The sequence below is a fragment of the Durio zibethinus genome, chromosome 28 (genome assembly GCF_047325235.1).
Source record: "Durio zibethinus cultivar Kanyao isolate XHJ-2024 chromosome 28, ASM4732523v1, whole genome shotgun sequence".
Taxonomy (NCBI): Eukaryota; Viridiplantae; Streptophyta; class Magnoliopsida; order Malvales; family Malvaceae; genus Durio; species Durio zibethinus.
This window is the reverse complement of record NC_143189.1, coordinates 4,859,853-5,124,825: the sequence shown is the minus strand read 5'-3', so window position 1 is coordinate 5,124,825 and position 264,973 is coordinate 4,859,853. Positions and strand designations below refer to the sequence as shown.

The following is a 264,973-nucleotide window of genomic DNA, read 5'->3' as shown; positions in this document are numbered from 1 at the left end:
ACAAATTAATCATTAGCATTTTTTTTCCTTGATGTTGAAGGCAGGATCTTATTATATATTTCTAAATACATATATTTGACTATGATTCACTTAGTGTAGAACCAATTTACTTTTACATCCTTTTATTTTTTCCTGATCATCAGCTGTGGTTTCCCACATTTTACATTTTTTTTCTTCTAATAATCAGCTGATTGACCAATCACCACCGTTGGATTTGATGAATTCTTGTGGCATTAAAATTTAATTTATAGATTAGATCAATGTAAAGGGAATATGTTTTTAAAATAGATTATCGCTGAGGAGATAAGACATAGACAAACGGAATTCATTACTGCATTGTTAAAACATTTCATTTGTTAAAATAATTAATATGATTTTTTATTCTTGAAAATGGCAACGTGAGAAGTGGGAATTAGAAATTGATATTCTCAAAAATTAAAAAACGTGTTGGAAAAAAAAAAAAAAAACCCCTTGGAATGTAAATTATTTAAAACTTCTACTACTAGGTGTAGTCCAACGAAGGTAGAATAGTTTGAGTTGATATAAATAGTTTGAGTTGACATAAATAACAAAACTCATGCCAACTATATATTTTATCAGTTGCCATTGAAATATTGTAGGTTGAAAAGAATTTAGACGCGTAATATTTTTTTTAATTATATACACAATAAGATAAAGATAAATTAAAGATAAATTATGAATTAAAAAAAAAAAAACAAAACTCATATAATTCACTCACAGATTATTTTAAATTTCGTATACCTAGCTTCACTAAAATTATGTATCTTTTAGTTTTACAAATAAATTACCTAATTAAGCAGTTAAATTAATTGTTAAATCAAAATATGAAATAAATCTGAAATTTAATTAAATTATTTTATACAATCATCTTTAAAAATGATACTAAATATATCTATAATTTAATTTTCAACACCTTAATTCCTTTATTCTTTCCAACATCCATTAATATTCGATTCATCGGAGAAAATTTAAAAAGCTAATGTTAATTTAATGTCGAGGAGTTCCTTATTAAATATGAAGTGGGCTCACTTGTCATAATTGCCTAAAATCTCACTTACAAATTTAAACACAAAAGTAGAGTTATGTAATCCCATTATTACTATTTTTTTTCAAAGGGGGTCAAGATTTTAGGTTAAATAAGAAAAATTATAAATGTTGAGGATGAAATTTTAATTTTGTAAGAATTTATCTTGTGAATCATTTATATTAATTATGGAATCCTCATTATTAGTATTTTTATTTATAAAAGTATATTAAACTTTTTTGGTAAAACTATGAAAAAAAATTGCTAATTTTGCAAAGCCCAGAAGGAGGGAAAAAGGTCAAACACTAAGGTGAGGATTTGCCACGTAAGATAAAAAAAAGGCCCACGAGCAAAGGTCAGAAAGACTGGTTCTCCTTAGGCCGTTCCAATTTTTGTAAAAACAAAATTGCTAAATGCATCTTTTTTTTCTTCACATATCAATTTTCTTTTAGATTTTCTTGTAAATAAAATTATTTAAGTATATTTTTTCATAAATTTTTAGATATTCATATTTGAAAACTTATATATATTAATTAAAAATAGATTTCGAAAAATTATATAACTTTTTAGAGATGATATTTCAAAAAACCATATTGAAAAGTCTTTATAACTTTTTAAAAATTCATTTATGAAAAGTAAGGTAGTGAAAATTTTAAAAAAATTATAAAAAATTTTATTAAAATTTTTTATTAATTAGTATAATGAAAAAATTTTATTATTGAAAAATTATAAATTTTAAAATTAATAAAAAAAATTAATTGTATTATTTTAACCTTAAAAAAATAATAAAATCTTATCAAACTTTAATTAAACATTTCATCTCTTACTATTACAAAAATAATGAAAGAACTATTAAGTCGATTAATATTTAAAAATTAAAACTCTTTAAAGTAACATAAATAATATTATTAAATACTATATAAATTTATCAAAATCTAATCTTAACAATCAGTTTACGACGACTGACACATGTTATTGTTCAATGCTGTTCGTACCTTATTGCCTGAAATCTCACTTGGAGTTTTTGAACAAGATGTTTCTTCCGGGGTCTACTTACAGGTTAGCCTCTAAACAAATCTTTTATTATCAATTAATCCATGTTACGGTGACTTTATTATAAGATTTTACATGCTTATACGTGCTGCAGTTTCCTGCATTATATCATCAAGGACCTAGAAATTTGTTTTTCGACTGGTATAGGATACTTGGGTGGATGGGCAATGGTCTATATTCCTCTCTCATAATCTTTTCCTCAATATTGTCATTTTCCATGATGAAGCTTTCTGTGCAAGAGGCCAAACCGCCAACATGGCTGCCTTGGGTGCGACAATACTCACGTGCATCATTTGGGCTCTCAATTGCTAGATTGCGCTCACAATAAGCCACTTCACATGGAGCCAACACCTTTTAATATGGGGCAACACTGGTACTTGGTATTTGTTTCTCGTTGTTTACGGCATGTTATCTCTTACTATTTGCTAATGCCTACCAAATCCTTGTGGAAGCTCTTGCTCCTCCACCCATCTGTTGGTCAGCCACCTTCTCAGTAACATTTGCTTGTAATATCCCATACATGGTCCATATATCTTTCCAAAGATGTGTCCACACATTGGATCATCATATCATCCAAGAGATCAAGCATTGCAAGAAAGATGTTGAGGATCAACGCATGTCGTGTAGGGAGAGATCAAAGACGATATAGAAAACCAAGATCAGGTTCACAGCAGTGGTAGATGCAAAGATCAGGCTATTAAGAGGGAAGTTGCAAAGAAAACACTCACCTTTCGCTCCATCATAACACTGCTCATAAATTTAGTTTCTTTTTGAAGATTTTTAGGGGTCTTTTTCTTTTTTTCTAGCCATTTGCAGTTTTATTATTATTCATTTATTGATCTTTTAGGATTAAAGTCTCATTCATTATACAAAGGCTTTTGGGGGCTATTTATTAGGCAAAAAAACTCCAATCAATTAAACATCCAAGTCAATGAAAACAAAATTAAACCATTAATGAATCACACAAAAAATAATAATTTAATGTAGTTCAGTTCAACTAACATACATCTATAAATGAGAAAAAAGATTTACTAATTGTAAAAAATTACAAACATATCAATAAATCAATCTCACTTAGAATTAATACTCATAGACTATCTCATTCTCCTTTAATCTTATGGAGCATTCTTAACTCAAACAAACAAATACTCATATGCATCCATGCACTATACCTATATAAACCATCTCATTCTCCTCTAGTCTACTTAAACATACACACCCATAAAGACCTTCTCAATCTCCTTTTTATAAGTGTTTATCCCATAAAATCCTATAACTCTCTTACATCATTTTTTTATATCTAACTTTATACAGACTCCACTTATTTATAAGCATAAAACTTACCTATTAAAAATTCTTTTCTTCTTATAATTCTTCTTTTATAAGTTTTCTCATCCATCAAACAACATCTAACCAATCCTATCTGGAATAAATTTCTATCCAAATCTCTTATGGTATTTGAGTTAATTTCAATAATCTCTACCTTGACTCGAATTTCATCAAATCATCATTATTCATGTTAGACATAATTGGTTCCATTTGTAATGAAAGTCTTGCAATCATTTTCTTTTGTATGTCTTCAAACATCATACAAATCAATCTTCAAAATACAAACTCAAACTATTCTTTTGAATCAAACTCCTCTAGACTTATCACTTCTCAAGTCTTGAACTTATACTCTGATATCACTTGTTAAGCAAAAAAGCTCCCAATCAATTAAACATCAAAGCCACTGAAAGTAAAATCAAACTATTAATGAATCACACAAAAGATAATAATTTAACATGGTTTAGTCTAATCGATTTACATCCACGAATGACAAAAAAATTTCTTAGTTATAGAGAATTACAAACACATTAATAAATCAATCTTACTCACAATCAGTACCCACATACCATCTCCTTCTCTTCTAGTCCTATAGAGCATTTTTAACTCAAATAAGCATATACCTATGTACACTCAAGCAACTTATCTATGTGGATCCTCTCATTTTTTTTTAGTCTATTAAAATATATACACCCATAAGAATATTCTCAATCTCCTCTAATCTTATAGGGTATCTATCCTATAAAATCCTACAACTCTCTTACATCTTTTTTTTTATACTTAACTTTATAGAGACTTTACCTATTTATAAGTATACAAACTTATATATTAAGAATTATTTTTCTCTTAAAATTCTTTTCTTGCAAGTTTTCTTATCCATTAAGTAATTTCTAACAAATTTTATTTAAATAAATATCTATCCAAATCTATTATGAGATTGAAGTCATTCCTAACTTATTGTATGTACACTAATGGATGCATACAAGAGTTGTAGCTTGTGAAAATAGTCGATATTGCTTTATCTCAACTTGTTTGTATAACTTTGTATAATGGACAATGTAGAAATTGTTGATGTAAGGAAAATGCAAGATTTGAAGCAAGTCAATCTTTTTCCTCTTTTAAACCAGTTCACTTTTTTAATGTTTTGGTCTTGTCTTGTTCATTGACTTTAATGCATACTTAAATATGTTTACTAATGTATTCCACAATCTTAGACTCATACCTAACTCCTTTAAGTTTGGATGAAAAGATACAAACAAATCTTAAATTTTTTGTGCATTCCAATGTATAAATCCAATTTGAAAAAAAAATACAAATGTTAAGATTTAAATTTTAAATCTGTTTAATATCGCCTTTTAAAAGTGACTACTTAAAACAATTTAACTAAATTCTGAAATTTTCTTACCCATCTTTGGGTATTTATAATAATTGCATTACACCTAAAGCTATAAAGATCTAAGCATATATATTTATATGGATGAATTGGTGAAATTCATCCAAATATGTTTGAATTTTATCTCAAGAGAGAAACATTATGATAACTTATATAGAAAAAGAATTATAATTTTGCACTTTTGAGATTTTTTGTTGGTTTAAGAATTAATAAGTTTTTTTTTGTAATTAATATAAATATTATTATTTAAAAAATTTAAGTATTTAGCTTTATTATCCATAAAAAAAACACCCAATCACATATTCTTATTTTGTAAAATCTATTGTATATTAAATGATAACATAAAAGGCAAAAATTAACTCAAGTTGTAAATTTGTCATAATTCTAAATGTATAAAAATTTTAAATATCGCATTTAAACATATGATTCAAAGATAAATATATATTGTAGGCACCTAATTTTATTCGGGTCATCAAACGTGCCCCAAAATTAGTCTAAGATAGGTCATTTGCTTGTTGAGCAAATTTTCGCTTTTATTAACCAAGTCGATCCATTTATCATGTCCAACTTATTGATTGAGTTTGAGTTTATTAACTATGCTTAATGCAATTGCTTGAAAGCCTAATTGGCATTTTGGATTCGGCTTGACATAATTTGACATTGGGTTTAATTTGTTATTTGGGCCAAATATAGAAAAAAAATCACAAAAAATTTCGCGATCAAATAAAAAAATAGAAAGAAGAAAAATGCCTTGCATGACACAAACCACCATGAGCATGAGCCATTATAGTGCCACCCTACCTTGCATTTCTCAGTCTTTACCATCACCTTTGGTAGTTAAAATTTAGTTGTCATAAACCCACCATCATACCCAAGAGTCTAATCTTTCTCCTAGTCCTTCTAATGATCTTACAACACAATAAAACCTTATCCACAAACCATAAAAAGTTAGGCCAATTTTTGAATGAATAAAACATAGCCAAAATCTACCAAGCCAATGCTTTCATTACCACCCTGTCGAAATACCAACAAAACCACTGCAACCTAGTTCAGCCCCACTCTTAAAATCTTTTTGTTCCTCAATCAAAAAACATAAAAAAAAGGCTGCTAAGAAAAACCAACCCCACAATGACCACAAACATTACCACCTACACCAACCCAAACCCTTATCTGTTAACAACCTAAGCCAAATCCATCATCCACCCACTACAAGCACCAAACCAAAAACCAAATGTCCTAAACACATTCACCCTAAAACCTAGCAAGTAACCAAAAACCAAAAAAAAAAAAAAAAACCAAAAAACACATCGCCTAACGGGGAGAAATAGCACAAAAAATAAATGAAAATAAAAACAAAACCTATACCAAAGAATCAAAAGGAAATCCCTTAAGATCTTGGATTTAGGATGTTGAAGAAGGTTTTAAGCCTTGATTTTTAGGTGAGGAAAAAGGTTGTGGAAGGGAGAAGGACATAATTTGGTCCAACAATCATTGAAGTGGTGAAAAAGGATTGTTTTTGTTATTGAAGCCATGGGTTCAAACTTAACTCTAGGAAGTTATAGGTGTTTTTAGGAAAAACTACTTTTATATTAGGAAAAAAGAGGACAAAAGGAATATGTGGGTAAACTTTAGGCTCAAATTGGTGCTGATGACCAATGATTGGCAACAGTGGATGACAACTGACTCGACAGTTCGAAATCTTGGTTTTAGGTGGCCAATTGTCTGGTTTGTTTAAAAGAGTTAAGAGAGTTTTAGAGTTTTATAGGAAAGGTTTGAAAATGAAGTAGAAAAAAATCTTTGATATTTATAGATTAAAAAAAAAAACCAAACTGACCAACATGTGGATTGAACCTAGATCCATGGTTTATGCACTCGACCTAGTTTAACCTTCATGGATCACCTTGAATCGATCTGACTGAGCTAGTTATCGAACCACTTCCAAGCTATTGAACTACCTTTAAACTACTCTAAATCATTCTAAACCATTGACCAGTTTTAATTAGACTTTTTTAAATAATTTTTTTATTATTTCCTTTATTTTTATATTATTTTTGCTAAATTATTTATTTATTTATTTATGCACATTTAAAATTTATATTTTTAAATAAATATATATTAAAAAAAAGAAATGTTAAAAAAACCTTTTTAAAAATAAAAAGGAAAATCCTCCAAAGATGAGATATTAAAAAAATTCGAGCAGTGATTCTTTAAAAGTTTTTAAGTGAGAATATTTTTCTAAAATACTATTAAAATATTGAAGTATTTAGAAATATATTTAATATAAAAAGATTTCATTTACTTATTATATTTTTAATTAAAAATAAAAAATAGTAAGAATAAAAGAAAAGTTTTTTAAAAACAAAGTTATATATAATAATGCATGAGTATTAATTACACTAATTAATTTTAAAATAAGAGTATTTAAAAATGAGATTTTAAGGAAGTTCAAGTAGTAATTCCTAAAAAATTTTTACGTGAAAATTTTTTTTAATATTACCATCATACTAAAATATTTTAAGAATTATTCAATAATAAAATCCTAATTTATCTTTCCTAAATAAAAAATGAAATAATATATTTTATTTAAAGAAAAAATAAAAATAAAAAATTTTGCAAAAAAAAAACCAAAATTGTGATAATAAAAAGAAATTTAAGGAAATTAATTTTTAAATATCAAAATTATGATACTTTTTACAATATTAAAAGATTGTATTAAGTAATACTATTTTGAAAACAGGACTATGAGATATTAATCTTTTTTCATCCGTAGTTGTACTTTCAAATTTAAATTATTTTTATATATTTAAAATTTTTCTAAATAAATTTTAATTAATTTTAGATTTTTTTTTAAAAAATAAATTTTAATAGGTAATCATTCGTAGTTATATAAAAAAATTGGTTATAACTTTTATATTTTTAAATTTGTGTAACAATCTCTGAATCATTATGAAATGTATTTTAATCTAATTATTCTTTTTTTAGAAGAAGAAAAATGAGTTTGGTTTTTGGCGCATCTCCGAAAATTGATCGAAGCGATAAAAAAAAAAGGAAAAAGGTAAATAAAAAAAATGAAAAAGCAACTAACGACAGCGTTTGGGACTCCACTCGAGGTTGGGAAAAGCTTAGGCTTTCGATTGGATCAAACATCAAATCAAAGCTAATACCACCAAAGATTATGGAAGAAACTGAATAATAACGCCTCTCCATAATCTGCATTCTTTCACCGCCTCTCTTTCTCTCTCTATTTATTTATTTATTATTATTTTTATTTTTTTTTGTTCTTTCTCTTAGAGAGAGAAAGTTTCTGTCTTTATTCCCATCCATGTTCCCACTGTCCAGCCCGCCAACACATCTCTGCCGTTGATTCCTGGTCATCATCACATCATATCATCTCTCCCTCTACGCCATCACTGCGTTCTTTATACGGCCCCCAAATTTCCCCTTTTATTTCTTTTCTTTTCTCTCCTTTTATTTTTATTTTTTGGGGTATTGTATTTAAGTTTTAGGGTTTTCTTTTTATACATTGATCCAAATTTGACCGTTACTGAGAGAGAAAGCGAACATGGGTTTTTTTCCCCTTATTTAATTTAATTTATCTTTTTTGTTTATTTCGGCTATTATGGAGCCGCGAGTTGGGAACAAGTATCGACTCGGTCGAAAGATCGGTAGCGGATCATTTGGAGAGATCTATCTCGGTTTGTGCTTTTTTATTCATCTGTTCTTTTTTTTTTTTTAAAGTATTTTGTTGTTTTTTTTTGCTAATTTTGTTTTAATCTTAGGTACCAATATTCAAACAAATGAGGAGGTTGCAATTAAGCTGGTAAGTAATTTTATTTTTCTAGTCAATTCTGCAATTTTTATGTTATTTTTATTTTTATTTTCATTCCAAATTCTTCATTAGTTGGTGAAGAATGAAGGTTGAAAAAATCTGCTAGGGTTTGACTTATAAGTTGATTACTTAACCAGCTATTGATTGCTAGCTTTTTGGGTGCGAATTGGTCGCATAATGCTATTGTAACTGGTTTATCAATGATAATTTCACTTCCAAGTATGGTAATGATTCCATAGAGAAACTTGAAAAGTATTTATCAGCTACTTCCAAATTTAGTTATTTATCTTATTTTATTGATCATATTTAGAATAAAACCGGAGATGGAAAATGAAAAAGGTTTTCCGAAACTTGATGAACCCTTACCTTTTCTGCTAAGCAATCCGTGCTTTAGAGAGAGTGGGGAGCATCTTTAATTTCCTCTGCTTTAGATTCTTCAGTGTCGGATATATGCTCCATTTTAAGTAATTTCTAGTTTACGCGCTTTGAGCTGGGATTTGTGTACAAGAAAAGCGGGGTTGTGGTTAGTAGACCTTAACTGCATTAATTGCTTCTGGTTGCTTTAAATTTGGATGATAGACTATGGTGGTTGTTTAGTTGGACAACACTAATATCAAATAACCTTGAATGTTGGCTTTGTTAGCATTATGGTTTGTGTTGTTTACACTTTTCACATGGATTAGATTTGTAGCAATTGACTATTTCAGTTAAAGCCTTTGCATATTGGGAACAAGGATGGGTGGGATTTGCATATATTTCTTGAAAATCATTAAAATATGGGAGCTTGATTCATGGCATTGTCATCTGTGGTCTTTAAATTATATTGATTTGAGTGGTTTTGCTTGTCAGCTTGTTACTAGATGCATTGCGTAATAGAATATTAAGCTCTCCAAGTGAAAGTGATTCTATTAACATTTTAGAGATTTAACAATGGAACCATGAATCATACAATAGCATTTATCTTAATCAATCCAGGTAGCATGACTTTTTCTGCTGTTGAGTTTATTGGAAAATGTTTCCCATATAAGGCATGGATAAATGCAATTTATTCAGCAATAATTTGTGAAGTGATCTACCATGTATCTTTCTTCTCTTTCTTGTGTTTATTGCATTTGCATTTTTTGTGCCATTGATGACATCTAATATCTAGGCAAAGAAATGTTGATAATTTTTGTTTTGCTCAGGAAAATGTGAAGACAAAGCATCCCCAATTGTTGTATGAATCAAAGTTGTATAAAATACTACAGGGAGGAAGTAAGGACCCCTATTCATGCTCGTAGAGCATTTGAATTGATAAGGGTTAGATTTGCACCATTCTGCCCATTTATCTTATTTGATTAATTGTGAATGCTTCTATGCCTATCTTTGGCAGCTGGAATTCCAAATGTGAGATGGTTTGGAGTTGAAGGTGATCATAATGTCCTTGTGATGGATTTACTGGGGCCTAGTCTTGAGGATTTATTCAACTTCTGCAGTAGAAAACTGTCGCTTAAAACTGTTCTTATGCTTGCGGACCAGATGGTAGGTTTGCCCTCATTATGTGAATCTCATTCTGGTATTGTGTACTTTGAGTTTCTTTAATTTTTGGTAATTATGGTATTGCCATCAGATCAATCGAGTTGAATTTGTTCATTCAAAATCATTTCTGCATCGGGACATCAAGCCAGACAACTTCCTTATGGGCTTAGGAAGGCGTGCAAATCAGGTATTATCTCCAAACGTGCTTTCATTGCTGTTCTTTGGCTTCATGTTATATACTGATTTCTGCTTGATTTTTAATTGTATATAGGTCTATAGTATTGATTTTGGTCTGGCTAAGAAGTACAGAGACACTTCAACCCATCAGCATATTCCTTATAGGTTAGTCCTTTTGTGTTTTCTAACTGGTGAATTTATTTAATTTGTTTGAAGTTGAATGGTGCTTCCGAATTCCTGTTAGTAGATATTGATTGTAGTTATGATATTCTTAGAAGGTTGTTTATGTGTTTTTATGATATTCAGGGTTCCTATCGTGGTTGCTATATTACTTTATTAGGTTATTGGGCTTCTAAATTCTTTCCTGGTAAAGGATAAGCTTATTTATGGCTACTTATTAGTGCTGCAATGGGAGGTTCTGAGTTTTGAATGAATTAGAATTAATTAAGAGCTCGTTTCCTCTCTTTCTTTTTTATTTTTCCCGTTCCATTTAAATCCATGTGTATCTTTTCTGAAATAAGCTTATGTAAGGTTACTTATTAGGGCTGTAATGGAAGGTTCTGAGTTTTGAATGAATTAGAATTAATTAAGAGAATTATTTCCTCTCTATCTTTTTCTTCCTGTTTCATCTCAATCCTAGTGTATATCTTTTCCTTTTTCTACTTAGATTCCTCTCACCTTAGGCTCTCCCCTTAGGTTCAAAAACCCTTCTTATTTCATGTCACCTCCACCCTTAAATGTTGGTTAAACTTCAATTATACCGTCACACTCAACACATGAGTCACAACTTTTCATTCTTATTCAAACCATTTCTGCTTTGTTGATGGATGTACATATTTATTTAATGCTATATAAAATTCTGATATCAGAAGTTTATTTCATTGGAATAGGCAATCACTGATCAAGCACTGAGTTGTTACAGTTGAATGCTTCAATATGTAGATCTGTGAGCTCTTATCAATAAATATTATGATGCTTATGCAGTTATGATTTGTTTGTTTTTTAGCAATTGTGTTGGCTCAACCTTTATATACTATATTATATTTATTTAGTGTAGTCTAAATTATAAATCTGGATATACTTGTTTGGATTAAAAAATTTATGACATGCTTGTATTTGCTACAGAGAAAATAAAAATCTGACGGGAACTGCAAGATATGCAAGCGTGAATACTCACCTTGGGATTGGTAAACATCCTTTTCCACCTTTTTCCTTGTCAGATAACCTGGAGAGTGATTGTTAAATATTTCATACTAGCTTGCACTACTAACTCTCTTGCTGTATTATTTTATAGAGCAAAGCCGTAGGGATGATTTAGAGTCACTTGGATATGTTCTTATGTATTTCTTAAGGGGAAGGTAACTACCGCCCACCATTTTTATATTACACAGAGCAAAACAGTAGGGATAATTTAGTTATGATCCAATGTCTTTGTAGTCTTCCTTGGCAGGGACTGAAAGCAGGAACTAAGAAGCAAAAGTATGATAAGATTAGTGAAAAGAAAGTGTCAACTTCTACTGAGGTAAATTAATGTTTGATTATAGCTTTGCATGTGATACCTGTTCAACAACTTGAAACTTATTGGAAAACTTACTTATTTCTTCTTAGACCTTGTGTCGAGGTTATCCTACTGAATTTGCATCCTACTTTCATTACTGCCGGTCCCTAAGGTTTGAGGATAAACCAGATTATTCTTATCTGAAGCGCCTATTTCGTGACCTCTTCATTCGTGAAGGTTAGAACACTACTTGTCCTCTGTTTTTTTTTTTTTTTAACCTTTTCTTTGTGGAAGATGTTATACTTAACTGCTATTGTAAATTGTTAAATAATCAATGAAGCTTCACCTTGGGTTGTTATCTTTTCTTCTCAATTAAGGTTTTCAGTTTGATTACGTGTTTGATTGGACAATATTAAAGTATCAGAAATCACAAATTGCCAATCCTCCTACCCGTGCACTTGTAAGTGGTTTGCCAAACTAGGTAACATATTGGCATCTAGCATCTTCGCACCTTTAATTAGTTAATAATAGTCTATTGCATTACTTCATTAATTTTTTCCAGAGCCCTGGTGCTGGACCAAGCTCTGGCAAACCTCCTGCTGGTGCAATTGCTGATAGGCGTTCAGGTATCTTTGTTGACTCTGTTTTGCTCCTGATTTTGTCTAGTCATGTATAACAATAGTTTCTTTTTGTTTGATTCTTTCTGCCTCTTATACATGATACTGAGTAAGATAGTATTTTAGGTAATGGTCCTTGCTCTAACTGGTGCACATGATAACTGTGTGTACTACGGTTGATATTCTACAGGTGGAGAAGGTAGACCTTCTGGTTGGTCTTCCACAGATCCTAGTCGCAGGAGACACTCTGGCCCAATTGTAAATTCTGGAAGCTTAGCTAAACAAAACAATCCAGTAGCAAATGATCCACCTTTTGCTAAAGAGCCTATGGTAATGGTAAGTATTTTTTTTCCTCATGGGTAGATCTCCCATAGATTAGGCCTGTTTCTCATTGCTTAATATGTCTTTGACATAATGACTTGGAGTAAATTGGTTTATGAAAGTGTATATATATATATATATATATATATATATATATATATATATATATATATATATTCTAATTCTGGTTGCAGTTTTATTTTGATGGTTAAGGAATTAGATGAAAAGGTTGTTGTTAATGGAAATGAGTGGTGCAAGAAGATTCAAACTACAACCTAATTTGATTCTCTTATTTGGTTTTTCATACAGCTGACCCCAGCGTATGGGATATAAGGCTTAGTGTGTTGTTGTTATTGTCGATTTTAGTTTTATTTTGTTTCTATATGCATGGTAGATAGATATAAAAAATGAGATGCTTCAGAAATATAAACCTGCATTCTTTGTGCTATCAGAAGAATCTCATCCCTCCCCCTTCCTTTCCCTTTCTCCTCTTTTTCCTTTTCTGGTATAAAGTTGTCGTATGATAGGGTGTGATTTCGGATGTCCTTTCTAACTAATGTTTCTGGCTTGACTTGACTTGTGCAGTTGTCTGGTTCTAATTTCGTGCAATCAAGTGGATCTTCAAGGCAAGCTGCCGTCTCTAGCAGTCGTGATGCAGCAATCACAGTTAGTGGCTCTGAACGCTCTCACCTTCGCACCAATGATCCAAGTGCAGGGCCACCCCTGAAAATCTCTAGTGGGCAGAGAAGCTCACCTGTTTTATCAGCAGAGAACAAGCACTCATCTTCTGGTAGAAAGACATCAAATATAAAAAATTTAGAGTCTGCTCTGAGGGGCATTGAAAGCCTGCAATTTAGGAATGATGAGAGGTTACTCTATTAGCCAACAACCTACATGAAATTCTTACCTCCTGTAAATTTTAAGATGGCATACTTTCTTACGTGCTAGGAGTGGGGGATGTTGTCTGTGTGTTGTGCTTTTAAAAATCCAAGATCAGAAGTGCAAGATAAGATTGGCCAAGTCCAAGTTGAGAATCACAACTTTAAGTAGTAACAAAAAGAGAATCAGGAAGAGTTAGATGCCCAATGACACAAACCCAGGTACAATACTTTCGTCAAAATATCTAGGTAAGAAGGCATTTTGTCTAAATAAAGTTTTAAATGTCTTTGCTACATTTTCAGTTAAATGTTCTTTTATCATATCTTTCATCATATGCTTTTTGTGGATCATGTAACCATTGTCAAATTCAAAGCAGGCTGCTTATTGAATTGATTTTGAATTGTTTGGTGGTTGCATTTGGAACACAATGCTTGTCAACATTCAATTTAGTTTAAGACTCTTTCTATCTGCCCAAACTAACTAGCACTAGTTTGGTTGCATTTATCATTTAATGTTGGAAAATGAATCAAGGTCAAATGTCAAAACTCTCAACAGCAATGGCCAACGGTTGAGGTGATTAAAGGATCTCATTCATTCTTGACGATAAATGCGTGTGTTTTTATCATTTTTACCTTAACATATAACTTGTATTTTCTATGATTAAAGTTCAATGTTAGGTCCCAATATGGAAACAAGGAACGGAGTTATAGGCATTAGAATTTGAAATTTAGACTTTTGAATATTATATTTTAATGATGGGTGCATTAATTGAATTTTAATGCTTTCATGACTCTAGTATGCTCTTTGAATTTCAATGCTTTTATGACAATAGTATTGTAATAGAAGCGAAAAGAAAATGAGAGCTACCTCCCTATTATAACCAACGGACAGGGGCAAGAAAAGGTAAACTAGTACATGACGGACGGAGTCGTTTCCACATTTTCTTTTTTGTGTCACGAGGAAAAAGAGATGAAAAGAACTTTGGGTTTCTTTCTTTTTTTTTTTTCCTTTCTTTTTTTTGTCTTTTGTTTTCCGACTGACAGAGTCTAGATACAGACTCCCGGTATGCCTGCTTTTATGGGAATGAATGAATGAAAGACCTAGTTAATAAAAGTTAATTAGAGTATTAGTTCAAATGACGTATATATTGATCAAATTTAAAAAATTATGAGCTTGAAAATAATTAGACGAGTAAAATTTTTTTAAAAGAGAGTTAAAGTAAATAGGAGGTAAATTAAAATTTTAAAAAAATGAGATGATAGATTTTGGTTCATTAATTATGTAACATTTTAATTTTATATCAAGATATTTTGAAGATTTGTTATGATATTTAAGTACAGATTTAAACTTAAATTTGTAAGATATATTTTGTTTGAAAGATTTTTTAGAATATTTCACAAATTAAGTATGAATTTTCATAAATAGTATCGGAGTCAGATTGTGATCTTGAAACTTGATAGGTTATGGCGTCACCACACTTTCACTATGCCACTACACTTCTGCTATGCCACTTTGATGGTATCCAAGCAATACTAGTTGAACGAGAGTTAATTGTTATATTAAAATTAAGTGTTATATAATAAGAGTCATTTTTAAAATTTTAATATCTAATGTAATTTTATGATTTGTGTATATTTTGTGTTAAACTTGCTCAACGATTGAAGCTAAAAGTTTATAATACTTCAATTTCACATCGAAATATTTTAAAGATTTGTTATAATATATAAATAAAGATTTAAACTCAAATTTATAAATTATTTTTTGTAAGATAAAATTTTCAAATTTTCAAATAAAAATGAACAATACAAATTAGAGTACATCTCTACAAATTATCTGTCTATAAAATTTCACAATCAACTTTATACTCCACTGAATCATAAGAAATTCGATTTATTTGAAGCCACCCACCACACCATTGCGTTTTTATGACAAAATTGTAGCAATAATCCAAAACTTAAATTACAGAGGGGAATTATTACCGTGAAGTTGTCGTTGCTCTGTTCCTGTTATGACTTGAGTAAGCATTCACCCCGCCCTATGGCATGAATGCATTTCTGAGTGCTGATCTTAGGGGACAACAAATACTGTAGCAAAACACTACTAGGGAAAAAAACTAAAAAATGTTTCAATTGTTTACAAGTCAAATTAATATCTGAAATCGGTTCAAAGTTGAAACCTAATTGTAATTACTGAAGCTCCATTAAGATGGTCTAAACAATGGTTTCTTCTTGTGCTACGTTTCCCCTCCTTTGACTTACCGGCAGCTGGAATAAACCGACAGAATCGGTACCTTTCATTTAGTCCAACTTTGAAAATCTTGACCAGATATTCTTGATTCAAAGTTTCAACTTAGCCCAAAACCATGATCTAAGCCAAAATAATCCCAATATCAGTAATAATGTCAGATGAACAGATTTTGATCAGACTTCTGGGTAGAAGGCAATCTAAGCTATTAATAACTTGCTCGAGTTTGCCATGGATCTTAATCTCACCCGCTTCAGAAACTCAACCAAGAAACATCAATTTCCAAATTTCATAATTTGGCTTTGCTTAGATACCAAATAAGTACACATAGATAGTCCATAATTCATATATTATTCTATATAACATTATGAAAATTTCAGATTCAGGATTCTTAGACAAAGGGAAACTTCCCAAATCCCAGGTTCCCATCCATCATTCACCGACATAGTAAAATAATACAAATCCCAAAAAGAACAAAACAAAAATACTAAAAGAAAAAATTAGAGAGTACACATGGATCACCTCCACCCGTATACTACTTGGGTGTAGGTGTCTTTGATCCACCTGAAACTCTTCCTCAAAGACCCTTTCATCTTGCCTTCAACTGCATAAACCTTGTAGCTAGCAACCCTTTTCTTCCTCTGCAGCTCAGGATCATTAAAGCTCCAGCTTTTTGAAGAAGACCCAAAAGAACTTTTGCTTTTCTTCATCTTAATCTCTTTGCCAAGCTGATTTGGCTGAACAGAATTAGCATAACTGGCACTGTAACATCTCAGGTCTTGCATGTTACTTGGCCCTCCGTGGTAACTCTCCATCTGCATCCCTCCATCCCTGTATGATTTAGATCTAAAACCCTCCATCAAAAACAAATGTAAGAAATTCTAGACAAAGATTAACAAGTTCAAGGATGAAGATGAAAATGTGGCAACGGAGAGAATGAGAAAATAAATATAGTTGGGGTCTGCTTTTATTTGTGGAGTTGCTGATAATAGTAGTATTATTTATTGACACAAATTTTTTTTTCATTTTTTTGGTCAGGGAAATAGCTCAAGTGGGTCCCTTTAGGCATCCAACTATTTCATTTGTACTTTTCTTGGGCGGAGTTTGTGAAGGGATGTGAAATTTTCTACTTTGGATTCACACTTTGCACATTGCGCGGGGCAGCTAACTTTGAATAGTCATTGGTGGGTATCTGCCACGTGTAATGCTTAATATTTTGACCAGGTAAAATGAATTGAAAATCCAGAAAAAAGAAGTTAAAGAAATCAGGTGTTTTTGATGTTGAAAATTGATTGAGATTGCCTAATTCTAGAGAATTTGATTTCGTGAATTTTATTGAACTACTTTTCATGATGTTCTCCACTGGTTTGATTGCTTTTGACTGCAGAGCTGATGTGGTTCCAATCTGCTGAGAAATCATCAATTATTTGCAAGAATTACAGTATAGTTACAATGTGAAATTTCATGATTTCTTGTGGAAGTTCTAATTTCACGTCTAGGTCTCATCCTGTCCCTCTTTTTTCTAGATTAACCGTTTTGAAAAGCGAGTTCAGCGATGAATATTGCTGGAAGGCAACCCAATGGACTGAAACTACAAAGCGATTGATATCATCGTTTAATTGAGTTCGCTCCAACGCTTCAAATCCAAATTGTTAGTATTTTTTTTTTTAAAATTCTTAAATACTTCGAATCCTTTCATCTTTATATTTAATTGATTGAAAGGATATTATGTATATAAATTTTTTCGAAGTTATAATTTTTGAAAGGTAATTTTAATGTCATGTTAATTAATTCAAAAATTAGTGGATAAATTCAATTTATTATTACAAGCCAAGAATAAGAGAGATGAAATAATCTGTTTAAACATTAGTTAAATGTCAGTCTTCAATGTCCACTAGAGTTTCACCAGCGCATACCAAACTAAACTATATACGACCAAGGAAAGTGAAGGGTAACAGTAAACTCTGTTGTCTATGGGGTTTATCCAGAGTCTGCAAAGTGAAACACGGAAGGAATAGACAGACAACTAGTTGAGATTGCAAAGTTAGACAAGCAGATGATGAAGATTAGGTCGGAATGTTGAGTGTTGACCATGTCTAACGCTTGTCCATATATCAATATAATGCTACAAGCTTTGGTACAGCCAAGCCGACCCATGTAAGACACAAGTGCCGGAATATATGAATTTGTTAATCAGAAATTTCAGAACCCAACTTTTTCATAAGTCACTTTCCTATCATAAGTCTCTGTCAGACTGGTTGATCTCAAGATGATCAGGATTCAGGGGGCTGTATTTGCCTCTCCAGGGAAATGAAACCCTTTATTTGCTGCATCTCAACAGCTGTTCCAGGGGACCTCTAGCTCATGGCATGTTTCACATTGACCAATCTGGAAGATTAGCAGAATATGGATTATACACACACAGACCAACATAACTTATGGTTTTTATGAAAGGAAAACAGCATCACCTAGAGGAAAGACAGAGATCAATGACATGAATCTGCATGGAATAATAATACCCATTTACATCCTAATATTTTATGCCAGGATTTAAGTAATGGAAACTAGGGGAGAAATTTCTTTAGAAAAATGCTTAAGGGTGACGTCATTACTCATTATTACAAAATTTTAACCATTTATGTGATGAAAATAATGAATCTAACTCACATAATAGATTTATTTGATATTGATTAAATATTATTTGATAAATAATAAGATTTGTAAGAGAAAAATTTTAAGAAAAAAGTGATTCTTAATAGACAAATTTAAATGCTTATAAATAGGTGGAGTTTTTATAAAGTTAGGTGTAAGAAAAAATGTAATAAAATTATAAGGTTTTATTGGTAGACATCTAATAGGACTTCAAAAGATTAATGTCTTTATATGTGTGTATATTTACGAATAGACTAAAAAAAATTAATAATCCATATATATAGTGTATGAGTGCACACGGGTATGTATTTATTTAAGTTGAAAATACTTCATAAAATTAAAGAATGAAAAGGACTATGAGTATTAATTGTGAGTAGTTGACTTGATCATTTATTTGTAATTCTCTATAACTAATAAATTTTTTTCTCATCCATAAACATAAGTGGATTAGGCTAACCCACTTTAAATTATTATCTTTTATGTAATTATTTGATTTATGATTGATTGATTATTTTGTTTTGATTCTGTTGGTGTGAATGTTCAATTGGATTGGTAGCCTAATATGTGGTATTAGAGTTATTGTGTTCTTAACAAATAATGTTAGAGCTAAAAGTTTGATACATAAAAAGAAACATGCCTAAAGAGCTCGATTTAGGGAAAAGATTAAGTTCATATTTTGAAAATCGGTTAGTATGAAGTGTAAAGATACAGAGAAAAGTATTATGATACTTCCATCATAAAGGCAGTTAAGCATATTTAGTATGAAGATTGATAATTTGATAGATTTGAGTCAAGATAAAGATTGTTGGAAATAAATTCTATAACAAATTTGTTTAAAATTGATTAAATATTATTTGATGGACAAAAAAACTTACAAGAAAAGAATTTCAAGAGAAAAAAAATTTTTGATAGGTAATTTCATATACTCATAAGTAAGTGGAGTTTCTTTATATAATAGAGTTATAAAATTTTATTGAATAGACACTTCATAAAGCTATAGAAGATTAATATTTTTATGAGTGTGTTTGTTTGTGAGTGAATAAGAAGACTAAAAGAGTATGTATGGATTGATGTATTTGTTTTAGTTAATAATACTTTATAAGACTAGAAAAGAATGAGAATTTATCAGTATTAATTATGAGTAATTAATTTGATTGTATATTTATAATTTTTTATAAGTTGTAAATCTTTTTTTTAACTGTAAACGTAAATAAATTAAATCGAATTACGTTAAATTATTATTTATTATGTAATTATTTAATTTATGATTTGATTATTTGGTTTTGATTTTACTGATGTAAATGATTAATTAGATTGATAGCTTAACATATGATACTAGAGTTAGTCTTCCCTATATTATGGTGCTGCAACGTCTAATGATCTAATCTGTAAACCATGAGCGATACTGACTTCGAAAGCCTGGACTCCACCCCACACGGGAAAAAGGGGAACGAAAAGGACGAAAGAGGAGCAAGTGGCCCCTCTTATCATCTAAATGAATGTTGGGCCAAGACTTGCTCCGGCCCCCCGTGCTAATAACTGTTCCCAACGTAATTCACGAATTGGATTAATTGAGGTTCGAAGACTCATCGAAGAAATGGATCAAACAACTAAACCAGTTCAATCGAAGTCTACCTTTGCTTTCAAATGCCCCCGGGACATATAACAGAACGAGTTTTGCCTACCTATGGTTTTGTAATAGGATAAATTGAGAGAATTTTGGACAAAAAGATTTGGAAAACTAAAGCTTTGAGAAAATATTTTTTATTTTCATTTTTTATTTTCTAAAAACTGTATTTGGTAAATGAAAATAAAAATTATTTTTTAAAAATAAAAATAAATAAAATATTCAATAATATTACTATTAATGTCATCTAATTATAAATATAATATATATTTATTAATTAATAACATTAAAAAGTGTTTAAATATAATAACTTGTAAAACACAAAAAAAATTGTAAATCTCTTATTTTCATAATTGAAAACATCTTTTTTTTTTTGTTTTAATATTTCAATCTATTTTCATTTATATTTTCTAAAAAATTATTTTCATTTTTAATTACCAAACACGTTTTCATTCATATTTTTTAAGAAAATAAAAATAAAAAATGACTTTATTTTTTAAAATCAAACACTACATAAGATTTCATTAATTTCACAAAAAATAATTTTTAAAAAATAATTTTTATATTTTCAAATGTTTGTTTAACAAAAAATTAATTGATCAACAAAAATAAAATCATTTTTTTTAAGATTATCTTACGAATTTAAAAAAAAATAATTTACCAAAAAATCTATTTATAAGTAAAATCATTTATCAATGATTCTGAACAAAATTTTACATAAAATTAATATTATATTAATAAATAATAAACTATTAATATAATATATTAATAAATAATATTATATTAATTAATAAATGTTATAATAATAAATTAATAAATAATATACTATTAATAAATAACATAAAGAGTAATAAATAGTTTTATTTTAAATATTTTTTATATTAACATAATATTTTAATATTAAATATTATTATTAAAATATAACTATTTTTTAATATTAATAATTTTTATAATAAATAATTTTAATATACTTCAATAGTAAATAATTTTTAATATTTTAATAATTATATTAATATTATTTGAAAAAAATAAATTTTTTAAAAAATAATCATACAATGAAAAACATTTTTTATTAACTCATTCAAATAACAAGAAATCTCTTCCAACTCAAAAAGTATAAATATTTTTCAAAATTCATTTTCGTTTCAAAAAATTTTCCAGGAAACAAACAAATCTAACTAGCAAGGGACGGGAGTTAAAAGCTTCAATGAAGCAACGAAACATAAAAGCATTACTCATCAGATCAAACATCAGACCAAATGTAGCAAAGAACATCTTTGGTGCAAAGACAGTTAGGAGAAGAAAAAAAGAGATTGCGAGTGTTAAAATTGATCCATACCCTAAACTTGCTGGGTACTACGGAAAATCAATCATAGGTAAAAACAGACATAAACCTAATCTGTCAATATGCTATAATATGGCGAAAAAAAAAATCCACCCAAAGTAACAGCCTTTAATAATTTATATATTAAGGATGAAATACTTGAAGAAAGACGCATACAATCCCAAAACCCTAGCTGCATCAAAACTTGAGATAACATAAACCCACCACAAAGGAGTGGGCAAAACTGGACAATCTTTATGGAGCAAGTGTGCAGGAGCCATATCATTAAATGGTCAAATATGTTTAAAAACAACATTAACTTAAAAGACACTAAATGGGAAAAGACAAAAAAGAAAAGAAAAGAAAAGAACACGTTAAATACGACTTGCAAAGCAATAAAACCCCTTGCCTCAACAATCTTCAAAAAGGTAATCTCATCAAAGGAGATCAGCAACATTTGATGGCAGCTCCTCAATGATCACATTGTAGAACTTCTGGATGTCAAACAGCATTCTCTCATCCTCTTTAGTCACAAAGTTAATGGCAACTCCTTTTCTTCCAAACCTTCCACTTCTTCCAATTCGGTGGAGGTAGTTTTCTGGTTGAGTCGGCAGATCATAGTTTATGACCAGAGAGACTTGCTGCACATCAATACCACGAGCCAGGAGATCAGTAGTGATAAGAACACGAGAAGAACCAGAGCGAAATTCCCGCATGATGATGTCACGAGTATTCTGGTCCATGTCTCCATGGGTGGCAGAAACTGTGTGGTCCCGACTTCGCATCTTGTCAGTTAGCCAGTCAACCTTGCGCCTTGTGTTCACAAAAATCACACTCTGGGTGATAGCTAGGGTCTCATAGAGATCGCAAAGAGTTTCAAGCTTCCACTCTTCCCTTTCAACATTCACATGAAACTGCTTGATACCCTCAAGGGTGAGCTCATCACGCTTAACCAAAATTCTCACAGGTTTGTTCATGAACTTCCTAGTGATCTCAAGGGCTTCAGGTGGCATTGTGGCAGAAAATACTCCAACCTGAATCTTGCCTGGCAGCAGCTGGAAGATATCATAGATCTGACAGACATAACAGCATTATTAGAGCACAAAATATCAAAACCAAAGCTTCGAAAAATCAAAATTATTAGAAGGGAAGATAACAAGATGAAATAACAAACCTGATCCTTAAAGCCACGGGAAAGCATTTCATCAGCCTCATCCAAGACAAACATCTTAATATGATCTGGGCGAAGTGACTGCCTTCTCAACATGTCAAAGACACGACCGGGAGTGCCAACAACAACATGAACACCACTTTGAAGAATGCGCTGATCCTCCCGAACACTTGTCCCACCAACACAAGCATGGACCTTCACACCAAGGTAATCACCAAGTGCCCGCATCACCTTCTCAATCTGTTGTGCCAACTCCCTAGTAGGTGCCAAAACCAAAGCCTGGCATTGGGTTACACCATAGTCAAGTTGCTGTAGAATTCCAGAGCAGAAAGTTGCCGTCTTCCCAGTTCCAGATTGTGCCTGCTGAATTACATCAAGACCCTTGCAGAATGGAACAATTCCTCTTTGCTGAATTGCAGAAGGCTTTTCAAAACCTTGGAAAATAATTTGGACAAAGGAATAAGGGTTCAGTATTAATTAGCAAAAACAAAACATAGAAAAGATTATAGAAGTCCAAAAAAATGGAAGACTGTGATACTTGAAGAATTTATAATCTTCTTTTCAATGGACTACATACCATATGCATAGATACCCCTCAGAAGGTTCTCTTGAAGTCCCATTGAATCAAAACTGTCGTAAACTTCATCATAACTAGTGAAAAAATCATCTGCATCACTTTGGAACCTGTGCCATTGGAATTTTCACCACATATAAGCATCACCAAGCTATAAAGAAAATAGCATATTTTCCCTTTGTTTCAAAAGAAAACCATATGCAAAGAAGGAACATATGTGGTCTACAAACAAGAAACTTACTCACTCATTTTCTGATCATATTGACGAGCATCAAATTGGGATCCTTCTGAAGCCATACCTGCCATGACTGTGCAGAGGGAAGAAAGAATAAACTTATTAAGTAAAGTTCATCTCACCTCTAGGTAGAGATTACAACTTTAAGATTAAAGATATAACAGTATGATGATAGAGAAATCATGATGTTGCATCATATACAAACACCAAAAAAAAATATAATCTCTAACAGGTAATGTTGAAATTTTTTAATTGTATTAAAGGACAAAGCCTTTCAATATTGAGAAAGATGTAACAGAAGTGCCAAACTTGCACCAAAAGATGAAGAGGAGCACAAGCATTAACTTCTGATATAGTATATGGAGAAAATATACTCAGACGCAGATGTCTAGCTGATATTTTGATCATATATCCTTTACCATCAGACACCACATTGTGTACCTCTCCAAAATTCACCCAGGGCCAGGCACTTAGAAGGAAACTGTTTAATACATTGTTAGCACCACAAGCTTTAAATATTTCTACTTAAGAACATATTGAAGATACTGTCTTGGGAACACATAACCATCATCACCACTGGGTAGTTAACACAAGACTCCTTATGTTCTACACAAATAAGCAAAAACTTGCTTTGTTAAGTATACATTAGTTCTGATATATTACCATGACAAAGCAACATAACTCATATGAAGGTTTTTGTAAGTGCTAGTTAATCCTAATGCTAGGCCATACACTCTAATTCATTCAAACAGTGACAATAAATACACGTTTCAGCTCAGAACACAGCATACATTACTTGTTTATATCAGCATCGGAATTACACCAATGCAACACATTAAAACTAAATTATCATCAAAATTTTATCATAATGTTGTGTTTTTCCATCAAACATCTCACTCAACTAATTGTAAGATTTCAACCCCAAAGCTGAAAGTTGCAACATTGACAGTTTAAGATCTGTTCACAATCAGAACAAGTAAAACTTTTTTAAAACAGCAGCTCAGATAACTATAACCTTCACAAATTCCTACTCTTTGGAATCTAAAATACAACCGGAAGAACCCTTTTTTCCTTTTCCTCTTCAACCACCAACATTTTTTTCCCTTTAGAGAAAGAAATATAACACGGCTAGTCTAGTAAAGCTTCAAACTTGTTAATTTTTCAATAATCGAACTACAAAAAAAGAATCAATTTAAAAAAAAAGAAACCAAAAATCATCTACATAAACTAATCAATCTCAAAAATAAAAACCCAAAAACATACAAAGAAAACAGACCAAAGCCAGATCCCAAACAGTAAAACTAAATCCAATAAACATCAAATAAAATCCAAAAAAAAAAAAACACACACACACACAGAAACAACAGGAAACCGATCAAAAACGAACACCCAAAGAAAAAAAAAAAAAGAGACCCAACAAAAATAAATATAAAGAGAGAGAGAGAAAGAGCAACCTTGAAGCAGATGAATAGAACAAGAGCAGGAGAAAAAGAGAGTGTTTAAGGAGGATAGAGTGGATTTTGTTGGAGAGAGAGAGAGAGAGAGAGGGGGAGTTTTTAGGAGGCTTTTTCGGTTGAGAATTAGAGAGAGTTAGGGTTTCCCAAACTCCTCGGATCTGCGCCGTGGAGTTTCAAGGAAAAACAAAGGGACAAGAGAGAGCTATTGAAGCTATGTTCCGCGTATCGTTTCTGCTTTTTAGGTTTTATAAAAGGCCTTCGCCTACTACTACAACTTCCACCCAAAACCCTTTTCTTTTCTTCCTTCAATTTCCCTTTTTGCCCTTCATTTTCTTTCCTTTTTACAATGAGAGTACGCTATATTTTCCCAATTAAACTCAAATTCAGCCAAATATTTTTAGTTTTAAGAAAAAATAAAAAAAAGAATTATATGTACATATTTTAATTGCATGGCTCATGAGATGTTTTAAATGTGAAGATATTTTGATGAATATCGATGTGGATATATATCTTACATGAATAAATTCTTCAAAATTTTTTAGATGTTTTAAATGTGAAGGTATTTTTGTGAATATTAATATGGATATGAGTCTTATATGAATAAATTCAAAATTTTCTATATGTTTTTAAAAAATTTTAAAAATTTAAAAAAATTAAATCATCAATGTTAATCAAATAAAAATATCTAAAAAAAACTGAAATAATATAGAAATCAATGACTTTGTTTGTACTACAAAACCCTGATAATCTTTTTTTACTTTGAACTATTAATAAATTTATCTCATATTAAAAGTGAGAGAAAATTATTAATTCTTATATAAAATTGTGTTAAATGAATATTAATGAAATATTTATAATCTCAATCGGTGTTTGAAACAACTTTTATAAAAAAAAATTCATTAAGTTAAAAATCATCATTTTTGAAATAAAATATTACATCCAATGAAATTTTTTTTTGAATTTTCAAACAATAGCATTCGAATTAAAATGGCAAAGGCAGCTTTTATCAGGTTGTGGCTGGGTGAAAAAAATCAGCATGCTTCTCCTTTAGCAGGAAAGTTCCTATTCGGACATCCCTAGCATCCTCGGGACTGAAAAAGTTTATTCAGTATATCATTACTAAAATGTACATTCCCTTGAATGCATTTGTTTCCAAAATTCAAAACTAGTTTCTATTAAAATTTTTTGCAAGTGAATTATTATTAATTGATGATTTTAATAGTTAATAAAATAAATTGATAAATTTAATTTTAATATGAGATAAATATAAAAGTTTAAATAATTTAATATGATCATTTAAATACAAGTTTTACACATCTTATTAGATCAATATAATTTAGTAATTGTTTAAGTCTTTAATCCGATAATTTTTTATGGGAAGATTTTTAAAGTTTTAATATAAATTAATTATGATCCTCTTTTCACTTCTAAATAGCGATATTTATCCATTAAGAGTCTTTAGTAAGAGAAGAACAAAGAAGAAAACCTAGTTTCTTCAACAAACTACAATTACTTTCGCTTGATGATTATGTTTACCCAAACAAATACACAATAGAATTAAATTTAGTGTTATAATATTCACATATGATCTTGGAATTTAAAATTATACTTACATATGGTATCAAAGTTTAATTATGTTATATTATGACCCAAAATTATAGTTTTAAATTTTAATTTCACATGAAATTAAATTTTGGATAAATCTTATGATGTTGCAATCTAATTTTTTGATCTTGTTTTTTCAAAATTAATTTGAGGCTTTTATTCTTCTCTATGAGAGGATTGAAACTATGGATGGAACATTTTTTAATTCATCCTATGGAGAGAGATATTGGAATTTAAAGATTTGGGTTCAAGATTTAAAGAAAATTTAAAATTTAATTAAAACCTTGATATTTTATGGGTTTTAATTCAAATTGGTTTTTGAATATTGTTACCCATATGCTATAAAGATGAAAAAAAGTATTTAATTTCATAAAATTTCGAATTATGTGTCCAAACCTAAAGAAAACAAAATTGTATTATGTATAAGTTTTTTAATCCAAAAATTTTGGCTCAAATTTATGTTGATTCATGTTGTTTTGATGCGAATTGAAGCATTGGCTTAGTAAATCTATGTGTTAACTAAAGTTTGGGAGACTCAATTGCATCAAATATTAGAGAAAATAATGAAAATTCATGAAATCTTGAAGTGGGTTTGGCATGGGTATTAAATCCAAAAGTTTTTTTATTGATTCATCTTGATTTTAGCTATTTTGATGCAATTTAAAGCATGTGTTTTGTAAATTCATGCGCCAATTAATGTTTAAAAGATTTAATTACATTAAAAAAAAACCATGAAATTTGAAGAAAGCTTAGATGTGTTAAATATTGGTTTAACCATCAAGTTTTTTTTGGTCAATTTATCTTGTTTTTGTAGTTTTTATGTGGTTTTCATATGAGTTTGATAAAATAATTGCTTAATTGAGTTTTAGAAACTTTAATTTCATGAAAAACACAAGAAAAAGTATCGCTTAAAATAAGAAAAAAAGTCGAACAAGTCAAAATAGGATCCAATCGGGGGGTTAACCCGATTAGAGATTGAAGACAACTTCCTAACAGATGCAAGACAACCCCACTCTCGGCTGGTGGCACATGTAGTAAGTATGGCTTACCCTAGTGGCCATTTTCTACCCGGTTGCTTTTATCGTGCTTGGAATTTTATTTATGAATTTTTTATTATTTTATTGAAAATTTTTGATTGCATGAAATATTTATTATTTTATATTTATGCATAATTCAATGATTATTATATATTATGCACATGTTTTTGGACAAATTATTTCATGATAAAATATTTTGGCATGTTGTGAATCGATTGGAAGTACATATTCTCCCTATATATTTTTTAAAATTTAAGTACTTTCAATCTAAAATTATATGCATAATTAAATAAATTTAGTAAAATTGTTTTTACTAAGTTTTGGCTATCATTTAAAATGCAACATGCATTATTTTGAAAAGCAAGTTAGGTTTGAACTCTGGGAGATTTTGGTATAGCTAGTATCAAATTAGTATTTTTTTTTATAAATTCATTTGATTATTAGATAATATTGAATTATTATTTATTTAAAATAATTAAGGTTTAAAATTGTTGCCTTGATTTATTTTTCCCATGACTATGTTGATATTATGTATCATTGTTAATTTATGAAATTTTTTTGGTACATGATACATAAGAATAAAGTATTGAATGAAAATATTAAAATTTTCATAAAATTCAAGATTCTTGGTTTGAATGCAATAAATTACTTATTGATCTTGTAAAATACATCTAGTTTAAATATCTTATAAGAAAATATCATACCTATAATGATCTATCAAGATATACATTAATTATTAGTATTTCACACAATAATGATAAACTATTTAAGTATTTAATGACCCAAAGAGATATTATAGTTAAATATTTTATAAGGAGTGATCAAATTGCATACACTTAGTTAAATGTGCAAATTAAAGTTATAAGTAATCTAAGTTTCTTGGTGTGAGAATATACAATTAGTTAGTGTGAGTGTTTGGTTGCCAAAGTGGTTCACTCATTAAAACTTGCAAGACTTTCTCATTCACAAGAATGGGAATATTGTCAAATTACCTTATACAATCGCTTACCTAAAAGAGGTTATTGTATTTGATAATTTGGAATGGACATGAGGTTGAGGGTAGATTAGTCTAGAAGGTCTATCCACCTAAAGTGGTTAGGCTTTTCAAAAACTAAAATATTTTCCTATTGGCTTCTGTGAAAAGTGCTTAATCGCATGTTATATTCTCTACCTAAAGGGAGTTTGTAATGATACACTTGGACTTTTTAATTTAGTTACAAATAACACATTATGGAATAGTGCTATTTGTATAAATTATTGCTCATATGTAAAAAGTTACATTCTTTTGTCTTGAATATTAAGGTTAATTTGGTGATAAAGATTAAGTAGCTCTAATTAAAAAAACGATAAAAAGTGATTTAGAGCTTAATTAAGTCATGGGTGTTTTCTTGGATATAATTGTTAAGTTTTGAATATTTTCGTTGGTTATTGTTCAATTGTTAAAATATTACATTTTGTGATAATAAAAGTATTTTACTTAAGACAATTTGTGAATCCTTTAAATATTGTCTAGTCATATGAATCCATGAAAATGATTGCCACATACATGATTAGAAAGTTTGTTATATTACTTTGTTTCAATTTATCATCGTTTGATAAAGTAGTTTTATGAAAGATCATACTTATGCAAAATGTGATATGTGAAATTAAATTTGATTATTTTGAGAACATGCATTATGTGTGATAAATATGTTTAGTATGCTTATAATATTTTAGTTTTATATATCACATAATTATGATTTGAAATTTTAGGCATTAAGTTTAAAGCCTAATAAAGTGCATAATGTGATATATATTTTTGAAACTCTAGTTTTTCATGGACATATGAAATATTATTATTGACTATAATGATTTATGAAAGACATCTCGATTTTATACTAGTCTATTGAAACAGTGAAAAAGTATTATTGTAAAAAATTATTCAATTATTTTATGAAAAATAACATGTGTTAAATAATTGCATAGTAAATTTATTTCATATAAATTGTTAGACTAGCTTTTAAAATATTTGGCCTTTACAAAATACTTAACAAATCAAGTATATTCTTATAAGATATTAGTTGTTTTATAATAATAATATTATAATATGTTGAGAGAGCAGCAAGTAAAAATTTATTTTTTAATAATTATTTGGAGCATGTCTTTTGGTATCATGGAACTCGGTAAATATTACCATAAAGATCTTAAGTAATAAAAATAAATGAGTTGTAAAAGTAAATGGATATGAGTAAAAGTTTTAATGTATAAGAGTAAGGAAAATTAGTTTTGCAAATTTCAAAATGTTAAAGATTTTGACTGAAATGTATTGTTGTTAAGGCTTTTTAGATTAACTTGCCTTAATGTTTAATATCACAATTCATGCTTGGTGATATTGAAAATATTATATTTCTCACATGAATATTGTCATGTACATGAGATTGATTTATACAATAATCATTGTGTGTATATAATAGTTTAGAAAAATATACATTATTTACATTCATCATATGCTATTATGTTGAAGATTTATGGTATCAAAATTATAAACTTTGTTGAATCTCATGTATAAAGTGTTTGAATTGGAAGCTATTCTTTGTGGCTAGTCAATTTTGATTTTAAAATTTCATGTAATCTTGCTTGAAAGATTAAAGTACCATATAAATGTATCACTAATTGTTAAGACAATTTACTTGGTAGTATGGCATGTTAAGTATTTATACTAATTGATAACATGATTATGGAATATAATTTAAAAATCTTTAAGGTGCATAAAATGATAACGGGTATTTTAAATTTTAACTTTACTGATCCTTAAAGGTACATTAGGTTTAATATCTCGCTTGGAGTTATCACATATATAAATAGACATAAGAAAATAAATAGAACTATAATGACAATGAAATTTCTTATGTTGTTATGGGATTGTTTCTAAGTTAATATATGTGATTACCTGCCCAAAATGGGTAATTATATGTTTTTAATTTAGATATAATTGTAAAATATTTTTATGAATTGAAATATACATAAACTTAGAGAATTTATTTGTCCAAAGGGGATATAGTTTCTAAAGTCTTTGTATTTTTTCATTGTTTTAAAATGTGATCACACAAAGGAATAATGTTTTCTTTAAAAGAAAGGTAAATTTTATAAATATATATTGTGGTTAAGGTTAAAATGAAAGTACCACCTGAGGTTGAAAATGTAACATTTAACTACCCTATGATTTGTTTTTATTATTATTTTATCCAAAATTGTTATTTTTTCCCTTTTTATTTATTTTATTTTTTCTTTCTTTTTCATCTCAATTCATCTTTTCTTTTTAAAAATTTATCTTCTCTCTTTAAAAATTCGTTCTCTTTCTTTAAAACCAAACAAATTCCTTCTCTAAACTCAAACCAATCCATAAATAATAACTTTCAAATCACCAGAACCTTTACACCACCACTACCATTACAAGTTCATTTCACCACCAGCCTTGTGCTAAGCAAATTTTAGTTCATATTTCTCCCTCTATATTACAAAACAACAATATGACCATTATAAACTATAAGTAAAAGTCTTCTCAAAATTGTAGCTTTTGACAACTTAAGATGCATTTTAATATGGCTAGCATTTCATAAGCCATCTGAACCTTGGAACCCTCCTGAAAATGAGGTTAACCGAGTTAATACATTTGATAACAAGGTTACTAAGCAAAAAATATCATATTCAATTCTCTCACATATAGGGGTAAAAAATATATATTTGATGCCAACGGATTACAAAAATCAGATGAAAGATTATGAAATAATAGATGGCATGCTAATCAAACTAATTTGTCAGGATTGTGGTTTGGAGCCATGATAGCAAAAAGCTTAAACAATACAGGCATATCAAATGCTAGATAGCAAAAACATAATTAGCATAATTTCTTAGAGAGAAAATGAGTTAACGATGAAGTCTAATGGTGGTGTAGAGGTTCTAGTGGTGTGAAGGTTGCTATTTGTGGATTGGACTAAGTTTAAAGAAAGAATCGATTTAGTTTTAGAGAGAGATAATGAATTTTTAGAGGGAGAAGATAAATTTTTAGAGAGAAAGGATGAATTGAGATAATGAAAAAGGAAAAAAAAAAGAAAAAAGTAAAGATTTCAGGTAAAAAATAAAATAAATCATAAAATAGTTAAATGTCATGTTTTAAACTTCAATAAGTATTTTCATTTTGGCCTTAATCACATGATTTATTTATGAAATTTACCTTTAAAAAATGTTTAAAATTAAATTTATAATGTGGCACCTTGATTATTTTGATAAGACTAGTAAAGATATTTGTAGACACCCTAATCAGTTTGGACCTAAACCCATTGGGCTTGATCCAACAGGATTTGGGCCTAAGCCCATAAGGCCCAGTTCAATAGGGCCAAATAGTTAGGCCTAGGTGTTTGTTATTTTATTCTTATTTTTTATTTTTGTTATTTATTATTTATTTTATTTTAGGATATTAGCAAAAAAAAAGGGAAAAGATAAAATTTTACCGTATGAATGCATGTTGGTAGTTTTTTTTAAGGGATTGAATTCGTTTAAAGAAAATTCAAAGTTTCTGATAATATCGAAATCTTGTCAAAGGTTGAGTTAATTTGGGATTCTTCTAAATTTTCCTATAAAATCGACACAAAGATTATAGAAAGATTAAACGAGGTAGAGAGATCACACAGAACAGAGATACGGGGAGGAGAAAAAAATAAAACAAATAGATCAGAAACACACAAAGAAAGAAAATCAAAAGAAAAAAAAAGAACAGATAGATTAGAAACACAACAAGCAGAGAAAATTTTTTTTAGAGTTCTGTTAAATAGAAAAAAAAATTTTGAATTTTTTTGGAAAATTTTTAGATTTCGGTAAAATTTTTCAACATCCGTTGAATTTTTCTATGAGTTTTCTGACATCGGTTGAATTTTTTGACAGGTTTCCCAAAATCCGACCTATATTCCAGTGCCAGTTGAATTTTTCGATGATATTTTGATAAACCAACCCAGTTTCCAGTAATGTTTTTCAGAATCCAGTGAAAATTCAATCGGTGTTCATCCGGGTAGAGAGAGAGGGAGAGGAAAAAAGGGGAAGAGAGAGGGGGGTAAGAAGAATTCTACTGAAAAGGCTGAGAATTAGTCTTATATACCTATTGAAAGTGATGTCGTTTTGGCCTTACTAATCCCAGAGGATCCACACATTTTTAAATGGGCGACCTAACTCGTAACACGACCTGAACCAGTAACCCGTGTTCCTGCCTGGGCTCTAGCCAAGCCAAACTGCAAACTGACCCACCAAGCTGTACTTCAGAGCTGGTTTGTGTGCCTTAAGCCTAGCCGTTTCAACCACTGAGTCTAGCCCCGTCAAGGTTTTTTTTTTCATTTATTTATTATTATTATTATTATTATTATTATTTCTACTTATTGATTAAATTATAATTATTTGGTATTCTTTATTTTTTAATTATAATTATAATTATAATTATAATTATAATTTATTTATTTATTTATTTTTGTCAATGATTTTCCTAAAATAACATTTTCAAAAAATATATATATTTTTGGAAAAAAGTTGAAAGTATCAATTTTTCTTAGAAATAAATTTTCTAAAAAATATTTCCAATTTTTAAAAAATATTTTTGAAGAAAAGTTAAAAGTATCAATTTTTCTTAAAAAAAAAATTTCTAAAATAAAAATTTTCAAAAGCCTTTTGAGGAAAAGTTGAAAGTATCAATTTTGCTTGTATAAAAGCATGAGTTTTTTTTTCTTATAAAACAAAAAAAAATCTATATCAAAAGTCAAATTCATTTTGGAAAATTTTAAATGTTAAATAATCTGACGATGGAACCTATGCAAATAAAACAGTAGTTTTGTTGTATACTCTTGAAGTGAAAAAATTTTCTTAATTTTTTTGCCAAAAGTATTGGAGTCAATTAAGAATAATTTCTAATAATTAATTACTTGATAAATTTTTAAGGCTTATTGGATAACATAAAATTAAGCTGGCACCATCATATGATGGGCGTTGTGAGGGTGCTATAACCTTCCTCACACGTAACTATACTATCGGACCTAATCTTGGTTTTACAAATATTGAATTTACCTTTTAGAGATACCTAAATCGAACTTAAGATTCTTCTTTAAAAGGGGCAGATTCGGTTAGGTGGCCATTCACACCTAAATAAAAAAGATTGGTCGTAACTCCTCAAGTCAATGTCTAGCGATAAGTTCACGGATCTAGACATTATGATAATTTGGCGACTCCGTTGGGGACAGTTGAGAGTCAGACCAGCAAATAAATTTGTGTTATCCAAAAAAGCTTAATAAAATTGAATTCTTTGTAAGGATTTTTTTTCTTTCTTTTAAATTTATTTTATTTATTTATGTTGCAAACTATGTCATTCATATGCATATGCATAATACGAGCTCTATACCTGAGTTTCGTCCCTCTAAGAGGGAGTAAAGTACTTATGCTTTCGTGAGATTTTAATGCCTCCGTAGTGGCTAGCGAAATACTTCCACTCAAATTGAACATTTTTCACTTACAACCTGTAATGAGTGAGGATTGGGGTGCCTTACTAGTCTGTGATGGACAATGATGTAAGGAGCAATTTGGGAACCTTTAGACTTTAGCCTTGAATCATATATAGTGAACCTTAGAAGTGCCTAACCCTAAGATAGAGCCATTCCTACCCAATGATATATATACCTCAAAACTAGGACACAAGAAAAAATAAGTTGTGTTGATCTAACTGTATTGATTATTTGACTTTGTGCATTTGCATTATCATGTCATGCATCATTTTTATTGTCATCTGTAATATTATGCATTTGCATCATTTTCATATTAGATTTCATCTATGAAAATGTACATTTCATTCGTGCATCAATATATCATACATAAAGCATAGCATGATATTTCTTATCATAATTGTGGTGCTAAAGGTTCAAGGATAGTTCCACCAAGTAACCTCACTCATCAATACAATACAAGAGCTCGAGCCAGATAAATGGAACAAAAAAATTCTAATCATCTTGAGAGGATAGAGAAAGTTCAAGAGAAGTTAGAATGAGAGTTGAATAGATTTTGAAGGCTTTGAACAAGTTAAATAAGAGAAAGAGTGTAGAGGAGAATACTAGCCAACAAGACCATCCCTCACAAAAGGAGGATGACCCACTGTACGCTTCTGATTTTGGGCTATATCAAGCCCAACCCGCACAAGGTCCACCATCATAACAGTTTATCTATCATGTAGGATACATATGCTCTGAAATACCATCAACTTCAAATTCAGGGTAGTATCAGAATTATGTAAATCTTATCTTTACTAAGAAGGTAGTAGAACCAATACCAGTCTCTAATTTAGATGATCCATAAAAAAAAAATTAAGGCCCAAAAAGAAGAAGACTTTAGAAACCTTAAAAGCTGGAAGATGAACTTGTTAGAGGAGATGTTACAAGCTATAGAAGGCATTGGTTCTTATGGTTCAATGGATGCTGCTGGGTTCTATTTGGTCTCAGATGTTGTTATTCCTTCAAAGTTCAAAGTGTCAAAATTTAAAAAATACGATAATACAAAATGTCCGAAGACTCACATTATCATGTATTGTTAAAAAATGGTTGCCCATACTAATAATGAGAAGCAATTAATGCATGCGTTCCAAGACAACCGCATTCATTTTTAGAGTGATATGGCACATGCCTTTATTAGTCAGTACCAACATATTATAAACTTAGCCCTTGATTATCTGTCTTTACAGAATATGAAAAAAAAAGTGACTGAATCATTCAAAAAATATACCCAGAGTGAAGGGATATAGCCTCTCAAGTGCAGCCTTCATTAATTGAAAAAGAGACCACGATATTATTTATCAGCATTCTGAATTCTCCATATTATGAAAAGATGATATGGAATGCTGTAAAGAATTTCGCTGACATGGTGATCTCAGGTGAAATCATTGAGAATGCCATTAAAAATGATAAGTTGAAAGAAAGGGAAACCAAAAAGATGCTAGAGAAGAAAGAGACTGAAGCTCAAGTCGTGAGCCTTGATAGACAATTCTAGGGATATCAACCCTATCTACCACAAGGTTATACCTTATACTATCCTATTCTAAACAATATTTCACTTTACCCCTTACCAACCATATCTACAACCAGCTTACTTACCAACTTACCAATCAACCTTTCAAGTACCTGTATATGATTCCAGTCATATCACTACAACATTTTCAAAGCCTAACAACCAAGCGAGTAGTTCAAAGAGATCTCGAGATAATTAAGAAAGGACACTTATTGACCCTATCCCCATGACTTACACTGAGTTATTCTCAAAACTGGTTAATAATAATTTGGTATCTCCAGTTTTGCTAGAACCATTGAAGCCACCTTATCCAAAGTGGTATGATACTAATGCGACGTGCGATTATCACAATAAGAATGTGGGTCATTTTATTGAAACTTGCCTTACTTTTAAACATAAAGTATAAAGTTTGATACAGAAAGGCTTAGTGAATTTTGATGAATCAAGGGGGCAAGATGTCAATAAAAATTCTTCACTTGATTGCACAGGGGCATGATTTTAGAGAAGGATGTCAAAGCTAGTTAGAAGCTATATGTCATTTTAAGATTTCTTTTAAAGTGATGTTAAGATTTCTTTTATGCAATAGGATTTCATTTGTTATCATTTTAATAAAAGGCAAGGATAATGCATTTCATTACATTTTCTCTTTCATTCAATCACTATTCCATTCTTTGTCACCTTTCATAACTTTTCATTCCCATTTTTGAACTCCAAACAATGAATGTTTAGATAATTATGCTAATAATAATTATGTGATTTAATTTTAAGAACTTATTCACATTGATTTGAGGTGATTATTTGAAAAAAAATTACTAATAGATATGAGATGGATATATCTTGAATATGCAATCTTTTATGAAGATCCATGAGCTTATTTTTTGTTCAATAGAAGATCTTCAAATAAAACATTGACATTTGAGATGAAAAATGGCCATATTTCTTTTACCATTCGAAAAACCATTCATTGCTACCTCTTTTAGCCTATTATGATTTTTTTTTTTAAAGAACCTTGACCAAAGATCATCCTCTACACTATGAGGCATTTTTTTGAAAAAAAAAAGGGCAAAAAAAAGAAGCGTAAAAGGTTTCAAAGATAGAAAAAAAAGAAACAAAGAAAAGCAAAACAAAGAAAAAAGAGAAAAAAAAAAAGAAATGAATGCCACACATGATTTTGGGTAAAATAAAGAGAATCCTTTTGTGAAGAATGAGATCGATGAAAAAAGAAAAGATAGTGAAATAATGTGAAATGGGGCAAAATACCAAATTGCATCAAATAATAAATGATCCTTTGGTTCTAAAACCTTTAAACACATGTTTTGAGCCTATTTTATCTTTTTTTAATGATCTCTCACCATGGCCTACATTACAACCTTGAAAAGTCTATTTGGATCAAGTGTGAATACTCGAATTGAATGATCATATATTGGGCGAATGCATACTCATGATAGAATAATGGAATCATACTATATTACAATAGAGATTAGTGTGTGAGAGATATTAACAATGGATGAAACAAAATGAAAAAGGGAAAATAGATGAAAAAAATGAAAAAAATGAAAAAATGAAAAAAAGATGAAAAGAAAAAAAAAACTCAAATTGAAACCTGAAAGGACGATTTGGGTAGACAAATCTCTGAGCTGAAAATTGGATGAACAATTTAAATACATGGAAGATCAAGGCATCTAAAGATCCTCCAAAGCTGGAGTAAAGTTTGATGAGCTTAAAATGATTTTGACAGTTAATGGAATGAGTTTTCGAAAAAGAATATTGAATTAATGTTCAAAATTGTTTGAATATTCATTTGTCCCAATGACATACATCCAACTTGTTTCTTTTCTCATTTACTTTTGTACCAAAACTCACTCCTTATTGATTACTTTTCTTCTAGTGCACCTTGTGCTATTTTATTCTCATATCCCTAGAATGAATTGAGGAAATGTATGATTGCATTGTGTTTGTTAAGAATTGAAATGATAATGAATGAATGAATATGTGCTTAAAAGGTTCTTGCATTCTTTTGAAAAGAAATCTAGAATGATTGGAGGCAAAAATGATGAAGAGATGGTAGAAACTTGAAAAATGACACATGGGATGGCCAAATGTTGAACATGGATTGCTCAATAAGATCTAAAAAGATGATGTGATCAAGAGATGAATATGGTGATAGATTGATCGACATAACTTGTGTATTGTGATCAAATGATGAGAATCAATAGACAAAATTTATTCTAGAATAACTAGTGTTGAAAAACTTGTAAATGGTGATCAAGCAATGAAAATAGTATAGATCAATTGATAGAATTTGTTCTAAAATAATTATTATTGAAAAGCCTATGAATGGTGGTAAAGTGATGAAAATAATAGAGATCAGTTGATGAAACTCGTAAAATATGAGATGGTGTGATCTTGAGAATGATATTACCACAATTTCATGACATTTATCTGCATTACATGTATTATGTTTGCTTCGTCATTTAAACAATACATATACATGATTTGGTGAATATTTAAAGTTTTGTTTGGATATGCATCAGCCAGCAAACATTGAAATCATGATTTAGGGTATGACATCTACATTATTGTGTGAATCTAGATTGTTGCACTTGCATTCTTAATCATGAAATATAAAATTTTGAGTCACCTAAAAAAGAAATTGTGAATTTTTTTATAAGATTCTTGATTTCTTAAATGAAAATCTTTAAGAAATCTTCAAATGAAAATCATTGAGTCTTAAATAAGAATCTTTAAAAAATCCTCAAATGAGAATATTTGAGTGTCAAATAAGAATCTTTGAGGTGTGAAACTCAAAATTTGTTGAATATGAATCTTCGAATTCAAATCATAATTTTTGAATTTTAAATGAGGATCTTTGAATTTTAAATGAGAATCTTTGAATCTTAAATGAGAATCTTTGAGTGTTAAATGAGAATCTTTGAATTTCAAATGAGAAACTTTGAGGTGTGAAATTCAAAATTTATCGAATGTGTATCTTCGATTCAAATGAGAATCTTTGAATTTCAAATGCGAATCTTTGAATTTCAAATAAGAATCTTTGAGGTGTGAAACCAAAATTTGTCGAATGTGAATCTTCGAATTCAAATGAGAATTTTTGAATTTCAAATGAGAATATTTAAGGTGTGAAACCAAAAAATTGTCAAATGTGAATCTTTGAATTCAAATGAGAATTTTTTAATTTCAAATGAGAATCTTTGAGGTGTGAAACCCAAAATTTATCGAATGTGAATCTTCAAATTCAAATGAGAATCTTTAAGATGTGAAACCCTAAAGTTTGTTAAGATGTGAATCTTTGAACTAGAATGAGAAGCTTTGAACTTTTCGATGTGAATCTCCAAGTTCAAATGAAAAAGCTTAAACTTTTGGATGTGAATCTCCAAAATTCAAATGAGAATATTTAAATGTTGGATACGAGTCTTACAATTTGCAAATGTGAATCTTGAGATCTTGCAAATTTGAATCCTTATGAAACTAAATTTTGAGAATCAAATTTCAGTGAGCTTTTGCAAAGCTGAGAGGATTTTGTGAATTTGAACCTTTGATTTTCGAACTGAAATTGTGAATCTTTGAGTACCCATTACAAATTTTATCAAATCTAATCTACAATTCCTCTGGACATGATTGTCGAGAAGCAATTTATTTTTTCAAAAGTTATGAGCCTCTGATTAAATGAGCCTTGTTTATTTTAAAATCGTTGAACCTCTGATTAGAGGAGCTTTGTTTATTTTTCCAAAGTCGTTAAGCCTCTATTTAAATAAGCTTTGTTTATTTTTTCAAAGTCGTTGAGCCTCTATTTAGAGAAACTTTATTTACTTGTTCAAAAATAAAATAAAAAGGATGAAGATGTTGGGGTGATCGTATGTAGGGTATCTACATCTTTACACAATTTCTGTTGCATAGAAAATGTGCAAAAATGGGCAGCTATAGACACCTTAATTGGTCTAGACCCAAACCCATTGGGCTTGGTCCAATAGGATTTGGGCCTAAGCCTATTAGGCCCGATTCAATAGGGTAAAGTAGTTAGGCTTAGGTGTTTGTTATTTTATTCTTATTTATTATTTTTATTTTTATTTTTATTTTATTTTAGGATATTAGTAAAAAAAAAAAAAGAAAAAGATAAAATTTTACCATGTGAATGCATGCTGGTAGTTTTTTTTAAGGGATTGAATTTGTTTAAGGAAAATCTGAAGTTTCTGATAATATCAAAATCTTGCTAAATGTTGAGTTAACTAGGGATTCTTCTAAATTTTCCTATAAAATTGGTACAAAGATTATAAAAAGATTACATGAGGCAAAGAGATCACACAAAACAGAGATACGAGAGGGAAAAAAAAAATAAAATAGATAGATTAGAAACACACAGAGAGAGAAAATTAGAAGCAGAAAAGAGAACAGATAGATCAGAAACACAGCAAGTAGAGGAAAAAAATTTGGAGTTTGTTAAATAGAAAAAAAAATTTTAAAAATTTTTTGAAAATTTTTTTGAAAAATTTTCAGATTTCGACAAAATTTTTCGGCGAACTCATTGAATTTTTCAATAAGTTTTTTGGCACTAGTTGAATTTTTCGGTAGGTTTCTCATAATTCGACCCAAATTCTAGGGCTGGTTGATTTTTCGATGACATTCCAGTGAACCAACCTAGATTTCGACAACGTTTTCTAGAATCCAATGAAGATTCAACGATGTTCATCTGGGTAGAGAGAGAGGGAGAGGAAAAAAGAGGGAAGAGAGAGAGGGAAAAGAAGAATTATGTTGAAAAAGGCTGAGAATTAACCTTATATACCCATTAAAAACGATGTCGTTTTGGCCTTACTAATCTCAGAGGATCCACACGTTTTCAAGTGGGCAACCTAACCCGTAATGCGACCCCAACCAATAACCCGCGTCCCTGCCTGGGCTCCAGTCAAGCCACAAACCGAGCTGCCAAGCCGCACCTCTGAGTCGGTTTGTGTGCCTCAAGTCGAGTCGTTTCAGCCGCTGAGCTGAGTCGCGTCAAAGTTTTGTTTTCATTTATTTATTTATTTATTATTATTATTTTTGCTTATTAACTAAATTATAATTATTTGCTATTCCTTATTTTTTAAATTTTAATTTTAATTTATTTATTCCTTATTTGTCAATGATTTTCCTAAAATAACATTTCCAAAAATATATATATATATATATATTTTTGAAGAAAAATTGAAAGTATCAATTTTCCTTAGAAATAAATTTTCTAAAAAATATTTTTGAAGAAAAGTTGAAAGTATCAATTTTTCTTGAAAATAAAATTAAAAAAAATATATTTTGAGGAAAATTTGAAAGTATCAATTTTCCTTAAAAATAAAAATTTTCAAAAGCATTTTGAAGAAAAGTGGCAAGTGTCAATTTTTCTTGAAAATAAAAATTTCTAAAAATACTTTAAGAAAAAGTTGAAAGTATCAATTTTCCTTGTATAAAAGCATGAGTTTTTTTCTTATAAAACAAAAAAAAAAATTTATATCAAAAGTCAAATTCATTTTGGAAAATTTTAAATGTTAAATAATCCGATGATGAAGCTTATGGAAGTGAAACAATAGTTTTCTTATAAACTCTTGAGGTGAGGGAATTTTCTTAATTTTTTTACCAAAAGTATTGGAGTCAATTAAGAATAATTTTTAATAATTAATTACTTGATAAATTTTTAAAGCTTATTAGATAACACGAAATTGAGCTGGTACCATCATATGATGGGTGTTGTAAGAGTGCTATAACTTTTCTCACATATAACCGTACTCCCAAGCCTAGTCTTGGTTTTGCAGACATTGAATTTACCTTATAAAGATACCTAAGTCGAACTTAGGATTACTCTTTAAAAGGGACAGATTAGATTAGGTGGCCAATCACACATAAATAAAAAAGATTAGTGATGACTCCTCAAGTCAATGTCTAGTGATAGGTCCACGGATCTAGACGTTATGACAATATTAACTTGATTAAACTCTTATTTGCTTAGATCATTGATTGGCATTGTACTCAATTTTAATATGCTAAGAAAAATGCCATCATAAGTTAATTTCTACGATGAGTTATAGCTTCTTAGATGTTTTGTATAACATAGTAAATGCATAAATTGTTAGTTACTTTAATTTATCATATCTGGGATATACATTTGCTATATAATGTTTTATTATAGCTAAAAAGGTTAGCTTTCCCTCAAAAAAGTTTTAAACCTGTTATAATATTTATTTTATTTTATTAGTTCAATTCCTTTCTTGATAATCTTCCCTAAATTTTGTTGATTTACTTTTAAGAGAGAATAAAAATTTTATAATTTTTCTCATTTTATTTCCCTTGTTTTGAATTATATATGAACTAATTTTGAGAATTATTTCAAAGAATGACAATAAAAATGTTCTAATTTTTATTATTATCATTATTATTATTTTATTAATACCAAAACTATTCTTTTAAAAGAAGTGAAAATCAGTGGTAGTTTTTCTGCATATGTTTTATGGTAGTAAGAACTCATAAATGCCCTAAAGTTATTGATTGGGAGATATCATATGTGATGGGGTCAATGGGAGTTAATAGGCTATTAATTAAGACATGTTTTAGATATAAAAGGTTCGTAACTCAATTAATTCCAAATTTATTGAAAATGATCTCATGTTAAAACATTGAGAACTTTGTGTTTATGAACATGTGAATATGAAAATTTTTTTATAATATGTTAATAATTTGTAGGTGGTTTATTAAAGTGGTATCATGAAAGTCCAAGAACAATAGTAGTTATCACATCTGGCATGAGGATAGATAATACATAATTTTGTTATGACTCCATTTATTGAAGTGTCTTTTATTATTATTCAAAGTTTGATTGAAGCATGTTTATGATTTGCTAGATCAGTCAGAGTCATTGTGATTTTTGTAAAATGATGACATATTTTCTCTATATGAGGATTATGGTATTACTAATCTTATAATATGGATATCTATAGGTATGGAAAATAAAACTTGTCAAAGTTTTGGGTTTAGTATGGCAATGATGCATTATAAATTTACTTTTAAGACCTTTATTGTTTTGGATTTCTTTACTTTGTTAAATGCATTGCATATGATTACTAATTGCCTATAAGATATAGTTTGAAAAGAATAAGTTCATGATGTTCCATCAAGTTAAGTTGACATAATTGTTTTATATATATATATATATATCATAGTTGTTATTTGTATATATGTTTATTATTGTATGTGCACATCTTATATTAACATGTCATATTATAAAATTTTAAGATTTGGCGTCTATCTTAAGTACGATTTCAATGTCATTTGGGTACGTCTCATAAATGATACCAGCAAGTAACCTTGAGGATAAAGATGAGACATATAAGCACATTTGGATACCATAAAGATTTCTTAGCAAGTTTAGAGAAATTGGCAAGAGGACTAACAATGAAAATAACACATTAAGATCACATTTATGTGTTATTTTCTTACTACATAGCTACACCGAGATCCATTATCGATAAAGTCTCTAGTACTTGTAATGTATTGGTCTTGTTTTGATAAGTAGTGTAATGGCTGTCGTGATTTAGTATTAGATAGTTTTATTGGATAGGATTATTAAGATGTTGTCTCAAATGGCTAAATTGTTTTTAAAGCTATGGCTACATCAAAGTAAAGTTAATCAGTCTAGAATCTTGTTGTCTAAATAATGTTTTCTTAAATTCAAACAACCTAATTAATATTGCTCCAGTAAAAGAATATTAAAATTTTTCATAAGTGGATTACTTTTAATTGGTGATTTTAATGTTTAATAAAATAGGCTAATAAATTTAATCTTAATACAAAACAAGCATGAGAGCCCATATAATTTAATGTGATCACATAATTATGGATTTGCACATCTTATTGGGTTAGTATAGTTTGACAGTTGTGTAAACCTTTAACCTAATAAATCTTTGATGGGGAGGTTTCTAGGGTTTTAATATAAACTGGCTAAGGTCTTCTTTCACTTTTAAATAACAATATCTACTTATTAAGAACCACTAGTAAGAAAAAAGTAGAGAGTAAAACCTAGTCTCTTCAGCAAATTGCAATTCCTTCTGCTTAATGATTATGTCTACCCAAACAAGTACGCAATGAAATTAAATTTGATGTTTTAATATTCACGTATGATTCTTGGGATTTAAAATTATGCTTATAGTTTCCACTCTCAATATAATGGGCTAATTGTACTAGAAAAAATACTAAATGATTCATCATTGATCTTGGATGAACATAATTTCCAATGCCTTTCAGCTCAGATTCAACCAGATCGATGGATTAAAATACAGATTCCAAGAAATGGTAAAGGAAAGACTACTATCACTTATATCCTAGGAAGCTAAGACTCAAGCCAAACGAACAATTTCGCGTCGCAAATCTGCAACAGCAGGAGAATGAAATTATAATTAGGTTCCAAGATACAAGAAACACATATGCTACCGAAGAGTAGGAATGTGCAATTTCACATACATTGTTCATAGATTTCTTTGACTAGCTGTAGCATTGAATCGATATCTTTTGCCATTTTTTAGACTCTTTCCGCCTCCTTAGCTGGTTCAGCAGCTAAAAACGATTTATTTTCTGCTTCCGCAATTTTATAGGCGGCTGTAATTGCTGATTCTGCTATTGTTTCACCAGAAATCACAGCACCAGAATTCTGCTGTAACCTAATATCTTTTTGTTTAGGGGTAAGTTTTTTCGTTCCCATCATGATATCTTTTCTGATCTTATAGCAATTTTGTATATGCATTGGATGGTTTTGACACGAGTGAGAAAATGCCATCCAGACATGGAAACTTTAAGAACATCCATCAGAAAATCACAGTTTCCATTAAAACATTCTATAATGTAATACAACATCAAAACTCTTGCATATAATCACTACTTATCGTGTCTCCTAAGCTCGAGGATGTTAGCAAATCATCCCCAGGATTCATTAGCAAGGGGAACAATAGAAGAATAAATCTGCCTTTTCGGGCGATTTAAAAGTTTAGATCATCCATTGGAAGCAATTTGTCATCATGTTTAGCTAATCCAGATATTATTAAAAAAAAGGTGAAACCATCAATCATTAAGTAATGTAAGTTGCTCAATTGTAGCGTGATAATTACCTTTTCCAGTATGCCTTGAGAAACAAGTCTTCTTAGCCTTGAACTTAGAACCGCCTAAAATTTGTTGGAAGCTCGTGTCATTGCCGCAGCACGCAAACCAAGACAGTTAATATCCATGTTTCAAAACATGCATAATGATGGCTGGTTCTAACAAACACACACACAAACACACAGGAGACAAACAGCACCCCCAGATAAAACACATCCAGTTTCACAATTTTAAAGAAAGAAGGATGGGATGTGCTTGCAAAAGTGAAGTATTACACTGTTTTTATACTCGAAGATAAAAATTCATCTTTACAATGCGGCTATCATATAAGAGGGAGAAATACCTAAAGAGTAAGGAAGGATTCAATTAAAGGTCTAGTTGAAATGGCACTTGACAAAATTCTGTTGTCGACCATTTTCTTCAGAGATCCCCATCCAGATGATAGGTTTCAACACTGGAGCATTGATAAAAATGTTTCTAACATTTCTAATTACAACTTGATATTAGTTGCAAGCTACAGAATAGTCAACTCCAGAAAAACACCTAAAATTATTGAATCTTATCTTCTATTCTAAAAAAACGAGGCATACGTACTTGTTGCCATTCAGCATCTTAGGATTAGGGTTATGCAGTGAAATCATCCACTGAATTGTTGGGTACCTGTGGATATGAAATTCAGGGACCACTGAGCGTTGACAAGGAAATTTAATAGTTGTAACCCTACTCGATACTTTGGTGCACAATAATGGTTGCTTGCTACTTGCTAGGATTTAGTTATTGCAACTTAGAAACTATCTCTTCTGATCTTTTACATATTTACCAAAGCTACTACAACACTAGAAAACAAAACTCTCTGCATCTTGAGAAATAAATGAAATAGAATATACTAATCATCTAAAATGGCGAGCCAGTCAACTTGCAAGTTAAGGGAAAGCAGCATCAATTTTGGAAAACCCTAAAAATTATGTAAAATAAAAAAAACAACTTAAACTTGCGAATACTTGACATCATCAAACTTAATTATCTAAGACTTTCGATGACAAAAAATAAACCTTTTTTATCAACCAAAAAAGGAAGTAGGAATGTAAAGCAAACCAGAATATAAAACCTCCATTCATGGCATGAGGTGTTTCAAATTTCTAATTGACCATGTAAAACCAAATTAAAACAAAATCCTTTCGACCTGCAAACAGCTTTTGAGAATTGGGATTCCTCTGCCCTCTGGCCTCTTCTTTGTCCCACTTCTAACATCATATTTACGAGAAGTTTAGTCATCAACACATGTCTTTTAAATACAGAATAGATATACCAACCTAATAGCATTCTTCCCATCTAAGACGATGTTTGAAGGATCACCCACTACAGTATCAGTAGTTACATTGTGAGCGCAAGAAGCAGGTGGAGCAGAATTGGAAGTGTTGAGAGGTGAAGCAACGATGGCTTTTATCTTGGGTGCTCTTGATTTGTCTCTGGAGCCTTGAGCAGAATTACAAACACTCAAATTCCGCCATTTATCCTGCGAATGAGAACAAAAATGAGAAAACCATATAGGTTGACAACAAAAGACCAGGCTTTGAATAAAAATTTAAAAAATCAAAATATGCCAGAGCTCCCTATACTTTAAAAAATTTTGGAATTCAGTCCCTCTATTATAATTCATATAAATTTAGTCATTATATTATATATTTTGATTTGATAATTTTAATCCAATTATTAATTTCATCAATTTTTTGCCTTAAAAAAATTGACATAGCCGTTTACTTTGCTGACGTTACGTTAACTTATTGACGTAAAAATTTGATTTAATGAAATTGGTTGTAAAATTATGCAAATGATTTTTGTATTTATACGAAAATTGAAATTTAGTCTCTATAATTATACGAAATTTAAAATTTAATCTATGTACTCATGAAATTTGAAATTTAGTTCATCCAATATTAAAAACATTTTAAATTTTTAGAAATTTTTTAGTTTTTTAAAATAATAAATTTAAAAAATTGTCACAATATTCTCTTATAATATTCTATCATAATAATGAAAAATTTATTACAATATTTTGTCATAATTTTCATATATTTTCACTGAATCTATCACAATTTTTTGTCACCCACGTAAAATACTATTACTAATTCTGTTACTATTTCATGTTACATTCCGTCATAAAATATAAATTTGTTACTAAATTTGTTATACTTTTTTTGTCACAATTGTAGTATATTATAGTCATATGAAAAACTTTTTATACCAATCTATTAAAATTCTATAACAAATTTGTTAATATATAATACAAATCTGTCACTATTTAATTTTAATAAACTATTATTTTTTATTAATTTATTAAATAAATTATAATTATAATTATATCTCATATATGTAAAATTATCCATCAAACAATGTTTTTATTCCTTTAAATTAAACCATATTTAAATTATTTCTTATAATCAAATCTAGGTTAAAGATTCTAAATAAATTAAAGTAATTTATTAAACTTAATGTGTTTTGATTTTAAAATTAATCGTATTATTTAATTTAACATAATTATTTAGATAAGGGTTTTTTTTTTTTTTGTGAAGATCCAAAAAATTGAAAGCTCTTATTATGATATATGATATTAATGTTTCAGTTTATCAAATAAATCAATTCCTCCTTTTGCTTTATCAAGATTTAAAGTTCGTCATTAAGTTAAATAAGAACTCATCTCTCATAAGAATTTATATTTAAATCTTTTATTTTGTTTAGTTGGATAGAATGGTCATTTCATTAATGGCCTATTTTGGATTCATTACAAATGTAATTTTATTTAGTAGTTTGGTTCATATAAATTTCGTTATATGATATATTTAAATTAATTAGAATAATATTAACTTTGATATATTAATTTAAATTATTAATATTATAATTGATTAATATAAAATGATAATAGTATTATTATTAATATGATATTATTAATAATTAATTATATAAAATAAAAACTAATACATTTCAAAAAAATATTTTTATGTTAAAGGAACTAAAATATTTTAAAGTTTAATATTTTAAAAATTAAAAAAATATATATTAGAAGAACTAAATTTCAAATTTCATGAGAGTACAAAAACTAAATTTCAAATTTTATATAAATACACTGACTAAATTTTAAATTTCATAAGAGTACAAAGAACATTTATATAATTTAACAATTGATTTTATCTATTTAAATTATTACGTCAGTAAATCAACATCACATCGCAAAATCAACATCATGTTAACAAAATCAATAGCTACATAAATATTTTTAATGATAAAAAATTGATGGAATTAATGATTATAAATTAAAATAGTATAGAGACTTAATTTGTATGAATTATAATAAAGAGATTAAATTTCAAATTTTCGTATAAGAACCTCTTACATGTTTTGACCAAATTAAAATTCGTTGAAAGCAAGCATCAATCTTATGAAAATGGATGAAAGCATTGGACAAACATTTTGTCTTTCATTTTCAGTTGTAACAGGCATTTTCAGCTTTTGCCACAATTACCTAAATTGAATTTTCTTCGTAAGGACCCTGTAACCTTATATCCTCTAGGACTGCAACAAACCCACTGCAAATCACCATACGCAGTAGCCTTTGCATGAAATTAGGGTTGACTGTTTAGTAGTTTAAACACGTGCATTGTAAAAATATTCCAAATTTCTTTCAATTTAATCTGCCATCAATACAATTATAGTCAAACTCACAACTAGGGTTTCTTAATATAAATAGCATCCTAATTAGAACAATGTATAGAAGAAAACAATTGTACTAATCACAAAATAATCATTATAGCCGAACGAGAACCACAACAAATAACATTTAAGGGAGAATGAAAACTATACTGAAATCCAATAATCAACTAAATAAGCAAAAGAAAAGGAAAAGCCTTGCGGTCAATATTGGTTGAATTTTACCTAAACTTGTGATTTGAAGGTTGAGTAGATGTTGTTGGTTGAATTTAGAGTGGATTTAGGGTGTAAAACTTAAATTAGGGTGTAACATAGAGAACAAATGAAAGAGGGAAAGAGAGAAAGAATAGGGAAAGGGTACGAATGAAACCTAAAATATTGAAATGGGGTGTAATGAGTAAAAATGTAAATTTTTATTTATAATTTTAGATGTGTTTGGTGGTTGGGTGTATAAAGAAAATAGAGGGTGTATATAGAACTCCAAATTTTTTCCAAATTTTAAATTTGTTAAATATCATCTATATAAAAAAAATGTAAATTCTAAAAATATTAAAAGTGACCGATCTAAATATCTTTATAAATTTTTAAATTAACAAATTTATTCTTAAATATATATCTTTTATTAATTAACTTAAATTAAATTAAATAAACTAAAATTAAAAATAGAGTTTATGTAAAATTAAATTACTTAAAATTTTTAAATTTTAATTTAAAAAAATGTTAAAAGTGAATGACTACAATATTTTTAGTAAATATTTTATAAATTTTAATTTAAATGAATTTTTTTATTATTAGACTTTTTTATAATTAAACTAAAAAAGTACTAAAAGTGATTGATTAAAATTACCTTCATAAAATTTTAATTTAAAAATTTTAAAAGTTATTGATTAAAATACCATTAGTTATTTTTTTATAAATTTTAATTTAAATAGTTTTTTTTTATTATTAGACTTTTTTTTTTTACAATTAGAATGATTTTTCATATCAAATAAAAATGTAAATAGAACGATATTAAAACTTGTGTGCATATAAATAGAACAATTACATGAAGTTTGTTTCTTTAGTTGTTGTAAAAATAATTGTATATGTAGTTTATGTTGATGAATAAATTTATTAAAAATAATCATAATTAAGTCATTAAATCATTTTTTTTTATTTTTGGTCTTTCACTTTTTTGTTTTAATAGATTTGTTAATTATATATATGATAATGATTTTATTATTTATATGTTTTAAGAATTGATAATTTAATTTGATTATTGATAAAATAATTAAATCTTTTTAATCCCTTAAAATGATTTTTTAACATATCATTTTTACAATTTAATCTAACCTCTATAATTAATTTCTCTTTTGTCTTTTTTCTTCTAAAATTCTATAATTGTTATTCCCATAAACAAAAACTAATATTAAATCAAATGCAAAACAATTATACACCTTTCATTAACAATTAGCAGTATGTGATTCATTAAACACTTTAATTGGATTTTTCACCTATAGAATTAAATGATTCAAGAGGTGATGGAGTAATCAATAGCTTAGTATTAGGTCCCATTGAATTATCATAAAATTTGTTCACTTTGATTAAAACAATAATTGATTTAATTTTCTTTTAACTTTTATCTTAATGTGCATATATATAATTAATCTATATATCAATATTATTTAATTTTTTTTCAATTGTATTAGATTGTTTGCTTATTTTGATAATCTAGGTGACTAAACGATTTAATGTGAATTATTCTAAGTAAAGAATTATGAAGTGAAATAAAATTAATTGTTTTTGGCTAATTCTTTTAAGGTATGATAAAATTCATTGTAACTGTCTTCTTGAATGTATTTATGTCAAAGTTACATTTATTCATGAAAATTTATATTGTTAATACTGAAAATGAAATCATTGTAAATTGTATAGGTATTTCACAACAAGTTTGTTATTTTGAGGATTAAAATTTTCTTAAGAAAACATGATAAGTATCAAGGTTAGGAATTTATTTTATTTCACTTTAAGATTTAAAATTATGCATTTTAATATTTTTATATAATAAAAATTTATGTATAATAAAACTTTTCAAATAAAAAAATTAAGTTTTCAATTGGTAGGACAAATAATAATATTCAATTGATGAAAGTACCAATGAAAGATTATTCTAAGTAGAAAAATAAGATAAAAGATTGACTAATTATGCATAGCTCTATATCTATACATTAAAAAAAATTTAGTGCTACATGATGTTTCAATAAAAAAAATACAAATATATTGATTTTAAATTTTTTTAGGATTAATATGAAACTCATTTATTAAAAAAAAAATTGTATACTCCTTCATTTTCGCCTTTATATCAATCAAAAAATGTTTACTACTGTATCAAAATTTTTAATGTTGCCATATTAGATAATATTTGTTTAAAAAATTTGAAATTCATCAAATTAATTGTCACTATTACATTTAATATAAAAATATTAATATAAATTATAATTTAACTTCAAAGTGATATACGGGATTAATTAAAAAATTTTATTTTATAAATCTTTATTTAATTGTGTATTTAGTATTTCAATTATTTTGAATTTGACATTTTATAATTTTGAGTTAGAGTTTAGACTAATGATCATTGACCAATTAAATTGAGTCAAGTTTTATAATCTATTTCTATTCATAATTTACTCAATTATTCACTTATGCATTTAAGCAAATTTGACTATATAATTGATACATGTTTCTCTTTATTTAAAAAAATTGTATTCAAATCATTTTAAATCCAAATAACAAAAAAGTATATTCAATTACTTATAATTACAATTTCACTTTAGAAATAATTTTAAAATTAATTAATTCAACCACAAAGAAAATACAAATAAGACATTGAAGACGGAGGAAAAAATTTAAATAAGAAAATTTTAAATTATTACAAAAGATAAATAAGAAATATTAAATTTTGATTGGTTTACTATTTTAATTTAAATTTTAGTTATATTCAATCATTTCAAATTTTATATAACTATTAAATTGTTGACTTTTTAAAAACAATTAAAATCAAATCAAATTAGTTCATTTTTATTATTTTGTGTATTGAATTATTTTTACTTAAATTAAAATTAAAAATGGCTAAAAAAATTTATTTATACTCAATTTGAGTTCTGAATTGTTTCAAGTTTGAATTGATTAATTAGTATTATTTTAACTATACTTTTATGACATCAGTAATAAGCTTTAAAGTAAAATGAGAATACAACACAATAAAAATTTAAGTATAAAACTGATTGAGATACTCATGATAATTCCAAAACAAAATCCTTATACCCAAGTCTTATAAAAATTAAATGATATATCTTCTTTTGAGGATTTTGAAAGTCTTATTGTAGAGACGTTGATTTAGATCAATGAGCTTATGATCATTTATTTGTTTAGCAATAGAAATTTTTTATAGAAAATGCGAAGACAATTATTATGAATTTAATATTTTTTAAAATTGTTGTCTATTTAATTTTTATAAACTTTATTTATTAAATTTATTCTTATTACTTTTATCATATATATAATAAAATTTGTATCCAAAGTTATATACTCAAATATAAAAACATAGGGTAAAGTTTATTATGTTCATTAATGACAGAATACTTCATAATTTTTAATCTTTTATATGTAATTGTATTTTGTTAATATGGATGAAAATACAAACACTAATAATTCAATCAAATTATTAATAAAGTTTATCTTTATACATACTAGTATACCATAAACTAAAAAATTTGAAGAATAGCTTAAAAATATTAAATTAATAAGTATTGTATATATTTATTTAATTTAGTTTTGATACTTGTATTAGTATAAATGGATATGATTTTAACATATTGTATTAGTATAAATGGTTATGATTTTAACATATTATTATCTGTTAAACTATGAATAGTAAATTAATATAATTTACTCAAGCTTTTCTATTTATTTACACTTAAACTTTTTATTATTTTCATTTTCTACCATACAAATTACATCATCTTGCATACATTGTGGTCACTTTATTTTTGGATATACACAAATTAATAATAATATAGTAGCAGATATTAATAATTTATTAATTAATAAGTAAAAATTTAAATGTAATTGGTATAATTTAATAGTAATTATCGATGACTTAGTAATAAATTAATAATAACTTAATAGTAAATATTTGATAATTTTAGTAGTTAATAATTGATAACTTTTTGAAAAAATTACTAATAATATAATAAATGCATAATATTTTAATGGTAAAACAATTATAATATAGTTGTAAATGCATAACAACATAATACTAAATTAAAGATAACTTAACAAAAAAATAAGTAGTAACTTAGTCGTTAATTATTGATAACTTAGTATTAAATCAATGATAACTTTATAATAAATTATTGATAATTTATTGGTAAATCATTTTCAACTTAATAGTAATTAATTGATAGTAGTAAATCATAAATAACTTATTAGTAAATCAATGATAATTTAGTAGTTAATCATTGAAAATTTAAAAGTAAATTAGTATTATTTAGTAATAAATTATTGATAATTTAATAGTTAATCAGTGATAGCTTAATAGTAAATTATGCATAATTTAATATAAATCAGTAATAATTTGGTAATGAATTTTAGATAATTTAGCGATAAATCAGTCATAATTTCATAGTAAATAATAAAAAATTAAATAGTAAATCAATAATAATATAGTAGAAATATATAAAAATATAATAGTAAATCATTAATAATTTAATAGTAAATTAATAAATTAGTAGTAAATCACCAATAACTAATAGTAAATTACTAATAACTTAATTGTAAATCAAGGATAATTTAATAATAAATTATTTAATCATTGATAATTTTTTAATAAATCATCCATAAATTAGTAGTAAATCAATTATAAATTTATAATAAATCATCAATAACTTAATAGTAAATCAACAACAATTTAATAGAAATCATTCATAATTTAATGGTAAATTATTCATAATTTAATGACAAATTATTCATAAATTAATAATAAATCATTGATAATTTCATACTAAATTATTGATAACTTAATAGTAAATCACTAATAACTTAATTGTCAATTATTGATAACTTTTTATACTCGAAGTTGTCAGAAATTAAGTCATGGTTATTAGCAGAAACGAAGTCAAAACTTTTATTTTGGGATTAGGATAAACTTACTATGAACCTATTCAATAAAAAAATTAGTAAAAAATTTTAAATTTGAATAAAACAATAATGTTAATATATTAAAGAAAATTATCTCATATATTATTAGTGAACTTTTTAAATTTCATGTTTTATAGTTGTAAATGCACAATAACATATTAGTAAATTAATGATAGGTTAATAAAAAACAAATGATAACAATAGTTAATCATGGATAACTTAATAATAAATCACTAATAATTTAATAGGAAATTAGTGATAACTTAATAATAAACCACTTTCAATTTAATAGTAATTAATTGATAAACTCCATAGTAAATTATGAATAACTTATAAGTAGTAAATTAATGATAATTTTAGAAGTTAATCATTAGAAACTTAAAAGCAAATTAATATAATTTAGTAGTAAACTAGTAGTAAATCATTGATAACTTAATAACAAATCAGGGATAATTTAATATAAATTAGTGATAACTTGGTAATGTATCATAGTTAATTTAGTAATAAATTTGTGATGTTTTTGTAGTAAATAATAAAAAATTAAGTAGTAAATCAATGATAACATAGAAGTAAATGCATAGTAAATTATTGATAATTTAGATGTAAATTATTGATAATTTAGTAGTAAATTAGTAATAACTTAATTGCAAATCATTACTAATTTATTTATAAATTAGTGATAATTTTGTAGTAAATTAGTTAATTAGTAATACTTTATTGTAAATTATCAATAAATTAATAATAAATCAGTTGTAACTTTATAATAAATCATCAATAACTTAGTAGTAAATCAACAATAATTTATTAATAAATCATTTATAACTTAATAGTAAATTATGCATAAATTAGTAGTACTTCAATGCTAATTTAGCAATATATCATGTATAGCTTAATAGTAAATCAAAGATAAAATAATACGAAATCAATGATAACTTAATTTTCAATCATTGATAAATTTTTTGTACTTGAAATTGTTAGAAATTAAATCTTGGTTATTAGCCAAAAACGGAGCTACAAACTTCATCTTGGGAAGCTATAATAAATTTACTATAAACATATTTAATAAAAAGATTTAGTGAAAATTTTTTAAATTTGAATGAAATAATAATGTTATTATATAAAAAAATTATCTTATATTAGAACTAAACTCTTGCTTTCTTGTGGAGAATCCATTGTTATATATATGATGGTACAAATTTTATAAATAATTACCAAAACTATATCATAAGTTACTAAAAGATTACAAAAATTACATTGAAAAGTTACCAAAATTATATCATAAGTTCCCCAATTAATATAGAATATTACCAAAATTGTATTGAAGGTTAACAAAATTTTATTAAAGGTTATTGAAATCAATATTATATCAAAAGTTATCAAAATTTACTTATAATATAAAAAATACAAATTAAATTGTTAATATTTATTATTATTTTCAAAAGTATACAAACAATTATCAAAATTTACCTATATTATACAAAAATCAAAATCACATTATTAGTATTTATAATTGTTATTATCACAGCATCAAAAAAATTATTTATTGAAATCAATTTTTAAAGATAGGACTTACAAATGCATTACATACGTGCCGAAAGCTAGTTATATATTAAAAATACTTACATTAATCATTGGGATTAAGTATTGATTCATCATGAATCAAATTTTTATATTACAAATACTACTATCTACTACTAGTACTTTCTTTTTATAAGGAAATTAAATATGTATTTTGTATTTAACCAATTGATACAATTATTTTTTTTTTATTTTTCTACGTTGATCTATTTAAAAAGATATGATTTTCAATCACTAGTGACATAAATTGAGTGCTTTATATGGTTTGGAGCTAAATAATTAAAACATATAAATATAGATATATATATATATATAACATATAAATATATGGGTGTTTCATACTCAACTCTTATGTTACTTTTTTCTAGTTGTACGCTAAAGTTATGTAGATAAAATTTTATCAGAAATTTAGACAATATGAATGTGTATTATGTGACATAATTTTATTGATAATATAACATAATTTTTTTAAAATTACGTCATGAAGATTGTCTAGTTTCATGCAGGTTGTTTGGTTCCTGAGGTATTTTACATTTGAGACTGGCCATATGGACCAATTTTAAAATTGTTGCGCCAGGTTTGAATCAGAGCCACCAATTGTTCACACATGGTATCCACTGTGCTCTAATGTCTTGTTATATATATTGGTTGGAAACAGGGTGGCGATCGAGGAGCAATCGCTTTTGACTCCTATGTGTTCCACGGAACCAGGTCGTTTGATTCAAATCCCCGATCGAGCCATTGAACTACTCACTATATATGGGAGTATGCGAGGGTTTGCCACTGCCAGGCAATATATTTTATACTGAGGTAGAGATAAAAAGCAAATCCCATGTCTTTAAATTGAAGAAAACATTACCAGATACTTTCCTTTTATATATATTTTTCTATAAAAGCTTTTTTTTAGTTTTTTTTTTATATTGATTCAATTCAAATCATATCACTTAATCAAATTATTAAAAAAATTAATTATTATTATACATAACTAAAATAAATATTCATTATTTAATTATCACATTGTATATAATAAATGATTAACTTTTTTTAATAATATGATTACGTTACATGATTTGAATAAAAATAATATATATTCACATAATAACGGTTTGATATAATCTTTTTTAACATCTTTTATTCTGTATCAATCTTAATTTAGAGCTAGCTGAAGTGGTATATATCATACTTAAAATTCTTCTTTTAAAACGAACTGAATTAAAACTTAACTATTTTATATTAAATAATCATTGTTCATGCTATCCGTTTCTATTTATTATATTATAAATAATGTTCAATATAACTAATTTTTTTTGTTTGACGTAATAATAATTTATTAATATTTTATTCATAAATTAATTATTTTTTTGGACTTATCTAATATAATTACATATAAAAATATAAACATTTTGGACAAAAAGTGATAAAAAAATTCAATATTATTAATTCCTATCATTTTAAAATATTAATATGAATACAATATTATTCTCATTGCTAAAAAAAAAACAACTAATTCAATTAAACCCAAAAAAAAAAAAAAAAGTTGCACAAAACATAGAGAGAGGTGTTGCTTAAATCGATTGGAACCTACCTCATCAAGGCACCCCATGCCATTTTATAGGCACCGCAACAGTTTCCACCCTTTTACTAACATTCCCTGCCTCTTTGACAGAATTCTACAATGTTCAATTTGGTCTGATTACGATTTCTCAAATCCAGCAATGGAGGAGCGTATTATAATTCGCTTCTAAATCGCTTCTTCTCTGTCTAGAAATTTTCGTCTCTACCAATTCGATCAAGTTCAAAAAACCCAGTAAACAGCCTCTCTTTTTTTCTTTTCCAAAATATAAGTGTTGTTGCCATGGAAGGTCAGCCTAATAAATCAAGAAAAGCCAAGTCATCCAAATGTTCGATGGATAAACTCGATGATTCTCTTTTGGAAGAGATTTTTCACCGAATCCCATGCATCAAATCCCTTGTTCATTGCACATCTGTTTCCCACCATTGGTTCAACTTGATCTCCAATCCTTTTTTCATTAACCGCTAGCCTTTATACCCGCAAAGGCCTAAACCCTTCACCCTTATGCTCAAATGTCACGGTCCAGCTTCCAAGGATGCAATCTTCCAATCCCCAGGATTCAAATTGTCCTTTCTTCCTCGTAAATCTCTTCGTATCTTATCATCCTGTAACGATTTAATCTTGTGCTATAGCATAAGAGGTCGCAGCGTTTATTATATTTGCAACCCTTTGACTCTGAAGTGGCTTGCTCTGCCTCCAGCTACCCAGAACTACAACTACGACCAATATGTTAAATTTGGCCTGTTAAGTAACTATCAAGTGTTTGATAATGATAATCAATGGAAGCACAGGTTGGTTCGTATTCATGATGAAGGCAGTAATTTGGTCGCTGGTTTATTTTCTTTTGAGATGGGAGATTGGACTGAAACGTTTGTTTTAGGCCCATATTATGAGTTGTATGGCAATTCTGTTGCTTACAATGGTGTGTTGCATTGGCTGGCTGAACCCTCTGCTATTATTTCTTATGACTTTGATGATAAAGATCGATATCGTTTGGTTTCTTGTCCTATAACAAGGACAATGATTGAGTACCCTTTTTGTAGCCAATGCCTTGGGGTTTGTTGTGGGGTTTTGAGGATATTGGAGTTAGCGGCTTTTCCAGATTCTGATGATGATTCTTTGACAGTATGGGAGTTTGAGGATTACCCAGATGGAAATTGGAATGTGGAGCGCAGGATTCGGTACAAAGAATTGGTAGCTGCAGGAGATCCTCGAGTTCAGATAGAGGAAAGAGGTAAACATCAATGGCGTTTAAGGGCATTAGGGATTCACCCAACTGATAGGGATGTTGTGTTCTTGCAAATAAATGAATATGTCGTTTCGTGCAATTTGGAAACAAGAGAGCTGAAAACCGAGGCTACAACTAACCAACTTGTGCATATGCATGCTGCCTTTCCTGTTGAACTCCAACTGTGGCCAACGCCCATTCCAACACTATCATAAGGAGTTTAGCTTATATTGCTGAGGTGTGGAGTTCTTTCAAAGAAGCTTTAGTACAGACAATGTGGTTGGGCTGAGAATTTGGTATTCATCCCAGGCTAGGGTCATAGAATTCTCACCTCATGTTATAATAAATAAGTACATGTTAACAAACTCGATTATCGCTTCATCCAACATTCCATTGGTGCTTTATTTTATTATTAAGACGACATCTTTGTTGTTTTCCCTCTTGATCATAATTCTTATGAATTTTCCCAGTGCTTTTGTCATTATTGGAAAATTTTTTTGCCAAAAAAAAGAAAATAATAATTTTTTTATACTTTCTTTTGGAGATTTTGTCTGTAAACTTATATATTCTTAGATATTTTATGATCCATCACAAAAATGAGATTTGGAAGATTGATTGTTGATTATGATATTGGAGGCTAAGAGTGTGTTTTTTTGTTGTTTAAATTAAATTCGTTGAATTTAAATTAAATTAAATTAAATTCCTTGAATCAGTCGGGGAAATGTAACAAACCCTTACTCCTTAATAAAAAATAGATATTGGAGGCTGAGGATTTGGAGCTTGAAGCATTTAAGATCTTTAAATGCAATGGTCAAATGGGTTTAAAAAATGGTTCTTGACTCAGAATCAAGTAAAGAGTGAGACCTAATTAATAATGCAATGCTGAGGACGTTGCATCTTCCCTTGCATTGAGTGAGGAAAAAAAAAGCTGAAATTCACCAGTAAGATTATATTCTTTAACAAACATTATGGATTAAAAATACAGAAAGGCTACAAAGATTCCTATAAATACTAATTATATTCATATTATAAATTATTTCAATGAGTGTCAAGACACATATATGGTGCAAATTAACAATGTTTATGCGTGCATTTAATGTTAGTTTTTTCTTTCATTTTAATACCCTTTTTAAGTTTTTTAACAGAAAGCACGACGTCGGATTTTTTTTCTTCGTGAATATCTAGACGACTAATTACTAGTATGTAGCAAATAAAAAGAAAGAAATTAGAACACCTTATTTTTTTAAATTGAATTTTTTTTTTACAAATATGAAAACGTTAATTGGCTTCAATTATAAGGTAAAAATTAGAATTTAGCATCGTTGGATGTCAATCATAGATATGTCACTTTATATATTTGTGTTTAATATGTATAAAATATTAAAATTATTATATCATAATTTGTATTGATATATTAAATTATTATGTTACAATTCGTATCCATATGTTAAATATAAAAATATCTTTTTATTTTATCAAACTTTTATACTATTTTTACTAAAATGTAAAAACATATAGAATTTTCTATGGTAAAAATTAAAAATAAATTTAACTAATCATTAAAATATTGTAAATGTTATATATCTTTATATGTCATGACTCATCACATCCTGATAGACCGATTTCGTTATTCATAAATATCAAAATATTAAAAAAAATAACTTTATACTGATATTTCATATATTTTAAAAATTAAAAATATTTTTTACTAATCGAATGGTAATAGAGACATACAGAATTAACTTTAAACTACAATAGGGCTTATATTGGAACTTTAACCAAACAAACAATTCTGCTTTGCATTGGGAAAGAGCTGCCAAGAACAATAAGATGTATCTCCGCACTGCAGGGCAAAGCCTGACACAACCCCAACTCATTTACTACTCTTGAGGGGATTGTTTTGTTTCTGATGCCTTCCGTTCTCTTAATGCGGATTCAACGAGTTAAACCCTTTTTGAACTCTCTCTATTAACCTGTGACAGGTTTTCAAGTGATCAGGATTTCAGTTGAGAGATTCAAGCATCCAGCACATGTTTCCTACTTCCTACCGGGCATTTATTTTCCTTTGCGGGTTCGCTACAATGTCTTTTGAAGATTGTGGATACCTTCCAAGCATCGCTGTTAAACTATTGATGGAGGATTGCAAAGCATACAGTTCAACTCTCACTTTTTAAACATATATAAATATAAACTGTCTCTATTTATATGTATATAATAAAATATATTTTTTTGTATATCTCGAGTAAGATCGAAGCAAAGCACCCAAAAATTGATTCTAACTTGACCCAAATTATTTAAAAAAATAAAACTTAACCCAATCTTTATTTTTTTTTAAAAATCTTTTTAATGGTAATTTTGAATATGATATAGATAAACTTAACTACTTTTTAAAGATATAAATCGTGGGTTTAAACATAATATTAAAAGGTATAAGGTTAATGAGGTTTTGCATTTGCATGATTACTTAATATATTTATGTGTGTGGTTGCATGTTATTGATATATTTATTTGCATGATTATTAATATATTTATTTGTATGATTATATTTTATTGCATCATTATTAATCTATTTAATTACATGATTATTAATATATTTATATATTTGTGTGATTTTATTTGATTGCAAGATTTTATATATTTGCATGAATGATTTTTATGGTATTATGTTATTGCATTATCATTAATATTATTGCATGATAATTTTTGTATGGTATGATTTTATATTATTGTATGATTTATTGCATGATATAATTTTATATTATAGCATGATTTATTGCATGGTATGATTTAATATTTATTGCATGATTGCTTGATATTCTTGATTAAATTTTTGTACTACAATGTTTGACAATATCGTGTAAATAAATAAAAGGATTGGAATTTATTTACATGATAAAAAATTATCTTTGGTTAAAACTTACGTAAGATAACACATAATTAATGCAATACCAATTTTAGGCATAATGGGGTGTTAAAACCTTCCTTACATGTAATCAACTTCTAAATTCAGTTCTATTGATGTAGATTATAATTTATTTTTTTTAGGGATCTTTAGTTTACACTTAAGATAATTTTAAAATGATAGATTTACATAGGTGATCAATCATACTTAGAAAAAATATATTGGTGGTGACTCCATGATTTTTATGTCTAATGGACAGGTTCTCCAAACTTAAATGTTATGACACTCACACCCTTAAAAAAGATAAAAAAAAAAAAACCATAAATTACAAAAGAAAATCAAAAGTAAAAAAGATATATGTTACAAAATCAAAGGTTTGATCAATAAATTTTAACAAATAATGGTTTGAAATAAAATGAATATAAGAAAATCAAAAGTAAATAATCCAAGTAATATAACAAATAAGAATTTGGAGAAAAAAGTGTAAAAGAGACATGAAAGAAACTTATATAACTCTCACCCTTAAAACAAATAAAAAAAAACCATAAATTACAAAACAAAATCAAAAGTCAAAAATATAAATGTTACAAAATCAAAGGTTTGATCAATAAATTTTAACAAATAATGATTTTAAAAAAAATAAATACAAAAAAATCATTAATCAATAATCAAAGTAATATGATAAACAATAATTGAAAGAAAAAAGTGTAACAGAGACATGAAAAATACTTATATAACTCGCACTCTTAAAAGAAATAAAAGATCATAAGTTATAAGAAAATCAAAACTCAAAAATATAAACACAACAAAACTAAAGGGTTAATCAATACATTTTAAAAATAATGATTTTAAAAAAATGAATACAAAAAAATCAAAAATCAATAATCCAAAAAATATTAGACAATTAAAAGTTTATTGTATTTTATATAATAAAATAAAAATGTATAAATTTATAATTTTTGTGAAAAACACTTTGCATTTATTATAAAATATTTGAATTATATATATAATGATTTGCTACTACCAGTAGGCCATTGTTACAAATGAATATGGATCAAAAAAATCAAAATAAAACCCACTGCTACTTCTATTCCTACTAATATCGCAACTCCGTACGAATAAGAATTATAAGTCAATTTACATTCACTAACTCTATTTTTTTAACTTTGATTATTTCATCTGACCATCCCAAAATGATTACACCTTTTTTACATTATCCTTACTTTGGCTATGAAGATGCAGTTCGATGCTACACATTAGTGGGATACTGCTTCTGTGTTCGGGTTGTTGAAAAGAAAACCAACTTATCTTTTTCAGAAGGTACCCAACTGTTTCAAAAATAAAAGGATTTCTTAAACTAATACAAGGTTCATCTAAATATTGAAGTGATGGAGAAAAAAATGGGTTGACAGATACCTAAACCAAGATACAAGGTGGTGTAAAATACAGAGTTCTACTTTAGCAAGTTCATACTCCAGGCAAATATCTATAAATACAATTAAAACTGTCCCAATTAAAACTACCCCAAGGCACAATAAAGAACAATATATGAGCAAGTTATTACCCAAACTGTTAGTACTTGATAGTTTCAATTGTGATTGATGATTTTTAGCCTCTAATGTTTATTGTTTGTTTTTTATGACTACAAGTTTATTCCTCATATTTTATCTAACAAAGTTCTATGAATGCATTTCTTTTAAATCATCATGGTAAGCTATGGTTAAGATTCTAAGTTTTTATATAACTTTATATGCATGCACATTGTTTAGACCATTTATGTTGTTTCCATGACAGGTATATACCTGTACCTTTTCTTTATGGTTAAATTCTTTCATTAGCAATATTAGCATTTGCAAATAATATGGACTTATTTTAGATTTTCCATGATCTAATTTAAAAATTTTGCTTTTGGGACTATGGCTCGCAATATATAATGACAAAGACCAAATATATGCATTCATGTCTCAACTATTTCTTTTAAATACATTCATTCAAAAAATGTGATATTTCTCTCCATCTCTCTAGATAACAATGATATCTTCTTAAAAGTTTAAGAATTAGAGTATTTATTTAAGTTATATACAATCATGTTAGGTACATACAAAACAATGATATCTTCTTAAAAGTTGGAATTTCTTTATCTTTCTTTGGTGTATTGCAGGGTTTGAATTCCCTTTGGTTTTCTTGTGCCCCACACATCAAATAGGTATTCTCTTTCTCATATTTATAGTTTATCTATCATGTTTCTTTTTTTCCTCAATTCAGGTTGTGGTTTTGTTTAGATTGTACTTACTTTGTTAATTATCTTTTACTTTTATTATCTTGGTTTTTGCATGAACGAGCATTGTTATGCTTCTATCCTTGACTTTTTATGACTTCATATGCATTCTAAGAAATAAATGCTATTGGTTTTATGAATAAAATTGAGTTGATATTTCTTTTCTTTTTTTTTTTTTTTGCATGACTTAATAGTAGTATTTTTTTGTATTTACTTTTTGTATCAAATTTTGCATACGAATTCCTCTTATCGATTGTAGAAATATGTTCATTCCGTTTTCAGTGCTGTTGCTACAGTTGTTATATTATATGCATTATGGCTAAGAAAAGGAATTTGACGTTTACACTAAAACGATCTCTCACAATCTTAAACCAACCGAAAAGATGGTATGTTGTTCTTCTCATCAACTCAAGAATACTTTTCATTATTAGTCATTTCTTCATTAAAGTATGTAAATTACTCAAATTCTTGTATGCCAAAATATTAGTTAATGCTATCATGAAAATCAAACAATTATATGGAGTGAAGAGAATTTCGCAGAGAGATCCATGCGCCCTTGCAGATTATTCATGGGATGGTAATACTTTCAGCTACCAATGTTATGATCCAACTGCAATCATATCATTGTAAGTCACTACTTTAATGCATGCAATGTTATTTTTCTTTTCAGTTTTATCTATTTACATATTCTCATGTGGAAATTTGGTCAGGAACTTATCTTCAAGTAGCTTGACTCAGAATATACCTCAATTTCTACCCAATCTTAACATTTGTAAGTGGCTCAATCTCTTTATCAACAATACTAATTAGCAGCAAGCTTAATTTGTGTGTACAAAATGCCCTTATCCTCTCACATACTTTCAGATAATGGTTTAACTGGATCAATACCTGATTTTCTATCTCGGTTGTCATCATTGACCACCCTGTAAGTGACTTGAATCTAAACAAAACTACAAAACTTTTAGTAATTAAGAAAATAACAAATCCCATTTTCTATGCCTCTATAGAAACATGATTGGGAATATTCTCACAACTAAGTTCCAGCTAAGCTGCTTGAAAAATTATAGCAGAGTTTGTTATCACTAAAGTTCGCTTTTCATGATTAGAAACCACGTTAATCTAACTTATGATAATGCAATTACTGTAGAAGATTGACAACTTAATGTCACATTGTCAAGCAAATCAGGATATGCAAAGAGACCAACAATTAAAGAAAGGGATATGCAAAAGAAAAGAATTCACTATTTCTAATGTCCAAATATGCAATATTTTTGGTAAGTCAACTATACTATGAGCTTAATATAATCGAAGGCTCATATTATTCGATATTTAGATTTCTTTTGATTTCCTGAGTTGATTGCATTTATAATTCCTTAATTCTCTTGGTTATTGATCCCTTTGCATATTTTAATTTGCCTGACAATGGGAGCTGAGTTCTTTATTTTCTATAATTGCTACCATTTTGTGTTTCCACAATTCCAGAACAAGTAATGAAATTTGAATTCTTTCTCTCTTTTTACTTAATGATTACCACTATATATTTATAAGAAGTAGAACTACTAAACCTTTTAAGAAGGAGTTATATATACTTCTAATTAGTTTTGCTGTTCTTCACCCAACTATCTTTCTAATTATGAGATTAATGTGGAATCAATTGTTTATAGCTAAACTCAAACCATAACAATTGTCTACATAAAATCTTTCCAACATATAACTAATACACTAACTTTTTACTCACCTTATTTGCTTAACATTCAAAGTTATCATCATCCTGCTACAACAACAATTTTGTATCTAAACCTTCCATCTTTATATTATCTTAACTTTCATCTCAGTTGGTTATCTCTTAATGACATGCACAAAAAAAAAAAATTTGTCCGCTGCGAAGCTTGGATTAGTGTCTAGATTAATAGTAAACAATCCGCTGATTTTAACTGTTTATGTACTATGTAGAAGGCAACGAATTTGTTGACATTTGTCATCTTTTCATTAGTCATAGTTTTTTTTATTGTTAATAATAGAGGTAACAAAATGAATTGTTTAGAGTTGGAAAAAAACCAAGTCAGAAGCTTCTAAACAAAAATATTTCTGGACCCAAAAATAGTAGCCTCCAGAACCTGTCAAAGAAATTATCAATAATTTCCATAAAGATTATCACACAGAGGATGAGTGATACATCCGGTGAGCATCGGTGAAGAACGCAAGCAAAGCTGAATGGAAAAACAAAAAAAATAATGAAGAGAAATGTAAAAGGGAGATGAAGCCTAAGACCAGTAGTGTGTAGACTAGTTTAGTTCCAAAGTTGAGTTCTAATCTAGCATTCAGAATTGGGTGAAAACTTTCCAATTGGTATGGGTTCTTATGTCGATTAGCAAACCATGGTAGAGAAAGGTTAATAATTTTTGTTTCGATTACATTATTTTGAAAATTTGTTTCAATTTTTTTCTATGTTTTTTTTGGTGTAATTTAGTTCCCATATCATCTTAGGTTTTCAAACAAAGTATAACTCAAAGATAGAATACTTAAATATTGTCATTTAATTGTTGATTTAATCTTATATTTAAGCAATTTGAGGAGTATTTGTTTGGGTATCAATTGAACGATGACACATCATTAATAAATAAAATTTTTAAAAAATATTAATTTTTTATTATTTATATTAAGAATTAATATTTATTCATTAATAAAATGTTATCATCTTATTCATTAACAGTGCATAAATTTTATACATTAAAAATACATATATCTATACATTCATAACTCATCAAATATAAATTCTTACTAAATTGAATACACATTGTCACTTGAAGGTAGCTTGAGCATATGGATGAAGTGGTTTTTAAAGAACAATGATTAATCGCCAAATGTCTTTTGAACGCCGAGTTAGCACTATGTAATAACAGAGTTACAACCATATCAACATTAGAAAAATAAAAATAAAACATGAAATTTTTATTAAAAAAATTCAAAATAAAGAAAAAATTATTGATAGGGAATGAGTTATTTATTTAACATGTCAATAAACGAATTGGATTCTTCTTTTAATATAAGTAATTATTCACTCATGACATTTAAAAATAATTATTTTCATGTTATGCCACATATTTGAAATTTAAAATTAATTATGATAAATAAAATATAAAAAACTATAATTAACAACTCTTCTATTAAATGAATAACTTGAGTAATTTCATACATTTAAAAAGTAGGGTGGATGACATTTAATTAATTAGATTAAATGATCAATTTATGATCCAATGTTTGGATCAATTTCCAATGTTTGTTCAAAAAAAAATTTAACAGTAGTGAATAACACGCACATTAAATAGCAAGATTTCTTAAAGTATGCTGCTGATATGTTATTTTTTGCACATATAACATGATAAGTGGCCATTTATCAAATTTTGGATGGTTAAAAACTCAAAAAAACTTTAGATATATTTATTAAAATGGGGTGTAATGAGTAAAAATATAAATTTTTATATAAAATTTTAGGTGTGTTAAGTGGTTGGGTATATAAAGCAAATAAGATATTTATATATATATGAAACTTCCCCAAAGTATTCTCAAATTTTAAATTTATTAAATATTATATGTTAAAAATAATTACATAAATTATTGGGATCAAGTATCGGATTCATTAGGTTAATCAAAATTTTATATTACAAATGCTATTATCCAGTAATAGTACTTTCTTATAAGAAAATTAAATATGTATTTTGTGTTTAACAAATTGATGCAATTAATTTTTTTATTATGTTCACTTTGATCTGTTTGAAAATATATATATATATATATATATATATATATATATAACATATCAATATGCGGGTGTTTCATACTCAAATCTTATGCTACTATTTTCTAGTTTTATGCTAAAGTTAATTACATAAAATTTTTTTCAGAAATTTAGACAATATGAATTAGTATTATATGACTTTTTTTGTAAAATATAACATAAAATTTTTTAATTTATTATAAGATATATGTATCATTTCGTTAACATCGCTTAATTAAAAAATTTAAAAATTTTATTGACAATGAAAAAAATATTTTATTTATATTTATAATACTTTTATAATATTCATAAATCTTTAGCTACACAATTCAGTTTAAAAAAGGATAAAATTTTATGATTCTAGTAAATAAGAAATTTCTTCGATGGGTAATCATCTCTCAATGACTCTTTCTTGATGGAAATACCCTACCGAATCCCATGCACAAAGAAACATTCATTCCTTTCCAAGTCTTTTTCCAAGTGTTGGTTCTGCCTGGTCTCCGCCTCTTGGTTCATTTTGGAGGTCGTTTTTACACTTCAATATTAACAGTGATGATCATCTCCAAACACTTGTTCTCTGGGCTGGTTTCCATTAAGGAATCAAATATCCCTCGATCAGCTGGATTTAGGTTAAGGAATTTTCTCTACGGCCCTCTTAATAAAATTAGCTGTAGCATACTATCGTCGTGGAATGAGTTGCTTTCGTGCTGTATCAAGAATGTTGTACCCATTCAATATAGATGCAATGGCATAGCATCCCTGCTCCTAGCTAGCTACGTCATGAAGATTGTCTGGTTTCATGCAGTTTGTTTGGTTCCTGAGGTATTTTCCTTTTGAGACTGGCCATGTGGACCAATTTTAAAACTGTTGCGCAAAGTTTGAATTCGAGCCACCAATTGCTCACCCATGGTATCCACTGTGCTGTAATGTCTTATTATATATATTGGCTGGAAACAGGGAGGTGATATAAAAGCAATTGCTTTCGACTCCTATGTGTTCCACGGTACCAGGTCTATTGATACAAATATCGGATCGAGCCATTGAACTACTCGCTATACATGGGAGTATGCGAGGGTTTGCCACGGCCAGGCGATATATTATATACTGACGTAGAGATGAAAAGCAAGTCCCATATCTTTAAATTGAAGATAAAATTGTGAGATATTTTTCTTTAATTATCACATTCATATGTAACAAATTATTAATTTTTTTTCAATAATATGATTAGATTGCATGATTTGAATGAAAATAACATATATTGACGAAAGTAACAGTTTGATATAATATTTTTTAACATCCTTTATGCTGTATCAATTTAATTTAGAACTAGCTGAAGTGGTATATATCATATTTAAAATTCTCCTTTTAAAACGAACTGAATTAAAATTTTATTATTTTATATTAAAAATCACTGTTTATATTATCTGTTTCTATTTATTATATTACAAATAATGTTCAATATAACCAATTTTTTTTGGTTTGGTGTAATAATAATTTATTAATATTTTATTCATAAATTAATTATATTTTTGGACTCATCTAATTACATATAAAAATATAAACATTTTGGACAAAAAGTGATAAAAAATTTCAATATTATTAATTCTTATCATTTTAAATATTAAAATCAATGTAATGTTATTATCACTGGTTTAAAAAAACAACTAATTCAATTAAACAAAAAAAAAAGAAAATTACACAAAAAAATGGAGAGAGGCGTTGCTTAAATCGATTGGAACCTACCTCATCGAGGCACCCCATGTCATTTTGTAGTCGCCGAAATAGTTTCCACCCTTTCACCGACATTTCCTGCCTCTTTGACAGAATTCTACAATGTTTAACTTGGTCTGATTACGGCTTCTCAAATCCAGCAATGGAGGAGCTTATTATAATTCGCTTCTAAATATCTTTCATCTCTACCAATTCGACCAAGTTCAAAAACCCAGTAAACAGCCTCTCTTTTTTTCTTCACCCTAAATATAAGTGCTGTTTCCATGGAAGGTCAGTCTAATAAATCAAGAAAAGCCAAGTCATCCAAATGTTCGATGGATAAACTCGATTATTCTCTTTTGGAAGAGATTTTTCACCGAATCATATGCGTCAAATTCCTTGTTCATTGTACATCTGTTTCCCACCATTGGTTCAACTTGATCTCCAATCCTTTTGTCAATAACCGCCAGCTTTTACACCTGCAAAGGTCTAAACCCTTCACCCTTATGCTCAACTGTCACGGTCCAACTTCCAAGGATCCAATCTTCCAATCCCCAGGATTCTAATTGTCCTTTCTTCCTTGAAAATCTCTCCGTATCTTATCTTTCTGTAACGATTTACTCTCGTGCTATAGCATAAGAGGTCGCCCCGTTTATTACATTTGCAGCCCTTTGACTCTAATATGGCTTGCTCTGCCTTCAGCTCCCAAGAACTACAACTTCGACCAATTTGTTAAATTTGGCCTGTTAAGTAGTTATCAAGTGATTGATAAAGAATCAATGGAAGCACGGGTTGGTTCGGATTCATGATGAAGGCAGTAATTTAGTCGGTGGTTTATTTTCTTTTGAGATGGGAGATTGGAGTGAAACGTTTGTTTTAGGCCCATATTATGAGTTGTATGAAAACTCTGTTGCTTACAATGGTGCATTGCATTGGCTGGCTGAACCCTCTGCTATTATTGCTTATGACTTTGATGATAAAGTTCGATATCGTTTGGTTTCTTGTCCTATAACAAGGACAATGGTTGAATACCCTCTTTGTAGCCAATGCCTTGGGGTTTGTTGTGGGGTTTTGAGGATATTGGAGTTGGCGGCTTTTCCAGATTCTGATGGTGATTCTTTGACATTATGGGAGCTTGAGGATTACCCAGATGGAAATTGGAATGTCGAGTGTAGGATTCGATACAAAGAATTGGTAGCTGCAGGAGATCCTCGAGTTCAGATAGAGGAAAGAGGTAAACATCAAGGGCGTTTAAGGGCATTAGGGATTCACCCAACTGATAGGGATGTTGTGTTCTTGCAAACATATGAACATGTCGTTTCGTGCAATTTGGAAACAAGAGAGCTGAAAACCGAGGCTACAACTAACCACCTTGTGCATATGCCTGCTGCCTTTCCTGTTGATCTCCAATGGTGGCCAACGCCCATTCCAACACTACCATAAGGAGTTTAGCTTATATTGCTGAGGTGTGGAGTTCTTTCAAAGAAGCTTTAGTACAGACCATGTCGTTGGGTTGAGAATTTGGTGTTCATCCCAGGTTAGGGTCATAGAATTCTCCTCTCCTGTTATAACAAATAAGTATATGTTAACAGACTTGATTACGTCTTCATCCAACATTCCATTGGTGCTTTATTTTCCTGATCATAATTCTTATGAATTTTCCCAGCGCTTTTGTCATTATTGGAATTTTTTTTCCAAGAAAATAATAATAATATTTTTTTGTACTTTCTTTTGGAGGTTTTATCTGTAATCTTATATATTCTAAGATATTTTTGCTTCATGAATTTAAGTTGGTGATCCAACACAAACTGAGATTTGGAAGATTGATTGTTGATTATGATATTGGAAGTGGAAAGTGTGCTTCTCTCTTTATTGATTAAAGCAAATTCGCTGAAAGATAGTGAACAAATAATTTTTTTTGAATTTATTAAGTTCAACATAAATAAAACTATTTGAACCAGAAAGAGATGTAACGGTCCTTACTGCTCAATAAAAAATATATATATTGGAGACGGATGATTTGGAGTTGAAGCATTTAAGATCTTCAAAAGGCAATGGTCAAATGGGTTTCAGAAAGGGTTCTTGACTCAGAATCAAGCAAAGAGTGAGACCCTATTAATAATGCAATGCTCCCTGCATTGAGTGGGAAAAAAAAAACCCAAAATTCAGCGGTAGGATTATATTCTTGAACAAACATTATGGATTACAAATACAGAAAAGCTACAAAGACTACTACAAATACTAATGGTATTCTATATTATAAAATTATCACAATAAGTGTCAAGACACATATGGTGCGAATTAACAATTTTATGCGTATATTTAATGTTAGTGTTTTTCATTTTAACTTTTTATTTTACTATTACAAAAAAAAAGAAGAAATTAACTAGAAAAAAATTAAATAATATAATGCACTATGGCCAAACTACTCCGGGCAAAAGCAACTAAATTAAAAAGTTGAAATTGATTGTTTCTTAAAGCTTCATTGAGAATGTGGTGGGAGTCCTCCCTTCAAACGGGAGCTTGTGTTTTATGATTGGATTTTTAAATCTCAACAAATATTTCTTTTCTCCTAAAGGATGGAGAGGGTAATTGAAAAAAATTTGCATTAAGCAGCCAAAAAGTAGATCACATTTTTTAAGCCGCTTTAACGGTTTACTCAAAATCACAAGACATGTATAAGTTATGTAAACTGTAGTGTACTCTAATGGCTGAGATTCCCTCACAAATTATACATTGAACTATTCATTTAAGACGACACACCCTTCTCTAAGCTGAACAAAATTGCAGAGAAAATTGAACAGCCAAGAAAATGTGGATAGACCATGGCTTACAGAGTTTGTCTGAAGTAAAGCTAGTCCGCTGCTTGGCCAATCCCAATCTTGGATTTGCCAATGATGCTATGCCTACGGGGTCTTTTCTGTTACATAATTAGTTTCAACTTTCAACCTTGTTGTCTTTGTTATTCTTTCAATTCTTTGCATTTGTTGAGCTAACATACTGTATTTTACTGCTTTTCCCCGATGTTCTATATGTGTTTCTGGAATTACATCCACTTATTTAGACCATCAGAAGTTCTTCTGGACTGAAACTTGCTTTTTATATCATCTAAATTTTTTTACCAGTTTTGACTGTGACTGGCTCATCCTTGAACAGTCTATAACAAATGATTTATATGTTTCTCTTAATTTTTCCTCCGCTATGTGTCCAGATGGGATAGGAAGAGCAACAGGATAGTAAAAGTTCAGTTTATTATGATTCTGTTTGCCCAAAATCTCACGAAAGTGAAGTTAATGGAGATACCACTAGGTAAAAGTCCTTGATAAACTTGGTTCTCTATCTTCCTGGAAACTTACAAAAAAAAAAAATTGAACCAAAATTTTCAGTTAGTTTATATAACCGCTCGAGGTGGCATGCATACTTATAAAAAGTTATTTGTTTTGACATATGTATAAATGATATATAAACCAGGGTCAAAGACTTTGGTTGTGGGAAGGGCGGAAAGGACAGAAACATTCATATATAACTACTACAGGGAGATGTTCAAAAGTTGCCCGAAGGTGAGGCGGATGAGGTTTGCCTTGACTGTGTGTATGTGCAACCTCAATGAATCATTTCAGGACAGGGAATTTCCAAAACTTCTTATTTCTTTGGACAAAGCAAACTGGCGAGACGACCATCTTAAGTTTATTGGACCAAAAGAGAGTTTGTCTGGAGGAGTGTTAACCAGCCAATTCCTCGCTTCAGCAACATGCCCCTGTTGCTTCAACAAAACCGTAAGTATTCTACTTCAATCTCTTCTTTTTGAGGCTTACACTAATTTAATTTCAAATTCATTTCTTCGTATGCTATATAGTCAATGGTGTTCTATATTGAATCGATTCGATCTTTCTTTTTTCTTTCCTCAGTCCCTCCCAAATTTTACCACAAATCTTTACACTTGTGATGTGAAGCAAGGTGGTTATGATCATGGCGCTCTTAAGTTTAGAAAAAGAAAGGAGGGAAACATGAGTAGTCGAGCTTTTAAACATTCATCCATGGAGACTGTCAATGAAAGAGGTCCTGTCTATTCTTTATTTTCGGAAGAAAATGATGGATCTGATAGTTCTGATGATTCAGAGGATGAAAATCAAGAGGAAGCTGAAGAACAAGACTTTGCCAGTGGCTCAGATTCTGAAGAAGAGGAGGAGTTGGAGGAGGAAGGGGAAGAGGATGAGAACGAGGAAGATGAGGGAGAAGAAGAAAAAGCAGAAGAAGAGGAAAATGAAACAATCATTTTGGTGTCAGTGAAAGATAGTCAGGATCCTGCTTCAAAATTAGCAGGTAAGATCAAACTTCACCTGTGTTCCAATCATGAATATCTGCTAAAAGCCATCCGAAAGATATTGGCAAAGCACACAAAAAAAGAGCTCCATGGTGATGGTGACGGTGATGTTTCTTTTGAGAATGTATGGCCTGGTTACACTCTCAAATATTATAGCTATGAAGAAAAGCTGTTGCCTACTCCAAATGTAATGGACTGGAAGGAAGTCGTTGATTTGCTTGGTTCTATTCTAGCAGTGGAAGAGGAAGAAGAAGAAAATACTATTTCAATCAATCTTGTTAATGAAGAGGGTAATATAGAAAATATAGGTTCTGTCAATCTAGATGAGTGCCATGATCACAGAGATTTCGTAACTTCTGTCCACTGCACATGGGTGAAGTACACCGGAAATGACCCTCAGCCTTTGCATACCATCAATGCAAGCACAGCATGGCCTGGATTTAAGATTACCTATCTTCAGCAGTGCAATGAAGATTTTTCAGCTCATTATCCTTTCGATCCATGTAAAATATCCTGGACTGATGTTGAGAATTTGCTTCACAAAATTATTGTGGAAAGAGAAGAAAAAAATAATGGTGACTACAAAGGGATGAAGAAGCAGAATAAAGATTGAGGTTAATTCAACTCCACTGAAACCTCCATCTTGCTTCTGAAAAACTCAGTCTGATTTACTTTGTAAACTTATGCTATGCCACTGAAATTGAAAGAATACTGTGTTTGAATAAGAAGTCATTCATATTCTTACGGTATATGCCCAATCCCTTAGAAATTTAGAACTTTTCATCAAAGAAAGATCTTCGTTTGAGGATCAAGGAAAAAAAAAAAAGTTCTTGTTACCAGTAAAAGAACCAAAGAACTATTTCCATTTATGCTTGTGAAGATGGATATCCTGTCTATGATAATCATACTGGATGGGACCAATCCATTCATGGTTACGTAGCCGTTACGAAATGATTTTTCATGTTAAAGTTGTAACTAGTATAGATAAACCAGAAAATGTTATTCAGCATTGTTTATATATTAAAACTAAATAAACTTTCCTACAATAGAGATGTACGCATAGGGTTGGCAAAAAAATGCTCACGATAAATTAATCCTGATTTTGTTAAGTTGCCTCCAATCAAGGTTCTGAAAAGAGCTGGGACTGTGGTAGGAGTACTTTGATGCTTCTTCACAATAAGGTATTTGTTCCGAACCATCATCCTTAATAGCTTCTTACAGTGCTGCTTAAGAAAATGCATTAGTTATAAGCTTAGGAGTGAGGAAAAATTGATACTAGCGAAAGCAAGGTAATTAAAGTTTTTAGCTTGAAATTTTAGTTGTGAGAGAATTATAGTCTCCATATAATCATCATGATTAAAGCTCCAATTATGAGTTCTAACACTTCAAATAATCCATGCAAAAAGGAGAGAATAAACATCTATGTTTTCTATTTTCTATTAACAATTATCTTTCATGTTTCAAATGAAGAGAATAAATCGATAATCCCACATACAGACCTATAGTAATATCTCTACCCACCTAATCAAAGTTGAAAGTAATAATGTATCACTATGCTAACATTTTATGTTCACATCTAGTTAACACAGGAGTTATGAGCTAGACACTTGTGATAAACTTATTATATATCTATGGCCTGAATTTAACAAAATAAGCAGAGGTTAATGAACCTCCAGATTATAAATAGAATAGCATCTTACCTGGGCGTTTGGCAAGTCCATTTTGCGAATAATATCATCCTGCACAAAAAGTAAGTAGAAATAGGTTATCATTTATCAATCACTTTAAATTTCCTTTCACTCATAAGTACAAGAAGCAAACAGTGGTGAACATGTAGAAAACAATTGCTTTACTTAAATACCTGACTTTCTCAATGCAAACAAATATTAAAAAAATGCATGAATAATAGAATTATTGCAAACAATCTTAATGAAGTGGAAACATTGTTGGATGGTCATGACTGTTAACATAATAAACAAGCATATATTCATAACTTTGTATGCTAACTTATATTTTTTCAGGGCATATGATGAACTCAACCAAAAAAGACCATTATGCAACCTCAACCACATTTATTTGAATTATCCCTTCTCTTTCACAGGTACAGAAGTATAACGGGAAAAGGAAAAAGAAATTTGTTTAATACAAAACTACACAAACTTGTTTTTCAGCCATCAGCAGAAATAAGAAGTAAAATATTTTATGATCAGTAGCAATTTGCAAGCATAGAAAAAGTTATCCAAGATTTTAAGTAATTCTACACCTTCATCCCCATTCTTTTGCACTAGTTTTTAAATTTTTCCATGTACCAAAAGCTAGCAATAATGCAATTAAAATGAAATAAAAGAAAATACAAAAATCGAGTACCTCCAATATTCCTGGATTTTGCATCACAATACGAAAAGCCTGACAAATGATTCTCTTATGTATTTTCTTCTTGTTGATTCCATTTGCATCATAACATTTGGAGCCTTCAGGTAGATCATGTTTATCATTTGGTCCTGGTAATACAACATTGCAATGCATAGAATCTTCATGCAAATTAATGGTGTCAGATTCATCAAGCAATGAACCAACATCATCATGACGATTGAAAATGGTGAATTTTTGCACATCATTGCCATTCTTGCATATGCTTGAGGGCTTCTTTGTTGATCCAGCAATGACACAAAGTGAACCATCAAATCTGACCTGTATAAAAGCATCATCCATTAGAGGAGCCATTTGTTAGGATGAAACTTGACTTGTGTAGTTGTCAAGTCATCAAACAGAAAGGTTCAAACTTCCACAGTTCAAGTTTAAACGAGACCAAATAATTGTGAATCTATGAAGAAGTTAGAGATAATATAATGGTTCTCCTTCACTCTTCTTCTACATAGGACCAGATGACCACTTGATGCTAGAAAATTAGAACAAAAAATCCTAACAAGGTCAATTCATTTGTTTCTGAATAAATGTTCTAAATCTTGTAATAGGTTCATAAATATGTTACTCAACATATTGAGTTAATTGAAAATGTAAGGCGTAAAAGAGATACCAGAATGGAAGATGACCCAAAAGGGGGCCAGAAAGATAAGTCCCTCCAGACCTTCTACTTTGCATCTTTCATCACAATTTGTGTAAAATCTAGTTATGGTGTCTCAATTTTTTTTTCCAAAATTTCAGGAAAACGTGTGGTCAAACGACAAAATCAAACTACCTTTTCTGCTTGTCCAAACTTTTGAAGTACATCAATGACAAGTTCAGCCATTTGTTCTCCTGAAAAGAGCAGTAAGACATAGATACTGACGTCATTTATGTAGGTCTTTCCTATAATCTGAAAGAAATGCATGTTTAAATATGTCCTTCCTAGTAAAAGTTGGCATGTATACCTAATGTATTCGTAACTCTGGAAACTTCTCTAATGGCCAAACCTTCATCACCAGCCTTCTGGATGGCAGCGTAGACAGCTTTAAAGACCTCAGGAGACAAAGTACCAGCATGTTCTTGACTGGAAGATAATGGCATCAAATGTGTAGCATAACCAACCATCAGTTCCCAAGGTGACTCACAAGAAACCCCAGGTGTAGGAACAGTGCTTCCCAAATTGAGGTTTTCCTTAATAATTTCAGATTGTGATGAATTGCTGCCAACTTCAAGAGTTGCAGAATAGCCACCTATATAATTTCCATCATCAAAATGTTCATTTCTAAACTTCTCCCCGTTCTTGAATGATGATTCTAGAGAAACAGCTCTTGGCATCGGTGTTCGATGCACAGATAACTTGATGCCAGGAAAACCTTTTTCTCGGCGACTATCAATGGAGTCATTGAAAACAGAGGGGTGTTTTAAGCTTCTAATAAATTCGGCTTCTCCAACACCTTGAACCGGAACACATGGAGCAATGAACAGTTCACCTGAAGAAACTAATGCAAACAAATGAAAAATCTCTCCACACTGTAAATCTATAGTGAGATCAATTCCTCCACTCATAAAATCTTTTTCACATTCACGAAGCCACCGTGAAAATTTAGCAGCACTGCTTCCTGTATGTGGTGGAAATTGAGAGTCACAGACATTTCCATTGCTGGAGGCCTCCAACATAGCCCCCTGCCTGCTCCGAAGAACCTCTTCCAAGGCTAAATTAATATTTTCCTCGTTAAAACAATCACAGTCTTCTTTCTGGACACCTCTGTTTTGATTGCATTCAATGCCTTCAAACAATCTCCTGTAAATACCTGCTCCTGATGAAGATGGTATATGGGGTCCACAATCATCATCATCATCCATTGACCTGCTCTCCAATTCATCCAGATGCTTCTCGTGTTGTTCTCTAAGCATATTACAAAGGCTCATTAAAGATTCCCTGAATCTTCTTTTCTGCTTTAGGAATGACATTCTTCTTCTGCAAACACTTGGAGGTGCTGGAAGGTTGTGAAGTAAGGCCCTGCCTTTGTCATAAAATTTTGCTCGAAGACCTACTTTGTGTTTTACATATTGAGTTACCAATAGCCTGAAATCAAAACATTCATTTACACAAAATGAAGTAATTAATAAGAAATATACTCTATAGGAAAATGCAAAAGGGAAAAAAGACTATTATTCTTATATTTAAAACAAGTCAAACGATTTTCGGCTAAAATAGACAGACAAGCCATTGGCTGCATACAAATAAAATTGTTCACATGCAATAAAAAAATGCAAACTTCCCAAAAATTTTTCATCACAAGTTAGTTTTCAGAGAAATTATTTTATGCAAACTTCATTGGAAACATGAATTCAACATTAATTAATTCATTTTCCTTTACCTGTCTGCTTCATCTGTCCATGGAAACCTTCTTTGACGTGCTGACTTCTTCTTGGAAAAGGCCAAATGGTTAGTAGAGGAATGATACTTGTCTCCATTTACTGCAGGCTTTTCAGAAGTCTTCCAATGATCTTCCTCTTGATGTTCTTCCAACTGAGTTTCATGCTCTGGGGGAGAGGCTGAAATAAAATTTTCTTCTCCTGTGAAATCTTTATCACTTCCAGCTGATCTAGGAAGGTTTTGGTGACAAAATGGTTCAGTCTCGTTATCAACTTTTCTATGTTTTAAAGCTCTAGCTTTCGCAGATCCTTTCCTTTTCCGAGAAAAGGAACTACTTTCCATTGGTTGGCATTCTGCCTCCACAGCATTTAAATTATCCTGAAATTTGTTGCAACGTCGGAGCTTAGCATAACACACACGAAGCACCTGCAACATTTCAAGGGAGAAATATTTTAAACAACAAACCACAGAATGAGGATTTTTTTTAATAGTCAGGTAAATATGAACATTTATTTCAACAAATTAATGAAAATCATTCAGATATGAAATTTCAATATCTCAAGCTTTTCTCTTGGTCCAAACTCTAGCCAATTTCCTTGTTAAGATTGAAAAAACTGAAAAATCTTAAAACATGATCTGACCTGCTCCAAGGTGAGATTTAGATTGTTTGCAATCTCCTTACATCTTTTGTATCGAAGTTTTTCATTGAAGTTGCTCTTGGCTATAAGTTTCAGTACCTTTGCCTGCTCAGCAGCAGTCATTCCTCGAACTGAGGCCCATGACTTGTGACCAAAAATCTGTAAAAATTTATTTGTGATTACCTTTCATCTCTTGGATGGGAACTAAAGCACCAAAATCTTAAGGGTTATGGAAAAAAGTGAAAAACATACTGGATAAAATATAGAAGACTTTTATTTCCTCGTAGATGAGGTCTTCAGTAAAACATGGACATTTTCTCATGTGAAAATTTCTGAAACATACCATTTATGCATGGTCGCAAAAATAAAATGCATGCATACCTCATGAACAGTGGACCCAGGGAATGCATGTAAAGCAGCTTTTGGATCAACCACTGCATAAGTATATTCCAAAACTTGCCAATATTCATCAATAGCATCTCTGTTTGAGAGGATAAACTCATGTCTGATAATCTCATGTCCGGCATCTCTGTCTGGGCAAAGATCAAAAGATCCAAAATGTGCTGCAATTAATGGTGGTTCCTCTATACAAGTCTTAAGCTCCAGGGCATAAACAGGACTGGCATGTGGAAAAGTGACTCCATCATCAGAACTTCCACTAGTTACCAACCGAATCAACTATGTACCAGTATCAGTTGTTAGGCTTGATACTAGGAATATATAAGATTAAAGCATCTAAAGCACTTGATTAAAAAAAACTTTGGAAATAAATGATAATTTATGCTTTAAAATCAAAGATAAGCAGCATACAGTATGTAACAACCTATTATCTACCATGGTAAATATATATCTGTAACTGCACTAGATCATGACAATTTTCAAGTTTGATTCACTATGACCCAACCAAGGTTAAATCAGAAATCAGATTTTGATCAGTCAATTGGCTTTAGCAATCACTTGTACCACACATATATTTTAGTACAGAAATCACTAAGGTCAAATTCAACAAATCCAATTAATATAAGAAATGAGTGATTATTTCATGCACTCATAATTTTAGAGGATAATTTCTTTACTAAATGTCAACAAATTAACATATCAAATGTAAAAAAGAAGTTTCAACAATGAGATTGATTTTTTTTTCTTTTCAAATGCTAACTAGTATTTGAAATTAGATATGTTCAACAATAACTGTCATATGCAGATACCAAGTTCAATCTTACTAAACCTACACAATGTTTATTTGTAGGTTTAGAAGTAGCAAATGTTCAAGTACTCAAATTGTGTCCAAACATGTCATTTAATTAATCTGAATGTAAATCACATCAAGATAGATAATCATCATAAGATTGGTCTTGACTAGATTTAATTCTGTTCTCTGCAAATTCAAGGGTAAGCAATATGCTTTTAATGTTTATATTATCTTACAGTCCTAATATCATATGAGAGGCCAGCAGCTTGGAAGAAGGAAATTCTATTATAAAAATATGTGGCATCCCAAATTCTTTTATTGCTGAGTTAATCGGGCATATAATGACCCAACCCCTCTGTTCAAGAGAATGGTATCTACACCAAGGTAATAGTATCATATTCAGACATTTAGAAGACTGAATCAACCAAGGTCAAATGATATAATACATGAAAATTTCTATATGCATATATTAATAGAATAAATTTACTTTCAAATGTGAGCAAGAAATTATACCTTCAACCGCTGTAAAATAGATATAATCGATGATAGTCTCCTAATTGCAGGAGTTTTATTTAGATCATTATACTCCTGAATAGAAAGATCACATAAACATACTCCCTTCTTAAACTTCTCTATCATGTTGTCAACTTTAACAGTAGAACCCACAACTTGAAGGTATAGCTCAAGTGGAATTTCCTTGATAGCTACTTCCACATCAAACAGATTGCAAGTGACATAAGGATTTTGTAGATCATGATCTTGTCTCCCATATGATAAAACATCATCCCCAGCAGATGAACTACATACATATTCCCAGAGAAATCTATGCAGCAGCTTTGCCCGAACCATTTTTCCCGATATGAAACCATTAGCACGCATGGCTTCCATTCTAAGAGCTAGAGAATCAGAACTCTCTCGAGTTTGAGTTCTTTGTACACTATCCAATACAAGAATTGAGCTAATGTTCTTCCTGAATGAGGCATGACCATGAGTTTGTTTGTCAAAAGATGCGAGTCTATCACGAATTCTACCTAGTACTTCAGAAGATAAACTTTGAATAGATGGGTGCAGGACCACCTTGACTTTCCGGTTAACACCAGTGTTCATAATCTCACGTACAGCTAGGTGTATACATTTGCATTGCCCTTGTTTTTCAAGCTTGCACAATATTCTGTCTACAGTTTTCCTGTCCATTGTTGTGCCTTTGTCCTTCTCAAGATTCACAAGCAACCTATATAGCTCTGCTCTCAAGACAATCTTCTCAACCTGCATTGGTTAACCCACAAACACACATAGTGCTAGTAGTTAACAGCTAACCAAATTACAGGAAAAAAAAAAAAACAGTTATTTCCTTAAAGTGAAGTAAATGAAGCAAAGACCTGTAACCATTCAAGTATTCTCTGCTCTCTCAGGGTGCCATCAACTGTCAAAGATTGACAGGGCTTAAGCGTCATTGTTGCACTCTTCACTAAATGGACTCCTGTGTTGGAAAACACTTTTTCTGTTTCATGCATTAACTCTTGGGATTTGCAAGTATTGGAGATACTATTGCTTTTCTCACTATCTTTTCTAGAGCAAGAAGTGAGCTCTATTTCATTTTCATTTTTGTTTGTTTTCCACAGGGTATCACTTTCAGAATTCAAAAGATGTGAGCATTGGGCTGATCCATCTAAAATCCTGGGATTGACAACACCCAAACTAGAATTTTTGCTGAAAAGGTCTTTTGATCTACTTGGAATTACATCAGATAATTTACAGTTCCTGGCTGTCCGAATTCTGTATTCACGAGTTTTGTTATGAAGTTCCCCCTGCATAGGCATCCCAAATTTACTGCTCATAATACAACAATTTTTGTGATTTGTCTTCCTATCAATTCCAAACCTCCTGCCTACCTGTTTTACAGCAAAATTTATGAATGAGATTTAAAAAAGGCCTAGATTCATACCATTGTACGTGTGTAAAAATGTGCATTCCAAATATCTGAAAAAGATAATAAATGTGACAGAATAGATTGACGAAGAGAAAATTCTATCTACGCAAACAGTTCAGAGAATATTGATTCTGTCTATCATCAAGAAATAATTTGTGTCTCAGGTTTAGTCTAATTTGTTCAAGTTAGCCCCTAAAAGTGCATCAAGCCAAGCATGCACTTAATTACATCATTGCTCTTTTGACACTATGTGCTTACTTCTAACTTTAACTTCAGAAAACTTTTATTGGACGTATAACACAACCTCTTTCTCCTCCATCATATATGAAATGTAAATTTTTAAGCATTTTAAGAGCAACAATGTTGGTTAAACAAGGTAACATAACCATGAAACTAGTGTATGACTATTATGCCCTGTTATGACTCAGATGGTTAAAAATAAAATAGCATCTTAAGAAAGGCTACAAACATCTCCAATCTCAACCAACTTTAAAAAGGAATTTCTTAACTAACTCTAAAGATAAAACTAGAACTCTATCAAACTTCCTATCAAAATTGACAGCTATGAACCTTTCTCTTCCATCAATATGACAATGCAGTTGCTTCTGAACAACTTCCATTTGCTCCTATTCCTCACCAGCCAGAAAGAATTATGCATGCCCAAACTGCTGTTTTCTTATTTCATCCTAAGAATCATTTCTTTTTATGTGTCTATACTTCCAAAGGTAGAAAGAGGCAGGAAAACATAACCTAGCTCACTCAATAATTAGTTCCCAGAAGAGATGGGCTGCCAGTTAAAATGCTAGATTTACTTATTGCTCCATTTGAGATTGACTTCCACTAGGTCTCAACCTGTTCTAGATTTGGAAAAATGCTCCAAATGCTGTATTGAAGTCAAACATTTTACAAATCCAAATCCCTCAAGAAAGTTCTATCAAAATACAAATAAAACAGTTTTAGCATAAACAAGATTGCTTAAAAGAAAAATTTAGATCCATATTATCTACCCCAAGTTCCAAACGTTTTAAACAAAGACTTCCTTGATATGAGAAGAACATTAAGCAGGTATCACTTTTTAAACAAAGACTTCTTTGATATAAGAACATTAAGCAAGTATCATGGGCTTAAAAGAAAAAAGCAGATCCATGTTATCTACCTTGAGTTTCCAACTTTTTAAACAAAGACTTCTTTGATATGAGAAGAACATTAAGCAGGTATCATGGGTTAGGATAGGATCCTGAATATTTTCTAGGAAGCTACACATACAGAGTTGGAACTTAAATAATGCAGCTAATGTGCCTTATTATATTAAAAATATGTAACTTTTTCTTCCTTCCACCTACCTCCAACCCCTCACCTATCTATTTCATTGAGGAAGGTGCAATGCCAAACATCAAAAAGTATATAAAACTCTATTAAAAAGATGCTTGAGAATTAAACTTTTCCATAATTTTTGAGATATAGAAAATAGTAAATATAAGACTCTTTGGAGAACCTCTGTAATAAGCATCCCCTTGAATCCTGCAGCATCAATTGCATCATAAATCTGATGCTCAATGGGAAGCTCCACAAGCTGGTTAGCTATTTGGCATCTTCCCATTTTCATCTCTTTGCCTTCAACATATCTAATTGTTTTTTGCTCAAAATCCATCTGGGAAAATTTTTTTAGCAGATGTAGGCAGCGCTCATCCTGTGAAAAGATGTTAAGGCATAATTTTAGAAACAGACATCCCCCGAAATAGGAAAAAAATTGTTCTAACACCTTAGGCAAAACTATGTCTCAATTATATCATATGCATATAGTTTTTCTCCAAAATTTTATCACGTTTGTAGTTATTTAATCATTTATATTTAGGAAACTAACCTCCTATTAATTAAAAAAAAAAGAAATTAAAGAACAAATATGCTTTGAGTATCAAATAACTTATGCAAGGTTTTACTCATCCAAAAAATAAACACTTTAGCAGCATTCAGTAATTTAAATAAAAGAGAGAGAGAGATTAAAGAACAAATATGCTTCAAGTATCAAATAACTTATGCAAGGTTTGACTTATCCGAAAAAATAAACACTTCAGTGGTGTTTAGTATGTACTGCAGCAGAAAGAAGAAAGAAGATTATTACTTGGGTTGAATTTTATTCCATCAATTGCATTCAAATGGCCTCTTTTTGAAGCACAATACTGAATGCAAATCACTATATTTAGCAGCAATGACCGAAATGAGAAAAAAAAAATTATGTACTCGGAAACTAAGCAACCTATAAACCAAAACCACTGGAATACTCTAAAATCATAAAACGCATGAGTTGCATACAATGTAAGCATAAATGTATAAAGAAAATGGAGATTAGAACGTGAAATCGAGAAAAAACATTGGTTGCGAGGTCATCAAACTAACCTTCCCATTCACTTTTACATAAATCTCCTCTACTACACCAGCATTTTTCAATCTGCCACATATCTAAGAGCAAGTTGCAACAGAGGCAATAGATGAAAACTATTCAGAATAAATTACCAAGATAATTGAAAAAATTAAAGCACTAACATTTTCCCATTTATGCTTTGACTGTTTCCCACTATAGCCAAGATCATGTTTAATATCTGAAATGACAAGAACCTACAAAGAAAAAGGAGAATTCAAATAATAGCATCAGTAAAAATTCTTTAGAAAAAAAAACTATTTATATCTGTCAATATTTCATGTACAAATTATGACCTTGGAATTAGCTTCTTCAAGTTTATCACAGATGGCTTTCATGGATGGTACATAATCTTTTACAAGCACATCCTCTTTAACACGTTCAATGTTCGAATCCTCTTTACCTTCAGTCTCTTCCTCTTTGGTTATCTCAAATTTCTCTTGAGATCCCAAATGCCTTGCATAACGATATAAATGAATTAACCTTGTGCATTGACCTTGTTTGCCAGCTCCTCTTGTTCTATCAACTGCCTCTTGCCTTATAATTAAGCCTCTTTTCTCAAGCCCCTTTACCAAATAAAAAATTTTGTTACCTTCAATTCCAAATTCCTTGCTAAGCTGGCTTTGAGTTATCCCATTTTTTCTACAAGCACACAATTAAAATAATAATAAAAAAGAGATTCATCAACGATTTCGTCTCATCATTTTAATATACAAAATTTTCATATACAATTTGACTCTGTTTGTTGTTCATATCATATATATTTGAGAAAAATTAGTAAATAATTAAAATAAAACACAAATACCAAAATAATATTTCTTTTTAAATAATAAAATCAGGATTTTGTCATTCACAAAAGTTAAATATTTTCAACTATAAATAATTAAATAGACCTCTTGTCCTTTATTTTCAAAGTAAAATAAAATAAAAAAGCATTTAAACGAAACCTATATTAATAAGGAAATTACTACACAATAAATAATTTCTTGTTAAACAAATTGACCTGAGATTATGCTAAATTTAAAAAGAAAAAGGAATAAGATAAGCAATAATGAAATTAACCTAGCAATGGCGATGCGTTCAAGAGCAAGGCGTTGTTGACGAAACTCTTTTTTGTCACATTCCAGAGAGAAATCGTAAATGCCCAAAAAATTATCACGAAGTTTGTCCTTAGCAACAATAATCAAATCTAGCTTTTCTGCATCCTCAAAGCATTGAATTGAAGGGTCGTCGCGATCGTAAACATTTTTTGCCACTTGAAATTGAACTGTTGGAATTTTAAGTAGGTTGTTCCACAAGACTCGTCTAAATTCGACACTCAGGTCAAGCTTCGAGCAGAGGGTGGATAAGGCGAGGCCATCGCGGCCTTGAGCACAGATTTCTTCAAGAGCCGAGGATAGGGTCAATTCCATTGATCTGACTGGTTTCCATTTCAATGGAACGGTTTTTTTCCTGTGCCATTTGAATTTTCACCACATATAAGCAGCACCAAGTTGTAAAACAAATAGCATTTTTTTCCCTTTGTTTCAAAAGAAAAAAACATATGAAAAGGGAGGAAAGTATGTGGTCTACAAACAAGAAACTTACTCACTCATATTCTGATCATATTGACGAGCATCAAATTGGGATCCTTCTAGTGCCAAACCTAACATGACTCTAAAGAAGGAAGAAAGAATAAACTTATTAAGCAAAGTTTATCTCACCTCCAGATAGAGATTATAACTTTTAGATTAAAGATATAACAGGATAATGATAAAGAAATCACAATATTGCATAATATACAAACACAAAAGAAATACAATCTCTAAAAGGTAATGTTGAAAGTTTTTAATCATCTTAAAGGCCAAAGCCTTCCCATATTGAGAAAAATGTAACAGAAGACCCAAACTTGCACACCAAGATGAAGAAGAGCACAAGCATTAACTTCTAATTTAGTATCAGAAGAAAATATACAAAGAGGCATATGGCTATCTGATATTTGGATCATAAATCCTCTACCATTAGACACCAAATTGCCTACCTCTCCAAATTTCATCTAGGGCCAAGCACTTAGAAGGAAACTATTTTTTAGAACATACTAATGTTGGGAACACATAACCATCACTCATCACCATTGTGTACAAGACTTTATATTCTAAACGAATAAGCAAAAACCTGATTTGCCCAGTATTACCACGGGTCTATGAATGACCAACCCATTATTACTACAGTAGAAGCAACATAGCTCGTATGAAGGTTTTTGTACAAAAAGTTGGTGTTAGTTAATCCTAATGCTAGGCCGCACACCCTCATCCATTCAAACAGTGACAATAACTACACATTTCAGCTCAGACCAAAACATAACATACTTGTTAATATCACACTCGGAGTACACCAACGCAATACATCAAAACTGAAGCTATCATCACACTTTAACATTGTGATGTTTTTCCTTTAGCAAGTAGCAATAATTTGCATAGTAGCTAATTGTAAGATTTCAACCCCAAAGCTAGAAGTTACAACATTGACAGTTAAGATCTGTTTGCAATCAGAACAACTAGTAAAACTTTTGAATAACTATAACCTTCACAAATTCCTTTCTTTGGAATCTAAAATTAAAACCGGAGGAACCCTTTTTTTCCCTTCTTTTCCTCTTCAACCTCCAACAATTTTTTCTTTTCAAAAACAAAAATAACAAGGCTAGTCTAGCAAAGCATGAAAGTTGTTAATTTCTCAAATCTCGAACTAAAAAAAAAATCAACTTTACCAAAAAAACAGAAACCCAAAATCAACTAAATGAAATAATCAATATCAAAAACAAAAACCCAAAAACAAACATAGAAAACAGATCAAACCCAGGTTCCAAACTGTAAAACTAAATCCAATAAACATCAAATAAAATCCAACAAAAAAAACACAGAAACAATAGGAAACCAATCGAAACAAAACATTCAGAGAAAAAAAGAATCCAACAAAAATAAAAGTAGAAACAGAGAGAGAAAAAAGAGCAACCTTGAAGCAAATAAAGAGAGTAAAAGCAAGAGAAAAAAGAGTGTTTAAGGGGGTAAAGTGGATTTTGTTGAAGAGTGAGAGAGGTGAAAAAGGCGGTTTTTTGGAGGCTTTTTCCGTTGAGATTTAGCCCAAACTCTTCTGTTTGAATGGGATGGTTTTTTTCCCGTCGAATTCAAAGGGTGGACATGATGGATGATTGGCGGGAAGGGAAAGCGGCGTGGTGGCTGAAGAACTAGGAGAAACTAGTGAGAAAATAGTCTAGTGTTCGAGTCCTATCAAAAACAGAAAAGTATAGATTTAAATGTCTAATATCCGTTTAATTTGACTCCGTTGCAAGTAGGGATGGCAACCCGGCTTTTAAAATATTTTATTAAATTTCAATTCATTTTCACGTCTGAGCTATTATTTTTATATTTATTTCAATTTGATCCTGTTTTTTAAATATTTTATTTGATTTCAATTCATTTTCACTTCTGAGTTATTATTTTTATTTTTTATTTCAATTTGATATTCAAATTATTTTTGCATATGTTGTTAGAAATAATGATCAAAATCTTATAATAAATTTATTTAAAATATATATTATTTGATAAATAAGAAGATTTATAAAAAAAAAATTATGAAAAAAATAAATTTTTAATAAGTAAATTTGATTTAAAAAAAAAAATTTTTAATTTTAATAAATAAGTTTATATACTTATAAATAGGTAAAGTTTTTATAGGGTTAGATAAAAGAAAAAAAATGTAAGAGAGTTAATAAGGTTTTATAGGATAGACACTCCATAAAAATACTGAAGATATGATGTATGTGTGTGTTTATGAGTAAATTAAAAAAAATTGAAAGGATTCACATAAGTATGATACATGAAACATAAATATAGTGCATCAAAATAGACTAACATAAGTATGGTGCATGAAAGTGGACTAGAGAAAATTAAAAAAATTTATACAAATATAATATATAAGTACATATGAATATGTGTTTATTTGTGTCGAAATGATACATATATGTTTGTTTAAATTGAAAATACTCCATAAAATTAGATAAAATTAAAAAAATCTATAAATATTAACATATACTTATATGCATAACCATTCGATTTAAAATTAATTAATATAATATTTATAAAAATATTATTTTTAATATAAATTACATTTTATTTATATTAAATATATTATTTTATTAAATTTATATTTTAAATTAAAATATTAAATAATAATTTTATTAATATATAAATACAAAATTAAATAAAAAATAAAAAATAAAAAATATTATATATATATATTTAATATTTAAAACACTTCTCCAACTCAATTTTGATTTTTTAAAAAAACCACATAATCCATCTCCAACTAAACCTTCGATTTTTTTTTAATTCTATTTTCAAAAAAAATCTGACCGATGTTATTGTGTAAATACTCTATTTTTTTGAAACTATTTTAATATTATTGAACTCAAATTTTAATTTGATATTAAATTTTTGTGAAATTAAATTTTAAGCCCTTCAAAATTTTATTTCCTTTGTATTGGAATAGAAAATTAAAGATCAGAAAGCTTGACTCGTGATTTTTTGACAGAATTAAAAGAAATTATACAAGGCTTGGATTTGGCATACTTAGGCATCAATCTAATGGAAAAAAGGAAAGAGCATTCAAAGAAATCAAGAATCATATAAGATTTGATTCTTTTAGATTTTTCCTACAAGCTTTGGGATTTAATTCAAGATAAAATGGAGTTTACAGGAGGTCAATGAGACGGAGGAGGGTTTTAAAAAAGGGTTTGGGCAGTAAATTTTGGAGGTTTCGGGCTTAATTTTGTGAGATTTTTGTCCGAGAAAGACATCGAAGAACCATTGGCAATTGACACAATTCATCAGCAATGACACAGCAGTTAACAATCACTTCACTCAGCTTCAGGAAGCCAGGAAGCAATTTCACTAATCAGAAAGACGATTTTCAGAACACCATATAGGGTCCAAACACAGCAGCTCAGGGACCGAGGATTCAACCAAAACAAAGAGACAAGTAATTCAATCTCCAGCCAACTGCAAAATCAAACTCAACTGAAAATCAACAAGCAGAGATCGAGAATGAGCAAGCATCTTCGTACCCAGCATCAATCACAGAGGCAAGAAACTAAAGATAATACAGGAGCAATTCCCAGCAAAGGCAGAGTTCGGTATTCAAGCTTGATTCTCAGACGCAAACCATCATACACAGGCAGAAGCACAATACAAGCAGCCACAATAGAGCTGGAATCAGAAAAGCACACAAACGGCTCAATTCCCAAAATCAAGAAGCGGTTCAACATCACAATCCCAGCACTAAACCCAGAACCAGCAAGCCCCGAAAATCAACCCAAACCCGAAAACCAGTAAACACGGCCTATAATCGAAGCAGCACAAACAACTCAGATAGTTAGACACACCAGCAAAAAGCAAGAGAAACCCAGGATCAAGGCAGCAGGCATTAACAATTAGCAACTCGATACAATCAATCCAATATACCACAACACACAGACATTACCAATGGAATCGCTCGAGAGCAGAAGTCAATTTTTGGGTCTCTGGCTCCGTTTGGTTTGAGATTGTTCTTTTGGGTTTTAGTCTTGTAGAAGAAGAGGATTGATTTTGTGTCGTCGACAACGAAAAGTGGTGGCTTAGACAGTGGCTGAGCTTGGGTGAGGCTACACAGAGGAAGAAGGCCGACGGTCATCGAACGGCGGACGTGACGGCGAGCTTGCAGGATTCTAGGAAGGGTCACTAATTTCTGGAATTTTAATTTTGAGGCTGTCTGAAGAAGTTTGAAGAGTAGTTAAATGGTTTGTAGAGAGAGAAGTATGGAATGGAATAATGAAGCAAAGATGAGGATTTTGGGGTTTTATGCTTAACCTCAAACGGCAGTGTTTGAGCTTAAGGAAACTAGGGCCCGCGTTCACTTCGAAACCTGTGACCCGAGCATATCTAACCCCACCCACTTGACTCGTGTGATGCTTCGGATTATTATTTCAGCCGTCTTCCTTTTGCCCTTTGTTGACAAGGTTTTTACCCTTTTTTTTTTTTTTTAATTTGATTAAATACACGATTTAGAGTTCATTTAGTTGAGCGAGATATTAATTTTGATGAGATTAAAAATAATATTAAATATAAAATTAATTATTATAATAATAAGATTAAAATTAATAATAAAATATATATTTAAATATAAAAATAACGATAATAATAAAATATAATATAATAAAAATAAAAAATTGTTATTAAAAATATTATATTAAAATTTTATAATATATTTGATATTTACAAACTTAACAAATAATTAAAATTTAATAAAATTATTTTTTATCGAATTATAAATTTGTTAAAAATTAATAATAATATATTTGTTCATAAATATACATATATATATATATATAAATGTAAAGATATATTTATTCGTGGTTATAATTTTAATGGTAAAAAAGAAAGAAAAAATGAAATGAAAAATTTATGATAATATTAGAAAAGAGAATTATAGTGAGTAAAAAACATTTCACTCAAGACAGTGGTGTCAGATGTGAAAATAGGGTTCTAGTACGAATTTTTTGCAAAAATCTCATCACAGTTCGTTACCCAAACGTCCTACTAAAACACGATTGCACAAAAAATCATGATAGTTATGCTGAAACGTGGCTCCAGTGACATCCAAATCCAGCCTCAGTTTCTTGTTTAAAAATAATAATGAGAAAAATAAAAAGAAAAAAACTTTAGGTATGATTTTTATTATGAGATTTATTTTGCATGAATTTTATGATATTTATTTGTGTGATTTATTATAATATTTTTATATGATTTGTATGAATTTTATTTATTTGCATGATTATTTTCATGATTTTTATTATATTTATTTGTATAATTTTTATTATATTTATTTGTATAATTTTTATTATGGTATTTAGTTGCATGGTTTTTATTTTGGATTTTATTTGCATAATTTTTTTGCTTGATTATTGATATTTATTTATATGATTAATTATGATATCATTGCCTGATTTTTTTTATAATATGTTTGATAATATTTTTGTATGACAATATTTTGTAAATAAAAGAAATTGAGATTTAATTTTTATAAGATATTTAATAAATTCGACGGTAGAGCCTCTTCATATAAATAATGAGTTTATATTGAATAATCTTGAGATGAGAAAAAAAAAATTTTGGTAAAATCCTAAAGATTTTTTTTTTTGTATCAAAACTAATAAAAAAAATTATCTTTGATTAAGGCTTAAACAATATAATATGTGATTAATTTGATACAAATTTTGAGCGTTGTGGGATACTAAAACCTTTTTTATATATAATCGATTCCTAAACTTAATTCTGTTTATGTAAATCATGTCCTATTCTTTTTAGAGGTTTTTAGTCAAAGTTAAGATAACCTTAAAAATTATATATTCACATAAATGAGAATATCACACTTATATAAAAAATATTGATAGTAACTTTATAATTTTTATGTTTAATGGACAATTTCTCACATCTAAAAATTATGACATATTGATAGGGGTAGTTGAAACCCATTAAATACAAATTATTTTGCTATCCCTAGTTACATGTGTTATCATTGGATCAGATTTTTTGTTTGTTATAAAATAATAAGTTTAAGAAGATGAAACTCTTTAATATAATTTATTTTAGAGTTAATATTATGAATTATCTGAATTTAATAATTTAAAAACAATACGACACAGTGTTATGAAAGTGATATGAATTAAAATTTCAACAAAATTAATATAAATTCAATAAAAACAAAAAAAATTGTAATTTGTATTTTCCATGTCAACACAAACATAACATATAATTTTCGTGTAAAACATGATATAAATATACAAATTATCATTGTTTTACACAACATAAATATATGAATCACTAAGTTTTATTGAAATATTTAATGTGGTATATGAATTTTAAAATTTATAATATATTACTTGAACTGTTAATTTGTTAACTAAAGAAACTCCAAATATTGACACATAACGTATAAACAACTCTCCAAATACCACATTAGTTAATAAATTTGTAATTTGAGTATCACATTAAAATTTTTTAAAATTTAAGTATCATATTAAATATTTCACTATAATTTAAGGGCTATTCATACATCAACTTTTAATTTTATAACAAATAAAAACATTTTATGTTTTAATTAATTGTAAGGATTAAATTATTATATTAAATTTTAAAGATAATATTACTAATAGCCCTTTAACTATAGTAAATGTTTAATATAATATCTTAATTGTACCTAAATTATAAATTTATTAATTAATGCAATACTTGAATAGTTATTTGTTCGTCATGTGTCATTATTTAAAGCGAAGCACGTTAGAGGTAAGCATAACATTAATTAATATGTTCAATTTTGAAGTACCATTTTATAAAATTTTAAAATTTAAATACCACATCAAATATTTTACTATATTTCAAAAATCATTTATAACATTAACTCTAAATTTTAACATACAAGTTGGGCGAATAATTAATATATATATATATATATATGTGTGTGTGTGTGTTTTCAAATGAAGCTTTACATACTTCAATTAATAATAACATATTGAGTGAAGAAATAGGGAAACATCAAAACATTTTTCACAGTTAGAACTCAATAGCTTTGATATCATATTAAGATCAATGATCAATAGTCTCTAAAAAGGGAACAAACTCAATTATAATATTTAATTTCTAATATAAATACTAGAGTTTTTAAATTTACAAAATCAAATTAAATAATTAATACTATCTTATTAAAAGATATTTATAAAAACTAATTAATTATTAATTAAATATATATTGATGCAAGGAATAATTATTTTTTATTTAGGGAATAATGTTGGAAGTTTGAATTTTATTAAGCATAAATTTATACACGTCCACGTATTTTCCATCATGTAATTTATGTGAAATTTTCGTAGTTATGTAATACAAATTGTAGAAGCTATTGTGAAAAACAAATACTACAACTTTCAATATAGCAAACAAAACAATGAACTTAAAAAAAAATGTATATTCAAATATATATATATATATATTTTTTATGATGGAGGTAAGTCTAAATCATAAGGGAAAGTTCTTTGAAGTTTCATTTTGATTTACAAATTTTTCTAGCTTGACTTACTGTGTTTCTTATTTTAAGGATTCTGGTTTCATTTGAATTAATTTTATTTTCTGTTTCTTTCTATTATAGTTGCACAATGTGTTCTTAAGTTGAAACATAGTAAGACAATTCGTATATGTTGAATTTTGATTTGTCTCGATTTGAAAAGGGATAATTTTTTCTTAAATTGAGGTTGGGATGGATTTTTCTTAAAAAATTGAAGTTAGAAGATGGGTTTAAAGTGTTTTGTTATGATTCCTTTAAAGATTATAGAAATATATTTTATTATTTATTTAATGTTAAATTTATTTATATTATATTGGTAAAATTATTTTTTAGTATGTTAATTTAAGAGATTGACTTAATAAAATATTATATTATTATATAATTAAGATGTAATTTATATTAAAAATAATATTTTTATGAATATTATATTAAATTAAAATTATTAAATTAACTAGATGTGATTAATTTAAAATTATGAATAAGATAGGATATGAATTATATTGTCGAATTAAAATTAAATAAAAATAATAATAATCACATGTCAAGATAAAATCAAATGAAATTATTTTGATACAGACGACATCTTGACTTTTAAATTAAAATTAAAATTTATTAAATTAAATTAATAATATTTTTAGATACATGTGACATTTTATTTTGATTTTTTCATACTCATTTTTTTGTTTTTTATTTTTTAACTAGATAAATTTTGCATCAAAAAAACTAATAAAAAAAAAGTTAATAAAGATATGTATGATAAAATAACCCATATACTATCTGTTTCAATTATTTCGTATTCAATAGGTGCTTTTAGGGATGGTAAAGCAACTTGTAACCTATAGGTTTCGAGCCACAGAGGATCAAATTTTGTTTTGAATCAGGAGTTTGGTCGAAGGCAAATTTATTTTATTTATAAAATCAAGGTCAAGCCATAAGTGGGTTTAATGTCTTTCATTTTGCCTAGAGTATATATAAATATAATTTTAATTTTAATTAATTATTTTATTATATATTTATGTATTATTATATTAATAAAATTATTATTTAATATTTTAATTTAATAAAAATACTTTATTTATATATAATTAAGAAGGAATCTATCATTCTATTATATAAATTTTACTCATTCTAACTTTTGTTTAATTTTCATTTAAGGTGTGAACATGTCATCTTTTATTTTTTTATTTTTTTCTCTTTTTTTTATCATTTTTTGGTTTTTTGTAATTTTTAAAAAATTTGATAAATTTGTCAAAAAACCTTAATGAAATTATCTACGTGACAAACCAATTTTAATTTTTTTCTATTTTTTTTAATTACATAATTTTGCAACCAAATAAGTCGATGATTAAGGATGACAAAATAATTTATATAATATAAGTTTCGATCTAATTCAATATGATAAGAGCCAATTCTTTCTCTTTTTTTTTTGTTTTTTTTTCTCTTATGTTTTTTTATTAGTTAAATTTTATTAAAAAATAATGTCAATAGAGGTATCAACATAGCACTCCTATTTGTTTATTTACTTTTTTATATTTTTTAAATTAGATTAATTTTATAATAAAATAAATTGATTGATAATAATAATAAAACAATCAATATCATATAACTTTCTATCAATCTATATTCGATATAAGCGTTTTTACAAAAATTCAATATTGAATAGTCTAACTGATTTTTTTTTATAGAAAACATAATGGGTTAAAGCGAATTTAATGTACTTTGTCTTAAATTACATCATAATATATATAAAAGTTTATATTTTATTATTTATTTAATTTTATATTTATATATATTATATTAATAAAATTATTATTTTATATATTCATTTAATGTATTTATATTTTTCGTATCAACCAAAATTATAATAAATAATTTTTATATAAAATATAATATAAATATATAAATTTTTATAATTTTATATGATATAAATATATAAATTATCATATTTATATAAATATTGTGTGATAATATTTTTATTATTAATAATAGGAACACCCCAACCAACGAACCCGAATTACAATAAAATGAAATACTGCTTACATTCGAACAATAAGATATGAACCCGAAAGGGTTAGGGGGGTAACGATCATTGTCTGGTAGCGGAAACAACTCTCCTATTCCATCCCGCCTCAATTCAAGTGATGGAATATAATAGGGACCTGACCTTTCCTCAGTCTCCGGGGTAGCAGCAGTTCCTCTATCTGTTTAGGGTGGATACGAGTAAGGGTGTAATTGAATCGAGTCGGATAATAAGAAATTTGAGTTTGAACTCGATTCATAATTCGAGGTTCGATATTCAATTTAAATTCGATCGAATTTTATTTTTCAAATTTGAGTTCGATTCATGATCGAATTCGAGTTATTCGAGCTCGCTCGATTAGACTCGATTAATATGTAAAAATAAGCTCGATTCGTATACTTGATAAGAGATCGATTATTCATGCTCGAACTTGAACTCGAATTTAAAATATTTTATTAATTAAAATAATAAAAATATATTTAAATATAAAAATTCGATTAGACTCGCGAGCTATTCGAGTTAGATATAAAAATACTCAAATTCGATTCGATCGATAAATCAAATTATTCGAATTCTAACTTGACTCGATAATAATCGAATCAAATTTAATTTTTTTTTAATCGAATTCGAATAATTTATGAATATTAATATATCATTTATATCTTTAAACACAAGAGCTTAAAAACTAATTGAAGGGCTTCAGTAGCTATATGAAATCCTCAGTATTCTTGTTGTTGTATGGGACCGTACTGGTCTAGGGTTTTGATAGCCATAATAGCTTTTTTTTTTTTGGATTTAGAGCTATAAAGAAAACAAAAATATTTGTCAAATCCACGAAAGCGGCGCTAACAGCCAAAACACGCAGAGCCAAGTTTCTTACCGTATAAAATATCCCCTAGAACCCAACTCACCGAACATTCCTTAGATCCGTTAACTTAAATCGTTCCATTTTTTCCAGTTCACTCAATCAACGGTCAATACTTGTTTTTAATATTTTTACAAACACCAGCACCATCTCCGTACCATACACAAAATAAAAGGCAACGTTTTTTTTTTGTTCTACCAAACCCTAACCTGCACATTGTTTTTACCAAACCAAACCAAAAAAAAAAAGAAAAGTGAACTTACATTTTTCTTACTCTCTTCTTTCACTAAGCCGAAAATTTATCTTCCTTTCTTTTTCTTCCATTTTTTTTAATAATTTGATTGGGAGTTTAGAAAATCATGGCTTATGCATCTCGGATCATCAATCACTATAATAAGGTACCTCTCGACTTTTTTTTTTCATTTCTCGTTTCTCGATTCGTTTATTGTATTTTCTTTTTTTTTTTTTAAATGCTTTGGTCAGTTTTAGATTGACATTCCTTTCTAGATTTGAGTATTTATCGTAGTTGCTTTTAGTTCGTTAATGGTATTTATAAACTTAACCCATGATTCCTATTTACGTTCATGTGATTAATCATGGTTGAATTATAGCTTTTTATTTATGTAATTTTTGTTGGTTGTAAGCTTTGTTCTTTGTTTTGAATTTCTATTGTTACAGTTAAGAAATGTTCCCAACTTAATGCGGCATGATCGTGCCGTTTTGGTTCGTTGGTTTTCTAATGGAGCACGATCCTCTGTTTTTAAAAGTGAAGGTACATAAATGATGCCGATGATATAAAGATTGTTTTCTTCTTTGTTTCTCATTTCTAGTTTTCTACAATTCTTAAGCATAAGAGCTGTTTTCAGAATTGTGTTTAGTCTGCTAAGTCGACTCACAAAACGTGCATCAAAAGCCTCCCATCGAGATGGTTTTACTAAATGTTTTAGGTTTATCAGATAGTATAGGTATATGGTTTGCTCATATTTCTTGATAGGTTCAGTCATGGTAGCTGGCTGGAATGCTATTTTTCGTTTTGGATTTGTAATTACATTTAGTGATAGGTAGTAGTTTGTTAATAATTTGAAAGCATAACAAAGTGGATAAATATTTTTTTATGTTTTTTTAAGCAAAGCTGGTTACTTTTCAGATGTTACAAGGACCTATCCTCTTGGTTATGCATCTGCTGAAAGAGTGAGGGTATCTAAGTTTGTTGCCTGTAACCCTGTAAGTGTGTCCTTCTCTTTTTTCCCATCAGTGGAGCAATAGATATTGTAGTATTTTTGTTGCATCTTTTACCTTTCTTCTGCTGCAGACTCTCCTGTGCTTGTAAATTACATTCATAATTGAGGGTAAGACTCAGTTGGCAAAAATACTAACTGCTTCACATCTTGTAATGCAGGTATCATCTGGTTTATCTAAGAAAAGTCATTCAAGGACAACAATGAGATTGGGAATTCCAATGGATGGTGTGGCATACAACAGAGAAATTTCATGGTATTCTTTCCAGCATTTTTTTGACCCTACTGGCGAATTTTACCATTTCCTGGTAATGTTTTCTTAATTATTTCAAGCATCTAAACGTTTTCCCTGTATCCATTATCAGTTCACAAGTTCAGTCAAGGAGAGGATTTGCATCTGAAGCAGGTATGGATTATTGCTTTAAATATCATAGGTTGTATTGATATCATACTATTTATATTCTCTCAAGGACCCATTATTTGTCAAATGGTAAAAAGTTTTGCACTGACTAGTGACTACAACAAGAATGTGTGTTTAACTTATGAAACGGCTCACCTTATGCTAAATGCTAAACTGTGACTTTGTTGATGTGCTATCCTTAGACATTTCTATGTTGAGAGCATGATTGGCTGTAAGATTCTATTATTATTAATTTTTGTTGTGGCTTGTTGAATACCCTTCCTAAAGGGACATCTCAGATAATAGGAATGTAGTTTAGGGTAATAAATCTGTGTAATATGAAGCGTGTTTATCTGGTTCCTAAATCATAATAATGTGACTACACTGTATTTAAGGAGTGAGACATCATGACTACAGTTCATTCTTCATCTCTCTTTTACAAGGCATCACTATAGGACTTTTTTTTTTTTATAATTTTTGTTTTGCTAGTGCTACCTCCTAGGTTATGCTGGATTTATTTAGCATGTATTGGTGTTTCCAGTTTTTTTTTTTTTTTGCCAGTGCACAGGTTTGTTATATTTATGGCTGAGCACATGGCAGTTGAAATGATGATTGAAAGGTCTCTAAGTTGTACCCTGATGCATTGATTCTAGGATGTTACATTGTTTGTTAACTGTTTCATCATTTGTTGTTGCAGCACTTACTCAATATTGCTAATATTTTGAAGTTGCTTTCAGGCCTCCCTCCTCACCAAGAGATTGGAATGCCTTCACTCTCTCCCACAATGACAGAGGTTTGAACTGTCCTGGATCTTTCCAAAATATCATAAAAAAGTCTGTGGTTTTCCTCTAAGCTTGCCATTTCCTAAATGCAGGGAAATATTGCTAGGTGGTTAAAGAAAGAGGGTGATAAAATGAGTCCTGGTGAAGTGATGTGTGAAGTTGAAACTGTAAGGCATTCTCCTGTTTGTTGGCCAACTTGTAGCACTTGATGAAGTTTCTTCTTCATTTTCTTTGCTCATATCAGAAGTTAGTATTTTATTTTATAACTTTGTTTCTTATTTGAAGGATAAAGCAACTGTTGAAATGGAATGCATGGAAGAAGGTTATCTTGCCAAGATTATAAAGGGAGATGGGTCAAAAGAAATCAAAGTTGGTGAGGTATTGATTTTGAGAAATATATTTATCTTTCTTTGGTTCTCACCTTTGTGGGTTCGGGAGTCTATATGACTAAATAGAGGAGATGCATATTGGCTTTGCACCTCTTGGATCTTCTGTCTGCTTCCAGAATAAATTACAATTCATGTGAACATTTGTGCAGTTAATGTTATTTATTTGGTCTTGTGGTCTTGTGTAGATAATTGCCATCACTGTTGAAGAGGAGAAGGATATTGCCAAGTTCAAAGACTACAGTCCTTCAGCATCAGATTCTGGTGCTCCTGCGGCAAAAAAGCTGGCAGCTCCTCCTCCATCAAAGCAGGAGCCTGTTGAACAACCAGTTAGTTCACCAGAGCCTAAGACTTTCAAACCTATTTCACCTTCTTCTGAAGATCGCATTTTTGCAAGTCCTCTTGCACGAAAAATGGCTGAAGATCACAAGGTTAGTCATTGAGTGTTGTGACTGGAAATCTCTCTTGTTCAGAGACAAGACACTACTGTAAGTATCTAATCATTTCTATCAAACTTTATCTTTTAACATTTGCCCATTCCTTTTGGATGCAAATTAGGTACCTCTCTCAAGTATCAAAGGAACAGGTCCTGATGGACATATTGTAAAGGCTGATATTGAAGATTACTTGGGTATCATATATAAATTTCTATTCTGAGAGATTACTTGGGTATCATATTTATAGTAAAGAATGCCTGCTCCTTCCCCCCTGTTTCTTGCCTTTTCAGTATTCTTCAATAGTACCAATTGGTGTATTATTGTCACTTCTTCTGCTTACTGGAGAGTTTCCCTGTCATGTAGCTTCACCTGGGAAGGAAGTTTCAGCACGAACTCCTAAGACAAAGGATGCAAAACTTGCAGCTCTAGATTATGTAGATATCCCTCATTCTCAGATACGAAAGGTATGTAAAAAATTATCATCATTTTTATAATTTTCATGAAAGTCCAAGGTTGTTAAGTGTTTATGGTTCTCGGATTTTATTCTATGGATCTACTTCATAGAAGATGATCCCCTTTATATAAAATTAAGCATTTGATTTTGTTTTGTGATAATCTGCATTAAATTGTATACTAAAAAACTACCTTTTGGGTTTGTTGAACTTGAATCTTTGCATGAGAATGCAGAGAAGTTGGTATCCCTAACTTCTCTCTGGGCCCATTTGTTGTCTCCCCATTTTGATGCCCATTCCTTCATAACCAATGTGCTTTGTGAGCCTCATTTCTGCTACAAATTTGACAGGTCACAGCATCACGCTTATTATTCTCAAAGCAGACTATCCCACATTACTATTTAACAGTGGATGCATGTGTTGACAAACTTATGGAGTAAGTAATAGTCCTTATTAATCTTATAAAAGATAAGTAATTATATGATATATTTTGATAATTTTAAACTGTATCTTTGCATCCAGTTTGCGGAGCCAACTCAACTCATTACAGGAAGCTGCAGGTGGGAAGCGTATATCTGTCAATGATCTTGTAATCAAGGTAGACCACTTTCTATACATTTAATTACCGAGCTTTGAGATGTACGAAGTGGATCCTGATTTTTACTTTTGGTGTGGTTCAAGGTTCTCCAAGAGGTTTATGTGTAATGCCAAGTGGTCATTATAACGTTGATCTAACATGGCAATTCTTGATTAAGCTTCAGAATATAAAGTAAAAACATATTATGTCAAGTTCATGTCTCTGTCATATTTACTTTTTTTTTCCTCCATGTTAACCTCCAACCATTTCATGAAATTATGTAACTCTTTCTTTCTCAAGTCACTATTTTTATTTTTTTTTTAAATTTTTACTCCAAAAGTGGTCTGAAATGGCTGCTTTTATGTAAACGATAATATAATACTTCCGAAGATAAGAAATTAGTGCACATTCTCATTTTTCTTTTGTGAACTGCCATTAGAATATTGCGAACTGTAAACATTTTCAATTTAAGATACTTAGAAGGTAGAAGTCTTTGTCAACTACAGGCTGCTGCATTGGCTCTCCGGAAGGTTCCTCAGTGCAATAGTTCATGGACAGATGACTATATTCGCCAGTGAGTATAAATTAAGTGCAAACTGATTAATTCATGAGTGATAATGCATATCATCATAGCATGTCTTCTTTTGCTTCCAACCCAGGTATAACAATGTGAATATTAATGTAGCAGTGCAGACAGAAAATGGACTTTATGTCCCTGTGATCAGGGTGAGCAATTGTTTCAACTTATTGCTGTTTCATTTTCATCAATAATTTTCTAGTTTAAATGATTCGTTTATTTTGCATATTGCAGGATGCAGATAAGAAAGGTTTGTCCACAATTGCTGAGGAGGTCAAGCATTTGGCACAAAAAGCCAAAGAAAACAGCTTAAAACCTGAAGATTATGAGGTAATTATGCTTTTATATTAGTAAATGATAATTGATGGTATTATGAATCCAGAGCTTAGCTCAATTGATTCAGCTAGCCACCCTTAAAATGTGGCATCCAATAAGTCTGAGGTTCAAATCCCATCACCTACAACCTCTTCCCCTATCTCCAAGCTGCGGCCTCTTTTGTACCAAAAGAAAATAACATTTGATGCTATGATGATCATTCAACTTATATGAGCATGTACATGCTGGGTTTTTCTCTTTGCAGGGAGGCACGTTTACAGTTTCTAACTTGGGAGGCCCCTTTGGTATCAAGCAATTCTGTGCTATCATTAATCCTCCTCAGTCAGGAATTCTTGCTGTTGGGTCTGGTAAGATTTGCCCCTGATTTTGCCTTAAACTCACGTCATATTCATTTCTGCTTCATAATCACTGGACTTGACTGTGTGCAGCTGAGAAGAGGGTTATCCCAGGCTTGGAACCTGAACAATTCAAGTTTGCTTCATTTATGTCTGTAACTCTAAGCTGTGATCATCGTGTTATTGATGGTACGTAGTTCTATTAAGAATCCTAGTAGTTTATGATTAACCCAAGTCAAACAATGTTCAATGTCCCTTAGACTTACGATCCAAGTAATTTCACTTGCTTTTTTTTAGGTGCAATCGGTGCTGAATGGCTGAAAGCTTTCAAAGGCTACATTGAGAATCCAGAATCAATGTTGCTCTAAATCAACTGGTGGTTATTGTTTCTTTTTGTTCTATACATATCTCCTTGCTGTGATCAATTCGCACGAGGGATTGAATGCAATAATTTCACATGCATTCCTCAAAGCAATTTTCTTCGAAAGTAGTGCTATCACTGAAAACGAAATTAATTTTTTTGGGAATAAGGGGGATTGACAATTGAGGAACTAAACTGAATTCAATTTCGCCTTTTGCAGAGTGTAATAACCCCTTCCATATAGGTCACTTAAACTGTGAATACTTGGAATGGTTTTTAGGGTATGCTATTTCCAACCCATCACATTTCTAGTGCTTTAACTAGTCAGAATGCTAAACTTCCATTATGATCTCGCATCAATGTTCTTTATTCTGTTTTTCAATCTTCTGAATTTGCAACAACTAGCCTATAGAAGTAGTCAAGGGTTGCCAAAAATTTCCTTAAAACTTGGCACCAAGGCACCAACTGCAGAATTGAAGTTCAATTTCATAGGTGTTGTTTCTAGTTTAAAGCCATTAAGAGCTGTGCTTTGTGTTTGCATATATCGAGGGGACCAAACCAGACTGGCAAGTAGAGTTTGGTAGTTGGGTATTTTTTTGGCTCCTTGTCATCATTGGTTCCTCTTTTGTTAAAGCAACAAAAGAGGTAGAGGCATGCAGCAGATATAAGAGTTGGGCAGGCAGCTCATGTTTCTTTGGTAGCACTTACATGGCATTTAAATGAATTTCAATACCACTACCATTTACCACTAGCATTGCTAATACAACCTCTAGCTCAGAGAAATAGAAAAATACCACTCGCCTTTGGCTCTCAAATTGTTTGCTTGCATTTGCGGCGGGTAATCAGTTTTGGAAAATGTATCCTAAATAGTTTTTCTAATTAGCAGAGTTCAAAACCTAAAACAAGCTAGGCTTGTGCAGTTCCATAAACTTCCCTATCCACTAACCTTAGCACCTGACCCTAGGAGTAAGGAAAGAGGTAAGCATATGAATGGGATCATCACTTTTGACCATTACCCACTGAGAGACGGGCTAACACACAACATGACAATGATCATCCAAGACTGCATCATTACATGCTTTACAATGAAGCTACGACAACAAATTCATAATAATCATCTCAAACTAAGTTCAACTGACTGAAGAATGTTGAAAAATAACTTAGTATTTGTTCTGCAGACGCTTTATTTCCCTTGTCATTCAATAAACAAGACACTTTGCCACGCACTAACCTTAGCACCTGATCGTAGGTGTAGGGAAAGAGGATAGGCATATGAATGGGATCATCACTTTTGACCATTACCTAGTAAGAGATGAGCTAACAGACAACATGACAATGATCATCCACGACTGCATCATTAATGCTTCACAATGACGTTACAACAATAAAAAATGCAATAATCATCTCAAACTAAGTTCAACTGCATGTTGAATATTGAACATCAACTTAGTATTTGTGAACTTGTTCGGCTGACATTTCATTTCCCTCATCTTTCAATAAACAAGACACTTAGCTACACACCAACCTTAGCACCTGACCCTAGGAGTAGGGAAAGAGGAGAGGCATATGAATGGGATCATCACTTTTGACCATTACCTACTGGTAAACAAGTTAACACACAACACGACAATGATCATCCAAGACTGCATCATTACATGCTTTACAATAACAAAAATGCAATAATCATCTCAAACTAAGTTAAACTATAGTCAAATATCAAACATTAACTTAGTATTTATCAACTTGTTCGGCTGACATTTCATTTCCCTCATCTTTCAATAAACAAGACAGCAATTTAATTACAAAAAAGTTTCTTGCTTCAATTATGTCTAAACTTAGTTTCCATGTACACAGATAAACTTAGTTTCTATGGACACATAGGCATCTAACAGAGACAATACCATGGCATCTTTTTCCCTACCATGACTTATAAAACATTTCACCTACAATACATAAAATTCAATAAGCAATAAGAGAAACCTAATTACCATTCATCACATAAACAAGGCATAAAAAAGAACAAGTAAAAACATGTTTGATCGAATACCCGATCCATTAATATAGAAAGAAGAAAGTTACAAAAATCATTAATCCAAAAGTGCCATTATTCACCACAATCAAATTCACATCCAAAACCTATTATCATTTTTTTTTTCAAATTTAACCTACCACCATCAAAATTTCCGACTTTACGAAGTATTACTCACTGAAAATTTCATTTTTTTATTCCTTTAAATAGGCACGTATCTCTTCAACACTTGCTTCCCAGCAACAACCGCTCCAGCCGCCAACCCACCAAGCGCACCTGCAACCGCAGCAGACCTCACCCCTCTCGCAGCCCGACAAACAGCTCCGGTCGCAAGGCCAGCCGCCACGCTACTCCAGACATCATCACGATCAGTTGCCGCCACGACCCCACTCTCCATCCCTGCATAAATCAAGCCCACCACCCCGATCCGGTTCCCCCATGAACGACCCGTATGACCCGAAGTATTCAAGATCCGATTGATTTTCAGTTTCAAAGAATCGCCTGGCTCGAAATTCCTGAGAGCAGAGAAGAGGCCGAAGGCCGCGCCGGATACAGAGCCGCCTAAATAAGCGGAACCGGTATAAAAGGTTACATTTTCGCCCCAAGAGCGGCGTTGGTAGACGGATTCCTCGGTGAAGAGGAACTCCGGAGTGCTAGGGAGCTTGTAAAGGTTGGTTATGGGAACTTGGAGGTTTAGGTCCTGGTATGGGTTGTAAAGTCGGATGTTTGGGTCGGTTTCTCGGTCGGAGCCGCGATTATTAGCCATCATTGGGTGGTTCAAAACTTCGAGTTAGGGTTTGGGTTATGGGAGAGAAAGGAGAGAAGGGTCTTACGGTTAGTTTTCGGTATTGAAACTTGGAACAAAACATATGATTCTGCATGTAGGTTTTGTATTTGGGTTTTTTTTATCAGTCGGTTGGACCGCAAAACCGGTTTGGCAACCTTTGGGCTTTGTCTTTTAAAAAAGTTCCATAAGAAGGACAATGCACCAACGATTACAAATAATAAAAAAAAGCTAAAATAATAAAAAAATTTCTTAATTTTACAATTTTACTTAAATAGATTTTTACATTTTATTTCATTTAAATAAATATTTAATTTATATGTAATAAGTTTTAATTTTTTTAGATACAAATGAAAGTATAAAAATTTATTTGAATATAATAAAAATATAAAGATCTATTTAAAAAATTAATTCAAATATTCTTTTAGTATTTTAATTTAAGAAATACTTTTTGTCTCTTTGATAATTATTTGATTTTTCAAATTTGAATATTTTTATTTGTAAATTATTAATTAAAAATTTTACAAATAATCTTTTAAAATTTTGAATCAAATAAAAATGAAGTTAAAATTTGATTTACCATAATAAAAAGAAAAATTAAAAAAAATCCAAAACCATTTTCAAGTGATTCAATCAATGGCTACAAATAAACAGGGCCTTGTATGAATATCAGCAAAGTTGGAAGAAACAGCAGAACGGGTGATCATTGCTCTACGACTAGAAGTATTGAATTGACACCAGCTACCCTCGCTCGATGCCATCAATTTACTTATTCTCCACCGCCGATCAATGACACCAGCATTTTCTTCCGACGGTCATCCAAGCTAGGCGTAAATATCCCAACTTGGATGAGACAGGATGAGTACTACCAGAAAAACTCCGGTAAGTTCTGGGACAACTTCTACAAGCGCCACAAAAGCAAGGTCTTTGATTTTTTTGAATTTTTTTTTTGTAAAGTTAACCTGTTTGAGTTTTGGGTGTGTTCAAAAAACCCTTTTCTGAAATTCGGTAATGCTGTAATTGTGCCATTTTTCTGGAGACATCTTGGACAAACATTTCTGGGAAATTTACTAAGAAAACTTTTTTTTTTATTTGTTTAGGATAGAGATTTTCAAGGATAAAGTAGTTCAATTGATTTTTGAGTTTGATTGTTATGTTGTTTTATAGTTCTGCAAGGATAGACATTACTTGGAGAAGGAGTGGGGGCAATACTTCTCTGATGATGCTCATTCCGCAAATGGCAAGGTTGTTTTAGAGGTATACTTTATGCTTCATTGATTCTAAAACACTGTTATATTACCTTTGTTTGTACATAATCCCTGTTTGTTAAAATTTAATAAGGTTTATCATTTCTTCTCCATAGTGCTTAGTTACTAGCTTTGTTGCTAATTTATGTAATTGAACTGACCATCTTCTTCTGGCAGGTTGGTTGTGGAGCTGGCAATACAATCTTTCCACTTGTGGCAGCATATCCCAAACTTAACGTGGAAGCTTTTGATATCTCACCTTGTGCAGTCGTGCTTGTTAAGGTTTGCAACCTTTGCTTACAATGAATTTGGGACAGTTTTTCTTTTGGTTATTTCAGAAGTTCAAGTGATCTGTTTATGCTCTCATTGGATGTTTATGGCTTAGTACAATAGACTTGCATTTAGCTTGCAAGTATGTTTATTCATGTTCATAAAACACTATTGGGCATGGTATTTGTTAAATTTGCAATAGATGGGAAGTGGTATGGGTTGTTTCTTAGATGGGTAAGGCAGGAATACTCGGAGTAACTTGTACTGTTTTACTAAATGCAGTTACGTGCGGAGTTCAGAGAAGATTGGGTTAATGCATTAGTCTGTGATTTTACAATTGACAATCTTCTAAAAAGGATTAATCCTTCTTCAGTTGATGTCAATACCTTGGTAAGAGTGGCAATCTCCAATTCTGAGGTTTCTGATCCTGCATCTAGTCACTATAGTGGTTTGCAGAGTTCAAAACTAATGGGCTTCTAACATTTTTTCTGATTATTGCAAGTACACTGCTCATGCTCCCGTGCTTCACTTGTTAAGGACAACATCTATATCATAACTAACACGGTAAGCAGATTTTTATGCTGTCTGCAGTTTCTCCATATAAAATGCCCTTGATATTACAGAATATTAAAAGAGTTGTTATAGCACACACACACACACACACACACACACACATATATATATATATATATATATATATGGATTTACTGTTAAATATGGACTTTAGAAGTTATTATTAATTTTTTTATTTAAGTACGATTGATTATCTAACCAAATCTGTCATATTTAAAGAGAAATTCTAAGATTAACTTAGGTATTTTAAATAATAGATTTTGATCCATGAAACCAAATCTTGAGTTTGAAAGTGCAATTATGTGTGAGAAAAGTTATAACATCTTCACATCGCTCATCTAACAGAAGGTATCAGTTTGATTTTAAATTATTCAAGCCTTAAAATATCTTTGTAATTTTACCAAATAATTTAATCATTAGAAATTGATTTTAAAAATATTTCAATAGTTTAGTATTAATTAAAATAATTTTTTCACTTCAAGAGTATTCATAAAAACTAATGTCTCACTTTGTTGTAGGATTCATTGATATATTTTATTTAAAAATAATCAATAAAATTTTTTAATAGCTTGATAAGATTTTACTTTATTATAAATATTTTAATAGTTAGGTGAGATTTTATTTTAAAAATTATTTACAAAATTTATTTTAAGAAACTTCATTAAATCTTCTAATAATTTGATAAGATTTAATTCAAATTTTAAATTCTTTAATAATTTAGTAGAATAAAAAATAGTTTTTTTAATAAAAATTAAGATATAAAATTCTTCAATTGTTTGATAAAATTCATAATTTTAAAAAGGTTTAAACCCATAAAAATTCTTTCATAGTTTAGTAAGACTCATGATTTTATTTTTAAAAAAAAGTTGTTATTATCATCTTATATATTTTAAAACATTTATTATCAAAATAAATAATAAGTAAAAAGATAAAATAAAAAAATTTATACCTTAGACGAAGTCAAAGTTGAAATCTTAAAAAAAAAAAAAAAGCTTAAAATAGGTCCAAGCTAACTCTTGATCCAAGCTTGAAATGAGGCTTAATGACTTGGGTTCACAAATGGGTTCAAGCTTATTCAAGATGGTACTCGGGATGGAGCAATTGGGTTAATCACTGGGCCTGGGCGAGCTGGTGTATTCTACTGAAATTGGTCTGAAATGGGTCGGACGCAACTGGGCTGGGTCGGTTCAGAAATAAAACGCGGGTCTTAGATAGGTGAAAGGAACCAGATTCCTTAGTATCCAAAACTATGCCGTTTTGCCTTTCTATTTAATCCAAAAATCAGACTACTTCCTCCATTTTCCCATTTTTGTTTCTCTCTCTAGCCCTAAATTCTCTCCCTTTTCTGTAATTTGCTCCTCTCAAACACAGAAATTAACCATTCCTTTTCCAGAATCCAGTGCATCACCGCTGTTGTCGCTGCCGGCTGCTGGCCGCCAAGCTCGTTCGCCGCCTTTCTTCACCAGCCTATCACTACCGGTTTTTTTCCTTCAGCAACGTAGATTCTTCGTTCTAACCGAAACTCCAAGGTTTCTAGCAACTTCTCTATTCAACTTCCTCTGCTGATTTTGATGTTCTTTGCTTATGGTCTTCTTTTGTTTCTGAATTTTTTTTTTTTTAATTATTGACAGGAGTTGGCCGTTTCGCAGGAGATTAAGGACGATGGCAGGATCGGCTTGAGTGGAAATTGGTGATTTGATCTGTTGGGTTTTGGTCTAGTGTTTGTGGGTGTCTGTGGAGTTGTTTGCAGGTTTATGGCTTGATGGTGTCTGGATATGGATTTTCTGGATTTTGTGTTTGGTTGGTGGATTATTTGATGCTTCCTCTGCTCTGTTTGGTTTGCCAGGATTTTTCGTGTCTCTTTTGGGGTTGATTCTAGGCTGCTGGCTTCCTGGGAATTGATTGATCGCCGGATGAGGTTTTTGGGTTTAGGCTCTGGATTATTGCCTAAGAATTGCTTGTTGGCTTAATGCTGAATTGCTTTTTTTCTTTTTTTGGCTTGGATTTGCTGAGAATTGCTTCTTTGCTGAATAATCTTTCTTGATTATTTTCTCTGTTAATTGCTCCTCCCTCTGTTTTGCCGATGGCTTCCTCTTTGATTGCCCTTGTATGATCTTTTCTTTGTTTTTGCTTATGGGTGGACACTGCTTGATGGACTTGCAGACTTCGTGCGGATGTGTAAAGATTGGTCTCGGTTGGCTCGCTGTGAAGGAGACTAAGGACCGCTTGGTGTTTTGAATTCTTGATAGCCTTATGACCCCTGATTTTGGCTCTGAGTTGCTGGTAATTGCCTCAGTTTGATAAAACTTTGCCCAAGAATTCTCAATTGCCTCTGAGTTGATTGTGAAGTGAATTGCTATTAGGCACTCCCTTCCTCGTGATTGTTCTATCTGTTTATAGGGATTGAATCCTTTCAATTTGAAGGGCAAATCAATTCAATCAAATTTAAGATTTTTTCTAATTTGATTTGATTTGATTGTGAATTAATTCTATGATTGCATGAATTAAGTCTCAAGAAATTTCAAAATCATCAAATCATTAATTTCCCTAAATTCAAGATCTTCAAGCAAATCCTTCACATTTTTTGTTCGGTTTTCTGATTTTTTTTTCTTTTTACTTTTCCTTTGACCAAAAACAAAATTAAAATTAAAATTAAAATTAAAATAAAAAGGCAAAAGCCAAAATTTGTTTGGGCTTTTAATCATTAGATTCAAAATTTTGCATCAAGCCCAATTTGTGATTAAAAGCTTGTTTTAATTTTGATAAGTTTGAGACAAAATGAGATATGTATAGTTATCTCTTTTTGTGAAATAAAAATTACGTAAAGATATAAATATCTATTATGTCCAAATTCAAAAATAAAATTACTTAATCAAAGTCAAAGTTTAAAATTAAACGACATGACTTTATTCGAAGTCAGAAAATAAGATGATTTGTTGTCAAGTTCAAAAATAAAATTACTTAATCAAAGTCAAAGTTTAAAATTAAACGACATGACTTTATTCGAAGTCAGAAAATAAGATGATTTGTTATTAGTCGAATTCAAATTAAAAATATGATTAGACTTAGCCAAAATAAAAAATGAAAGTGATTGAACTGTGCAAAAATATGAAAGTGATGAGAATCGAATCGCAAGTAAAAAAAATTAAATGACTTGAACTAAATTGAGATCGAAAATAAGTGATTATAACTGAATCGTAAGTTAGAAAAAATAAGTTACCTGAATTGAACTGAGGACGAAAATAAGTGATTAAGATTGGACTGTAAATTAGAAAAATAAATGACTTAGACTAAGCCGATGTTGAAAATAAGTGATTGAGATCGTAAGTCAAAAAAATAAATGACCTAGATTGAGTCAAGGTCGAAAATGACTAAGTCTAAACCTAAATCGAGATATGAGATCAAAGAATCCATAAATTTTTAAAGATCATGCTCGAAAGTCTTATAAATCATCTTTGGATATCTTTGAGAAAAAAGATCTTATAAAATAGAAGCCTTCACAATTTTAAAATTCGAAAAATGTTCACTTCGTCCATTTTGTTCAATTCTAGAAAAACTGAACACTTTTAACTTGAAACCAAAGATTTACAATTTGGAAATCTAAAGGTTTGTCACAAAACTTCAAAGATTCGCAAGGTTTCATAACAACAATTGAAAGATTCTAAAACTCCAAGATTCGCAAAAAATTCATAATGATTGCAAAATTTGTAAAGATTCAAAATTTGCAAAAGCTTTTAGATTCACAAGAATTTCAAGTTTCGCAAAGATTCCAAAAGTTTGTAAATGACTTAAGATTCTCAAAGGTTCTAAATTTATAAGGATTCCATGTTTCACAAAGCTTCAAGATTTACAAAATTCTAAGTTTTACAGAGGTTTCAGATCACAAGGTTTTTAGATTTACAAGAATGGAATATTCACAAGACTTTAGATTTGCAAAAGTTTTAGATTGTCTGGATTTCAAAGATTCACAAGACTTTCAGATTTGCAAAGATAAAAGATTTGTAAGATTTTTAGATTCACAAGAATTTTAGATTCGCAAGAGTTTTAGGTTCACAAAAATTTTCAGATTAGCAAGATTTTCAAACTATAATTCATATACAAGATTTCAAAATTTGCATTCAAAAGATTTTTGTTAGTGATTCACATCCAAAATTTAAAACTTAATATTTCAAAAATTCAAGGATTCACATAAAAAATTTCAAAGTACACCTTAAGAATTTAAAATTCTCATTCGAAAATTTTAGACATTCATATCCAAAAGTTAAAGATTTTCATTTGAAAAATTTAGGGATTCATATCCAAAATTTATATTCAAAAACTTTTAGAGATTCACTCAAAAGTTAAAGATTTCTATTAAAAAAACTTAGAGATTCACATCAAAAATTTTAAAAATTCACATTTAAAAACTTTAACATTTTACAACCAAAATTTCAAAAATTCACATTCGAAAAATTTTAAGGATTCCCATCCAAAATTTAAATATTATTCACCTTCAAAAATTTTTAGAGATTTACATCTAAAGTTTCAAAAACTCATAATCGAAAAGTTAGATATTCACATTCAAAAAATTTTAAAAATTTACATCCAAAGTTTTAAAGATTTTAATTTAAAAAATTTCTGGGTAAAAGATTCTCATTAAAAAAATTTTATGATTCACATTCAAAATTTCAAAGATTTTCATTCGAAAAATTTTATATTTCACATCTAACATTTGAAATATTCATATTCAAAAAATTTTGGATTCACATCCAAAGTTTCAAAGGTTCTTTTTCAAAACTTTATGACTACACATCAAAATTTTAAAGATTTTTGGTATTCGCATCCAAAATTTCAAAGATTCTTATTTAAAAAATTTTGGTTTTCACATTCAACATTTCAAAAATTTTCATTTGAAAAATTTTGGAATTAATATCAAAAATTTCAAAAATTCTCATTCGAAAATTTTTAAGTTTCATATCCAACATTTCAAATATTCATATTCAAAAAATTTTGGATTCACATCCAAAGTTTCAAAGGTTCTTTTTCAAACCTTTATGGCTTCACATCAAAATTTTAAAGATTTTCATTCAAAAAAAATAAAAATTAGAGATTCACACCTAAAGATTTTCATTTGAAAAACTCATTTAAACAAAGGCTCTATAACTTTAAAAGTTTGAAAAGTTTTTCTCGTAAAAAAAAATCTCATCATGAAAAATCTTCCTCATCGAAGATTCAAAAGTCAAAAGTTTTCTCCAATTAAAGTTAAATTCTTATATGTAATAAATATCATGTAAATGCCTTTTAAATGATGCAAATGCAACAATCCAGATTTTTATTAAATGAAGCAGATGCATGTTTTAAACAATAATACAAATGTCATACTATAATTCAAATGTTCACTATATGATGCGAATGCATGCCTCAACCATGAGGCTAATGCAATGCTTAAATAATGATTTAGATACTCACCAAATAACATAGATGCATGGTACAAACAAACAATGATACAAATGTAATATTTAAAATGCAATATTAAAAACATAGTTTAAATATTCACTAAATAATGCAAATGCATGGTAAAAACAAATAATGACACAAATGCAATATTTTGCAATATTCAAAACAATGGTTTAAATATTCACTAAATAATGCTGATGCATGGTCTAATCAACTATGCAACTTAAAAATTCTTCAAATGATGCAAATGCACATCCAAATAATTATGCAGATGCAATTATCACAACAAAGACTTGTATGTTTTATCAAATAGTGCAAAAACAATGATCAAAACAAAACATTTTTGCTGCCATAGAAAAGTAACTCTTGTCATATTGATTTGAAAATTATTTTTTTCCCATCCATCAAAATTCATTATACAACACTTTAAATTTGAAAATTTCCAAAACTCCTAAAAAAATGGCAATCAATTGCCCTAAAAATTATCCTACATATCACTTTTCTATAATCAAAATATATCAACATGTGACATTTGAATCTCTTGAAAGCTAGTGATTACTACCCAAAATGAATTAAGAGGATCTTGGTCTTTTCAAAAGAATGAAATGGTTCGGCATATCAGGATTTCAATTATTAAGAAAGACTTTATCATTGAATAAAAAAAAATCAATATTTCGTCATTTAGGCTCACAAATGAAAATTTAAATTTGAAAAATGAATCTTATTTTAAAGCACAATTCATTTTGACAATATATTAGATTCTTGAGATAGGGCATTTTAATAAATGTTAAGATTGACTATGATAAGCTCAAAACTTCTATAAAAGAAAAAAAAGCTCAAATTTCAAAACAAATAATCAGATTGGGGTTTATCTACGTAAATTTTTCAAAGGTCTTTATTGTTCATTGGTTCCTTCAAAATCACTTTCTTTAATAAACTTGCTTAAGTTACTTTTAAACTTACTGTAGATTGCCTTTTTGGGTTTTCACACAAAAGCTTCATTCAATCTTTTTTTTTTTTTTTTTTTTGACTATTCCATCATGCATTTGAAAACTCAAAATTCATCCAAAATTCAAAAGTGATGGTGATTTCCTAAAGAAAAACTCTTCAATTTATATATCCACATTTAATCAAAATGATTTTTTTAAAAAATATAATGTGGGCTAGAATTTAAGGTTCTAAAAGAAATAATAAATGGGCCAAAAAATGTGTTTAAGGGTAATCAAATCAAGGATCATTTTTCTTCTCAAAGAAATTTGTCTTTTCTACTTTTTAGAACATACATTTTCATTTTTTTTCTTTCATTTATTTTGTTCTATTTTTTCTTTTGTTTTTATGTTTCCACATCTTAACAAATTACCCAAAATTTTAAAGTTTGCTTTTTGATTGTAGGCATTCATTCCTTATCCTTAACTTTGATCTAATGCTTTCTCAAATAAATCCCTTTTTAACACTTACCTCCCAATGTGAACGGTCATTTTTATTTAAGGTTTCTCTAAAAAAAAAAAATTTAATAAGCTCAAAAAGGGTAACAAATGGATTTTTTTCTTTTTTTTTTGTAAAAAAAATATGAAATATGGTTATTTATCATATCAAATATGAGAAATATGGTTATTTATGATATTAAAATGGATACCTCTCTAAAAAGCAATTCTCTTGAGTAGGTTTTTCTTTTGATTTCAGAATCTTTTGAATATCTCATATGGATAATGTTACAATCAATTATTTTTTCATTTTTCTTTTGCTCTTTTTTTTTTTTAACTTAAGCTCAAAGAATCATCTTACTACATCAAATAAAGTCCCAATGTAACAATTTTCATTTTCATAACCCATACCAAAAGATAAAATCGATACCATCTAGAAAAAAAGATATTGGAAAAATTAGACAATTTGGGCTTTTTTGTAAATTTGCCTAAAGATGTGGGCAAAAAAAAAAAAAATTTAAGGCAATAAAAGAAAGAGAAAAAGAATGTTGCATAAATCAAGATGTCAAACAAGGATATTAACGAGATGTGGTTTTTTCAGTAATTTTGCTTTAAGGAAGAAATTGAAAAGATTTAGGCTTTATAAAAAAACATGTGTAGTAATATGTTTGAAATGATCTCGACACTTATTAGATTGTCAAAATTTAGAATCTTTAAAGGAGAGTCTTATGTATTTGCTTACAAAAAATTTTTCAAACAAGATTTTTTGAACTTTATTGCTCATAGCCTTAATAAAGTTCTTTAACTTGAAAAGTCAGGCTTTGAGTGATGTGGTGTTTATTGAATTAGAGTATGGAATCATAAGTGAAACAATAGTGTGTGTTCATTATTTGTGGTAATCACCAATTCTCTTAAGATTACTTCCTAAAAAATTTCTTTTAGAAAGAACATTTTTCAATCATGAAAAGAAATCATGCTGGTTTTTATTGTCAAACAATTCAAATAGATGAAATATATATATATATACACACACACACACAAATACCTACATGTAACTCAATAAAAAGCAAAAATTCATATTTATGTACCAAAGATTATCCCAAACAAATGAAATAATGCACATACAAATATATATATATATATACAAATACATGTATATATTGTTTAATAACAAAAATAATTCATATTCAAAACTATATACAAAATTGAAACGGTAAAGATTTTCCTAAACAAATGAAATAACATACATATAAAGATGTTTACATAGATCTATATGCAAATACATGTATACAATGCATAAATGAAAACAAAAATTCATGTCCAAAACTATGTACAAAATTGAAAAGGTAAATATTTTCTCAAACAAATGAAATAACATACATACAAAGATATTTACATGGATGTATGCATATGCAAATACATGTATGTAATGCATAGTAAGAATTTATATTCACACTAAGATACAAAATGGAAAAGGCAAAGATTGCTCCAAACAAATGGAGTAATGTACATATAAAGATGTTTACATGGATGCATGTATACATTATATAGTAAAAATAAAAATTCATATTCACGACTATATAATAAATTACTCTTTAATTTACAATTAAGCATTCGCCTATTTTAATATATGAAAAAATGAAATGGAATAATATATGAATGAATGTATGAATGCATGAATTAAAGCATGTATGCATGAATGTAATAAGAAAGATTTAATAATTGAATGCATGCAAAAAAAAAAAGTTAGTAAACATGATAAATACAAAGAACAACATAATATATATAGACAAAAACACAAAGGGTTAATATGTAAATAATATATACAAAGAACAATAAATTTACAAGCAAAACAAATATCTTATCGTATATCCTATTTAGAATTTTCTAATCCAAGGGAAGGTATGGCTTTAACTTAGCAAAAAACCTATTACAGATTAGTATGACATCCAATTCTCGCCCATCATGGGCTATAAACGAAAAAGATTTAATTTGAGTAAGAGTTTTTTGTTAGTCTATGCGAAGACATGAAATCTTATAAAGGCGTAGATACTTTACTCCCTTTTAAAGGATAGAACTCGAGTATAGAGCTTATGTTATACATATGCACATGAATGATATAAATATAAAATGAATAAATAAATAAATAAATAACAAAAATTTTTTAAATTTATTACGTTAGGATTGGATAATAAGAAATCATTTACTGGCTTGAGTTTTAATGTTTCCAATGGAGTTGCCAAACTATCATAACGTATGGATCTGTAGACCTATCATTAGACATAAATTTTAGAAGTTACCATAAATCTTTTTTGTTTAGGTGCAATTGATCACCTAACTGAATTTGTCTCATTTAAAGATGAGTCATAAGATTAACTTATATATATATATTTAAATAATAGATTTTGATCCACGAAATCAAATATTGAGTTTAAGAGTGCAATTACGCTTAAGGAAGATTATAACACCCTTATAACGTCTATCTAAAGGATAATATCAGTTTGATTTCAAATTATCCAAGTTTTAAAATATCTTTATAATTTTACCAATAATTTAATCATTAGAAATTGATCTTAAAAATATTTCAATAATTTGATAACAATTTAAGATAATTTTCTTAGCTTAAAAGTATTCGTGAAGACTAGTGTTATACTTTGAAGAGGCTCCATTATTGTATTGATTAATATTTGAAAACAATCAGTAAAATCTTTTAATAATTTGATAAAATTTTACTTTGATACAACTATTTTAATAGTTTGATGAGATTTTTATTTGAAAATTATTTTCAAAATTTATTTTAAGAAACTTCATTAAATCTTTCAATAATTTAGTAAGATTTAATTCAAGATTTAAATTATCTAATAGTTTGTTAGGATTAAAAATAATTTATTTTTTTATAAATATTATGTTATGAAATTTTTTCATAGTTTGATAGAATTCATAAATTTAAAAAATTTTAAACCTATAAAAATATTTCAATAGTTTGATAAGAGTTATAAGTTTATTTTATAAACAAATTTATTATTATCATCTTATATATTTGTAAACATCCATGATCAAAATAAATAATAAGTAAAAAGATAAGATAAAAAAAATTTTGTACTTGAACCAAATCAAAGTTGAAATAATAATAAAAAAAAAAACAGCTTAAAGTGGCTCCCCGCTAACTTTGATCCAAGCTTGAATGAGGCCTTGAGTTCACAAATGGGCCCAAGCTTATTCCAGATGACACACGGGCTGTAGCAATTGGGCTAACCACTGGGCCTGGGCGAGCTTATGCAGGCCCCTGAAATTGGGTCGAAGCGGGTCAGACTCACCTGGGCTGGGTCGGTTCAGAAACATAACGCGGGTCTTAAATGGGTCAAAGGAACCGGATTCCTTAGTATCCAAATACGCCGTTTTGCCTTTGTATTTAATCCAAAAATCAGACTGTTTCCTCCATTTTACCATTTTCTGCTTCTCTCTCTAACCCTAAATTCTCTCCCTTCTCTCTAACTTGCTCTTCTCTCAAACCCAGAAATTAACCAATCCTATTCCAGAATCCATTGCGTCACCGCCACTGTCGCTGCCGGCTGCCGGACGCCAAGCTCGTTCGCCTCCTTTCGTCACCAGCCTATCACAGCCGGTTTTTCCTTCTGCAACGTAGATTCTTCGTTCCCACCGAAACTCCAAGGATTTTTACCAACTTCTTTATTCAACTTCCTCTGCAGATTTTGATTTTCTTTGCTTATGATCATCTTTTGTTTCTGACTTTTTTTTTGGTTTATTTACAGGAGGTGGCCGTTTCGCTGGAGATTGAGGACGATGGCAGGACCGGCTTGAGTGGAAATTGGTGATTTGATCTGTTGGGTTTTGTCTAGTGTTTGTGGGTGTCTGTGGAATTGTTTGCTTGCTGTGACGGAGACTCGGGCCTGCTTGGTGTTTTGAATTCTTGATAGCCTTATGACCCCTGATTTTGGCTCTGAGGTGCTGCTAATTGCCTCAGTTTGATAAAACTTTGCCCAAGAATTCTCAATTGCCTCTGAATCGATTGTGAAGTGAATTGCTATCAGGCACCCCCTTCCTCGTGATTGTTCTGTCTGTTTATAGGGATTGAATCCCTTTCAATTTGGAAGGCAAATCAATTTAACCAAATCTAAGATTTCTTCTAATTTGATTTGATTGTGAATTAATTCTATGATTGCATGAATTAAGTCTCAAGAAATTTCAAAATCATCAAATCATTAATTTCCCTAAATTCAAGATCTTCAAGCAAATCCCCCACATTTTTTTGTTCGGTTTTCTGATTTTTTTTCTTTTTTCTTTTTATTTTTCCTTTGACCAAAAACAAAAATAAAATTAAAATTGAAATAAAAAATCAAAATTTGTTCAGGCTTTTAATCATTGGTTCCAACATTTTACATCAAGGCCCAATTAACAATTGAAAGCCCGTTTTAATTATGATAAGTCTCCGAACAAAATGGGGTATATACAAGATTACTGAAGGTATATCTAAGATATTACTTGTTGAGATGGTAAGGATGTATCCTGCAATCTAAATGACATAGGCGCTTTGTTTGCTTGTAGCCAGATGGCCATGTTCTCTTGCGAGATTATGCTGCTGGAGATTTTGCTCATATAAGTTGTTTAGAATAATCAAATGTCTACTCCTCTTCAGTCTCATTTGTAAGAGTCGTTGATGCATGCAGATTGTATCATATAGTTCTTTCATTCCTACCTTGTGTGCTAGGTGACATGTTTCTTCTGATTTGTTTCAAGAGGCGATTCCTTGAGATGAACAATTTCTTTTCTGTTCAAGTTATAGAGGAAATGATGGCATCATAATCTGTTTATCTCCTGTTTTACTTCCCTGGAACCTAGATTGTGTTCTGCGTTATGCTTGGTTGTCTCACCTTTTTCTTCATCGAAGAAAGTATTTTAATTAAGATAGCATCCATCTTTCTTCTGTTTTTGCATGCTCTTAACTTTTAAGGTGAAACTAGAAAACAGGAATCAGATGATAAGTGAGGGCTTTTATGTACGAGGTGATGGAAATGTAAGTATGTTGTATACTATAGATTATATTTTTTCTTTTTCATAAGCAAAACTCATCTTATTGCCTGATTTCCAATCGTTGTTAAATTCTTCTCTCTAGTGTTCATTTTCCTTCTCCGAAGACTTCTTGTCAACCTTATTTTTAGAAGCTGGCTTCAACACTGTAGATACAGTACATACCGCAAACAGATCAAGAATCATCATAAAAATATATGGATCGGTAGGTTTAATAGTTGATTATTGCTTAAAACTTAAAAGTGATCTATTCTTATTCTTCTGGTTATCTATAAATAAGTTTCTAAGCCATAAGTAATTGGTGTCGTCTATGTTTTTATCGTTGATGGTGAGTTGAATTGCTTTTGCCAAGGGGTTTTGAAGTCTTCAGTACAACAGTGCACTTTTGCTAAGATGTTACCTAAAAGGTATACGTCCGCATGCGTTCTTGAGCACCTGTGAATTTACCAACTTGTAGCTAATGCCTTGAGGTAGTTCTGCACCTCTCAATATCATGAACTTGCTACCGTTTGTCAGCTTTCGACTTTTTGCTCTGATTCTGTGTTTACTTAAATTGAATGAATATCATTGTTAAGAGAGGAGAGAACAACAAAGTTTGCATTAGATTTTCTGGTGTAGCAAAGGAAAATGATTTGATAGGATAAGATGAAGGGAAATGCAAATGGGGAGTTGAGAATAAACTATTTAGGTTTATAAACCAAATTTCTCACCATATCTGTCTTGGGAGAAAAAATTGAAATCGCTAATGTTATACTCTAGGGAAAGAAGGCAAAGTAGCTCCATTTCTTTTTCTCTGCTGTTCTTTTTGGCTTTCCTTTTAGTTTCTTCAATTCTAATGGTGATATTTATTGCCAGGTACTGGATACGAGCCGTTTTTAACTTGGAATGATGTATTCCAGATTTAACACAGATTCTGCAATCCAGATGACAGTCTTGTGATTCATACATCGAATGCTCAGCAATCAGCCAAGTTTGGTTGTTTTGTGGCTGGGGTGCATAATCCCAACATTTTTTCACTACAAATAAAGGATATTTGAATCTTGACCTTCCCTGATGTGAGGATCCACGTGGGACCTATATGAGAACAACATTGACCCCAAATTCGTGGATGGAGAAGATCTAATGATTATATTCCATTAATAGCCGTCTTCTGGTATGGACTGCCATCTACCATTGATTTTTTTCCAATTGAAATTTAACCTGAATCACATTATTGTCAAACATGTTCCCCCTAGAATGTGACTTCAAAACTGCTCTACCACCTTCCGGAACAAAACTGAAACTTTCCTCTCCATTCTATACAGAAATTAATATAATGAAATCCACCAACTGAGCCAACTATCCTATATTTAGCAGGTGGTGGAACATGTTCAGGTGGGCTCTGCAACTACCATTGTCTAACAATCATTAGATCGTTTGTTACAACTAAGGAATCAATTAAACAAAAAAAAAAAAAAAAAGGACTTGGTTCTTTTATAATGGCATAGCAACTGATAAATTCAACACATTTCATTGTTTGGTGGCCATCGGATTCTTTAACCTTGTGAATGTTGTTCTCCACAGCTTTATCATATGATGAAGGAGCTGGGACATGGTGTTGATGAGGATTCAATTCAAGCTTTATGATTCATGATGAAGGGTGGTTGGCCTTACTGTTCCCAGCAAACTTTTTTATTGTACTACTGAAATTGTTAGTTTCTGGATCTAATACATGCTTTGCAAAATTTGAAGACAATACTCATAATAGAGCAGTAACATTTTCCGCAATGCAATGTTCCTACTTTTCCTATTCGTAAATTTTCAGGGCGATATCTAGAACGACTCCAGGACTCCAGGTCCTACATTCCATGAAATGTTCCTACTTTTCTTACATACTCCTGGTGAAGCCACATTCCATGAAGCAAATGCTGAAAACAAATTTATTATTACTATTTATCGATCAACCATGAAAAAATTGTAACTCTAAGTAAATTTAAAGTCCTCCATTTCTTCAAACATATCGCACGAACAAATTGGTAGGTTTCTATCAAAAGAAATCTCCTTCAAGCCTCAGAGGTGGATTTTCCATGTGGGAAACAAGAAAGAGAACTAGAATTATGAACAACTGTTCGGTAGGAAAATTTTCAGGGCGATATCTAGAATGACTCCAGGACTCCAGGTCTGCTTTAAGGCAGGACTAGGCACCGAAACAGTTTTATCTTCTATGATGAATATGATTTCACTCTTCTCAACTGCTGAGGAGCTCCGGAACAATTTACAAACGACCAACAACCTAATTCACCAGGCTCCTTGTCCGACTGTCCTGCAGGTCCCCTTTTGGGTGGAAGAAAGCTGGCCTTCCACGTTCTGGTCATAGACTTTAAGCGTTGCCATCCGCTTCTTACAATGATCTACGTTTGAATTTCTATTTCCACGTTAGGATTGTTTGTCATTCCTTCCTGATTATCCATAATAGAAAATATACAATTGAAATATATTTCAAGAAGATTTTGAGGAATTTTCGAAGGTTTACTTGGGAACTATTTGGTGAATCTTTCAACCAGACAGAAGTCAAATGGCTATTCAATCAATCAATTCCCAATTTGTTCAAAAGCTCTGACTAGTTTTTATGATGGTGATCATGTTCTATACAGCTTATTCATAACCAAGTCTACTTTAAAACCGAATCAGTAAGGTTCATTGTCCGTCCATATTGCCAAGATTTTCAAGAGCATTTTGCTCATTCAGGGTCTTAAAAGTTGTGCTTAGATTATACATATCTTTAATTTCATTCTTTAGCAATCGCATAAATGCAGTTTGCAATATGGAAGTCATAAGTGATAGCAGGCTCCAAGGCAACATGCATAAACATAATTAATATATATATATACATATATATATATATATAGAGTAATAGCAGTGGTAGTTTACTAGTCTTCATGCAGTAGCTAACCTGATTTTCCTGTGATCCATTCTGTGGAACTGAATTATAAAGTGGTGGCTCAGAAGCAACTTTCTCACTGTTGTTGGCTTCATTTTCCGACGCAAGATCCCTTAGGCGGTTCAGCTCTGGCAACACAACTGAATCAAGGTCTGGCCTATCCTTTTTCCTTAGCTCACAGCATTGTAAAGCAAGTTTTGCTAATGATAAAGCCTCTTCAACAGGCCAATCTGGTACTGTTGGATCAAGCATTTCCGCAAAGGTTCCTTTCTCAATTGCCTCCTGAACATGGACAGTCAGTCCCACTGGTGGCCTTGATGTTATCAGCTGTAACAGAACCACACCAAAAGAATATAAATCTGATTTTACACCTAGCATTCCTGTTTGCTGATACTCTGGATCAATGTAACAAAATGTTCCCCGAGTCGCTGTTAAGCGATATTCAGTGATACTATCAGCAAAAGTTGCTGGAACTAGTCGGGACAAACCAACATCACTAATCTTACTCACATAATTCCGGTCTAAGAGAATGTTTGCAGGCTTGAGGTCACGATGTACCAGTGGCTCTGGCTTTGTTTGGTGAAGGAACAGAAGGCCCGTGGCAATTTCAGCAGCTATTCTAAACCGGGTTTTCCATGGGATCGAGGGAGTGTTGTCTTTCCGGAAGAGCCGATCTTCTAAGCTGCCATTTTCCATGTATTCGTAAAGCAGACATCCATACTCAGGGCAGGCACCTATGAGCAGAACCATGTGTGGATGTCTCATGCAGCTTAGAACCTCAACCTACAATACAGATTTATTTAATAGAAAAGAAAGGAAAAAAGAACAGATTACGTAAAAAGGATGTATTCAACAAGACAGTAACTGATTTAAACTTATTCACCAATAAAAGAAATAACCAATGTTTTGGGCCATCATGACATAAATAATTCTACCATGCATTTGACCTTTAAATCAATGAAGTTTAATTTTTCTTAAGAAACAGAATTAACACAGTTACCTCTTGTTGGAATTGCCTTTGTCCCTGAGATATATCTGGCCTTAAGACCTTGACAGCAACAGCAGTGTGATCAAGGGTGGCTTTAAAAACAGGTCCATATCCTCCTTCACCAATCTTATTTGAGCTTGCAAAGTAATTTGTTGCAGCTTCAATCTCATCAATAGTGTATTTTCTATAAACAGGTTTATTGTTAACCAACTGATCTAGTGCTCTCCTTTTTGCTTCTTCCTCATGAGTAGCCTTCAGTTCTGCAAGTTTTCTCTTCTGCGCCTCCATATCTGCCAAACGTCGAGCCATATGTGCTGCTTCCATGGCAGCCTTGGTTTTTTGTGTTTCTGCCTTAGCCAAAGCTATTGCTGCCTCCTCAGCAAGCCTGGCTTCCTCTAACTTGCGCTCTTCTGCTGCTTTCCATTCCTGAAGCTTCCTCGCCTAGGAACAGAAAAGGTCCAGTCAAGAAAACCAATGATATATTGCAAAGTTAGTTTGATAAGATCACAATGATCATAAGATCAGATCTTACTTTTTCTTTTGCCACAACAGCTTCTTTGGTAACCAAGTTAAACATTTCCAAGGATTTCTTCAATTCTTGTTGAAGTCTCCTCATCTCAGTCTCCAAGCCTCGCTGTTTAGCTCATGGAAAGGATGAAATATGTCTGAATAAAATGGTCTTACACTTGTAAAATAAAGAATTGGAAGACATATTTAGGTCAAAAGCAGACCACTACATGTTGAACGGATGCAATTCAAAGACATAAGACTGGAAAAGAAACAATGGATTCATGATAATCAGGCAATCATACCTACATTATTGTAATGTAATGCTATCTTGAATTTCAGCCCATTCAGACAATAAAAAGGCAATAAATCTATGCAAATTGAGGGCAACCAATAATAGATGTGTAGGCTTTCAGGACTCCTTTGCTTTAGGGTATAGCTTCTTTAAGAAAGTTAGCAGCCAGTAAAAATGCTGTTGCACTTGCACCCGCTAGAAACAAATCAAAGAAGATGCTAATTTGATGTTGTCATGTTGTTCCATCATAACTTGAACCAACCAGTTATGTCAAGAAGTAATTATATGTTTTTATGTTTGACCTCCAAAAAGCTATAAGATTGTAACATATTAAAAGGAACACATCAGAAACGACTAACAATAGTACAGGTTCAACAATCTGTTGTTTCACTAGAAGATGCATCTTTCCCTTTTCACCTATTGAGTTAAATGTTGGCTATGGTAACCAATATGATGACCCAGGCCAGTACTGCCACAACATTCTACCTTCCAACAATTGTCGACTAGGTTAACAACTAACAAGCAAACATAATTCCCCTAAGAATTTATTACAACATACTCACAGGTGTCAGGGAGGCGAAAGAACTGGAATTGTCAGCTTTACAGTCTGAACTGTGACTAGATATGTCAGTTGATTGGCAACTACGTGGCCCTGAAAAATTACTGCTCTCCGATATGGAAATTCTATCAGGGGATTTTGGTGTTTGACTTCCCGTTGAAGGTGCAGGTGATTTAACTTCGTCATTTGTCTTCAACTTGTAATGTGGTGTCACTTTAAAGGAATGACTGATTCTATCAGAAGATATTCTGTAATTCCTGCCTTCACAGCTTGAAACAGTTCTGTACAAGCAAGTATGAGTCAGTGGCCACAAGACATGGACATGGAGGGTGTGGTTCTGCATCAATGCTAGCAGTGCAAGTAAATATTTGTAAAATTTTAATACCACAGGCTTAGATCCGAAACCAGAATTCTCATCTCAGGAAATTGAGAAGTGGAAATATTAGCAAGATTCATCTTCTGTTAGTTTACGTTTTAGGTGGTATACAAAATCTTTTTCTTCTGTTAAATAGAAAAGAAGATGAGATCATTTCAGTGTTTCATACTAGATTCTCATTGCCTTCTCATTGACATTGGCTGATAATTCTAATTTACTTTCATTGATGATATATATAATTTGTTTCTCCTGAAATAAGGGAAGTCCTAAGTGACATTTTCTGAATATGAAACTCATAGAGATTCTGTTGCATCTAAATCATGGTGGAAAACTATGCAATAGATAGATGCTGTCACAGCCCCAGTTGCATTTTACCATCTCAAGGATTTTGATGTCATGATGATATATTTCAGTGGTTCTTATGTTGATACTCATTTAGAGGGCCTAGGAAGATTGGAAAATGTTAATTTTGACGTCAAACTTGTTAATTAGCAGCCACCAAGAAGTAATGTTGCTATAGTATATCCATCTTACCTGTTTAACTCTTCAATCTTTGGGCTATCAAATGCATGTTTAGACAGAAGTGCTCTCAGATGCGGTGAATTCTGTGGAGTTCTGCTTTCTTGAGATGTCTGAGGCCTACTTGCTAATCGGGTAATTTGAACTTTTCCTTTTGATATGACATGTACTGCACAGGATTTTGGTGCAACTTTGAGCAAGCTGGTTGGCACATCTGGATTTCTGAGTTTCCTGAAATGACAATTTCCAAAATCATGATAGGAAAATGCAAACAATACTCTTGGAGTGATTAGTGATGGCAAAACAATCTTACCATGAGAAACAATTATGTGCAGGCAAAGTGTCTAGTACTACTACTGATTGCAGAAATTTTCGCCACTATTGTCTGCAATGGATTTCTATTGTTTTTTCTGTTTCAAAAATAAATTCTATTGTTTTTTCTAACCCGAAAATGAAAAAGTTTGTTTTACGTTGCTGTTATGTTGCAGAGTTTACACTACTCCATGAAGTGAAGAAAGACCTTGTTTGTTCACTTATATAAATTTAAAGAAAAATGATCAGTTACCAACTTCTATAGACTATCTATATCCGGTGACCAATAAAAACTATGGATGCATTTCTAGTTTGTGGTGAAAAGGAACTGAGGTGAAACATAGGCACCAACATTGACTATCTATCTGGTGACCAATAATTTTTGGATGAAAATAACATTATCGAAAAAAATCACATAATTATTGAGTTGAAACCTTCAGGTATACTTAGTTCAATATAATATACTTGAGAGAGAGAGAGAGAGAGAGACCTTGTAAGAACATTCCGGCCGGAAGCACCAACAACGATATTGCCAATATTGCTTTTATTGATGAAATCAACAAGGGCACTTGGTACATCAATGTCATGGAGAACCACCTCATGTGATTGAATCTGAAAGCTCCAGTGTTCAGGAAAATCAGCTTCATTTAAATGGTAAATGCATACAATATCTGCCAAGATCTTAATTTACATAAATTTACAGCAAGCTGGTGCAGTATTCAATATATTGTGTTGAATTGTAAAGTTATCAATAGCCCTTGCCTTGTCATATGTGATTGATAACATATGCACAATTAATTTTTATGTGGGGGGAGTCTTTAAGTATCCAAGTAAGCAGGGAAAATAACCTGCTACCAGAGCAAGCTGTACAATTGATACATAAACAAAAAGTTTTTGTACAGAAAAAGAAAGGCAAATTTGAGCTTCAGATATATGTAAAATTGTTAACTACACAGACCTGAAGAGATCAGGCGAACTGAAGTTAAGCCGTTTATGGCAGGAAATGCTTTCTTAGAATCGAACGCTTGTCACTTAAAGTAAAAGTCTAACGCTATACCAACAAATCACATGACCAGAGAGTATCTTCACCTTTTCTACTTTTTCTTTATATAAATGGCCACAATATACATAACATCCAATTTGCTAATGACTCACCCCCTTTCGAGCACAGTATCCTCGGTAAGGAAGGAAGAATTGTTGCAACTCAGCTTCAGATGGTGGCCGACTATCCTTAGGTGCAGCTTCAAAATCCTCTGTCAAAACCCAAAATAGCACAAGTCAAATACAACAAGAAATGGAGCTAATGAAAATACCCTTATTGCTATCTGCACGAGACAAAAGAAAATTGATGAAATAAGTTGCATTGACAGGAATTATCAGCACAAAGCTCTTATACCTAATTACATCAGTAACATTGGCCAGAATTATGCTTAACCATAATTACAAAAGATACAAGGGATTCTAAAATCTGTCTACTTTTACCAAACCCAAAGTTTAGAATTTTTTTTTTTTTTTATATAAAATCTAGTAAACAATTCAATTTGATGATAACCATGACAATGAATTGATCATGATGAAAGAGAGAGATACCTACGCGGATGCAAGCTCTGGCTTCGAACGTGAATGAGGAAGCAGTTTGAGCCGGTGTTCAACAGGTTATCCACCGCCCATTTTACAGCAAGTTGGCTATTCCTGTCCTTATCAATGGCAATGGCTGTGAATGCAGAGGTTTCTTCCATTGCCAAAGTTGATGATCCTGATGCCAAAAACTCCTCACCCGAATCCTTTATACTATGTCTTTCCTCCTTAAACAATGTGGCTTAGATGGTACCAGGATTGGGGTAGGAAATTGCCTTTCTTGACTGTCAAGAAAACAATTTATTGCAACACTACCCCTTCTCTGTTGCTATCACCAATTCACCACCATACCGACCCGGAGGCCTGCGTTAGGTTTAACAAACTAATGGATGAAGAAGAATGAAAGAAAAACAAACATATATATCCTTGTTTGCTAACTTTTTACTAAATTTAGCTACCATAACTACAGGAAAAAGAAACAACATTTTGCCAAACAAGCTATATTTCCTCCTCTCTTTCTTTTCTATTGTAGCTAGTAAGGATTCACTGTTGGGAATCAGTTTTGCTCTGGACTTGATAAAATTCTTGAGAGTTTTTGAACCAGAAAATTGGATAGTAATGAATCATTCTTTCAGGTTTTCATTAGTTTGAAAACAATTTGAACGATGCACTGTTTAATAATAATATTTCTTCATCCACGCAAACTCCTAAGAGACTTATAAGACATATATTTTTTTTTGGGTTGCTGACAACCTCGTCATTTTCCTAAATACCAAGACAAATATTGCTAATGCTTGACATCCAAATACAAATTGTGTATTATGATTTCGAATTGATTTTTAATTTTTGATATTATTCTATTAAACCCCAAACCATGATGACTGACCACCCTCAATAAAGGTCACAATTTGCCAAAACTTTGCTCCTGTTATTTTCTTTCTTATGGAAAAACAATATTCATGATTTACTGCTAGAAATAGGAAGTTTTTAAACAAATAAAAGACAAAATTGAAGGTTTCATTTACTTTATGTGACCCATTTTGGCTTCCAAAACAGTGCCGTGAGTCTTGGTAATTGCAAAAGAGCTCTCTGTCAAGGCTAGTTTTGGGCTGTCTTTGCTCCAGCTTGCTACAGATTGTTCATTCCAATGTCCAAACCCCAGCTGCTAAACCCAATACTTGTAAATGGATAAGATTCCAAACCCTGAAAAAGGAGGTTTCCATTTGAAGATTTTATTATTAATTTGCATGTATTAAAAAAGATTGTAGGGACCACAGCATGCCACCATGGTAATCCATAATTTACAGTATATAAATTCATTTTTGTGGATTAGATAAGCTGATTATGCCAAAAGGATAAAAAGAGGGGCATCATGTATGCAATGAGAGAATTATTATTCTACACAGTATATCTCTTAAAATGCAATACACTTTTTCCCTACAAAATACCAACAAATTAAAAATTTAATCCATGTCATACATTAACAATACAGAGAATTGACTCAAACGCTCAATAGTTAATCAAAGTTTAGAATTCAACTTAAGGTGCCTTTTGATTAAATTTATTTATAAAGAATGCTGTAGGAAGAAAAAGCCTTTAAAATAGGTACTAGTATGGTATTTGAACGTACGCAGAAGTAAGAAGCAGAGCAAAAAATTAAACCAATGGATCACATGGGTTCAAACGCATTGTTGGTGTGGATATGGCTTTTGAGAGGAGAGAACACGTGTCTCTCCTCAAAGTTTGCCTCATGAAAAAACAGAAAAATCATGTGTAGGTGTCTTCATGTAAGCACTGTCCTCTCATTTTCTGTCTTAAAAGCATTCAATGAAGTAAGATAATTACATGTGTACGTGTCCCCTAAAAAAAGCTATTCTCCCCACACATATTCTTTCTTTTTCTCCATCTCTTTTTTTCTTTTCCTTGCCTATCTTTCCCTCTCTCTCCTAAACCTCCACAAACCCAGAAACAGAGACAAATCTAGGGAAAAAAAAGGAGGCTTCTTTCTTTCACCTTTTTATTTTGTTTGAGGCCCCAAAGTCTCTTCATTTCCTACTGGTAAGCATCCTTTTAATCATTTCTTGAAATAAATTTGATATTTTTCCCTTGTTTTAAGGGGCACAAGATCAACTTTTTACCATTTTTCCAGGTGGTTTTAGTGGTTTCTTTCTAGAGACATAATTCTAGTAGCTTGTTGTTGTTATCTGTGGTTGGCGTGTTTGTTCGAAGGAAGGAGAAGGAAAGTGAAAGAGACCTTTGTTTTAAGAAAAGGCTGAGATAGGTTGCCATAGATCCAGGAGACTCAAGTTGTCTGTGGCAAAAAGTTTACCTTTTTAGGGTTTCCCTGTGATTATCTGGGTTTGTTTGTACTTTATTCTAGGTTCTTTCTCATGACACCTTTTGCTTTCTCTTCTTTCGGTTTATTATAGATAAGGGCCTTGAATTTGATGTTTCCATTTGTGTAAGTGTTAAAAGGGGTAGGTGGTGTGGATAGGATTTAATTACCTTGCTTGGTTCTCTCAAAAGGTGAAGAATTTGATAAGATGTGGACTCTTTTGAGAAACTCAGTGACCGGTTTGAATTTCATTAATTATAAGGGTTGATCCGTTGTGCTCCTTCACCAGATCTGATTAATCCTATCTTCATTCTGCTTGCGTTTAACTCGTGCCCGTCTTAAAGTTTTAATCTTGGTGGTGTGCTATTTCTTTACTTTATGCGTTTGTTATGAAATGATTGGTGCGTCATCGAGATTCATTACAATGGAGAAGGTGTTGACAGAACCTGCTGGCTTGATCCCAAGTTTGTTGCTGGAAGGAGATAATTAAGATGAATATTGATAAATTGTGTCAATTTTTTAGAGATTTGAGTTGTAACTGTTTGTGGCATAGAGGGGGGAATTGATGGAAGAGATGTCTTCAGCCGTTGCATTAACGCTTAGTTTAGGTAACTCTATGTGTGAGAACTCCGGAATTGCAACCCATCTGGAAATCACACGGATCAAGCTCGTAACTGATGCAGCAAACTTGTTGTCTGATTCTGCAAAGGTCATGTCTCAGGAATCTATTTCTTGTAGCAACAGAAATTCTGAAGATGGTAAGAATGAAGGTAACATGGTGACAATGTCAGCATCGAAAGAGGGTGTTGAGGAAGGAGCTGGTTTGTTGAAGATGTTACCCGATAATGGAAGTAGAGCAATTGCTACTAGAGAATGCATGACTCAGGAAAGTGAGGAAGATGAAATTTTGTCAGTGGACACTAATGGAATTATCAATGAGGGATTGCTGGTTTTGAATGCCCGTTCTCATATAAGCTTGCGAAACGCAGAAATTGAAAGTGGTCGAGTTCTTGCCAAGGCTATTATTTTGGGAGAGTCTAACATTGAGCAGGTGCCTACAGCTGAATTTCTTCTCACCACGGTGAGTCCAGATGCAAAGACTTCTGATGGTTTTGATTTAAAGGCCTCTGAAGTGGTTATTCAGCTGCCTAGTGAAAAGAATCTCAATAGAGTTAGCAGGAGTGTTTTTGAGTTGGATTGTATACCCCTTTGGGGTTCTGTGTCTATTATTGGAAAAAGAACAGAAATGGAAGATGCTGTTGCTGCTGTGCCTCGGTTTGTAAAGATTCCTATCAAAATGCTTATTGGTGATCATGTTCTTGATGGAATCAATCAAAGTCTGACTGACCTTACTGGACATTTTTTTGGTGTTTATGATGGCCATGGTGGCTCCCAGGTACAGCATTCCTCCTAAAAACCTGTTTTACATTTTAACTCTAAAAATTTTTGAAGATTTCTGAATTAAATGGTAGTTGCCTACTGCAATCCTCCTAATCCTATTGACTTTTTTTTTCCTGCACAATCCTCTGCAACTGTCAGCAAATTTGGATAATTGCCTACTGCAACAAATTTGTTTTTCTGATACAAGTGATTTCTTGATCTTTTCCTTGCTTGTTCACCATATTTTGATCATTTAAATTTGTTTGTGAATGATTCCAAAGTGATCAACCTTTTAGCATGGCTTATTGGAATCTCGTGCAGGTGGCAAACTATTGTCGTGACCGTATCCATGTGGCTTTGGTAGAAGAGATTGAGAGAATTAAAGACAATTTATGTGATGGCACTAGCATGGAGAGTCGACAGGTACAATGGGAGAAGACATTTACTAGTTGTTTTTCAAAGGTTGATGATGAGATTGGAGGAAAAGTTAGCAGAGGCATGATTGGAGGCAATGAAGATGCTTCTGATGCTAGTTTTGAACCTGTTGCCCCTGAAACTGTTGGGTCAACAGCTGTGGTGGCCTTGGTTTGTTCATCACATATTGTTGTTGCAAACTGTGGTGATTCAAGAGCAGTCTTGTGCCGCGGCAAAGAAGCCATGGCATTGTCAATTGATCACAAAGTAAGGCATTTTAAAGTATTCGGTTCTTCTACAATTGGAAAGGAAGCTTCTGTGTATGGAAACCAACATTTTTGCTTTGTTGTTTTGCAGCCAAACAGAGATGATGAGTATGCAAGGATTGGGGCATCAGGAGGGAAGGTTATACAGTGGAATGGACATCGTGTATTCGGCGTTCTTGCAATGTCAAGGTCCATTGGTATGTTTATTTCTGCTTGAAATGAACATTGTAAAAGGTGAATCATGATAGATTAGTGATGGAAGTTTTGAGTAAAGTCTAGAGTTGCACTTACTTTCTTCTTTATGTTATCACATAGGTGATAGATATTTGAAGCCGTGGATTATCCCAGAACCAGAAGTTATGTTTATCCCTCGAGCTAGAGAAGATGAATGCCTGATTTTGGCCAGTGATGGGTTGTGGGATGTCATATCAAATGAGGAAGCTTGTGAGGTGGCTCGGCGGCGAATCCTGCTCTGGCACAAAAAGAACGGGGTTCCATCTCTTGTGGAAAGAGGCAAAGGAATTGACCCTGCGGCACAAGCAGCGGCTGAATACCTTTCGATGCTAGCCATCCAAAAAGGGAGCAGTGACAACATCTCTGTAATTGTTGTAGACTTGAAAGCTCAAAGGAAGTTCAAGAGCAAGTCATAATCGAGTCTCATCCCCTCAACTAAAATCAAAGTCTATATATCTAACATATTATAGTGAGTACATCTAATGAATACATAGCTGCGGTCCATTACTTTTTCTTATGGGCTTAATGTGTGTACGAGAATAGAAATTAGTTTGTACAATAGCAAGCGTATTTGAATGCCATATTGCCAATGTTTTTAGTATAGATGGCTTCAAGCTTTTATTCTTATACACGCTTAAATTCAAGCTACTGCCAATATAGATGGGGAGAGGATTTGCATTCAGTCCCATCCATTATTTGTTTTTGTAGATTTTAACTATATGAGCACCTGGGTTTGACCTTCTATTTGTGTCCTGAAATCTTGATACAGGGTTAAATAACATGGTCCTAAGGACTGATAGGGTACTTTGAGTTTCCCATTTTGTTTGAAATGCTCCCCTGCCTCAAGGAACCATGGCTTTTGTATTTAATGAAGACATAGCTTTTCATTTATTTTTTTCAACGGCAAAAGTATTTTTAATCAGAAGCCTATCAAAACAGTACTTGGATAGAATGAATACCAGGAGCCCCCTAAGTAAAAGAAAATGTGTATAGACATGGCTCCAACAAAGGGTTACAATTGAATAGCGCAAAACAGATCCAGAATGGTTAGCTTTTTAATGCAAATATACTCCTCAGGATTGAGCAATAGATCTATTGCGGGCAAAATCTGGTATAAGAATAACAATAGATGGGTCAAGAAAAGGGTTATGAATGAAGAGTTAAAAAGATTCTTCATCCAGTGACTCCTCTTAATAAATAAATACTATTAAGTTGACATATTAAAAAACTTTCTAGCTTTAAACTCTTCCATTTTTTAATCCACAATATCTTTTAACAGCGTAGTTTAGTTAAATTTAATTTTGGATCGATGTACTTGTTGCTGCAAAAGCCCTTTTAAGAGGCTGTCCTAACTCGTATGACTTCATTTTAATAGTCTGGCCATAAAACGCACATTAAAACCATCCTGAGAAACACTTTTTTAATGTCTCTGTCCCTCAAATTTCGGCCTTTTTTTTTTCTCAGGATTTTAATTATTGTGTGTAGTTGGCTTGGATAATTTCTAGGAATTATAAACATGATGACCCTACTCTCATTTCCCATCTCTGTTTCTAACACGCCATGTAGTTGTAAAGGCAACCGGTGAATAATGATGATGAGCTAATTATTAATCTCCAGGAACCTTGCTTTATCCTACGTATGCCTAGTGGTTCCTTTATGAACTTTGCTTTACCATATGGTATTCATGATTTTAATTGCATCATCTGTTCCCAACTTTTGTTTAAGCTCAAGAGAGCTATTTTCTCACCTTTTCTATTACAAATGTCAATTCCCTCAAACTTTCTTGTTTACCAGCTGCTGCTTCCTTCATGTCTCAAAAAATACGATGACCGAGGACTCCTATAATGCCGTCAGCAGTTCATTTTTATTGGACGATGATTAATGGTACTAGTTGTTACCAATCACACCTTAAAAACATTTTTATTGATAGTTTCATTTTTGTCCATTGCTGTAAACCAAACCATGGTCGTTTCACATGCAGCATTCCATTCACAGCGGATGGTATCTCCAAGTCAATGCAACAATCTTTGCACACCCCCCAAGAACTGTAAAAATATGTGCATACTCTGTAATTATAGGAGGTTTTCCTCGTAGAAAAATATATCTGTATTGTCTGGGTTGTATTTTTTTTTTTTTTGGTAAAAAGCAGCCATTTGTAATTAATAACATAAAGTATAGTTTGTTTCTTTTCGGGAAATGACTATGGACGGGAGTTTTAGTTTTGAGTTGTCACTTCAGAGGTTTCTTGCTCGTTGCCCTAAGGTTGGGTGTGTTCCGCAATGCCAGTCGCTTGCCAAAAATGTATTTCTTCAGACCCTTTCCTCAAGTTTTTGCATTTGCTTTGTTTAATGGGTTGCCGAGGGATAGTCAAGAACCGGAAAAGAGAAAAGGAAGGCAAAGAAACTACTGAAAGTGTTAGAAATTTTGCTTTTAAGAGAGTTGGTTATGAAAAGCTAATGTTGAGTCCATTAGCTTCTTATCATAAACCAAATTCATTTTATTTAATTTTCTTTTGTTTCCAAATTGCTTTTATTTGTTTCTCTTATTTGTTGGTAGAGGAGACAGGGATTTATAATTTTTTTTGTGACTTTTTCAGTTAGTTGTTTGATTGATAAGAGAAGGAAATGATGGAGAATATCGAGTCTTGCAAAAAATTTTATTTTATTTATTTATTTTTTTTGGTTCCAATTGCTTTTATTTTTTCTCTTATTTGTTGGTGGGAAAGAGGGATTTATATCTTTTGTGACTTTTTCAGCTACTTGTTTAATTGATAAGGGAAGGAAAAGATGGAGGATATTGAGTCTTGCAAAAAATTAATTTAGCCGTTACATTTAGCATATAGTGGAAGGTCTTTTTGGTTATTTCTTAGTTCAAAATTTTCTTTTCTTTTAATAGTTTTTGGCTTCAATATTATCAAATTATGATTTTTTTATTGTTATTGTTATTTCTAATAGTCGGTTTATATTTTAACAAATTTGCCATTTGAATTGGGTTGGGATAGGGATACTTCTTAACTGAAGAAGAAGTGGTGAGTTCTGTGGCAGAGTTGCTTCTGCACCTTAACTATACAATTCCATCGATTGGGTGTTTTTGCCAAATAGCACAAAAAGTAGTGGATAGAGCTGTGATTGAGGTCAAATTCTGTTGTTAACGTCACTGAATCAGGATATCTTGATGATAACGAAGTTATAAATGTTATTTAGTTCCATATTTGACATGGGAGGGGTTTGGATCTTCACGAGCTTGCTTGCCTGGCCTTCAGCCATGCCCTTGATTTGGCTCCTTTCTTGTTGGGGTAAATTTATATTATTATGTTATTATTTTCTGTTTTAATATTGTTGATCAAATAGCTTTCTGCATGCAACTATTCACTGTAGTCTTCTCTTTTTACACTAGCTGAAGACAACAATTTTCCATTACTGTTTTTTATTTTATTTTATGTTTTAGCTAATTTTTAATAGGAAGCCATACTCTATACCACATCACCTAGTCATTTCCTGATTGCCACCAATGGTGAACAAACTTATGGATGAGCGGGCAAAAAGTATGAGATGATTTCTTGTCCTTTTGCTACTTTCTTGAGTTAGAGGTGTTGATGCAATAATATGAAAACAAATATTTTATATAAGCTTCTTTTTAGGAGATGTCTTCTATGCCTTAAGTTGTTAACAGCTGATTGCTTGACCTTATTTAATTTTAGAAAGTCTGCTAGGACATCTGGATTTAGTTTTCCTTCATGCATTCTTCTAGTGGTTGCTGTCTGAGTTTTCACATGGATACGTTACGCAATATTCATCATTATAGGATGTGATTTGTAGTGATATATGAAACTAATTTAAACTTTTCTTTTCTCTGGACCAGGTCTATGTTAAATTACTTCAAATTTGCTCCTCCTCCTCTTGAGCGCATTTTGATTAAAGGTAGTGTTTTTGAGCTATCTGGCCAGGTATATATGTTCTTAATTTATTTCTCATGTCTGAACCAGAACTGGTTTTCTTTCTTTCAACCTAAGTAGCTAAGGTATCATTTAAATTCAACATTGATGGTTGGATGCCTGACAACTTTGCCTTGATTGTAATGCATAATCAAAATTTGTCAGGAGACAAAAGCATGGTTCGGGTTATATATACATCCATTTTACATTGTGAATCTGTTGAAGGGTGGGCACATCTTAATGTTAATTCTAAATAATTGGGTCTATAATAGTATGTAGTAAAGAAATAATTGCATTTCGACACCCTACTTAAATAATAAATCTTTTCGAGGTTTTTCTTATATCATTTTAGAAGAGTAAAAGTTGACTATTTTGTTCTGCTTGCCATTTACCGTAGAGCTTGTCTTTTTTTTTTCTTCTTTAAATCAGGTTATTACTTATTACTTGCATGTTGAGGTTGTAAATTTTGATCAACGAAGTGATGTCAAGTTTGAGAAGGAGGTTGAGAAGGAAGTGATGTCATACATAATATGGTGTGGTATACAAATACTATCTGTCATCTTGATATGAATGACAGAGCAATTGCAAAGTTTGGCATTGCGGCTGAAGAAGCACATTCATGTTTATTGCGGTTTGTTTAGCTTTATAACAACTTACTTAGACCAGATAAAGCTTACATAGTCTGTATGTTTATGTTAAATCTTGTCTCATTTTTTTTTTCAGATGGGAGGATTTCTGTCAAGATATAGCTGTGGAGAAGGCTGGTGCATATATTGGAACCTTTGAACATAATAAGTTGGATTCTGAAAACAGAGAACTTGATTTCTGTCAACAAAACTTACTTTAATAGTCCGGCCTTTGTTATTTTACGTCATCACAGTTTCATGAAACTGAGGCACCTTTTAGAAGTCAGAGGCTGGTAGAATGGTATGTGACATTGGCCTAAAATCGTTGAAGATTTTCCTTTGGGTTAAAAAAAGATCTATTCCTTTTTTTTTCCCAGTGATATTCAGCTAATGAATATTGGTGGTTTTACTGTAGAGATGTTCTGGCAGTCATTCTAGCTTTTAGTGTTATACTTATTTCATTTTATGATTGAGGGATGATAAATCAGCTGGAATTCCTTTTGTCATGGAAAGTAGATTAAAGCGAAGTTTTGAGATGGTGCTTTTGGCAGTCAGTCAAAAGTGGCCCGTTCTTCTTTATGGCCCTGCAAGTGCTGGGAAATCTGCCCTTATTAGCAAGATGTCCGGTGGTAGTTGAAACCAAGGTATTCTACATTTTTAAGATGTTTCTTTATTAATTTTGTTACTCTTATGTCTATTTATAATCATAGAAGCAGAGTTATGGTTGTTGGAAGCTAAGAGAATACCTATTATTTAGTCACTTTTAGGGATTACATATTTATATTTATTTCATTATGCTGTCAACAAGGCTCTACTAACATGGAAAAGTAATTGTCCAAATTGCATAATTTGGTTTCCTTTTGTGTAGAAGCATTCAATTATCTTGCTAAAAATTTAGGTAAAATTTCTTATGTTCTTTAGTTTTCCAATAAAATGATGCTGTGTTTGATTGGTGAATCAGCATTCACTAATTTCAACAAGATTGTTAAGGTGGGTTGAATTCTAAGTCAGTTTAATTGGACACATGGTCTGATTTTGTGGAGACGCATAAAATTTAAGGAGTTGCTTATGAGAAACTCCACCTAGGTTTTACCCATTTGTCTTTGCTCGCTAAATGTACAGTCAAACCCTAGGTTAGTGTGTCTTCACACAGTCCAAATTGGATCATAATTATTGCTGGAACTCTCATAATCTTGTTCTTCACTAATGACTAATGAGAGGGCTTTTGAGTTTATGTTGATTTGTACCAATCATAATCCTGCAAGGACTCTAGATAGGAAACTATCAAAAGTAAATCCTAGAAATTCGTAAACATTAAAACTGTAAGGACCTAAATTAGACCTCTTGAGATTTCAAGAAATTCTGGAGATCTTGAATTTCTAAATTATCCTTCTCACATACACTGCAAGTAACTCAAATACGATTGCTAGTTACTAACTTAAAGAACTGTGGAAACTAAGACTTAATAATAAATTGTAAATATGGATGGTCTTACAATGGTCGAATATTAGAGCGGAGATCCTTATTTATGGGGCAGCTTGATGCTTAAGTTTGCTTTACATTTGGGTGATCTGTATCCATGTCTCTGTCTCTCTTTCTTTCTTGTCTGCTGGCTCATTGAATGTCTCGTTTGTTTGTTTCAACTAACTTCATGGCATGCTTCAATATGTAGTACTTTCTATTCAAATGGATGATCAAATTGATGGAAAAACATTGATTGGGAGTTATGTTTGTACTAAGCAACCTGGTAAATTTAAATGGCAGCCTGGGTCACTTACCCAGGTTTGTTTCTTGTTAAATGAATATCTATTGCATTTCTTATTTTGGCTTCTGATATTTTGTGGTCTTGTTTATTTGTGATATCTTCAAATTCCATTTTCCTTCAGGCTGATCTGAATGGATTTTGGGTTGTATTTGAGGATATTGAGAAAGCACCATCAGATGTGCTATCTATAATATTACCATTGCTGGACGGTTCAAGCTTATTTATAACTGGTTTTGGGGAGGTATGTGACTCTGTTCTAAAATTTCATCATGAAACTAGTGTTGATCCTGTTTGATCTTGTTGTAGCTCCATGGATACGAAATTCTCTTTGAACGTTTTAGTTTTTTAAGTTAGTTTGCCTCCTTGGATTCACTTGGTCAATTATATACGTGGTAATCTATCATTGATTAGGCTGTTTGCTTTTTTGACTTGTTTTTAGATTTGGCTGTCATTTGCAAACTAATGTAATGCTTCCGTCGTCTAATGAGATTCTTATGTTAACGAGAATAGCAGAGGCTTAATAAGTGTCAGGCATTAGTGGGATTCCTTATCTGTTAGTATATGCTTGTTGATGCTGAACCTGTGTCCAAATGAAGTCGTGTTTATCTGCAGCTTTCTGTCCTATTGAAAATGTGTTGCCTTTTCTTTTTTAAATAAATTTCCTTGATGGTGGTTCTGTTACCAACTTGTGTAATTTTTTCAATTTGAGCTTTGAGGAAAGAGCTTCTTTTAACTTGTCTTATCTTGTCTACATCAATTGCCCATGTTGTGACAGACAGGAAATAAGATCTAGAAAATGGCTTGATTCCTCATTTTATGTTTTGAAAAACTAACAGAGCATCTGGGGCTTGTGCAAGAAATTAAGGTGGCAGAAAGTTTCTGTTTATTTTCAGCTATTTCTACATTGAAAAGTGATATTTCTCACGGAATAGGTTTGTTAATCCTTTCTCATTCTCCATGTTACCTAAATATTTCTGGTTGCATTTTTCGTGGTTCTTTACCATATGATTTTCTGACTTAAATTAAATGTTGTGAAAATAAATTCTGCAGTCTGGTAGCGTGTTGCTCTTGTATTTCCCAGATACTTTTTACAATGTTTCCCGAGGGCAGCTTTTGTTTCTTTCAACTGAGTTCTTTCTAGGTGACCTTATTTTCTGGAAAGTTCTTTCTAGTTTGGTCTTACCAAACATCTCAATGACTTTTAAGGTTTTGGTTGAAATTGAATTTTACTAAAACCAGCTGTTTGATTTCATATTTTTGACTTGTCAGAGTTTCTTTCTCTCTCTCTCTCTCTCTCTCTCTCTTTCTCTCTCTTTTTATATTACAAGGGGTGCTGGATAATATTTTGTAGTTCTTTTGCTTTGTAATGGCTTAATTGGCATAAGTTTCTTGGTCGTAGTCAAAGGATATTTTATTGTTATTTAATCCTTTCGAAACCGGCTGTCTGATCATATTTTAATCAGCTGTTAGAAACAAAATGCAAAGTAATGCCAAAAAATGTGAGCATTTTTAGATGAATTTGGTGCACCGTTTGATGAGATGCCAAACTGAAGTTGAATGTGGAAGGTTTACTATCTTTTAATGTGGTTATGCATAAAACTTCTACTTGTGATTCTTATGCCATGGCTGCCTTCTTATTATTTAGGTATTTCTCCTTGTCAAGGATTTCTTTGGCATAACTTGTCTGCATTGTATATTTGCAGACTTTTAAGGTTCATATATTTGTTAGTTATGCTTCTATTGTAAGTATTGTGGTGGTGGGTGGGAATGTAAATGGAGTCCTGTGGAGGAAAGTAATGATTGAGCTGCCAAGTAACCAAGACGTAAAAAAGATAATGAAGAAATTCCTAAGAATTTTATTTATGAATTCTTAAGAAACTTTCTAGAGTATAAAAGTATATATATAGTTAAAACATCAAATCTGACTCATGGTATCTTAAAGATAATAACAAATCACTTAAAAATCTTCTGACAATAAATAAAAACTACGCCGTAGGAATTTGATCAATGAACCAAATCTTTTTTATTTAGGAAACAACCAAAATACCATATGAATGATATCTAATCAAATTTGGTTAGGAATCGGTTTTCCACACTCCATTTTGTTGGGTGGTAGATATCAATTATACCTAACTTAGACTTCAAATTCTTGAAATTGCCACGATGAAGAGCCTTGGTGAGGATGTCGGCTATCTGATATTTTGTTGGAGTGTAGACCAGTTTGACTACGCCTTTTTCAATCTTCTCTTTGATGAAGTGGTGATCAATCTCTACATGTTTCGTTGGATCATGATGAACAAGGTTCTTGGCAATGTTAATAGTTGCTTTAATATCACAAAACAGTTTAATTGAATTCCCAGCTGACTTCTTTAGTTCCTGTAACATTCTCTCAAGCTAAATTCCTTCACAAATCCCGTGAGACATAGCCCTAAATTCAGCTTTAGCACCATTTTGAGTTGCCTCACACATATGTACCATACCCTGTAGTTGACCTTTAGTCTATCATAGAACTAGCCCAATCTGCATCTGAGAAAATCTTCACATCTCTATTTAGTGTTTTTCTAAAGTGCAACCCTTTGCCTGGATTTTTTTTCAAGTACTGAAAGATTTGATATTCTACCTCCATGTGTGTCTTTGTAGGATTGTTTATAAATCTGTTCATCATATTTACAGAGAAGCCAATGTCAAGTCTAATGTGTGCCAAATAAATTAATTTTCCCACAAGTCTTTGGTATTTGTTTTGGTCTGCAAGAGGATTTCCATCTCCGGTTCCTATCTTGACATTTGGGTCCATCAGAGTATCCATTGGTTTACACTTGCGCATCCCTGTCTCTTTGAGAAGATCGAGTACATGTTTTCATTGTGAAACAAAAATACCATTTCTTGATCGAGCTACTTTCATGCCAAGAAAATATCGAAGTTGTCCTAAGTCCTTTATTTCAAACTCTTAAGCTAGAAGAGTCTTCAATCCAACTATTTCCTCTTCATAATCTCCTATGAGGATAATATTGTCAACATAAACAATCATAAGAGCAATCTTGCTATTTGGTGAATGTTTGACAAACATAGTGTGGTGGGATTGGCATTGTGAGAACCCATTATATTTAACAGCCTTAGTCAAACAATCAAACCAGGCGCGAAGAGATTATTTGAGGCTATATAAGGATTTCTGAAACTTACACACCTTGCTGATGTTGTCCTGGTTGTCAAACCCTAGAGGAATTTTCATGTAGACCTCTTCCACTAGATCATAATTCAAAAATGCATTTTTGATAACGAGTTGGTGAATAGGCCAATCTAGATTTGCAACAGGTGATAGTAACACACGGACATAATTTGGTTTTGTTACAGGAGCAAACGTCTCCTCATAATTAATCCCGTAAGATTGAGTGAACCTCTTAGCCATAAGATGAGCTTTGAATCTGTTCACACTTTTATCTATATTTTGTTTAATAGTAAAAATCCACTTACATTCCACTGGGCTCTTTTCTCCAAAAAGATCGATAATTTTTCATGTGCCATTCTTTTCTAGTGCTTGCATTTTTTCCATTACCGTAACCTTCCACTTTGGTTGTTTGAGCTCTTCTGGGATGATGTTTGGTATATGAACATCAGTTAATGATGTAACTACTGCTCAGTAAGTAGGAAACAACCCTTCATAGGAAACAAAGTTACTAATAAGGTGTTGAGTACATGATTTGACATCATTTTTTATAGCAATGGGCTGATCAAGATCATTGGGAAAATAATCAAAGATAGGTTCAGTAATTGTGTTACTTGTATGAATTTCAAAAGTCTCTGGATTTGATTTAAAATTTTGGTTATGTGTTGGAGATGTACAGGTCCCTATCTCATTTTGAGATTTCGGTTTCCTTGAGTATATAATCATTTTCTTAGCTTTTGTCTCTTGCACTATTTCAAGAGATTTTGGAGACTCAAGATGACTAGTTGACTTAAAAGAAGAAGAAGAATTATTTGAAATGAGAATTTGAATTGGCAGACAAGTAAAGGAAGGATCAGATGATGGCTCAATCCTCCAAAGTTGATATTCCCTAGAACTTTTCCTTGAATATTGGCTTTGCGATAGAATGGCTGATTCTCAAAGAAGTTGGCATCCATAAAATTGTAAAATTTTCTAGTAGTTGGTGAATAACATCTATAGCCTTTTCGATTAGGTGAATAGCCAAGAAATATACAACTGAGTGATTTGGGGTCTTGTTTACTATGTTGTTGTTGGTGTATATGAACAAAAGTAGTACATTCGAACACTTTGATTGGTATGAAAAAAATGATATGGACATGAGGGTAGGTTTTGAGAAGTGTTTGACAAGGGGTTTGGAATTTTAGTATTCAAAAAGACATCTTATTGATAAGAAAGGCTGCTGTTAGGATTGTCTCTCCTAAAAAATGTTTTGGGATATGAGAGGCTAGCATAATAGATCTTGCAACTTCCATCGGGTGTCTGTTCTTCTGCTTGGCAACTCTTGTTTGTTGAAGAGTTTTAGTACATGAGCTCTGATGAATAATTTCTTGATCTAATAAGCAAGATCCAAGAACTGAGTGATAGTATTCTTGCCCATTATTTGTTCTGAGCACCTGAATTTTTGCTTGAAATTGAGTGTGCACCATCTTGTTGAAATTTTGAAATATTGAACTCACCTCTGACTTGTCTTTCATAAGGAATAGCCATATAACTCTGGTTTGATGATCAATGAAGGTAACAAACCATCTAGTGCCTGTAATATAGTTAACCTTCGATGGTCCCTAACTATCACTATGGATCATAGAAAAAAGATGATTTTATTTGTATGGTTGACTTGGATATGAATTGTGAGTGTGCTTGAAAAATTAATAAATTTCACATTGATAAAACTCGAAACTTTTATTGAATAAATTAGGGAACAACTTTTTAAGGTACAAGAAATTTGGATGTTTTAAACGATAGTGGCATAACATGATTGTATTTTCCTTACTCTTATTAGAAGATGAAATCGAATAAGCACTCTTCCATGTCTCTTAGATTTTTCATCTCTAAGAAGATAGAGTCCAGCACACATCCTAGCATTGCCAATCTTTTTCCCTGAATTCAAGCCCTAAAATTCACACATGTTAGAAAGAAATTTAGTAACATAATTAAGATGTCTCACAATTTTACTAATAGACAGAAGGTTGCAATCTAAATTAGGGACATGAAGAACAGAGTCAAGTGTTATGTCTTCTGAAATAATGACTGAAGCTGTCTTGGTTACCCTAAAGAGTGACCCATCTGCTATTTGAATTATGAGGTTTTCAAAACATGGGCTGTATTCATGGAACACCGATGCATCACCAGTCATGTGGTTTGATGTGCTTGAATCAACAATCCAAGATCTTGATTTTCCACTTTGTACAAATAGAGCATTGTAAGAGTTACCTTTTTATGCAATTAACACTGTACTTACAATTGACCCAGTGTTTTGAAAAGATTGTTGAATAATTTTTTGAAGGAGTTTCAACTGCCCTTTACTAAACGGGCTTGATTTCGGGGGTGTTGGAGTTGTCTCGGTGGCGGCAGGATTTCCATGACTCTCTCGATTTCAAGTATAATGTGGTTTGTAGTCAACAGGTTTCCTATGGATTTGCCAACAATTTTCCTGTGTGTGTCTTGCCTTCTGATAGTGGTCACACCAAGGTCTGTTACCTTTCTTCTGTCGATTTTCATTACCTTGGTAGTATTTTGGTCATCGTACAATAAGGGCTGAATTTTCTGTCTTTTATGGATTGCATGTACACCTAGAATCATTTTCCTTCTACTCTCTTCTCGGTGGACCTTAAAGAAAACTTCTCAGATGTTGGGGAATGGCTTGATGCTAAGAATTCTCCCATAAATATCATCAAGGCTCTTGTTTAGTCCAAGTAAAAACTTATAAACTTGGTCTTTCTCCACTATTTTCCTATATTGTTAGCTATCGTTAGAGCATTTCTATGCTATTTTTTCAAAAATATCTAATTGTTGCCAATAACGAGTTAAGAAATTAAAATATTTTGTGATAGATGAGTCTCTTTACCGCATGTCATGTAGAGTGCTTTGATTTTGAATATTGTAGATGTATTGTTTACGTTAGAGTAGGTTTCTTTCACAGCATCCTAAATTTTTTTGGCAGTTTTGTAGTACATGAAATTCTCACCAATCTCGTTGGTCATAGTATTGATCAACCACGGCATTACCATGCTATTCTCCAGCTTCCAGGTTCGATACTTCGTGTCATTCTTGCTGGGTGAAACAGCCATTCCTGTGAGATAATCTTCCTTACCTTTTCCATAGGCAAATAGCATAACTAATTAAGACCATTGGATGAAGTTTTGTCCATTGAGTTTGTGATTAGTGATAGGCAAAATAGGGGGCTTGGAACACTTGTGCTGTTGGCCATGTCGTAAATAGAAAGACAAAAAAATATATAGGTTTTGATGGTTCAAGATGAACGCTCTGTACCATGAAGAAATTCATGAGAATTTTATTTCTGAATTCATAAGAAACTTTCTAGAGTAAAAGAGTATATATATAGCTAAAACATCAAATCTGACAAATCCCATGATATCCTAAAGATAATAACAAATCACTTAAAAATCCTCTAACAATAAATAGAAACTATCAAGTAGGAATTTGATCAATGAACCAAATCCCTTTTATTTAGGAAACAACCAAAATACTAAATGAATATACCTAATCAAATCTGGTTAGGAATCGGTTTTCCACATATAATAAGAGCATGGTATCCAAGTTCGGAGCCTCTTGCGGAAAAGCTTGTAGGTAAGTCAGCCATGCCCTAGAAGCTCTGGTCTTAGCTACATTAACCTTTGCCTACTAATCATGTTTTTGGTTCAGAAACTTTTGAAGGAATTAACTCCATCTATCTGCACCAATTTGTGGGCTTTCAGCCTGGAAACTCTGTTTCCTTAAGTTGACTCAGCAAGTTTTCATTGAGGTAAAAACTGTCACTAAAGATTCAATATTTGGTGACAGGAGCAACTAAATTCAAGTTCTCTGGCTTTTCATGACAGGGATCTACTCTAATGGTGCAAGAGAATTTCTGGACTGGGTCTTAGTTCTATGCTTGATGTTTTATCATCTTTTGAATGTTTTTGTATTTATCAGGAGGTATGACTTAGCATATATATTCTATTTCTTTCATATTTGTTATGTTGCTTCTGGATTTTGTAATTGGTATTCTCTGCATGTTATTCTTAGTTTGTTACTGTCTCATTCTGTATGCTGTGGATGTTTTTGCTGCCTTTTCAACTTCTGTTGAAAATCGGTTGACCGTAATGAAGCACATTGAAAAGAGGTGGGCGGTTCCAACTTCTCAGGCAGGAACTTTGTATCCTCACGATGAACCCATAATTCAGGTGGCCACTATTTTACATTGTTGTGAGTAATATCATATATGATTTATTAGATGACAATTTTTTTCTCATATTGAAAAATTAATTGCAGGATTTGCTTTCAGAACTTAGGATTGGACGAGTCATGCTTCAATGAACTGAAGTAACTGTTACTAGGAAGCTTTTTGAATGTGCTAATTTAGCTTAGATTGAATTTAGCTTCTTTTTGATGTTGTTATTCTTGCAGTTATACGAGGAAAAGAGACCTTTTGTTAAGATTCATAGTTCTTTGCATGTACTTGAGAGAATAGCTTTCTCTGTTAAGTACAACAAGCCTGTTCTCTTGGTTGGTGAAACTGGTACTGGGAAGACTACACTTGTGCAGAATCTGGCCATGAGGCTGGGTCAGAAACTGACTGTTCTGGTATGATGGTTAAGTTTCTCTCTCTCTCTCTCTCACACACACACGCATGCACGCACAGACATGGGGGTGTGGTTGATTGGCTTTTACACATAGTATCTCACATTATTATGTTTTTGTTCCAGAACTTAAGTCAGCAAAGTGATGTTGCTGATCTGTTAGGAGGATTTAAGCCTATGGATGCACGGTCTATTTGCATTCCCCTATATAATGAATTTAAATTTCTTTTTTCGAAGGCATTTTCTTTGAAGGTATTCTTAATTTGTGTTTTATTCTTTTGTTGTCATTTAGGTTTTGAAGTAACTTATATTACTGTTTGCTTATTATGCAGGGTAATGATCGATATTTTGCTCGTTTGCAAGAGTTTTTTTGCAGTAAGAATTGGGAGAAGTTACTTCGTAAACTTAAGAATGGTGTTAATTTATTCAAAAAGTTAGTGGAAGAAAAGAGGTCAAGGTCTGCCAGAAAGCGGAAAAAACCTTTAGATGTAGAAAAGAAAGTTAAAGCTTGGGAGAACGTTTCTGCAAAACTTGAAACTGCCCACAGGCAGATTGCCTCTTCTGGAATGGTATTTTCCTTTGTAGAAGGTGTCTTTGTGACTGCACTTAGAAATGGTCAGTGGATTGTGCTTGATGAGGTGAATTTGGCACCTCCTGAGATTTTTGCAGAGAGTTATTAATGTTCTTGAGGGGAGAATGGGTCACTTTGTTTAGCTGAAAGAGATGATGTCAGTAACATTAATAGGCATCCTAGTTTTCGTGTGTTTACCTGTATGAATCCTGTAACTGATGCTGGGAAGCGGGATTTGCTATATGCTTTACGGAGTAGATTTACAGAATACTTTGTTGATGATATATTGGATGACCAAGATTTGGACATAGTTATTCAAAAATTTTTGGGTGATAGTGGATCAAGTAGTGAATTGGTAGAAAAAATTAGGTGTTTTTATAAAATAGCCAAGAATGATTCTGATGAAAGGCTGCAAGATGGGGCAAATCAAAAGCCATAATACAGTTTAAGGTCTCTGTACCGGGCACTAGAGTTTACAAGGAAGGCAGAAAGAAAATTTGGGTTTCAGAATGCAATTTGTGATGGATTCTCTATGTTTCATGTTAGTTTATTAGATAGGACGAGTGTGAAGAAAATGAAGCAAAGGATTTTGCAGTATCTGCTAAGAGGGAATAAACCTTCACCTGTCCCTTTTCATCAATACTTAATGAATAAAGAAAACTCCAGCTTTGATGAATTCTTAAAGAACTATGTCCTTACTAAGAGTGTTAAGAAGCATCTTAGAAACTTGTCACGAGCTGTTTTTATTAAAAGATATCCTGTTCTTTTACAGGGCCCAACTTCTAGTGGGAAGACCAGCCTTGTCCAGTATCTTGCTACAATCACTGGTCATGAATTTGTGAGGATTAATAATCATGAACACACTGATCTACAGGAGTATTTAGGTACTTACATATCTGATGGCCATGGGAAGCTTGTATTTTAGGAGGGTGTGTTAGTTAAAGCTGTTAGAAATGGTTATTGGATTGTTTTGGATAAACTAAATTTGGCTCCAACTGATGTCCCATTCTTCTATAGTGCTTTTATTTCTTCAACAATTGTTGCCTTTCAATCTGGTTCATTGAAGGCTTCCTAAATATTTTTTGGAATTTGCAAATTGCCAAGGTTAGTAGTAAATGTTCGAAAATTTGGATTTAACCTTTCATATGAGATGTACTTGTAGGTAGGGTATCGAATCTCACACTTTTTCGTAATGCAATAGGTATGTAAAGGTCACCAGTTGGTTCACAAGTGTTAGTTTCAAATTCAATAGGGACATTACTTGTGTTAGTTTCAGGTTCTTGGAGACTGATCGGATTGCTTTGTAGTGCTTGGCTGTGTACAGTTATACATTTCTTCTTGTGTTTTTTGCTTCCTTGAATAGACGATTAGATTTTTTGTTTTTTCTTACATAACTTTAGGGTTTGAAGAGTTAAAAGTTGTCTGAATAGGTTGGGTTTCGGAATCTGCATGGCTGATAAGTTGGGTAGGTTGAGAATTTGGTTTTGAAGTGACTGGTTGAGAATCTAATTTTGAAGGGGTTGATTGAAAATCCAGTTTTGAAAGGTTTGGTTGGGAATTTAGAGGGGTTGGTTGGGAAATTGGCAAGTCAATAGCTACGAATTAATATTCCTGAGCAGTATTCTCTCCATGAATATCATTCTTGCTGTAGTATAGAAGATTCTCAAAGAAGGGGACATTCATAGAGCTATAGAATTTCTTTGCGATAGGTGAGTAACACCTATAGCCTTTTTGGTTTGGGGAATGACAAAGAAAGATGCATTTTAAGGCTTCGGGATTCAACTTGTTACAATTTTGCTAGCTAATATGAATAAAGGCAATGTAGCCAAAGAGTTTGATGGGAATGGAAGGGATCAACCGAGTTTGTGGGTAGTAAGCAAGAAGAGTTTGACAAGGTGTTTTAAAGCCAAGAACTCGAGAAGGCATTTGGTTAACCAAATAAGTTGCAATGAGGACAACTTCTCCCCAAAAATGTTTAGGCACATGGGAAGTCAATAAAAAGGATTTGGTCACTTTTATCAAATGTCTGTTTTTGCGTTCTATAACCCCATTTTACAGTGGAATGTCAACATAAGAGCTTTGATGGATAATGTCATGATTGGTGAGGTAAGGATCGAGAATAGAATTGAAGTATTCTCTTCCATTGTCAGTTTTTAGGACTTAGATTTTGGCTTGGAATTGGGTTTGTATTATGCTATTGAAGTTTTGAAAGATTTGGCCAACCTCAAATTTTTTTTTCATAAGAAATACCCAAGTGAGTCGAGTATGATCATCGATGAATATAACAAACCACCTAGAACCTAGGATATTGTTAACTCTTGACGGTCTCTAAATATCACTATGAATCATTAAGAAAGACTAAGATGATTTATAGGAAAAGTTAGGGTAGGAATTTTGAGTGTTCTTGGAAAGTTGACAAACTTCACATTGAAAATCTTTAGAGATTTGATTGAATAATGAGGGAAATAGCTTTTTTAAGTACAAAATATTTGGATGTCCTAGTCTATAATGCCATAACATGATAAGGTTATCCTTACTAGTACTAGAGGCTAGCACTGTACAAGAGTTTTGTGGTCTCTCAAGTGCATCATCTTGAAGAAGGTCGAGCTCTGCACATATCCTAGCACTGCCAATAATCCTTTCCGAGCCCAATTCCTGAAACTCACACTAGTTGGGAAAAAAAATTAGTGAACAATATCTATTCTTTGTAAGCTTACGGATGAAAAGTAGGTTACAGCTTAAATTAGGGACATGGAGAACAGAGTTGAGTGTTATGTCTTTCAAAACCACAATTGAACTTATCCTTGCCATCTTTAAGAGAGAGCCATCAGCAATTTTTACAATAGAACTATCATACTAAGGTGTATATGTATTGAATAAGGATGCATTTTCAGTTATATGATCTGATGCTCTGAATCAACAATCCAAGATTGTGTATTTCCCCGTTGAACACTTAAGGTGTTTAAAAAATTACCTTTTTATGCTAGGAAGTTAGTTCCAAAGATTATAGACTTGTTTTAAAGGGTTTGTTAGAGTATCACGTTTTTATGACTTTCTTCACTCCATGCCTCTGCAGAAGAAAAGTTTTCACTCTTGCTGGCAATAACTGTTATAGTCTAATGGTTCAGGCTGACTTGCTTTGATAGCATGTAGAAAATTTAAAGAAAAATTGTCACTTTATTCTTTTATTCTTTTTTTTTTTTTTAAGAATGAAGGAGTACATAAAAATAAATAAGAACAATGAAGTACCTTATTAAGAAATAACTTACATGAAACAAAAAAACAAAAAATAAATAAATAAATAAAAGATGGAGAATTATTTTATTCTAAAATAGAAATAAAACCTTAAAAACTTGGCAATTAGAATCGTTGACTAAATTAAAAGAATAAATGAGAAATATTCTCAAAATAAATTAGGAAACCACGCTGCACTAATGTAGGAGAATAAGATTTCTACAATAGTCCATTCTTCTCATTATCAAGTACAAGCCTCTTCGTTGAACTCTGGTCTTGAAATTCATAATAAAAGAGATAAAAAGTCATTTTACAGTTCATGTCTCTGGTAAGTTTTTGTATAGATATTAGATTAATAGACAATCTAGGAACATAAAGAACATTTTTAAGAACAAACAAGGGATTAATTTGAATATCTCCAAATCCTACTACTGTAGTAAGTGAATTATTTGCAATAACAATTTTTTTTTACTAGAACATTGGGTATATGTACTAAACTTCTGTGAGAAATGTGTCATATGGTCTGTGACTCTTGAGTTAATGATCCAAAAACTCGTAATAGGCTTAACTGAGATATTTAATCCATGAGAATAAAAACTTTAATTGAATTAGAGACCTTACCCAAAGAACATACCCCAATAGGTTTTTTAAGAGTTTTCAATAGGCTTTTTAGTTTTTTAATCTCTTTTCTGTACAACTCTCTTTGTTTATGAGACTTTTGTAGTATTTTGGTGATTTTACCAATTGTCACTTCCTCAAATGGAGTAGTAGTAACAGATTTTGTTATTTCTGGCATGGTTATCTTTTTCAAGACTGAAATGAGTCTTGATAGTAAAAGTATAACCAGAGACGATTCTAGGCAATGAAGGCCAAGGAAGGAAAAAATAAGACTGAAAGATTTAACAAGATTTGGCTATGAAGGCCTGAAATAGAATTCAGCAATAAAGATTGAAAATTTTTTTTTCCCAATTCTGATACCATGTGAAAAAATTAAAAAATAAAAATGTATGAAAAATTAAGAGTAAAATTGAATGTATATTAAAAAAATGCTTTTAAAGAATTATATAAGTACCTTAGGTTATATACAACTAACTAATGGGTAAATTAGGAAATTAAATCTTCCTAAAATTGATCTTATAATTGAGAGATTATTTATCCTAATTTTTTGTCCCTAATTCTAGGGATACGAATACTTAATTTTAGAGATACAAAAATAAATATATAAATTAGAAGATTACAACCAACAGTAAATAAGTATTTTTTCACACATTTACCTGAAGGTTAAAGTTTTTGGCTTTGTTGGCAAATGGGATTGAGAACAACATATAATGCATTTTTCATTGTTTTAATTCATGCAGGTTAGCCGGTCGGTCTCTTATCTTAGTCATCTCATAATTATACAACAGACACAAAGAGCAGCTATCTATGATTTGCTAGACAATTTAAGACCTTGCATGAATATGCGACAGCTTTGGAAAGTTCATTTTCAGGTTACACTGATTTTGAAAAAACAAATGGTGGGTGTGTTTTTGCTAAAAGTCAACATGTACCTTTAACTGCTTGTGGCAACAGAAGGTATATAATCTAATAATCTTTTTTTTTTTTTTAAAGCTTCTGCTAAGTCCTATGGTTGGTAATATTGCAGCAACTGTTTGATAATCTGGATGATATATTGGTTGAGGAATCTCTGTTGCTCAGAACTGTAGAAAACACCCATTAGAACTCTTGTCTAAAGGTCAAAGCTCCAGCAAATCGGATCCTTGCTTTCATTGAAGAATATATTCCAGTTTTCAAGAAACCTAAGGTGCACAAAATTTTCTTCTTAACAGTATTGGCCTTTGTACAAGATCTGGTGTAATTGAAATTCTGTCACAGGAGTCATTGGACAACTATTTTATTGGTTGTGATGGATCCATAACCACATTGGCTGGTACCATCCGCCCTTATGTGATTTTGGAACAGATGGACCAATTGGTGCTTTATAACTTCCAAGTTCTTCAGGAGTTAGTGGAGCAGCTTGCTGTTTTTACTAAGAAAAGTTTTGAGAAAGGTTCGATTGTTGAGTCTGTTCTCAGTCATTTTGATGAAAGATTCAGCAAGGTATCTTCTGTTTCTGAAAATACTCATTGTCCATATGTTATGATAAAGTTTGTTGTATTTGTGACTTCAAATAATTCATCGGTCAATGTATCTTTGTCTCAAAATAGTCAAATGCATTCTGAGCACGGTTAGTGTATATAGAGGGAGCTTTAGTGAATCAAGATGTTGTCTTTGTAGGGGAAATTGATCGCAAAGCAGTTCAGTTTAGCTTTGGAAATGGGAAATGAATCTGAAAACCTTCATGAGTAAGGTGATTCTTGCTGTGAAAGGAGTCCTGAACTTGAGGCTCGGTTTGGTGATGTCTTAAAACATACAATTAGACATGTTATGGATGTGTTGCAAAAGTTAGGCTCATTAGGTAATCATGGTTCTCTACCTCAAGCGCCAGCAGGGAGTATAACAGCATGGGAGTCCCTATTTAAAATCTGCAAATTTTGGAGTGAATGAACTATGTGATAAGCTTCTTGAAACAATTCAGTTTGCAGTAAATTTTTTAGTATTTGTGTTTTTCTGAAGGTTTCCTAGAAGATAGTGTTATCTAATTACTTTTGTTTGCCTTTCGATTTTGTTTTATGGGTGGCAGGAGAATCTGATTAATCATTCTGGCATGAAGGTTTACAGTCTCCCTTTCCATATTGGAGCTCTCTTGAAGCGCATACATGCCTTGGTGGACTTAATATTGAGCTTTAGTGATAGTTTCCTTGAAGACTTCTTAGTTATGCATAAAACAATGAGTTGGTTCAATATAAGTTCTTACAATCTATTTTTTCTTGCTTGCTTTATTCTGTATTTCCACATTGAAATGATGCATAACTTGTAAGTTAAAGCCATGACTTAAACTATAGTGACTGAATCATTGTCAGTGTCTTTCCACCCCATCAAAAGTTTTATGTTTTATGTTTTTGTGATGAACGTTTAATAGAGCATTTGGGCTCATGGAGATCAGCTATTTTCTTGTAGGGATAAGAAATTAGACTGATGGTACAAGGATGGAAAAAATATTTTTGGCTTTTGTTCTACAAGAAGGCTTGTTTTATCTCTATTTATCAAATTTAATGTATCCTCTGGCACCATCTTTTAGAGATTAGAAACATGGCAACATTTTCCCTAGCTGGCTATTTCTAAGACTTATCTTTGTTTGCAGGTGTCTGTAGTTACTCATGGACTTGCAATCATTTTAGCTGCATTATATGCCAAAAGGTTTGGTGTTTTACCCAAAGACCAGGATGATACCAGTAATGATATGTGTGGAAACTGAATGTATATTGAAAAACTGCTTATTTTGAATTATACAAGAATCTTAGGTTTATATATAACTAACTAGAGGTTAAACTAGGAAACTAAATCTTCTTTAATTTTAGGGATACAAATACTTAATTCTAGAGATACAAATATAAATATACAGATTACAAGATTACAACCAACTGTAAATAAGTGTTTTCCCACACTTCCCCTCAAGCTGGTGAATAGGTGTTTTTCATTCCCAGCTTGAAAATAATTTCTTGAAATGTTGTACTGCTGAGACCTTTAGTCAATGCATTTGTAAGTTGATCCTTGGTTGATACATAAGGTGTACAAATCAACCCACTGTCTAGTTTCTCCTTTATGAAATGTCGATTTACTTCAATGCATTTTGTTTTGTCATGTTGCACAGGATTGTGTGCAATGCTTATTGCAGACTTGTTATCACAGTAGAGTCTCATTGGTTCATCTCACTTGATCTTCAAGTCTTCTAGGATAATCTTTAACCATAGTAGTTCACAATTTTCTTGAGCCATTGCTCTGAACTCTGCTTCAGCACTTGATCTTGTCACCACATTCTGTTTTTTACTCCTCCAAGTCACAAGATTATCTCCTAAGAAAGTGCAGTAGCCTGTGGTGGACCTTCTATCAGTTACTGAACTTGCATAATCAGCATCTGTATATGCTTCTAGAACTAACCCTGAATTTTTTTTGAATAAGATACCTCTTCCAGGATTGGCCTTCAAATAGTGCAATATACGGTAGATAGCCTGTAGGTGCACTTCTTTAGGACTATGCATAAATTGACTTACCACACTCATAGCATATGCTATATCGGTATAGTATGTGAGAGATAAATGAGTCTTCCAACTAATCTTTGGTACATCTCTCTATTTACAGTAGCATCTTCATTAGCTTATCCAATTTTATGATTAGGATCTATAGGGGTATTTGCAGGTTTACATGCAAGCTTCCCAGTTTCCTTCAAAAGATTCATCACATATTTCTGTTGTGAGATAAAAATACCATGCCGTGAGTGAGCTACTTTAATTTCTAGGAAGTACTTCAATCTCCTTAGCTCTTTTATCTCAAATTCTCTAGCCAAACACTGTTTTAGAGATTCTCTCTCTTTTTCATCATCTTCAGTTACAATTATATCATCAACATACACTAATAGAACTGTGACTCTCCATGAATCAGAGTGCTTGATAAATAATGTGTGATCTCTTTGACTCTGTTTATATCCCATTGCTAGCATCACTTTGACAAATTTCCTGAACCAAGCTCTAGGAGACTGTTTAAGGCCATATAAAGCCTTTTTTAGGTTGCATACTTTGTTTGCTTCTAGATGACCTCCAAATCCCGGTGGAACCTTCATATATATTTTTTCTTCCAAATCACCACGTAAAAAAGTATTCTTTACATTAAATTGTTGAAGCTGCCAATTGTAATTTGCAGCCAATGATAACAAAATTCTAACTGTATTCATCTTGGTAACTGGAGCAAAAGTTTCCTGGTAATCCACTTCATAGGTTTGAGTGTAACCCTTAGCCACTAACCTGGCTTTATACCTTTCAACAGTACCATCTGCTTTGTATTTTACAGTGAAAACCCATTTACACCCAACTGAATTTTTTTCTTTAGGTAACTCTATCAGTTCCCATGTCTGATTTTTCTCTAAGGCCTCAATTTTTATTTTCATGGCTTGCCTCAATTTCTCATTGGATAATGCATTGGATAATGTAGTTGGAACAAAAATAGTGTTTAGGCTCACAAGAAAATTTTTGTGGGATGGTGAAAATTTTTCAAATGACACAAAATTAGATATTGGGTATAGTGGATGCTTGGTACATTCTCTAGTTCCTTTCCTAATGGTAATAGGCCAATCATAATCACTAGTTATAGTTTTAAGAGATTCATGCTCATTTTGAGAAACAGAGTCAAAAACTGTAGTTACCTCATTTCCAGAATTAGGATCAGGTTTTTAGACTGGCACTGGTTCAGGATCTGAAACTTTTCTTTTTGAGTACACTTGTAATTCTTTCATAGAATCAAGAACAATATTATCCTTTGTCACATCTTTCGTATTTGGAATGGGTTCAGACTCAAATTCAGTGTTTGATTTGGGCTCAACAGAAACAAGTTTCGACTCATAAGAATTAATGGGTGTAAATGTTGGAGAAAGGGACAAATCAAGCAAAAATAAGTCTTTATCCTTATCTTCCATGAATGAAATCTCTCCCTGAAGATAAGGTTAAGTAAAAAATGGTTTGTTTTCTTCAAAAGTGACATCTGCAGACACATAAAATTTTTTGGTAGGAGGATGATAGCACTTATATCCTTTTTGAGTTGAAGACTACCCCACAAAAATACACTTAATCGCTCTTAGATCCAACTTTCCCATGTTATGACTGTGAACATGAACAAATGATGTACAACCAAATATCCTAGGTGTGAGATTGTTTATGGTATTGAGGTTGGGATAAAATTATGAAAGTAGTTCCATAGGAATTTTAAATCCCAAAACTTTTGAAGGTAACCTATTTATAATGTGTGTGGCAGTGAGAACAGCTTTCCCCCAATAAGATTTAGGTACATTTGCTTGAAAAAAAAAGGCTCAGGTTGTGGCTAGTAAATGGCTATTTTTTCTCTCTGCCATTCCATTATGTTGTGGAGTATTAACACAAGATGACTTATGGATAATCTTCTCTTTTTGGAAATAAGTGGATAGACTCTAGTTGAAGTAGTCTCTTGCATTATCAGACCTAAATCTCTTGATTCTTACTCCAAATTGATTTTGGATCATGTTTTGAAAGCTTAAAAACATACTATTCACATCTGATTTGGATTTAATTAAAAAAATCCAAGAGATCCTAGTATAATCATCTATGAATGAAACAAACCATCTCGCATAAAAAATATTAGAAATTATAGAGAGACCCCAAATGTCACTATGAATCAAGTAAAAGAGAGTAAAACTTCTTTTGTTACTGATTGGAAAAGACACATGTCTATGTTTTGCAAATTCGTAAATATCACAATGAAAATCTTCAACATTTAATTCTTTGAACAAAGAAGGAAACATGTTTCTCAAGGTTCCAAAAGAAAGATGTCCAAGACGAAAATGATAAAGCTAGATTTTGTCTTTATTGTAAGATTTTTTAAAAAGAAATGACAAAGGTAAACTATTTTTGATACTACTTGTGTTATTTGATGTTTCAAGATAGTATAGTCCATCATTTTTCTTAGCAAGTCCAATCATCTTCCCCAAACTTTGGTCCTGATATTCACAATAAGAAGGATAAAAAGTTACTTTGCAATTCATATCTCTGGTAAGTTTTTGTATAGATATTAGATTAGTAGACAATCTAGGAATATGAAGAACATTTTTGAGAACAAACGAGGGATTAACTTGAACATCTCCTAATCCTGCCACTGTGGTAAGTGAACCATCAGCAACAATAATTTTCTTATTACTAGGACACAGGTTATATGTACTAAACTATTGTGGGGAATGTGTCATATGGTCTGTGGCTCCTGAGTCAATGACCCAAGAACTCGTAATAGGCTTAGCCGAGACATTTAATCCATGAGAACCGAAAGCTTTACCTGAACTAAAAACTTTACCCAAAGAACATACCGTAGTAGGCTTTTCAAGGATTTTCAATAAGTTTCTCAGCTTTTCAATCTCTTCCCTGTTGAACTCTCCTTGTTTATGAGATATCTGTAGTATTCCAGTGATTTTTTCAGTTAACATTTCCTCAAATTGGGTGATAGTAATATCTTTCTTTGGAAGGGTTCGACAATGAAGGCCTAAACAGGATTCGACAATGGAGGCATAAAAAAGTCAGCAATGAAGGCTGAAAATTTTGCTTCCCAAGAAGAGCTTAAAGCTCTGATATCATGTGGAAACTGAATGTATATTGAAAAATTGCTTATTTTGAATTATACAAGAATCTTAGGTTTATATACAACTAACTAGGGGTTAAACTAGGAAACTAAATCTTCCTTAATTCTAGGGATACAAAAACTTAATTCTAAAGATACAAATATAAATATACAGATTACAAGATTACAACCAGCTGTAAATAAGTGTTTTCCTACAATATGACTCAAGATGCCAGTGGAACAGGTATGGGGGAAGGTGCAGGAGTAAATGATGTCTGTGATCAGATAAATGACGAAGACCAATTTCCTGTGGCATCTGAAAAGGTATGGTAGTTTATTAAATTGGATTGCTAATGTACTAATCTACTCCTAAATTCCTAACATGTAATATTGAGAAATCATATTGAATTTTCACTCTATGCTAACACAACCAAGTGAAGGACAAGCTGCCTCAAATGATGTCCCAAGTACGAATGAAAAAGGAATTGAGATGGAGCAAGATTTTGCTGTTGATGCCTTTAGCGTCAGTGAGGACTCTGGAGAGGATAATGATGAAGATATGGAGGATCAACAATTGGAGTCTGCTATGGGGGAAACTGGAGAAAAAAGTGAAGTGGTTGATGAGAAGCTGTGGGATAAGGACAGTGATGACAATCCAAATAGCAATGAAAAGCATGAATCTGGGCCTTCAGTTAGCGACAGCGACACAAGCAGTAGGGAGTTTAGAGGCAAGGAAGATTCTGCTTGTACTCCTGACAAACCTGAAGAAAATAAAATGGATGAACTTGAAAAGGAAACTAGTGAGACTGAAACCAAGCTGATATTAATGAGAATGAGAACACTGAAGACCTGAACTTTGACAGAAAAGAGGGATTTGCTGATCCAAGTGGATTGGAACTTGATGAGTTAAATCAAAGTTCTAGTGAAGATATCAACATGGATGAAAAAGAAGAAACTGATGTCAAGGAAGAAAACTGTGCAGATGAGGAAGAAGAAACTTCTAAACATGGGAATAATGAATGTAACTCTAATCCTGTTGATGAAACTATGGAAGAAACAAAGACTGAAAGAAATGACGGAACCACTGAAAAGGAAGAAAAAGTGGATGCAACTTCCGAGAAGGATGATCTTGGCAGAGACCAGAAGGAGGATCCTGAGACAAACCAAATGGCTGCAACAAAAAATGTTTCTGAATCGGAAATTTCTGATGACAATGGGGATCGTGTTCCTAATGTAGGAGTTGCAACACAGCCAAACAATGAGGTGTTGGATGTGAAAATTGTTGCGCTGGAAGCAAACTGGGCTAATAGCAGCGACATTTACAATGACCTTGCTCAGAGAAATTTTCCTTCCACTAACAATTCTGATGTGAATATCATGTTTGCTGACTCATCAAATAGTGGGAAGTTTACTGATGATCATCCAAAATCAGAGTTTCCTCACCTGGATGCTACTCCATTTCAGAAAAAACAATCAAACCCTTACAGAAATGTTGGGGATGCACTTCAGGAGTGGAAAGAGAGAGTGAACATCTCTGTTGATCTTCAGGATGATAACAAGGAGTCACAGGGAGTAATTGAGGATGAGAATGCTAATGAGTCTATGTCTCTGAGACTGAAAAAGCAACAGCTCCGGCGCTTGGACCTGCTACAGCTGAGCAGATTGATGCTGATGTCAATGTCAATAAGCCTGATGAAAATAACCTAGTGAAAAATGAAGGCAAAGTCACTAATATAGAAATAGATGAACAAAATTCTGAAAAGTATCCTATTAAGCACTGTTCCTGGATCACTAAAAATAAGATGGAGCAGATTCAGGTTTCAGAGTTAGAGGAGCCAGCAAATCATCGATTCCCTGTAGACCTTATTTATGATGATGGTGGGGACCCAGGAAATCTTTCAGAGTGCTTGGTCTCTGTAAAGAAGTCTTACTTGAGTGAGGACGTTTATCAACTCAACAAACTTTGTATCAGTGAAGAGGAAATGGGAAAAGCACTAGACCTTGAAGAAGTTTCAGGTGATGTAAAAAATAATGCAACTGCTCTTTGGAGAAGATATGAGCTGCTTACAACAAGATTATCCCAGGAGTTGGCTGAACAACTACGTCTTGTTATGGAACCCACTCTTGCCAGCAAACTCCAAGGGGATTATAAGACTGGCAAAAGGATTAACATGAAAAAGGTAGAGTATATGCTACATGGGGTGTAAACCTACTACATATTTGTTATTTGTTTTGCAAAATCTTCTTTTCTCTCAAATCATTATGCGCTTGGAAATTATTGGTCATTCCATACATCGTAAGTCATTACCAAAAAGATAAAATATGGCTCAGGCGGACCAAACCAAACAAGCGCAACTACCAAGTTATTATTGCTGTTGACGACTCACTTAGTATGTCAGAAAGTGGTTGTGGTGAGGTTGCAATTAAAGCTTTGGTGACTGTGTGTTGTGCCATGTCTCAATAGGAAGTCAGAAACTTGGCTGTTGCCAGCTTTGGGAAGAAATGAAACATAAGTTTGTTGCATGACGTTGATCAGCCCTTCACTGGTGAATCAGGGGTAAAGGCTAGTGCCCCAAATATCCTTCTTGCAGGAGAATGAGGGCATCTATTTTGTTTGCCTTACTGCTGTGTCTTCCATTTAGATTATATATGTGTGTCTAATTTCTCTCTCTCTCTCTCTTTCTGAAGCCTCTGAGAAAGTGCATTTTTGTAATCTCTTTTCTCTCTTTTCGATCTTGACATGACTGATTTTCTCTCGTATATTTGTCTGAGACAGATGATTTCTAGTTTGACATTCAAACAAGAAAATACTATCGCAGATGAATCGGTTGTTGATCTGTTGATGTTTTTAAATAAGAAGCTAGATGCTGCAGTTGCAAATGCACGACTTTCTTGTGGACAAAACCCACTACAGTAACTTGTTTTAATTATTGGGGATGGTCGGTTACATGAGAAGGTGCCTCTTTATTTTTTTGGAAAGAAAAAACAAGTAAAAGGGATTCCGTGCTGATTCTTTTTGTCCAATCCTAGCTGATTAAAATGCTTTGTTTATTTACTCGTGTTTATTCATTATGTATGCAGGAGAACTTGAAGCGGTGTGTTAGGAGAACTTGAAGCGGTGTGTTAGGGATGTCTTAAGTTTCACGAATCTAAGGAAGAGTTTTGAATCTCACATCGAACATAATAGGAGGGTCACTGGGGTATAAAAGGGTTTATATCATCTCTTACTTGTAAGACGCTTTTTGTATGATAAAATCGTGAGGTAATGGGGCCAAAGCGGATAATATCTCACAAGGGTGTGAACCGTGGCAGGTAAGTTGATCCGGGATGTCGGATGAGTGGATGTCCGATTCCCATGAGCCGCGCGGGTTCGGAGCTTAAGTCTCGACCCGTGACAAGTGGTATCAGAGCCAGTCCTAAACCGTTCAATCTACGCCAAGCGCCTCAAGGGAGGTAAGCAGGGTGGCCAGCCTCCGTGACGAGAGCGTCACGAGGTTGGGTGCGGAAGAATGTCACGGACCTAAGGAAGAGTCTTGAATCCGACATCGAACATAATAGGAAGGTCACTAGGGTATAAAAAAGTTTACATGGGAGAATGTCACGGACTTAAAGAAGAGTCCTGAATCCCATATCGAACATAATAGAAGGGTCACTGGGGTATAAAAAGGTTTACACTATCTTTTCCTTGTGAGGACCTAAAGAAGAGTCCTGAATCTCACATCGAACATAATAGGAGGGTCACTGGGGTATAAAAGGTGAGGACCTAAAGAAGAGTTTTGAATCTCATATCGAACATAATAGGAGGGTCACTGGGGTATAAAAGGTGAGGCCAGGGGGTCAAAGCGGACAATACCTCACAAAGGTATGAACCGTGGCAGGTAGGCTGATCGGGATGCCGGATGAGTGGATGCCCAGGTCTCGGAGCCGTGCGGATTTGGAGCTTAAGTATCGACCTTTGACATTAAGTAATAAGCTGAATGGTTGCTTTCCTAATTCTTGATAGCCTGCAGGAATCAATCATAGACCTTCAGGTACATTGTGGCTTGCAATCTTTGCCTGAAAACATTAAAATTCCTTTATTGCCATGGTTTGATTCTCTTTACACCCTTGTTTTTGGTCTACAGGAAGTAATTCCTATTCAGCACAAGAACAATCAATTTAAAATCTCTGTTTCAAAGTATCTAGATTCTTTTCCCTTCACATACTATGTTGTGTTGAGGAATATTGAAGCACTTCCCAAGACCCTAGCAGATTTATTGAGACAGGTAATTCGACTCTAGACGATTATTTGTATGTATGCTGAATTTATTTGTTCGATTAGCATGAGTGAATCTTGCTTTTCTCTTGTTGGTGGCAGTGGTTTGAGCTTATGCAGAATTCAAGAGACTAGACAGTGCTGTTGACTGTTCAATTGAGATGTGGAGAGGTCAAAGATAGGAAGAATGAGGAAATCTCAGCACATGTAGCTAATTTAAGAGCTGCGGACAAGGAGCCGAAAATGTTGAACGATCCAAATACTTTGTAGGTGCAAATATGATAGAAAACTGTATATAGAAGGCAGTACGGTAAGGTTCATTCCTTCACGTGCTTAACCTTATGTTTGGCTTGAGGGAAAGAGAAGGAAAAAAAAGGAAAATAGAGGAAAGTAATGAAAATAGAAAAATCATTCATTTGTTTGGATAAACTTTTACACAATGTTTAGATAAATATTAATAAAGAAAAAAAAAAGTAAAGTAAAAGAAAATTTTTTAAAAGAAAAGAAATGATATATATATATATATATCTTGTTTGGATAATTAAAATTAATAAAGAAAGGAAAGGAAATAAATTTTAATAACCATTGTTTGAATAAAGAGTGAAAAAGAAAGGAAATGATTTATTATAATAATTTTTTTTATTTATAACATTTCATTACTTGTAATTTTAGAATACTCTTGGATTAGAATATGTTTGTTATCTTGTTTGGCCTCATAATTGCTATTATATTAATAATTTTTATATTGAAAGAGACATGTAAAATTTACTTGAAAAAAGACATGGTTTTGAAAAAATTATAAGAAGATTGTGATGTGATTAAGTTTTTTTGATTTGATTTTTAGTATTAATAAAAAGATGAATATAATAGTCTTTTTATAAATTTTTTTTCAATTTTCTTTTCTTTAGCTTTTCTCCCAAAATGATATATTAAAAAAGTTAGGAATATATTGAAAACTCAAGGTTATTGAGTTTTCACCTATTTTTTTTCTTTTAAATTAAAAATTTATCTAAACAAAGGAAGGGTTTTTCTGTTTTCATTACTTTATTTTATTTTCCTTTCTTTCACTTTCTCTCAATCCAAATATAATGTTAATTTAAAGGAAATAAAAGAGGTGAAAACTTAATAACATTTGGTTTCTTTATAATCCTCATTTTTTTAATACCCAATTTAGGGGAAAAGTTAAGGAAAAGAAAGTTGAAAAAATTTTATTTTTATAAAAAAAATTATTATATCCATATTTTTATTATAACATTAGATTTTATTGTATAACTGACAGTTCTTACAAAAAATAATTTTTTTATGAGTATTTTATATAACATCACAGTTTATAAATATTTTATAATTTTTCTAGTATTAACATCAAAACAAGTCATATTATTGTTAGCATAAATTAAAAGTCTAAATTAAACATAAAATTAAAAGTAAATCAATAATTAATTAATACATTTTATTATATTAAACGTGTTCAATTTTGTTTAAAAAGATTTGTTTGTTCAAGCTAAATAGTATAAAAATATATTTTTATATTATATGTTATTTTATAAAAAAAAGGGTTATAATTGAAAAAAAATATTATAATAAATTATTTCTTTTTTTTTACTATTTATCTAAATAATGATTGTTAGAATTCTTTTCATTTTTTTTTATTAATTTTAACTATTCAAATAAGAGTTATATATACTCTTTCTATCTTTTAAAAAACTTTTTTTTTCTTTCCTTTCTTTTATTTTTTTTATCCAAAATAGCGTAAAAAATTTTTTTCATGTAACGCACATGTGTGCAGGAAAATTACCGTATCATTTATGGTAAAATTAGAAGATTTGGTTAAACAAGTAAACCAGTTGTATTTGTAGATGCATAGTTGGAAGTATACTTGTGGAAAAGAAACTGTAAAAAAGAGTTACTATTTAACTTACAATTTTAAAAGACATGTCAAATAAAAATGATACGAAAAAATATATGAAAATAATACGATTTAAAATTTTAATAAAAATTATAAGAGTTTGACAAAAAAATATTTTGTATTTGTTGTATTGATATGAATTATTAGGTAATAGATTTTATATTTTATTTATGTTAAATACGAAGTGAATAAATAAGCAATTATTAAGTTTAGTTATTATTTTGTTTTTGTTTCCGGAGCCTTGCTTCACCAAAATGTCAAAAAGTTATTTAGTGACGACATTATTCAAGGGGAGTAATACTTGAGTGAATAATTGCACATGCAGGACCAAATTGAAATCAACTAAAAGACTTATGAATTATGATGCGGACAATTAAAAATATGTTTTCCGAAAATGGGGAGTTACCCTAATATTATCCCCATAAAAACTGGGTTAGAGGAGAGGGTTATTGTATGAACATGAGACTTAATATCGACGATGGTAAAGTGGAATATCCAGACGTTAAAAGATGAAGACTTGCTTTGCTTGGCTGCTGATGAAGAGGGGAGAATTCCACTCAACTTAAAAGAATTGATCGGTGCATAGGCTGACTCGAAAGGAAAATTATCATATCATTTATAGTAAAATTAGAAAGATACAACTGGTCAAACGAGTAAATCAGTAATATAAGTCGTTTAATTTGATTTCAATTTTTGGGTCCACTTACTCCTATTTATAGTTGGACCTAGAATTTCAAATCAAATTAAACGACTTTTCCGTATGGTTGTAGGAAATTTTCAATGTCTTAAAATCTTTGTCACCACACTTCAAATGACTCTAAATCGGGCAAATTGACAAATTAGTTTTCTTAAATAGATTTAATAATTCTTATCATCGTATTATGTAAAATATTATATTTGTATCATATATTACATAAAAATTATGTGTCACGATTTATTTTGATATGAAAATATAAAATATAATTTTGTTATTTATTAAACTTATTTATGATTTTTTTAAAATTATAAAATTCATTAGTTTTATTTTTTTATTTGTATCATTTTTATATTATATCATTATATCATATTTCAAATTGTTAATTTTATTTTTAAGTTCCGAAATACCAAAAAAAAAATGTAATTAATAACCCACAACCCTGACGGTGGCTACGTATTTGTCCCTCGCAATCTGCAAACAACTCTTTTGTTATTCGGCAATCAAATAACAGAAGCTACTTGCAATGAAAATCATCTATGTGAAGCTGGAACTGCTTTGATATATCCTTCTAGTAAGTCTTCATTAAAATTTTATTATTGTTGGATAATTGTATGTTCTTCTGTATTGCACAACACCAAATCAAAGTAACATCTGCTGAAAGTATCGTATGTAAAGAAGTTAAGTCATGACGTAATCTATTAATAAAATAATAAATTTTTAGTTCAAAATTCAAATATTAGTTGTTTTAAATATATTAAAAAAAAAAAAAGAGTCAAGCAATGAACAAATTCAAGGGAAAAGTCTTTGTACGCAATGGACAAATTCAAGGAAAAAGTCTCTCCTTTGAACAATGTAAATGGACCATGCATGTTGAAGAGTTGGATTGGAACCCAAAATAGAAGACCAAGACATTAAAAGATGGAGACTTGCTTGGTGAAAATAATCAAACCTAAACATAACAAAGATCGAGAGAGAAAGAGAGAGTTACTGAGATGAGACCCAAGGAAGAGCACCCTCCAAGGTTCGGTGAAGAAGTAGAAAGGAGGCTTAATGACGATAAGTTGCTTCAGCTCTATGAAGCAGCCTTGAGTGGTTCTCTCCCCACCTTGACCATGTTGATCCGAAATGATCCCCAAATTCTGCACAGAGTATCTCTCTCTTCCTAACCTGAAACTCCATTGCATGTATCAGCTTTGTCTGGCCATCTTGATTTTACCAAAGCTCTCTTGACTCGAAAACCTGAACTTGCATCCCTACTGGACTCTTTCAAATGCTCACCTCTTCACCTAGCACCCGCCGAGGGCCATACAGAGATTGTAAAAGCTTTGTTGCGAGCAAATAAAGAGGTTTGCTTGGTTGCTGATGAAGAGGGGAGAATTCCACTCCACCTAGCAGCAATGAGGGGAAAAGTTGAGATCATACAAGAATTGGTCGATGCACAGCATGACTCGATCCGTCAAAAACTGAATGGGAGTACTGTTCTACACCTATGTGTTCAATTCAACCAGTTAGAGTCTCTAAAGCAGTTGGTATCACTGGTGGATGAGAACCAACTTCTCGATTATACGGACCATGGAGGCAACAGCATATTGCATTTGGCTGTCATGCCAAGGCAGTTAGAGGTAAATTTAACTTCAAATTCTGTGTGTTGATTCCTTGGTTATAATGAATAGTAGCCAGTAATTCATTAATTAATTAACTAGTTGTGTTCCTGCAGACCATAACATTCTTGGTTTCGGTGCCTGAAATAAAAGCAAAGATAAATGTCTTAAACAAGATGGGTTTGAACGCCCTGGATTTGTTAAACCATTATCCAAGAGATTTCAAGAGCCTTGAAATTGGAGAAATTCTTATCAAAGCTGGAAGTAGATCAACTCCAAGCCAATCACAATTAGGTCCACTTGCTGTAGGTGGGAGACCCAAGTGGAGGCAGTGAAGTCGAGGTCGTTCACCTCCGGGTTGAGAGGGAAAACAAAGTCAGTGTACCAAAAATGCAAGAGCTACTTCAAACATCAATCCGATAGGGTGGAGGAGATGCGGGGGACATTGATGCTGGTTGCAAAGTTAACCGCAACCATTTCTTTCCAAGTAGCAACCAACGGGTGTTTGGCAACAAGATTACACAAACTTAACCGCTGGTAAATTCAGTTGCAGTGTGGATTATGAAAAATGTGTAGCTGGAACCGCTGTGCAGGCCTACGTTAACCCTAAAGAGTACCTGTTGCTCACAATTGTAGCGATTATCTCTTTCATTGCATCTCTGAGTGTTGTCCTTCTAGCGATCAGTGGGCTTCCTCTCAAGAACAAGCTTTGCACATGGCTTATGACAATAGCTATGATCATTGCAATTACGTTCGTTTTACTTACCCTCGCAGGTGCGATTGTGGTAGTGACCCCTGATCATATCCTTTCTACAATTGCCGAGGCATTAGTTGTTACAGAGATTATCTGGATTGCTTTGGTTGGAATTGTTGCTGTGTTTGCCACCATCCGCCTTCTCTTTTGGCTATTCAGTCTTCTGAGCAAGTTAATAGGCTTCTTAAGGAAAATGCTATCACGTCCAACGAGGAACCAAGCTCTCATCTGTTGATCAAGTATAATTTTGAAAAAAAAAATTCGAATAATCACTATTTATCTCGTATATTGTTATGGTTAATGTTGCGTTTTTTTTTTGGATTAAGAGCCTTTGCCTAATCGTAGTTTATGTTGGAGGTGAGTCTATGTTCATTGTGGTATTTAGTATCCATATACTATCGATGTATAGATGTATAAACTATTAATGTAAGGTAAATTATTATATCATATTTAAAATTTTAAAGTGCTTAAAAATAAATATATTTAAATATTAAATTTATTAAAACTTTTTAAAATTTAATTTTACTCATTAATAAAGTGACTGTATGTGAGACACTGATAACAAATCAAATTTTATTATGTTCAGTGCATCAAATATTATTGTGTTGATATATTTGTAACCTTCTGCCTTTGGGGATTGTCGTAATTATATTATTTTTCATGTAATTTTATTTTTAATGATATAATACATTAATATCATGATATTTGAAATAACATTTTTATTAAAATAATATTATTTTTATTTTTTAATAATAAAAAATGATAATAAATAATTTTTAATGCAAAATCCTAATGCAAAATATTGATAATTATTAATATCAAATAATTAAATGAATTTAGTTTATTTAACTTTAATAAATAGTTCATGTTTACTTATATAGTTTTATGTTAAACAAGTAAAATGAGCTTTTACAAAATTTGAGAAATTTATTAAAATTTCCTTTTTCTTCCTAATGCATATAATTCACTATTAGTTGGTTAATTTTTCCTTTTTGGTAAATCTATTAGATAGTTTTTTCATTTTTGGTATTTTCTATGTCATAACATATGAGTTTGGGATTTTGACAGCAGGATAAAAAATTTAAAGATCAAAATAAAGATAGGCCACCAACATTTTTTGTTAGGGATAACTGGTTATCTTAAAAATTTATCCTTTTCATAAAATCTTAAAATTGGTTTAAAATTTATAAAAATTTTATAAAAACAGAGTAAGATTTGAGAGTACAATTATTCATGGAGAAATATTATAGTACTTTATATCGTTCATTTTAAAAATAATACTAATTAATTATGTGTTATCATTTCGATATTGAATAAAAATGATTCCAACTTGATATTTAATAATAATTTTTTTTACTTTTTAAAATCAATTTTATTAAGTAAAAATGAAAATTTGGTTTAAGAATAAAATTAAAATCTTGAGATTAAAAAATTATTTTATAACTCCCATCATTTAGGTGAAATTTAGAGATAAACTTTTTTGTCTAAGATTTATCATAATAATTTTTAAAACAAAAATAATATTTTTTATAGATGATAATTATTGGTAACACTCTAACATCTAAGTAAAGTACTAAAAATTATTTCTTTTTAAATGTTATTTGAATTTTATTTCACAAAATATATTTAAAAAAAAAATTCATGCAACAAAAACTAGTGATGCAACTATTAACAAATAAACATTAGTAATAAAATGAAATTAATCAATTATTTAAGAATAATTATATTTTTTTTACTTTTTTTTTAATTAATAATCAAAGAGCCAAAAATTATATTTTTAAATAAGAGAGGACAAAGTGTCTTTGAGAGGGCTTTTTAGATTTTACCCCGATTATTTGTGTCATGAGTCAATTTTGGTTTTCTCTTGCTGGTGACACTGGCTTGAGCTTATGCAAAATTCAAGAGATTAGACACTCTGTTCAATTGAAGGATAGATATATGTGGAGATGTCAAATAGAGGATGAATGAGGAAATATCCAGCATAATATGTAGCTAATAATGTAAGAGTTGCTAACCGGGACCTGAAGATGATGAACAATCGACATACTTTTGTAGGTACGTACAAATATGATAGAAAACTGAATATAAAAGTTCATTACTTCACGTGTTTAAAGAAAAAATTTCATTTAACGCACACAAAAAGGAAAATTACCGTATCATTTATAGTAAAATTACAAATATAAAACCGGTCAAAAGAGTAAACCATTTGTATACGTAGATGAATAGTTGGAAAAGAAACAATAAAAATGACGGGACCCAGAAATTGAAATCAATTAAACGACTCTTCAAGATGGTTATATCTGAATTATGATGCGAACAAACAAAAATATGGTTTCCCTGAATGGGAAATACCTATAGTACCCGGTTGGAGTGGAGGGTTCTAGTAATTAAGAAACTGAGATATGAAATTGACGAAGGTAATGTCGGTTTTGTTTTGGGTCCTAGGTAAAAGTCCACTGCTACTCTCCATCGTGCTTGTTGCATTTACATTGTTTTAAGTCACCGAGATGAGACCCAATGAAGATAAGAAATCAAGTCCAACTAAATAAGGTTGAATGGTGTAAATGAAAGAAGAAAAAAATAGTGAAAAGGAAAGGAAAGGAGGGAGGAGAGGAGGAGCCACGACGGCTGGGATGAAAAGAACATTTCTGTTCCTTTTTGGTCTTTCTCGATTCTTTTATTTTCTTTATTAAGCGTGATAACGATTCGTTTAGGACAAAAAAAATTCATTTCAAAAGAGAGGTGCTGGGACGTTTCCGATTGGCAGGAAATAGGAATGTTCTAACACTACTGTTATTTTTTTAGATCCAAGACAGAAATAAAGATAATTAAAGGAGAGGTGATGGGAGGCACTGAAAAGAACGTCTCAACACCCTTTACTTTTTCAGTTTTTATTATAGATCATGTAGTGTATCCTTCTGCTATAGCCAGCAGCAATCAAAGCAATCTTAGTTGTATTGATTATATGTAAGGAAGTCAAGCAGTGGACAAATTATTCTAGGTCAAAGTTGTTGGGGAACACCACAGCTCTGATATCATTTGTTAGGCTAAAAGCCTTCAATCCAATCACACCAGCGAAAGCGAAATCAAACAATAAATCAAACACATAAGAGACAACAATTTAACGTGGTTCGGTCCAATTGACCTATATTCACGGATGAGAAAAAAGATCCACTAGTTGTAGAGAATTACAAATATATATCAAATCATCAATCTCACTCAACAATCAATACTCATAAGACACTCTCAATCTCCTCTAGTCTTATGTAGTATTCTCAACCCAAACAAACACAAACCCAAACCTTTGTGCACCCTTTCAACACAACCAAACACATACTAATATGTTCCCATACATCATACCTATGTGGACCCTCTCAGTTTCCTCTAGTCCACTCACAAACAAACATACACACCTATAAGACGTAGAGCCCCAATACTCCTATGGGGTGTCTATCCCACAAAACCCTACAACTCTCTTACATCTTTTTTTCATACCTAACCCTGTAGAGACTTCACCTATTTATAACTATACAAACTTGCCCATTAAGAATTTCTCTCCTCTTAGAATTCTTCTCTTGTAAGTTAAATTTTCCTCTTAGAATTCTTCTCTTGTAAGTCAAACTTGCCTATTAAGAATCCTCTTTCCCTTGGAATTCTTCTTTTGCAAGTCTTCTTGTTCATAAAACAATATCTGACAAATCCAAAACAAATCTCAAATAAATATCTTATGGGATTTGAGTCAATATTCCCAACAAAAGTCTATGTATCCTTAAAACAAAGTAAATGGATCATGCGTGTTGGAGAATTGGACGGGGACCCAAAGAGAAGATCAGGACTTTTAAAAGGAGACTTGCTTGGTGAATTCAAACTTAAAAGACTACAAAAATCGAGAGAAAAGACGAGTTTTACCGAGATGAGACCCAATCAAGAGCACTCACCAAGGTTCGATGAAGAAGTCGAAAGGATGCGTAATGACTATATGTTGCTTCAGCTCTATGAAGCGGCTTAAGCGGTTCTCTCCCCACCTTGACCATATTGATCCGAAGTGATCCTCAAATTCTGCATAGAGTTTCTCTTTCTTCTCAGCCTGAGAATCCATTCCACATAACAGCTTTGTCTGGTCATCTTGATTTTACCAAAGCTCTCTTGACTGTAAAACCTGAACTTGCATCCTGGCTGGACTCTTTCGAATGCTCACCTCTTCACCTAGCTTCCACCGAGGGCCATACAGAGATTGTCAAAGCTTTATTGCCAGCAAATATAGAGGTTTGCTTGGTTGCTGATGAAGAGGGGAGAATTCCACTCCACTTAGCAGCAACGAGGGGAAAAGTTGAAATCATACAAGAACTGATAAATGCAAAGCCTGACTCGATCCGCCAAAAACTTAATGGGAGTACTTTTCTACACCTATGTATTCAATACAACCAGTTAGAGGCTCTAAAGCAGTTCTTAACACTGGTGGATGAGAATCAACTTCTGGATTTTACAGACCATGGAGGCAACACCATATTGCATTTGGCTGTCATGCTAAGGCAATTAGAGGTATATTTAAATTGAAAATTCTGTGTTGATTCCTTGAATTTATACATATGCTATTACTTTTGTACTTATAATTAACAACATATATATGTGTATCAAGTGTATAAATTCGTTCAATCAAGTAACTGAACAGTTGTAAATCATGATTTATGCCAATTGCTGATCAATTTGAAATTTTGAATAAATTAAAACGTGTACCTGAATCGAAAGATAGTAATTCCCACTTTGTTAGTTTTGTTTGGAAATTGATATTTTGGACTTAAATTAACTAGTTGTGATCCTGCAGACCATAACATACTTGGTTTTGGTGCCTGGAATAAAAGCAAAGATAAATGTCCGAAACAAAATGGGTTTGAGCGCCCTGGATTTGTTAAAACATTATCCAAGAGATTTCAAAAGCCTTGAAATTGGAGACATTATTCTTATCAAAGCTGAAAGTAGAAGATCACCTGAGGACCCAAATCCAGCAAAGACGGTTCCAATTGCTGTAGGTGGGGAGATCCAAGCAAAGGAAGTAAAGTCGAGGTCGTTCACCTTCTGGCTGAAAGGGAAAACAAAGTCAGTGTACCAAAAATGCAAGAGTTACTTCAAACATCAATCTAATTGGGTCGAGGAGATGCAGGGACCATTGATGGTGGTGGCGACGTTAACCGCAACCGTCTCTTTCCAAGTTGCAATCAGCCCACCTGGCGGGGTTTGGCAACAAGATTACACAGACTTAACGGCTTGTGGATTCAATCGCAGTGTGGATTATGGAAAATGTGTAGCTGGAAAAGCTATGTTGGGTTATGTTAATCCTCTTCTCTACCGCTTGTTCACAATTTACGCTATTGTCTCTTTCATTTCATCTCTGAATGTTGTCCTTTTAGCCATCAGTGGGGTTCCTCTTAAGAACAAGCTATGTACATGGCTTATGACAATAGCTATGATTATTGCAATTACGTCCGTTTTATTAACATTCGTATTTACGATTGTGATAGTCACCCCTGATCATATCATTTTTAAAACTGCTAGGGCATTAAATGTTACAGGCTTTATCTGGATTGCTTTGGTTTGAATTGTTGCAGTGTTTGCCACCATCCGCCTTCTCTTTTGGCTATTTATTCTTCTGATCAAGTTAATAGGCTTCTTAAGGAAAATGCTATCACGTCCATTAAGGAACCAAGCTCCCATATGTTGAGAAGTATAACTTCAAAAAAAAAAATAAAAATCGAATAATCACTAGTTATCTCGTATGTTATTATGGTTAATGTTACGTGGTTAATGTTGTGTTTTTTTGGATTAGGAGTTATGTTGTGTTTTGTTGGATTAGGAGTCTATGTCTAATCGTAGTTTATGTCGGAGGTGAGTCCATGTTCATTGTGGTATTTAGTATCTATTCACTATTAGCATATAGATATATACACTACTAGTAGCTTATTTAACCCGTACAATGTATGAGATTTTTTTATTAAATTTTTCATAATTTTAAATTTATTTTTTAATTATTTATCTAATATATAATTATATATTTATAAATGCTAAGTTACAATTAAATGATAATTTATACATAATATATTATAAATGATATTGTTCATCTAAAAGAAGTTTAAACTTTTGTAAATTTTTAAAAATTATAAAAATTCTTTTTTTCATTAAAAAATGTTTTCTTCAATTTATTTGTTAAATACAAAAAATTTTGCTACAACCTTTTTCTTATTTGATAAAAAAATAAAAAATCAATATTTAAATAGTTAAGATTAATAATTATTTTTATCATAATGTTGATTGGCTGGTGTGTGTGTATATATATATATATTTGATTGAACAACAAATCACAATTATTAATTTTATTATAATCATTTGCTTTTTATTAGTTCTTATTTTTGACATACTTCACATAATTATTACACAAATATATTGGGCTAACAATTATTTCTATATATGTCAACAAAATAAAGTTATTTTTTAGATAAAAGAGAAACAATAATTCTTTATGTTATGCTTACAAAATTTTTTTTGAAATATTTTTTATTTTTAATCATTTTTAACATAATTGTTAGTATTTTTTGTGAGTTAGATATGGTAGCGATCATCATTTTTCTCATATCATCTATTGTAGATAAAGAAATTCAATAATAAAAAGTATAGTAAAAGAAAATAGAGAATATCAATCTACATATTAATTTGTCAAGATTAAATATATACAATAATAAAAGTAAATATGTTAATAAATTAATAGAGAATAAAAACATTGAAGAAATGAATAAAACAAAAAAAATATAATATAAAAAGTTAATTATAATCAATCTAAGCAAAATTAAAAAAAAAAATGTTATGGACTTAAGAGAAACAAATAAATTAACCAAAGATATAATATAAAAATATTTGAGTAAGAACATAAATAAAACATTTTATTTGTTTCCAAAGTAAAAACATATTTTTATCTAACTTTTTTATCAATATTTAAAAATCTCATATTTTCATATAAAGATATAAGTTTTTATTATTTTAAAAATATATTCTTTCTAGTCAAAAATTTATTAACTTATCTAAAAATATTAAATTTAAATAATCTATTAAATAATTTTTAATTTTTGATAATTTTTAATTTGAATTTAAATAATTATCTAAAAATATTAAATTTAAATAATTTATTAAATGGAATTATTTGATAGAAAATAAAATTTTATTAGGTATATATATTTAAAACTGTCATTAAATTTAAAAAGAAAAGATAAAATATGATTTAATATACTAGAATTCAAATCTTAGGCAAAAATTTCAATTTTGGATAGATTTTGATTTTAATTTAAATAATTATCCAAAATATTCAATTTAAATAATTTATTAAAAAATTTTATTTGATAAATAAAATAATATAAATATTATCCTATGTGTCATTAAAAGAGATTATCCACCTAGGAATCCACATAAGTAATTTTGATCATGTAACTTTGTATGTTGTAATATAATATATATACTAGATTATAACTTGTACGATGCATAAAATAATTTTACTTATTTAATATGAATATATATATATAAATTAGTTTCTTTTCAAAATTATATTCAAATTTTTAAAACTCATAGCATATATAAACTTTATATATATTGACTTATCATTAAAAAATAAAGTTTATGAAAATAGTAAGAAAAAAATTATGCTTTTCATTTGAATATTTTTGTTTACAATAATATTTATACACTTGTAAGATTATATTAAATAAAAATAAATTATGTCTTTTTTAAAAAATAAAAATATATATTACTGAATGATAAATTAAATAATAAAAGAAATATTAACATACTTTCACTTTAGTAATCTTGACTAAATTATTATTCAAATATGAAAAATGTTAGAAATTATGTGAAAGAAGAAAAAATAAATTGAAAAAATATTATTTTTCATAAGAATGAAACTGTAATAATAATAAAATATATCTTAGAAAAAAATTATAAACAAAAAAATTGCAATAGTAATAAAATATACTTTGAAAAAAATTACTAAAAAAATAAAATAAAATGATGTATAATACATTACATTTGTAGTTTAAAATTTGTATAAGAATTTTTTAGTGGCAATTAAAATTAAATAGATAAATTTTAAATTAATTTTTTAAATTTTAAAATGGATATAATAAATGATAAAGATAATATTAATTTTTTTGCATTTATTTGAAATATAAATTTGATAAGTAGAGTTTAAATGGATATAATCGTTTTTATAATCTTATTATTTAAAAATTTAAGATGAAAATTTTTTGAATTTTTAAAATTTTACATAAAGTCGCTTGAATTTTTAATGTCTCACGTAAATTTTTTCTTAAAAAATAATTTTTTAAATCAAGATAAAAAAATATTATTGAAAAATTCAGATAAACTTAATCTTTGTAATTTTTAAACATGTTTGAAAGATTTTGATAATTAAATAATTTTTTAAATCAAGATAAAAAAATATTATTGAAAAATTCAGATAAACTTAATCTTTGTAATTTTTAAACATGTTTGAAAGATTTTGATAATTAAATAATTTTTTAAATAAAATTATTTGGTAAACAACTAAAATTATTTATTAAAAAAATAAAATCTATATTTTGTATTTTTAATTTTAAAAAATAGATATCTAAATTGATTTGATTTTTAATTATAATTTGAATAATTTTGATATTTGAATAAATTTAAAATTATCTAATTTATAATTAAAAGAAACTATCTTAATTGTTTTAAAAAACTATCTTATGTGTCATTTAAGAAAGTTATTTATATAGGCATCCACATGAAAAACTTATTTATGTATATTGTTATATAATTAATATATATATATATATATATATTAGTGTATTGTAAATTATTACATCATATTTAAAATTTTAATGTGCTTAAAAATAAATATTTTTAAATATTTACTTATATTAATTTTTTAAAAATTTTAATTTTATTCATTAATAAAGTAATGGCATGTAAAAACGCTAATAATGTATATTGATAATACATGAAATTTTGTTGCGTTTAGGGCATCAAATATTATTATGTTGATATTGTGACACCCCAATCTCACATGGGGATAATTTGAGTTTCTTTTATGATATATATGTTGATATCTAAATCCAAACTTATGAGACGTTTTTTGTGGGATAAAATCGTAAGACTTTCAAGTCAAAACGGATAATATCTCCAAGGTTGAGTGCGGGTCTCCACAAATGGTATCAAAACAGGTCAATAATCAGACGGGAGGTAAGTGCTATACCGTGGGAGCCATTTCTAGAATCCTACGAGAGCTAAGCATCACATGGTGGGAGTTACCTATAGAATCCTAACATCTACTGTAATCTTGTGATCTGTGTTACTTTGTGCTGGGCTTGCCCAATATTTGGTGTGATTCGATGGATTTGTGTGCTTTGTGTTAAGTTCGCCCAATATTTGGTGTGATTCAATGGATCTATGTTGGGCTTCATGAGGATGTTAAGCTTTAACGGAGGGAGTTTGTGACACTCTAATCCCATATCGGGATAATCTAAGGTTCTGATATGATATATATGTTGAAATCTAAATCCAAACTTGTAAGATACATTTTGTTGGATAAAATTGTGAGACTTTCGAATTAAAATAGGCAATACTTTGTAAGTTGAGTATGGGTCTCCACAAATGTTTAATCTATCATGCTCCAAACCCAAAAATTTATAATGTAATAATGCTGCATACTTGTGAGATGAATCTCACAAGCATACAAGGCAACAAATATCAAACTAAATCAAAATCTCCAATAATCTCCTAAATAATACTTCACAGAATTTCAAGTATACAAAATTATACTCTTTGAAAGTTGGTGGAATATACTAAAGTTCTTACTTATAATTTTTTTAGATCAATAATAAAATACTCACTTTAAAAGCGATACCAAACTAAAGACAGATGCTAATCTTGCTAATCTAAGAAGTTTTGATGATTAAGTCTCCCAAGACATAAATACCGAAATCTGAAAAAGTTAAAAAAAAAAGAATGAGTACGACGACTCAGCATGTAACTGATATCCCCTTAGTTGGATTAAACATGCTATAAAATATTTAGGTCAAAACATTAACTAAGTGTTTTGAAACTATTTTAGGTAATCTCATATTAAAACACATTTCCATAAATCATCTGAAAATCAGAATCTAGATTTCAAAGTGAAATAAAGCATTACAAAATCATAAAGTTTATTAATCTCCCATAACATACTACGACCACACTTAATCCCTGTGGTATAGGTTAAAATCAAAATTTTTTACTTTAGTGCAATAGGACAAAAATATATTAGAAGCAACTCGGTAGTTGCATTGAACAATTATAATTAACCTGTTAGTACAATGAGATATAACAAAAATCACAGTAACCATTTTAGTGCAATGAGACAGAAGTATATCACCGTTAACAAGGTGAACAAAAACCATTATTCTCACCCAGTGACACGGTTCAAAACCAGTATCGATATCATAAAGTACATGTCAACATGACCAACAATTAACCCTTATTGGCAAGGTTAGAACATAGTTATACTGAGACAAAAGCCAAAATATATTTTCAGATTGCTCAAAATATACAAATTTAATATTTATAAATTTTCTCAAAACATAATCTATACAAAGTAAAAGTTCATAATCATTCCAAAGAAAAATTTCATATTCCAAAAAACAATGAATATGTAAATATATTATTACAAAATATATTCGAAAATCAAAATAATATCAAACTATGTACCAAAATCATAACAAAGAAATTATATATACATTTTGCATGCTCGATTCGATTTACAAAACAAATAGATAAAACAATATATATTATATATTTCAACTTTAAATATATTGAAGCTGATTTTTAGGGACATGAAAACCAAAGGGATATCAAGTCATTTATTTGATGTGCTAAATTGAAATTTAAGCAGTGAATCACTCATTTCTCTTAATATCCTAACAATTCAAGAAATATTAAAAAATTAGAATTTAACCTAAAAACATAAATTTAACAAGTCTTTCGCGGGTCATCTTAAGCAAATTAGGTTGTGTGACAACCTTTTCAATAATTCGAAACTATTGGAAAATATTTTCTTTTAGCATATAAAATAAATTTTCTTTTAATATAGTAAAATGCTTAGAATTGAGTATAAATATGAAATTAATGATTAAAACATAAAAATCAGTAGCAATATAAATTTTTACAAATATTTAACTTTTAACATTTAATAGTAATCATTTTTTTTTGTAAATCTGAATTTAATTTAATAGTGCTTTAACAATGCTAATAACATGAAATTAATACAGTAAAAATATATTAAAATAAGTAAAAATTCATTAAAATAATATGACTAAAATTTAAGTAATTTATAACTAAATACATCAAATATTGGCTAGAAATAATTTTTAAAATAATTAAAAATGAGAATTTCTAAATTTTGAAAATTTCACATTCTGTGCTCATTTGGTTTATTTGGAGCCACGAAAGCTCGAACATTTTGTAGTTTATAATGACAAAGGGAAGCATGAATTTAAAGTAGGGATGTAATACTACAACATAGAATTTTGTTTCAGCAAAAATAATTTTTAGAAGCCTAAGTTTTGAAGGCCAAAACTTGACAAATTATCACAAATAGCCTAGATTTTTTGGGTTTTAAATTCATGAAGCCTACTAAGGCTTCGATTCTCTTAGCCTATAAATCATCTAAATAAACTAATTATACCACTAGAAAGTTCACATTCATGTTATCAAAAGAACCTAAAGTTCAACCAAATCAGCCACCGAAGTAGGGAGTTCTGACATCTTAAAGTTATTTTTAGAAACTCAAAAGTTAGAAATTTGAAACACTAAATCCTCTTAAATTACTCAATTAAATGAAATACCACACATACCATTAGAAATGTTTTGAAAAGACCTTTCCATTGGTACCTATAATTTTGTTTGACTGTCACTGGAAAATTGCCAGAATATTTTTTGAATTTGAAAAGATATAAAAATATAAGTTAGGATTTATAGAAAATTGCATAAAACAAGAAAATTACAAGAGTTTTAAGCAAAATCTTACCTTAATTAGTGATTTCTAGGATTGATTTGCCCTATCTCTTCCTCTCTTCTTCTTCTCGAACATTTTTTAAAGTTTTCTCTCTCTTTTTTTGTGACAGAAAACTATGGATAAAAGTTGTTGATAAGTTATTTTTTTTATTTTCTTCTCTTTTATTTTTTTTAATCAATGATACTCAAAGGCTGGGTCATTGATCAAGTTATAGTCACTTGGGCTTGGGTATTACATATTCCTCCATTTAAAAAAATTTGGTCCTCCAAATTCAAAATTAGTACTTCAAAATTTATTTGTTTTTCAATTTAATGTCACATACAATCTTCTTCTTAAATAGATCCATGGTGTATCACCTTAATAGCTTCAATTAAATCTTCTCTTTATTATTTCTCACATACCAAATCGATATAATCTCTAATATATATAAATGTATCCATTATAGCTTAATAAACAAATATTCTGAGTATCTAATCTTAATTCTTGCTCCAAGATGCAATCACAAAGCATAACTTTCTTGCAAATTTCATATACTTGAAGCATACCTAGTGCTTAACTTAAACATAGCTAGGTAAAATTACCTTAATGTAATTTTGACTCTTCAAATGATTCTTTACTAACAAAATCAAGCATAACAATTGTACTACAATTTCACAACTCTTGTAAAATCTCAAATTTTTAAATATCAAAATCTATAATCTAATTACTGTTAACCTACAATCAATCTCTGATTTAAAAGAATTCATTATTTGCTAAATTAGCAATAATCTAAAATCAATAACTTAAATTGAATCATGCTTTTATTGTGCATGTTAATATTTCATTCAATCTATAACCCAAAAACATCAAATTGACTTTATAGTATTTCTTGCACCAACAAAATCACTTGTCCATAACATCCCTTATAATGAAATTTCTAATTCATTCTAATAATCATGTCCACATATGTCCTTAAATCCTAGTAACAATATCACCAAATAGCTACCTCAAAAACATTATATACTGATTTTTTTCTCTATCATAATTTTTTTTTTCTTAACCATTATAAGATTGTGCTAAATGTCAAACCAATACAATTGTTTATATCCAAAAATACACCACAAAAATCTAAACATAAAACTTTGAGTTTGTGATACAACTCCTTGTTCATATATCATTACTATCCAAATTTCAATGATCAAATTCCACATAACCATTTCACTATTTAATAGGCTTATAACCATCTAATATCCCAAATTTTCTTTCAAAAAAGTATATTATTTATCAGCTTCAAGTCAATGTCAAAAATCTATTTAAAATAAGGAATCTTTTTACTAGAATTTCAATCATTATACTCCAAGAGTAAAATTCATATCAAAAGTACAATTATAGAGACACTTAAATATATTGCTTCATGTTGAAATTTTCTTAAATTCTTTGAAATTGCATCAATACTCAAAATTATCGAATAACAGAATCATCATTAAAGTTGACCTTATCATTATAAAAGTCATTCTTTGTACTTATAACATGTAGTCTTTATTCATAAAATACATCATAGGCACATGATAAGTGTCATCTCCATAAAACATTATTCATCAATTCTCATACTATTCTTCAATTTGAAATTATAATCACAACCTAATCACATTGACCATTTCAAATTTCAACCACTTCAAAACAGAAATAGAAAGCTCGACTTCAAATAATTCCATGGAACACCAAGTCACATAATCAAGCTTACAATTTTTGTTTTTGACTGACAAAATATTTCTTATCAATATAATCATCGTAAATTGTAACGAGGATCAAGATAATGCTATAGATCATATCCTAAGTTTCTTGGCACACAACTTTAGATATAGTCCATTGAAAACCTAATATAACTCCAAATTCATATATGAATAGCTTTCAATTTCTATAAGCTAATTATCAAATAACAATCAAAATCTTCACAAAACTTATAAGCTTATAGCATCATAATGTTTCAAAAAAATTTCCTTGTAGTCCAATAAATTACTATTAAAAAAAAACTTGTTAAAAAATTTTTTATCCAATATGTCCTCTATGCTTATTTCATCATGATTTAATCTTAGTAAAACATACTTCGTAATTCTTAATACTAAGTCAAAATTCATTTTTTTTTAATGACATTTTTCAATGAGTACAACCTTAGTTTCCATGTCAAAATCATAACATATGTCTGATACCATAATATGTGATCTTTTCTATTAACATTATTCAAGCAAACTCATATTTTGTCTTAATAAAAAATCATAATCACTATTTTATCACATAACCATTAATAAATCATTTGCCTTTCAAGTACAAATATAATTTTTCATAGTTTAGGCTAATTACATAAGATTCTAACTCTTGTCATAAAAGACAAATAATTCTCAATAAAATAAAATATATCAATATGGACAAATGTCCTTACTTATGCATATAATGCAATTTATCACAAGTACAATATAATAAAAAAAATCCATTAAGTTAGATTTCAAAACCATAATGTCAACCCATATAATAATCAAATTCTAGTAATCCTCGAAAAATTAGTTCTTATCATCAGGTTATGTATTACTCATTAAAATCAAAATCAAACTAATATTATCGAAATCCTCATTTACATCATAATTTTTTTATAGACTCTAACTGTAAGTTTAAAAATCATAATCCATAGAAAAAATTTACAATTACTAATACTAAATATCTTAAAGCCTTCTATCAATTCTTATCAATCTAAATTTTCATATTGTCTTGACAAAAACATTTCATATCCTTGATAAAAAAATTCAATAAAGATCCATCACAAAACTTTGAAATCTTAATACATAAAAAATCAAGCTTCAAAATAATAACACCTCAAAAGATCCAAATCGTTCTCTACAATAACTCTTAAGCTTAAAATATCAAATTTATATAAAAATCCCACCAAAGTTACTTCATTTAACAACATATCACTTTATCGCATTTCTAATGTTTTATACTTTGGCTCCAAATGGTACAATAAAAATCATAATTAAAGATTCATCAAAACCCATAAGCAAACATAAAACAAACCACCAAAAATAAAAAATTTCAACATTAATTCTATAGGATCTCTTAAGATAAAAGAAATCATTCTCCATTATCAACTTGGGCTTTAAGGTAACTATCTTATCAAATTCACATAAAAATTACTTTCAACTTATCGTTACTCATAAGCAAATTTACCAAACTTTCTCTTTATTATAAATTCCAAAACTGATGCCTAAGAATAAATCAAACTAGGAAATTTAAGATCTAGAAAACCAAAAAACACTAAAAATCTCCATAGATAAAAAATCTAATCTATCTTAAACTCTTAAAATTTTGAAAGATCAAAATTGTTCTCCACAATAATCATCTAGCTTTAGATATCATTTTCACTAAAATTCACATCAAAATCATTTCACTTACAACCATCAATACTCCTTATCAAACTAATCCAAACTTTTTTCTTTGTAGAAATTTGTAAAATTCATACCTTTGTATTAATCGAACAAAGTAACCCAAAATCTCAAGAATCACAAACTTGAGCTTTGATACCACTAATCTATCATGCCCATACCTAAAGATTTAGAATATAACAAGGTCGTATACTCGTGGGATGAATTTCACAAGCATGCAAGGCAATAGATATCAAACTAAATTAAAATCTCCAAAAATCTTCAAAATAATACTTTACAGAATCTCATGTCTACAAAATTATACTCTTTGCAAGTTGGTCGAATATACCAAATTTTTTAATAATAAATCTCTTAGAATCAATAATAAATACTCATTTTGAAAGCAATACCAAACTAAAGATAGATGATAATCTTCTTAATCCAAGTAGTTGTCAAGATTAAGTTTCTCAAGACATAAATACTGAAATCTAAACAAGTAAAGAAAAATAAAAGAATGAGTATGGTGATTTAGCAAGTAACCGACATTCCTTCAGTTAGATTAAGCATGCCACAAAACATTTAAGCCAAAACATTAACTAAGTGATTTGAAATTATTTTAGGTAATCTCATATTCAAACACATTTCCATAAATCATATCTCAAAATCAGAATCTCATATTTCAAAGCGAAATAAAACATCTCAAAAGCATAAAATTTATTAATATCCTACAACATACTATGACCACACTTAATCCTTGTGGTATAGGTCAGAATCAAAATTTTCTCCTTTAATGTAATGAGACAAAAGTATATAAGAAGTAACTGAGTAGTTGCATTGAACAATCATAATTAACTCATTAATGCCATGGGACAAAAGAAAAATTATAGTATTAGTGCAATGGGATAGAAGTATATTATCGATGGCAAGGTGAACAAAAATTATTATTCTCAACTGGTGGCACGATTCAAAATAGGTATCGATATCACAAAGTACATGTTAACATGGACAATAATTAACTGCCATTGGCAAGGTTAAAACATAGTCATATTAGGAGACAAAAGCCAAAATATATTTTCAAATTACCTAACATATACAAATTCAATATTTTATAAATTTACTCAAAACATAATCCATACAAAGTAAAATTTCATAATCATTCCAAAGCAAATTTTCATATTTTGACAAATAACGGATATATAAATATATTATTACGAAATCATATTTAGAAATCAAAATAATATCAAACCATATTCTAAACTCATAAAAAAGAAATCATATATACATTTTGCATGTTCAACCCACTTTATAAAACAAATGGACAAAATAATATATATTATATATTTCAACTCTAAATATATTGAAGCTAATTTTTAGGGACATAAAAATTGAAAGGATATCAAGTCACTTACCTAATGCGCTAAACCAAAACTTAAATAGTGAATCACTCAATTCCCTTAATATCCTAACAATTCAAGAAATATTCAAAAATTAGAATTTAACCCAAAAATAGAAATTTAATGAGGCAAACTTTTCGCGGGTCATCCTAAGAAAATTGGATTGTGTGACTACCTTTTCAATAATTTGAAACTATTTGAAAATATTTTCTTTTAGCATACAAAATAAATTTTCTTTTAATATAGCAAAATACCTAGAATTGAGTATAAATATGAAATTAAGGATTAAAGCATAAAAATCAGTAGCAATATAAATTTTTACAACTATTCAATTTTTAACATTTAATAGTAATCATTTTTTTTTTTTGTAAATTTGAATATAATTTAATAGCCCTTTAACATTACTAATAACATGAAATTAAAACAATAAAAATATATTAAAATAAGTAAAATTTCATTAAAAATAATATAATTAAAATTCAAGTAATTTATAACTAAATACATCAAATATTGGCTAAAAATAATTTTTTAAATAATTAAAAATTGAGAATTTTTAAATTCTAAAATTTTTACATTTTATGATTATTTGGTGTACTTTAAACCATAAAAGCTCGAACATCCTATAGTTCCAAATGACAAAAGGAATTTTAAAGTAAAGATGTAATACTACAACCTAGAATTTTGTTTTGACAAAAATAATTTTCAGAAACTTAAGTTTCAAAGGTCAAAACTTTAGAAATTATCACAAACAACCCAAATTTTTTGGGTTTCAGATTCATGAAGCCCATTCTGAGGCTTCAATTCTCTTAGCCTATAAATCATTTGAACAAACTAATTATACCATTAGAAAGTTCACATTTCTTAATATAAAAAAAATCTAAAGTTCAACCAAATTGGCCATCGAAGTAGGGAATTTCGGTGGCTCAAAGTTGGATGTTTGTAATTATTAGAAACCAAAAAATCAGAAACTTGAAACACTAAATCCTCTTAAATTACTCAACTAAACACACATACCATTAGAAATGTCTTGAATAGACCTTTCCATTGGTACCCACAATTTCATTGAATTGTCACCAGAAAGTTGTCGAAATATTTTTAGAAGTTGAAAAGATATAAAAATATAAGTTGGGGTTTGTAAAAAAATTGCATAAAGCATGAAGATTTCAAAAGTTTTAAGCAAAATCTTACCTTAATCAGTCATTTCTATGATTGATTTGCCCTATCTCTTCTTTGCTTCTTCTTCTCTAGCATTTCTTAAAGTTTTTCTTTTTTTTTTGTTAGAGAAAACTATTGACAAAAATTGTTGATAAAATTTTTTTTATTTTATTTTCCTTTATTTTTTTTTATCAATGATACTCATGGGCTAGGTCATTAATCAGGTTATAGTCACTTGGGCTTGGGTATTACAAATATATTTGTCATATAAACCTTCTATCTTTATTGATTGTTGTAATTATATTATTTTTCATGTAATTTTATTTTTAATGATATAATACATCAATATCATGATATTTGAAATAAAACTTTCATTACAATAATTTTATTTTTACTTTTGTTAATAATAAAAATTAAACGAAAGTAAAAAATTTTTAATGTAAAATCATAATGCAAAATATTGATAATTGTTATATGGAATAATTAAATTAGTTTATTTTATTCAACTTTAATAAATAATGCATGTTTGCTTATATAGTTTTAAGGTAAACTTGTAAGATGAGCTTTATCAAGTTTGAGAAATTTATTAAAATGTCTTTTTCTTTCCTAATTTATATAACTCACTATTAGTTGGTTAATTTTTCATTTTTGATAAAACTATTAGATAGTTTTTTCATTTTTGGTTTTTTTTTTAATGTCACACAACATGTGGGTCGACATTTAAAGATCAAAATTTAAAAATTAAAACAAAGAGTCATCACCAATTTTTTTAAAGTGTAATTGGCTATCTAAAAAATTTATATTTTCAATAAAATCCTAAAATTAGTTTAAAATTTATCATAAACATAATTTTAGTCTTTGAAAATAGAGTAAGGTTCTGGAGTATGCTTACACATAAAGAAGGATTATTACCTTACAATGCTTGTTTTAAAAGTAATACCAATTAATCATGCATTATTCTTTCAATATTAGATAAAAATGGTTTTAATTTGATATTTACTAGTAATTCTCTTCATTTTTAAAAATTAATTTTATTAAGTAAAATAGAAAGTCTGGAGTAAGAGTAAAATGAAAATCTTGAAATTAAATAATTAACTTCCCTATCATTCAGTCAAAATTTAAAAATAATCCTTTTTATTTAAGATTCATCATAATAATCCCTTAAAACAAAAATAATATTTTTTGTAAATGATAATTGTTAGTAATTCTTCAATATCTACGTAAAGTACCAAGAACTATTTCCGTAGGAATGTTATTTGAATTTTATTTCTCAAAAAAATTAAAAAAAATAATTTCATGCGACAAAAATTGGTGATGCAACCATTAGCAAATAAATAGTAGTAATAAAAAAATACAGATGAAATAAATGCAAGAAATTATTTAAAAATAAATAGATAAAACATATGCAAATGAATTCATGTATAGTGATGAATGATTAATGCGATGAATTTGACGTTGTTTATTTTGAAATGGAATTTTTAAATATAAAGAGACCATTTGGATTTCCTAACCTCTAAATAGAATTTAGGAACAATGCTTTTCATTCGAGAATTCATATTATTTTCATGGAAGAAAAGTGAATGTATGTATTTTAAAAAAATCATTTCTTATTATTATTAGGAATATCATGAAACTATTAGATGAAATAAAATTTCTCACATACTCCATCATCAAGGTGGCATTTTATAACAAATCATTTCATTTAAGATTCAACATACGATTCCTTTGAATTTTGGGCAAAGCTTTAGGGTTAAAGGGATTAGGTTTAGGTTTTCAAGAGAGGTTTTAGGTTTTGGTGAAGATTTAAGGTTTCAAACAAGTTTAGGGCTTTAAAGAGGTTTAGGGTTTCAGGTAAGTTTAGGGTTTCAAGAAGACACTACAAGAAAATGGTATATTAGTGGCAGTTTTGTCGTGGCCTTTTCACTTACAAACACCTCTAGCTTCCATATTTTTATAAAACTTAAGGTTTTTGTTATCAAAATGCCACTAAATATTCAAATAACGATATTGTTACTTATAAATGCCACCCATAACTTGATATCAGTGGCATTTATCGACTAAAATGCTTTGCATAATCGTGCCTTAAAAATTTCAGTGAATACTAAAGGCATTTTTGGTAGAAAATACCTTGAATAATCCAGTTAAAAAACTTGATATGAAATTATTGAAGGCGTGTTTTAGCAGACAATGCCTTCAATAATCCACTCATAAAAAAATGTATGAGATTATTGAAGGCGTTTTCTACAATAAATGCCTTTAATAATTAGACAAAAATATCCCACAGGCTTATTGAAGTCATATTTGTTCAAAAATGCCTTTTATAAATATCATACCAAAATTCTTAGAGCATACAGATGTTAAACATTAAGTGGTAGGTTTGACCCTTTCCTTTAGCCTTTTTTTTAGGTTTTTGCGGAAATTATTTGTAACTGATTATTGTAGGCATTTTCTTGGCAAAAAACGCTGTCACCAATTGCTTTAAAAATTTTTGCAGAGAATATTAAAGGAGTTTTTCGTAAGGAAACACCTTTAATAATCCAAAGGAAATATATGTATTTGATTCTTGAAGGCATTTTTAGCCAAACTCACATTCTATAATTCAATCAATAAATTTATTATTAAAGGCATTTTTTTGTCAAAAAATGCCTTCAATAATCCATAGACAAAAGTTGGACCGGATGCTTGAATGCGTTTTTGGCTTAACAAGCCTTTAATATTCTAGAGGATAAATTTGAATGGTCTGATGATTGAAGGCGGTTATTCCCATTAACGCCTTCACTAACATTTTGTTAGGAATTATTCAAGGCATTACCCATAAAAAAATGCCCTTAATAATCCATTCGACTAATTCTTAGTTGGCATTATTAAAGGCATTTTTTTAACACGCCTTTAATAATCAATACAAAAAAGTTGCAATGGATTCTTGAAGGCATTTTTTACCTAAAACGCCTTTAATATTCCAGACATTAAAAATTTTATGGGGATTATTAAAGGCGATTTTGGTAAAAAAAAATGCCTTCTAAATTTTTTATTAGGGATGATTGAAGGATTTTTTGCAAGAAAACGCCTTTAATAATCCCACCAAAAAAACACATTTGATATTGTATATGTCAAGTTAGTTGTAGGTTTATGCACACAAAACCTTTGATGTCAGTTGTATATTTATGCCCAGAAAATATTTGGTTTATATATGTGATACTACGAATTACATTTTAGAATTTACATAATGAACATTGTTGTATATTGATAAATTAACCAAATATCTGAAATTAAAATTGATAACGTTGCCATATTAATATACTCATCTGAAATAATCATACTCAATAATTTATTAAGTAGACATAGTGTATTCATATAAAGTATAACAATAATATTAAACCAATATCCTAATGTACAAACTTAAAGTTTCCATTCAACATAGTACATTAAACACATCATAACAATTTGTTCCTTATATATTAACATTCAACCAACAATGTCTAAACTGAAGGTTTATTAACATTGATACATAATAATACAAAATCACACCATTCTTTATGGACTTCATCCAGTTCCTCTTCTGTGAAGCTTTCTTTACTCTCTTACTAAAAAAATTATTAGGAGTAAATGTTCATAAATGAGAATATAATGTACTTTTTTATTTTTTGAAGATATAATGAGTTTATGAAATTTATACTTACCTTGAATGGTATGGCCATTAAATCATCTAACATTATCTCTCACATAAAATGAAGGACATAATATCCACATTCAGTATTATCAAGTTGATAAGGTACTTGAAAATTAAATTGAATGGGTTTAGGAAACATTTATCTACACAAACTCAATATAAAAGAATCTATTTCACATTTACTGGTAATGACACCCATTTTGATTTCTTTATCTTGTTATTGAATGCAGATATTACCCTAAGTTGAAAAGAAAAAAATTACTTAATACATAAATTAACTTACTTATGAAGAAATAGAAGATATATAATATAATAAAGTGTAATACCTCTTTATAAAAGTTTGAATATCTGGGTTAGGCATTGTTTTGGATTAATTGAATTAAGTAAGTATGGCGTTAAGGATTTGGTATCAATTACAATAAGCACCCAATGATGACTGCAAAATAATAACAATAACATACTCAGATTACATATTAGATCAGATTTGGGTAAGGTTGGAATATAACTTACTGCACATTATATGTGAGCAAATAATAATCAGTCAGTCTTTTCATGCATTGGATCACATGATTAGTACGATAAGCTACTGTACCACTCTGTTCACTAATGAAGTTGGGGTCAATGAATCTAAATCTATTAGTCAACTGTCTCCCTTTAAGCTCTTTATATAAGAAGTTGTATGATAACAATCAATACTACTAGTTAGTATTACACCTTAATATAGATTACTATATATTGAATGTGCATATTTGTATTTATAAGCTTACCTCATATAAGCCATGATATCAACAGCTGATAATTCATCCAGTTCACAAAATTCTTTAATCTCCTCTACATCAATGAAAAAAAATGGTGGTTTATCAAATAACCCTTCCTCAGTCTCAATGGTTATGAAGTTTCCTTCAGATAAATGCTCCAGCAAATATTTGAATAACTCATCCATGGAAGCCTAAGCATAGGTCATACTATGAGTCCAAACTTTCTGCTGCAATATTTAATGAAATATTAGTATTAAACTAAATCAATCAATATATTAAACAAATTAAATTAAAATTATTAATAATATCATACTTCTTGGGTGGTAGTAGAGGATGGGTTTGCTTCTTTACTTGCAACGGAAGCTTTTTCTATGGGAATGGTGCTATCAGATCAACTTACTGGCATGTTATGCTGCAATGCTACCAACATAGACTCCAAAGCATTGATCATTTGTTGTTGATCATTGAGGCGTTCCTCCTGGTCATCAATTCATTGCTATTGTTGCTCAATGATTACTTCATATTGTTCATTTTTCATTCATGGGGTTTTTTGTTGATTACCAAAAAATTTTGATGGCAAGACAAATTTTTCAACCCCACAAACTCGACTAGGCCTTTCTTTAGTGCCTAATGCTAAATATAAAAGATCTTTGCCATATTGGGTTATCAGTTCATCAGATATGACTTTGACAGTATAATCATCCTGAAAGATAAAAATAAGATGAGTTGTAACAACAAATCTATACAAGCTACTATACACTTATGCATACAACCATAATGCCAATCCAATATTATATTAAAAAAGTAGTTATGCATATAATCTTTTTTGTCATTTCTTTTATTGCTTTATCTATAAAAGATCCATCTTTTCATAGATGTCCTTGTTTCCAAACATCCCATATGAAAACTTTTATGCTAGAGCTCACTGATTCCTATTAAATTACCATAATAAAAGAATCAGAATGTATAAAATGAATGTTCATAAATATTCATTAATGAGTATAAAACAAGTGTGCAAATACATGTAAGCTCATACTTTATATTTGCATACCCATTTCTCGCTATCCGATGGTAATATTGTTATTTGGCCCAAATGTCGCAATGCTGTTCTTTGATTTTCTATAAAAGAAAGAAATTACGTCAACCACATATGAAGATCAAAGGTTATATTGCATAAAGACTTATAAACAATTTTTTTGGTAATGGGTTTGCATACTAAAAAATCTTTTGAAAGATGATATTGAACAAAATTTATCCAATCTTCAACACTTATCACATTTGCATATGCCACAGGTGGAACAACCAATACATCACCTTCACCAGCCAGCAGTAAAATGTATTGGGTTGTCAATTTGCTTTTAAAGTCTCTGAATGCTTTCCTAGCATATTGCAACACTCTTTTTACAGTCAATTGGGATGTCAAACCATTCTTAAATAAATTAATACAATTAATATAAACACATTGCATTTCAATTAAATGATCATTTAATAAATTTCACAAAATAGTTGAATAAACATACCATAACTGATTGCCATATATCATCTTTTAGCTCATAAAGAACTTATCACCAATCGGTGTATGTAATTGAAATCCTATGATAGATGAAGGCTCCAATATGAGTAGCCATCTTGGTAGCTCTTTCAGACACAGGCTAGCCACTTTAATTGAAGTCAACATGACTTTTTGTCTCACTCACTTTAATTTGTTTATTTGGGCTATTCCCTTTTCTTTTTTGGCCTACAGTTGTGTCTTGTGCATGTTTAGTAGAATGAGAATGATATTGTTCGGAGTCCATAATACCTACAATATTGATCATAATTATACAAATTACACAATATAACCGTCTAAATTTAACACTGTACGTAATTAAATACAACTAATACCATACTACGTACAGAAACACCATTCAGCAAATCATTCAGCATATGATTCAGGCCCCCAATATCATACAAATCCATTCAGCAAAATATATCAGACAACAAGGTTCAGCAAACCATTTAGCATACTATTCAACCCCCCAATATTATACAAATCCATTCAACAAAATAATATCAGACAACAATGTTCAGCAAACCATTCAGCATAGTATTCAGTCCCCCAATATCATACAAATCCATTTAGCAAAACAATATCAGACAACAAAGTTCAACAAACCATTCAGCATACGATTCTATCGAATATTATAAATAATACATTATATCCAATGTAAATATTAAGGGACCAAAAAAAATATCTCTATCGAATATTATAAATAATACAATAAATAAATAAAAACTTACCGGTAAATAGAGATGTGCACACTATTGATTTGTTGAAGGTCAATGGTGAGGATAGGGATAAAGAAACCAATGGTCTGATAGAAAAGTGTTTAAAGGTTTGGTTTGGTAGAATAATGCAGTTTTTAATCGTTCTGTGTACTATTAGTTTGCAATTCCCATGTTCAAGGCAGAGAAATGAATATAAAAATTATTATTAAAGGCATTTTTCTGGGAACAACGCCTTCAATAATCCCTTTAAATTTTTATTAGAGATTATTGAAGGTGTTTTTTACAAAAAGACGCCTTTACTAATCCAAAAAATTTTTATTCTAAAAAATTATTAAAGGTGTTTGTTCTCATAAACGCCTTTGATAATTCTAAACAATTATTGAAGGTGTTTTGAGTAGAAAATCGCATTCACTGATATCCCCATGATGAGGATGGAGGGAATTATTAATGGTGTGTTAAGTAAAAAATGCCTTCAATAATTATGGACTCAAAAGCTATAACATATTATTAAAGGCATTTTATAATAAAATACGCCTTTAACAATCTCAAAATTTTTTTAATGGGGATTATTAAAGGCGATCATTTTTTGAAAATGCTTTCACTAATTATTTAGAAAAATTTAAATGCAATTATTAAATGTATTTTTTTTAATATACGCCTTCAATAACCATGATAATATTTATTATTAACGTATGCCTTCAGTAATTATGTACTGAGCCCAAAAGGAAATATTAAAGGATCTTTCCTAGAATAAATGCCTTATATAACCATAATATATTGAAGGCATTTTCTAGTAAATGATACCTTTAATAATCCCAAAATTTTTTAGAGGGAAAGATGTGTAGGCATTTGTTATTAACAAACACCTTCAGTAATTATGTACTGAACCTAAAAAAAAATATTAAAGGCATTTTCCAGTAGAAGACGCATTTAATAATCCCAAAATTAGCATGGGGAAAAGATATGTAGGCGTTTGTTATTAACAAACACCTTTAGTAATTATGTATTGAGCCTATAAAGAAATATTAAAAGTGTTTTCCTAGAATAAATGCCTTTTATAATCGTAGTATATTGAAGGCATTTTTCAATAGAAGATGTCTTTAATAATCCCAAAATTAGCACGAAAGAAAGATGTGTAGGCATTTGTTATTAATATACGCTTTTAGTAATAATACACCGAGCTTAAAAAGAAATATTAAAGGTGTTTTCCAATAGAAGACGCCTTTAATAATCCCAAAATTAGCATGAAAGAAAGATGTGTAGGCGTTTGTTATTAACAAACGCCTTCTATAACCATAGTATATTGAAGGCATTTTCTAATAGAAGATGCCTTTAATAATCTCAAAATTAGCATAAGGGAAAAATGTGTAGGCATTTGTTATTAATATAAGCTTTCAGTAATAATGTACCGAGCCTAAAAGAAAATATTAAAGGTATTTTTCAGTAGAAGACGCCTTTAATAATCTCAAAATTAGCATTAGAGAAAGATGTGTAGGCGTTTGTTATTAACAAACGCCTTCAGTAATTATGTACTAAGCCTAAAAAGAAATATTAAAAGCGTTTTCCTAGAATAAATGGCTTCTATAACCATAGTTTATTGAAGGTGTTTTCTAGTAAAAGATGCCTTTAAAAATACTAAAATTTTTTAAAAGAAATGATGTGTAGTTATTTGTTATTAATAAACGCTTTTAGTAATAATGTATTGAGCCTAAAAGGAAATATTAAAGATGTTTTTCAATAGAAGATGCCTTTAATAATCCTAAAATTAGCATGAGGGAAGGATGTATAGGCATTTGTTATTAACAAACGCCTTCAGTAATTATGTATTGAGCCTAAAAGGAAATATTAAAGGTGTTTTCCTAGAATAAATGCCTTTTATAACTGTAGTATATTGATGGCATTTTTCAGTAAAAGACGTCTTTAATAATCTCAAAATTAACATGAGAGAGAGATGTGTAGGCGTTTGTTATTAAAGGCATTTTCCTAAAATAAACGACTTCTATAACCATTGTATATTAAAGGCATTTACTAGAAGAAGATGCCTTTAATAATCCCAACATTTTTAAGAGGGAAAAATGTGTAGGCCTTTGTTATTAACAAACGCCTTCAGTAATGAAATATAAAAATTTATTATTATTGAAGCGGTTGTTTAAAAAATGCCTTTAATAGTTATGTACAAAATGAAATGTAGTCAGTGAAGGCATTTTTCTATAATAAACGCCTTCACTAACCTAAAAAAATTTAAAGTTCTCGAATATTAAAGGCGCTTTTCATTGGAAGCCACCATTAATAATACCAATAATTTTAAGTGAAAATTATTCAATGCGTTTGTACATAAAATAAAATAAATGCATTTAGTAAATGTGTTTTTCTATAATAAATGCCTTCACTGTCCGTATTAAAATTTGACCAGTGGATTATTGAAGGCGTTTTACATTAAAAGATGCCTTTAATAAATTGCTTCAAAAAATAAAAATAATTTACTCAAGGCTTTTTCACAATAGAAGCCTTCAATAACCCTTAAAATTTAAATTGTGTAATATTAAAGGTGTTTTTAACAAAAGACACCTTTAATAATTCTGAACAATTTTTAAAAGAAAATTATTAAAGGTGTTTTTTTTTTTTTTGTAGCAAACCATCTTGACTGTCATTGTAAGAAAAAAAAAATAAGGGAGTTATTGAAGGCATATTATGTAAAAAACGCCTTCAATAAATACACAAAAAACTTAGATGATATTAGTGAAGGCGCCTATAATATATTGAAAAAATATATAGCAGAGAATTATTGTAGGCATTTTTCATAGTATACGCCTTCCATAATCCGATCCAATAAAAATCTTTCCAAACTTAGCACATCCAATCACCACTTTCAAGCTTCATTTTTATTATTATACTATTTCTCTTTTCAGACTAAGTACAATTTACTTTCCTTTTGCTTTAGATTTTAGTAATCGAGCTTTGTATTTTCCAACCTTATTTGGACTATTTATTACTTATTTACTTTAGCTTTTACTTCAATCGCTATTCTTTCAGCTTTTGCAATTCGTGATTTTCTTTTTGGTGTAAATAATTTTCTCCTAAACCCACCTTATTTCACCTTATTTCAACCCCAACTACAAATACTCTTGGGTACTATCTACGTTAGCAGTAGAGTTTTAGCATTCATAATATCTAAGAGCTGATAAATTACTTCACAACAAGGAGTTCTCATTTTGTGTAAGTATTGCTCTTGTTATTATCTTTTGTTTAAAACATAGTAAACTTAAGTATTATACATACATGTTCATTTTCATATAAATTATTTATATACATTTGGTCTGATAATGTAGCAAGTTCTAAATGGATAAGAATTGGATGCAAAAGTCAAGATTAAGTCAAGAGTACAGAGATGGAGTGGAAAATTCTTTTAATTTTGCATTTGAGAATACAAGTGAAGATAATATGATATTATGCCCTTCTGTGAAGTGTGTTAATATCAAGTGACAAATGTGTTAAGTTATTTTTGAACATTTAATTTATATTAGATTTCTTTCGGGATATGTTAATTGGTATTTTCATAAAGAGTCTGTACCATTAAGGTCTTCCACTGGAGTTCTTTCAACTTCAATGGCTCACCAACAGCAACATGATCCTTTTATAGTAGATGACATTGAAGGCATGTTACGAGATACTTTTAACATTCATAACCAATATTTTCGTTATTCTTCTCTCTAAAATGAAGGATTTAATCAGTCCAATGTTGAAATGAATGAATTTGATGAACATGAGATAAGTGTACGTGACCAACAACCTAGAGGAAAAGCATCAAAATTTTATAGGTTGCTTGAGGATATGAATGAAGAACTTTTTGAGGGTTCGAAGCATTCAAGGTTATCTTTTTATGTTTGTCTTTTTCACTTGAAATGTTTGTGTGGATGGACGAGAAACTCTCTAACTTTATTATTAGAGTTTGTGAAAGAAATGTTTCTTTTTGTAAAAATCTTTGAATCTTGTAAGGAATCAAAGAAGATAATCAAAGATTTAAGTCTCGGATATGAGAAAATTCATAGTTGTCCCAATGATTGCATGTTGTATTGGGGGGATATAATAAATAAAAAATCTTGTCATTTGTGTGGTATTTCTCGTTGGGTGGACAAAAACCTATATGAAAGGTTAAATGAGGATGGTGAGGAGGTATGTGTCAAAAAGAAGCCTGTTAAGGTTTTACACTATTTTTCATTAATACCAAGACTTTAAAGACTCTTCATGTCTACAAAAACTATAGATTCAATGAGGTGACATCATGAGAAGTGTACGAATGATGGATCATTAAGACATCCTATAGATTATTTGGCATGGAAATCATTTTATTTTAGGTTTCTAGACTTTGCATCTGATCCTCGAAATGTTATGCTTGGACTAGCATCTAATGGATTTAACCCATTCAAAATGATGAGTACTTCTTATAGTACTTGGCCAGTTGTATTGATTCTTACAATTTACCACCATGGATTGCTATGAAGCAACAATAATTTATATTGTCTATGATAATTCTTAGAAAAAAAATGTCCGGGTAATGATATAGACATCTACTTACAACCTCTTATTAAAGAGTTAAAGCAATTACGGGAATAAGTTGAGACTTATGATGCATAAAAAAAAAACTTCAATATATGTGCTGTTTTATTATGGACTATAAAAAGTTGTTAGGCTTATCCATGTTGTGTTGCACAGACATATTCGATGTCATTACCTAATGGTAGGAAATTCTGTTATATGGGACATCATCGATAGTTAGATGATAATCATCGATTTAGATTCCAAAAATATCTATTTAATGGAACTAAAGAGTTAAGGAGATTGCCTTTACTCATTAATGGGTCTAATATCTTGTCAAAGTTAAAAAATATCAATTTTGTTATAGAAAAATAACTCTATCAAGAAAAAGAGTGAGGGGCATCTTTGAAGGTGTTTGGCCTCGTATTATGCAAGTTGGTGATACTCATATTGAAGTTGGTGATCTTGATGTTCAAAGTGATGAATAGAACGATGAAATAGATGACCCCAATGAGTTTGAGTTGTGAAAAAAAAAATATCTTTGTTGAGTTACCTTATTGGAAATATAATTTATTTTGTCATAACTTTGTACGTTCATCAATGTCAAAGCAAGTTACTTCTATGGTAATTGAATTGAGTAACATATTTAAATCTCTATGTCAGAAATGTATGAATGTGGAAGAGCTTGACAAACTTCAAAATCAAGTGGCGATTACTTCATGCCATTTAGAGAAGATCTTCCCTCTAAATTTCTTCACTATTATGATGCATTTGGTTATCCACCTTCCATATGAAGCAAAAGTCGGTAGGCCAATTTATTATCGATAGATGTATCCTATTGAAAAGTATTATTTGTTAATAGATTGATTACATTTTTATTGATGATCAAGCCACTCTACTTAAAATAACATATGTCTAATATTTTATGCCATAGGTTTTTAGGGAGGTTAAAGTTTTATTGTCGCAACAAACGCTATCCAAAAGGTTTTATTGTTGAAAGATATTTAGCAAAAGAGTATATGACATTTTGTTCTTGTTATTTAGAAGATGTCGAAATAAAGTTTAATAGACCATCTAGAAATGTTGATATGCAACATATAGACTCTGCCTACAATTATCTTTTTCAAAGTTTTGGACAACCAATTGGCAAAGCTGAGTTAGTGGAGTTAGATGATAAATCTTGGACTCAAGCACATCGATATGTTCTTTTTCATCATGACTCAATTGAATCATTTTGCACGTAAGATTTTTAGCTAGGAGATTATTCATTACATTAAGCATAAATTATTATCTTTTTTTATTGTTAATTCTTTATCATGATGCTTTACAATGAGTATAGAAATAATTGCGAGATCCTGTACATTATCGGTGATCAAACCTTCAAGAACTTGATAAGTTATTCACTGAAAACTTTCATGAATGGTTAGGAACAATTGTAAGTAATGCCATACTTCCCATTGTGAGAAATCTACATAGAATGTTTACGGTGTAACTTACATTAATAACATATATATTTTTTCTACTTTTATAGGTTTGGAGTGGAAAGCTTGTTAGTGAAGATGTGAAGTGTCTTTCACATGGTCCAAATTGGATTGTGAAATGATACAAAAGTTTCATCATCAATGGATTTAGATTTCACACTAAATTCCATAAGAGATTTAAAAGTACACAAAATTCAGGAGTTGTTGTGACTTCATCAATTACTAGCTATGCTAGTGCTAGGGACACAAACCCTTTAAAGGGAAATGTTGACTATTATGACATGATTAATGACATCATTGAGTTGGATTATTATGGCAAGTGGAAAGTTGTCTTATTTTTATGTGATTGGGCTAATGTGAATAGTACTAGGGATATTAAGAAAGATCAATATGGATTTACACTTGTGAATTTTTCTCGATTAATTCACACTGAACAACAACTCATCGATGAACTTTATGTTTTTTCATTTTAAGTCAAACAAGTATTTTATTCTGAAGATCCCAAAGAATTTGGTTGGTTTATTGTTCTTCAAAACACACCTAAAGACTTATTTGATATGGGATTAGATACCAGAGATGATGTTGAATATGAAACTGAATGTTATCTTTTTGCTGAACAAAACTTGGATGAAAATATCTCCAGTGCCTATGCTCAGTGGGTCCACGATGATGCTATTGAAGACATTTATGAACCATGAAATGGTGCATCTATAATTTGTAATTTGAGTGTTTAAGACATAATGTAGTAAATGATTGTATGTAATTAATGTCACTTTTGCTATTGTATAACTATTGTATTCTAAATCATACATTATTTTTTTCATTTAATTAAATTGATATGTTGTTTATATATGGTAGGTTTTGATTTCTTAACTTGTCAATGTCTTTATCTATGTTGTAAACTAATTTTTTTTTTATATTCGCTTTTATGATATAGGTAAGCTATAATGCAGAGAAGTAAGTTAAAAGAAAAACATATTAGAGATATTACTTCAGACCGTCTGCGGCATGTGCAGATATTGGCTATGGATTGAATCTTTTGAAAAGAAATCAACGTGCTGTCAGATCTAACTCCGTAACTTTTAACCCTTCAATTGATATTGGATCTGGTAATACAGAAGTTCCAAGTTTAGATAGTACCCCATCAATTGATTATACTTTAAATTTGAATGTAGGTATGATATACCCCAATTTTAGAATTCGAGTATATTGATAAACGTATTGCGATTTTACAAAATTATTATTTATTTGTTGCAAGTTGATAACAATGGTCAACGGAGGAGCAGAGGCTAGACAACTTTGAAGGAATTGTTTCCACTACCTCCTAACGAGCATATTGTAGTGTTTGCAAACTCTGATAGGCAACCAATTGGTGAAGAGGCTCAACTGTTGGCTGGATTTCTAAGCATGGTAGCTCGTAATTGAATGAAATTGCCTATTCATTATGAAACGTCACATAAAGTTCCAGAAGAAGTTAAGGTCGATGCTTTAAATTTTATTGAGGTATTAGTTTAATTAATTAGATATAAAAAATATTTAATTTTACATTTTGTTTACTTATTCAAACTTTTTTTATTGTATTATTACATTCAAGATTTGTACTTGAAATACCAACTTCATTTGTGCTTAAGTCATTGAGAAAGAAATGGAAAGATTAAAATCATACTTTAAAGAATAAGTATTTCAATCGAACTACTACTGTAGAGGCGATGATAGAAAATCTACCTCGTAATATGATTAGATGGTAATATAAACAACTAGTTAGATTTTGGTTCTCAAGAAAATGAGAGGTACTAGTTTATAACTTTGTATAGTATAATGAAATGTTGAAGGTGTATTATGGTTTAAATTCGTAATATTTGTATTTCTATCATATACGTAATTATTTTTTATGACAAGAAAGAGAATAGATTGGGATTGGTAGCAGGAAGCAACAGAAATATAGCCACACAAATGGATCAAAAAGTTTTGTAAGAAAGCAAAAAGAAATAGTAACTTTATGATAATAAACTTATTCCAATGAATGAAAATTTTCTACCGTTAAAAGGTAAATATGCAAATTAATAGTTATTGTTCTGTTTTCATAGTTTTGATAGTTTCAATACATGATATTATGCTTATCGAAAGTTTGGAACTTAATTGACACGTATGATATGCGTGAAAAAATTATTGTTTACGTATACTTAGGTAAATATGTATATTTATATCGAAAGCTTTTATTGTTTGCGTATGTTTAATACCATTGTGTTGTTACGGGGCCAAAATATAAATACATGATATTAAAATTTTTTTAAATTTTAATACTTGATTGACAGGCTTGATATGCATGAATAAGTTACAGTTGATATGTATCATATCAAATAACATATGTTTTTATCGTTTACATATGCTTAAGACTATTGTGTTATTACGGGGCCAAAATATAAATACATGATATTAAAATTATTCAAAATTTTAATACTTGATTCACAGGCTTGATGTGCATGAATAAGTTACGATTTATATGTATCTTATCAAATAACATATGTTTTTGTATAGGAGAATGAGATGGTCGGTAAAATTGGACGTGTGAAACTTTTTCGCATAACACACACAAAAAAAGATGGATCTTATATGAATGTTGAAACATAAGAAATTATTGTAATTTGTATCATCTATTTTAACAATGGTAAATATTTACTCTTTATAACATATTATCAACTAATCATTAAACTTGATAGTTTATATAACAAATTTACAGGAGAAAGGGAAAGAGAAAATGGCTGCTAAGATTAAAATAGCATCTGATGGTTCTCCCAACATGCAAGAAATGAAAAATTAGATATTCATAGAAGTTGTTAGAAAAGAAAGGCATGGATGGGTTCGAGACCTTGGATTAGGTCCAACACCATCAACTTACTATGGACATAGCTCTCAGCAATTTACACTTTCAGTAAGTCAGTCTTCGCGAGATATTTCAATATTGAGAGGGGAGATGCAAACTATGCAACAATGTTTTCAACAAATGAAAGCAGAAAGAGAATAAGAGTGTGCCAAAATTGAGGAAGAACGTGCTAGAACGGAGCAAGAACGTGCAAAATTTCAACAATTGCATGATCGATTTGATCATCTTATGAATTTTGTGCAACAACAATTTTTAGAAAATGATCTTGGTGATCTACCAACTCAGTTATTATATTTAGTAAATATTTAAATTTTTAAATATGAAAATTTCTTATAATAAAGTGTTAAAAATTGTATGGTATTGTTTAGTAGGTTCTTGAGCACGCTAATGACCAAGGTGAAAAATTTTCTTCATCAATTAGCAGCCAACAAAATGTATGCAGTCATCAATTTCATACATTTTAATTTTTATTTTGTTAATGTATTAAATATATTTGAATGTTATTATACTAATTATTGAACTTTGTATTAATTACATGCATATTTAAATATGAATTGAGTTTATATTAATCTGAGTTTCTGAATTTAAGCTATTTACTAAAAATAAAATTTATTATCAAAAATTAAAAAAAAATTTATATTTTTACATAATGGCGGCATTTGTATCATCAAACACCACTAAAAGTAACAGTGCTCTTACCAGTAAAAACCGTTGCTTTGGTGGGATTTTTTATACAAACGCCACCAAAACAACTGTGTTTTTCTCATAAAAACATCACTAAATTAGCAGTGTCTCAAATATAGAAATGCTACTAATGTATAGGCATTTTTAGATACAAACATCTCTAAAGTAGTGGCATTTTCTATTACAAAAACCACCATAGCAATGGTGTTTTTTTCATAAAAATGCTACTAAATTGTGGCATCTCAAAAATACAAACGCCGCTAAAGTAGCATCATTTTCTGTTACAAACGTCACAAAAGCAACGGTGTTTTTCTCGTAAAAAATGTCAATAATTTAGTGGTATTTCAAAGATAGAAACGTCGCTAATATTGAGTCATTTTTTTGAAAACGCTGCTATTTTTTGCAATGCATGAATTGCCAGCACTATGACCTACGTTTTTTGCAAACACCGCAAATCTTTTAGTGGCATTTATAAACGCTGCTAAACGTAAAAAAAAAAAAAAGTCACTAAAAACCTAAACACTTGTAGTGAGAATTTAAGGTTTCAAAAAAATTTAGGGTTTTATGTAGGTTTGGGGTTTGACCTAAGTTTGGTGTTTAATTTTAGATTTTAGGGTTTGACCTAAGGTTTAAGGTTTGACTTAGGGTTTAATGAGAAAAATGAAAATTGTTGATCACTCAAACATTTTCAATCATTTATAATATGCAGGCAGACTTTCAAAAATAATTCAATTTTTATAATTTCTCTTTTCTTCTTAAAAGTTTTATTTTTAATATAACCGGTATAATATAGGTAAGAGAGAAGCAAGAATTAAAAAAAAAAAATGCATAGTAATCATGCATGAGCAATATTGATCATGAATGCACAAATGATGGATAAGAAAAAAACAAAACAAAAATAAATTAATGAAAATTATATGATAGAATTGAACATCATAAAGGACTTAAGTGAATCATGTCATTTAAACTAAATAAAAGAAAAGTAAAATACATGAGAATTTAAAAACCATAAATTTAAAGGACATGAAATTCAAAAGTCTTATAATTAAAATAACAAAACAAAAATGAAACAATTTCAAGATTCAAGTTTTCAAAAGCGAACAACAAGTGATTTCTCAACTCAAAATTCCTTCAAACTATCTTTATCTTATAACCCAACATTAAAATAAAATTTTCAAGTAGTCCCTAAAACTGACCTCGTAGTAGCTCTTTCAAGCTGTTAATGTCACTTTTATCTAGGAAATGAAAGGAAAATTTGACCCAAAAAAAATCCAAACTTTTTTTATTTCTAATTACATGGTAGGAAATAATTGGAAAGCTACTCTAATAACCACCAAATGAACTTAATGAGAATATCATCTAAAGCATAAAATGGCAGCCTTCAAATAAAAAAAAAAATCAGCATGAAACAAAAGTAATTACACTCAAAAAATTAGTCAAAAAATGTAAAAGAAATATCCTTCATGAGCACCACTACGTGAAGTTTTTTTTTCTCTAAAAAATGGCTTTCTTTTTGGATAGACAGAGTGAAGAAAAACAAAAATTTAAATATCTAAATGAATGTTCTATGCATGGCGACAATGAACGTATGGAAGAAGCAAATAAATTAAACCAAAAAGGTTATACCTTTTTTAAACTTTTCCTTATTTTTTATGTTTTTTTCTTTTTTTTTTAGTGTGTGCTGTTAACTGTCATAACATCTAGATCTGGGGATCTATCACTAAACATTAGCTTTAGAAGTCGTCACCAATCTTTTTTATCTAGGTGCAATTGGTCACTTAAGGAATTTATCCTTTTGAGGAACACCTAAGCCTAAAGGTCCTTAAAAGAATAAGTTTAGGTTTACTAATCAGAACAAGGTTTGAGAGTACGATTACGTGTAAGAAAGGTTATAGCACCCTCACAACGCTCATCGAAAGATGGTACCAGCTTAATTTTGTGTTATCCAATAAGCTTTAAAAATTTACCAAGTAATTAATTATTGAAAATTATTCTCAATTGACTCTAATACTTTTAGCCAAAAATTGAGAAAATTTTCTCATCTCAAGAGTATGCAAGGAGACTACTGTTTCACTTGCAGAGGCTCTATCGTCGGATTATTTAATATTAAAGAAAATTCAAGAAAAAAAAAGGAAAAGAAATAAAATGAAAAAAAAAATGATTTGACTTTAGATATAAATCCTTTCAAAAACTCATTGCTTTTGTACAAAAAAAATTGATACTTTTAACTTTTCCTCAAAATGTTTTTCTAAAACTTTAATTTCGAGAAAAATTGATACTTTCAACTTTTTCTAAAAAAAAAAACCTTTTTTTAGAAAATTATTTTCAAAGAAAATTGATACTTTCAACTTTTTCTCAAAAATATTTTTTAGAAAATTAATATTTTCAACTTTTCTTCAAAAATATTTTTTAGAAAAACTTATTTTCAACGAAAATTGATACTTTTAACTTTTCCTCAAAAATATTTTTTTGAAATTTTATTTAAAGAAAATCATTTAAAAAAACAAAATAAAAAAGATAAAATAAAATAAGAAATACTAAATAATTCTAATCTAATCAATAAATAATAATAATAATAATAATTAATTAATATAAATATATAAATATAAAAAAAAAGAAAAAAAAAACCTAATGAATGGCTCGGCCGGCTTAAGACAAAAAAGGCAGCTCAAAGCGCGGCTCGGGGATCTCGGCTCGGCTTGGCTCCAAGGGTCAGCTAGCACTCGGGTCAACGCGGATTGGCGGTCTGGTCGGGTCATCCGATTTCAAAACGAGCGGATCTTTTGGGAATAGTAACGTCAAAACAATGTCGTTTTCAGTCAGTATAAAAGGCTCTAACCTCTATTTTTTTCGTAAACTGCTTCTTTCCTTCTCTCTCCTCTCTCCGTTTTTTTCTTCCTTCTCTCTAAAAAAACTAAGAACTCCTATTGAATCTCATCGAATTTTGGAAAATATCACCGAAATCTGAATTTTTCGTTGAAAGTTCATCGAAAAGTTTGTTGATTTTTGGAAATAGTATGTCGAAAACTTGGTAATTGGATGAAAAATTCAACCAATGCCGAAAAAGTCACCTGAAAATTTAAAATTTCTTCAAAAAATTCATCAAAATCTGGAAATTTTCTAGAAATTTCCAGAAAAATTCACTTAAAATTCTCTAAAATTTTTAAAAACTCCTAAAATTGCTTATGACCCTTCCGAACGCCCCTTTTTTGTTCTCCTTTTGCTCTTTCTCTCTGTGTTTCTATGTCGGTTCTTTGTGATTTATGGATCTATTTATAGGGATTGATCAGAAGAGTTTCTGATCAATCTCAATTCCATCTTGGATTGAGATTTAATCTTTGAATCCAATCTGGACTCTGATTGGATCCCAATTTCATGGTAGAATTTTAATTTTTTTTATCCTAATCCTAGCCGAAAATCAATCAAGAAAAAGATAAAAATAAAAAATATATATTAATAGATAAATAATAATATATGAATAGATAAATAATAATAAAAAAATATTAATAGATAATAAAATATGTTGATAAATATAAAAAAATTATATATTAATAAATAATAATAGTAATAATAAATTAATTAATTAAAATTAAAATTAAAAATGCAAATGGGCTTACTCATTTGGACCAGGCCCAATTGATCCGAGCCTAGACCAAATTGGGTATCTACAGCTGCCCCTCTTTGTGCATTTTTTGTGAAACAGAAATTGCGCAAAGACGTAGACACCCATTCAAGACTCCACTCGACCTTTTTTTTTTTACTTTTTTTTTATGTTAAAATTTTGATCAAAGCTCCTCTAGGCAGTGACTCAACGACTTTGAGAAATATAAACAAAGCTCCTCCAATCAGAGGCATCACAACTTTAAAAAAATTAATGGCTCCTCTAATCAGAGGCATCACAACTTTGAAAGTAAATATAGGTTGACAATCATGTCCAAAGGAGTTAAAAATTGTGTTTGAAGGAATTTCAGGAGATTATGCCCAAAGGTCTTACAAATCAACCCTAATACCGAGAGATATCCTATTTCAAGGATTAGAAACTTACTTGACAAGCTTTTTCTCAAATTCAAAAATGTCTTCACATTTATCTTCTCCATGTGGGATTTTAGAATACCCTTGCTTCTTGAATTTATGCACTATATTTCCTTGAATGTAGTATATGCTATGCAATGCATGTGAAATTCAATGCATGCTATGCAAATGTTAGCTAATTAATTCCTTCAAACTACTATATTTCCTTGAATGTAGTATATGCTATGCAATGCGTGTGAAATTCAATGCATGCTATGCAAATGTTGGCTAATTAATTTCTTCAAATTGTGTTTGAAGGAATTTCAGGAGATTATGCCTAAAGGTCTTACAAATCAACCCTAATACCGAGAGATATCCTATTTCAAGGATTAGAAACTTACTTGACAAGCTTTTTCTCAAATTCAAAAATGTCTTCACATTTGTCTTCTCCATGTGGGATTTTGGAATACCCTTGCTTCTTGAATTTATGCACTATATTTCCTTGAATGTAGTATATGCTATGCAATGCGTGTGAAATTCAATGCATGCTATGCAAATGTTGGCTAATTAATTCCTATTCAATTGTGGTACACAAGTTTCTCAAGCTCTTTTCTTGGGCATCGAACCCTTTGTTCTTCAAAGACTAAGTCAGCGTAACTCTTAATTATCTCTTTCATTTAATTCTAGTATCCTTTCCGTAAGCAATCTCTTTCAAATTCAGTGTCCTTAACTGAACATCTCAAATTTGCCTTTATCACTCTTAACCTTTCTAATGTAATGTAGAAATCTTTCATGCCATTATTCATTTATCAATCATTATTTTAAATTCAAAAAGTAAAAATGCATTTGCACATTTCTTCCATTGTAGGGTATTAAGAAGAAAATAATAAGAATGGTTGGGAAATAATCAACAAAAGAGGCACACAAAGAGTGAAATAGAATGTCTTTTATTAGCAAAATGTTGGCAAACTTTGGCCAAGAAAGAATTACAAGGATAAGTATGGGGAGACAATGCCCAAAAATGAACAATCGGACAATCATGATAACACATCTCAAGGTTTTTTTGAAAATCCAACCATTTGATGTATTTAACAACTTAGAGCTCCTCCGAATTTGCTAGCCTTCATGCCAATGTATTTTCAAATTTGATGCTATATTCTCCTTATCTAAACTGCCTTTTCAGGCTTTCAACTTAGATAAATCCCCTATGACTCAAACCGTCCTTTTAGGATTTTCGCCTTGAGTCCTTCTTTTTTATTCATTTTTTTTTCTTTTTTTTTCTTTTTTTTTCATTTCATTTTTCTTCTTTTTTTAAGCATAGTACTTCTTTACAGCATCAGAATTTATAGGATGTGGTAAATCATTTTCATCAATCTCAGTCAGTATCAGTACTCTACCCGAGAAAGTTCGTTTCACCATATATGGCCTTTCCCAATTCGGAGTCTATTTTTCTCTATTATCGTGCTGGGTTGAGAGGATTCTCTTCAAGACTAACTCTTCTTCTCGAAAGCAATGGGGTCGAACCTTTTTATCATGAGCCCTCATTATTCTTCTTTGATATAACTAACCATGGCACAATACAGTCAATCTCTTTTTTTCTATGAAATTTAACTGTTCATAGTGTTTTCTAATCCATTCAACTTCTTCCAATTCAACTTCTTTTAGAACCCTCAAGGATGGGATCTCCACTTCCACTGATAGTACAGCTTCTATCCCATAAACCAAAAAAAATGAGGTTGCCCCATAGAGGTGCACACTGGCGTTCGATATGCATGCAGTGCAAATAGTAACTTCTTATGTAAATCTTTATAAGTCTCAGTCATCTTCTTAAGAATTCTTTTGATATTTTTGTTAGCTACTTCAACTACCCCATTCATTTTCGAACAGTAGGGTACCGAGTTATGATGCTTGATTTTGTATTGAGCATATATTTCTTACGTCATTTTACTATTTAGATTCTTGGCATTGTTTGAAATAATTCTCTCAAAAATCCATATTTATAGATGATCTCTTTATTTATGAACTTACAAATCACAGATCGTGTTACATTTGCATATGATGCTATATTAACCCATTTTATGAAGTAATCTACATCACAAAAATAAACCTATGCCCATTAGAAGCCTTTGGGGTGATAGAACCAATGACAGCCATACCCCACATTGAGAATGGCCAAGGTGGTACCAAAACATATAAAATAGATGAGGGAGCATGGATTTTATTAGCATATATTTAGCATTTATGGCATTTACGAACATAGTCAATGTAATCACTCTCTATTGTCAACCAGTAGTATCTTGCTCTTATGATCTATCTCACCATCATATGTCCACTGGCATGTGCCCTACATATTCCATCATATACCTCTTCAATGATTTTTTTTGCTTCAACCTTACTTACACATCTTAATAATACTTGATCACGGTTTTTTTTGTGTAAAACATCCCCATCCAGAAAAAAGCTCATAGCTAATCTTCGGATGACCCTTTTGTCATTCTCTGTTGCTTGAATTGGGTATTACTGATCTTTAATATACTGTAAGTTATCATAATACCAAGGCTTCCCATCTTTCTCTTCTTCTACATTGGAGCAATAAGCTGGCATATCCTTAACATCTAGCCTGATGGGTTGAATATCAGTATTGTCATTAATTCAAATCATTATAGCCAGAGTAGCCAATGCATCGATAATCAGATTCTTTTCTGGAGGTAAATGATCAAACTGGATATCTTCAAATTACTTTATTAACTCTAAAATATACTTATGATATGGAACGAGTTTTGAATCTCTCGTATCTCATTCTTCTTTTAACTGATATATAACTAGAGCCGAGTTCTTAAACACTTTTAATGCTTTCATTCTTCTATCTATAGCAGCTTGTAAACCTATGACGCATGTCTCATATTCAGCGATGTTATTTGTACAATTAAAGTTTAACCTCACTGTTACAGGACAATATTGTTCTTCTGAAGAAATTAGAATTGCCCCAATTCTATGTCCCAAGGCATTGGCAGCTCCATCAAAATACATTTTCCAACACTTTTCTTCATGCTTCTCTTTCTCCAGTTGGAAAATAGTCATTAGATCTTCATCAGGGAATTCCAATCTTATTGGTTCATATTTTTCAGTAGCACGATCTGCAAGGAACTTCGCTATAGCACCTCCTTTTATTGCATTTTGGCTTACATATATAATATCATATTTTGAGAGCATTACTTACCATCTAGCAATTCTTTTAGACAAAAAAATTTTCTCGAAGATGTATTTAATTAGATCTAGTTTTACTATGAGCCATGTGGTATGATAGAGCATATACTGTCTGAGTCTTTTGGTAGTTCATGCTAATGCATAACATATTTTTTTCGATAAGGAATACTTAGATTCATATTCTATGAACTTTTTTCTCAGATAATAAATAGCTCTTTCCTTTCGACTAGACTCATCTTGCTACCCTAACACACATCCCATTAAATTCTCATACACTGTCAAGTATAGAATTAAAGGTTTTCCTAGAACAAGTGACACCAACATTAAAGGATTTGACAAGTATTACTTAATTTTATCAAAAGCCATTTGACATTCCTCATTCCATTTTCTAAGATTATTCTTACGGAGAAGCTTAAATATAGGATCATATTTATAGGTAAGCTGAAAGATGAACCGAGAAATATAATTTAATCTTCCTAGAAAACTTTGAACTTTCTTTGGTGTACTCGAAGGTGACAAATTTTAAATGGCCCGTATCTTGTTTGGATCAACCTTAATCCCTCTTTCACTGACCACAAAGCTTAGTAACTTCCCTGACTTTACCCCAAATGTGCACTTAGCTAGGTTTAACTTGAGCTGGAACTTTCTCAATCTCTCAAATAACTTTTTGAGGCTAGTGACATGATCTTCATTCTTACAAGATTTTGCAATCATATCGTTTATATACACTTCAATCTCTTTATGCATCATATCATGGAAGAGTGTTACCATGACCTTTTGATATGTTATCCCAGCATTCTTTAACCCAAAAAGCATGACTTTGTAACAAAAGGTTCCCTACATGATCATTAAAGTGGTCTTTTCCATATCATCTGTAGCCATTTTTATCTGATTATACCCTGAGAACCCATCCATGAAAGAGAAAATTGAATACCTAGTCGTATTATCTACCAGTGTGCCAATGTGAGGTAAAAAAAAGTTATCCTTTGGGCTAACCCTATTCAAATCATGATAGTCTATACATATTTGTACCTTTCTATCTTTTTTAAAAACTAGTACTATGTTAGCTACCTACTTTGGATACTTAGCTACTTGTAAAAAACCTGTATTAAACTGTTTTTTCACCTCTTCTTTGATCTTTAGTAGCATTTCAGGCTTCATTCACCTTAGTTTTTATTGGACTATCTTACATTCTAGCTTTAGGGGTAATCTGTGCTCTACTATCTCTGTGCTCAACCCCAGTATATCTTGGTAAGACCAAGCAAACACATCTATGAATTTCTGAAGTAGATCTACCAAACGTTGTTTATATCCTAATGAAAGTGAAGTACCAATTCTAACATCTTTCTTATTCTCTCCATCTCTCAGATTCACTAAGTCAACTATCTCCTGATGAGGCTCAATTGGTTCATTTTCTTGTTCAATTAATCTCATTAGGTCCGAAGGCAAAACATATTCCTTAGAATTCTCTTCATTGTCAAGTTCATTAGTGTTAATTGAATTCTCAAAACTAACCTCTTGATTGCTATCATAATTATCTTTATGTTCATTTAAGGACCTGAAATTGAATGAAATGGGATATGTTGGCAAGATGTGTTTGGAAAAATGACAATAATGAAAATACAAGAAGAAATGAATGAAAATGCATCCTTCTTAATTTTTATTAGAATAATAAAAGATAGACGGCCTAAACAAAAAAGATCACCCTAATGCCTTGGGCAATAACTATTGGGATATATAATTACATTGAATTAGTTTCAAAAGTCAAAGGCATTTCAATGGCACTTCAATTGTTCAGCTCATAATTTGATGGATAAAAATGGACCCACCCTTCTTGATTAAGCCCCACTTTATCTTCAATAGCATGGATGGTTAACTGGGCAAAAGCTTTTTTTATACTTTTTCTTGTATCTGGGTACATGAATTTTTTAGGTCTGAAAGTCTCATACAGGTGTGGGATAACTGTTAGTCTTGCTATTTTACCTGTTGGCCTTCTCTTGATTGCCCATTCTACTACTTCATAGCCTAGGCCTAGTCTTTCACTATTGTCTACCATTGTTGGAGGTTCTTTTATTCCTTACAAGTTCTTGTCCAGTCCTAATCCTAGATACCAGCCCTTATTGATAACTTGGCTCATCACTATCTTTGAAAAAGGTTGATTTCTAAATCTTTCACCCACAAAGTTGACCAATTCAAAAGATTGATAGGAACACTCATCCACTTCTTGGGCAGCTTCCACATATGGGGCATTCAAAGGCTGGGTCACTAGCATGTCTTCCTCTCCAAACACTACCACTAACTGGCCTTTCATATTGAACTTAATTTTTTAGTGAAGAGTAGAAGGAATAGCCTTTGCTATGTGAATCCATGGCCTTCCTAGTAGACAGCTATAAAACAGAGAGATATCAATTACTTGAAATTTTACATTAAAAGTGCATAGCCTAATTTGTAATGGCATCTCAATATCTCTTAAAACTTCTTTTCTGGTCTCATCAAAAGCTCTCATGATCATTTGACTGCCTTTCATATGAAAATAGTCCATGGGTAGCCTTACCAAAGTTGATGTAGGCATGACATTGATAATGGAGCCATTATCAATAAGGACCTTAGCTGTGATATCACTATTGCACTTGACCGTGATATGCAAAACTTTGGTACTTTTTTTCCCTATGAGAAAATCTCATCATCACTGAATGAAATATAATTTGGCATGACTAAATTTTCAGTCAAGTGGTTCACATATTTAACAGATACATTATGTGCCATGTATGCTTGGTTCAATACTTTCAACAGGGTATTTCGATGTGGTTCTGAATTCAATAGCAGTGATAATAGTGAGATTTACGCTAGCATTTTGTTCAACTGTTCAACAACTGAATATTCACTATGTTTTACCAACTTCAAGAATTCACAAGCCTCTTTTTCTGACACTGTCTCCGGGTGATCTTTCTCAGGTTCCATTTCAGGGTTGTTTCATCTTTCTCTTACCTTAGCTTTTTTCCTTTTAACCTTCTCCAATATTTCTGGAGTGTAGCATCTTTCACTTTGAGTAATGCCTCTTACACCAGTTATATTGGAGATGTCAGCTTTAGAGACATTTTTTTCTTGCTCCTGAACTACTGTATCGTAGCCATATTTTCAAGGTACAGCTTTATCATCTTTATATAAAAATGGAGTCGAAACTTTAAAAGTTATCAGCCTAGGAATAAGTTTATCTAAGACTTACTTTGGCTTATTCCCATAATAAATCATCACAGACTTTGGAAATAGCTTTACAAGCTTGTCTATCATGGATACTTCAACACTTTTTGAAACTTCTCCCTCTTCATAGACTTTCAACTGGTAAAATCTAAGAGCTTTTGCACCTCTTGGAAAAATTGCTCACAAGTTTCGATAGGGTGACCAACTATCCCATTATGATATTTACAACTAGTGCCTGCTATATATACTCCATGATAGCTATGCAGACTCACTGGTTGTATCATGTCAGCTTTTCATAAAATATCAAATAGCTGACTAAGAGGTGTCTTAATATCTGCCATTTTTTTTAGATAGCACTCATGTTCATTACTCAGGGCATTCACATTGTGATTAGGTAAAAGATTACCACTAACATTAGTACAGTTATCCCTCTTATATCAAAACTAATCATTCCATCTTTGATCAGTCATTGCACTTTATGTTTCAAAGCAGTATAATTTTCAGTGGAGAGACTAGCGATCCCATAGTGATAGTCATAATGGGCTGTGGGATCATACCACTTAGGGTAAGGTGGCTTGAGTGGCTCTAATTTACTAGAAGCAATCAAATGGCTATTGTAAAGCTCACGATATAACTCTATATAGGTCATAGGGATTAAGTCAAATACAGGCTTTTCATGAGTGATTCGTTGCTCTTGAAAACCTCCAATTGGACTGGTTGGATGGGTCTGAGATCTTGAGACAGGTTGAATGTTGGGACTGTATGTGACATTTTGAGGTCTGAAGAAAGGTTGATATGTTTGGAGGTAGGATGGCTATGGGATGGGTTGGTATGGATAAGGAGATATGTTATTCACATCAGGATAATATATAGGGTATCCTTATGATGGGTAGGGTTGATAACCCCTGAATTGTTGCCTATCGAAGCTCACAGCTTAAGCTTCAGTCTTTTTCTTCTTCAGGGCCTTTTTAGTGGATGCCTCACCTCCTTCTAGCTTACCATTCTTGATAGCGCTCTTAATAATTTCTCCTGAAATTATCATATCAGTAAAATTTTTTGTTGTATTTCCTATCATCTTTTCATAATAAAGAGATTTCAAAGTGCTAACAAACAGCACTGTAGTCTCTTTCTCAGTTAGAGAGGATTGTACTTGAGAAGCTACATCCCTCCATCTCTGTGCTTATTCCTTAAAAGACTCATTTGTCTTTTTTTTCAAGTTCTGTAAAGATAAACGATTAGGAGCCAGATCCATAATATGTCAATATTTACTGATGAAATTATGAGCCATATCGTTCCAAGAATGAATACGGGTTTTGTCTAGCTGGACATACCACTTGGCAGCAGAGCCTGTGAGGCTATCTTGAAAAACATGCATTAGTAATTTTTCATTATGGGCATGGGCTGTCATCTTCTTATAATACATAGTGATATGGGTTTTTAGGTACTTTGTACATTATATTTCTCAAATTCTAGTATTTTAAATTTTGGTGGAATGACTACATCTGAGACTAAGCATAACCCAGCAGAATCAACAGAACCATAAAATCCAATCCCTTCTATGGCCCGTAATCTTTGTTCAAGCATACTAATTTTTCGATCTTCTTGAGATTCCACCATCTTTGCTTTTTCTTTCTCCTTTTCTTTTAAGTCATCTAGATCAGGAATCAGTTTTACTATCTTTTCAGTAAAGACAAGATTTACATAGCTATGGTAATGCCCTGAATTTGAAACTGATGGTATTTTGAGATATACAGGATATGTGAAATATTATGGTGAAATATCCTGTGTGGATTGGGTTTGTTGTGGACCAAAACTTGAAGGATACAAAGGGTCGGTCACTTTTTGTGATTGGGGGTCTTGTTGGCTTGTATTTTTTTCTATTCATTTTCCCTTGTTCAGCTTATTAAAAGTATCTAGAATCTTTCTAAACTCATTCTCAATCTTTTCCTATGCTTTCTCCAGCTTTTTAAATCTATGAGAGTTTTTTTGCTCCATTTGTCTGGCTTTGGCTCTTATGTTGTATCGATGAATAGAGTTCTCGCTAGATAGAGCTATCCTTGAACCTTGAATACCATATCTTAGAATTAGCAAATTTATATGACTATCTCATGGTTACTTTGTTAAGTATAATGAGTGAGAATGTAATGAATGAAAATGAATGTATGCAAAGAACATTTACCTTAAGATGGTGCTTAACTAAAAGATTTCATTTATTTCAAAAAACTTTTATTTACATTGAGTTTATCATCCTAGAATTATAACCATAAAATCATTTGATCTACTCATGCTGGGCTCTGGCTTCCTCGATGAAGTTCAATAGACACTACCCATGCTCTCCTACTGGGGCCACCACTTGTTTCAATGCCTCTACCTCTTTTACCATCTCTCTTGCCTTGCATACTCCTTTACAAATTTGGGTCGTTAGGTGCTCAATGTATTTCTATCTTCCTAAGTTTTCTCTTTTACCACACTAGACTTGGTATGATAACTCTCTATGTTCTCTAACCAATACAGCAATATGGTCTTCTTGTTCATTCAACTTTTGTCTCTACCTACTTAGGTAGCTATTCAACATGTTATTCTCTATCTATACTTGGGTATTTTCTTCTTCCAATTTAGCATATTCTTATTTCAATCTTGTATTCTTTTCAGTCAACTCAACAATTGTTATCTCTTTGGCCCTTTCTCTCACACATAACCTCTTATGTTTTTGGTGTAGCTCTACTAAGTCTTCAACAGTTGTATCATGTTCTCTAACAATTTTGCAAACTCTAGCTTTATGTCTTTCAGCTTTATCTTTCCACTGATCTTTTTTTTCTCGAAGCTTCTGGATTTCTTGCTTTAACTTATCCTTTTCAGACTTAAATTTTTTTGTTGTAAGCTCTAATTCTGATGGTGTTTCTTCAAGCTTTTCTCGTGTTGGCGGTTGAAAGCTTTCATAAGTGAATACCATTTCCTGTCTTCATCTTGCTTTCCAAAGTAAATACCCTAGAGTGACTTTATCAGTGAACGGTGAAAGACTCACTCTTCAGGGGTTTTTTCATGCTTTAATCATCTCATTCATCCTCTGAAATGCTTTTGACACACTATAAGAGAAATCTAATTAATGAAGCCCATGCTTCATAGGAATGAACTGTTTTACCCCAAACTACCTTCTCACTAGAAGTGGTGCATAACTTATTATTTTTCATAAACCTAAAAATGGGACCACAGTATTATCCCCACACTGATACAACATAAGTTCACGATTCATCCATAGGACCAATCATCTTACTTTGGCACTGGTCAATTTTTGTAAGAAAGCTATCCACTCCTATTTAGACTTTTGTTCTGACCACCCACTTTCACAGAATTCCTTGATCGGAGCTCAATTAAGAACATAAAGCTTCGAGAAAACACATTTTCTCCATTCGAAGTGGCTTTTCATCCATAAGTATAATAACTGTATGTAGCCTATAAAACGCCTTCCATTCTGACAAAAGTAACTCAAAGATCTGATAGTCTACTAATATTACCATTAAAGGGTTACAACCATTGATCACATTTTCGAAGAAGTCAACCACCACTATTTCAATATAACCCATAACTTTTGACAATATCATCATTCCGTATATAGCTAAGGCAAATACATTTAACCCATGTTCTTCATTGGCATGTTGCACTAGAAACTCATGAAAGAACTTCTAAGGTAAGCAAACCTGTTCTTATTTTTTTTTTTGTATGAGAATCCATAACTTTTTTGTCTATCCCCATGAGTCAAGCCAAACCCTTACGAAATCCTAACTTGTGTTTTTTGACATATATCTTATCAAGAGCCTTGAGGTGCAAATCTAACAAAGTCAAATATTCTTTGATGGTTGGTGTCGTATCAGCTTCATTGAAGATGAAACACTTGTATGCAAGACCCAAAAATTACGCTGTAGCTCTAATTAGTTGATCATCGATAATTACTACGAGAAGGTGTGCTATATGCCCCTGTCTCTGGCAAAATTGCTCTTGTCTTGACAGACTCATCTTCTTCCATATATCAACCAAATCTTTTAGATTATTTTATTTGAGGAGGATAAATGTTTCTTAAGACAAAGTAAAAACATATCCGATTGGTAAACAATCTACCATCTTCAGTTGAATCTTTTCTGACTGAACCTTTACTTCGTTGGGTGACTCGCAATGAGCTAATATAGATGAAGAATAAACTAGTCGTTCTGTAGAGTCCATGAAAATTTTTTATTAAAGACCATCTTTCAAGTAAATGTTCTTTATGTAACTTTATGATATGAGCATGAACCAATGCAAAAGAATGAGAGAAAACGTTAGTATGCCAAAAAAAAAGGAATAAATAAATAACTAAGTAAATTAAAACATCACATAGAATAAGAGGAATGAACCCTATGCTTTTGGTCAATTCTAAAAGGGAAGGATGATGGCTCTATCTATAGGTTAGGCACTCTTAAGGTCCACTATATGTGATTTGAGGTTAAAGTCTAAAGGTTTCCAAATTGCTCCTTACATCATGGTCCATCATAGATTAGTAAGGCACCCTAATCCTCACCCATTACAGGCTACAAACGAAAAAGGTTCAATTTGAATGGGAGTATTTCGCTAGCCACTGCGGAGGCATTAAATCTCACGAAAGCAATAGGTATTTTACTCTCTCCTGGAAGGACGGAGCTCGGGTATAGAGCTCATGTTATGTATATGCATATGAATGACATAATTAATAAAGTAAATAAACATGAATTAATAAAAAATCTATACAAAAAGGTTCAATTTTATTAGGCTTTGGGAAAATACAAATTTATTTGCTGGCTTGACTTTCATGAGAGTCCCCAGTGCAGTCGTCAAACTGTAAAAACGTCTAGATCCGGGGATTTATTGCTAGACATTAGCTTTAGGAGTCGTCACCAATCTTTTTTATCTAGGTGCGATTAGTCACTTAAGAAATCTATCTTTTTGAGGAACACCTAAGCTTAAGGATTCCTAAAAGAATAGGTTCAGGTTTATTAACCAGAACATAGTTCAGAAGTACGATTACGTGTAAAAAAAGTTGTAGCACCCTCACAACGCCCATCGAAAGATGTTACCAGCTTAATTTTGTGTTATCCAATAAGTTTTAAAAATTTTTCAAGTAATTAATTATTAAAAATTATTTTTAATTGACTCTTATACTTTCAGCAGAAAATTAAGAAAATTTTCTTATCTTAAGAGTATGCAAGGAACTTGCAGAAGCTCTATCGTCGGATTATTTGACATTAAAAAAAATTCAAGAAACAAAAAAAAAAAAGAAATAAAATGAAAAAAAATGATTCAGCTTTATATATAAATCCTTTCAAAAACTCATTGCTTTTGTACAAGGAAAATTGATACTTTTAACTTTTTCTCAAAAACATTTTTTTTGAAAACTTATTTTCAAGAAAAATTTATACTCAAAAATATTTTTTAGAAAACTTATTTTAAAGGAAAATTGATATTTTCAACTTTTCCTTAAAAATATTTTTTAGAAAAACTTATTTTCAAGGAAAATTGATACTTTCAACTTTTCCTTAAAAATATTTTTTTGAAATTTTATTTAAAGAAAATCATTTAAAAAAATAAAATAAAAATGAAAATAAAAAAAATAAAATAAGAAATCTCTAAATAATTCTAATCTAATAAATAAATAATAATAATAATTAATAAATATATAAATATAAAAAAAGAAGAAAAAAAAAAACCTTATGAACAGCTCGGCTCGATTGAGAAACAACTCGGCTCAAGACAGAAAAGACAGTTCGGAGACGCGGCTCGGGGATCTTGGCTCGGCTCGGCTCCAAGGGTCGACTAGCGCTTCGGTCAACGTGGGTTGGCACTCGGGTTGGGTCACTCGATTTTAAAACGTACGGATCCTCTGGGAATAGTAACGCCAAAACGACGTCATTTTCAGCAAGTATAAAATGTTCTAACCTCTTTTTTTTTTTTTTTTTTACAGAATGCTTCTTTTCTTCTCTTTCCTCTCCCCATTTTTCTCCTCCTTCTCTCTAAAAAAACCAAAAATACTTTGGTTGAATCTCATCGAATTCTGGAAAATATCGCTGAAATCTGGGTTTTTCATCGAAAAGTTGTTCGGTTTCTAAAAATAGTACATTGAAAACTGGGTAGTTGGTCAAAAAATTCAATCGGTGCCGAAAAAGTCACCGAAAAATTCAACCTTCGCCAAAAAGTTCAGCGGAATCTGGAAATTTTCCAAAAATTTTCATATAAAATTCTCCTAAAATTCTCTAAAATTTTTAAAAAACTCATAAAATTGCTTCTACCATTATGAACACCCATTTTTCCTTCTCCTTTTGCTCCCTCTCTCTCTCTGTGTTTCTGTGTCGATTCTTTATGATTTATGGATCTATTTATAAGGATTGATCAGAGAAGTTTCTGATCAATCCCAATTCCATCTTGGATTGGGATTCAATCCTTGAATCCAATCTGGACTTTGATTAGATCCAAAATTCACGATAGAATTCTAATTTTTTTTATCTTAATCTCAGTCGAAAATCAATCAAGAAAAAGATAAAAATAAAAAATATATATTAATAGATAAATAATAATATATGAATAGATAAATAATAATAAAAAATATATATTAATAGATAATAAAATATGTTGATAAATAATAAAAAAATTATATATTAATAAATAATAATAGTAATAATAAATTAATTAATTAAAATTAAAATTAAAATTAAAAATGCAAATGGGCTTACCCATTTGGATCAGGCCTAATTGATCCGGGCCTGAACCAAATTGGGTGTCTATACTAATCCTTCTTTGCTACCCCCTCATCACAACCCTAAAAATGTCTATTAGAAGACATTTTCTCCCCATGATGGCCATTGGATTAAACATTATTTAAGAAAAGTAATTTTTTTTCTTTTTCTACTAAACTTGGTTTCCATGCATATCATTGCACGTCATAGGATCATTATGCCTTCAAATCTAATGGCTCTTAAAAATTAGAACATACAATTTGGCTATTAGTGCAACTGTCCCAACCATAAAATTTAAAAAGACCATTTTGCATTAAAAGACTTTTTTATGTTTTTCTCTTAATTTCATGATTTAATGATGATTTTTATGATTTTATTGAACCAAAATTCATAAAATAATATCTAGTCATGATTTGGAGTTTTTTTTTCCAAAGAAACCTTCCTCTAAAAGGCTAAATTACAAAAATAACCTTAAGTGGTATTTTTGTACTTCCTCCATTTTTTTGAGATCCAATATGATTTTTAAGGGTCCAAATCACAATTTTATTAACATTAAGCCTTAATACTCCTAGTCAATTACAAATTCCAAGGTTGACCTAAGTTTGGCAGAATTTGATCAAATTTGACAAAGTTTGATTAAAGGGTGTTTTGGTCATTTTAGCTTACATTTCATTTTTCCAAGTTTTCTTTCTAAGTATTAGAGTTTGACAAAGTTGATCAACTTTGATAAATTTTGTCAAACTTTGACCCATCTCATATTAGGTGTATTTTGGTCAAAATGCACATTTTGCTCAAAACTCAAAATTTATTTTAAAATCTTCAAAAATCCAAGAACTTTGATTTTCCTAAGACAACTTGGATTTGACTCGGTATTGATCAAATTTAGTCAAATTCGAGTAAGTTTAACTAAGTTGGCTATTAAGTTGACTTTTGACTTTTTCTTTGATTTTTGCTACTTTTCTTACATTAACCTAAGAATCTACTTATTCAAATTTTATGTAACTTTCTTTAAGCTTAAGAGAATCTTGGAAAAGACAGAGCTTTGATTTTTAAAGCATTACAAATGCTTAAATATGTTCAAACAAAATTAAGTGTATATATTTTTATATTAATTTCTTGGTTTATATGTAAGAATTGAATTACCTAGCGATTTTATATTAATTTAATTATATATATTTATATTACTAAAAATATTATTGAATATCTTCATTTAATAAATTCACATGCCATCTCATTTGGCTTTTTTGTCATTTTCTTTATTTTTTAAAGTTTTATTTATTACATAAATTTTGTAAAGAAAAAATTGATGGATATAGAGATGATAAAGCAACTTATATTTAATAATTAAGTTTTGATTTGTTACGATCCAATCAATGTGGTTTCTTTTTTAAAATAAGAATTGAGCTAAATTTTACCTCTTTCAATAATTTGGGTCAAGTCGAGGTTGAGTTTGAAGTTCTTTGCCCCACCTCTTCTCTTAATATATTAAAAGATTATATTTTATAATTTATTTAATTTATTTTTATATATTTATTACACTAATAGAGATTATTTAATATATTAATTTAATAAAAAATTACTTTTATATATAATTAAGTTATAATTTATATTAAAAAAATACACTTATACTCATTTATATGTTGTCATCTATTAAAATTTGATATAAAAATTTTATTTCTCTCACATTTAAAAAATAATTTTAAAACATAAAAAATTATCATGTGACGATTTTAATTCATGTATTTTATAGAGATGATAATTCGTGTAATTGTATCTTTTTATTTTTGTATTTAATATATATATAATATAAAAATTATTATATTATAATTTGTGCTGATATATCAAACAAAATATTTTTTTATTGTTTTCAAATTTAAATATAATTATCAAGTTTAGTTATTATTTTGTTTTTATTTCTGGTATTGTTTCAACAAAGTGTCAAAAAACTATCTGGTGATGACTGTATTCGGAGCGAGTAATATTTTAGTGAATCATCGCACATGCAGGACCAAATTGAAATCAATTAAACGACTTCTGAATTATGATGCGGACAATTAAAAATCTGCATTCCCTAAATGGGGAAGTACCTAATATTATCCCCATAAAGACTGGGTTGGAGGGGAGGATTATTGTAAGAACATGAGACGTACGTAATATCGACGAAAGTGGGTTCCCCGTCAAATCATATTATACGTAAAGTGGAAACCGAGACTTTAAACTTTTCCAGATGGTTGTAGGAAATTATCAATGTCTTAAAAGCTTTGCCCCCACACTTCGAATTGAGTTTGAACGGATAAGTCGATATTTGAATAAGTGTAATTTATATTAAAATTAGAAAAATAAAACTGGTCAAACAAGTCAACCAGTTGTATGCGTAAATGAATAGTTAGATGTATACTCGTGTGGAAAAGAAACCATAAAAAGTATAAGGTAGACCCAGAAATTGACATAAAATTAAACGACATTTCCATATGGTTCTACGAAATTATCACTGTCTTAAAAGCTTTGTCCCCACACTTCAAATGTCTCCAAATTGAGCAAATTGACAAACAAGCGTTTTTAAGTTCCGAAATACAAAAAAAAAAAAGAAAAAAGCCAAAACAAAAACAGGATTTGTGATAAATGTAGCAAACAGAATAATAACCCGCTACTTGTCCCTTGCAATCTGCAAACAACTCTTTTGCGATTTGGCAATCAAATAACAGAAGGTACTTGCAATGAAAATCATCTATGTGAAGCTGGAACTGCTTTGATATCCTTCTACTATTCAGTCTTTATTGAAATTGTAAGTATATATTTATTGTTGGATAATATTGACATTAATGTTTACGTTAAGCTAACATATTAAACAATATATATATATTGCACTACACCAAATCAAAGTAATATTTGCTGTATGTATTGTATGTAAAAAAGTCAAGTTATGATGACCAATCAAGCAATCTATTAAAAAATTATTGACCTTTTAATTCAAGATTCAAATCTTAATAATCTTAAATATATAAAAAAAAAAAAAAAAATCAAGCAATGGACAAATTCAACGGAAAAGTCTCTGTACGCGTCCTTTGAACAATGTAAATGGACGATGCTTGTTGAAGAGTTGGATTAGAATACAAAATAGAAGAACTTGCTTGGTGAAAATAATCAAACTTAAACATAACAAAGATCGAGGGACACAGAGAGAGAGAGAGAGAGAGAGAGTTACCGAGATGAGACCCCATGAACAGAACCCTCCTAGTTTTGGCCAAGAAGTAGAAAGGTGTAATGACAATAAGTTGCTTCAGCTCTATGAAGCGGCCTTGAGCGGTTCTCTCCCCACCTTGACCATGTTGATCCGAAATGATCCCCAAATTCTGCACAGAGCATCTCTTTCTTCCAGACCTGAAACTCCATTGCACATATCAGCTTTGTCTGGCCATCTTGATTTTACCAAAGATCTCTTGACTCGAAAACCTGAACTTGCATCCCGACTGGACTCTTTCAAATGCTCACCTCTTCACCTTGCATCCGCCGAGGGCCATACCGAGATTGTAAAAGCTTTGTTGGGAGCAAATAAAGAGGTTTGCTTGGTTGCTGATGAAGAGGGGAGAATTCCACTCCACTTAGCAGCAATGAGGGGAAAGGTTGAGGTCATACAAGAATTGGTCGACGCACAGCATGACTCGATCCGTCAAAAACTGAATGGGAGTACTGTTCTACACCTTTGTGTCCAATTTAACCAGTTAGAGGCTCTAAAGCAGTTGGTAACACTGGTGGATGAGAACCAACTTCTCGATTATACAGACCATGGAGGCAACACCATATTGCATTTGGCTGTCATGCTAAGGCAGTTGGAGGTAAATTTAACTTGAAATTCTGTGTGTTGATTCCTTGGTTATAATGAATGGTAGCCTATTTTGTTAAAAAAAATATATTGTAATTCATTAATTAATTTACTAGTTGTGCTCCTGCAGACCATAACATTCTTGGTTTCGGTGCCTGAAATAAAAGCAAAGATAAATGTCTTAAACAGGATGGGTTTGAGCGCCTTGGATTTGTTAAACCATTATCCAAGAGATTCCAAAAGCCTTGAAATTGGAGAAATTCTTATCAAAGCTGGAAGTAGATCAACTCCAATCCAATCACAATTAGTTCCAGTTGCTGTAGGTAGGGAGATCCAAGTGGAGACAGTGAATTCGAGGTCGTTCACCTCCGGGCTGAAAGGGAAAACAAAGTCCGTGTACCAAAAATGCAAAAGCTACTTCAAACATCGTTCTGATTGGGTGGAGGAGATGCAGGGGACACTGATGCTGGTGGCGACGTTAACTGCAACCATTTCTTTCCAAGTTGCAACCAACCCACCTGGCGGTGTTTGGCAACAAGATTACACAAACACAACCGCTGGTATGTTCAATTGCAGTAAGGATTATGGAAAATGTGTAGCTGGAACCGCTGTGCTGGCCTATGTTTTTCCTGGAAACTACCTGGTGCTCACAATTGTAGCGATTATCTCTTTCATTGCATCTCTGAGTGTTGTCCTTCTAGCGATCAGTGGGCTTCCTCTCAAGAACAAGCTTTGCACATGGCTTATGACAATAGCTATGATCATTGCAATTACGTTCGTTTTACTTACCCTCGTAGGTGCAATTGTGGTAGTCACCCCTGATCATATCTTTTCTACAATTGCCGAGGCATTAGATGTTACAGAGATTATCTGGATTGCTTTGGTTGGAATTGTTGCTGTGTTTGCCACCATCCGCCTTCTCTTTTGGCTGTTCCGTCTTTTGACCAAGTTAAAACACTTCTTACGGAAAATGCTATCACGTCCACTGAGGAACCAAGCTCCCATCTGTTGAGAAGTATAATTTTGGGGAAAAAAAAAGATTTGAATAATCACTAGTTATCTCGTATGTTATTATGGTTAATGTTGTGTTTTTTTGGATTAGAAGTCTATGTCTAATCAAAGTTTATGTTGGAGGTGAGTCTATGTTCATTATGATATTTAGTATCCATACACTATTAATATATAGATGTATACACTATCAACGTATTATAAATTATAGCACTATATTTAAAATTTTAAAGTGCTTAAACATAAATATTTTTAAATATTTAATTATATTAAAATTTTTTAAATTTTAATTTTATTCTTTAATAAAATGACGACATGTGAAACATTAATAATGTATACTCAAAGTACATCAAATATTATTGTATTCAATACATCAATTATTGTATTCAGTGTATCAAATATTATTATGTTGATATATTTGTCATATAAACCTTTTACCCTTAGGGATTGTGATGAATATACCATTTTTCATATAATATTTTTTTTAATGCTATAATACAACAATATCATGATATTTGAAATAAAATTTTTATTAAAATAATTTTATTTTTATTTTTTTTAATAATTAAAATAAATGATAATATATAATTTTTAATGTAAAATCATAATGCAAAATATGGATAATTATTATATCAAATAATTAAATTAATTTAGCTTATTTAACTTTGATATATAATTCATGTTAATTTATATGGCTTTAAGTTAAACAAGTAAAATGAGCTTTTATAAATTTTAAGAAATTTATTAAATTTTCCTTTTTCTTCCTAATGTATATAATTCACTATTAGTTGGTTAATTTGTCCTTTTTGATAAAACTATTGGATATTTTTTTCATTTTTGGTATTTTTTACATTGCAACGTGTGAATCTAAAAATTCAATTGCAAGATGAAAAATTTTAAAATAAAAATAAAGAGTCATCTCTAATCTTTTTTGTTATGAGTAATTGATCATCTAAAAAATTTATCTTTTTAATAAAAGCCTAAAACTAATTTAAAATTTATCAAAAAGACAATTTTGATCTTTGAAAATATAGTAGAGTTCAAGAGTATGATTATACATGAGAAAAAATTATTACCTCACAACTCTTATTTTAAAGTGACACTAATTAATCATGCGTTATCCTTTCGATATTAGATAAAAATGGTTTTAACTTGATATATAATAATAATTCTTTTTATTTTTTGAAATCAATTTTATTAAGTAAAAAAGAAAATTTGATTTAGAAATAAAATAAAAATCTTGAAGTCAAAGAATTACTTCAAAACTCCCCATCATCTAGACGAAATTTAAAGATAATCTTTTTGCTTAAGATTCATCATAATAATCCCTTAAAATGAAAATAACATTTTTTATAAATGATAATTATTGATAACTCTTCAACATTTAGGTAAAGTACTAAAAACTATTTCTTTTATAATGTTATTTGAATTTTATTTCACAAAACATTTTTTTATTTTTTTTTTAAAAAAAACATTTCATGCAACAAAAAATAGTGATGCAACTAGTAACAAATAAACAGTAATAATAAAATAAAAAAAAAACATAAAGATGAGATAAATCCAAACAATTATTTGAAAATAAATAGATAAACATATGTAAATAAATTCATGTATAGTGATGAAAGATTAATGCAATGAATTTGGCATTGTTTATTTTGAAATAGAATTTTTTAAATGTAAAGAGACCATCTGAATTTCCCAATCTCTAGGTAAAATTTAGGAACAACTTTTTTCATCTAAGAACTCATTTTATTTTCATGGAAGAGGAGTGTATGTATGTAGTTTAAAAAAATCATTTTTTATTATTATTAAGAATCTCATAAAATTATATGAAATAAAATTTCCCGCATAGCTCATCATCTAGGTAATTTTTTGGAACAAATCATTTTCTTTAAGATTTAACATATAATTCCTTTGAATTTTAAACGAAGCGTTAGGGTTGCAAGGATTAGCATTAGGGTTTCATAAGAGGTTTTAGAGTTTAGAAGAGGTTTAGGGTTTCAAGTAAGTTTAGGATTTCAGGAGAATTTAAGTTTTTGAGAAAATTTTAGACTTGGGATAGGTTTAGGGTGTGGCTTAAGATTTCAGGTTTGACTTTTGGTTTTTAAGATTTGACTTAGGGTTTAAGGTTTGACTTAAGATTTAATATGAAAAATGAAAATTGTTGATCACCCAAACCTTCTCAATCATCCTCAATATCTAAGCAGATTTTTGAAGCTAGTTCATTTTTATAATGCCATTTTTCTCCTTAAAAGTTCTATTTTAATGTAATAAGTATAATGTATGCATGTAAGAAGCAAGTAAGAATTAAAAAAACACATAGTAATCATGCATAAACAATATTAATCATGATTGCACCAATGATGGATGAGAAACAAACAAAACTAGAACTAATTAATGAAAAGTATATGGTAAAAACAAACACCATAAAGGACTTAAGTAAATCACATTATTTAAACTAAATACAGGAAAGCTAAAATGCATGAGAATTTAAAAATCAAAAATTTAAAGGAAATGGAATGCAAAGTTTTTATAACTAAAATAAGATAACAAAAATGAAACAATTTCAAGATTCAAATTTTCAAAAGCCAACAAAAAGTGATTTCTCAACTCAAAATTCTTTCAAACTATCTTATCTTATAAGCCAACATTAAAACACAATTTGCAAGCTTCAAGGACCAAAAGTTAGCAACAAATTGATAGCAAACTTGTCGCCACTCTTTAGGGTAAATAATACATAATGTCTTTAATATCCACAACTATTAGAGAACTATAACCATATCATCCAAACCTCACTTTGCAAATCCTACCAAGTCGGTCTCACTAATAGGTGCAATTGTCGAGCGATATTCTGATTGATCGATGAAATGAAGGGATATTATCCCATGAGTAAGGCCTCTGGTGAGGTCAACTTATGGTACCCTAAAACTAACTTGGCAACAGCTCTTTCAAGCTTTTAACGTCACTTCTATCTAGCAAATGGAAGAAAATTTCCATCAAAAAAACTCCAAAAGTATCTTTATTTCTAATAAGAAATAATTGGAAAGCTACTGTAATGACCACCAAATGAACCTAACGAGATTATATCATCTAAAACATGAAATGGCAACCTTCAAATGGATAAAAAAAAAAACCAGCATGAAACAAAAGTAATTGTACAAAAAAAATTTAAACAAAAACATAGAAGAAATCTCTTTCAAGAACACCATTTTGTGAAGCTTTTTTCTTTTCTAAAAGATGGCTCTCTTTTTATATAGGCATGTGGGAATGAGGAGAAACAAATGTTTAAATATCTAAATGAATGCTCTATGCATGATGACAATGAATGCATAGAAAAAGCAAACAAACTAAACAAAAAAGGTTATTCCTTCTCTAAGCTTTTTTTTTATTTTTTATGTTTTTCTCTCTTCTTTTTAGTGTGTGCTGCTAGCCCCTCCTTGCTGTCTCATCATCACACCCTTAAAAATGTCTACTTAAAGACATTTTCTCATCAAGATGGCCATTGGATTAAACCTCATCCAAGAGTAGTAAATTTTGTCTTTTTCTACTAAACTTGGTGTTCAAGAATATCAATGCACACTATAGGACCATTATATCTTTAAATCTAATAGCTTTAAAAAATTACAGTACATAATTTGGCTATTAGTATAGTTGTCCTGGCCATAAAATATGAAAAGATCATTTTTGCCCTTATTATTAATTAAAAGCCTTTTTCATGCTTTTTTTTTGTTTCATGATTTAATGATGATTTTATGATTTTATTGAACCAAAATTCATAAAATTATACCTAGTCATGATCTAAATTTTTTTTTTAGAAATTGATCGCTAGAAGGCTAAATTATGAAAATGTCCCTAAATAGCATTTTTGTACTTTCTCTACCCTTTCAAGATCCAACATGATTATTAAGGATCCAAATCACAATTTTATTAACATTAAGCCTTAATAGTCTTAGTCAATCATGGATATCAAGAGTTAATCCAGGTTTAGCAAATTTTGACCAAGAGGTATTTAGATCATTTTAGTTCAAAATTCATTTTTTTTCTAGGATTTTCTTTCTAAATGTTAGAGTTTGACAAAACTTGATTAGATTTGATCAATTTTAACCAACTTTGACCTAGGCCCATATTAAGGGCATTTTGGTTGAAATGCATATTTTTGCTCAAAACTCAAAATTTATTTTAAAATATTCAAAATCTAATAACTTTGTTTGATTCTCCCAAAACGACTTGGATTTAACCCGATTTTGACCAAAATCAGCCAAATTCGAGTAGATTTAACTAAGTTGGCTTTTAGGTTGACTTTTAACTTTTTCTTTGATTTTTGCTATTTTTTGTGTATTAACTTAAAATTTAACTTATTCAAAAGTTATGTAACTTTCATAAAGCCTAAAAGAATCTAAAAAAGACTCGAGTCTCGATTTTTAAAATATCACAATTGATCGAAACATGTCTAAACAAAATTAAGTGTCTATATTTTATATATTAATTTCTTGGTTTATATGTAAAAGTTGAATTACCTAGGGAGCATGTTATCTTTGGAAGCTTTATATCATGTTTAAGCAATCTATTTCATTGTTGTTATGCTAGATATTCAAATCAATAATATTAAATTTGTAGAGAATGAGGAAGGTGGGGTGTTCACGTGGCACCCTTCCCTTCCTCTAATTTTTTTTATTAAATTTATTTTTTGTTTTTTATTTATTTTATAATTTTTTATTGGATAAATTTTATAAAAAAATCAATGAATTGGTTTTGATTGGTTAGTAGGGATGACGAAATAATTTATATTCGATTAGCTTTGATTTGCACTAATCCAATATAAGTGTGTTTTAAAAAAAATCAAGATACGATCAAAATTTTCTTTTAAATGTGATCGGGTTGAAGATAAATTTAAGATGTTTCATCTTGTCTTGAATGTTTATGTAACACCCCCCTTTTTTTTTCATTTTCTTTGGTTTTTTAAAGTTTTTGCATTTTTTTTAGTTTCCTTTATTTCTTTTTTGTTAAACTTTTTATTTTTGCTTTTTATGAGATAAATTTTGTAATAAAAAAGTCAATTAAAATAGATAATAAAATAACTCATATCTAATGGTTTTCAATTCGTCTCGATCTAATTAGTACCATTTCTTTTAATTTAGGATAATTGGATTGAGTTTTTTTTAATCGATCTCGAGTCAAAATAAGATTTTGAGTATTATGCCTCAGTCTAGGTATATATAAATATATATATTATTTATTTATTTTTGTATTTATATATTATTAAAAAATATTATTTGATACTTTAATTTAATAAATTCACATGCCATCTCACTTATCTTTGTTGTCATTTTTAATTTTTTAAAAATTTAATTTTATTAGATAAATTTTGTAAAAGAAAAAAATCAATGGATATAAGGATTATAAAACAACCTATATCTGATGGTCAAGTTTCAATTCATCACAATCCAATCAATGCAATTTTTTCATAAAAAAATTTATGTTAAATTTTACCTCTTTAAATAATTTGAGTTAAGTTGAAATCAACTTTGAAGCTCTTTGCCCCAACTCTCCACTTGATATATAAATATATATTTTTTATTATTTATTTAATTTATATTTATACATGTACTATATTAATAAAGATAATATTTAATATATTAATTTAATAAAAAATTACATTTATATATAATTAAGTTATAATTTATATTAAAAAAATAAATACACTTATATTTATTTTTATGTTGTCATCCATTAAAATTTGACATAAAAATTATATTCCTTTTATATTTAAAACATAATTTAAAAAATAAAAAATTATTGCGCAACACGTAATTGTGTTTTTATTTTTCGTATATTTGTGTCTTTTATTTTTGTGTTTAATACATATAAAATATAAAAATTATTGTATCATAATTTATGTCTATATCTCAAACAAAATACTCTGTTCTTTAATTTAAATATAATTTTTACTAAAATTTTAAACATTTTTTTTTTTTTTTTGAAAGGAGTTTTGAGGTCTTCGCTTCAATCTTTAAAGGTAGCAACTGGCAAAGATGAATTTAAGCGCGGCCCCGGAAGAATGGGCGCAAGAAGGTCCATCCCGGCCAACATTGATCAGGAAATGCTTTATTAAAATAAATTTCTCATTAAAATATTTTAATGCCCAATATCAAGCACTGAATAGTTATTAGAGTCGACCATGATGCTGCCAATCTTAAACCACAATGTTTAGTTCTTGACCAAATGCTGGGGAACCCCTTACCATAGGTTTGACAATGACAAATAAATTTCATAATTTGGTCTGCTTTAATACAAGCACTGTGCATTTGTTTCTATAGCAAGTTTCTCACGTTTTCTTTGCCTTGTGAAGTTTCAGTTTCATGTGATCATGAAGCGGACATTAGCTCAGCTAGTTAAGATCATAAAACATAACAGAATTCCCCTACCAAATAAAAGGATTTCCGACTGTTTCACAAGGGAATTATCATAAACTAAACTACAAATAAATAGTATTGAAAACTGAGATTTCCTAGACCAAAGTGATCATTCACATGCTGCACTAGTGTACAAAAGACACAAACTGATTAACAGTGCAGTTAGCAGAGTACACAGAGAGTAAAGTACAAATGGGGCAGGAGAGGACGAGAGACGGCACATTTTCATGATATCAAGGGCGAGCTCTCTTGTTGCTGCATGACGGACACTTGTACTGCTTAATGTGCTCAGCTCTAGCTGGAGTTATCTTCACACACTTCCCATGGAACCACTTCTCGCAGACATCACAACAAATCCAGAACTCATCTGCTGCATAGTTCTCACCACAAGCCCCACACAAGGTCTCTCCATGCTCTTCGTCATCTTCCTCGTCCAAGCCGTCCTCTTCATCCTTCGGCTGTGATGCTTTCAAATACTTTGCCTGAGATTCCCGCTGATCAGAACACATCAAATAGCAAAACAGACAACTTCTATAAAAGGCTTTCCCACAATGCTTAAACCATAAAAGTAAACTTCAATTAGTTGTCTTATCTTTGAAACAAGAAAGGAATCATAGCTGCCCAATCTTGACTAACAATACAGCAGGAAAAATAATAACTACTTGGATATTCAAAGTCACTCGACTGAAACTTGCTTTCTGTATATTGTACTGAAAGCTCCTATTCACGTGGTAATACTATTCTGACTACAACATCATAAATGATAATACAGCGAATCAACACTAAACACAATCATGGATAGTTGCCACATATATATTCATTACATTTATCTATACCAAACAATATGATTTATGCACAAAAAGTCCTTTTTTACCGCTTTGGAGTTGAATTTTGATTTGATGCCGCTATGATTTGAAACCAATGACTTGTCCTTTGTTTGTTTCTTGGCAGCACCAGTTACAACTTCAAATATTGTTGGAAGATCATTAATCATGTTGAAAATCCGTTTCCTGTATCAAAGTAAAGACATTATACCAGCCTCACATTTAACAATCAGATGCATAAACAGAATACTATAAAAACCGAGGAAATGACAGATTTCCTGGTTGAGTTTATCAAACTTCATATAAATTTCATCTTGCAATCTGATCCTTTATGTAACAACAACTGAACATGCTTTTCGTGGACTGACATAATTCAATCAAATCCACCTAAACTCTTTTTCGTTTTACCTTTCTAGGTCCAAAGCTCAGACAGGAGGCAACCCTGTCCAAACCCTACAGGGCAGGCCAGAAGCCAGGCCTTCCAGATCCAAGTTACTTTACAAGGAAGGGAGGTGCCATTAGACCAGAAGGCCATTGGCATGAACTTTGTGAGCAAGCTTAATAGCCTAATAGCCCATAAGCGTCCATTTAAATGCATAAAATATTACATAATGAGCAAACTGGAAAGGCTACATACGAACAAATAATTATTTGTTTCTCTATATCTAAGCACTAAAGGCTTGCACCTGACGGGTCAAACATTTCAAGTCATGCAGACATATCTCCACTCAAACAGAAGACCAAACTCAATTTTGTAGTGAGAGAGAGAGAGAGGAGGGATAAACCTAGCTATTGGCCAATTATCTAGTTCCAAAGACCAAAAATAAGAAAAGCATTCCTACACGAACAAGAAGTAAAAGCATCCCAAGTTTCAACTGAAACTAAAAAAGGCCATTTATAACTTGCTTCCGCTTGATCTAAGAACATGCTGAAGAGTAAATTTTGGCATGAGTTGACAAACCTGTCAGCTTTATCAAATCCAAATCTTGCACCAAAATAGAAGGCAACTGAAAGCAGCCATGCATCACTATGGACAGCAACTAAAGATAACCAGTCCTTTTCTTGCATGCCATCCCTTGCAAAGTTAATACCCAAGGCAGGTTCTGGTAGTTCTGGAGGGACTTCCTCAGCAGGTAAATTGACTTCCCATTGTTCACTTGGGAAGCCATACAAGCACAGATTCTCCTTCTCTGCAAATAAAAGAAAAAAGCTCATAAAGGCTAGGTGGATAAGAATCAACAATCTCACAAACACTACCAACTAGATAATAAAGAAGATTACAAACCTAGCTATCAAACATAAACAAATCGATAAAATGAGCCAAGGCCTCCAAACTAAGAGGTTGATCTGTAGTAAAGTCGCCCCCAAAGTTAATGCACTTTTTGATTGATTAAGAACCTACCGCTACGTCCATTACAATCTATGATCAACTGCACATTCAAGCACAACTAGCTTTCCTACTCCACTTAAAATTATAATAATAACAACCCTTTCCATAAATACACAGAAATTAAAAAAAAAAAAGCTGCAAGTCATTGGCTCGTAATCATATCATAATAAATAATAAATGCACATGCAAGTATGGAGACAAACATTGCTCCAATAGCAAAGGTAAAATGAAGTGAAAAAGTTGGAGAGTATGCTCTCCAAGAATCTGCCTTGAATATTAAGAAGCAGCCACAAACAAAATTAAGCACATATAAATACAAACTGCATAGAAAGGGAAAGGATACATTAATGCAGAGAATTTCAGACTCTCTTGCAGTAATGCACAGTCAAAAGGTAAAAAGTGCATATGCGTCAAGCAAAAGTAAACAATCACCAAACCATGCCTTCAAATTTTAATCAATCATGGTAATTGATAAAGAACAACATAGACTATACTAGCAGAGTTGGTTATATTCAATATTTTAATATCTATAGTGAACAAAGCAACCAAACAGGAAGTGTAGAGAGGAGACTAAAGATGCAATTCAATAAAGCAGCATAAACTTTTTGGTCAAATTTCCAAGAGCCCGGTGCCCACAGCAAGTATATTAGCACCATCCTATGCACTCCATGTATCTTAAACCAAAGGTAACAGCTACAAAAGCTTTAAAGACTACCATCTGCAGGTACTATCAATCCTAGAACCACATTGAGACAACCATCAAAAACAGTAAAAAGCATCAATGTGGAGTTTACAGCTTGAGAGGCGCACCACATTCCCTTTGCTTTTCCTTTAAAAGGGAATTACAGATCATCATCGAACACCCACAACAGCATACAAAACTTAGACATTACAAAAAAAGTGAGACCAACTCTATACACATTACAGTCAGAAAGTAAAAGAAAATAATTTAGTGCCTCATAAATTATTGTCAAAGCATTCATATATAAAACAATGAAACAAACAAAAGAAGCAAGCCTTACCAGGATCACACTGCTGATAAAATTCTTCAACATCTACAACACAACAGAACAGAATCAAAACCCATTAAGCAAACAAATATATCACAAAAAACGTTATTATAAACAACAGAAGTTCACATTAGCTATAGAAGACAAGTTCATCAGTTCAATTACCCAAAAAAAAAAAAGAAAGTAAGAATTCTATGAATGTCATTAACACAAGCGAAACAACAAAAACTAAATTTACACTTAAAATATTCATTATTTTCTGCTAATTTGTTTCAGCAACATTGCAAAAGAAGATTAAAATGACAATGCGCAGCATAAAATACCAACTTAAAATATAACCAAATGCATACTTTTTTTATAATGGGTGCATACTAAATATTAACTTTAAACTGCATTGTATTTTACATTTTTTTCCACCTCTACATTTTCACACTAATCATTAAGTCATTTGGAGCAAAACATAAAATTCAAAACCCAATGAAATGCAAACTAAATTATGATGAAAGTTAAATAAATTTGAGTTAAATTTGCACTAATCATTTTCTTTGACTCCATACTTTCTCAGCAATCACATTAAGGTCAACCAAACTAAAAGTGTAAAACATTGCAATAAATTTGATTAAAAAAGTAATAAATTTGATGAAAAAATTCTAAAAAAAAAAAAAAAGTAAAGATATATAATTATGAACTTACTTTTCCTTTCAATTTGCATTCATAAAACTTCAAAAATATCACAAAGACAAGCCAGGCAATAATAGGAAAAAAATGTTAAAACAATTGAAGATTAAAGGGCGAAAAAAAATCAAACTTCCAAAATAAAACCAGCCCAAAAATGGAAAATTTCTCCCTAACCAAACACAAAGCAAAGCAAAACAATAAAAAGAAAGGAAACATCAAAAAAAAAAAAAAAGAGAGAGAGAGAAACCAACAAAACCGCATTCTTCAGGAAACAGAAATACAGCAAGAGTGAAACCCAAACCAAAATTTACTTATTATTTTCCAATCAGCTTAAAAATTAAAATTTTCAAAAATTCAGACCGAGCTTAAATACAAAGACAGTAGCTTTCAATTTCTATTTTGAGTTTTCTCGGGAAACAAACAGATACCTGTGGTGAGCGCTTTGATCATGCCAGCTCTTCGGCCTTTGAAATCCCTAAAAACCTCTTCCACTGTGCGAGGATTATACTGAGCTCCTCCATCCATTTCTCTCTTTCCCTGTTTAGAAACAGAAGAACAAGAAGGAAATTTCTTTCTTCCTTTTGCTATTAGTCAAACTCAAAATGAGACCATTTTTTTAATAATGATTTGTTGTTGTCGAGAAAAGGAGGATAGAGTTGTGGACTTAACGGGTAGGTGCGTTTCAAGTTTGGAGCGGATTTGAATCTGGGTTTGTTGGTCGGGTTAACTATATTGGAGAGGAGGGTGTTGAGTCCGACTATCCAAAACGACGAAGAGGAAAGATTCGGTGCGGTCAGTTGTTGTTTACGAGTGGTGACGTGTAGGTTGGATAACAACAAAGTCATCGTCTGGTTTCTTGTGTTCTTGGGCAGGACCCATAATTCATAAGTTAGTAAAAACGTCAATTGCAAAATAAATGATGTCAACTTGTTTGTCAAAATGACTGTTACTGACTAGAAATTCTAGTCCTATAATAGGAAACATTCAGCTAATGCAAATTTGAGCTATTCAAATTTCATAAAGCATGCAGAGTTAGTATATGGAAATTGAAATATGTATAGTCTTCAACTTCTTCACCCGGCCAACAAAGCCTTAAGAAGACGTCAGATGGGATTCGACTCCAACGTTTCCCCCTCAACTAGTAGGACTCTGTCCCCTTTGAAACCAAAAAAAAAAAAAGAAATATGTATATGCCAATGCCAGGCATTGATGTTGAATAATGTCACCAATCACCAAAACTCTTAACCCAAAAAATAAACAGTAAAATATTGCAAGTTACAAGTTCCGGCTAGAAATAACTCCATGTCCATGGTTTGAAACAGTTTGTGATGACAGGCGAAGTAAACTAAACAGAGCCAAGGATGACTTCCCATGGGGACAAAGCAGCCGAATTTTTCATTGAAGCACCAAATACGGACTGCTTAGACGAGAATTTGTTAACTCATCTATCAGCAAAGACCAGAAAGATGATGGAGGTTGCCACCACCACCACCACCATGTATATCATCAGTATGACCTGGCATGCCTCCACTAAAGTTGAAAGGATAGCCAGAGAACCTCAAATCTGGCTGCTGAAACATTTCGTCACTGTTGGAAGCAGTTGTGACATCAGAGCAAGAAGTGGCGGAAGCAGCATCTTTGTAATTTTGCAGCTGATGAACTTCTGATTTGGAGATGTTCGCAGACAAATGTAGCTGAGGAGACCTGGACATGTCCAATCCATTGCTTGTCGGAATACACTTGGATTCTTGGACTTTCTTTGTGTTGAGAAATCGCCCACCATTTCCTCTAGCTCTTTTTAAAGCGTGAATATGTCGAGACTCGTGCAGATACGGCTGCAAACATTTATAAAAGAACTTCTCAGATAATATCATTGTAAGGCAAATAACCAGACTACCATCATGGGCCACGTGAAGCACGAATGGAAAACTTGAAGAGACATACCCTTCGAACTTTGATGAGTTTGTTCTGAGCGTCAAGCTTTGAACGATACTGTCTTCGCCTGAGAATAGCCTGATACTGCTTTGCATTAACATAAATAGGTTCATCTTCTGTAAGCTGCAGAGGCAGTGGAACTCGAGCAGGAACCATAGCCATCATATGAGGATGATCAATCTGCTGGCAATGCAATGACAAATATCTCACAAATGGATAAAGATGACACATTTTTGTCTGGTCATACATAACAACGGCTGCGGCTTAAATAGATTTTCAAAGGCATATGATTTAGCAACACAAAAATCAGAATCTACATCAAAAGCCACTAGTGCAGAATCAACAAGCTGAAATCATAGAATAAAATAAATAAAATTATATATATAGTAACCTCTAAAGTTTTTTGGCTACTTAAAGACAGTTGACAGGAACAAATCTCATATCTCCAGTACTTTCGCATCTTTCATGCTTCATATGGTAAAACCACTTCATACGATAAGAGAATAAATAAAGGCTTCTCTCATAAAGAATCAATTTGATCAGAAAAGCAAAGAAGAATAAGAGTAAAGTAAGATGCAAAGTGAAATAGAATGACAGAAACTAATAAGCAGAATACTTTGTGGATGTGCTTAATGAACATTAAAGAATCCACAAGGCCAGCATAATATTTTTTGTACATTCTTTACATAAAAGAAAGAATGCATGACGCCAGGAAGGTGCTACATAAAAGAAAGAATGCATGACGCCAGGAAGGTGCTAATGGATTAAAATAATGATCTCTGGCATCTATATTTTATCAAAATCAACAACTTTAGTCTGACTTCTGCTTTCAAATTTGTTTTCTACAGCATCAAGGTTGCATTTATAGTAATTAAAGGACTAGATCCTTTAATCTGGTTTCAAAAGTGTAGGTTCCTTCAACCACTTTTTTAATGAGATTTCTCAAGGAAAATACTATATTAGGATAACCATAAGGAAAGGTACAACTCCTAAAGAAATCACCTAGTGTGTTAAACAAGATTTTAAAAGCAACCATCCCTTTTTCTATCAACCGATAGACTTAAGTGCCTGCCATTAGACAACATCAATGATGCAAAGAAACCTAATAAACACAACAAAATTCTTACCATAGCTTGTGGTCCATAGGCAGCAGCCAGCACACCTCCAGATAATGTTTCAGAATAATGCAGTGGAAAATGAGCCTGAAGTAAAAGAAAATTGATATATATAAGACTATGATGCATCTACATAGCAGCCGAACTGCATAAGTAATAACTTACAATTGATTTTCTATAGTCAACTTGTGAAGAAGGGAAGACATATTCTTGAGTTCCTATTGAGGAGGCTAATTTAGCATGACCTCCAACATGCTTCCCGTGAGTTTCATTACCTCCTGATCAGGTGAAAGAATAGCTAATTAGATATACCCTTGGTCGTTGACAAGAGAAAGAAAAAAAATCCCATTAATGTAACATAGAATTAGTAGCAAGAACAGTTGTAGCAATATATTAATATCCACAGCCAGGTAGCAAGATGAAACCTAACAGTCCCTTTAGCATATAGATTTGCAACTCCATTCTTCTGTTTTAAGCAATTTAGTCAGAATATAAGAGAAATAAGCCCATCAGAAGATGCATATGATTTAGACGCACAAGATGTTCCTGGTAACAAATAAAATCTTAGACACTTGCTACGAAGAAGAATTCAAAATATATATTAAGGAAAAATACACAGATAATTATTATCCCACACTTAGGGATACATCAGAAATAGGAATACTGGGCAACTATAAGGACCTGATGATGCCGAAATTAAACTTTTCCCATAAACATTGCTTTCTCCAGCACTAGCCACTTCAGGGTAAGATTGACCAGTTGATTGAGTTGATGATGAGTCCTGGTCTTGAAATTGAAAACTTAGCTGCTTGGTGTTGTGAAAGTGTTGAGGCAGAACTCCCATCTTCAGGCTTAAACTTTCAGACATGGATGATTGCTGAACATAAGATTCAGTTGAGTTTCCCCAAGATGAACACTGAACAACATATGTGCACATCGAATGAGAACTTACAGCAGAATCCTTTCTATGCAAGTTTTGCATTACTGTAAACACTGTCCAAAATGTCCTGACTTATAAGGAAAGCCCAAAAAGGATCTTTAAAAATGTTAGGAAGAAATCCTTGCTGCTATTTTTAGCGTACTAACACATCAGTGACCTAGCAACAAACCACACATTGTCACAGAGTTAGATATTTAAATTAGAAAAGATAGAAATAAATGATTGCAAGGCTTCTTTCACCAGGTATTGGAAAATTTATAAACTGATATAAGTAGACTTCTAAAGTCAAGAAGGAACAAATATAGAAAGCAACTTGACCTTAAGCAAACATGGTACACTACCAAATTTAAATATAAATATCAAGTGGTGGAAAAAGAAGGCTCGCTAAGAGTCTCCTACAGATTCACAGAGCCATCAAAAATTACACAAGAGAAACTTACTTCCAAGGAAAGAATTATGATATAAATAAATAGAAATTTGTTATGAGCTCCACACACCCTATTGCAGTTCATAATCTGAAGTTGCATTCACTCATGCTATCAAATTGATTAATATGCTACAAATTTCTAACGAATTTTGCTTTGATGTGATAATGTTCACTCAGCTCGGAAAGTATATATGAAAATTATGAAAATGATGAGAAACCATTCCATTTTCACTTGTCGCAATGAAAGAACTTCAAATCATAAGCATTTGTTCCCAATGAGGGTGCTGGGAGAAGGATAGGAAGACTATTGAAAACCTGTAAATAAGTAAAAAGAAGTAGCAGATGCCTATATTAACATCGAATTGTTTGATACTAGAACACCAAATACTATCAACCATTTACCCCACGAAAAAGATTTAAAACAATGATGTGCTAAAAGGGGGGAAAAGAATAAAAACACAAGGGCAGATAAATTTGAATGGATTCTCGCTGAAATAAATTCTACATAATCTCAAATTCAAAAGTCTCAAATTCAAAAGTCTTTCCATGCATGCAAAACCCACAAAAAGAAAAAAAGAAAAAGAGAGCTGAAAGTTGAACCAAAAACAAAAAAGGAAACCCATTAATCAGCTAAACATGCAAATTCCAACCCACCATCCCAGACTCCAAATTCAAGCATATTCAAAGCCTATAACCTTATAGACACAACAAAAACTTTCTTTGAAAACTAAATCCAATAAATTTTATTAAACAAAAAAAATAGTACATAATCTGTGCAGAAGATACATAAATAGGGAAGAAAGCATTAGAACAGAAGAGTAAAAGAACCCCAGAAGAATAAAAGCCAAGAAAAACATAGAAAGGGAAAGAAGATAAGAAAAACATTTGGGATTTAATAAAATGAAAGAGAAATCACACAAGTGGGTATTGTTCTTCCAAGCTTTGATTTGTGCATGTCTCTCCCTTTCCTTCCTTCTTCCAATAGAACCTCTCTCTCGCTCTCTCTTCTCTCTCACAAGCTCACTCTTTTCTCTTTTGGATCTTGCTGTTTTTCTGTTAACAAAACCAATAAAGAATTCAGTCTGGGTGATGTTGTTACATATATCTTCTTAAGAACTCATTTCTAAAAGGTTTGATCTTTTCAGCTCACCTCCATTACCTCACCACCACCATCATCATCACTTTGCTACTAAAAAAAATGTCTTTTTTGTTATGGTTTCATTATTTTTTTGAATTTTTTTGCTACATTAGTATTGTATCTTGCTGGGTTTTTTGTCGTGTTGCGCTAAAGCGTTGTAAATTGTATTTTGCAATAAATTCCTCTTGCAGAACTGCTGCAGACGTCCTTTTCTCTTTACAAAGTTTTATGCGGTAATCGCTTCAATACCGTCAGCCGCCCCGTCAATTTTCACCTGCACTGGCTTTCACGCGCTATCACATCGCGTGTTCTCTTCTCCTTTCCTTTTCCCTTTCCCTTACTCTTTATATATCTTTTTATCCAATCTTTTTCTTGAATTTTTTTTTAATATATAGGTTAATTTAAACAGATAAAATGCTATAATACAAAAATAACATTAAAAATATATAAAAATAAAAAATTTTAAAATTTTAATAAAAATAAAAAATACTATTTTATTTAACATATATAGTTACAAATTATAATATAATAATTTATATATTTATACAAAATATAATATAAATATACAACTTATCACAATATATTAAAATGCAAATGTGCAATTTTTTTACTTCTTCATAAAAATTTACATTTTGGAATACTGTCAATTTTAAATTTAAAAAAAAATTTGTTTTATAAACTTTATTCAAGAAAATTTTAAAATTCTACAAATAATATTAAAAATTATTATATTAATCTTTTATTATTGTTAATATCAAAAAGAGTCTTAAAATATAATCCTTTAAATCTTTCAATCATCTTCCACAAAAAGAAAAGCAAAAAAAAATTAAAAGTAGGAATCAGCAAAAGGCTTCTACAAACATCAGTGGCCTTTGCCACTTCCATTTCATCTGTTATGTGCTTACAAAAGAAGCAGGGTGTCCACTTTAGAAGCCACAAGTTTTTGTCAACTATATAATAAAAAAAAAACATTTAATTTAGAGCAGAAACAAGTGGTCAAATCTTCCTAAGACTCCTAATTCCTATGAGAATTTCAATTTTTTATTTTAAATTTGTGTAATAAATAATATTAATATTACGATATTTATTAATTTATTAGTGCATAATTTTTTTTTTACTTAAAAAAATTGAACCCCTTTTTCAAAAAATGGGATGTCGATAATAGATTTTAGCCCCCTTTTTTAACATGAGAAAGTTTCTTTTTCAAGTAAAAAAACCATAAGAATTTTAGACTTGTTTTATGCCGCAAAAGGTAAATGAAATTTGAATAGATTTAAATTTCAATCATAATATTTTATTTTTATATTTAAATTTATCAAAAATTAAATTTTAATTATTAAAATTAAAATTTAATATTCTTTAATTTAAAACTTTCGGTGTTTAGTGATTACTTTGGATCTTAACTAATTCGAAATCAAGCCAAATAAAATTTTATAAGTGAGTAATCTCTTCTAAACTTGTTTTTTTCATTCACAAAGATTCTAAAGGGAGATCTTATTTTAAAAAAAATTGAGTTATTTACTATTAGAACCAATAGGCATTAGTAAAATTTAATATTTTACCAATATATTACATAATTTTTAAAAGCCTTAAATTTTAGCATTGTATGAAAGGACGAAAGTTTGACCAAGATTGTTGCATCATCCATAAAACTCTTGTATGCAATTTTTATGATAAATTTGAAGGCCAATATTTATTTATTAGAATTTGAATATGATAAATTGTGTTTATCCCAACTCTTATATGCATTTTGTATCAACCATAAAACTCTTATGTTACATCATCCATAAAACTGTTATAGGCATTTTCTATCACTCTATTTATCAAAAATATAAATTTAAAAAGTTTGGTACGAATAAAAAATCTCTATCTAGAAAAATATTTCAAGCTTTGAGTTAGCAATGTCAGTCAAATATGTACTCCTTTTAGTTGTGGAGTAATTTTGGCATCTACCATGACCTGTAATAACTTCAATTGCAAAAAAAAATTTTGACCATAGTAATTTAATTATTAGTATTTTTTTGGCCAATATTTATTTATTAGTATCTGCATATGATAAAATTGTGTTTATCCAAACTTTAATTTTCCTATAAAAATGGTGTGTTTGAGGATAGGGATTGCCTTGACTCTGGGTTGATATATTATATATAACTGAAAGAACCAAGAACCGGCCATTGTTTTAGATAGGAACGACTTAACAATAACAAAACAATTAAGATGGGTTTATCCCACAAGGCTTTCTAGTTCCTATGTGAGTTGGCAATTATCTTTGTATATAAATATAAATATATATATATGTATATATAAATGTTTGGTGCCATGAATTAACAAGTTTTTGGAGTATTAGCTCAAAAACCTTACGCATTAACAGGTAGGGCTAATGTTGAGATCATGGTAATAAATATTCAGTCTTACGTTCTTTGAATTTAATGCGTCTCTCAATTTGCAGGCAATGGCTAGAATTCCATTTAAAAATCAACTACCATGAGCCATTTACAAATTTCTGACATGTCAAGATTCGCCTCTTGTTAAAAATTGTCTTTTCCTTTAGCCACTCCCTTGTCCCTCAATTGCTCACCTCCTTTATAAATTAAAAAAAAAAAAAAATCAATAACACAGTTTTTGAAATATGTGCATAAGCTAGGGGAGGTTTTCTGTTTTTGGAGGACAAATATTCTGTGCGCATTGAGCAATACCAACATAATAGATACAAAAGTTAGTAATTTGAGTTCCCAAATAGAATAAGCTGATAAAACTATAATATGCTCTCCAAACGTTTGATTCCTCCCAAGCCCCATACAAACAAGATCAGACGACGATGTCGGGCCACAAGTAATAGGACCATTAAAGCAAAATGATCCCTAGCATGCCACTTGTCTAAAGATTATTGATAGTAAAATTGAAAGATAAAAAGCCTTGAACTTGGCATTTGGCCATTACTTGTTATAATAGTAACTGATAAGCATCAATCTCTTCCACTATCTTAATTCTTAACCCACCAGACACACATAGATAGATCCCAGACTACAGCAACCAGAAAATTAAAAATAAATGTGAAATAATATAGAACCACAATTGATCCAAAACTATCAATATTTAAAAAAAAAAAATCAGAAAAGTACAGGTTAGTTAACATAAGCATACAGGGGTTATAAATTTATCTCCCTGGAACAAGGGGGTGATGAAGACCTATAGGATCTTTCTTCAACCGCTAGGCTTTTCTTTTGTGAAAATTGATCCAAGCAGTCTCTCAAAAGTTTATTCTTGCGAGCAGAGAAAAGCTCCCAAGAATGCTGTCAGCAAACTAACTGGTTAATAATTCCTTCCTTTGTATTGCATTTCCTGCAAAAGACAGTTTCAGTTCTATCAGGATCCCAAGATGTAGAATGTTCTGGATAACAAATGAAACACCAAAAACAGAGGCTTTTATTATTATTATTATTATTATTATTATTATTATTATTATTATTATTATTATTTTCTTAAAAGGAAGAAACTGGTATAAAATGTTAATCATAATATTTCTCTTTCTCAGGAAATAGATAAAATCTTGCAATAAGTTTAAAGAAAGTTCTACAAAAGTTCTTAAAAATAGAATTCTCCAGGAAGCATCATTTGCAACCATACAAGTAGTAAATAGGAGTGTGTTCAAAAAATGCTTAGCTTAAAGAGTGACATCATGAAGCTAAAAATATATGAACCAACAATTCCACACAAACTCGAGAATTTTCAGAACCACTTACAGGTTGGTAGTACACCTGCCGTTGCCCAAGAAACATCTGCTGCCCATACTGCAATTTTGAAGAATATAAATAATAAATAAGCATATCAAGATGGGTCAATAGGATAATAACAAATTCATGTAAGGTTGCACCTGAGGTCCATTTGGATGAAAATATGCTTGTGGTGATTGTATCGGTGCCACCTGTGGATTGAACAAAACAGGCTGGTGCCCAGGAAAGGAGGTTCCAATCCAGCAAAAAACCACATGATTATCAATAACAATACACAGGTAGATTATCGAGAATACATTTTGGATTGAAAAGAAAAAAGGACAAATCTACAATGAAATTAAGCACCAGGTGTAAGAATGAAAATGAATCTTAACAGCTAGGACCATATACCAAAGTTTATTAAAATATATGATACTGAATCAAGTCGCATCCTCTTAAAAATTACAGAATACAAGATTATCTATGTAAAAAAAAGTTGCAGGTTTTAGTGGACATCCTATTGACTTGGAAAAAGTGGTCACACCTACATGGTTACACCTGATCTGAGATGGAGGTCAAATCAGGGTAATACTTTTTCCATATTAAGTCAAATCAACCTAACTTAACCCCACCTAAAGCATTAATCCACACATATGTAATAACAAGAAACATGGAAAATACAAATGCTATGTTTCTAAATTGTTTATTGTTTCCTTGAAAAGGTTATCATGATGCTGGAAAAAAGTGCTAGTAAAGGTCAATGCAACAGTACCAAAGATCCCCTCAGAGATCAGAGGTCCAGTCATAACTCAGAGTACCAGCAATTAATTTTAAGCAACTTACCCCAAAACTGACAGGCATGTGCGTATGTGGTAAAGGAGGCACTTGTGTTTGATAGTATGGAGGCCTAACAGGCATTTGAGACGGTGTGAAACTCTTTGCATTAGGGTTGAGTTTGAATTCCTGATAGCATTAAACATGTTCCATGTGTGAAAAGACAACCAAAGGAAGGCAACAAATCAAGTTATAAGGTAATACAAAAGAAAAGTTAAGACTCTTCATAGTTTATAACTCAGTATGTGTTGGGAGTCAGCTTATCAGGCACCTGAAAGGTAAAAGAAAGAAAGATAGCACACCTTTGCATGGGGATTCAGTGTTGACTTCTCAGAGGATAATGAACCCATTGATGAACTTGGTGATAAGCCAGGGCCACTAGATGCTGAGACAGAACCAACACGATCTGAATTTGATGATGTAGAACTACCAGGTCGTCCACGGGAGTTTACAGAATATTTTTTACCAGTTACATTGCTAGAGGCTGGACCCTCTGAGAGTTCACCAGAAGAACTTGGTTTTTCACTAACCTTTGACAAAGAATTAGATGGTGCCTGAGTAGTATGATTTGCAGATGGCCCAGCTTTATCAGACCCATCAATCTTGTCATTCAATAATGACTGAGACTCTGCATTACAAATTGCTCTCATATTAAAATAACCAGATGCAGCAGCAGCAAGATTTAGTGCATTTTAATAGGGTGTAAAATAACAAAAAAGACAATTGCAGTTTCAATTTTATAGAACACTAAGCAGGCACCTAGATAGTAAAGCATACTCACCGACAGAATTTGACAATTGCAGGTTCTCAGGTGGCTGCATTAATATGAACAGGAATTCCCAAAAAAAAAAAAAAAAACATGTTAGAAGCAAACAAACTGGAACTAGAAGCACTAGAACAAGGAGCTCCAACGGAGATATGAATGTTAAAGCAACAGAATAAGGAGCTCCACTATCATTGTACAACATTTGCTTATCTATGGACATTAAACTTACAGACTGCTTTTCTGCAAACTCGTTAGCATCACTGCTTCCTCCATGTTCAGCAAGCAAATTGTCTTCGATCCTAAATTACAAGTGTTTAAATCAGGAAATATAAAGAGCTAACACCTATATTATTCCAGGTAACTGACCTTATATGCCATAAACTGACAGAAACAAGGAATCAAAATATAAAATATACGTCATGTTGGCATGCCCAAAGGAAAAAGATAAAACACCTGCTTGCACCACTGTCAGAGACGGAGAAACTTTTAGAAGGAAGTTCACATGCCGGCTGTCTGGCCTGATCATTAAAGCCAGAGTCGTTCGCATCCGCACCAATGGCTGCTTGGAAAGATGGTACCTCATCCTACAAACCAAAATACAGGAGTATGTTATACAGGGAAAGGATCACACAAAGGAGTAAATGCGTGCACAAACAAACACATTAGATAATACAACTATCTTTTATAGCACTTTTTACCTGACATGAAATAACTATTTAGCAGTGTATCGAGAAAACTCCTTCACTAATTTCCAGCATTTAAATTGAAATATGCATCAAAGTGCAGTTAGAGAAAATTATGTTTGGGAAGGGCTATGATGAAAGACATGTTGTGAACAGAAAATTTTCATAAAAATGGCATTGTTGAAGCAAGTACCCAAAATTAAACAAAAAAATATTTAGCCACAAGATCCACCATACAAGATTAAACAAACTTGAGCAAAAGTATAGGAAATTCAAGTAACCAACTCCATAATCAGAAGCTTGAATATACAATATGCTATTCCATCTCAAAATGTAGTTCCAAGAGGTGCTCTCCCTACATGCCTGACACATACATTGTTGCTTTAAACAACCAAACTAAAGTCCTTAAGCTCTCAACTCCTAGTCAAATTATCAGCTCCTTCATTCAAATTCCATAAACATTTTTGCAACACACTGCATACTCAATCTCCCCAGTTGTTAACAAGCAAAGTAAGATTCACTTTGTCAAAGTAACAATTGAAAGAATAAAGAATAGCGGTATGTAATGCATGTGATCCTTCTCAAGTAATGTCACGTATGATCAACTTCAATAAGCATTCCTTATTGTAAGTGGCCCCCAACTAATCCACCTCCTAAACCAATTTATCATCAAATGAAAATCTGTCTAGATCAATATTTGAGTAAAGAACCACTACGAAGGTGTATTGCCCACCATAAGGTCCAATAGCTAATTTTCTTCACCAAGAAAATCAAAAGTAATTATGGTACTAACCTTGTTATTTTATTTTCCCTCTTTTGGTGTACTGGCAGTGCACAAACCCTATTTAAGCAACCCTTTTCCACCCAAAATTTTCCTTTATAAGGAAAAGAAAACATTTTCACACAGAAAGTGGAACCTGATCACAAATCTTTGGTACCATGGTACAAACAACTACTCATTCTGATGTCTCTCAACATAACTACTCTCAACATGTCATAATATTTGTAATAACAGAAAGAAATGCGATTCTGTGCAATACTCCTTCAAAGAAGACATCAAAATTCCAGCTCATAAAGCAAGACCTTATGCTTACATAAAATATACTTTTTATAACTTTTGAAGCCCCCAAACTTAATATATAAGTCATTTGAGTAAGAATTTACTTTCCAATGTGTCATCCATTAGAATTTAATAATCTCCTAGAGACCAAATAAGCCAAGGTCAAATTGTTATCTTGGGTGTATAATCTCGATCATAAGTTGCCTGACTTATTTTTTCAGAAAAAAAAATAAAGAACCTAAAAATGGTTTAGATACAACTAATTACAATATCTATTTGCATCAAAAAAGAAAGAACTAGAATATCTCAAATTCCAGAGGTCAACAAGTACCACTAAAGAAGAACTAGATGGCATTCGAACTCCATCACTGCTTTGTGAACAGGTGAAATCTACAGACTTTCTACTGAGAGAATCAGAAGAATCTCCAAAGGTCTCAATGTTGTGAGAATCCAACATAATGTCCTCCTCTTCCTCATAACCACTATCATCAGCCCCTCTACCCCTGTAGACAGAGGAAAATCTCATCTCCTCATCAATATCCAAATTATCATGAAGATCAAAGCCTCTCTCCTGTCAGAAATTCAATATGCAAAGCATAAGAAAATTTGAGAGATAAATTAACAAAGAAAAAAAAAAGTTAAGAGGCAAACAAATGATATTGGGAAAATCTTACCTCTGCTAAATGAAGGTCCCCGGTCTCCTCACCCTCAATCTCTCTAGCTATTCTCGTTGCTTCCTTTTCCAACTCTCCTGTTTGAGGACCTCTCTCAAGTTTTGTTGTGTAAAGTTCCTCATTGAAAGTACTTTTTACACCAAATAGCTTTTGATTGGTTTCAAACTGATCCCAGTTCCTAAAAGTGCAATTTACATATATATATATACACACACACACACAATGTTAATATGACAAAGAGGAATTGTTACAGATATTAAGAGAAAAAATAAAAAGAAACACTAATGATCATCAAAATACAAAGATTTGCAACAAGATTTCAACAAAATGCTAATGGTCTCTTTTCTTTTTAGCTCACAAACCTTTATATCTACCATAGGCAACAAAATCAAACTCTGCCTAATTATTGCAACAATCAGCCCATCAAGGACAACAAATATATATTTAAAATTTCTTCACACACTAGATTAACATAACAAACACAAACTATCAAACAGCACCTCCATATCAAACTAATCCAGCAGAAATAAATATCAATTTAGAAATCATGTTTTTGTTGATATCCTTGATTTTCTCAATATAAAAGACATTAAAGAACATTGCCCCTAGTACTATCACAAACATCTTTTTTTTTTCCAGGCAATTTATTGATGGGAAGTAGCAAGGCAAGACAATTAAAAGCAAAGGAATCAAATCTGATATATAGAAATAGAGATCACAGTAGAAATGAAAAAAACAATTTAGATGCAAGTGGGCTGAAGTAATTAAGATGTTGGAACAATAAAACTATTGCAAGGCATATTTTTGAAAGGAGAGAACATTATTGCAACCTATTCCACGTGCCATCAAAAATATTTTCTAGTTCAGGACACCGTGGATCATCTTCATCAGGAACCCAGGGCTCCAATTCCCTCTCCACCTCAAAATGACGGGATTGTGATATCACAGAGTCTATCAAAATTTCCTGATGTTTTTCAAGTTGAAGCTCACTTGCAAATCCATCCCTGGTTACAGCCACATCCTGGAATCATTTTTTGTACAACTAAATTAATATTGAGGAAACATGAGATAAAATTAGCCACATTTTGTGTTAAACAAGTTTTAACTTTTCAAGTACCATTCACAATTATCTAACAGAAACGAACTCTTTGAATCTTTTGAAATCCCCGCATAAACTAATTGACATTTTATCTCTCATCAGCAACTCAATTAGGGATGGAACTGTAAAGATTGGAAAATCAGTAAAACCTTTGCTATAACTTGCACAAATTCTTTGGCAGGTATAATTAACATCTTTGAGGGCGCCTTGCTAACAAACTCTGTGATAGCCTTGTGTCCTCGCAAAGTGCCATCTTTTATCAAGCGAGCCATTTTCAAGATGATTCCTAGAAAGGCAAGGGAGCGGATGTTAAGAAGAAGAATCATTTTATTTCAATGTTCAATTATTTGCAAAAGAATCCTAAGGGAACCAAGCTCAATCTGTAAAACTAATTACAGATGCATAATTAGCATAAAAAAAAATGAAAGACCATACCAAAATCATTTTCTGCATCAGTTGCATGAAATATTCCAGTGTAAATTGATCCACTTTTCACATGGACCTCAACCGGGTGCCCAATAAGACATGTTGTCAGATAAACTAACCGATCGCGGGAAGAACTCTCATAACCTCCAGTCTTCCCACCAGCCAGTGAACCTATATCACTTAGTTTTAGATAAGGAATATAATTCAATAATAAGTAATTCAGGTAAGAGAATGCCCACCTGTAGTTTGAATTCTTCCTTGATTGGATTTTCCCAAAAGCACCTTATTCTCCAACCTAGCCCCAACCTCTCTATCACCTCTTCGACGGCCAAATCCATTAGCAGAAGATTTTGACAACACAACTTGTTGCATATTCATCTTCCAAGGGAAAAAAAAACTAAAGAATAAGTTTTTACAGTATAAAGTCAACACTTTCAAGGTCCAATTCTAAAACATTAGAACTTAATTTTTCAAAGCCAAAATTTTCAGAATACTTAGGTGACTTTAGAAACCAGTAAACCATCAAACCTAAAATTACACCAATAAAAGAGCATACCTCCTCTATCTTGTCATTGTTCCATGATATCAATACATACATGTGTTTGCATTAACAAAATGCAAAAGCAAGGTGCCTTTCCTGAGCAGCAACACCAATGCTAAAATTTCTGGCTCTCTTTCAATCTCACTTATCTTAAAACTTTTATCGTTCGGACCAGCACTCAACCAAGCTTTAACAATACACCAAATATAACCTATCCTCGTATTGTTAATCCAAAACTTTCCACCTAGAAATGTTACTTAAACCTCTTGGATTAACAGCAATTAAATGAACCATCTAATCTGCTTGTTATATATGTAGCAATCTCATCATCTATTCAGCATGCATAATAGTTAGATCCTGATCTCCTTAAAGAAGTTACCAGCAATACATATACAGATCTCACCCTACAAGTTAGCCCCAATAGTTGGAGACACCAAAGCTCCCATATCAAGAATGAAAACAGTTGGAAAAGAAGAAATTCCTTATTTTCTAACCTAAAAAGGGATTTACATTGCTAGAAGGATATTCATATGGCAATGACAACAGCAATCGAGAGAAATCAAGGTTGGTATAAAGTAAAGCAAACTGCATTGAGCAAGAGATGGTAGAAGAATAAAAATATATTGGCTGCGAATATAGCACAAATGATACCAGCAAAATTTCACAAAAACAGCAGGGCCTAATCAACTTGTGCATGATATCAGACCATACTTCTTAACAATAGTTGGACTAATGTTTGAAATGATTGCAAAAGTGCCCAAAATTATTGTAGTTCAAAATTTAAAAAAATCTTTGGTCTGGCAGAAGATGCATTTTCCCTAAGCAGCTGATCGTTAAGATAGCAAAACTAGGGATCAGGCACCCTAAATGTAGAAACTAGTTGCCACTCTTTAGTTAGAAGTTAACAGATTGCATTGCCATTAGCAAATATACTAGAAATATATCTTCCTAAAATGCATGCATGTATGACAGCAAGTTGAACCAAAGATAATATTTGGAATGTTACATCTAAAAAAATTATTACAACTACTATAGCTATACCAGCTTCAATATACACAACTAAATTTCTATAGAAAATAATTCCAATCAAGTCTTTTAGGTCATGTTTAGCGCATAGGATGATTGATAGGAGAGAATGATAACCATCCTATATTATGTTTGGTGTCTATCCAAAGAAAGAGATAGGATTACAAGGAGTATTAATCATCCTCTTAGTATAGGATGATTTAATCCTCCCAAAGTGGAGAGGAATATTTTTAATGGATGGGGTAGAACTTATATGTCCTAATATACCCTTAAAAATTACATCAATAATTTAAATTGTATAAACTTTGAGAAAGGATAATTTAGACCAATAAATAAATTATCCTATCTTAATCCTTGCACACATCAAGCACAAGATAAGGATGACATTATTTAATCTAATTCTATTCATAATATCATCTTATCCCATCCCATCATAATCTTGTGTACCAAACACATCCTTAGCACTTAAAAGAAAAACTAGTCATTTCTGTAACCTCAACTACTTAACAGCTGACTAAAAATGAAACAAGATAGCTACCTTTTTTTTATCCGTGCCACCCACCAAAAACTTCTTAAGAGTCGTGATAAATATACCTGCATCAAAGAGAAACCAGACTTTATTCATCAAATTTGCTAATAGCAACCTCAAACTCAAAGAACAAATGCAAACATCTAAGCAAAAAGTCTGAAATATTTCAACCAAGAAACCAAAGCAAAGCAAAGCAAATCCAAATAAGACATAAGCATCAATTACAGAGTTAAAAAACTGTAGAATTTACAAATAAAAAAATTACTGGAATACAAAATTTTCATCTCCAAAACCCTAAATTAAAATCTAAAATAGCAGCCAAGTAACCCTAAAAATAGAAAAGCTAAATGCATTCTCATTCAGATTTTTCAACAAGGAATAGAAAAACGAAAATAAAATAAAACTGGAGAGCAATAAAAAAGAGAGACGAAACGCGATCCTTACCTTAAAAAGCTTAATTAATCGCTAATTTCGGTAGAAAAGCGATGATTATCGGAGTTGGGAGGGAGGGGATTTGGACTCCGTGAGTTAGGGTTAACGAGTGAGGGTTTTAAATAAAGGGGAGGAGAGAGATCGAAGCCCGTAATAGAAGCGAAGAGAGAAGGAAAAGGGAGGGCTCTCGATTGTGATCAAGAGAGTGAAAGAGAGTTTAGGAGAGCTTTTTTTTTTCTTTTAATTTGGATTCTGAAGAGAAAGAGGGTGAAAAAAAAGGAAATAGTGGAGAACTTTGTGAATTGAAAAGATTTTACAGGAGGTAAGAGGTAAAGATTCACTCCAACCGGGTATACGTTAACGACGTAGGTCCTATACTCCTATTGGCTATTGAGTATAAAAAATATATTTATATTCAATTATTTTTAGTTTTCTTTTAGCTTTTCTTCAATTTTTTTTAGTTTTGATTTGAGTTTTTTAGCCCTTTAAATTTATTGTCAAATTAAACGTAATGAGAATCATTAACAAAATCATAAGCGTATATAATTTTTATTTTCTTTTTTTATATTTGAAATTATCAAAAATTATAATAAAAAATTAAATAAATCATTCAAATCTTTAAACTCAAGCCTACGACATAATCTTTTTATTTTTTATTTGAGATTATAAAAAATAAATTTTGATAAAATTTAACCTTTTATGAATAAATTACATAACCATTTTCTCATTTACAATGAGATTACATTATAGATAGTCCATTTAAAAAAAAAAAAAAAAGCTGTGAGCCACCCATTCTATTTCAAATTTTACAATAATTTCTTTTAAAATTTTTGGCATCACTGTCCAACAATCCAAATCTATGAACAGTCTCCCATATTCCTCCGCTACTTTTGTCAAAAAGTAGTTTATATAAGTACTTTTATAGTAGGCATGGAAACAGAATCTTGTTTAATGGTGAACTGTTGAGGCAAGTAGACTCAGAACCCACAGCTCCAATGGGGTAAGAACACTTCTTTCACACAGGCTCTCTTGTGTGCTAAATGCTTTGACAAATCATAAAGGGCATTTGTCGCTGAGATTCCATTTTTTTTTTCCAAAAATGTGGGAAAAAGATATGATGACACATTTGGGTGTTTATATCTTTAGGGATCAATAGATTTCATGGTTAACCAATAAAGTTCAGAAAAAGCAAGCAGTAGAGTTTGTAATTTGCAATAGAAAAAAGTTCAGAAAATAAAAACAAGCACAGAGAGAGAGAGAGAAAGTTTGTAACTAGAGACTACGATGGTTAACTGCATGCTGGAATATGAAGCCTGCATGTTCTATTGATTACAGAGGTTCTCAACTCCATGATTGTTCTCATTGAATTTGAATATAAATGAAGAATGATTTGTGTTGGTTTAGAGCTGAAAAAGAATGCTGTAATAGAACAAATGATAAGAACAAATTACCAGACACAGAATATCATGGTTGTAAATTTAAATGGAAAGATGCAGGATAGTAAAAGAATCGATGCATAGGTAAAATTAATGACCAGACCAGTTGAAACTTAGAACAATGACGGAAGTTGAAAAAAAAAGGCAGGAGAGTATGCACCACTTACTAATGCAGGTTATAATTGCAGGTTGATCTTATCAGACCATTTAAAGATATTAGAATAAACTTGATCCCCTCCCAATTCTTCTCCTGAAGCCCCAGCTGCAACCCTTATAACATCCTCAATCAATTACAAAATTTCCCATTATATCAACATGAGCACCACTAAGGGTGCCTCGTCCCTCCAATATGTTGGCTGGAGGGGAATGACTGTATTCCCTAATATATGTTCGAATTCCAGAAGGATTGAATCTGGTTTTACCCCGCCAACCTTTGGCACACATAAAACCTGCACTTAGAACTGGTACTGTCTCATCTCCATCCGCAGAATACACGCCATCCTTCAGGCAGGTACCTTCATGATCAGCAGACGTATCAATCTGAAAAGGAATATAACACTCAGCAGCAGGAGATAACTTGTAGACGTATGCTCTTTCAGTTGGTAGGCCAGCTCCGTATAAAGAAAAGATTTCCATCGCAGGAGCATTTGGCAACCTACAAAATCAGAGTGACAGTGAATAGTGATGATGAACGAACGTTTAAACATCAAAAGAGTATATACCTCCATATCGCAATACGCATTAACAGAATCAATCACAGTCATATGCCCCAAATAGAAAGGAAATTTAAGAAAATAGCATTCAATAAAACAATAGATAATGTTGAATGAGGCACCCTATCACGATGCTTTAAGCTTTCTATCAGTTTCTGATATTGGCCAGAGATTCAGTTTAAAGATAAACAAGCAAAAGGAGATATAAAGCAACACAAATTGATTCAAGGGGAAAAAGAAAATCGAATACCATGCAACAAGAACAAAATGAAATAATGAAGTTATAGGATTCTCACGTTGTTTCCAAGGGATTTGACCAATACTTGTAGTGTTTATACTTAGGGTCATCCAAATTATCAGCAATTCCATAGGAGAAATGAGCAATACCACGCGCCATCATTTTTGGAGCAACAAAATGAAGAAGGTCAACAATTGATTCAGCAGTGTAAGTTTTATACTCTGCAACAGCTTTGACACCTCTAAATCCCATGCCATGGTACTCAGTCCACACATCTCTACATGTTGTGTTTGCAGCACTACGACCCTTGACAGCACCCTGAACATTGCAAAGCTAAAAAGATAAGGCAATGACTTCTAGTAAAATAAAGTAGTCACACAGCACAATATGGTGAACATTTCTACTCTTTTTCATAGACAGTAGAATTATGAGCATGACCTCTGGCTACACTTAGACATGGGTTTCAAAGAATTTTGTGATATAAGTTAGTATTTTAACATTTCTATCTGATTTTGAAGCCATAATTTTAGTTGATTCCTTTATAAATATACCAATCATATCAAGCAATAAGTATCTTGATGTTAACCATCCATCATCAGTAACTTTCACTTAAACTAGAAGCATTTGTCCACAGTTACTATAATTCAGGGCAAGTAGTGCTTGTTCTCCAAAAATTATCCATCACTAGAACTTTGTTGACCAAAATACAATCTGTGGCCACACTCTCTTCTTTTTCGTTTCCTTTTTTGCTATCTGAAGTTCCTTTTCTGGCAATAAGCTAACAGGGGACCCAACTAGACTACCCAAGAAAATAAATTACCCTGAAGTCTATTCTCTCAACATCAGATGGAGGTGCCTCAGCAATATCTTTTCCAAAGGATATCATCCTTCCATAATTTGCTCTTCTTGTTTGAGAAATTGCACTTCCAGCGCCAGCTTGTTCTGTGATCTGGGTGCCATTCTTCCTTTCTCTTTTTTTGCCACTAGAATAGCCTTCCTCTGGTGACCAGTCTAGACCACCCCATATTGTGTCCCCACCTCTTGGAATCATCGACATGGTTGAATCCCAACTGCGGCTCATCCTCATCACATGTTGCAATGTTTGAAGTTGAAATATATCATTATCCAAAAAACCAGGTGCAATTGCCCTGCATTTCGGTTCATTTTTAGTGCTGTTGTAAGAGAGAAAATTTTACATTTTTGTACTTCAGATATAATTGAGATAATCGACTAACAAGTAACTTAAGTACTGACCAATTGCCTACCTAAAGTTCAGCAAAAGTTTAGGAAGTTCCTTGACAAGAAAAACTGAAAACAATATGAAAGAAAACTATAATGAATCACTAGAATTTCCATCCAAAGGGTGGAGGACAGAAATCAGAAGAGAGTAGCCATGTACTGTTGCATGCGGATGTTCTTCTCACATAATCTGCCGTACAACATCATGTCATTTAGTTTAGACATAGACTAGTGATAAACAGCCGGCAGAAAATACTAGAATTTCCACTCTACAAGACTACAACTGCAATCAATCAACATCTTGAACAATCAATCAGTCAAAGAAAGCAATCTCTCACTTCAAAAGTGACCATCATCAATAAGTGAAAAGAGATAGGAAAAAGAAGGGGTTAATAAGGAAGAAGACCAATAAACCCATAAAGCAATTAAACAGTTGTAAAAAAAAAAAGGGCTATAAATCAAAGAAGAATGCTCCACAAGACGAGTAGGAGGTTTGTCAACAGAAAACGAGGCATAAAAGTAGACAAGAGACTAATGATATGACAGTGACAAGCAAATGGGATCCTTGGTTGTTTTTAGGCATATTTAAATTCAACATCTAACAAGCATGATGGTCCATATGCGTTGTCACAACCTATTGGAAGGAACCAAAATAGTAATTGATGAAACCTTTCACATTTTCTCCACACAGTCCAAACTCCAAAGTTATTTTTCTGAAAAGATATAGTGCGATCCTGGACAAACCATCATAAGCTACCTGTCAAATTGCTACAACTATTTGCTTCTGAGAAGGTATACTTGCTAAGTACCTGGCAACTGCAATATCCTTTGCTTCAGCAGAGAAAAGCAGGGCGATAGCTTTTGGAACACCCAGAAATGGCCCACCAATGTTAACCACAGCTTTAATATGCTTAGAACACCAATCTGGTCCACCCCCACCACCCATTGGAGCTGGTGCCTCAACCCACTTCATAAAATGTAGGAAATATAGAACACCCATGGAATGTGGAATGACTACAGCCTTTTTCCCTCCATTTATAGCTACCATCAGCTCTATATTATTCTTAATACGGCTCAGTGTTTGATCACGTACCTGATTAATTGAAAGATGTCAACATTTTACAATAGTCCAAACACAATCAGAATGATAAAAAAGGTGCATAATCAATTAATTCCACGACTGGGTGCAACAGCATCAAGAAATTCAAGCTCAGGAAAATGTTTACCTCAGTGTTTTGAAATGACAGTCTCCAATCATAGGCAGCCATATACATGTTTTTCTCCTCATATCCAATACGTGCCAAGTTAGTAATCAGAACTGCCCACACAAAATAGCCAGCAGCAAAATAATCTGCAGCCACAAGTCCAGAGACAGGCCTTACTCTTATGCCACAAGGATCCAATCCAGTTTCATTATCCAATGACATGTGCTCCACCCAGCATAGAGGTCTGCATAATATCCAATAAAACCACGGAAGTTACCAATTATCCAGGCACTACTAAGAGTTCATAACTTAAACACGTAACTATCACCTAACACATAAACACCAAAATGCTATTGAACAGGAACAAGGAACACAAAACTTAAAAACAGAACCGTACATAGGTCAGTTCTATTCTAATATAAATATATTGTTTTTCATTTTTACTGGATTGCAAGTTATTTAAACAACAGGTAATACACTTTAGATTCTAAAGAAATCGTTCTTGATTTCACAATTTTAAATAAATAAACAAAAACTAAAGTTCTATTATAGATTACTTGCATGCAGGAAAATACCAATAAAAAATAATAATAAAGGAACAGCCAACATAGAATTCCTTAATGGTACCATGGTGACAGGTTTTGCATGGATTAATGAGCATGCCTTCCGTTAATGTTGCTTTCAGTATGTAAAATACGTTGAAGAAGAAGATGCTAATTTCCACACTTGCAATGTCCAGCCATATTATTATGACACCCACTGCATCAATCTCTTGCAAGTTGTGGCCAAAAAAAGAAAGTCTAATAAGGTCGTTTTTGTTACTCCCTCAGTCCCAAAATAATTGTTCTCTATTGACCTTTTTTTTATTAAAATAATTCCATTTTGACCTTATTTTTAGAAATATAATATTAAATTAAAATTCTGAAAAAAATGTTTTAAAAAATTTGAAACTCAAAGTTTACAAATTTTATTTTTAAAATTTTTTAAAATTTTATTATTTCATTAAAAATAACGATCAAAGTTGAGTTAATTTGACTAAAAAAGTCAATAAGAAACAATAATCTTGGGACAGAGTATTTGTTATTTTGATGCATCACGTGACCTTGTGTTTCGATTTAGAACAGCAAGTACATAACTAAAAGTGTAAAGACATCAACCCAACAGGTCTTGTTTGCTAATCCAAGAAAAGCTTGAAAGCCTGTATGTGAAACAACAAGCAAATAATAAACTGATGGCCATCATGACCATACTAGCACATGTAAGAGCTAGTAAGCCCTACATGATATTCAAAATCAAGCCGAAAAGAAGATCAAATGGCTAGCAAACGGGGAAACTAGTTGAGAGCACAAAGTTAAACCAATCACACCGTTCACAACTTTAATTTAGCCACTGTAAGTAACAACCAACTTACGCTTCCATTCAAAAACTACTCCCCCTATACTCATAAATCATAACATAATAATCTTCAACTTTCCGTATAACTTATAGTCCTTGCAAATTTCACTCGCAAGTGAATACCAAATAAGCATAATCAATCAATAAATTATAGTATTTTAAACTTTTAATTTTTCACATTCGAAACAAATTAAATAAAATTATTTAACAAAATATTCAAATATCAAGTTAAAAGCTACAGACAATTTTCTAAAATATAAAGTTTTATTTCATTTAAATCACCAATACCCTTTATCCAAAACCATGAAACTACGGCAATTTCTAGCTTGATGGTACGTGCAACTATCGGCAAGCTGAAAGAGTTGGACTCAAACCTCCTTTCCCGAAAATTGTACCTTAAGAAAAAAACATAAAACTAGCCAAAAAGATTAAGCAGCAAAAAAATGGATACCTTTTGTACACTTCACTAAAAGTGCCATCCCACAGCCGCTTCCTAAACAACCCTTGAGCACACTTCCGCCCTTTCCACAACTCAAGCCCACCAGTCACAATCCCAGGCACAAACACCACTGGATGCTTAGCCTTTAACCCTTCTTTCTGCAGCTTCACACCAGGCGAGACCGGTGACGGCCCCCTTATAGCTTCCTTTACGTACTGAGGAAACGAAGCAGGCATTGTATTGTAGAGAAACAATAGAAACCACCACGTTACACATATGCAACCAATAAACCAACACCACGTGTCCAAACACGACCACTTGGTTGGTTTCTCTTCGTGTTTCTTCTTGGTCTTCGGTGGGATTTTTTTGTTGTTTTTGTCATTGCCATTGTCATCTTCTTGTTGTTGTTCTTGTTCTTCTTTTTCCTTTTGGGGTTTTGAATCTGATGCGTCCGAGGTTTTGTCGGATTCATTGAAGGAGGGTGTTCTTCTTCTTCTAAGTAAAGACATGTTTTTTAATCAAAACTAGTCGGTCTTAAATGCACTTCAGTTTTTTAAGAAAGTCTTAAAACTGCTTTCTTTCCGGGGAAAACATCAAAAATCACTTGAAGCATTAAACAGAATCTTTTTTAACTTTATACAGAAAAAAAAAAAAAAAAGAGAAAAGGACAGAACATATAAGCAACAAAAGTCAAAGCTCCAGAGCCAAAAAAGTTATTCCAATTTCAAAGCCAAACAATGTAACTACATTCTTTCTTTTATAAACAGAAGGTAACTAAAAAGTTATAATGGGGAAAAGGTCAAGAAAATATTAGTAGAGTAGTATTTGAAGAAGAGAGCAAAGATATGGATTTTTTCTGCAGAAGGGGATCGGAAGACTGCTTTTTTTAAAAAAAGTTGGGTTTTGCTTTTAGTAGTTTGTTTAGGGAAAGAAAACAAAGAACTGGGATTTGGGAAGGATAGGATTTAGGGGTAGGTGAGTCAGAGAAAGATGGTTTTGTTTTTTGTGTTGAATGGTGAATGCTGGATGTTTCTTCGGCTATGGAGTTGGGAAGTGCGGAGGCCGGGGTGAAGTGGCTCCCAGCTGAATACGGGCCATGTGACTGTCTGAAACTTTGCCCTGTTTCATTGCATGATTGAATCCCAGCTCTCATCTTAATTAATTAATTAATGCATGGTCGAGAATCCAACTGTCCTGAATTATTGGGTCTGGAGCAGTGGAGCTAAAGTTTTACTACCATGTTTTGTCCCTGTATGTGTAGAACAATTCTATATATAAATGTTCATCCAATTTCTCATCTACCTCACACCAGAGGTATGGAAAGTGGAACCCTTAAAAGCAACAGGAGATTGAGCCTGAAAGTGCACCGACACATTTGTTTTGGTTGACTGAGAGCCTTCAATGGAGATTTTCATTAACCTCAAACTTGAGTCCTAATCCGAATAGCTCTAATACATTTTATTGGTCATTAATTGAGCTACCTAGCTACTTCCTGTCTGGTCTGGTTTAGGACCAAAATTTTTATCAATGAACCCCTCTGCTTTACATTGGAACCATTGGATGAAGAGGCTTGGATATTGATCAAATATATAAGAGAACTTACCATTTAGATAGATGAATAGATGAAGTGCATGAATATGAGAGTTATTGTTTCAAATTTTTTTTAATGCTAAGATCTTCTTAGGTTTCATCACTGTAATGTATTTTAGATCAATTCAAATAAATTTATTTAAAACAAATCTAATAAATTTATTAAAAAAATTACAAATTGAAACTAAGCAAGAAAAATGCAAACTCTCTTCAGCCCATTTGTTTCTACTTTCATCTAATAGTTATTTCATATTTGCCTTTCCCAACCTCAACTTGACAGTTGTTATCAATCCTAGACGCTAGGCCAATATAATCCATTATCATTGAAACTTAATGGGTTCCCTAATCCCTAGGCCTAGCACCGCCTTAGTCCCAGCCGCTAAGCTCATTAAGTGCCACCACTCCCTGTCGTCAGGTACAATGAGCCAATGGCTGAATGGTCAAAAAAAGAGTACAATGACTAGATTTGAACACAGTGTGAAGGCCCAATTGTCTTTCGTAAACCCATCATAAATTCAGGATTTCAATGCATTTGGTTTTAATTTTGTACTATGGAAAAGTCGATCATGCAATTCATGGTGCTACTTCTAAAAAGGCTTGAGGTTCGCTTGACTTTGAAATTCAAAAGATTTAGGTGGCGAAAAGAATAACAGTAAAATATTGGGATTTAAAACATTTTTTTTTTCAAATTCACATCTAAGTTTTCAATATCATATTTAAATTAAGTTACAAGATTCTCCAGAGACCTCCCAAGCAAATAAATTTTGGGTATTATAGTGACGGCAGCTTGTAATTTCGCTTTATAATTAGTGATATGTTTAGAGAAGCAAAGAAGAGATGAACAAGGAAAAATAGTCATATCAAAAGTTTCGAGAGTGTTACGAATACCACATCGGAAAAAGATGGAACAGTTTTGGGTTTATAAGTCATGGTTATGGGTTCTCAGTTACTGTGATTTTCGGTTGGAAACTAAAAAATAGCATCATAACATACTTAACTCTTTTAAAAGTATCATTATATGCAAGTATGTATGTAAAAAAAAAAGATAAGAATTAATCTAATTGGATTATTTTTAATTCATGAGATTAAGGTCATATTTTGTATATAAAATTATTATAGGATATGATAATATTATATTATAAATAGAATTAAATTAAATAATATTATTTAATTTTGTATTTTATGTATGTAAGAATTGAGATTAAATAATTTATTTGTTTGTTAAAATTATCTTTTTTTTTAATTTATATAATTTAACTTATTGATGTAATTTTTAAAAGTATAATTAGATATGTAAGTTTAATTTTTTTTATTAAAAATAATATTTTTTACTTTGAAATGATTGAATAATCTTATGCCAACAAGATATTAATCCTCCTTGTAATTTTTATCCCTCTATTTAAATACAATTCAAATATGATATATCATATAATATTAATAATCTTATACATCAAACATAACCTAAACTTATATGTCTGATTTTTATGTTTAAAAATCATATCAATAATTTAAATTTTATAACTTTAAAGAAGAATAATTTTGACTAATAAATAAATTATTCTATCTTAATCTTTATATACATCTAATACAAGATAAGTTGATATTATTTAATCTAATTCTGTTCATAATATTATCTTATTCTATATTATCATATCTTATATATCAAACACACACACACACACATATATATATATATATATATATATATATTACAACATATTTGATTATCATATAAGATTTATTGACACAAATGCTTACATGAAAAACTTTTTCACACATGTAAAATTTTTTTACAAATTTGTCTTTTTGGTACGTAAAAAAAAATTTAAAATTTATCTTTAAAATGAAGCATAAGATATTTTTTAATTTTAGAATATTTATCAAAAAATTATATTTCAAAATTTGTTGAACTATCCAAAATTTTCAAATTTTAAATGAAAAATCAATGTAGATTTAAAGTAATTAAATAGAAAATTTTATTATTTTTTGTTAGATTTTATTTAAATAAGTAAAATTAATTCTTATTTTTTGTTTATGAATTAAATAAATGTATTTAAAAACTCATTGATTATCCAAATCTTCTTAAGATATATTTATTTGAAATTTGTTTAATTATTCAAAGTTTTTCTTTCAACCGAAAAAAATCATCTTTATCTATTAAATATACTTTGAGATATATTTTAAAGGTTCTATTACAAGTAAAAATTATAAATACAATAAAATATTTTTAACATAATATATATTCACACTAAAAATTAGTAATAGATAAATCAATCAAATAAAACCAATATAAATTGAATTGAATTACAGTCCCACAAGATTAAATTTAATTAAAGATTATTAATCTAAATCAAAGTTCCATTCAAACCACTTCAATTTATATTTATTATTATAATGTTAAAAAAATTTTAATATTAAGTATATTTTTATTTGAAATTAAATAAATTTTTTAATATATTAATATTTTGAATCCATACTTAAAAAATTATGCATAAAATCATAAATCTAACCTATCATCCAACCAATGAACATGTCCACTTCGAAGAATTATATTCAGTTACAATTCATTTCCTTTTTTTAATTTCCTTTGCTTAAATCTTAAAAAACATTCATTAATCAAATATGCAATATGAATTTAAAAAATATGTATTTTCTCAATTTATTTTAATTAATTTAATTGAATTAAATTTATTTAACTAGTTTTTTTAGATTTAATAGATATAAAATTATCTATTTTTCATATGATAAATAATAATATCATACTTAAAGTCTACGAGATTGTTTGGAAAAAAAAAATTGAAATAAAAAAATAATTTGTTATTTTTGAAATAACATTATATTCTGAATTATATAAATTTATAGGTATATCAAAATAATAAGAGAAGTTCTAGATTATGCCAATTGAACAAAGTTAATTTAAAATGATAAATTTTTTAATTTTTATTTTAATATTTTGTTGATGTACTTAATGTTATTTATAATATCTTTTAGATTTTTTTCAATATTATTTACCAAATATTTTAAATTTGATCAAATTTTTAATTAAAATTTTATTTTTATTATGATTTGATATCTAAATTATATTATTTATATCTTATATATCTTTTAAATATATAAATAATTAAATAATATTGATTTATATTTTCTTCATATTTAAATAAAATAAAAATAACCTATGTATTGCACGATTATTATGCTAGTGAAAGAATATAGCACTGAACTATCATGTGTCACTTTTTTTTTTTTGGCTTTTTTTATTATTAAATTATTTTTTTAGTGAATCCCATCACTTTATTTGTGTGAAACCCATTGTCCGGCTGTTCCCTCTTCTTCTTTTTTTTTTTTCGTTTTCCGTTTTTAAATTATTAAATTAATTTATTTTTTGGAGTAGGTCTCTCTAACTTTTTTTGGACCAACTTTTGTTTCTTTTTTGTTACTTTTTTTATATTTTATATTTTGATTTTTTAATATAAAATATTATTAAATTAATTTTTTTATTTTCCAGTTTGGCTTTTTTTTGGTGGGCTCTGCTTTTCTTTTTTTGTTTTTTTACTCTTTTTAATTTTTTCTTTTTAAATTTTATATATAATATTATAAATTTATATTTTGGAACTTACTTTTTTTTAATGTTGGGACAATGGGACCTATTTTTTCTCCTTTAATAAGATTTTTTATCATTTTTCTTTTATATTTTATAATTTTTTTACTTTTTATATCTAATATATAAATGTTACAGATCGATTGGTACAATGGTCCTGTGTAGGCCACACGTTGGATCCTTACCTTTTTTTTTTCTTTTTTATTATATATTTAATTATAAAAAATTTTAAACAGTGGAGCCTACTATTTTTTTTTATTAATGTTTCATTATAAAAACAAATTTAGCGGACTCGCAGCTTTATTGTGGGACCCTTTTTTGTTATTTTTGTTATTTTTTATATATTTTATTTAAAAAACCTTTTTTGCAATAGCGCCCATACTTTTTTTTCTCATTTTTTAAAAATATTTTTATGTTATATATATTTTTTACTATTTTTTATATTTTATTATAAATATATTATTTTTTATATGTGTGACTCATTATTTTTTGTGGTGTCCATTGTTTTATTTTTCTATTATTTTCTATGTATTTTATTTTTTTGAATGGCCCATTTTATTGTCGGATCCACTTTTTTTTTTTTTTTAGTTTTTAATTTTTTTTAACTGTGTGCTCCAACCTTTTATTAGTCTGTTTTTTTTATTTATATTTTAAATGTTTAACATATATATATATATTTTACTCACTTGATATCAAATTTTTTTTAATAACTTAATTGATGTTATATATAGTTTTAGACCACTTGATTCTAAAAGTATGTCGCTTTTATTTTTGTTTTAAATTTTTTCTCATTTTTTATTTTTTTATATATATTCAATAAATATGTTTAGATTTTATTATTTTAGTAAGTTACTTAATATTAAAAGTATGTCACAAAGTCAGACCCACTTATTGTTTTAAATATATTTTTAAATTTTTTTAGCATTTTAATGATTCATAATTTTTAAGGTCTGATCTAATTTTTTATTATATTTTTTTAACTTTTTCTTTGATTTTATATAGATCTTTTTGTGTTGTGCTTTTTTTTTTTTTAATGTTTAATACAATTTATAAGAATCCACTTGATATAATTTTTTTTTTAAGAAAAAATTAATTAATCTTGAAGATATTTTTTGTTAGACTCATTTAGTACCAAAAGTATATCACGTGTTTTTTCCGACTTTAAATATTTTCTTTTTTTATATATTTAATTAATAACTTTTAGATTTTATTTTTTAATAACTCAAATTTTTTTTTGTCAAACAAAAATATAGTGAATAAATATGACAAAATAAAAAGAAATTACCTACAATTAAATAAAGTAATTCAAAATATGACATGATAATACGATACAAAAATAATACAAAAAAATATAAAAGTAACATAGGTTAAAATTTTAACAAAAACATATATGAGTTTAATTGAAACAAAAAATGTATTTTATTTTTTTATATTAATATAAATTATGATACGTAAATTTCATATAAAATATAATATTAATATAAATATTTTATTATTTTATATGATATGATACATAAATTATCATATCTATCTGTAACAACATACAAATATTATTCTAATTATATATAAAAAAATATGAGATGGTTTTAGTCTTAGGATCTTCCTTCACCTAATAAACATATTTTTTGGATTGAAATTGTGGACCCCGATCAAAAGCAGAGCAAATCTTTTAATGAAGATCAACTTTCAATGTCCAAAAGAACAATTAAATTATCTTCTGCCCATCTTGCATGCCTGTTTAACCAATCAGTTTCTTCAAGAATTTCACTTTTATTATTTAAACCATTATGCAGTCAATGTCTTCTATACATTATAGCAACACTGTAACCTTTTTTTCACTATTAATTAGAATAATTGTAATTATTGTCGAGAAAACTTAACAACAAATACAAACATAACCCTCAACTCTTTGGGCAAATCTGTTCTTTATGCAAAAGCAGAAAGTGCATATCTTTGTTCTTTTAAATCCCTAGGAATTCTGCAACTTTTTCATCATCTAAATCATGTGATCACACTCTGCAAGCAAAGCATATGTTTCAATGTAAAGCTTCCCAAATAAAAATCCATGCAGATCAGAAATCAGTGATCTGATCTGCTTTATTGTTTGCTTTAAAAGTGTTTGAGAATGCATTATTTATAGTAAATATTAGTAAATAATTTATATTTGATACACTGTCAATATATAAATATTATATATCGTTAATGATATATAATAAAATATTAATTTTTAAATTTTTAAAAATAAATATACTAAATTTTAAAAATATATTTAAAATTAATTTTTTAATAATGTACTATTTTGTAGTTTACTGATAATATATAACAACATATACTAACAGTACATTAAATATAAACTCAATAGTAATATTTCCTGGCATCATCCAATTACTAAGGAGAAAAGAAAGGTGAAAAGCCATTTTAGGGCTTAGTTGGAAGACAACATAGCCTAATTAACCTGATTAACCTGTGTTATATAAATTGACTCCCCACTAAAACCTTCATTGATACGGAACATTTGAGCTTTTCCACTTTGGAAAAGAATGATGATTTAGGGGGTTTTCTTCTTCTTCAAAAAAAAAAAAAGCATTGCCTTGATAGAGCTTTTCTTCTTCTCTAATTTTTTTTTTTATAAAAAAAATCGTATCTTAAGGAAAGAAAAAGGAATTGCAGGTATTATTGAAATTTAAACTTCAAATTTATTAAATGTTATCATTTAAAGATTATATGATTCAAATTAAACTTCAAATCTGTTAAATTATCATGGTTCCCACTTTGTGTTGCTAGCTGCACATCATTTTAAGGCAACTCGTGTCTGCCTATACAAGTATGTTCTGATTTTTATGTTTGATTGGATGATTTGGATGAGAATAAATTAGATAGGCCATTATATTACCATAAATCAAAATAAACTATAAACTTTTTAACTAAAATGCTTAAATATAGGCCTAGTTTAGTATCGCTGATAAAAATAACTTTTGCTTTCAAAAATTATTTTTTATCTAATTTAAATGCTAAACAACAAAAAAAAAATAATTTTTTAGTTTAAAAATCTGATTTTGTAACTCAAATAAAAAAAAAAAACTTATTCAAGATGTCTTTGGGATGAAAAAGCACTTTTGAGATAAAAAATTACTATATTATCTTATATTTCTAATATTTTATTGTTTTATACATATTTTTTTAAATATTTCAGTTACTCACTATACTCATTCATAGCAATAGATACATAAAATTTTTAATCATATTTTTTACCACTTTTTAAATGCATTTTTTTCAACCGCACCAGGCAAAAATGAACTAACCCTTAGAGCTCAATTTAAAAAACTAACAAGAAAATTGAACCCAATGAGTTCCTATTAAATGTGAACACATATTGAAAAATTGGCAAACATGCAACCAAACAGGGTAAACAGTACCATCATGTTTCAGAAATTTGAAACAAAAAGGACAAATTGGGTTTT

At 30.6% G+C, this 264,973-nt stretch overlaps 16 protein-coding genes, 3 long non-coding RNA genes, 1 other non-coding gene and 4 pseudogenes across 60 annotated transcripts; 13 read left to right on the top strand and 11 right to left on the bottom strand.

Annotated features, from left to right (window-relative positions):
- Positions 1–8,006: 8,006 nt before the first annotated feature.
- LOC111280305 (casein kinase 1-like protein 2) lies at positions 8,007–14,056 on the top strand. 2 transcript variants are annotated; one of them, XM_022867543.2, is made up of 14 exons: positions 8,010–8,512; positions 8,597–8,637; positions 9,831–9,900; positions 10,019–10,167; positions 10,256–10,351; positions 10,436–10,506; positions 11,467–11,528; positions 11,636–11,699; positions 11,779–11,863; positions 11,950–12,076; positions 12,217–12,299; positions 12,402–12,465; positions 12,647–12,792; positions 13,363–14,056. In XM_022867543.2, the coding sequence occupies exons 1-14, from the start codon at positions 8,437–8,439 to the stop codon at positions 13,657–13,659; spliced, it is 1,431 nt and encodes a 476-aa protein (XP_022723278.2). In that variant the 5' UTR covers positions 8,010–8,436; the 3' UTR covers positions 13,660–14,056. The 2 variants fall into 2 exon arrangements, with proteins under 2 accessions (XP_022723279.2, XP_022723278.2); XM_022867544.2 differs by lacking the exons at positions 12,217–12,299; positions 12,402–12,465 and having other exon boundaries at positions 8,007–8,512.
- A 1,701-nt stretch (positions 14,057–15,757) lies between these two features.
- On the bottom strand, positions 15,758–16,891 carry LOC111280791 (uncharacterized). Its single transcript, XM_022868264.2, has one exon. The coding sequence runs from the start codon at positions 16,758–16,760 to the stop codon at positions 16,419–16,421; it is 342 nt and encodes a 113-aa protein (XP_022723999.1). The 5' UTR covers positions 16,761–16,891; the 3' UTR covers positions 15,758–16,418.
- Positions 16,892–21,612: 4,721 nt separating this feature from the next.
- LOC111280736 (eukaryotic initiation factor 4A-14-like) lies at positions 21,613–25,160 on the bottom strand. Its single transcript, XM_022868183.2, has 5 exons — positions 24,938–25,160; positions 23,490–23,556; positions 23,252–23,358; positions 22,678–23,108; positions 21,613–22,576 (listed from the first exon to the last, which is right to left on the bottom strand). The coding sequence occupies exons 2-5, from the start codon at positions 23,552–23,554 to the stop codon at positions 21,941–21,943; spliced, it is 1,239 nt and encodes a 412-aa protein (XP_022723918.1). The 5' UTR covers positions 23,555–23,556; positions 24,938–25,160; the 3' UTR covers positions 21,613–21,940.
- Positions 25,161–44,073: 18,913 nt separating this feature from the next.
- On the bottom strand, positions 44,074–57,229 carry LOC111280573 (telomere repeat-binding factor 4-like; annotated as a pseudogene).
- Positions 57,230–57,307: 78 nt separating this feature from the next.
- Positions 57,308–58,246, top strand: LOC149510681 (putative F-box protein At3g23950). Its single transcript, XM_089757056.1, has one exon. It carries the CDS (start codon positions 57,308–57,310, stop codon positions 58,244–58,246), a length of 939 nt encoding a protein of 312 aa, XP_089613182.1.
- A 10,295-nt stretch (positions 58,247–68,541) lies between these two features.
- On the top strand, positions 68,542–70,565 carry LOC111281206 (uncharacterized). Its single transcript, XM_022868864.2, has one exon. The coding sequence runs from the start codon at positions 69,549–69,551 to the stop codon at positions 70,140–70,142; it is 594 nt and encodes a 197-aa protein (XP_022724599.1). The 5' UTR covers positions 68,542–69,548; the 3' UTR covers positions 70,143–70,565.
- A 3,443-nt stretch (positions 70,566–74,008) lies between these two features.
- On the bottom strand, positions 74,009–90,003 carry LOC111280346 (uncharacterized). Of its 4 annotated transcripts, none has more exons than XM_022867633.2 (17): positions 89,506–90,003; positions 85,576–85,644; positions 85,051–85,440; positions 84,285–84,630; positions 84,114–84,185; positions 83,967–84,029; positions 83,065–83,259; positions 81,019–81,531; positions 80,153–80,905; positions 78,829–79,125; positions 78,451–78,606; positions 77,811–78,235; positions 76,395–77,515; positions 76,223–76,281; positions 75,391–75,714; positions 74,724–74,762; positions 74,009–74,246 (listed from the first exon to the last, which is right to left on the bottom strand). In XM_022867633.2, exons 2-17 carry the CDS (start codon positions 85,638–85,640, stop codon positions 74,064–74,066), a joined length of 5,001 nt encoding a protein of 1,666 aa, XP_022723368.2. In that variant the 5' UTR covers positions 85,641–85,644; positions 89,506–90,003; the 3' UTR covers positions 74,009–74,063. The 4 variants fall into 4 exon arrangements, with proteins under 4 accessions (XP_022723368.2, XP_022723367.2, XP_089613113.1 ...); XM_022867632.2 differs by lacking the exon at positions 89,506–90,003 and adding an exon at positions 86,980–87,378; XM_089756987.1 differs by lacking the exons at positions 83,967–84,029; positions 89,506–90,003 and adding an exon at positions 86,980–87,378.
- LOC149510680 (small nucleolar RNA snoR98) lies at positions 85,855–85,968 on the bottom strand. The gene has a single exon (XR_016335275.1). It is a non-coding gene; the product is annotated as a small nucleolar RNA snoR98 (small nucleolar RNA).
- A 6,164-nt stretch (positions 90,004–96,167) lies between the features above and the next one.
- On the top strand, positions 96,168–102,229 carry LOC111280456 (dihydrolipoyllysine-residue acetyltransferase component 2 of pyruvate dehydrogenase complex, mitochondrial-like). Of its 3 annotated transcripts, none has more exons than XM_022867877.2 (19): positions 96,168–96,400; positions 96,681–96,774; positions 97,150–97,226; positions 97,402–97,496; positions 97,606–97,646; positions 98,378–98,433; positions 98,515–98,589; positions 98,708–98,800; positions 98,997–99,239; positions 99,367–99,439; positions 99,609–99,709; positions 100,048–100,133; positions 100,220–100,295; positions 100,781–100,848; positions 100,934–101,000; positions 101,086–101,181; positions 101,432–101,534; positions 101,616–101,711; positions 101,820–102,229. In XM_022867877.2, the coding sequence occupies exons 1-19, from the start codon at positions 96,362–96,364 to the stop codon at positions 101,888–101,890; spliced, it is 1,650 nt and encodes a 549-aa protein (XP_022723612.1). In that variant the 5' UTR covers positions 96,168–96,361; the 3' UTR covers positions 101,891–102,229. The 3 variants fall into 3 exon arrangements, with proteins under 3 accessions (XP_022723612.1, XP_022723613.1, XP_089613022.1); XM_089756896.1 differs by lacking the exon at positions 96,168–96,400 and adding an exon at positions 96,424–96,548; XM_022867878.2 differs by lacking the exon at positions 96,681–96,774 and having other exon boundaries at positions 96,262–96,400.
- A 1,688-nt stretch (positions 102,230–103,917) lies between these two features.
- Positions 103,918–104,681, bottom strand: LOC111280458 (mitochondrial import inner membrane translocase subunit TIM23-2 pseudogene; annotated as a pseudogene). Its single transcript, XR_016334947.1, has one exon. The product of XR_016334947.1 is annotated as a mitochondrial import inner membrane translocase subunit TIM23-2 pseudogene (transcript).
- A 510-nt stretch (positions 104,682–105,191) lies between these two features.
- LOC111280572 (tRNA N(3)-methylcytidine methyltransferase trm141-like) lies at positions 105,192–109,247 on the top strand. Of its 14 annotated transcripts, XM_089756840.1 has the most exons (8): positions 105,192–105,578; positions 105,864–105,953; positions 106,121–106,225; positions 106,496–106,777; positions 108,180–108,315; positions 108,418–108,536; positions 108,633–108,704; positions 108,950–109,247. In XM_089756840.1, exons 1-4 carry the CDS (start codon positions 105,555–105,557, stop codon positions 106,691–106,693), a joined length of 417 nt encoding a protein of 138 aa, XP_089612966.1. In that variant the 5' UTR covers positions 105,192–105,554; the 3' UTR covers positions 106,694–106,777; positions 108,180–108,315; positions 108,418–108,536; positions 108,633–108,704; positions 108,950–109,247. The 14 variants fall into 14 exon arrangements, with proteins under 14 accessions (XP_089612966.1, XP_089612975.1, XP_089612973.1 ...); XM_089756849.1 differs by lacking the exon at positions 108,633–108,704 and having other exon boundaries at positions 108,180–108,284; positions 108,418–108,476; XM_089756847.1 differs by lacking the exon at positions 108,633–108,704 and having other exon boundaries at positions 108,180–108,284.
- Positions 109,248–117,076: 7,829 nt separating this feature from the next.
- Positions 117,077–120,462, top strand: LOC149510679 (uncharacterized). Of its 7 annotated transcripts, none has more exons than XR_016334933.1 (5): positions 117,077–118,681; positions 118,781–118,900; positions 119,059–119,102; positions 119,551–119,848; positions 120,259–120,462. It is a non-coding gene; the product is annotated as an uncharacterized LOC149510679 (long non-coding RNA). The 7 variants fall into 7 exon arrangements; XR_016334931.1 differs by having other exon boundaries at positions 119,048–119,102; XR_016334932.1 differs by adding an exon at positions 120,052–120,069 and having other exon boundaries at positions 119,048–119,848.
- A 118-nt stretch (positions 120,463–120,580) lies between these two features.
- LOC111280571 (U-box domain-containing protein 52-like) lies at positions 120,581–127,140 on the bottom strand. The gene is made up of 9 exons (XM_089756836.1): positions 126,766–127,140; positions 126,327–126,424; positions 125,662–125,783; positions 124,875–125,090; positions 123,969–124,245; positions 123,136–123,237; positions 122,616–123,044; positions 121,628–122,398; positions 120,581–121,085 (listed from the first exon to the last, which is right to left on the bottom strand). The coding sequence occupies exons 1-9, from the start codon at positions 126,908–126,910 to the stop codon at positions 120,897–120,899; spliced, it is 2,349 nt and encodes a 782-aa protein (XP_089612962.1). The 5' UTR covers positions 126,911–127,140; the 3' UTR covers positions 120,581–120,896.
- A 1,534-nt stretch (positions 127,141–128,674) lies between these two features.
- On the top strand, positions 128,675–132,122 carry LOC111281275 (protein phosphatase 2C 16-like). 4 transcript variants are annotated; one of them, XM_022868986.2, is made up of 6 exons: positions 128,675–128,807; positions 128,899–130,480; positions 130,624–130,671; positions 130,786–131,145; positions 131,236–131,341; positions 131,460–132,060. In XM_022868986.2, the coding sequence occupies exons 2-6, from the start codon at positions 129,650–129,652 to the stop codon at positions 131,792–131,794; spliced, it is 1,680 nt and encodes a 559-aa protein (XP_022724721.2). In that variant the 5' UTR covers positions 128,675–128,807; positions 128,899–129,649; the 3' UTR covers positions 131,795–132,060. The 4 variants fall into 4 exon arrangements, with proteins under 4 accessions (XP_022724721.2, XP_089613628.1, XP_089613626.1 ...); XM_089757502.1 differs by lacking the exon at positions 130,624–130,671 and having other exon boundaries at positions 131,236–131,378; positions 131,460–132,122; XM_089757500.1 differs by lacking the exon at positions 130,624–130,671.
- A 3,010-nt stretch (positions 132,123–135,132) lies between these two features.
- Positions 135,133–138,992, top strand: LOC149510678 (uncharacterized). The gene is made up of 4 exons (XR_016335232.1): positions 135,133–135,298; positions 135,742–135,943; positions 136,036–136,582; positions 137,825–138,992. It is a non-coding gene; the product is annotated as an uncharacterized LOC149510678 (long non-coding RNA).
- Positions 138,993–141,452: 2,460 nt separating this feature from the next.
- On the top strand, positions 141,453–145,152 carry LOC149510677 (uncharacterized). Its single transcript, XR_016335231.1, has 3 exons — positions 141,453–144,493; positions 144,569–144,668; positions 144,745–145,152. It is a non-coding gene; the product is annotated as an uncharacterized LOC149510677 (long non-coding RNA).
- A 142-nt stretch (positions 145,153–145,294) lies between these two features.
- LOC111280570 (uncharacterized) lies at positions 145,295–159,625 on the top strand (annotated as a pseudogene). Its single transcript, XR_016335037.1, has 14 exons — positions 145,295–145,489; positions 145,612–145,737; positions 145,818–147,128; positions 147,574–147,639; positions 148,115–148,162; positions 150,649–150,865; positions 150,936–151,094; positions 151,166–151,390; positions 151,568–151,874; positions 151,974–152,139; positions 152,545–152,625; positions 156,726–156,849; positions 156,956–159,476; positions 159,602–159,625. The product of XR_016335037.1 is annotated as an uncharacterized LOC111280570 (transcript).
- Positions 159,626–164,370: 4,745 nt separating this feature from the next.
- LOC111280569 (uncharacterized) lies at positions 164,371–165,968 on the top strand. Its single transcript, XM_089757055.1, has 4 exons — positions 164,371–164,470; positions 164,570–165,000; positions 165,096–165,284; positions 165,471–165,968. The coding sequence occupies exons 1-4, from the start codon at positions 164,371–164,373 to the stop codon at positions 165,966–165,968; spliced, it is 1,218 nt and encodes a 405-aa protein (XP_089613181.1).
- Positions 165,969–169,523: 3,555 nt separating this feature from the next.
- Positions 169,524–171,329, top strand: LOC111280568 (uncharacterized). Its single transcript, XM_089757053.1, has 3 exons — positions 169,524–169,675; positions 169,735–170,275; positions 170,559–171,329. The coding sequence occupies exons 1-3, from the start codon at positions 169,524–169,526 to the stop codon at positions 171,327–171,329; spliced, it is 1,464 nt and encodes a 487-aa protein (XP_089613179.1).
- A 48,996-nt stretch (positions 171,330–220,325) lies between these two features.
- Positions 220,326–222,290, top strand: LOC111281024 (uncharacterized). Its single transcript, XM_022868583.2, has 2 exons — positions 220,326–221,011; positions 221,129–222,290. Exons 1-2 carry the CDS (start codon positions 220,385–220,387, stop codon positions 222,008–222,010), a joined length of 1,509 nt encoding a protein of 502 aa, XP_022724318.1. The 5' UTR covers positions 220,326–220,384; the 3' UTR covers positions 222,011–222,290.
- A 6,108-nt stretch (positions 222,291–228,398) lies between these two features.
- Positions 228,399–233,055, bottom strand: LOC111280701 (PHD finger protein ALFIN-LIKE 3-like). Of its 2 annotated transcripts, none has more exons than XM_022868115.2 (5): positions 232,750–233,055; positions 231,656–231,688; positions 230,205–230,433; positions 229,294–229,429; positions 228,399–228,913 (listed from the first exon to the last, which is right to left on the bottom strand). In XM_022868115.2, exons 1-5 carry the CDS (start codon positions 232,844–232,846, stop codon positions 228,653–228,655), a joined length of 756 nt encoding a protein of 251 aa, XP_022723850.1. In that variant the 5' UTR covers positions 232,847–233,055; the 3' UTR covers positions 228,399–228,652. The 2 variants fall into 2 exon arrangements, with proteins under 2 accessions (XP_022723850.1, XP_022723851.1); XM_022868116.2 differs by having other exon boundaries at positions 228,399–228,901.
- Positions 233,056–233,310: 255 nt separating this feature from the next.
- On the bottom strand, positions 233,311–238,013 carry LOC111280700 (nuclear transcription factor Y subunit A-3-like). 7 transcript variants are annotated; one of them, XM_089756823.1, is made up of 7 exons: positions 237,889–238,013; positions 237,657–237,791; positions 236,053–236,468; positions 235,537–235,649; positions 235,384–235,458; positions 234,266–234,436; positions 233,311–234,156 (listed from the first exon to the last, which is right to left on the bottom strand). In XM_089756823.1, exons 3-7 carry the CDS (start codon positions 236,351–236,353, stop codon positions 233,770–233,772), a joined length of 1,047 nt encoding a protein of 348 aa, XP_089612949.1. In that variant the 5' UTR covers positions 236,354–236,468; positions 237,657–237,791; positions 237,889–238,013; the 3' UTR covers positions 233,311–233,769. The 7 variants fall into 7 exon arrangements, with proteins under 7 accessions (XP_089612949.1, XP_022723848.1, XP_089612947.1 ...); XM_022868113.2 differs by lacking the exon at positions 237,889–238,013 and having other exon boundaries at positions 234,266–234,439; positions 236,053–236,248; positions 236,324–236,468; positions 237,657–237,794; XM_089756821.1 differs by having other exon boundaries at positions 234,266–234,439; positions 237,657–237,918.
- Positions 238,014–240,901: 2,888 nt separating this feature from the next.
- Positions 240,902–249,913, bottom strand: LOC111280261 (polyadenylate-binding protein-interacting protein 4-like). 3 transcript variants are annotated; one of them, XM_089757541.1, is made up of 16 exons: positions 249,672–249,913; positions 249,237–249,292; positions 247,371–247,528; positions 247,141–247,302; positions 246,855–246,991; positions 246,437–246,627; positions 245,607–245,784; positions 245,264–245,503; positions 243,643–243,773; positions 243,419–243,488; positions 243,205–243,238; positions 242,726–243,051; positions 242,433–242,552; positions 241,751–241,822; positions 241,620–241,667; positions 240,902–241,218 (listed from the first exon to the last, which is right to left on the bottom strand). In XM_089757541.1, the coding sequence occupies exons 3-16, from the start codon at positions 247,507–247,509 to the stop codon at positions 241,189–241,191; spliced, it is 1,878 nt and encodes a 625-aa protein (XP_089613667.1). In that variant the 5' UTR covers positions 247,510–247,528; positions 249,237–249,292; positions 249,672–249,913; the 3' UTR covers positions 240,902–241,188. The 3 variants fall into 3 exon arrangements, with proteins under 3 accessions (XP_089613667.1, XP_089613665.1, XP_089613666.1); XM_089757539.1 differs by having other exon boundaries at positions 247,371–247,509; XM_089757540.1 differs by having other exon boundaries at positions 247,371–247,512; positions 249,239–249,292.
- Positions 249,914–251,271: 1,358 nt separating this feature from the next.
- Positions 251,272–256,915, bottom strand: LOC111280964 (phospholipid:diacylglycerol acyltransferase 1-like; annotated as a pseudogene). Its single transcript, XR_016335015.1, has 6 exons — positions 256,337–256,915; positions 254,512–254,734; positions 254,095–254,378; positions 252,867–253,194; positions 252,105–252,364; positions 251,272–251,750 (listed from the first exon to the last, which is right to left on the bottom strand). The product of XR_016335015.1 is annotated as a phospholipid:diacylglycerol acyltransferase 1-like (transcript).
- Positions 256,916–264,973: the final 8,058 nt, after the last annotated feature.

Excerpts from the sequence above, each read along its gene's own strand:
- LOC111280701 (XM_022868115.2), bottom strand. The coding sequence starts at position 232,846 with ATGGATGGAGGAGCTCAGTATAATCCTCGCACAGTGGAAGAGGTTTTT. Across the intron at positions 231,689-232,749 it reads GATCAAAGCGCTCACCACAG|ATGTTGAAGAATTTTATCAG; the intron begins GTATCTGTTTGT and ends GTTGTGTTGTAG. Across the intron at positions 228,914-229,293 it reads CAAAATTCAACTCCAAAGCG|CGGGAATCTCAGGCAAAGTA; the intron begins GTAAAAAAGGAC and ends TGTTCTGATCAG.
- LOC111280736 (XM_022868183.2), bottom strand. The coding sequence starts at position 23,554 with ATGGCAGGTATGGCTTCAGAAGGATCCCAATTTGATGCTCGTCAATAT. Across the intron at positions 23,359-23,489 it reads TATGATCAGAAAATGAGTGA|GTTCCAAAGTGATGCAGATG; the intron begins GTAAGTTTCTTG and ends CCAATGGCACAG. Across the intron at positions 23,109-23,251 it reads GAGGGGTATCTATGCATATG|GTTTTGAAAAGCCTTCTGCA; the intron begins GTATGTAGTCCA and ends TTATTTTCCAAG.
- LOC111280456 (XM_022867877.2), top strand. The coding sequence starts at position 96,362 with ATGGCTTATGCATCTCGGATCATCAATCACTATAATAAG. Across the intron at positions 100,134-100,219 it reads TGTGTTGACAAACTTATGGA|TTTGCGGAGCCAACTCAACT; the intron begins GTAAGTAATAGT and ends CTTTGCATCCAG. Across the intron at positions 101,182-101,431 it reads TAAAACCTGAAGATTATGAG|GGAGGCACGTTTACAGTTTC; the intron begins GTAATTATGCTT and ends TTCTCTTTGCAG.
- LOC111281024 (XM_022868583.2), top strand. The coding sequence starts at position 220,385 with ATGAGACCCCATGAACAGAACCCTCCTAGTTTTGGCCAAGAAGTAGAA. Across the intron at positions 221,012-221,128 it reads TCATGCTAAGGCAGTTGGAG|ACCATAACATTCTTGGTTTC; the intron begins GTAAATTTAACT and ends GTGCTCCTGCAG.
- LOC111280791 (XM_022868264.2), bottom strand. The coding sequence starts at position 16,760 with ATGGAGGGTTTTAGATCTAAATCATACAGGGATGGAGGGATGCAGATG.
- LOC111281206 (XM_022868864.2), top strand. The coding sequence starts at position 69,549 with ATGGGAGATTGGAGTGAAACGTTTGTTTTAGGCCCATATTATGAGTTG.
- LOC111280572 (XM_089756849.1), top strand. The coding sequence starts at position 105,555 with ATGAGTACTACCAGAAAAACTCCG. Across the intron at positions 105,579-105,863 it reads GTACTACCAGAAAAACTCCG|TTCTGCAAGGATAGACATTA; the intron begins GTAAGTTCTGGG and ends GTTGTTTTATAG. Across the intron at positions 105,954-106,120 it reads ATGGCAAGGTTGTTTTAGAG|GTTGGTTGTGGAGCTGGCAA; the intron begins GTATACTTTATG and ends TTCTTCTGGCAG.
- LOC111280568 (XM_089757053.1), top strand. The coding sequence starts at position 169,524 with ATGCGTGTTGGAGAATTGGACGGGGACCCAAAGAGAAGATCAGGACTT. Across the intron at positions 169,676-169,734 it reads AATCAAGAGCACTCACCAAG|CGGCTTAAGCGGTTCTCTCC; the intron begins GTTCGATGAAGA and ends AGCTCTATGAAG. Across the intron at positions 170,276-170,558 it reads TCATGCTAAGGCAATTAGAG|ACCATAACATACTTGGTTTT; the intron begins GTATATTTAAAT and ends GTGATCCTGCAG.
- LOC111280571 (XM_089756836.1), bottom strand. The coding sequence starts at position 126,910 with ATGGAAGAAACCTCTGCATTCACAGCCATTGCCATTGATAAGGACAGG. Across the intron at positions 125,091-125,661 it reads GGCCGGAATGTTCTTACAAG|GAAACTCAGAAATCCAGATG; the intron begins GTCTCTCTCTCT and ends TTGTCATTTCAG. Across the intron at positions 122,399-122,615 it reads AAAGGCAATTCCAACAAGAG|GTTGAGGTTCTAAGCTGCAT; the intron begins GTAACTGTGTTA and ends TCTGTATTGTAG.
- LOC111280261 (XM_089757541.1), bottom strand. The coding sequence starts at position 247,509 with ATGAATATGCAACAAGTTGTGTTGTCAAAATCTTCTGCTAATGGATTT. Across the intron at positions 245,785-246,436 it reads TTTGATGGCACGTGGAATAG|GAACTGGGATCAGTTTGAAA; the intron begins GTTGCAATAATG and ends TTGCACTTTTAG. Across the intron at positions 243,489-243,642 it reads TCTGACAGTGGTGCAAGCAG|GATCGAAGACAATTTGCTTG; the intron begins GTGTTTTATCTT and ends CTTGTAATTTAG.
- LOC111280346 (XM_022867633.2), bottom strand. The coding sequence starts at position 85,640 with ATGTTAGGTTTGGCACTAGAAGGATCCCAATTTGATGCTCGTCAATAT. Across the intron at positions 84,631-85,050 it reads GAACGCATCGCCATTGCTAG|AAAAAATGGGATAACTCAAA; the intron begins GTTAATTTCATT and ends GTGTGCTTGTAG. Across the intron at positions 79,126-80,152 it reads CTATTTTACAGCGGTTGAAG|TTGATTCGGTTGGTAACTAG; the intron begins GTATAATTTCTT and ends ACTGGTACATAG.
- LOC111280700 (XM_089756821.1), bottom strand. The coding sequence starts at position 236,353 with ATGCAAAACTTGCATAGAAAGGATTCTGCTGTAAGTTCTCATTCGATG. Across the intron at positions 235,459-235,536 it reads TTGACTATAGAAAATCAATT|GCTCATTTTCCACTGCATTA; the intron begins GTAAGTTATTAC and ends CTTTTACTTCAG. Across the intron at positions 234,157-234,265 it reads AACTCATCAAAGTTCGAAGG|CCGTATCTGCACGAGTCTCG; the intron begins GTATGTCTCTTC and ends AAATGTTTGCAG.
- LOC111281275 (XM_022868986.2), top strand. The coding sequence starts at position 129,650 with ATGGAAGAGATGTCTTCAGCCGTTGCATTAACGCTTAGTTTAGGTAAC. Across the intron at positions 130,672-130,785 it reads AATTTGTTTTTCTGATACAA|GTGGCAAACTATTGTCGTGA; the intron begins GTGATTTCTTGA and ends AATCTCGTGCAG. Across the intron at positions 131,146-131,235 it reads CATTGTCAATTGATCACAAA|CCAAACAGAGATGATGAGTA; the intron begins GTAAGGCATTTT and ends GTTGTTTTGCAG.
- LOC111280569 (XM_089757055.1), top strand. The coding sequence starts at position 164,371 with ATGAGACCCAAGGAAGAGCACCCTCCAAGGTTCGGTGAAGAAGTAGAA. Across the intron at positions 164,471-164,569 it reads CTATGAAGCAGCCTTGAGTG|CTTTGTCTGGCCATCTTGAT; the intron begins GTTCTCTCCCCA and ends TGCATGTATCAG. Across the intron at positions 165,285-165,470 it reads CACAATTAGGTCCACTTGCT|CAACCAACGGGTGTTTGGCA; the intron begins GTAGGTGGGAGA and ends CTTTCCAAGTAG.
- LOC111280305 (XM_022867543.2), top strand. The coding sequence starts at position 8,437 with ATGGAGCCGCGAGTTGGGAACAAGTATCGACTCGGTCGAAAGATCGGT. Across the intron at positions 11,864-11,949 it reads AAGTGTCAACTTCTACTGAG|ACCTTGTGTCGAGGTTATCC; the intron begins GTAAATTAATGT and ends ATTTCTTCTTAG. Across the intron at positions 12,466-12,646 it reads AATTGCTGATAGGCGTTCAG|GTGGAGAAGGTAGACCTTCT; the intron begins GTATCTTTGTTG and ends GATATTCTACAG.
- LOC149510681 (XM_089757056.1), top strand. The coding sequence starts at position 57,308 with ATGCTCAAATGTCACGGTCCAGCTTCCAAGGATGCAATCTTCCAATCC.